Source organism: Haliotis rufescens, unplaced genomic scaffold, assembly GCF_023055435.1.
Source record: "Haliotis rufescens isolate VD_foot unplaced genomic scaffold, xgHalRufe1.0.p SCAF_27, whole genome shotgun sequence".
Classification (NCBI taxonomy): Eukaryota; Metazoa; Mollusca; class Gastropoda; order Lepetellida; family Haliotidae; genus Haliotis; species Haliotis rufescens.
In genome coordinates, this window is record NW_025963968.1 from 2371110 (window position 1) to 2594359 (window position 223250).

Sequence of the window (223250 nt, forward strand, 5' to 3'; positions counted from 1 at the left end):
CCACGTCACGAGATGAGAGAAACATGATATTTCACTCGGCACATGAAATATCCTATTCATTATATACTTTTTGTGTAATTGTCTACCGGAAAATTAAATTATTTCATTACAAATATAATTGAAACGTAAATTCTCCCTACCTCATACACAGGGAAGGTTCACCAGCCCTTGTATTTGCGACATAAAAAGTAGTTTCGTGTTTGCAAAATCTTTAAAAATATAAACAAAAGTATCTAAAATTATTTAGTGTCAAGAAAATTCTTTATCATACATTTAGAAATGATTATATACAAAATCAACTTTAAGGAAAAATACAGGAAGCGAAAGAATATACCCGCTGGTCAAATAAAAAAATGGCGCTTTGCGAAACGAAGAGTCTTGATTGTCGAGTTAAATGAGAAATTTACAGTTTATAACGGAACATTTTCGAGAGAACAACAAACAGCAAGAAGTGATATTAGCTCCATAAATGACCATCTGTCATTATCATACTTTGCCAATGTGGAACTAACGTAAAAAGGACGTCAACAGTTTGTGTACGGGCATGACATTTACGCTAAAGGGAGACAATTTAAGGGGAGGTAACTCTTGTATGACAATAGTTCAGTTAATGTGTTATGTTCACTGCAATGAAAATATCTCTTTTCTCAACTTCAGAAAACTCAGTCTTTCACACTGAAGTTTATGATAAAATCCACATTTCATCAAATCCCTCACTGGGGAGTACATGGGCCATGCTTCCTCAGCATCTGTTGTACTCGAGGGTATCGTCTTGAGACATCGTCCTCGGCCTAAAGGGGCATTTCGTCCACTGTTTGAACTTCTGAGGTTCCTCCGTTCCATTGATGAGAAAGAGTACATGCTTTATTCCCAGGGTGTAGTACACCACTCCACTGACACGGATTCGACTTCCCAGTGTTTTCTGGCAGCCCTCGCACGAGATCCCGCCGTCCATAACCACGTCATCAAATTTGAGTGGGTTCCTGTTCCGACTCGGTCCATGACTGCGTATTTTTGATGTGAAATCTTTGTCGACGACTACATACTGGCTTCCATTGATCACTCTCATCATGTCACCGGTTGTTAGTTCTGCGCGGCAGTGTTCACAAATGATACGGTATTGCACATGTGTCGTCTGCCTTGCCTCAGCCTGTCTTTCTCGCTCCGAGATTTCAGCTGCTGCTAGGGCTTCCTGTTGGAACAGCCTAATTAGCTTTGAAACTCGGTCATAGGGTATTTGAGTGATGGTGTCAACGGCCTGTTTCATCAAATACTCTTTCACGTGGTTGCGATAATTTCTTTCTCGAACTTTGTCGTCTGCAAGATTTACGGTCTTTCCACCTACCTTCCTGCTTCGACCTTGAAAACATAAACAGTTTTAGAGGTAGAAAGTATTTCATACATACAGGCACAGACATGGACGCATACAGGCACATATAGAGGATATATCATGTGCCACGTGAAATATGTTTCTCTCATCGAGTGACGAGGGAACAGGAGATATTTTCAGGTCTAGCGTAGCTACGAGTGAAAATATCTCCTTCCCCCGCCACGAGATGAGAGAAACATGATCTTTCACGACGCACATGGAATACTAGTATATAGCCTATTTATTGTATACTTTTTGTGTAGCTGTCTACCGGGAAAAAAAATTCATTATAAAAGTAAACCCTTGAAACGTATATTCTCTCTACTTCACACGCAGGGGCGTTTCTCGACCCCTTGTAATTGCGACTTATAAAGTAGTTCCGAGTTTGCAAAATCTTATATAAACAAAAATATAAACAGAAGCAAAAATACATATTTGAGGTAACTTAAATTCTTTACCATACATTTGGATATGATTACATACAAAATCAACTTTAACAAAAGTATTCTTGGAAGCTACGAGACCACTGCTGGAAGCCAAGGAATACACGCTAGTCAAGTAACAGAAATGGCGCTTTGCGAAATAAACAGTCTTGATTGACAAGTTAAATGAGAAATTTACAGTTTATAATGAAACATTTTGAAGAGAATAACAAACGGCAAGAAGCGATATTAACTCCATAAATGACCATCAGTCATTATTTTGCCTTTTCAGTGTGGAACTAACGTAAAGAGGAAGTCAACAGTTTGTGTACGGGTCAGACACTTACGATTAAAGGGAGACAATTTGCGGGGAGGTAGCCCTTCTATGACAATAGTTCCAACAAAGCTATGTTCACTGCAGTGAAATATCAAGCGTCATGTTCACTGCAATGAATGAATAGGCTGGTAGTGCTACACCCGGGCACTCACCTCGAACCTGGACCGTTGTTATCTCGTTGCCGGTGTGGTTGTAGGCAACGATCACGTTGCATTCTGGGATGTCGATGCCTTCGTTGCCAACAGAAGTGGCCACAATCAACTTGATACTGCCTGACTTGAACTTGGACAGTACGTTGTCCTGCTGAGACTGCGTCATCCCTTGGGACAGAGATATGTCATTTTAAAGCTTTCAAGAAACATTGCTGCAGATATTCTTGAAACGTTGATAATTATTCTGACATCTGTAACAAAAGCTTTATGGAAACATGGAACGGTAATCGGTAATTAAAATTTCTACGTAAAATACAAATAATTTCAGTGAATGATAAACAACGTCATTGGAGCGAAGTGAAATATAAATATAAGTTTGTCTCAACTCAACCAGTCCTTTGGAGTTTTACCACAGGTCGGGTAGCCTAGTGGTTAAATCCGAAGACCTGGGTTCAATTCCCGACATGGGTACAATGTGTGAAGCCCATTTTTGGAATCCCCCGCCGTGATATCGCTGGAATATTGCTAAGAGAGGCATAAAACTACACTCACTCACTCACTTACCACCGATCTGTTCCCCTGCATTTGCTCCGGTGAAGAAACTAGCGTTCAGGTTCTTCAGAACGTCTGGGACATGGACGTCATTGTTCAGCCAGTCTGCCAGGGCTCCGCACGTGGCTCGAGTACGGGCAAATATTATGGCCCTGAAGTCCGAGGCGTCTTCCATAAGGCCGAGCAGAATATCAACCAGCTGGTTCAGTCTTGGGTTTTCATTTTCCTTGTCTCGCGTCCTCATCAGTTCACATCGCATCAGCTCTTTCTTTACCCCTGAAACATACATTGTTTCGACCTTTACGAGTGGTAAGTACTGTTACTGCCATATTATTCAGAAAACCCTGGGTAGCCCAGTGGTCAAGGCGGTCATCCTTGACGCTGAGACTCGGTTGCATTTCTCAATACGGTCAATGAACAGTAATCCAGTAATCACGGCATGCCAGATTAACATGGGAGGAAATATTCTTTATATTGTTAAAATTTCAGTTAAATACTTACAGAAGCAAGATGGTAAACATAACGGGGTTGACTCTCCAACCAAGCATAGCTTTAACCCTCCGCCAGGAAGGTTGTACCAGCTCTCTGTGGCATCCACAGTTATATTCAAGATATTGTTCATTTTTGTCTCTTGTAAAAAGAATTGCAATTAGTTTCTTGTGACTCCTACCCTTTGGTGACTAACTCCCCAAGAAAACCCACTCGCGTGATTTGGATTTTTTTTTTTTACGTTTTGAACACCAGAACCGAACTACAATTATAAAAGCCTGAATTGATGGGGGTCTTATATGTTTAACACTTTGGTGAAACACAATAGCACGGGTATGGTGCTAACAAACCTAGAAACATAATCTGGGCGAACCGGGATTCGAACCCCGTGTACATGTAGAGTCGTGATATGGCTGCCATACTGCTGACAGCCACTCGACATCCGGTCTGAAGCACAAGGCTCGCGACTGTAAACCCATTTAATGTCAAGACATTGCATTTATATTACTGTATTTAAAAAGTTATGTCATCGCATCGATTTTATTGAAACCTAGGAGAGGAAATATAATTTATTTGTTAAAAAACTTGTTTCACAACGGTCATGCTTCTTAATACTGTGAGTTTATTGTAAAAGAGCGATGAAATATATTGTTAATCTCCAACTCTGATGCCCCTGACGGCTAAAATAAGGGCCTCCTACGTCAGAACGGTGTGAAGTTCACACCTCAATCTGATAGGTTCTAAGTAACGTGTTATTAGAAAGATGGTAAATTAGACGGAACGAGGAGACATAATCTCTTATGGGCACTAACTTCTTTACTGTTTGTACCCATGATTCAGGGCTAGTTCTTCTCAGTCATCAGGGTCGCTATATCAGTGCAACAATCTTGAACTCTTGAATCGTTAACCCCCACTTTCCTTTTAACAGATTAAAATTTATTCACGTTTTCCAAGTTCGAAATGCCTATCTATGATTGTGTGTTCGAATCCTGGTTCCCCCCGATTATGTGTCTAGATTTGTCAGCACCATTCCCGTGCTCGTGGGTTTCACCGAAGTGGTAAACGTCTGAGACCTGCATCACTTCGGGCTTTCCTCCCACATTAAGCTGACACGCCGCGATATATCTGTAATACTGTTAAAAGCGGCGTTAAACCCAACTCACTCACTCACCCACTCTAAATGCCTATCAGAAAGTCTTCCAATGTCAACACATTTTTCGGTATTTGACATTTCGATTCACTACGTCTGAAATACCTATGCATCTGCATATGTGACTGTCCTCCTAGCCACACCCACTGTTGTCATTGGTTACCAGAAACTCTGTTGCCCTCTGACTAATGTAATATGCAAACTTCTATGTCTTTATGACATGTTTGGTTTATTTGTACATTGTTGGTATGGCTGAATGGCGCCCTGAGAAAAAAACATTCGCTCATTCACTCCCTAACGCACTTACTGCTGGCCTCGTTCTGGAGTTGCTGTTCATGGGCTGTCAGCAGGTTTACTCCATATATGGACAGCAGTTCATTGCTGATATAGTCAATGACGTCCTTGACCCGAACAAGGTCATTCAAGGTCAAGGCTACGTTGTATTTCTGAAATAGAATAAGCGGAAACAATTCTTTCACAGTGAATGACAAATCAACTAAATTCGAGAATTCGTTATTCACAAATTAAAAATAGCACGTATCCGTTACGTTTATGCCCCCATTTGTTTCAAGATGTTCATTTCAGGAAGAGGAGTGGAAAGTGGGTCAAAGTCAGAACAAATGCTAAATTCTATATTATACTATTTGCTGAAATTGATGAAGCAACGGCTTACGGGACCATTCGCCTAATTCCGTCAACTATATACATGGGTCGAGTGCATTCATGACCAACTCGCCGAGACAAGCTGAGATTGTGACCAGTGGAGATGAGTTGATTTGAAGTTACACGATCAACAGGTCTTCAATGATTTTATCTCATGCCATCAAGTTTATAAATACACTTACATACAGGTGGTCGGCAATGCTCGACAGGTTACGTATCATCTCGGTCTGCTCGGCATCGCCCTGTGTATTGACCTTGGTGGTGGCGGCCTTGAGATCGACCGTCCATTGGTTGTATGACTGGCTACCAAAATCTAATGGCGCCTCCCGCAGATATTTCCCAATGGTCTTGTTGTGCATTTCTGAAGTTAGTGTAAAGAAGATGAGTTTGGTCTGACCTCGCCCTAAATGAGTGAGTTGAGTTTAATGCCGCTTTTAACAGTATTACAGTTATATCGCGGCGTGTCAGCTTAATGTGGGAGGAAAGCCCGACGTGATGCAGGTCTCAGACGTTTACCACTACGGTGAAACCCACGAGCACGGGTATGGTGCTGACAAACCTAGAAACATAATCGGGGCGAACCGGGATTCGAACGCACAATCATAGGTTTCTGGCGTGCCCAAGGGACGTAACTCTGCCCAGCGAATCGCGACGCCTTAGACGACTGGGCCACCCGTCTCCCCTCGCCAGAAGAGGAACGTACCAGCATGGGTATGGTACTAACAAATTAAGGTCATAATCAGGGTACACCCAGGGAACCCACAATCATAGGATCTATGGCTAGATGGACCGTGAACACCATTTCTAAACTAGTGTAAGTCAGTGAATGAGTGTTGTTCACGCCGTTGTAAGCTATATTCCAGTAATATCCCGTTGGGGACCACCAGGAATAATTGGACTTCAAACATAGAAGCAGTGTGTGGAATGGAACCTGGGTTTTAGCGAGACCCGCGAACACTTTAACTACATGGCTACGCTTGGTTCAACACAGATCAATTTCATTGCAGCCCTAAATAATTGTTTGAACTCACCATGGACTATTGGCAGCGTGCCCTGGATCTTAGCCATGGCCTCTTCGATGACCTTCTTAGCCGGACTGTCCTTGTTTTCCCCCAGATGTATGGTCTCTGCAGCCGTAACAAAATATCGTCACAGAGTGAATGAGTGAGTTTTGGTTTTACGCCGCTTTAAGCAATATTCCAGCAATATCACGGCGGGGAACACCAGGAATGGGCTTCACACATTGTAGCCATGTGGGGAATCGAACCCGGGTTCTCGGCGTGACGAGCTAACGCTTTAACCACTAGGCTACCCGACCGCCCAATATAACGTCCCAGAAGAACCTAAGTCTGATTGTTGCAAACAGTCTGTGCTCATTACGTGTTGCTGACAATTTTGTTATATGAGTGAGTGAGTGGTTGGGTTTTGTTCAGCTCCGCTTTGAACAATATTTCAGTTTTTTCACCGCTTGATGTGGGAGGAAATCACAAAATGATGCAAGTCTTAGACGTCACCATTTTGGTGAAACAGACAAGCACGGATATGGTCCTGACAAACCTTGAAACATTATCAGGGAGAATCGGAATTCGCCTCCACGATTACAGGTCTCTGGCATGCCCAAGGGACGCAACTCTGCACAGATACTTGTGACTCCGAGGAAAACTGGGACACATGTTCCCCTTTCTTACAGGAAGCAATGCATACAATTAGGCTTACCCTCTTCTGCCACCGGGACGAGTCTGACTAGTTCCTCCCTGTTCCGCTGCACGGTGGAGATTATGGGTGGGTGAGGGTCCAGGTTGGCGCAGAGTCTGATGATGTTGTCGAGGGCCTCATCCTCTGTTGAGGCCTTCTCCACCCCAAGGGCAGCGGTCAAACCTACAATCTGCACCAATACATTCAAAAATAGATATTTGTAACTCACGGAATGAAGAACAAGTATCCAATCTACAGCTGTACCTCGAAATGGGTTTATCACTTAACTGACTGGCTGACTCACCTGAGGCAGGTGTTTTGCTCCGTCCTCCTTCTCACGGAGGTGTCTGATCATCAGCTTGTTGTAAGCCTCCCCCTTGCGGGTGTGATGACACTCGTCCAGGACAAGCAGACGACACAGGCCAGACAGACCCTTGATCTTCTCCTGCTTCAAGTGGTTCTCCAGGATCATCGGTGTCATCACTACGACGTCGTTAAACGGCAGGAGGAAATGGAGATTGACGCTGTCTTCGTCGCTGCCTCTCAGCTTCAACACCTACAGCAGTTACGGCATTTGTTTAACGATAAATGAACGTCGTTATTTGAATAGCGGGACAATAGGAAATTAAAATTAAAACTAGAGCAATGTCTATAATCCCTATATCTAGTCATATTTCAGAACAATCAGCGAATACGTACATGCTCACATCAAGAACTTTTCAGTTAACGTGTTCAGAAATATGTCAAAAAATTTGAGTTAACTGACAATGAAAGTTTTCAGTTTGATTTGATTTACATCAAAGGTTCTAGACTGCCATTGAGCCCGAGCCTCTTTAATTCGTAATTTAGAAATACGTCGTAATGGCGCGACTGGTTTTCGACTCTACCTTGTAAGCGTCACCTAGGTAACGTCTGACCTCCACGTGAATCTGATTAACAAGCGCGACAGTTGGTTCCAGGAATATAACTTTCCCTCCCTCTGAAAAGCGAAACAAGCATTGAGGAGTTAAAATGTTTTGCTGTCTTTTGACAACCCAAATACTCCTGACCCCGTTATAGTGCGAATACCCCGCCTTCCAGTCGGTTACACGTGAAGCCACCTCTTTAAAACTGATGACAGTTTGTTTGTTGTTTAATACCGCACTTAGCAATATTCCAACTATATGACCGCAGTCTGTAAATAATTGAGTCTGGACCAGACAATCCAGTGATTGACATCATGACCATCGATCAACGTAATTCGGATACGGTGACATACATTAACCAAGTCAGCGAGCCTGACCACCCGATCCAGTTAGTCGACTCTTATACGACAGGCATAGTCGCCTCTTACGACAAGCATAGTCGCCTCTTACGACAAGCATGGGTTGCTGAAGACCAATTCTAACCTGGATCTTCACGGGGCTGATGACAGTACAGCTATTAATGCATGGTGTGGTATTCCGGGCGATTTCTGGCTCCTTTGCATATGAACAATTGCGAAGCAAGTGAAACTCGAAACCGTCAAGAAAATTAGAATGCAAAATGATTGATGACAAATACATTTTCCCATGACTATATTCCCGACCTATGTTAAGTCTGAATACAATACTGCTGAATGTGTAATGCAAATTCAAAGACTGTTAACTGAGGATACCTCTCTCAAGGATGCATTTTGCGATGTACATGGCGACCAAAGTCTTCCCCGAGCCGGTGGGAGCGAAGATGATGCTGTTAAGACCTGCGACGGCACTGGCAGCAAGCTCCAGCTGGTACTCCCGCATCCGCACCCCCCGGGAGTAAATAACATCCTCCCCTTGGCCTGGTCAGATCAGAGGGAACGTGTATTAGGGTCTATCGGTCGGGGAATATCTCTCTCCCTCCCTCTCTCTCCCCTCCCTCCCTCCCCCCTCTCTCTCTCTCCCTCCCTCCCTCTCTCTCTCCCCTCCCTCCCTCCCCCCCCCCCCCCTCTCTCTCTCTCTCTCTCTCTTTCGTTATTCAGAATAGTTGAATAGTTTAATTTATTAGGGTCTATCGGTCGGGGAATATCTCTCTCTCTCCCCTCCCTCCCCTTCTCTCTCCCGCTCCCTCTCTCTCCCCTCCCTCCCTCTCTCTCTCCCCCCCCTCTCTCTCTCTCCTCCCTACCTCTCCCCCCCCCCCCCCCCTCTCTCTCTCTCTCTCTCTCTCGTTATTCAGAATAGTTGAATAGTTTAATTTATGTTATATTTTTATAGTCAGCCATGACAACAAACCTTCATCATCGCTTCCTGATTCCTCAGATGTGTCACTGCTTGGTCTATGCGATGAACTTGGCAGTATCCCTTTAATATAACATATTCACACGATATTAAGAATTGCAAAGGATGTAAATACATTTACAAAATGCTTTTTTGGTGTGTGTTTATCTATTACAACATAAAACGGGTAAACATGCTTATAACGAACTGACCGATATAATATATATATAATATAACAAAAATATTTTTTAGTTCCGACCATTTGTTGTATAAATGCTGTATATATGCCTAAACGAACTACGGTTATTACGAACTAAAATTAGTGGCCCCGTTGAGTTCGTTATAACCGTAGATAACTGTACAATGACATTGATGGTCAGTTTGTAGACAACAGTTTATTGTAGTGATATCTGGTATTTGTTACCTTTCCTCAGTGTTTGCTCCCCCAAACCAGTTTCTGCCAGTTCCGGGATGGTTGTTGAAATCAAATCTGTAAACATATCGCAGTATACATATTACACTTGTGCCACGGGCACTGTAGCTCACCTGAATATGAAGTCAACAGTTTAAACTGTCAACAAAGACAGACACTTATAACAAATCGCTGTCATCATTGACATTCAAGGATGTTTGCATGATTACTGAGGACCATAAACCAACATAAAAATCCTACGATTTGGACAGAATGTGATTTCATCATAAGGAGAAACATGCAAGTTCAGCTTCCTCAATGTCAGAGGAGAGGAATGTTACAGAGCCGATATGCTTTTGAGAGAATATAAATTTGTTTGTTTGTTGTTGAACGCCGCAGTCATATGACGGCGGTCTGTAAATAATCGAGTCTGGACCTGACAATCCAATGATTGACATCATGGGCATCGATCCACGCAATTGGGATATACTGACATGCATCAACCAAGTCAGCGAGCCTGACCATCCAATCCCGTTAGTCGCCTCTTACGACAAGCATAGTCCCTTTTTACGGCAAGCATGGGTCGCTGAAAACCTATTCTACCCCGGATCTTCACGGGTCGAGAGAATTTAAGAGTATGGTTAAAACAATGTCATAATTAAAAATGGAAACTGCATGTTGAGCCACCTCTACTAACTACACATGTACCGAATTCCATTCCATTTTGAAAACAAACGGCTGACTAATGTCCATACTTAGCTTTTTCAATATGGTTTTAAGGTGACCATTTAGAAAATCAGGATTCGATCATGGTCAAAGTTTAAAGGTCAAATCAAGGTCAACATTTAAATATGAAAAAGGAGAATACGAGTCGAGACCCACTACTTCCTACATATATAGATATTAAATTTCATAACATTTTGAACTGAAATAGCTTCGTAATGATTATAAGAAATTTCAGATTTCCGTGTGGTCGAAATGCAAAGGTCAAAATTCAAGATATGGCAACAACAAAAAAAAACCGAACATATATGTTGAGCCCAACTACTAACTGCACTCCATTTCATCCATTTTGAAAGTTTTTGTCTGAGTTATGGTCATAAGTAGGTTTTTTAATGGGGTTGCAACAGCGGCCATATCGGATATCGGATTTGAACCATTGGTGGGAACCAGCATGTGAAGTTTTAGCTTCATTGGTCCAGTGGCTACAGAGATGTTTACATCGACGACAGACAAACAGACCACGACATAAACTCACTTGACTTCGAAGCACCTGAGCTAAAGACTGGGAAAAAGCGAGAGTGAGTCGCAGCCATATCACAGGATTTTTGTGTACATTACAGTAAACTACGGTTATAACGAACTAAAAGGGATCACTGATTTTAGTTCGTTATAACCGTAGTTCGTTATAGGTACATATACAGCCTATATGCAGCAAAAGGACGGGGCCCCAAAACAGTTCGTAATATTCGTCAGTTCGGTATAAGCGTGTTTGTTATCAACGTAGTTTACTGTATACCCATACTTCTTGGAGAAGGGAACCCATATCTTAGGAGTGTGAACAGAAATGTCAGCCCCATAACCCTCGGAGAATGGAACCTGGGTCTTGGACGTGACCAGCAAACGTTAGCCCTATAACACTTGGAGAATGGAACCTGGGTCTTGGACGTGACCAACAAACGTCAGCCCCATAACTTTAGAGAATGGAACCCGGGTCTTTGACGTGACCAACAATCGTCAGCCCCATAACACTTGGAGAATGGAACCTGGGTCTTGGACGTGACCAACAAACGTCAGCCCCATAACACTTGGAGAATGGAACCTGGGTCTTGGACGTGACCAGCAAACGTTAGCCCTATAACCCTTGCAGAATGGAATCTGGGTCTTGGACGTGACCAACAAACGTCAGCCCGATAACCTTAAGAGAATGGAACCCGGGTCAACCTATCATCTTGAAATTTCAAGAAAAAAATACAAATACAAATGGCCATAAAAAGCTTCCGTATAAAACTGATCCTAGAGACACAAGATTCATATGGATTTGGACCTCTATATTCTATATCGACAACGTATCCAGGTAACGTCTTGCCTACGACAATGGCCCGCGATATGAAATTGATCCAACCAGAACACAACGACACTCATTGATGTGCATACATATTCAAATATATGTTAAAGCAGATCAATACGTATTGTACAAGTATCATCCGTACTGAACCCTTCTCGGAGACGTTTTTCTTTATTGTTTTATTTATCTGAAACAGATGTTTGTGTTAATCATCAGTAGGGCGGCGTTGATATTCAAACTGTTAAAAAGTGACAACAATATTTTTACAGACTTCAGAGAAATGATGTCTTACCTCTGTGATGACGTGATGTCGCCGGGGTGGAGTTGTCGGCGTCGAGGGAACATTCCCGTGGGATGTCCGCCCCGACGATGGGGCCTGCAGACCGTGGGCGGAGAGATAACAGTTGGTCCCGGCTATATCTGGCCACTCCCCCCTTCCCGTCCTGGGGGTCGACCTCACGCTCTGGCTGGCTCTGGGTGAACAGGGTGAGTGAGTGAGTGAGTGAGTGAGTGAGTGGGTGGGTGGGTGTTTGGGTGGGTGGGCGAGTGAGTGAGAATTTACGCCAATTTACCATCAATCTGGCATAGCACTTCTCTCGACTGAAAAGATGTGTAGCTTAAAACAACACTTCTGGCGTTTTTTGGCGGTAGAAAGTATCATAAACACTTCTGCGAAATAAATTGTCACAAACCTACTACAGCAAACAAATTAAGGTGAGTATGAAAGGTTAATAGTATCCTGTCGTTATAGATACATCAAGGCGAGACGAAATGTGGTTTAACGTCGCGTTCAAGGTTATTGCGTTGTGTGTGTGTGTGTGTGTGTGTGTGTGTGTGTGTGTGTGGCTACTTCTACTAGCCCTGTGAGATACCATGCCGCAGTTTAACATGGATACACCAGTCTGACACAGTATACGGGCTCCCAGCAGACCAGTACTTGTTTTATTTCCTTAGTGCCGAGAAACAGACAGGGTAACAACAAGTACAATATTTGAACCGATTTTGGTATGAGGCGGCCGGGAATCGAACCCCGGACCTTCAGCTCCCCAGACGCTCTATCCGATACACCACGGAGGCGGTCAGCTTACATGGAGGAACCAAACATACGTTGCACACCTTTAATAGGAGCCTTGTCAGCAGGGTCTTGTCCACACACACACGCAGGCACACGCACACACACACACGCACACGCGCGCGCGCACACACACACACACACACACACACACACACACACACACACACACACACACACACACACACGAAAGTAAATAATTAACAAATGAATATTAACAAATGCATGGATTAAGTAAATCAAGTGAAGGTACATGTATTATAGGCATTATTATAGGCATAAAAGTGTAATATACATTTAGATAATTAGCAAGTAATTAAAGTAATTAATAAGCATTAAGATACTTAAAGTAATTAATAAGCATTAAGATACATTCTGATTCTATAAAAGATCAAGAGGGAGAGTTGGGGTCGGTAAGTCGGGAATAGGTAAATGTATAAAACAGGCAGCTCTGGTTACTTGAAGACTACGGGAGCATGCCGGGCCACGAGGATCCAGGGACGAGGGCAGTAGGTCGAGGGTTATACATGAACGAAATATAATTAACAGATGAGAAATAGATAAAAGGGAAAAATAGAGTTGGGAGGTACGGGAACGTCAGGGACTTTGGACATATATGGTCTGAGGGGGGAAAATAGTCCGAATTCCAAGGGGTAAGAAGTTACATGATAGCAAGTCCGAATAAGGTTCTGGTTATTAGAGAAGAGTGGGGAAGAACGACCTAAGGTAAGGGGGGAAAGGTGTTTGACCAATGAAATAGGAAAAAATGGGTAAAACCTTGACGTAAGCTGGGGGTAAAAAGGACGGGGAGACCCAAGGTTCGGGGAGACTGGAGGATCCCAATTGAGCACCACGATCTCGACCTTACTCTGAAAAACACCAGTTTACACCTCCAGTATTTCGGCCAGGACTGAAGCTTTGCGGCTAAAGTCCTTAAACCATCGTGACCAGAAGTTGTTGATCAATCATTAGTGATTGAATAAATAGTCATCAACGAAAGAAACTCTTTGTGCTCATTGGGAGAACTACGGTAATTCATCCAAGGCCCTCGGGTACTGACCTTGTACCTCTCGTAACATCCCAGTCTGACAGCACCAAGAACGAGGGGATTACCGTAGTACAGGTGAGGAGGTAACGACTGTTACCCTCCGGTTAATTAACACCAATTAACACCTGTAATTAAGGGGTGAAAAGTACCTTGGATACATGTAGGTATCGATCTCACAAACACAGGGGTTGTCTTTGCCACACTTAAGATCTACTTAATTTAGTTGTAAATTTTAATAACGACTGCAGTTTCAAACATTAAATAACTTACATTTTCTTCCAGAGTGTCTGGATCCGGGTAGGATACACTATCGGTGTCAGACTGGGAATCTGTAAGTAGTAGTTATAAGGAAGAGAATTTATGGATGTCAACTTCTTTATTATAAGAAACACAACGTTTCGGAGTATATGCTTACTCCTTCATCAGGTGAATGAGTAAGCATGTACTCCGAAACGTTGTGTTCCTCATAATAATTTGTTTGTATTTGTTTGTTGTTGAACGCCGCACTCAGCAATATTCCAGCTATATGACAGCGGCCTTTAAATAATCCGAGTCTGGACCAGACAATCCAGTGATTGACATCATGAGCATCGATCCACACAATTGGGATACGATGACATACATCAACCAAGTCACCGAGCCTGACCACCCGATCCCGTTAGTCGCCTCTTATGTACAAGCATAGTCGCCTTTTACGGCAAGCATAGGTTGCTGAAGACCTATTCTGACCCGGATCTTCACGGGTCTCTTCATAATAAAGAAGTTGACATCAATAAATTCTCCTCCGTATATGTATCACTTCTAAATGCCTTTCAAAGGCTTGAGTAGTAGTTATATTAAGTACAGATATCAAAGAAATTACCTGGCCAACAAGAACAGATTTAGAGCTAAGCACAAGGAGACAGGTCACATATTATGTTCATTTAATTGTGTCTTGGCCTTACAAACTCACCGAAGTCACTTTCATCTTCATCATCATCACCCTCATCATCTTCATCGTCATCGTCATCATCAACGCCTACATCTGAACGATCATAAAATTAAACAAAACTCATTTTAATCTTCGGTTCATTGGCAATATGCGTGAGTGTTCTCGTTAATAATGGTTTCAGTGAATGGTATTGTCACGAACAGCTTGTGCTGCTACCTGTACCACCTTTTCATTTTATTTTCATTTGTTTGTTGTTTAACGCCACACTCAGCAATATTCCAGCCATATGCCGGCGGTCTGTAAATAATCGAGTCCAGACAATCCAGTGATCGATATCATGAGCATCAATCCACGCAAATGGGATTCGATGACATGAATATATCAAGTCAGTGAGTCTGGCCATCCTATCCCGTTTGTTGCCTTTTACGTCAAGCATGGGTTGCTGAAGACCTATTCTACCCCGGATCTTCACGGGTCACTGCTACCACTGTTACTAGTACTACACTGATGCATACCCCGCCCCTAAAGGAATCCTGCTACATACGTGGGTCGGGTACATACGTGTCTGTATTGCAAGACTATTAGTAACACGTGAACTGCTCCCAAAATAATAGGGGACACGCATGGGCGGATACAGAGTGGGGGATGCACACACACACACACACACACACACACACACACACACACACACACACACACACACACACACCTTTATTTCGAAAAAAATCTTTATTTCTGTATAAATTACCACAATAAATAGACAATAAGACAATAAATAGATCTTAATTGTGCACCCGCCCCCCTTTCAAAAGAGCTGTATCCGCCCATGACACGGATGGCAGCATTTCGTCGTGCAGAGTTGCGTCCCTCTTCACGACGGAAACCTATGATTGTTGGTTCGAATCCCAGTTTTACCCAATCATGTTTCTAGGTTTGTCAGCACCGTACCTGTGCTCGAGGGTTTCACCAATGTGGTAAACGTCTGAGACCTGCATCACTAATCTGTGACTTATGCATCGCGATATAACGGGAATACTGTTCAAAGCGGTGTTAAACCCAACTCACACACGTCTAACAGACGGACATTGCTTCGCGGATTATTGTGCATTCATCTATCTCAAAATACACCGCGGTTGAAGGACGGTGCTGCACCCACCATGAGCCAAGTCAGGGTGTATTTTCCTCAGCAACTGACCGCCATACGCGTTGTACAGAGCGTCCAGGAAGTAGGAGGCCCAGCGTGGAGTCTTCCTCTGGATAGCTAGGAACAAGTCCTGGCAGGCTTCCTGGATACTTCGTTCCCTCTCCGTGTTGCGTATCAGCTCGTAGTCTCTGTCACTGAGTATTGGCTTCAGGTAATCAATGATCTCTGTTGGAATGATCTTGTCCTTCAAATCGCCCTGGAGCCAGAGAATCAACAGTTCATATTTGGCAGACGTTCTGTTTCTGTCTTGCGGGCCTTTGCTGTCCTCGAGGATGTCCGTGAAGTGTTCAAACCCTGCAACATGCATGAAGACGTGAGACGCCGCAGTGTCAACAGCCGTAGTCGCCACGGTGTCAGCTACATTGAACCAAATCAAGTGTTATAAGTTTCTTTTAATGACAATTCAACGAGTTAGCTCCCTTACGAAATTAATCTTTGTTTTGTGTGTCAGTCAAATTTATGTTATTGACATAGTATAGCCAGAAGCAGACCACCCTCAGTTTACCACCCTCAGTCTAGGCATGACATCGAATGTCGCTACAGCACTGGCAGGTCACGTGGTCTTCTCCCTACCTGCTTCCTTGAGGGCATATATAAACATGGAGACGTGGGCTTCTGGGTCAGCCAGAACAGCATCTAACAGCTGTTTGACCGCTTCTTGTCGCTCCAGACGCTGGTAAGCCTGAATCCTTTCCTTGATTTTAGCTGGAATAAAGTTACGTGACTCCTTTGAGTCATCTGATATCAAAATCTAAAAAAAATATAAAAATAATCTTAAGAAAAAACCGACAGAGGTCAATTTCATTACATTCAGATCTTTGACTCCTATGCAATACCTGCGTTAAGATCTGAGGACACTTTTTTTTTGTAGAAGGTCGCGTCAGGACTACACAGCCAATCTAGACAATTTTGTTTGTTGTTTAACGCAGCACTCGGCAATATTCTAGCTATATGACGGCGGTCTGTAAATAATCGAGTCAGGACCAGACAGTCCAGTGATTGATATCATGAGCATCGATCCACGCAATTGGGATACGATGACATGCATCAACCAAGTCAGCGAGCCTGACCACTTGATCCAGTTAGTCGCCTCTTACCACAAGCATTGTCAACTTTTACGGCAAGCATGGGTTGCTCAAGACCTATTTTACACCAGATCTTCATGGGTACCAATCCAAACAAAGGCTATGTAGGCTCTTGAGCCAAATCAGTTACAAATGAAGTGAGTGAGTGAGTTTGGTTTAACGCCGGTTTTAACAGTATTCCAGTCATATCACGGCGTGTCAGCTTAATGTGGGAGGAAAGCCCGAAGTGATGCAGGTCTCAGACGTTTACCACTTCGGTGAAACCAACGAGCACGGGTATGCTGCTGACAAACCTAGAAACATAATCGGGGCGAACCGGGATTCGAACCCACAATCATAGGTTTCTGGCGTGCCCAAGGGACGCAACTCCACAAATGAAACACCACATAGAACACAAATATTCCTTCGATGGTACACCTTGTGGGTTGTAGATGCACGCGGCTCAGCGAGGACAGAATATGTGTAATATCCACAACAATATTATGGCGCCGCTCTACATCGTTTCAACGCATACATATATTATATATGATAATTTTAATGCTACGATCACTCGAAACGAAAATTGTGAAGTCTCGACGCTTGAATTTAGAAACCTTGACGCATGAATTTAGAAGTCTCGACGCATGAAATTAGAAACCTTGACGCATGAATTTAGAAGCATCGACGCTGAGTGGCTGATACGATTGTGTCTTCAGATCTTCACGTAGAGAGGTATCGTATATCAGATTGAACCATATACGTGATTTCCGTCACTAACACCCGTTTTAAATCAGTATTGTCATACCCGAAACATGGAGTCCGCTAATTACAGAAATTAGGTCAAGATGACCTAATTCTGTTAACACTGGTGATTCCGTCACTAGGACAATCTACTGGACCCACAGGGGTGGTAGGCCTGTTTTCAGCCAAGGGGTTAAGGTATTTGCTTAACATGTGGAAAACCTTGCATGAGGCCCAGCCTTTCTATCCCTGTCGGGAATGTTGATTTAAGCAACGTAACCCTATACTGAAAACGGGGCGGTCGGGTAGCCTAGTGGTTAAAGCGTTCGCTCGTCACGCCGAAGACCCGGGTTCGATTCCCGACATGGGTACAATGTGTGAAGCCCATTTCTGGTGTCCCCCGCCGTGATATTGCTGGAATATTGCTAAAAGCGGCGTAAAACCATACTCACTCACTCACTCACTCACTATACTGAAAACGAACAGGGCCCGGAAACCATTCATACCAGCCAGTATTAGTCTTTTAAATGTTTATCTCATCCTACCATTATACCATTCACTAAAGTTTACTGTTGCTGTGATATAAATACATATACTGCTGTGGATATATAATATGTCCATCATCCACAATCTTAGTAATTGAAAAGTACATTCCTCCAGTAGATGTCAAGTTGACTGGGTTTTGCTACACATGTAATAAATGTTCTTTTAATTTATAGAAATGCCTTGTTATACAGCTATTTTCATTGTGTGTTTTTTTAAAGTTAGCTGCATCTGTACAGTTATTATGTTTTAGTGAACAGTGAGAAACTTTTAACATTTTTTCCGTAGGTTGAAGAAAATAAGCTGAGCCCCTAGAAATTAAGACCCCCTCCCTTCTTAAATATCAAATATCAGGGTGTAAAGATGAGCTACTCACGGTGTATATTCATGTTATCCAGGATTGTCGATGGGTCGAGATATGTCTCAAAGGTGTCCCTGCACATCTGAATCAATTCAATCTGATATTCCAGGGTGTCCTTCGCGCTTCCCTGGTCGCTGGTGGCCATCTTGCTGAGCAAATAATCACAATAAGCATATAATTAATGTAATACTAATTAAAAAACGTTATTTAATCCAAAGCAAACAAGTGACAAGCCATGATTGTATACGTGTTTACATAGCGCCAAGGTAAGTTTGTAATGCTAACGCCATGACGCATGAATCACCTTTGATCTATGTAAAATAACCGACCAAGGAGAACCTGAACGGTAACATACATACCTTAGTCCCGAACCACCGCTGTAGAATATACATGTATTTTATGAAAACAAATCCTAGAAGAGCAGATCCAGACAGATCTATTCCACTATGACATCAGAAAAACATACCAAAGGCGATCAATGTATTGCGTACTGAAAGATTCCATAGACTATATACTAGTATATGCCCACCTAGGAGAAACGTGCAACAAGTCGTTGAGATAAAGGCCGACTAGGGACTGAAGGCAAATGCACACTGTATTCTCTGGTAAACGTTACCCAGAAAACGCCTGTGTGCAGTTTTCCTTTCGTCAAAGCAGCCACTCCTTTCAGTCCTGCCAATGTTATCGAAATTCTAGGAAAATCCGATAGTTCTAAAAATAGCCACATGTGTTTTCCGAACTATAAATAGCATCATCGTGGCTGACAGTCAGGGCGCACTGACATTTGAGTTATTTGATGATTTTAGTTCCGCTTCAATTAAATATCCAAACATATTTGCGTAAAGAAAACGATAACTACTTCTGGTTTATTTCAAATGACGACATTTCGATGTGGATTCTTACGCCGTTGTTAAGCTGGAGTGACAAGAACCAAGTGATGAGAGGTATATACGCATGACATGTTGTGATTAGGTGTTAACATTGACAATAGCATGTAATATATAGATAACAAGTTGCACACAGATAGTTGGCTGAAGCCAGACGTACAGCAAGAATAACAAATAGCACACAGGTTTGTTTTGCTTGATTGTTGTTTAACGCCGCACTCAGCAATATTCCAGCTATATGACGGCAGTCTGTAAATAATCGAGTTTGGACCAGACAATCCAGTCATCGATATATGAGCATCGATCCACGCAACTGGGATACGATGACATGCGTCAGCGAGCCTGACCACCCGATCCCGTTAGTCGCCTCTTACGACAAGCATAGTGACAATGACAATGACAATGACAAATTGTTTATTTTTGTCTCATCGGAGATACAGGTTATAGGCACATACATTATTATAAAAGTACACTATAAAGTATCTCTGCCACCCACGATGTGGGTTATAAGAGACCATACATAATACATAGTAAAACAAATTGAGTAAAAACATATAAAAAGCAATATAAATATATATGGTGTTATTGGTAGTGAGAATTTCTTCGGACAGCCATTTTGTAGCACATACTACCTAGTGTTGAAATAATATTATAATCATTTAAAATATATACAAGCTCAATATAGTTATTTAAGTTGCCATTTGTGGGGTTAAATACTTGTGGACGAGAAAGTGAGTTTCATCTTCTACACATCCAGGGCAATATTTACAAAAACGTTGGTTAACTGGCACAGGAGGATTAGAATAACGTCTCAATTCAATCTCGAGCTTCATTGAACCGCATCTTAAAGATGATAAAACCGACCTTTTATAACGGGGAAGGGGGACATAAGGCTCTGTATAAATAGCTGTTTTAAATGTTCTGTAGGTTCTCATTTTCGGTTTAGTTTCCAATGATGGAAGCCAGGTGTCATTATCATTGGACTTGAATGAAAGTTCTATCCTAGATAAAACCCATCTTGCACTCTTTTCATTACATCTTAAAATATCTAAAAGTCCATATTTGTCAAAAATTCGTTGAACTCTTTTATCCCATGAATTACCACACTGTAAGGACCATTTGTGTATCTTATATGTAAGACTCTGTACGGGAAGACGTTCAAGCTTGCACCACAGACGAGCTGTTTCTAAGTAAAGTTTCAACTGTGGGTCAGTCCATCCCATGTCGCCCCGCACAGCGAGATTGCATTGCCTTGTACGGCAAGCATGGGTTTCTGAAGACCTATTCTATGCCGGATCTTCACAGCACACAGATAATCAAGTGATGACGAAATTTGGAGAAAAAAAATATCTTAATTGTTTTAACCGTACACATATCGTAACACAAACAACAGGTTTTCGTTTCTGTGCTCATTCTTCAAACCATAAATATTTTATATTTCTGTGTTAATATGATTTTAAATTTTGCCCACCTACCTTACTTTTATTTTTACAAATATCTGTAAACAAACTGAGTAGAAAAAGGATTACTCTGTATAATTTAACTGTAGAGTAGCATGGATATATGTCACACAAAGTGAATTTGTTCATTACAGTGGTAGACACTAAGCAAAACCTTTTTTTAAAAAAAAAAACACACAAAAACACGATTAATCCACTTGCGTGTTTTATCGAGGAAAACTAGTCAATAGACATGATGCCGTAAGTTGCAGAGCACCTCAGTATAAAGAGTCATGTGATTCGCGGTAACCACGTGACAGTCCAAGATGGCGGGCGACACACACGATCCGGATAGGCAGACTATCTCGTCGAAAACGATTACAGATATTCATTACAGACCCTTGATGCAACCAGAATACACACTGTACGCTCGAAGATGGTACATCGTCCTAGTTGTGTGTGTTGTCAGCATGGCGAACGCCTTGGTGAGAAAATATACCGTTTTATAACATCCCTTCTAAGTATTAATCAAATGTTTCTCCTTGGTTGTCAGGAAGTGGTAATGTCGGAGTCGGCTGATAGCAAGCCAAGATCTTATGGGTCACTCTTCAGCTTGATCGGCAGTGTAGAAAATAGCAGCATGACAACACAAGTGTGTTGAACATCTCAGGATTTATGTTGTAGTCATAATTATTTCGCAATTTGACATCGAGTCAACAAACTATTAATACCCACGATAAGTTTGTGATTATTATGATTATACGTATGAATGTATGTAAATATTTTGAACAATCTCTGTCCCTCTATCAAATGTTGAGGTGTATATCTATGTCAACAGCCTTCACCTATCTTTCACCATCAATGTCCATGAGTCACACCACCTGGACATCTGCTGTGGGACAAGAGCAATGCAGTTGTGTAAATCAGTACCACTGGATTCCCCCTGAACCCACTCCACACACAATGTTTTTTTCTGAAACAGCAAACATGGCAAAGGCAGCACCACAGTCAGGGAGTTGTTGTCATGGATCAACTCCGGCTCGTGGTATAAAACCTAATGCGGGATGCATAAAACCCCATGAAACATGATCCTGCTACAACTTAATATGTAACATCAATATGTAAATATTGCAAAAAATGGAGTTTAGCTGCTAAATATATAAGGTTCATTATCAAAATATATAATCTTATTATGTCAGTAATCTCTATCTTTCATAAAGTTTGACATAGCCCTTAACTTTCATCCCTAATATTTCAGTTTGGAACCAAATTAACATATCATCAAACATTTGCCTTGTCAGTGCTTTATTTTCTTGTGGTGGAGTGGTATGTAGTCAGAAATTGTTGAAATATCACTCTCAATAGACACCGATTGCACTTTTCAGTGACCATATTTCAGATTTTATGTCATATGTATACATGAGTTTTTAATGTTGTTATTTTGCTATTATGATTAGAATCTTTAAAAGAAACATCAGATATTAAAGTAAAATTCTTTCTCTTTTCTAGGCAGAGGTAAAATATTAGTTTTACAATAATACACCGAAAGAAATATTGTATTTATTTTTATTTCTGCAAATGATCGGTAACTTTAATGGTTACACAAAGGACAATAGATTTCCACTGATTCTCCAGTATATTTGAAATATTTCAAAATTATGTTTCTTTGTGTTTGCATAATTTACCCAACTATTTATAAAATTTGTAGGTTTCCTATTAAATCACTAAAAGTTTGAATTTTGATAATGACCCAAAAACAAAACAAAACTAATGGGTTTTAAAAAATGGTGGTGAACTGTCAAAAAACATGAAAAAAATGGTATGTAATGTTGCAACCTTATGACAAAGAAGGGGATATAAACTGGGTGTCAGTTGTAAGAAATATTGTGTTTTTGTATGGATGGCACAAGAAGTTGGTGATGTTAAGTTGGCATGTCAGTATTTATTCAAAGACTGTGATAGAAGTTCTGTATGTACCAGAATGGACATCCAGGATCAATAATAGTTCTACTTTAGAAACATATTGTAGCTGGAATATTGGTGAGTTATAAAGTTAGTTATAAAACTCAGTGCTGTAATGGACCCATGAAGATCTGGGGTAGAATGATCTTCAGCAACACATTCTTGCCGTAAGAGGCAACTATGCTTGTCGTAAGTAGCGACTAACAGGATTGGGTGGTCAGGTTTGCTGACTTGGTTGATGCATGTCATCGTATCCTTATTGCCTAGACTGGTGCTCATGATATCAATCACTGGATTGTCTGGTCCAGATTATTTACAGACTGCCGTCATATAGCTGAAATTTCGTTGGGTGCGGTATTAAACAATAAACAAACAATAATACACTTGTGTGCTATTTGTTATTCTTACTGTAAGTGACAGCCAATGGGTCCTGTGGTAGAGTGTCCGCCCAGAGAGCGGAAGGTCAGGAGTTCGATCCCCGGCCGTGTCATACCAAAAGACGTTAAAAGATGGTACTTGTTGTTACCCTGTCTGGCACTCGGCATTAAGGGGCTAAAACAAGGACTGGTTGGCTCAGAGTCAGTATACTGTGTCTGAGTGGGGTATTCATGTTAAACTGTGGCATGGTATCGCAGTGAGCTGGCACTATAAATCGGCATCAGTCCAGACTCGTACAAGCTGCCACACACACACACGTGCATGCACGTCGCTATGTAAGTGCAATAATCTTGGATGCGACATTAAACCCAATTTCACCTCACCTCTTACTGTAAGTCTGGCTTCAGGCAACCAACTGTGTGTAACTTGTCATTACCGTCCCTGTGCTCGTGGGTTTCACCAAAGAGGTAAACGTCTGAGACCTGCATCACTTCAGGCTTTCCCCCCACATCAAGCTGACACACTATAACTTGAATACTGTTAAAAGCGGTGTTAAACCCAACTCTCTCACTCATTGTTATCTATGTATATTACCTGTTATTGTTGTCGTGATATCAATCCCTGGATTGTCTGGTCAAGAATCAATTATTTTTTAACAAATTCAGTACTGTTATCCTAGTGATATGGCATTAAGTTAAGATAAGTCATGAATGTAATAAATGTTCCTTTCAGATCTGGATCTGTTTTTCTCCCATCACCAACCTAACAACAGCATACTACGGCATCTCGTCCATGCAGGTCAACTGGCTGTCACTCATCTATCTCGTCGCGTGCATCCCCGTGGGATTTCTGGCAACATGGCTACTTGACACTCTTGGCCTCCGGATTAGTGTGAGTTGTCTTCTTTGAGTGGCATTTTGATGTGCGGGGATTGGGGCGGTCGGGTAGCCTTATGGTTAAAGCGTTCGCTCATCACGCCGAAGACCTGGGTTCGATTCCCGACATGGGTACAATGTGTGAAGCCTATTTCTGGTGTCCCCCGCCGTGATATTGCTGGAATATTGCTAAAAGCGGCATAAAACCATACCCACTCACTCACGTGTGGGGATTAATAACTTTTTTATTACAATCAGTAATTGATATGGATAAATAACTTCTTTGTTATAATTAATATGGATAAACAATATTTTTTACAGTCGGTTATTTATATGGATACACAACTTCTTTATTACAGCTTCTTTGATAGGCATTTAGAAGTTGGAGTACTAAGTAAGGATAAGAATTTATGGATGAACAACTTCTATATTACAATTAAGAGCGACGTTTCGGTGTAGATTCTAACACCATTATCAAGCAAGTGAAGTCAGTGACTCATGACTTGCTTGATAACGGTGTTAGAATCTACACCGAAACATCACTCTTAATTGTAATATAGAAGTTTTTCATCCATAAATTCTTACCCTTACTTCTTTATTACAATCGGTAATTTATACGGATTAACAACTTCTTCATTACAATCGGTAATTTATATAGATAAACAACTTCTTCATTACAATCGGTGAACCCACCCTGTACCCAGGTATACAGTGAACAAATATGGAACTAAAACATGTCATGAATGTTACTACATTCCACTGCAGAGTTGTTTACCCTGTTTTCAAATGGCTTGCATAAATGTTTTGGAACAAAACAATCTGAAGAAAATGAGATATTAACAAGAATGTATTTAACTATTTATAGTCTTTCAGTGTCATTAAAAAAGTAATGAACTTCTACTTTATCGTGTTTATGATTTAGATTTTCAAACATTGTTTTGACAAAAACTTTTAATAAATTATTAGTAAAAACTATTATTCTTATTCAATTATTGTTTATGCTTGGTAAAAACCATTGTTTTGGCATGGTAAATAGCATATTTTCTTGAGTATAGTGCACACTTTTTTCCCCAAAAACACAGCTGTGTAGAAGGAGGTGCTCATTATACACGCCATCATTTTTTTCCTCAATGCAAAGACATTACCTTGAGCACGTAACATCGGAAATACCATGTCAACGAATCCATACTGAAGTATGCAAATTAATCAAATCTTTTTTCCAAAATACTGAGTCTGCTAGAGGGGATGCACATTATACTTGGGTGCGCACTACACTCACGAAAATATGGTACTATAATTCTTATTCAATTATCTTTTTCAGATTATTTTATCAGCATGGTTGAACCTGATTGGCTGCTTGTTACGCTCTCTGACCGTGTTTGAGTTCATGCCCCCCGATGCCCGCTACCCCGTGTTGATGACCGGGCAGCTGTTGGCCGCATGTGCTCAGCCATTCATCATGTTCTGTCCCACCAAACTGGCGGCGCTGTGGTTCCCCGACACACAACGTGCAACAGCCAACACGCTCGCTTCTATGGGTAAATACAACCAAGTTTATTGTTCTATCCTCTATCTATTCTGTTTCTGATGACAGATCATGACAAGACGTAGTTTTAGGTCGGGGGTCCGGCTTATCCACCGCACATAACATTTTGATAAAGATTTCAAGGACCAAGTTAATACCTCGGCTTATCTTTGAGATCGGTGTATGTACGGTCATATACAGTACTCATTAATCCTGCACGAAACAAATGGTGCATCTTGAGTCATAAATCTATGACGTCACATGTGATGCGTTTATGAATGTCGGTTCACACAACCTTCCAGTATGTTCGTTAGTGCGTCTTACCAATCTAATATCTCTTGCATATGAGCAATTCTTCATATATTAACCAACATATGGTATTCATGTTTCTTTTGTCAATGAGTATATAATGTAGTATGAACAGGGAGCCTTTGTCAATTCTGTAATGAAAAACCCATCAAAACAGAAACACACACAAGCTCATCCTTCAGAAAATGGTCAACTTGTTTTTATGTATGTTTTATGTAATTTACATACTCGCCCAGCCTAGTTAGGCCAACCACTCATCTCAATATGATCTGTTTCCTCAGCTAACCCTCTTGGAATATTGGTAGCAAATTTGCTGGCACCAAAACTAGTCACAGTACCATCGGAGATGCCAAACTTGGTAAGTACTGATAACAACTTTACTATTGTAACAATGGTAACATAGAATTATCTGTATCAACATCATCAAAATCAACTGTAACCATGGTAACATATAATTAGCTGTATCAACATGATCAAAGTCAACTGTAACCATGGTAACATATAATTAGCTGTATCAACATGATCAAAGTCAACTGTAACCATGGTAACATATAATTAGCTGTATCAACATGATCAAAGTCAACTGTAACCATGGTAACATATATTTAACTGTACCAACATGATTAAAGTCAAGTGTAACCATGGTAAAATATAACGAGCTGTATCAACGTGATCAAAGTCAACTGTAACCATAGCCCGAACTAGTCTCTCGTCATCATTTTCAGTAGGTCTTTGTGTTAATGTGTAGCAGGGCATGGAGTCATCCCACAGATGACATCCTTACCTTGTCAGCTTGCTGACAGGGTTAACCTCTTTAGTCATGTGGACAAGGCGTCCGACCTCTGACCAGAAGGTCTGTGGTTCGAATCCCATCACGGGACTCGGAAAATGTATGAGCTTTTATTGACAAAGCTTACTGGACCAAAGACATTTTGAAGTAACCATGGCCACCAATACTGCTCCACAACCTACCAGTAACTCTTCATTTAATCATATGTGAGTGAGTTAATATTTAACGTCACATCGGCAATATTTCAGCCATATCGTGATGACACATGTACGTAACACTGACATTTCCGATTATCCAGATTATCTGTTGTGATATCTGATTATGTTTTCAGTTGTGGACATGTACAGGAGTGGCTGGTTTAGGTGTTGTCATGGCAACGTTTGGAGTCTGTAGTTCCATTCCACCGACGCCGCCGACTTCAAGTGCAGCAGAGGCATCGGAACCATTCTTCTCAGGACTGAAAAAGGTATTTTGTCTTCTCCGTATCTCATGATGGCTCGACCGCCTCCATGGTTTAGTGGTAGAGCGTCTGCCCGAGATGGGAAGGTTGGTGGTTGGATCTCTGGCTGTGTCAAACTAACAGACATTAAAAGATAGTACTTGTTGTTACCCTGCCTGGTTCTCAGCTTAAACAAGGACTGGTTGGCTTGGATTAAGTATACTGTGTCTGAGTGGGGTATTTATGTTAAGGGGCGGTGGTTAAGTAGTCTGTGAACCGTGGAAAACAGGAAGGCCAGTACATGAGTGCCAACAATTGTATTACTGATATGGTATATGATAAGTTTTATTTCATATTGCACTTGGGGCCGGTAGGGTAGCCTAGTGGTTAAACCATTCGCTGAACATGCCAAGGACCAAGTTCGATTCCCCGCATGGGTAAAATGTGTGAAGCCCATTGCTGGTGTAACCCAACGTGATATTGCTAGAATATTGCTAAAAGCAGCGTAAAACCATACTCACTCACTCACTCACTCACTCACTCACTCACTCACTCACTCTCCCTATTTGACTGGTGTTTTGTGTTTCAGCTGCTGCATGTCAAGTCCTACTGGGTGCTGTGCTTTGTGTTCGGTGCTGGTCTGGCCATATTTACAGCATTCACCACATTTACAGAACAGATTCTCTGTCCGCGGGGATACACGAATGTAGGTACATGATTAGCTTTCCTAACCTGAGCATGGTAAGGCGACACTGTTCTATATGTTTCAACTTGACAGACCTGACACTGAGGCCATAATGAGAACATAAATAGAGATTATTAGTTGAGTGTGTTTGCGTATCGTAAATGTTCGACGTATTCGACGTAATAAGCGCCCAGGGCGCTCTCAAAATTAGAAATAGGGGGCTCTTATTAGAATATTATTTTGGTGGAAAAAAACAGAGTTGAAAGATGAATTTCGTGGTTTATGCTGACAGCCTGAAATGTTTATATACGACATATATATTTCCAGAATTTAATTGCCTATAATTAAGGGTGCATGTAACATACGAGAATGTATTATACGCGAATAAATAAGTCTTGTGTACATTGATCAATCGGAAGGGGTGCTAATTGGGATTGTTCACTAGCCAATATATTAGCAAATATTGCCGTGGGCGCTTATTAGAGTTAGGCGCTTATTACGTCGAATACGGTATTTCAAATAAAAATTGTACAGTGTGAGTCTTGGGGCCTTGTATTGCCCAATCATATTGCAGTACTGGTGTCTGTATTACGATATGCATTGCAATGCAGTAAACTATGTTTATAATTACATGCTTATGACGAACTGATCAATATAACAAACATATTTTAGTCCCGGCCATTTGTTGTATAGATGCTGTATATATGCTTATAATGAACTATGATTATTACGAACTAAAATTAGTTGTCCCTTTGAGTACGTTATTACCATAGCTTACTGTATATTGAGAGTTGAAGTGTTTGACAGTGATTGGCACTGATCGTACGTGAAGATTCATGTAACCATGAAGATCCTGGTCAGAGTTGGTCTTCGGCTTGTTTTAAGAGGCGACTAATGGGATCGGGTGGTCAAACTTGCTGACTTGATTGATGCATGTCATCGTATCCCAATTGCGTAAATCAATGCCCATGATGTACATCACTAGATTGTCTGTCCCAGACTCGATTACCTACTGTTCGTCGTGATATAGCTGGAATATTTTGCTGAGTGTTGCGGTTTTCAACAAAACAAACAAACATAATAAAATAAATATTACTCCTGCCACATTTCTGGGGTCATGTCAACCCAATTTTAGAAGGGGAAAATCATTTTACAGGAATTTATGTGTAGATTCTAGGTGCAAACGATGCAAATAATTAGGAAACATGATAATATTACTAAATATACCGAAACACAGAAAAAATATTTCAAAACATATCATTTGAAAAGCTTATTGCAGTATACCGGTGATGCTGTGCAGTCTCAGTGAGTCCTTGATCCCCGCACAGTACTCAAGTTCGTCCATTTTCCAAAAGTCACCGATCCCTGCCTATTTACTTTACAGCAAACAATTTGTTCAATTGACTCAAGTTTTTTGGTGCCATTGTCTGATCTGTCTGATTGTGTGTCATTGTTCCCTGATCAACAATCATTGGCTCCTTGATTACTAACAGACTTGCCTTTACAGACTAGAGTTGCCTCCCTTTGTCATGCCAGAATCCTATGACTGTGGGTTCAGTTCCCATATTTGCCCAATTATATTTCTAGGTTTGCCAGCACCATACCCATGCTCATGGGTTTCACCAAAGTGGTAAACGTCTTAGACTTGCATCACTTTGGGCTTTCCACCCACATCAAGCTGAGACCCTGCGATATAACGGGAATATTGAGAAAAGCTACGCTAAAGCAGACTCACTCACTCTCTCTTCTGCCTTACAGGGTTTCTCTGGTATGTGTGGTGCACTGATGATTGGCGTTGGTGTAGCTGGTGCTGCTACCGCCGGTGTTATCTGTGATAAGACAAAACGTTTTGAAGAAGTCGCCAAAATCAGTTTTGCAGGAGCGACTGTGTTTGGGATAGTTTTTACAGAGGTAAGAAGTATTTAATTACCAACTGCATGATGACTTTGGCATGTTGACTTTTACAGTATTATGGCATTAATGAAAATGCAGTGCATCACTTTTCAACAAGCATTAAGTGGGTACCCGGTAGTGTGGTGAACAAACTGAGGATGTGCCTTATAGCTTCTGAACATATTGTTGCAAGGAGGTGAATGTTTTTAAAGAAATATATGCTTCCTGTAAGGGGGATACTTCACTGGGATTCTGTGACCTGGATAAGATTCTGTGACCTGGATGGGATTCTGTGACCTGGATAGGATTCTGTGACCTGGATGGAAATCAGTTACCTGGATAGGATTCTGTGACCTGGATAGCATTCTGTGATCTGGATAGCATTCTGTGACCTGGATAGCATTCTGTGACCTGGATGGGAATCCGCGATTCTTTTTTGGGGGGGGGAAACGATTATTGTTACAAACACATCCTGATTGTGGCCTTGTCGTATTGTGTGACCTTGTGGCTGGATGTAGTTATGTTCAGGTTGATGTCCTGTGCATGGCCTTCCCTAATCCCGGAATTCTGCACATGTCAGCAGTTAGCATGGAAAGACTCCTTAAAATGCAATAAAATTCTGTTGAAAACACTCAAGTTTATGGTTCTGCGCTTGTGTTTAGGAATGTCCTCATGTAATGCCAGGGTTTATCTAGATCTGCTCTGAGGCCGATATATTCGGCCCCAAGTCTGTAGCAAATGCCAGTCAAAATTTCCAAATTTGAATGAAAAAATCAATGATAATATATTTTACTAGTAACTAATTTAATGCTTAGGTTTATATTATTGCATTGAATGAGTTCTCCAAACAACGTTAAAAATCTCTGAATTTAGGAAAATAGGAACTTCAAAATAATGATTTCCCAATTTGTGTGCCAGGGGCCCTTAGTTTAGCATGCAGTTATCATATACACAGCGGACCAAACCAATTAAACTCGGAATGTTTTATGAATTGCAGCGCCATCTGGCGTTCTTTATTGTCAACGTCCTTTCGAGCTCACTGACGTTCTTTATTGAAAACGTCCTTTCGTGTTCACTGACTTTCTTTCGTACACATTGTTCTTGCTTTTCGTATGACGTCTTTTCGTAACATTTGACTATTAATATTGCGTACTTTTGACATTTATTTCAACTTTGTATGTTTAACTGGCGTCTGTTTGTTTTGTATTTTGACCTTTAGTAGTAACATTTAGTTCTTTATTCGTAATATTTGACCTTACTTGCATACTTTTGTCCTTTTTTTCAACTTTGTATTTTTTGACCGAATGGCCGCCCATACATATCACATACTAAATGTAACATTCTAAATATCACATATAAAATGTGGCATACTAAATGTGGCATACTGAATGCTCCCCCAGGCAAAGACTCATGGGATAGGTTGTCTAACAAAATGGCAGCATAACATGCAGTGGCCATCCACTTGACCAGTGAGAGGAACACGCTACCCTGATACCCAGCTTCTGAGATGTCGGAGTGAACAAGAAATAACAAGGTTACCTCAAAACACTATCAGTCATGAGCAATGACTGCCTATTGCTGTATGTGACTCACATGTGACTCACACGTGACTCACACGTGACTCACACCATGATCCATGTTAACTCACAAATGTCCTCAGCTGGCACTCTGGTCCAGTAGCTTACACTGTTACATACCTCGACGTTTGCAGTGTGAAACATTGGTTTGTAATATGCTGGGCAAGATTGGCCTGCCATTGACATTAATGATCACTGTTTGAGATTGAGCATCAGAGTAGAGGTGTCTGTGTCCCTCACTCACTCACTCGCTCACTCATGCCGAGAGCAGGCATGGAATTACCTTGAATTAACTCAGGTTATTTTTCTTCCAGGTCAGCCGTCTCCGAGACATGGACGTGGAGATCGCTGTCAGCATATCTCTGTTCGGTTTCTTTGGTTTTGCATTGTATCCTATATGCATGGAGTTGGCAGTCGAGGTTACCTACCCTGTTGCCGAGGCAACCAGTTCAGGGATGCTCTTTATATCAGGGTAAGGATTTTTGACATTAAGTGCATATAGTGCTCTGTGAGACATTTAGCAGTTGGCCATATATGGCATGTGATGTACCCAACTCTCTCACTGTGCTGAACTGACCCATGAAGATCCTTGGTAGAATAGGTCTTAAGCAACCAATGCTTGCCATGAAAGGCGACTATGCTTGTGGTAAGAAACGACTAACGGGATTGGATGGTCAGGCATGTCATCTTTTCCCAATTTCATGGATCGTTGCTCATGATGTCATTCACTGGATTGTCTGGTCCAGACTCGATGATTTACTCATATTGCTGTAAAAGGCAACAATGCTTGTCATAAGAGGCGACTAATGGGATCGGATGGTCAGGCTCGATGACTTGGTTGAGGCAAGTCATCAATCCCATTTTGGTGGATGATGTTATTCACTGGATTGTCTGGTCCAGACTTGATTATTTCAGACCGCCATCATATAGCTGGAATATTGCTGAGTGTGGTGTTAAACAACAAGCAAACAAACAAACAAACAAACAAACAAACAAACAAACAAACAAACAAACACTACACTGAACTCGGCGTGTGTTGTCCTACCAGCCAGGTCCAGGGGATCGTGTACATGTTGGTGGCCCAGATGATTGCGCAGCCTCTCCCCCACCAGGAAGTGGGCCTCCCCACCGGCTGCAGCACCAACGGCTCCTCTATAGGAGACGACTTCACCCCTCAAGACTGGACAAGTAGGTAGCAGTGTCCTGGACTGACTCCATGTTGTGGTTATCTGTGGGAGTGAAGGGGCGGTCAGGTAGCCTAGTGGTTAAAGCGTCCGCTCGTCACGCCAAAGTACTGGGTTTGATTCCCGACATGGGTACAATGTGTTATGCCCATTTCTTGTGTCCCCCGCCGTGATATTGCTGGAATATTGCTAAAAGCGGTGTAAAACCATACTCACTCACTGTTGGAGTGATACCTCACTTGAGTGAATTGTCATGTGATGTTGTGAGTACTGTCTGCCTCAATGTCATTGCTTTTCAAACTAACGTCAGTATGAATATTCATCATAAATAAAATATTTGGCTTTTCTTTTGGCAAAGTACTGGGTTTGATTCCCGACATGGGTACAATGTGTTATGCCCATTTCTTGTGTCCCCCGCCGTGATATTGCTGGAATATTGCTAAAAGCGGTGTAAAACCATACTCACTCACTGTTGGAGTGATACCTCACTTGAGTGAATTGTCATGTGATGTTGTGAGTACTGTCTGCCTCAATGTCATTGCTTTTCAAACTAACGTCAGTATGAATATTCATCATAAATAAAATATTTGGCTTTTCTTTTGAAAAACAGTTTTACCTGTATTTACCTGAATCTTCCTGCATCTACCAATATCTACCTGTGCCTACCTGTACTTACCATTATTATGCCGCAAAGTGAGATTGACCAATCAGAGAGCAGAACTACTAACCCCACATGAGCCTATAAACTGTTAGTAAAAATCCAAGATGGTTGTTACTGACCTAATATGAGACCGTATACCTTCAGTAACAGCCATCTTGGATTTTCCAACACCCACCTCACCTATTTCACATGAAAAATCTGGTACAGAAATCCGTTATTCGACACTGTTTTGTGTTTTTAAATCATTAATTGTGATGTGCAAGGACACTTATCTTTTTTAAATCATATTCTTGACTTTATTGATAAAGATTATAGTTAAAATTGTCAACCATGTTTGAAGAGTAGTCTCCCTTTGACCCTATACCATCTGCGTACAAAGAGTAGTGCAATATGGATACCACATAGTGTAAACTTTTCAGCATAATAAATTAGTTATGGTATCTTTAGTTGCAGTACTATCATGAAAGCCGACCCCTTTCTACAGAATCTTTTTTCTGGTCCTCAAAATTCAGCTTATACGCGGTCATATACAGTAGATGTTAGGTTACCAGAAAAATTTGAAACCATATATGGCAACAAAAGACACCATAACTAATAGTATTAGCCTGTTTTTACCTGTATCTACTTACATCAGCCTTTCTCTACCTATATCTACCTATATCTACCTGTATTAGCCTATGATGTAAACAAATTCTTGTTTCAGTCCCCAACTTGTTCCTGAATGGCGTTGCAGCCTTCGTCTCCATCGTTTTCATGCTTCTATTCCATCCACACTACCGCCGCATGAGAGCCGAGGAACTTGCAAAGGCAGAGACTATTCTGAATTATGAATCTGTAGACTCAGGGTGACAAAAGTATTAGATTTTTAGAAAAACAATACTGCTGAATATTGACCATCTGTGAAATACCTGGGCATTGCTGTGACGATAGCGGGAGTTATTTATATGTGTGAATGTGCCGGCGCCGCCGTGCCTGGTTTGATCCCCAACTTGTTCTTCTTGAACTTCCTGCTTGCTGTGTGTTTATATACTCACCACCAAACAAAACACGAAATTGTACGTTAAGAAGAGATGTTTCCAATGTGTACCACTTAAGGACAAAACAAACACTCAATTAAGTGTTGCCACAGTGTGTCTTTATTCTTATCACGATATGCTGCACGTGATTTCCAAACTTTACTCGCTAATCCTGCATGAGACAATGCAATTGGTGCATCTCGTGTCATGGATCTATTACGTCACGTGTGATGCGTTCATGAGCGTCAGTTCACACAACATACCAGTATGTTCGTTTGTGCATCGAACCAAACTAATATCTCTTGAATATGAGTAATTGTTCATTTATCAACCAACATGTATAGTATTCACATTTCTTTTGTCGGTGAGTATATAATACCAGGAGAAGTATCCTGACATATGATTGGCTGACGCTAATCGTGAGATCCTGCTAGGGGTATAAGAGGATGTCTTTTCAAGAAAATTACCATAATTACCAACGTTGTGTGTGCCGGAATCCTATGACCACAAGTTTGAATCCCAGAACGGACCTGAATATAATCCTTAGTCTTTCAGCATCATCTCCCAATCTCATTAAAATCAGCTCTAAGTCTCGCTACCACTAACCAAAGATCTGAGGATATCCCATTACGGGTCACGTCAGAACGACCTTTCGTGAACATTGACCGACCAATGAAATGACTGACTAGAAATCGACATTTGCCAATCAGAAGGCAGCTATCTCGAGCTTTACGGCACTAGTTTCAAACTGGCCATTACGCTTCAAAACATATTTTGACGTATTCTCGATTAGAATTTTTTAAACTGACCAAAACAGCATTCTGGAATGGCGTATAGATAGCCTAGATTGTATGGATATAATCATAAAATCCGTAACTGTCGTTCGGAATACCCCGTGTTAAATATCTCGAGGTTGCATGATTAGAAAACACATTCCGACTGTCACTTTCAGGATCTGGTAAGCGACGCTCTGATTGGTTGGATGAAAGGTCGTGCTGACGTGACCCGTAATGGGATGTGCTCAGATCTTTGTTTAGCGGTAGCGAGAACTAAGATCTGATTTTAATGAGATTGCATCATCTCCGTGCTCGTGGCTTCCACAAGAGTGATGAATGTTCACGGCCATTGACCCTTTGACTTTCTCTCCACAAGTTAACATGTTGTGACATAAATAAAAATATTGTTCAAAGCTTCATTAAAATGACTCAGCCATACAGAGAGTGATTTGGCTAACCATGGTAACTGATGCTTCTTCTGCTTATTGACTCAGTGTCAGAGGTATCTGTTTCCTTCTGCTTCGGTTACCATGGTAACTGATACTTCTACTTATTGACTCAGTGTCAGAAATATCTGTTTCCTTCTGTTTGGGTAACCATGGTAACTGATACTTCTTCTGCTTCCTTCTGTTTCCTTCTGTTACGATAAATGGAATATTTTGGGAACAGTGGGAAACAAAAATCACCTTGGCTTTTGACCAAAAACATGACTAGTCACATAATCACCATCAAAATACTCATTTTCCAGTCATGGAAGATTAACCGTGTTATTGAATGTCATTAACATAGTATTCATCCTCGTTTATGGTTCATTCTGTTGAATATCCCCAAGCACCACTAAACTCACAGTCGTGCAGTTTTTCATGGTTTCATATATTTTTGTATACTCATAGTATCGTAAAAGGTGACTATGCTTGTCGTAAGAGGCGACTCACGGGATCAGGTGGTCAGACTCACTGACTTAGTTAATGCATGTCATCATTCCCAATTGCGTGGATCGATGCTCATGATGTCAATCACTGGATTGTCTGGTCCAGACTCGATTATTTACAGACCACCGTAATTTAGCTGGAATATTACTGAGTGTGGCGTTAAACAACAATCAAACAAACAATATACTCATATTTCACAAGATTCTTTTATAGCTATTGATAGTTGTTGTGGTCCTAAGATGGTTTCAATTTGAGACACAGGTTATTGTCAAGATTTAATGTAGAAACATTCATTAAGTTGGGTTTATCGCCGCTTTGAACAGTACTCCAGTTATGTCATGGCATTATCATGATGAGTGAGTGAGTTGGGTTTAACGCCGCTTTGAACAGTACTCCAGTTCTGTCACGGCATTATCGTGATGACAAAACATGGATGCCATGGAACATATTCCATGACATAAGCCATGACTACCCCAGTGTACAGGACATGCCTCTGAATGTGAGTGAGTGCGTATGGTTTTACTCCGCTTTTAGCAATATTCCAGCAATATCACGGCGGGGGACACCAGCAATGGGCTTCCCACATTGTACCCATGTTGGGAATCGAACCCAGATCTTCGGCGTGACGAGGGAACACTTTAACCACTAGGCTACCCGACCACCCCCCTCTGAATGTGAAATACAGAAGACTGATCCATGCTAGTAACCACACTGATCAGGCTCTCAAGTTAGACCCTGAGTTTGGATCACGCACGTTGAGACGCCCAACGCTAACACCGCATTTGTGCGTGCGTGATTCCCGTGCACCGTTTTGAGTTGAATTGATTGGTTCAACTGTGTCATATGGCTCTGTGACACAGGGGTAGCATTATGCAGATGGCTGTTTCAATGAATGCTCGTTCCACCCATGACGAACAGGTCTGGTTGTTGATGAAATATAGTGATAGCAAAATAGACAGGTTTTTTATTCATGCACCAATTGTCTTTCAATGTAATATCCAGTTATGTATGACTGTTTAATAATCTCATACCAACTTTGACTGGAGTAGGTCCAATAGTTTTTGAGATATTGTTGTAAACGTTTGTAGCTTAAATTACCTTCCAGACTATAGTTGTCAAGGAAACCCACCATATCTTTTATTACAAATGATAATATTTGCCAACCTACTTATCCTCATCAGGGCACGGAATGTTGTGATGTTGTTCTCAGCCTACAAGTAACTACAGATCTACCTCAATCAACATTCAAAATATCTATCCTAATATTGTAATATGTTGTAACAGACTATCAGAAAATTAGGAAAATCTGAAAATGAGGAGGAAATATGGTGTAGGAGTGATTTAATAAAGGATTGACCGAGTATTTTTTTCAGTTCATTGCGGTATGAATAGAAAAACCAATGTGCAAACTGTATGAATCTGTGTTGTCAAATGCGGGTGAGAATGAAACCGAGGACATGAAACTTGCGGAACCCAGGCAAACAGGAACAAAACAGGGGAGTGAGCCTGCACGTTTGCTGTTTCATTCTTCTCGGCCTTTGGTCTTAAAGGGTTGTTTGGAAAATTGATATGCATGAATTTCGCTAAATGTCCTGTGCATGATGATACATGTGAGCAGAAAGGGAATTCCCTCCACTAATATTGGGATTCCCCGACATTCCTTAGTAATAAAAGTAGTGCGCCTCGGTGGGAGGGGCTTCATTTTTACATTCATTAGGAAATGAATGCAATAACACGTGACCAATTCAGCTAATCAGAATGCAGGAATTTCAAAGAACACAATGAAAATTCAATTATAACCCAATGGTGGCACAGGCAATAGTTTGAGAAACGTGTTTTTAAGAATTGTGATGAAGTAGTTTCTTTCATGACAGTCATGACAGTAAATGTGAAGACAGACACTGACATGTATTTGTGTGTCTGTTTTTGTTGAGCATAGAAAGTCGACTTAATGGCACAATGGCAGCCATGTTGGATTTTCCAATTGTGAATAATGTTGTGGTTTTCTATTTGTACTATTTTTTAAGATACAAATATGCAATTTCATCAAAATGAGATGATGGTGCTAATTAAGATATTAAAGTAACAAGTTTTAGTTTATATTATTTTAAAACAAAATTTGTTTATATATTGAGTTTTGTGGCGACCATGTTGAACTTGTCATAAATAATTAAAGTTGTATGTATGTTAATACTTTTACATAAAATTAGAAAGTTAGCATATGGTGAAAGAAAGAAATTTTCGAATTTATAAAATGCCTACTATGATTTTGAATTACCCACAATTCCTCTGACAGTTCATTTTCCTTGTTTGTGTCTCCTTTATGCCATAAACTATGTTTAGACAAAAATAACATAATATTTATCAGTGACTTTTTAATTTCATGTTATATTTTCTCAATAGTATAGGCATTTGTATGTATGTATATATATATAGATGAAAGTATGTAAATAGGAAAGGAATATGACACATGAGACAATAATATTATTGTCTTTCTCCATTAAGACATCAACATTTGTCTCAATGACTTTTCAGCCACATTTATGAAAGTTCTCCCACATTCAACTTATAATGATTGGGATCATGTTTTATAATTTGGATATGGTTGATTTTATATAATTTTGTTAAAGCGATAATGCAGCTATGAATTTCCTTGCATTGTTTTATTTCAATTAATATTTTTGGTTGAAACTCTTAAAGATTCTTTCTGTTGTTGATTTTTGTTTATTATGAAGTATCACTGTGAAATTGAGCAATTTTTCTATCGGTTTTCTGAATAAATGTTCTATGAATAAAAGTTGTTTGTTTTCTGTTACTAACCAAGAACAATCACTACTAATCAAGAACAATCACTACTAATCAAGAACAATCACTACTAATCAAGGACAATCACTGCTAACCAAGAACAATCACTCCATGCTGCACTGTCGTTTTGACTCCCTTCACATTTCACCTAAAGATAGTTGCCTACCAAATATCATCTGAATAACATTTGATCAGTTGTTGATTGAGGTGTTATCCTGGCTTAAGACAAAAATTAATTTGGTTTACACATTCCTAAACTCTGAACCTTTCCTATGCACTCAATCATTGCCAAAAGGCTACACTTTATAATGCCATACCCCTTTTTATATCACCAGTTGTGACATGGCTGAGATATTGCTGATGTTTATGTTGAAATTTAGACGACTCATTCAGTCTTTGACACAAGAGTTACCGTATGTTCTGTAGTAAGCGTCCTGCTCCTCTGTGCCTCCATGTAGGTCAGTTGTACCCACAATATGTGCAGTGTCCCATGGTAGAGTCGTGCAGTGTCCCACGGTAGAGTCGTGCAGTGTCCCACAGTAGACTCGTGCAGTGTCCCACGGTAGAGTTGTGCAGTGTCCCATGGTAGAGTCGTGCAGTGTCCCATGGTAGAGTCATGCAGTGTCCCACGGTAGAATCGTGCAGTGTCCCATGGTAGAGTCGTGCAGTGTCCCACAGTAGACTCGTGCAGTGTCCCACGGTAGAGTTGTGCAGTGTCCCATGGTAGAGTCGTGCAGTGTCCCATGGTAGAGTCGTGCAGTGTCCCACGGTAGAGTCATGCAGTGTCCCACAGTAGACTCGTGCAGTGTCCCACGGTAGAGTGGTGCAGTGTCCCACGGTAGAGTCTTGCAGTGTCCCACAGTAGACTCGTGCAGTGTCCCACGGTAGACTCGTGCAGTGTCCCACAGTAGAGTCGTGCAGTGTCCCACGGTAGACTCGTGCAGTGTCTCACGGTAGAGTCGTGCAGTGTCCCACGGTAGAGTCGTGCAGTGTCCCACGGTAGACTCGTGCAGTGTCCCACGGTAGACTCGTGCAGTGTCCCACGGTAGACTCGTGCAGTGTCCCACGGTAGACTCGTGCAGTGTCTCACGGTAGACTCGTGCAGTGTCCCACGGTAGACTCGTGCAGTGTCCCACGGTAGACTCGTGCACTGTCCCACGGTAGAGTCGTGCAGTGTCCCACAGTAGACTCGTGCAGTGTCCCACGGTAGACTCGTGCAGTGTCCCACGGTAGACTCGTGCAGTGTCCCACGGTAGAGTCGTGCAGTGTCCCACGGTAGACTCGTGCAGTGTCTCACGGTAGAGTCGTGCAGTGTCCCACGGTAGACTCATGCAGTGTCCCACGGTAGACTCGTGCAGTGTCTCACGGTAGACTCGTGCAGTGTCCCACGGTAGAGTCGTGCAGTGTCCCACGGTAGAGTCGTGCAGTGTCCCACGGTGAGGTGAGGTGAAATTGGGTTTAACGTCACAACCAAGATTATTGCACTTATATAGCGACGTGTGTGTGTGTGTGGCTGCTTGTGCTAGTCCGAACTGATGCCAATTTATAGTGCTAGCTCACTGAGATACCATGCTGCAGTTTGACATGAATATCCCACTGAGACACAGTATACTGACTCCGAGCCGACCAGTCTTTGTTTTAGCCCCTTAATGCCGAGTGCCAAACAGGGTAACAACAAGAACCATAATTTAACATATTTTGGTATGACGTGGCTGGTGATCAAACCCCGGACCTTCCACTCTCCGGGCAGACACTCTACCACAAGACCACGGAGGCAGTCCAATGTCCCATGGAATGCTGTGCTGTATCCCACAGCTGTTCTTTACAGTGTCTCACAGGGCAGTCGGGTAGCCTAGTGGTTAAAGCGTTCGCTCGTCACGCTGAAGACCCGGGTTGGATTCCCGACATGGGTACAATGTGTGAAGCCAATTTCTGGTGTCTTCCACTTTGATATTGCTGGAATATTGCTAAAAATGGCGTAAAACCATACTCACTCACTCACTACAGTGTCTCACATCGGTGCTGTGCGGTGACTTCATTTTAAAGCTGTGGAGACCAGGGATTTGTACATCTTGCCTCTTGATACAAACCATAATATATATATATCTTCTTTGATGGAGGGGAAGAATGTGTCCTTGGCTTTCAATATCTAGGGAGTGGTCCATATAAGGAAGGATACCCAGGTGATGATAAGAGAATCCCCAGGTGTTGATTAGAGAATCCCCAGGCGTTGATTAGAAAATCCCCAGGCGTTGATCAGAGAATCTGAGGTGTAAATGAGAGGATTCTCAAGGGTTAATTAGAGAATCCCCAGGTGTTAATTAGAGAATCACTAGCTGCAAATTAGAGAATTCAAGGTGTTCATTAGGGTATCCCCAGGACTCTAATTGAAAGAGACTCTCATTACAAGAGGATTCCGAGGTATTGATTAGAGAATCCCCAGGCGTTGATTAGAAAATCTCCAGGCGTTGATTAGAAAATCCCAAGGTGTTGATAAGAGAATCTGAGTTGTAAATGAGAGGATTGTCAAGGGTTAATTAGAGAATTCCCAGGTGTTAATTAGAGAATCCCAAGGTGTTAATTAGAGAATTTCCAAGGTTAATTAGAGAATTCCCAGGTGTTTTTTAGTGAATCCCCAGGTGTTTATTAGAGGAAATACAACAATATTGTTGGAACAAGGAGTGAGTCACAGCTTTAAATATTTTATCAAGTACATCTATAAATAACACCCTGTCTGTTATCCATCACCATAAATTGATAATGAGGTTGAAATGCATGACTTATTTTTGTAGCCTGAAGATCCGGACACAAGAGGCCAATCTGAAGCAATGCAGGTGTATGTCGTGTCAACGCAGCTCTGATCTCTACAGCCACCTTCTGTTATACTGTGTAGCCTCATGGAAATCTAGGAGGGATATCAGGATTATGACAGTGTGTTCACTAAGTAAAACAAAGAATATACAGAGTTCACTAAGTGTACAGTGTTCACTAAATACAACATAGTTACGGTGTTCACTAAGTAAAACACTAAGTGTACATTGTGTTCACTAAGTAAAACACTAAGTGTACAGTGTGTTCACTAAGTAAAACACTAAGTACATTGTGTTCACTAAGTAAAACAAAGAATACAGTGTTCACTTTGTAAAACATTAAGTGTACATTGTGTTCACTTAGTAAAACATATGTACATTGTGTTCACTAAGTAAAACAGAATATACAGTGTTCACTTTGTAAAACATTAAGTGTACATTGTGTTCACTTAGTAAAACATTATATGTACATTGTGTTCACTTAGTAAAACAAATAATACACAGTGTTCACTTTGTAAAACATTAAGTGTACATTGTGTTCACTAGGTAAAACATTATATGTACATTGTGTTCACTAAGTAAAACAGAATATACAGTGTTCATTTTGTAAAACATTAAGTGTACATTGTGTTCACTTAGTAAAACATATGTACCTTGTGTTCACTAAGTAAAACAAAGAATATACAGTGTTCACTTTGTAAAACATGTACGTTGTGTTAAGTTATTATAGTATGTTCCCTAAGTATAGCTTGTTCACAAAGTATAGTGTGTTCACAACTTTGGTGAACTCTCTCAGATTACTGGGTTGCTGGTGTTATTTGATGAATACTCCCAGTTTCGTGTTGAACAACAGCTACCCTTTAAATGTTGGCCCATGTGTGTCTTCATCAGTATGTACACTGTTTCAAGTGATGGTTTAGATATAATAGGAATATAATCAGAATATTGGAATATGCCAAAGTGACAATCAGTTGATCTCAGTTTGTTTTGTTCAATATACACACAAAACTAATATTTAAGTTTCTGTATAAGGAACTCATTTCGTTTTATATCTGTATTTTAAAGTTTCATTTATTTTAATTTTATTGATCAAGGTATCCCTATGTTATAGCACAGTTTAGATGAAATCATTCATTTGGTTATCACAATAAGTGAGAAGTGTTTGATTGCAAGCCAATATGTTTCATGAATAATAGACCGGTCTTATAATAGTCAGGGTTCTGGATTCAATTGTCTGAGAGCCAAACACCCTTTTTCACAGCATAAGACTGTTCACCTGTTCCAGTCAAACACCCCTTCTCTCAGCATTAGACTGTTCTGCTGTGATAGCCAAACACCCCTTTTTACATAATTGGACTGTTCACCGGTTCCAGCCAAACTCCCCTACTCACAGCGTTAGACTGTTCACCTGTTCCAGCCAAACACCCCTACTCACAGCGTTAGACTGTTCACCTGTTCCAGCCAAACACCCCTACTCACAGCGTTAGACTGTTCTGCTGTTCCAGCCAAACACCCCTACTCACAGCGTTAGACTGTTCACTTGTTCCAGCCAAACACCCCTTCTTTCAGCATTAGACTGTTCACCTGTTCCAGCCAAACACCCCTCACCCATTATTTGACTGTTCTGCTGTCCAAGCCAAACACCCCTTCTCACATCATTAAACTGTTCACCTGTTCAAACCAAACAACCCTCACCCATTATTTGACTGTTCCTCTGCCCAAGCCAAACATCCCTTGTGACAGCATTAGACTGTTCACCTGTTCCTGCTAAACACCCCTTCTCACATTATGAGACTGTTCACCTGTCCAAACCAAACAACCCTCACCCATTATTTGACTGTTCACCTGTCCAAGCCAAACACCCCCCAACCTTGTATTGCATGGTCTCGAGATCTGATGTGCCTTTGTTCCCAATGTTGCAAATATTTGTTTTAATGCATCAAGGTGTATTTTAGATTGCAGTAGGTATTTGATAACTGTATATGTAAATTAAAAGATTACAGTGAAGCAGACCAACTGTCGCTTAGTTGAAGCTCTGAGCTTACGCAGAACAATCTCAGCACTGTTGTGACTGCTGTTCCTTGACCGACTGTCGGTCAGTTGAAGCTCTGAGCTTACGCAGAACAATCTCAGCACTGTTATGACTGCTATTCCTTGGCCGACTGTCCCTTAGTTGAAGCTCTGAGCTTACGCAGAACAATCTCAGCACTGTTGTGACTGCTGTTCCTTGACCTACTCTCTCTTGGTTGAAGCTCTGAGCTTACGCAGAACAATCTCAGCACTGTTATGACTGCTATTCCTTGGCCGACTGTCCCTTAGTTGAAGCTCTGAGCTTACGCAGAACAATCTCAGCACTGTTGTGACTGCTGTTCCTTGACCTACTCTCTCTTGGTTGAAGCTCTGAGCTTACGCAGGACAACCTCCGCACTGTTGTAACTGCTATTCCTTGGCCAACTGTCCCTTAGTTGAAGCTCTGAGCTTATGCAGAACAACCTCAGCACTGTTGTGACTGCTGTTCCTTGACCGACTGCTCCTTAGTAGAAGCTCTGAGCTTACGCAGAACAATCTCAGCACTGTTGCGACTGCTGTTCCTTGGCCGACTGTCCCTTAGTTGAAGCTCTGAGCTTACGCAGAACAATCTCAGCACTGTTGTGACTGCTGTTCCTTGACCTACTGTCTCTTGGTTGAAGCTCTGAGCTTATGCAGAACAATCTCAGCACCGTTGTAACTGCTATTCCTTGGCCAACTGTCCCTTAGTTGAAGCTCTGAGCTTAAGCAGAACAATCTCAGCACTGTTGTGACTGCTATTCCTTGGCCGACTGCTCCTTATTTGAAGCTCTGAGCTTACGCAGAACAATCTCAGCACCGTTGTGACTGCTGTTCCTTGACCGACTGCTCCTTAGTAGAAGCTCTGAGCTTAAGCAGAACAATCTCAGCACTGTTGCGACTGCTGTTCCTTGACCGACTGCTCCTTAGTAGAAGCTCTGAGCTTACGCAGAACAATCTCAGCACCGTTGTGACTGCTGTTCCTTGACCGACTGCTCCTTAGTAGAAGCTCTGAGCTTACGCAGAACAATCTCAGCACTGTTGTGACTGCTGTTCCTTGACCGACTGTCCCTTAGTTGAAGCTCTGAGCTTACGCAGAACAATCTCACCACTGTTGCGACTGCTATTCCTTGACCGACTGTCCCTAAGTTGAAGCTCTGAGCTTACGAAGAACAATCTCAGCACTGTTGTGACTGCTATTCCTTGACCGACTGTCCCTTAGTTGAAGCTCCTAGCTTACGCAGAACAATCTCAGCACTGTTGTGACTGCTATTCCTTGGCCTACTGTCCCTTAGTTGAAGCTCTGAGCTTACGCAGAACAATCTCAGCACTGTTGTGACTGCTGTTCCTTGACCCACCGTCCCTTAGTTGAAGCTCTGAGCTTACGCAGAACAATCTCAGCACTGTTGTGACTGCTATTCCTTGACCGACTGTCCCTAAGTTGAAGCTCTGAGCTTACGAAGAACAATCTCAGCACTGTTGTGACTGCTATTCCTTGACCGACTGTCCCTTAGTTGAAGCTCCTAGCTTACGCAGAACAATCTCAGCACTGTTGTGACGACTGCTATTCCATGGCCTACAATTATGGCTGTTTTGTTGATATGCTACATATTTTGGTGTATTTCTCTGACAAACTCCCATTTTCTCTCGCTGGACAGGTAAAAACATGATTTGGCCCTTTACCCTTTGTTGATGTTTTTAGCCCTGAAGACTTCTTTCATGCACTGAAGGGTTTCTGAGCCATAATACTTATAGTATTTATGTACGATGCTCATTAATAAGTTCGATTGTGAAGGTTCGGGTTAAATACATTACAAGTGTAGTTGCTACTTACCAACTTCTGGTTTGGCATGGATAGCGCTTACACTGTCATAGTGATCACATATGAATCTGCCATGAACAAATTATCAGAATCATTATCAGAGATATTAATTATGTGTCTATTTTGCTTTTATACAAGACGATGGAATAAATTTTGTACGTTTTTATACATATGTGACTGTTTTAATTTGTAAAGCTGAACTGAGATGTTGCTACAAGCAATATGGTGGACAAGCCATGAGTGCCCAGGAACATCGTCATCATGGCAACCAAGGGACATAATTCTGCACCCCAAGTAGCAGTGAGTGAGTGAGTGAGTGAGTGAGTTTAACGCCGCTTTTAACATTATTCCAGTCATATCACGGCGTGTCAGCTTAAAGTGGGAGGAAAGCCCGAAGTGATGCAAGTCTCAGACGTTTACCACTTCGGTGAAACCCACAAGCACTGGTATGGTGCTGACAAACCTAGAAACATAATTGGGGCGAACTGGGATTCGAACCCACAATCATAGGTTTCTAGCGTGCCCAAAGGACGCAACTCTGCACAGCCAATCGCGGCGCCTTAGACGACTTGGCCACCCGTGCCCCCCCCCAAGTAGCAGTGCCTCAGTCCACAGGGGTTGAGGCATGTTGTTCTCTGCATGGGTTGGGCGGTGCCTTGTGGTATAATCACGTGGACCTGGGTTCGATTCCCTAGTTGGTTCCATCTGTGAAGCCTAATCTTGGTGTCCAGCACTGCCAGTATTGCTGAGCAGCATGAAATACAGTTAATGCACTCATCCGTATTGACCCAACAGCAGTGGGTCTCATGTGGTTCGAATCCAGTAGACCACAACCGAGAACACAATCAACTCTGTTATCTGTGGAGATATCTAGGTTATCTTGTTTGTTGTTTAACACCGCACTCAGCAATATTCCAGCTATGTGATGATGGTCTGGATCAGACAATTGGGATACGATGACATTCAATAACCAAGTCAGCAAGTCTGACCACCCAAGCCTGTTAGTTGCCTCTTATGACAAGTGGATTCGCCTTTTCCTTTTAAGGCAAGCATGGGTTGCTGAAGACCCATTCTGACCCGGATCTTTACAGGGAGACAAGCATGGGTTGCTGAAGACCTATTTTGACCCGGATCCTAGGTTATCTCACTGGTAATTTAATGGATAAGCATTTCCAAATGTATTTTGTATATTTTACATATGCCCCCATGGGATTTTTAGCCAGAATAGGTTGGCAGTAATCTCTGTCTGTAAGAGTTAACACATTAGGATTAGGCGGCAGTGTGTGGTTGCCTGGTGGATTGTTGCCATGGCGACACGATGGCGTGGATAGTTGCTGATGCGGTCCACCACTGGTTTACCCAAACTAACCAGGCCTTATACACGATAAAATTCAGTATGTTGATTTGCGAACATCTGCTACATATTGGGCTAGTTGTTTGTGTTTCAAAAACACATCTCATGGAGCTAATCTGCAAGCAATATTTTCATTTTGTACTTCAGCAAATTCAAAGCAGGTTCCTTAAAACAAAGAAAAGATTTGAAACAAGGTAGGGGCCAGTTCTGAGCTGTAGGTCAACAGAAGGTCAATAGTGATGTTAAGTAAGACACAAGTGAGTTCAGCATGTTATCTTTCAGGGTTGTTCCACCGAGTGATGTTAGAGCTAGGTCAGTGGTAAGGCAAAGAAGTAACGACAGAGTCCATGTCCCTCTTATCCTGTGATCAAGGCTAGGTACGCTGATCTCCATCAGTGTGGCTGGCCTATCTTGGTGAGACAAGTTGGACAGAAACAATAGCCTCTCAAAATTAATTCAAAGTTGTCTGTCCACAAAATCTCAAATAAACAGCTTGTGGAGATCATTAATATTACTTTCAAAGTAAGTTTGGTATTCAAAGATGAACGTGTACTCCAGATGAAGAGACATTACCTGTGATTAACACACAGTCACACAGTAGTGTTTGTGGATGTTTTCTGGAATCCCCATGGGTAAACAAGCATGGGATACTGGGGACCTATTCTGCCCTGGAATCCCCATGGAGTACTGGGGACCTGTTCTGCCCTGGAATCCCCATGGAGACAACCATGGAGTACTGGGGACCTATTCTGCCCTGGAATCCCCATGGAGTACTGGGGACCTGTTCTGCCCTGGAATCCCCATGGAGACAACCATGGAGTACTGGGGACCTGTTCTGCCCTGGAATCCCCATGGAGTACTGGGGACCTATTCTGCCCTGGAATCCCCATGGAGACAACCATGGAGTACTGGGGACCTATTCTGCCCTGGAATCCCCATGGAGTACTGGGGACCTATTCTGCCCTGGAATCCCCATGGAGACAAGCATGGGATACTGGGGACCTGTTCTGCCCTGGAATCCCCATGGAGTAGTGGGGACCTGTTCTGCCCTGGAATCCCAATGGAGTACTGGGGACCTGTTCTGCCCTGGAATCCCCATGGAGTACTTGGGACCTGTTCTGCCCTGGAATCCCCATGGAGACAACCATGGAGTACTGGGGACCTGTTCTGCCCTGGAATCCCCATGGAGTAGTGGGGACCTGTTCTGCCCTGGAATCCCAATGGAGTACTGGGGACCTGTTCTGCCCTGGAATCCCCATGGAGTACTTGGGACCTGTTCTGCCCTGGAATCCCAATGGAGTACTGGGGACCTGTTCTGCCCTGGAATCCCCATGGAGTACTTGGGACCTGTTCTGCCCTGGAATCCCCATGGAGACAACCATGGAGTACTGGGGACCTGTTCTGCCCTGGAATCCCCATGGAGTAGTGGGGACCTATTCTGCCCTGGAATCCCCTTGGAGTACTTGGAGACAAGCATTGAGTACTGGGGTTCCATTCCCACCAAAGGATCCTCACAAAGCATGGGGTTTATGGGCTGTATTCTGTCCTCAAATCCTGGCAGTGGTTCATACAACAACAAAAAGAGAACTGCAACACATCTTAATATTCATTTTTTAATTGTTTAAAGATGATATTTTCAACAGGTTAAGAATAGGTTGATGCAGCATCTCTCTCAATCCAAGCCTCACAAACACTTGATAAACACGATTCACACAGTGTAACCATGGTAACTTTCAATAAACATTTGTTATTTTAATCTGACTAGTACTTCTTGCATCATGACACGTCTCACATTTTGATTGAATGGTTCCTAGGATACTACAATGTGTCCCATGGGCCTATTTCTATACAGATTCAAACTGTTTCCTTGGTAACAGGGTACATAATGATTAACCATGTACAACTAATATACCTCCAATCTGTAAAGATGACATTCGTATAAAGATCTCCCTGATATGTAATTAGGAATATTTCATTTGGCACTGCATACATTCCTTTTTTCAATTTGCTATATGACCGAGTCACCATCTTGACATTTAACGATAATGTTTGTTTCGCCCCACTGTTCCCAAGACATCCTCAAAAGAAATTCTATTCACTGCTTGGTCAAGTTAGTTGGGCTTATTGCCACTTTGTACCAACATGGAAAATATTTGCCCGCTCCTTAACCAATCAGTAGCTAGTATTTTAATGTAAAGCGAGATAAAAGCTAATAGTTACAGAGGAGAATGCTCTGAGAAGACCCATGGGACTCATTGATGGCCATTCAATACCACAAGTAGGCCTCGTGCCTAAGTTGGAAATATGAAATCAGTAATTTCTATTTACTAGTGAATTCAATAATTTCAATCTCATCAAAAGAATGGCAAAATAATATTCTAAACTATTCACTTGATACACTGAAATCACCCGACACATTCCAACTTTGATACAACAGAGAAATTTACACATTCATATTGCAACTAGCATGAAACTAAGCAGCTTCATAAAAGAAAATGACACCTCACCAAATGCTTCGTCTCTTGTGAATGAACAATGGCTTCTTGACCAATGTAAGACTGTACAGCAGGACTGAAACCATTCACCAACAAATGTAAATGCTACTTAGTTCGTGATATGATATGCAAAAATCTCCAAACTTCAGTCAAGTGTAACAGAATCAGACTTTAAAATGGCGTTCAACATTCACTGAGTCAGATATCATGGTGCATTGGTGAATGGTTTCAGCTTGAATCACATGACCGATGAATGACAGGCTGGACAATGTGCTTTGTGAAAGGTGGGATATGAATTTGTCATGATATACGATAAGTGCCATTTGATTCAGTCAAAACACACATCACTCTCACTTCAAACACACCCTTAGTATGTGCATGTAAGTTGCTTCAATCCAAGACTTGAGAAAAAAAACAACATATTTTCACTTACAGCTTCTGGATCTATAAAACCTTAGGAGTCTGTCAAAGGACATCATGTAAGCGTGACAACAGTCAGTTTATTCCCCCCAGGAAGTAGTGAGCCCCCATTAATGGACGCACTAAATTGCCTTTGGTGGGAATGGCGGCTGTTTCATGCAAGCCAATCTCTCTCAAAGTAATCAGAATATGTCTAAACAGAAAGTATTTAACAGTTCTTAATCAATGTAAATTATTAGAAGTTCTGAAGTCTTTGAAAGGCATTTAGACACGATACACATAAGAAAGAGAATTTATGGATGTCTATTTCTTTATAATGAGGAACACAACGTTTCTGAGTATATCCTTACTCCTTCATCAGGTGAAAGAAAAATTCATTACCTAATGAAGGAGTAAGCATATACTCCGAAATGTGTTCCTCATAATACAGAAATTGACATCTGTAAATTCTCTTCCTTAGAAGTTCTGCTCATAATTTACATTCAATAATATGTAAATACACTTAGATCTCCAGCTACCTTTGTTTAAATTGTAAAATTTGTTTGTTATTAATATCCATTATCCTGTCTCCAGGCATTGAGCGATTCATCCACTCAGATAACAACACCAAGGACCAAAGTTTGAACTACATGCAACATTTCCAAAAAGTATCCATTTAAACAATATTCCCCACTTAAACAATATTAACCACTTAAACAATATCACCCACTTAAACAATATTACATATTGATACTAAACTAAACAGGAAAATCTGCCAGGGTGCTACTCCAGAGGAGTGTTTGGCTAACGCAATGCGACTGAGTGAAAGAACTTATGATGGTTTGAATTTCGTTACTGAACTTACAACATGGAAAAGGCACTCGTAACATCGCATACTGAAGATATGCTCACACAGGCACACAGACAGACAACATGAAAAGACATTAACAAAATGGTAAAGAATGAAATACTGATGAATGGATTCGACATTTCCATAAACAAATATCTCTACTGACAAAGAATCAACATGCTGTAGTTAACATAGTTACCAAAGTAACGTAAAATAAACCTACATCTCTTCAAAATATGGGTACATTTTGGCAATACTTTCGTTGTGTTTGCACTCTTTCACCTCCAGTCAGTCATTCTGTACACATATATATCTGGACTCTTCTATTCACAGATTATATACAGTATGTACACATTTACAGCCTTGTGGATGTACATCAACATACGTCCCATCAACATACGCCCACTAGGACACACATCAACATACGTCCTCTAGGACACACATCAACATACATCCTCTGGGACACATATCAACATAGGCCCACTAGGGCACACATCAACATACGTCCACTAGGACACACATCAACATACGTCCACTAGGACACACATCAACATACATCCACTAGGACACACATCAACATACGTCCACTAGGACACACATCAACATAGGCCCACTAGGACACACATCAACATACGTCCACTAGGACACACATCAACATACACCCACTAGGACACACATCAACATACGTCCTCTAGGACACACATCAACATACGTCCACTAGGACACACATCAACATACGTCCACTAGGACACACATCAACATACATCCACTAGGACACACATCAACATACGTCCACTAGGACACACATCAACATATGTCCACTAGGACACACATCAACATACATCCACAAGGGCACACATCAACATACGTCCACTAGGACACACATCAACATACGCCCACTAGGACACACATCAACATACGTCCACTAGGATACACATCAACATACGCCCACTAGGGCACACATCAACATACGCCCACTAGGGCACACATCAACATACGCCCACTAGGACACACATCAACATACGCCCACTAGGACACACATCAACATACGCCCACTAGGACACACATCAACATACGCCCACTAGGACACACATCAACATACATCCTCTAGGACACACATCAACATACGTCCACTAGGACACACATCAACATACGTCCACAAGGGCACACATCACAACAAAGATAACCTTCACATTATTGGGTAAATTTCACATCACCAAGACTTTCCTGATCTTTTGATTTAGTCTTTGACAGGCATTAAGAAGTAGGGAGAACATGAATACATGACACATTTATATTGACAGCAACTTCTTTTATTCTTTGTACAACATTTCGGGGCTCCATCTTCAGGCAAAGGATGCCAGAAGCAAGAAGTAGCTCTGAAACATCGTACAAAGAATAAGTTGCTATCCATAAAAAAGTGTCATGGTTTTTTTATTAACAATTAATTTAAATATGAAAGTATTATTGATTGAGTTTATGTTCAATACAGATGTTGCCACATACACAGGGCTAAAATCACTAGTTGTGGCTCATGGTGTGACACAACAATAGCCTGGGGCTTGCATCCACCAGGCATTGTGGGGGACACTATCACAGGTGCCCTGCTTGTCTAGCCTAATTTCAACTAGAGGTGAAACGATACAATATGATACACGATACAATTTTTCTGTATCGATACAAGACGATACACTTGCTAAATTACATTCATTACTGCTCCTATAATGACCCCCGGGCGTTTTTGTCAGTCAAAAATCACAAAATGTGTTGTTATTAAGTTCACTACTAAAAAGAGCCACAATGAACATGTGCCTACAGCTAGCTTTTCCTTTTGAACCTGCTCTGAAACCCTTAAAGTCTCGACTTTTTCATGGTTTGATGAAAATATGCATATTGTGATGCATATTGCATTGTGACCTTTGTATTGTGATACGTATCGTATCATGACCTTGCTGTATCGTTTCACCCCTACTTACCACTGGTATTATTTTATCCCTTATGAACTTGACAGTTAAATGTAATACTTTTCATCAAAGAAACAATATAGTCTTTAAAATTAATACCTGCTCAGGAATATTCCAGCTTAATGACAGAGTCCTGTAAATAATTGAGCCTGGATCAGACAATCCAGTGATTGACATGAGCAATGATCCATGCTGTTGGGCAGCTGGGGACCTATTCTAACCCTTCCAAAGTAACATGAAGACACAGCCTTCAACACGTTTAGTATTTTAAGGCTAAAGACCCTAAGGTTTAGCTGTGTCCAGAGATCAGTCCATTATGTCCAGCTGTCGGACATCGAATAACACTAGCCAAGTTTTTGCCCCATGTTCGATAACACTAACTTTACAAAAAAAACTGACAAGTTAAAATTCTTACTGTTTCTTGTTCTACCCCCAGAAAAGGAGAATTTCCTCTTATCCTGGAACTGGAGCCACTTAGTATAACATCCTAGAAAACTTGATTTTTAACTTTTCACACTTAGACAACTTCAGTATTATTTCCTAACCCCAAATTCCAAATTATCCTTAACCACAACCATCAGCAAAAATAATTTCATTCTTTGAAAGAGCTTTATCTAATTTTACCTGAGCAACTGGCTAACTTCTAGTATTCATTTTCAATATAGTCTTCCAGGAGTCGGATTACTGATAATAAGTAGTGAAAGCCTACATTTGTACAGTGGAATAAGTTGCCAGAAGAAACAGGTGCTCCTAGATACCTCATTTGCAGTCACGTCAATAAATTTAAATGCAGCCACAACAAAATATTGGATTTCAATCTCTTCCATAACAGCCAAACAAGAACTTAAGAGGGTACAGTGCACAAAACAATTCCACAAATCCTGAACAAAGTACAAATGACTATTTGTAACAGTAAGTAATATCAGCTTTCAGCTGCTCACCTGAAATGTTTATAAATGAAAGTACATAGTGACCTGATGTGATGGATGGCATGTATTGTGCGCCTTCGATACAAATATGACAATGAGGGAGGTAATAACGTGTCCAGGATTCCAAACTGCCGGTAAGTGCCCTTGGCAGACAATTTGGAAAAAAAATGTTATTTTGCTCAAATAGGTCAGTGAAACACAAGTCACTCCTGCAAAGCCATGAAATTATTACACAACATTAAATGGGTATTTTGTAATTACAATTTAGGAGATTTTACTGACATTTGCTGCGGACTGGGGCCAAATATGGTCCTCGGAGCAGATCTTGATAAATCCCTGGTGCCATTGATAGAAACATGACACCTAGGGCTGTAATGATTCAGTTAATAATCAGTAAAGGTTCATCCCCATGACAATGTGAGGCCATGTGTTTATACAAAACAAGTGGGACAGTATTTTGAAAATTAGATGTACATTTGTCACTTTCTTTTTACCCTCAAAATAATATATGCATTACAAAATTGAAATGTGTAATTCGTACATCATCCCCCAAAACACAAAACCTGGAGGACTTAGTTGTCTGCCAAATATAACAAATGTTATATTTAGGATAACATTTTCATAGTAAAATACAGATTCTAGTACTTTTGGGTTGAGTCCATCCGGATTTTGAACCCACACTTGTGGTACCGTCAGTGGCTGAGTGGGTTAGATCGCGGACTTTGTGTTCTGACGATTAGGTACCTCACTCAAGGAGTGTGGGTTCGATTCCCAGATGGGACTCAACCCCTAATATGTCAGAATATGTACTTTACAAGGAAAGTGTTATCCCAAATATATCATTTGTTACATTTGACCACTTTCTAAATGGTAGTGTGTGTTCACTGCCAAAAATGTCAAAATCTCTCACATTCAGCCCTTGTTAACAGCTGCAAACTACACAGGGTTTTGTGTCTCGCGTTGTATCTAATATTGCTACAATCTTAATACACTGTCCGAAATAACTGCCTGCCCGCCTTTTCTGTCAGCCTGCATGAAATTTTCTTCCACCTGCCCGACGGTCTGGCTGAGAATTTTAAGACGATTTAGTAACATATTCAGTTTTATTATCTTTGAGTGAGTGAGTATGGTTTTACGCCGCTTTTAGCAATATTCCAGCAATATCATGGCGGGGGGACACCAGAAATGGGCTTCACACATTGTACCAATGTTGGGAATCGAACCCGGATCTTCGGCATGACGCGCGAACGCTTTAACCACTAGGCTACCCGACCACCCCTTTATTATCTTTGAAGATGGGCAGGCAACATGTACGGGTCACCTGCCCGACTGACTTGTTGGGTTTTAATATTATTTCAGACATTACAAGCTTGGAATCTGGACAATTTGTTACAGCCCTCATATAAACATGTCAGAACAATGATCCTGAAAAGTATGCAGATGATGGGTGATGGCAAACTAATGGAAACAAATGTTATATTTGGCATAACACTTTCTTAGTAAAGTACAGATTCTCGTACTTTTGGGGGTTGAATCCCACCCACACTGCCAGAGTGAGGCACCTAATCGCCAGTACATGATCTAGACTACCAGTTGTCGGACTATCATTTTGTGGAAGCCTCAGTGGCTGAGTGGGTTAGATCGCTGACCTTGTGTGCTGATGATTAGGTGCCTCACTCTGGCAGTGTGGGTTCGAATCACGGATGGGACTCAACCCAAAAAGTACAAGAATCTGAACTTTACCAAGAAAGTGTTATCCCCAAAATAACATTTGTTACATTTGACCACTTTCTAAATGGCATTGCGTATTCATAATGGAAACATGGTCAGTAAAACAATTACCAAGAACTAACAATCCGGGCAAGGACACTACACGGATGGACGATGAACAAACCCCACAAGGACTTCGCAAAATGGCTGAAGAAATCCCCTTGTAAGTAGATGTGGAAAGGTACAATGATATTTCAGTGCTCCTTTTCAACAACCAATGAAAGACAGTATGAAGCCATGAAAATTAAAAAACTGTATACCATTATCCTGTAAATTGCATTTTTTAGGGTGACCAATACTTCTTGGCTATGCCTGGCTAAAACTCTGTTTGTAATATTTTATCATGAACATCAAAATTGTGCTTACTTTGGAGTTGTCTTTCCTTGCATACATTTTCTCAACATGGGTGCCCACAAGTCTGAAGAAGGTTTACACCCACTAAGAGAAACTCTGAACCTGATGCACAAAATGATCTTAGTGCTAAGGTGATCGTAACTCCCATACTCAAACATAGGCTTACGATAATCGTAGGTATAAGATCGCTTTGTGCAAGTGGGCCCAGGGTGCCGTTGTACAAAGTGACCTTAGCGCTAAGATGATCGTAACTCCCATACTTAAACATAGGATTACGATAGTCGTAGCGCTAAGATCGCTTTGTGCAAGTGGGCCCAGGTCACTGTGCAAGTAAATGCCTGATGAAAACAAATAAAATGGTTCTGCCTTCGACACAAATGTGCAGACAGTACACACAGTTAACATAAAGATAGTTACACAAGATGTTATCAAGATATATACATGTATATCTAAAAACGAAATCCATCAAGGATATGTAGATTTACAATTATTTACTAATGGCATTTATGGACTGATGATGAAAGTAAGATGGTATTTGGACAAAGTAACCAAACCTGCCAAGTTTATCACAATCCAACAGTCCAGGGTGTTGTTGTACAAAACAACCTTAGCGCTACTACTGTCATAAGTCTATGTTAAGGTATGGGAGTTACGATCACCTTAGCACTAAGATTGCTTTGTACAACAGTCCAGGTGAAGTACATGATAGAACACCATGAGAATACAGGCTACCTTATGATCAGTGCATCCTACAAGACCATAGCACTACTTCCGTCGTACCCAACAATCTGATACACATGTAAGATGGTTGTAATCATCGGGCTATGACGGTCACGCCACCAAAATGTATCACTGACTTAAGATAATGACTTAAGCACTATTCAACCTTGACTTCTGATATTCATAGCACTATGATCTATTTGTGCCCGATGCTTGTAACCACTACATAATGCTGCTTTCCTGAAAACTGCCCCCCAACACTATATGTACTGACACTAGCATTCACAAACCATCCACACCCGGAAGCATGTTTCATGCAGTGTTATCCCTTTAAACTCAAATTTCTATCTTCAAAATATATTTAGTCTAAAATTGAAAGCAATAAAAACTGCAATCTAGATTTCTTGTGGGTATTTTGTATGAGTAGAAATTAAGGGATGCTTGAATGCACCTTTTACCACTAGATCTGTATTTACCAAAAAATTGATACCTTTTCAGTTTATCTTGTCTACTTAAACTAAATCAATGACTCTTAAGAAGCATGTGAAAGATGCCTTATGTCCAATCAGTAAACTTGTGAAATCTAAAGCTATGCCTATATGGCCATGTCGTCATGGTAACCATTACCAATTCATGCATATTTTCCCGTACTATCTCCAAGCATATTCATGCCTTCCCAAGTATCTAATGCATTACAGAATGTTCAATGTTCAACTAAGGCACTACAACCCAAACAGAATGGTCTTGTTAAGCCTCCTATTTGTTCTATTGACAAAAACAAAATCTTGTCATCCACATAACCATGGTAATCATGCCAGAGAACCAAGAACAGTCTGTTACTTTAGCTCTACTCCCATTCATATTTCATTTATTCAATCTAATAAGCTCAGCTGATATTATGTACGTCTTTCTTAAATCGAAAGAACTGTATTCCAAAAACGCGTTTGGGCAAGAAGATTTAAAAGTTTTAAGTTTGAAGAAAATAATTTTGGAGGCTACTCTACTGTCCTTGGATTCAGTGAGTTTGGGGTTATCTCTGCTTTGAAATTAGCGAGCAAGATTACATGAACGCAGTTTTAAAGTTAAACATTACTTCAGTATACCAAGGCATGTCTCCTTCATTTTGTAGGATTCAGGTCTTTCATCGCAACCACAGGTACAGACAGTGCTGACAAAACACATATTCCTGAGGCAAGTGCGTTAACTGACTATAAAAGTCCAGTTTTCACCCTTGCCGAACTGGGCTGGAATTTCTTGGCTCAATCGTCACCAATTGCTACTACGAGTTAAGTTCCTTCAATGTCCCTCCCACTGACCAATCAGATTCGACCTCTCATATCACATGCATTTGCTTCAAACAAAATGGCGGCACCCAGTCAAGACGATCTGATTGATAATAAAGATCTATATTGTAATAAAAGTGGTCTTACCTCGCAAAGTGCATGAAATCACTTGAGCACCTTGATTAAAAACATGAAAACATTTGGAAAATATCTGTTGACAGTACACATGCTTTGCAAATCCTGCAGTTGACCGAAATCTGCAATTTGAAATCCATGCCCGGATGACTAGTTCGTAACACGATTATGATTGGACTATGCATAGACTCTTTAGTCCAGCCAAACTGTAACTCCAGAATTCCAGCCCAGTTAGGCAAGGATGGAAACTGAGCTTTTATGGTCAGTTAACACCCTTGCCTCGGGAAGATGACAAAACATGGAGAATAATCCGCTTGAGTCCAGGATTTAAACTCACGATCAAGGCCACTAAGGGACACAACTCTGTACAGCACCCTACCCTTCTATGACTGAGTCAACAGAAAATTATTGTTAATATCAACGAGCGCATCTCATCAATGATAAAGGCTGGCTGCATTTTCTAACAAGTTTCCAAACATGGTACAAATAAGGTCCATTTTATCAAAATACATCACCATCCACATTGTGGCTCACAAACAATCCTCACAATGACGATGCCGTGTCATAACGTTCTAAAATAATCTACCGGTAAATACCATATATTGAGAAATATTTCTGAGCAAAAAAGGTGTAATCCCTAAGCTTAGCTGTAGGTTACAAAGCACTTATGTCACAATATATATCTAGCCATGTCTTTAATATTTGACTATCAGTGGACCAAAAACTGGACCTGTCAATGGCGCTTCCTTTCTTACAGCACTCTATAGACATTTTCATGGAAAATGTTCCAAGTCTTTGCAACACCCGACAATCAGGTTCATGTACCTAACTTGACTTGTACTCATCCAGATCTTCCAAATCAATGTGGTGGCCTGAGTTACTATAGTTTGACTGTGCCGCCATTGTGGCCTGTTTAATGGCAATCCGATATGGACCACGCTTTTTCTTATTAAAGCGGAGCTTAAAATCCTCCAGAAATGGAAAAAGTTCTGAGCACTGCATATGCGACATAGTTGACGAGCCGAACCAGGTCACATGGGCTATTTGTGCGATGACGACACCACTGTCTTTCTGAGTGACTGTGATGGAGAGAATCCTCCCTGGCCACCACGGAAAGCCCTGAATCTTCCCCCACACAATGTCCCCCACATGAAGCTGCCGACCCGTCTCCGTCACACACTTCACCACTGTCTGGGTCTGAATTTTCATCATGAGCGGTTTCATGTTTTTCACATCTGAATCTGTCTGTGGCTCCTCCACACTGAGTTCCCCCATCATGGTGCCGAGCCCGGGCGGGCCATACGACAGACCATCATGCAAGTCAGTCGGGTCATCTGAGGGTTCACTCGCGGAACTTATCGGACTGTAGGGACCTACTCCAACAATCATGGGAGGCGGGGAATCCTCGTATGTTAAAGATGGCTCTGGGTTCGGAAACCTTTGTTCCACAGGGAATTGTTCGACTTCAGGGAAGTGTTCTTCTGGCGGAAACCGTTGTTCTGGCACAAAATTTTCTTCAGGAAAATTTTCCTCAACTGGAAATCTTTCTTCTGGGGGAAATCTGTCATCTTGGTGAATTATTTCTTCGGGAGGAAATCTTTCTTCCGAGGGAAACCTTTGTTCAGGGGAAAATCGGAATTCTTTTGGACTTGCCTCCACACGTGAAAGACCTCTATTGTTGTTCCATGTGTAGAGTAATCGTGGCCGTGGATGTCGAACCTCTTCTTGAGTTGGCACCGAGTTCTCATTGTCCTCATCTTCTCCATTGCTAATCTGATCAACCCAATCACTGATACTTTTGTTTTCCATTTCCAAGGATTCTTTGTCTAAAGAATCTTTGTCAAAAGTTTCCTTCAAATCTTTCTCTTCATTAGCATTCCAGTCATTAATAATCACATTTGTGTTTGATTCCAGCGGACGACTCTCATACGGACTAAGATGGCGATGCTTGTGTTTCCGTTTGTGCTTCCTATGATGTTTATCTGATTTTTCATCCAAACTCTGCGCTCTGTTTTCATGGTCACCTGACTTGTTTCGCACTCTTTCCTTTGACTTTTTCATGGCCTTTTTCAGTTTCTTATGCATAACATAATTCCTATTTTCTACTGGAGGATCGACATGCTTTTCTTGAATTTCTTCCGAGCTGCTTTCCACATGATCATCAATTTCAGCACCAGGTAGACGGGGAGGTATTTTGAGCACAGCCCCATCTCCAAAGGATATCTTTATAATAGGTGTCGCTTTTGGATTCAGAGCTTTTGTTCCACAATCACTTTGTACTTGAGTTTTAAGTGTAGCACTGTCGACTTCATCACTCTGCTCCGGCAGCTCAGCTTCTCTCTGTGATCTACTTTCAACATTCTGAGCCCCACTTTGAGCAGCCTTTGTTTCATTTCTAACATCCTCTAATTTATACAATCTTACTTCAGGAAATGACTCTTTTGCCTGGGCAATCTTATTGTCCACAGAACTACGTGTTTGTCTCTCTGGCCTCTCTCGTGTTTTCGCACTTGTAGATTTTGCAGGTGCAGGTTTTTTCACCTCATTTTCATTTGTTTCTTCTTGTTGATATTTTCTTTTTCTCAAACCCCATTTCAATGTGACCATCGGCCGATTTAAATGTCGTGAAGGACTCAGCTGAGGCTTTGTGATGTTCGTAACTGGTTTCGATTGTTTCGGGGAGGAAGATTTCACGGCTGACACTTTTCCATTTTCATGGATCATGTTTTTACATTTAGAACACAGAGTCTGACGGGGTCTAAGGCGAATATCACGCACTGCTTTGCTGCGAACTGGTCGCAGACTGCCTTTAGGATGCACCAACACAACTTTATCTGTCAATGAAACTGGATCATTGTTGTATGTGAATCTGTGTGTAGATGCTGACACACTAATTTGTCCATTTTCATTTTCTCCAGCCTCATTTGAGGTGCTGTTGACGCCTTTTTCTGCAGATTTATCAGGAGTTTTGGGTAATGAAGAGAAGCAAACGCCGTGAGGAATGTTTCTGAAATAAATGAAAACAATGAACTTGAAAATCGGTCATTATTTGTTGACAAAATGCCTAAAATTCTAAATCCAGTTTGACAGATGAGTAAAAAATCGGTCACAAATTCCGTATTTTTGACCAACTTTAACGCATGATTTTAGGCATACCTCTTACTGCAATCCAATAATACTCCACGAAATTCTTTATTTCCACTTTTCAAGGTCACAATTATAACATCATCTAATGCTTCTTCGATCAATACAGGCACTTTATCCCCTTTCGAAATGCGGTGGTGTTTCCGTTTTAGGTCGGCCATATTCTAAGGGGATTTTCGCCATTAGCAGGTACTTGGTACTAGTACCCTAACAACAAGTCTTAGTCCATTGAGGCCCTGAAGTGAGTTGCTGAACGCCGGTCAAATGTCTGTCTCAAGTTAACACATTGATAGGATACTTGATATTCATAATTTTGACAGTTAAATCCTGCCAATATACAGCACCTGTGCAAATTGCTTAAAATAAGGCTGAAAAAATGAAATTGCAGCGAAGATGAAAACTATAAACAATCAGTCCCTATATTGAGAGCTTTTCACAGACAATTAGGTTCCTATTTATTGCGCTTCTGTTTTGATTCAGTTTTGTACTAGTTTTGACATTTTAAACATTGGCAACTTCGTCGACGTCTGATTTAAACTATAACTGATTTTCGAAAACTTGTCATTTTAGGGGGGAAAAAGAATATATTATCCACAGGTTTTGTCACTTTTGTGCATGTGACAAACGACGCATTCAGTGAATTGTCAGTGAGAAGAAACACATTTGAAGAAGAGGTCGTAAAGTTTGTTTGATAATTTATCGAATGCGAAAATCGAACATTATTTAAGATCGAAACTATTCTTAACTTTCGAATCGTTCGATCGACATGAGAAAACATCCAATGAGTATAATTTTCAACTTATTTCTGTCCGCGTGTATATTTGACGGATCGTGAAGAAAACTTTGTACATTGTATACCATCAAACCTCAAAAGGTGTTTTTTTCCCTTTTTAATCTAATACAACGACAGATAAAATTCAATTTGTTAACCTATTGTTTTGCTTGGGTATCTTGCAATAAAATGTGAAACAAATATATGTCATAGGCTATTATGAAGTGTTTGTAAAACCCTAAAACAATAACACTAATTTTAATTTTAGAATAAATTTTAATCAATCGGTATCATATCACATTGTACTGCTTTCAGGGTTTGGTAGAGTGCATTTGAAATGCCTAACTTTGTAACATAACGAATTATATTACACTTTACTTAACTGATTTCATCTAAAAAACGAATAAATAAACATTTTTTTGGATCCGAGGTTATCCGAAAATAGTTGTTTATATAATTTTAGATGGCACTCAGAAGTAGTTGTGTTTAAAGTAGTACAATTTAAGAGATCGTTGGTTCTGATTTTATAGCTCATAACACACTTCCTGGCGACTTTTGAACAATCTAATTGTGGTTATTATTTTATTTAATTGTCAGTCCTACACTAGGGCGTATTAGCAAGTCTTTTTTACGTCAGATTTAGTTTGTAAACACGTGGGAATTTCCAGCTGAGAAAGCCAAGGGACGTAACTCTTTGAATATAAACATTAGCTGGAAACTCAAAAGCATCGGTTATATTTCAGGTTCGAATCTCAACATGCCGAGGTACGCACGATGAAAAGGCATAAATAACACGTATGAACATGTTTTCTTTTTGTGTGTGTTTTATTAATGTTTTAGTTCGTTAGAGGTTATAATGAAGTTAGCCTTTAGATTGGTTGGTTGGTTGGTTTGTTGTTCAATGCCACACACAGCAATATTACAGCTATATGACGGCCGTCTGTAAATATTCGAGTCTGGACCAGACAATTAAGCAATTGATATCATGAGCATCGATCCACGCAATTGGGATCAATGACATTGATCAACCATGTCAGCGAGCCTGACCAACCGATCCTGTCAGTCGCCTCTTAAGACAAGCATAGTCGCCTTTTACGGCAAGCGTGGGTTGCTGAAGACCTATTTTACCCCGGATCTTCATGGGTCTAGCCTTTAGAATGGAAGAAAGAAACAAAAAAACAACAACTATAGTTATTTTTCTTAAAGTTGGTTATCTGAAAATACTAAAAATTATATAAAGAGTAAAGACAAAACAAAAAAGTCATCTTAAAAAGAAATTTTTATTTCAATAAAATCAGTCGTGACATTTCAGAATAACTCTTTACATGATACATGTATATGGACGATCAACCTCTTTGTTACAGGTGTAGCTTGAACTAGTTTCAGTGCAGGTTCTAACACTTTTATCAAGAAAGTCATTTGACCCAGAGATCACTGAAGAAACAAGTGCAAGACTCCAGAATCTCAATATTTGATGAAGACTGATTTACGCAGGGCACACAGTCACCATCTGAATGAAACTCTTACAAAATGAAAAGATCAGCCTCAGTTATCTTGTGTTGGATATATCCATTCTAGGATAATACTCTAGACCATTTGCTAAACAGACTTGAGTCTGATTCCATTGACACAATGCTAACAATAGATAGACACAATGCTAACAATAGATAGACACAATGCTAACAATAGATAGACACAATCCTAACAATAGATAGACACAATGCTAACAATAGATAGACACAATCCTAACAATAGATAGACACAATGCTAACAATAGATAGACACAATGCTAACAACAGATAGACACAATGCTAACAACAGATAGACACAATGCTAACAATAGATAGACACAATGCTAACAATAGATAGACACAATGCTAACAATAGATAGACACAATCCTAACAATAGATAGACACAATGCTAACAACAGATAGACACAATGCTAACAACAGATAGACACAATGCTAACAACAGATAGACACAATGCTAACAATAGATAGACACAATGCTAACAATAGATAGACACAATCCTAACAATAGATAGACACAATGCTAACAATAGATAGACACAATGCTAACAATAGATAGACACAATGCTAACAACAGATAGACACAATGCTAACAATAGATAGACACAATGCTAACAACAGATAGACACAATGCTAACAATAGATAGACACAATGCTAACAACAGATAGACAGAATGCTAACAATAGATAGACACAATGCTAACAATAGATAGACACAATCCTAACAATAGATAGACACAATCCTAACAATAGATAGACACAATGCTAACAATAGATAGACACAATGCTAACAACAGATAGACACAATGCTAACAACAGATAGACACAATGCTAACAATAGATAGACACAATGCTAACAATAGATAGACACAATGCTAACAACAGATAGACACAATGCTAACAACAGATAGACACAATGCTAACAATAGATAGACACAATGCTAACAACAGATAGACACAATGCTAACAACAGATAGACACAATGCTAACAACAGATAGACACAATGCTAACAATAGATTAAAACGACATAATAGATTCATATGCCAGAAAAAGATTGTGCTATTTGTTATTTGTACTGTACATTTGCCTTCATTCAATTATCTGCTTGTTATCTATTTCCGTTGTTGTCAATGTTAACCTGCTGCTTATCACATGTCCTGCATATATACCTCTCATCACTTAGTTGTAGTCAGTCCAGCTTGATAACGGTGTAAGAATCTACATTGAAACGTCACTATATGCAATAAACCAGAAGTTGTTATCTTACTTATTTGCAAACTTCTAGAATGCCAATTAACAGTTAGATTGACACGCTAGAAATGGATTGAAAAAACAAACAATAGATTGACACATAGACTAACATCTAGTCTCTGAAATGAACACATCTTACATAAAAAAAGCAGTTGTTCAGTTATCTTAATAAAAATATAATAATAATGAGCCCAGTGACTTTTCATTTTCAGATACTGATACTGCAGTGATCTAGACTTGCCAAACATTATAGACTTGCTTGGGCTGTATTTGATATATATTTGTATCAGGGTCTGTAAGACAGACTAATTGACACAATGCTATAACAAGTAGATTCATACAACGCTTACAATAGATTCACACAATGATAACTTTTTTTTTTAATAACACATTAATGTTCATGAGATGTTTATCCTGGATGTATGAATCTGGGTTAACACAGCTTTAAACAGTACTCCAGATGACTGGGCCACTGGTTTCCCCTTATACTGGGTGTGGTGTGGTGTGGTGTGGTGTGGTGTGGTGTGGGTGTGGGTGTGGGTGTGGGTGTGGTGTGTGGGGGTTGCCAAGTGGTTGAAGTGTTCCACGTCATACTAAAGGTCTAGGTTCAATTTCCCTCAAATAGGTACAATGTGTGAAGCTCATTTCTGGTGTCCCCTGCTGTGAGATTGCTGGAATATTGCTAAAAGTGGCGTAAAACTACATGGGTAGAATTTGTAGTGTTATTTAGTGTCATTTTTGGTGTCACAAATTCAACCTGAAGCTAAACTTGTTTAGTGTTTCTCTGTAACTTGTCAATGATGCAAAATATATACATCAAAATCAACAGTAACAAGAAGATATATTACACGGTGTCTGAGTAATGTGAGAGAAGAGCACTCTGTGGTAAAGAAGAGATCAGCAATGGTATGGTGCAGACAAACCACTCCAAACTTGGCAATGCTGGGATTTGAAACAACACTCCTGCACAAAAAGCTCCATGGTCTTAGAGGTGAGGTGAAATGGGCTTAAACTTTGCTGCCGAGATTATTGCACTTATACAGCAACATGCATGCATGTGTGGGAGTGTGTGTGTGGCTGCTTGTACTAGTCCAGACTGATGCCGATTTATAGCCCTAGGTCACTGAGATACCATGCCGCAGTTTAACATGACTACCCAACTCAGACACAGTATACTGACTCAAAGCTGACTAGTCCTTGTTTTAGCCCCTTAATGCAGAGTGCCAGACAGGGTAACAACAAGTACCATCTTTTAACGTCTTTTGGTATGACACGGCCAGGGATCGAACCCCAGACCTTCCGCTCTCAGGGTGGATGCTCTACCACTGGACCACAGAGGAGATCCATGGTCTCAGACCATGGAGTCGATTGTTGTGACTAAGGTAGGTTCTCATTAGGCCACAATAAACTGATTATTCTAAAATGAGGGTGAAAATGATGACAGTTTCACCTCATCATTGCACGTCCCCAAGTTAGATCCATTTCTCTGTAGAGAGGCTTCCTCCACCGACCAGTGTACACCAGAAGTTTGTCAGGACAACTTCACACAGGTCAAAACCTCCTTCACTCACTCACTCAGTACAGCTTACAGAATAATCTCAAATGTTGGGACCCGTGAAGGTCTGGGGTGAAACAGGTCAACAACCCATTCTTGCTGTAACAGGCAACTATGCTTGTTGTAGACGTCGACTAACGGGATCGAGTAGTCAGGCTCGCCGATTTGGTTGATGCATGTCATTGCAGGTGAGGTGAAATGAGGTTTAACGTCAGGTCTAAGATTATTGCACTTATATAGCCATGTGCATGCATGTGTGTGTGTGTGCATGTGGCTGCTTGTACTAGTCCGAACTGATGCCGATTTATAGTGCTAGCACAGGGAGATACCATACCGCAGTTTCACATAAATACCCCAATCAGACACAGTATACGGACTCCGAGCCGACCAGTCCTTGTCTAAGCCCCTTAATGCCCAGCGCCAGACAGGGTAACAAGAAGTACCATCTTTTAATGTCTTTTAGTAAGACGCGGCCGGGGATCAAACCGCGGACCTTACGCTCTCTGGGCGGATGCTCTACCACTAGACAGCGAAGGCAGTTAGTGGTTATGTAGTAAACAAGCTGATTAAACGTCACTGCACACTGGTCATGTGGATTGTTGCTCATGCTATCAACAGCTGGTTTGCATCGACCAGGCTCATTTACAGGTTGCCATAGTGATATAGCTTGAAAAATGCTGCTTGTTGCTCAAAACAACATTCACCCAATTATTCATTCTTCACTGAAGTTGAATGTCAACATAGTAGAACTGCAGACATATCTTTGCAGAGGAATTCGATGAGAACACACGAAAACCAGTACACCAGCCAGAACAGTGGGTCTGAATTGTTTATTTACAAAAATTCAAGACGAAGACACAAGTTAATTTAACAGAAATACACACTTTCACAACTTGCAGTTAAACAAATATTGATATCACACAAAGGCATCCACATAAGTGTACGTTTTAGTGCTTTTCATCCATCTAATGAAAATTGGTTTCACAGAGAAATTTCATTTTTTTAATTATTTGCATCGAATGAATACTTAAGTGATGGCAAATTGACATAACTAGACATGCATGACATCTACAAACAGACTTCTTTTATACCGCTACAAATTGTTATACGTTCAAAAATAATTCAAGATTGGATTCAATGTTCAATTTTATTGCACCTACCCAAACAATAAGGATATACAAGAACATAGATAATTCATGAAGACTTGATGACCATGCAATAGTCTACCACGGATACATGTTATGCATATCATACCCATGGAGATCAGGGTAAAATGTCTTCAGGAACCCATGCTTGCCGTAAAATTTGACTATGCTTGTCGTAAGAGGCAACTAATGGGATGGGGCGGCCAGGCTTGCTGACCTGGTTGATGCATGTCTATCGTATCCCAATTGCATGGATCAATGCTCATGATGTCAATCACTGGATTGTTTGGTCCAGACTTAATTATTTACAGAAACTGTTCTGTCGACTAAATCAGTACACCTTCAGTTTGTGTATCCTTATTCCTTTGATACTTAGCTTGATTTGTACAAGGAATGTCCACAAACCAATAAAAAAAATATGTGCAAATCAAGAAAATATGCCACAGACCCTAGAATCTGCTACAGTGTCGCCAGACGATCTCAGTCCTACCTTATCTTCAAGGAACTAGCATGTTGGTCAGACTAGCTTCAACCCTCAAGACATACATTTGACTTATATGCAGTTGAGAAGTTTTCTAAATAGTTTGCTCTGATGTCCTATCGTACACAATGCACAGATTTACACATAGCATTCACAGACAGTTATATAGTGGTAAACAATGGTCACTGGTTTACACATAGCATTCACAGACAGTTATATAGGGGTAACCAATGGTCACTGGTCCGGTTTGTTTTGTTGAAACTGTACTGAGTAAGAACCAGACGTTGGATCTTGCTGAAGGTTGAAATTTTCTGTAGACATACCGAATGGTTTCAAAATCATGTTGCCTAAGTCTTTCAACTTTCCTGAAATGATAAAAAATAATAATGTCAAGCTCATTTGAGAGTGTCCCAAACTTCCAACAACTGAATCGAGAGTGTCCCAAACTTCCAACAACTGAATCCAGTCATTATCTAAAATTGGATGCCTGTAAGTCGAGGTTTTCAACTTCTACAAAATACAGCCGTCCCAAGACATTCTACATATTCACTTTGCCTGCACAAATGAATGTCTAGATAGCTGATCATCATAGTGAGAATGGTCGTACAGAGCTGTCACGATGTTCCCAAACCCTGAATGGGCTGCTCCCACTGAGGGGAATTAGCATGGGTTGTATGGGTGACACTATTGTCCCACCGGGAATGTGCTGCACTAACAGCAGTTCATACAAGTATCACAACTCAATGACACCGACTGCTAGTAATATACTATATATATATTATATAGTAATATACTGCCATAATATTATTATTATTATTATTTTCCCGGTGTATATATGACACAAATATATTTAAAGAAGTAGACTCAAATAAAATTATTAACCCAGTCCCATGAACTGCCCATTTGAGTGAACAATGGAATTGACATATGTTTATACAATATTGCATCTGTTACAAAAATATCCTACAACATGATTGTCATAAGTAACATTGAAAAATCACTCATATTAACATACCCAACATTTCTGTCTTGAGCTTTTCATTTCTCTCCTTTATTTGGTCAGCTAGTCTCTGAAAGAAAATAATAGAGAAGTAATGTAGAATGTACAGATGAATAGGTCTACCAAATAGACTGGAAAGTGGTCAATGACATTTTTGAAGAAACAATGCCAACAATTCCCTACATAGAAACATTATCTCCCAGATCACATTCTTTAATGTATTTCTTGAAAAAGCATGTAATACTCGTATCCCCCGCCAATATGACATGTCCGGTTGTGTGCAAGGCAAGAAATATTTACGGTTTTCAAGATATGCTCTGGAAACCAGCACTACCGCCATATTCAGTCTAAGTCAAAATCGTTGCCATGGAAACTTAAAAAATACATTTTTCAAAATTACCAAACTATCAAGAGGCATTAGACCAATCTATGTGCCAAGTTTGGTGAAGAATAATCGCATGGACCTCAAGATCATTAATGCCATTTTCAGTCTAAGTCAAAGTCCTTGCGATGGAAACTTGAAAAGTATTTTTTTTTTAAAATCCCAATCTATGAAAAGGCACCAGTTCACCACTAGACCTATCTATGTGCCAAGTTTGGTTAAGATATCTCTCATGGTTTTTGAGATCTGCTCTGGAAACGAAACGTGATGGACGGATGGAAGGACAGCACACATTCCTTTATCCCACTTTGTGGCAGGGATAACAATGTGAAGGGTCTTCCTGCTTCTCATTTAAGATGGTATCAAAATTCATGTCCCCTTTGGCTTTTGACTTGGTCAAGCATCCATTGCACAAATATTGTAGGATTCCTGCACTCAGAAACACTAAACAACCAGACTTACAACAGCGGAATGTCTAGCAGCATGCTGGGAAGGATCCAATTCTACAGCCTTCTGATAGTCGGCCAGAGCCTCGTCCAATTTATCTGTCCTCTCGTACAGCTCGGCTCTCCGCAACAAAGCCTTCATGTAGTGGGGATGCAGCTCCAGTGCTTTGCTGCAGCTCTTGATGGCATCTTTATTGTCATCCTTGAAACAGTGTTATAAAACATGAATATAGTACCCATAAGAGTCACTAAATGTTGTTTCACGAAACGTTATTCATTAGTGAGTATATGAATGTAATCTATCTGTTACAATTACACTATTTAAAGGACAGCAGACTGTTATTGAGCAGTTGTTTGTACCATGATCAGACGAAGCTGTACGGTCAAAAAATTGTATTGTGAGAAATTTGGGCCATGACAAATCAGTCATTTTTTCTACAGCAACTTAATGCCAGATAAAAAAGTTTGTTTATTGTTCATCAGCTTAAACCATATATTTTTCAGTTTATTTTATCACATTAGAAGATTGATTCTGTGAGTGAGTGAGTTAGTGAGTATGGTTTTACATATCTTTTAGCAATATTGCAGCAATATCAAGGCAAGAGACACCAGAAATGGGCTTCACACATTGTACCCATGTCGGGAATCGAACCCAGGTCTTTGGCGTGACAAGCAAACGCTTTAACCACTAGGCTACCCAACCGCAACTTCACATTGTGTTATTTTAATATTTAACTTTGATTCCTACACATGATGCAAGAACACTTATTACATGAAATACAGAAACAAATGTTTTCTACATTTCATTTCAAATTCACCACAATTGCTGCCCCCAAAGATCTGTGAAGGATCAAGAGTGACAGTTAACACACATCAACAAAGTGTCTAAAATAATGACGATGGCCAAACATACATTTAAACTTACTGCACTGAGAAACTCATACAAGTTTTAGCAGGACAATATTTGCTATTTGTTTGAGCCTGTAAATAATCAAGTCTGGGCCAAGCAAACCAGTTGATAGCTGAACAACAATCAATGCTGTCGTGTCATGATGTTATGCTATCATTCAAGTCCACAATGGAACCACTGATCAGACAGGGTGAAACGATACAGCAGGGTCACAATACGATATGTATATTTAGTCAAAGTGTGTGGAAACTTCTTACAATAATATTTCAGAGCAGGTTCAAAAGGAAAAACAAGCTGTAAACACATGTTTGTAGTGGCTATTATAAGAAGTGAACTTGATACGCTAATTACAACATTTTTGCGATATTTGACTGTCAAAACTGAGCAGTAAGTAATTTATTTTAGCAAGTTTATCGTCTTGTATCTATACAGAATATTTTTTGTGTGTATCATATCGTATCACAATGTACCAGTGCACCGATGTATCATTTCCTCCGTACTGATCAGCATTAGTGGACTCTTATCTGGATACCTTCTACAAGGAACAGAGTTTACCCCCAGAATCCTAAATAGTGAAGAAAGACAATGTATTTTCACCAGTTTCATTTGACAGGCGGCCTTGTTGGAGAACATGATGGATCTCTCTCTAGGGAAGGACAGGGGGCAGATGTGTAGAGCCTCGGTGTACAGCCGAATGGCCTCCTTGTAGCTTCCCTCACGGAACGCCTGATTCCCCTTCTCCTTCCCCTCCTGGGCCTGGTCCTTTCGTTCCTGAAACAGATGATTTGGGTGGTTGGTTTGTTGCTTAACGCCGCACTCAGCAATACTACAGCTATATGACGGCGGTCTGTAAGTAATGGATCAGGACCAGACAATCCAGTGATTGATATCATGAGTGTCGATCCACGCAATTTGGATCGATGACATGCTTCAACCAAGTCGAGCCTGACCACCCGATCCTGTTAGTTGCCTCTTACAACAAGCATGGATTGCTGAAGGCCTATTCTACCCCGGATCTTCACGGGTTGAAACAGATGAAAGAAGAGTAAGAAAATACAACAAACATGATTGTTTCCAACTGATTCCAATTAATACATGAACTGTCCCCTATAGAATCTATGCTGCTAGTGGATAATACATATATGTGGCCAGCTATGAGATGAAGGACCTTTCTGGGGAAAAATTACATTTTGACTTCTTATCATATTTTAAAACTACAGTATCTTAGGACCAAACTAATACAATTTATGAGTTTCAATTCACATTTATTACAGAAACACATGACATCAAACATTTGGACTCATTAAGTCCTATTTTAAGACTTATGTAATAATTGCAGTTTTTAGATATATTGTCTGATTAGTTGAAAGTAGACATGTATGCCGAAATGCTTTTAAATAATGGCTTTCTCACATTACAAACTATTGAGAAACAAATATGGCATTATTTTAAAGTCCGCTCACATGGCGATTTTTACGGAGGTAAGTTGACGTCAAAAGTCTTTCTTTATGATGTCACAGCACAATTGTATCCTAGCAACCATGAAACCCCTTTTCTCCAGGTAGGTCACATATGTCATCTATCAGCCTATAATACAATGTAATGCAGTTTAGATGCAATTCTTATATATTATCATGATTATGATATAGTCGAATAGTGATCTAATGATTCAAACAGACATACTTATTTGTGTACCCCAAAACTTGCAAGGTAAATTACTTGTGTCTATTCTCAACTTGTATGCATATATAGAATGCAATATTTTGCATCCAGTAAAATCCTGCAGCTACAAAAACAACCTGACCATGTGTTAGTTTGTCTCCACCAGCGACATGGTCATGATAAAATTGGAGACTGTTGTTACCAAGAAAGGTGAGGTGAGGTGAAATTGGGTTTAACGTCGCGTCCAAGATTATTGCACTTATATAGCGACGTGCATGCATCCGTGTGTGTGTGTGTGTGTCTGATTGTACTAGTCCGGACTGATGCCGATTTATAGTGCTAGCTCACTGAGATACCATGCCGCAGTTTTACAAGAATACCCCACTCAGACACAGTATACTGACTCCGAGCTGACCAGTCTTTGTTTTAGCCCCTTATTGCCGAGCGCCAGACAGGGTAACAACAAGTACCATATTTTAACGTCTTTTGGTATGATGCGGCCGGGAATCGAACCCCGGACCTTCCGCTCTCCGGGCGGACGCTCTACCACAAGACCATGGAGGCGGTCAAGAAAGAGTCAAATAATGATCATTACCAATTTCTCATCATCTGAAAGACTTTCTTCCACTTTCTTCCTATGTTCTTCATCGTCAGCTTCTTTCTTATCCTTTTCTTCATCGAGCTCCTCTTCTTCACGTCCATTTCCCCCACCCTCGGCACCTTCACTGTCAGTCTTTCCATCCCCAGCCCCTCTCTCTCCACCCTCATCAACAGCAATGTTTGCCCCACCACAACACACATCGTCAAATTCTACATCACTCCCATCATCAGCAGACATAAATTCATCATCGCTTTCTAGTCGCTGTTCGGAGAGTCTATCAGAAACTTCAGCTACAGTGGCGCCCCCTGTCCTTTTACACACTTCTCCACTCTCTTCAACCGGAGTTCCAATTCCATCCGAGTTCCCATGAATGTCAATAAATTCCTGTATTCTTGGTTTATTTTGGGTGTTTGTGTCCCCTTGCGCGGACAGATCCGGGGAATCATTTGCATCATCTTCACAGCACTGTCCTCCTTCTGCCTCCACACATGAATCAGTCAGTGAGGTCTCAACTTCATCTCCTTTCTCTTTCGACATGATATCAAATCTGTAATAGAAAGAGTCTACATTAAATGGAAAATTTAGAACTGAATATGTTTGTGTGAACAGATATTATCAATGTAAATATAAGTACAGGCTGTACTGCAATTTGCCGGCCTCTCTATTTTCGATTTTAGAGGATTGAACCATGATAGGCTAATGAGCGCATCTAATTAGCCAACACTTTACATGAGACCATGGGTGCTATTACAAATAATTAGTGCTCACTTATCTAGTGTTCTGCACCGGATCGTTTATCTTAATGTGCATGCGCAGCAGCCATTTTTCAGTACAAAACTTAACCTACCGTATTCGACGTAATAAGGGCCCCGCTCTATTAAGCGCCCACAGCGATATTTGCTAATATACTGGCTAGTGAACAATCCCAATTAGTACCCCTTCCGATTGATCAATGTACACAAGACTTATTTATTCGCGTATAATACGCACTCGTGTGGTATATGCATTCTTAATTATGGGCAATTAAATTCTGGAAAAATATATCTGTCGCATATTACATTTCAGTCTGTCAGCATAAACCACGAAATTTGTCTTTCAACTGTTTTTTCCACCAAAATAATATTCTAATAAGAGCCCCCTATTTCTAATTTTGAGAGCGCCCTGGGCGCTTATTACGTCGAATACGGTATTCCATAAATTTAACAGATTTTCCAAAAATTATATTCTACGAATTTCATGACAAAAGGTGAGAAAGCTAACCCATAACCTCACAACAAAGCCTATGGGTCGTAAAGGGGTGTTTGATCAGTTAAGAAATCGGAAAGGGGATCTAAGGGCTAAGGATAGAGTTGGGGGTAACCTACCCCAACTTCATCTTTAAAGGATCAAAAGAACAAGCAAGCTCAGTGAAGCAAGAGCTACAGTCTGACATCTTGCCTAAAACAAAATGTGACCAATTGGGGAGGCAAATCTCTCCACTCATACTACGTAAGCACAACACAAGATAATCTCCAGTTCACAGCATATTCAGTAAATTTCAATGTGGTGAGGCACATGGAGCAGTCTCCCAATCTAACAGTTCACTCTCTCTGCTCACACACACACTCTCTCACTGCAGCACTTGACGGGTATTTCTTACTTTACCCACAAACACTAGGGACATAGAGACTTTAACCAAACACAATGACTTCTGAAAGTAATAATAATGTAGTTGTAGATGTTCCCATAGTATGGTTTACTAAGCCATAGCTGTCAACTCCTGGATGTCTAAATGAATGAGAAGTCCCCCCCCCCCCGCAAAAACTGGTTTTGAATGATTTTAAGACCATCTTAATGGCCTTAGAGAGCATGTATTCTGAAAAAATATATTTGTATCTACATTTTCCAACCTTGCGTGTGAGCGTGACATAGGTGATAAATGCGCGAGACTCACACGAGATGCGTGAGAGTTGACAGGTATGACTAAGCTAATATAATATCACCTGGCCACACATATTTGGCTTGCAATTCATCTGCCAAACTGGATTAAGCACATTTTATTGAGTTTAATTTATCTCTGGACATGGCCTGGGTGTTAACTTTTCATTCCATATAGAAATGAAGAGAAAATGGTTTCTTTTCTTATCCCGGGCGTCAATTGCAATGATTTTGTGAAGTGACTGATGTAATAATGGAAAAGAGTTGTACAGTGACTGCCACAAAAATGAAAGTCATTGACAAAGTAACTGAAGAAAGTAGGCACCTAGACCCTATTTCCACAACATTTCCATTTCTTAGACTGCTTTGACTACCAATACAGGATACTGACGATGAATAGTTGCCCATCATAGAATAAAAAGAAAACATTTTTATTTCAATGTGTTATTTGCCAGATTATGACATCATTATGATTATTGAAATAGTTACTGACATTTTTCCACACTTTCACACAACGTAAATTCGACGAATATTCCGGGGCTTTTCACTTCAGTCCACTTCAGATATATTCAGGCTGCTCAACAAACCATTTTATATCTTAAAATATTTTTACTATACTTGTCCAAACAAATAAGAAATATATATTTAAATGTCTTTAAAATATAAATTATAATGTCTCAAAGGTACACATGAGCATTTTCAATACACATCCAGAAAATATTAATGATTTCTCTACATTCCTTAACTTCAATATATTATTAGTATTACGACAAGTATGATCTAACCGGAAACGGAAACAAGTGCAAGAAGCGCCCTCTACTCAAAAAGCGTGCGTTCTCCAAACGTGAAAACACGACACAAAAGTAAAGAGCACAAGTTGGATTTCTGTACCTATAAAGTGCATCAGCCATGGCGGATGCTGCGGCTCGATCGCTTCAGTATGAATACAAAGCTGTAAGTTTTTAGATACAATGAATTAGTCGATTAAAAAACATTAATGCACGAACCGGCGATTCATACGAAGCCTAGGAACGACCTCAGTTTTCGTGCAATACGTAAAATGATTTCATTATGCTATGCTTTTGATGATCAAATAGTATGCGTTTGACGTCCAGAGTCTGATAAGTGTAATACATTATTCTTTGTTCCGGTGTGGTTAGTTAACCATCGGTGAAGTAATAATCTAAATTTATTAATACATCCCTTGCATGGAGTCGGTTTATATATTCTTTATTAGGCCTACAATGCTCATGATACAGATGATGACAACTGCTTCACAACTGTGCCTTGTCGACATGTTCAAGCAGTTCTTGGTGCTAGTTACTTATAATGTTCTCATATCATTGCACCAATGTCCAATTCTAAACCCTATTGCCTACTTGTATATCGGAATTCCCTTTCATTCACGGCTCTGTTTTACTGGTAGTGTTTCGATCACCATCACCCCTTTTGATTTGTTAGGACCTAACTTAGTGTTTTTGGGAGGAGTGCACTCTGCCAGGCACACTTTTTTTGGATATCAAAGAGCGCCATGTGGACTCAAGCAGCTTGAAGCTTGATATGGAGTTAATCTGGTTATTTAGCCAACACTTTACCATGAGACCACAGACGTTATCGCAGATAATTAGTGCTAGTTTACCAAGTGTCAAATTTTTCTCAGATTACCTGGAATTAATTCATTAAAAAGAGACAACTAACACATACCCTACCTAATAACTATAACCTAAGGGTGGTAAAGGATGCCAAACCCTAAGGATTGTAAAGAGGTGTCTGACTGGCAAGTGGTGACCAACCGTAAGGATTGTGAAGGGTTGTTCGATCAGAAAGGGGTACCTAACCCAGCCCTTATGATTGAAAGTAGATCCGAGGGCTAAGGATAGAGTTGGGGATAACCTACCCTAACTCAGCTAACCCCAAGAATTGAAGAGGCATGCAAGATCTGTGAAGCAGAACCACGGCCAGCATTCTGAGCCAGTTAGCGCTATAGACATGATAGAAGCTGTGCTATTTGTGGACAAAACATTACTCAACATATACAAAAGTGAATGAAATGTCATTCCCCATATACCATGATATACATGTATATATCAATCACTGTTTTCTGTTTTACTTACTTTGAAATTCCTTTCAGCTCGTGCAATCTTAGAAGTATAGTAGACATGAAGAATATTTATGTCCATGTCAGCATGACCAGTTACAGTGTATCATTTTGGGTATGAATTTTTTCCAGAACTCCAACCTTGTATTGCAAGTTGATCGTTCTCTCATTGACCGAAGAGCTCGAGATGAATCAACTGGTGAAGTTATGTCCCTTGTGGGAAAGATCACAGGGACAAGAATGGGAGACAGGGCCCAGAAAACTAAACCACCACAGATGGAGGAAAGAAAAAACAAGTAAGACTCTGAAACTTAAGTGTCCATATAAAGGGCAAGTAAAATGAAAAAGATAAACATGATAAACAGAAACCAGTTGTAACCTCCAATAGGGAGATTCCCTGCCGTAGAGGAATTTTTCTTTGATGGATCAATTTTTTTCTGTCCCTTTTTTTGTGATAAATTTACGCTATTTCTATTTTTTTAAAAATAATTTTGATCAGCATTTGTGATTAGTATGATCTTAAGTATTTATATCTGCAAAGCTGCTACAATGACTTCACATGCCCTTTAAGGGATGAATGTGCTGTGTTTTTGATGTATTGCCAGGTTACCCATATATTCAACCATGCTAATTTGAATTTGGAACCAAATGTGAAGCTCTTGTGAAGCGGCATTATTGGAGTTCAATATTTTGTTTATTGTGTTTAAAGAAACACTGCATGGCGCTGGAATGCTCAAACATCATTATCCTTTATTTGCATATATTTCATTGGAAGAAAATTGAAAGATACCATGCTAAAAATAGCTGTCCAATCAAATAACTCATTCTATATATCCTATGTCCCACTATGCATTTCATCTTTCTTCTTTCAATCCTATGTGGAAACGTGCTTAAACAAATCTTACGTGAAAATCCTTCAACAAGTGCCACATACGGGAAATTGAACAGTCCTTGAAATTTAGGTACTCGCAAAAGCATGGGTCGTCTTCCGCTAATATGTCGACCAACCCAGTTGTCTCTACCTCCGGAATCCTCTTTGCAAGCTCTATCACTGGCATCTCAGACAGTTTTCCTTCAGATGGCATTCCTACTGTGTCAGTTCAACAATCCATTCCTGATGCGTATGTCTACATCGGAACCGCCAGCTATGTCGAATGTTCGCAAGGTTCTGTCTTCCTCGGGTCGACTTCTTAGGGCTCTTAGATCACCCGCTACCAGTCGTCTTTTTGTCTCCCACTCCTTTGAACGAAGTTCTGGCCGATGGCGATTGCTCCACTTCGTCCAAAGATACTGGTGTTCCTCCATCGACGATGACGAATAAGGCTTCCCCTGGAACTGGTAGAACGGGTTTACAATCTCCTAAGGATCCATGTAGGAAAGGCTGATCTTGCACTTCTTCTACAGGTTGCCGTTCAAAGAATAGTCAATCACACGATTGGCGCTCAAAGGATTGCTTATCTTGAGATCGACTGCCTCATGATTAGGGGATCGACCTTCTAGAGATCTACACTCTCGCAAGGACACTACCAATTGCTCATGTACCACTCCTGTTCAACATTACTCTCAGGATGACTATTAAACAGACCTCAAATAAGAGTTCTTTTACTTTTGGACGTCCCTGTCCTCCAGTTACACAGATCAATGTCATCCACGGGGTCGTTCATGCACCTATGAATATCATCATTTTCGACTAGACTTTCCCACTTGGGATGACTTTCGGTACAGCAATTACGGAGACCAACCACATGGCTGGAAGAGCTACACCCCGCACTTGGTTACCCATATGCTTCATCTTATCTTAACTTCCACACCTGTGCTGATTACTATTGCTCACAGCATCAGGATCAGCCCTTTGATCACCATCGCTGTGATGATGGTGTTTGTCTCCAATGACCAATGTGTGTATTGTCGTTCTCCAAGCCGTTCCCTGTCATCATCTCAGCCTGTGGTTCAGATACCTCCTTCCTCATCTGTGCTGACTCCTGTGGTGCTTCTTCCATCCGTGCAGCTGCTGCTTATCTCATGGGACCATTGTGTCCAGGCTAATGATCAGGCACCGGCTCTTACACAGACCGCTTCTCTTAGCTCAGTTCTTCTTGGTGTGGATCCTTCCCCACCTTGTCTTCTGGGAGTTTTGAGAATTCTGAATGGCGTTTCCCCCGATGATCTTCCAGTTGATCTGTCAACTTTACCCAAGCTCAGATGTTGACCTGTTCACAACCAGGTTCACCGCTCTGCTCTCCCGGTACACCTGTCCCATCCCAGATCCTCAACTATGGGACCACAATGTTCTGGTGAACTCATTGCTACTACAATTGGATTGACTATACTTATAGTTTCTGAGCTTGAGTCCCCCATTCTGTCGTATGTTTCTGGCTACCTACTTGGGATCTTAACGTCATCCTCCTTCGTTTGACTTTGGAAGAGTATGAACTGTTTGCTGACAAGGAGTTTGAGTTGATCCTGGCCCTTGTGACTGATGCACAAGTTAGTGAAGACCATGCTCTGACTCTGAATGTTCGAGAAATTTCAGAATGGGAAGGTTTTCTGGGCCTTTGCTGGGATTTTATCGTGAAAAACCAGTTCGGTCCCTTTGTGCTGGCACAGCAGCTGTCAACTGCACACCATCCCAGGTAGTCGATAAGTGTCCCAAGGCCTGTTCTTTCTTACAAAGCATCATGCATATATACCATGATATACAGAATAGATCTTGGAACTTTAGCTCTTGTGGTTATTGTCTTTTTGTTTGTCAGCCTCCCAGACTGAGTACCCAATCAGAGGGTCTTCAACATCGATGTCGCCGCAAGTCGCGCCCATTTAACCCTCACGCCTCTGCTTTGTGCATGTGCTGCCTGATATTGGCTTGAAGAACCTCTTCTGGATATTGTCGGTCATTCTTCATCTGGTCCAACATGCTTCAATCCGCCAGGTGTGATTGATAGCTCTGATGATTCGTTAATAGAGATTCCGAGCAGGTGCACCCTATTGTCTAGCGAGATAGTGCTGTATCCTGTCTTGTAGGATCGATTGACTGGAGATCCCTTCTGGATCGATTATAAGTTGAATGCTGTATAGATTGTTCTAACAGATACATAGTTGTTCATTTAATGATGTCCCACATGAAAACACAAAACACGTTTCATTTCCAACTGCATGCTGTTATGTCTGACTTCCATTTGTTTGGGTGGTCACCATGGTGATGCTGGTATGTGTTCATGTGATTTGTATTTTAGAAGCTGGAAACTTATAGATTCCACATTGGATCGAAAGAAGAGTGTGAGATAGGATAAGTATATCAATATACAATTTAACTTTTGACCACTTGTGAAGTTTGATAATGATATTGTGAGCTAACGAATAATCAATGATTTGTTGTTGGTAGAATATTGCAGCGGCATGGTTTCAGTTTGAGACTTCAGCCACTGGTCTGAAGTCTGGGTCTAATATGAGATGTATTTCTGTTTTGTAATATTAGGTCTTCAGTGTGTTAAAGTTGTAAATGTTCAGATAATCATGAACTGAATCAGAACTGCAGCACATATTGTAGTACTAGTAAACTGGCATTTCACTTTCAGACGGCGTAAGCGTGACGAGGCTCAAAGAGACATGATCAAGATGAAGGGCACGACGCTGTTGTCCGAGGGAATTGATCAGATGGTGGGAATCCTGTACAGACCAAAGACAACTGAGACAAGACAGACATACGAGGTTCTCCTCAGTTTCATTCAGGCTGCCATAGGAGACCAGGTAACCAGGACACAATTCAAAACTATCAAGGGGCGGTGGGGTAGCCTAGTGGTTAAAGCGTTTGCTCATCTTGTCGAAGGCCCAGGTTCGATTCCCCACATTGGTACAATGTGTGAAGCCCATTTTCCGGTGTCCCCCACCGTAATATTGCTGGAATATTGCCAAAAGCGGTGTTAAACCATACTCACTCACTCAAAACTATCACAATACACATTCCACTTGCCTAAGGACAAATTACTAATATAAATCGACTTGTCATGATTTCTAGTTGCCTGAAACTTTTCATTACCGTATATGACAGTCTCGTCATGATCTGTCATCGGAAATACAATATCAACAAATCTGTATTGAATTATGTCGTTTCACCATCAGTAATAAAAAAAGTGTTGATGTATATCTGGACTCCTGTTTGTAATCTACTTAATCTATTATATTATTTTTAATCAAAATTTCATTCAATAATATTTACATTAGTTTCGGCTATACTTACAGTTTCCGTGGTTTGAATATGTATCCTTTCTTTGACAACCAGGCTGAGTGGGTTAGATCGCTGACTTTGTGTGCTGGCGATTAGGTGCCTCACTCTGACAGTGTAAGTTTGAATCCTGGATGGGACTCAACCCCCAAAAGTACTAGAATCTGTACTTTTTTTGGAAAGTGTTATCCAAAATATAGCATTTGTTAGAGTTGACAGCTGTCATCATTGATGTCACACTTCATGTGGCTATGGACCATTTGGAGGTTGTTTCTTACAAAGGCTTACAGTTTTGTGTGTGTATCACTTCAGCCCCGGGATGTGTTGTGTGGAGCGGCAGACGAGGTTCTGGCTGTGCTGAAGAACGACAGGATGAAGGACCGAGAACGGAAGAGGGAGGTGGAGGGACTGCTGAGTAATATGGCGGAGGAGAGGTTCGCTCTCCTGGTCAATCTTGGAAAGAAGATTACCGACTGGGGACAGGAAGAGAAGAGTCAAACATGTGAGGAAGAAACACTGTCTCTGCCCTCGTAGAAGTATACCTGTTACATTTAAGAGTTGGTCTACATATCTGTATTGTCAGTAGAGGGAACACTGTCTCTGTCTTCGTAGAAGTATACCTGTTACATTTAAGAGTTGGTCTACATATCTGTATTGTCAGTAGAGGGAACACTGTCTCTGACCTCTTAGAAGTATACCCCTTACATTAAGAGTTTGTCTACATATCTATATTGTGAATGGAAGATACTCTGAAAGAAGAACCCAACACATTTAATTAATAAAAAATGTGTAAAAATATCATTGTTTTAACCTTTTTTATCTTTGTTTCAGCTGAAAACATTGATGAAACTTATGGTGTCAATGTGCAGTTTGAAGAATCAGAAGATGAGGTATGCCACTGCTATATTGTGTCTGCAAAGTGTGTTAGGGATTTGTGTTACTGTAGTAACCAGGCCCTGTTCTATTAATCAGTTTTACTCCAAGTACTTACGACAGTGCAACAATGACTTTGTAAAATCAGTCCATACCCTAACTGTAATTGCTCATGCAACAGGTCCTTGATAAAATATTTAATGTGTGTACTTATGTTGCACTTGACTCCATGCACAAGGTGCTTCCACAAAGCCCAAACATTAGTACCCCAGTCAATGGATCAGTGTGCACCCGATTACCATTCTCAGTTCCTTAAACAACCAAATCTCCCCATTCAGGGGCTAGAAGGTTAACAGTCACAGCACCGCCTAATCCTGCCGGGTACCCAAATTTTACCCTGGGTGAACAGAGTCACAAATCAAGGCACCCGTGAAGATTCCGGGGTAGAATAGGTCTTCAGCAACCCATACTTGCCGTAAAAGGCGACTATGCTTGTCGTAAAAGGCGACTAACGGGATCGGGTGGTCAGGCTCGCTGGCTTGGTTGATACATGTCATCGATCCCAAATGCGTGGATCGATGCTCATGCTGTCAATCACTGGATTGTCTGGTCCAGACTCGATTATTTACAGACCGCTGTCATATAGCTGGAATATTGCTGAGTGCGGCGTTAAACAACAAACAAACAAACACAAATCAAGGCCGAATGAGACAGCACATGTGCTACACATGCTTCTGGGGCAGGACCGAAGACTGACATTGCTTAGCTTGACCCGTTTTGTGACCTGTGCTCTCATACACCTGTTTTATTGTACACTTACAGAAGTGGGGGACCAGGGGACCCTCTATCATTAATTTTAAGGGTCCTTGCAGGCAGTATGAGAGTCCTGTAAAGAAATGAAATGATGTTGTGTACTGTATTTTGATAATTACTTTAGAGTCTGGAATGAATCAATGATCATGTGGACCGTGGTCATGGTTGATGGATGAAATGACAGACACCCATAACTGCTCTTGATGGACTACAGGTTCAATGAATATTATTGTACGTCCTTCAGGAAGCAGTATGTTTTTTTCTGCGTCAATTCTCATCTTTTGTGTGTATTGGATGCTCATTTTTGTTACGTAAAATCCTGGTTGATGTTGGTGCCCCTACAAACCTCCAGACAGGATTGAAAAAACATCAATGATCTGACTTAAGTGAAAACTGTCAAATTCTTTAATGCTCTTCATGTTTCCTAGGACACGGCTGACGTGTACGGAGAGGTGCAGGAGGAGGAGGACGACCAGGAGAACGAGGGGGAGGAGGCCGCAGTGGATGCCACCCTACATGCAAACGTGAGTTCTCCCTGTCACACGCAAACACCTAGTGACACGTAAACATCTAGTGACACGTAAACATCTAGTGACAACCTGTGTTCTACTGATTCACTCTACACGCAAAGTGAGTTCACCACGTCACACCCAAACACCTAGTGACATGTAATCATCTAGTGACAACCTGTGTTCTACTTATTCACTCTACACGCAAAGTGAGTTCACCACGTCACATGCAAACCTGAGTTCACCTTGTCTTGTGACAAGTTGTGTACAACTTTATCCACTCTACATGTAAACGTAGACAACTTATAGACACTTTTTATCTTGTTAGGTTAGATTGTGTTGGATTCAATGTTAAAAGTGGATGGACATATGGCGTCAGTTACTCAGTATGTGCAGCTCATTCTTTGCATCCGTCTTGATATTTGTAAAGTAATGCTAATGCAAAACATGCTAAAGTGGTGCAAAATGAAAATCTCTTTTTCAAAGTTCAAGATATTCAACCTGGATGTTAAGGAGGATGTGTATTTGTCTTCTGTGATCTAGATATCAGAGGAGTCTGGTGGCAAGTCAGAGGGCGGCCTCCATCCGCGAGACATTGATGCCTTTTGGATTCAGCGTAAGCTTAGCAAGTACTATCCTGATGACCCTACCACAGCTCAGACCAAGGCAATGGAGGTGGTAGAAGTGTTGAAGGTCAGTGAAAGTGTACATTTCTGTGTATTCATCTTAGTGGGCAGAGCCTTGAAGAATAGGTCTTCAGCAACCTATGCTTGTTGTAAGAGGCGACTAATGGGTTCGGGTGGTCAGGCTTGCTGACTTGGTTGATGCATGTCAGTCGATGCTCATGATGTCGACCCATGGAGATCCGTGGTAGAATAGGTCTTCAGCAACCCATGCTTGTAAGAGGCGACTGCTTGTCATAACAGGCGACTTACGGGATCGGGTGGTCAGACTTGCTGATTTGTTTGATGCACGTCATTGTATCCCAATTGCGTGGATCGATGCTCATGATGTCAATCACTGGATTGTCTGGTCCATACTTGATTATTTACAGACTGCTGTCCTACAGCTGAAATATTGTTGAGTGTGGCATTAAACAACAAACAAACAAAAACAAACAGTGGTAAGCCATTCACGGGAAACTTTCCACAAGGGAGCAATCAAAACTCTGCTGGAGTTACCCAGCAATCCCTGTACAGAAAACTTTCCCTAAGCTTTCCATGTCATTACCAGTAACAGAATTTAGCATTAGCATTGTTAATGTTAAAGGTATCCTAAAAGGTTATAAGAATTTCTAACATTTTGGGGCAGTATTGCTATATGTTATCCCTTTTTAGTCTACTAGATTTTCTTTGTTAATTTCCTTCACTGCATGATTCTGCTATTACAGATTAATACAGGATAAAACTTTCTTGAACTTGGTTTTATCCAAGGTTTATTTGGTAACAGTTTAAAAAATGTCCGTTAAATCAGTGTTTTTTGTTTACAATTTTAATGTGTCTGCTTCATAGTGATGAGCATGTTGAGTGCCCAGACTGTAAGTCAGACATGCTGATGTTACGCATGAAGATCCTTGGGTAGAATAGGTCTTCAGCAACCCATGCTTGCCATAAAAACCGACTATGCATGTCGTAAGAGGCGACTAACGGGATCGGGTGGTCAGACTTGCTGACATGGTTGATGCATGTCATCGGATCCCAGCTGCGTGGATTGATGCTCATGATGTCAATCACTGGATTGTTATGTCCAGACTCGATATTTACAGACCGCCGTCATATAGCTGGAATATTGCTGAGTGTGGTGTTAAACAACAACAAACAAAAATCAAACAGGACCTGCTGGTGTGTTTCAGATTGCTGGTGACGACCGCGAGTGTGAGACACAGCTGGTGATCTTACTCGGTGTGAACCAGTTTGAGTTCATCCGAGTTCTCCGCCAACACAGACAGATGAGTTAGTGTACATTTCATATTCTGGATACGTGTTGAAAGACTTCAAATTAATTTGCACAAATGAAATTTTTACTTTTCTGTTAGACCCATGAAGATCCAGGGTAGAATACATCTTCAGCAACCTATGCTTGCCGTAAGAGGTGACTAACGGGATCGGGTGGTCAGGCTTTGCTGACTTGGTTGATGCATGTCATCGTATCCCAGCTGCGTGGATCGATGCTCATGATGTCAATCACTGGATTTACAGACTGCCATCATATAGCTGGAACATTGCTGAGTGCAGCGTTTAACAACAAACAAAGAAACAAAACTTTTCTGTTGACAGAATCAGTATGAGTTAGTGTACATTTCATATTCAGATTAATTGTTGACAGACTTCAAACTAATCTGCACAAATGATTTTTTTTCTTTTCTGTTGAGTTTGTGTATCCTTGTTCCTTTGATTCTTAGCTTTGTTTGTACAAGGAATGTCCACAGGGGTTTCTCAAAACAGACCTTAACTTATTACTTTTTGGCTGATGGGGCAACACTATTGGAATTGTATTGTATTAAATTGAACTTGAAACAATAGTTAAGTCTGATCAATCTGAAACCTATTCCTTACATTCAGTGTCGCGTATCTTATATGTGTGTTTGATGTTGTACAGTTTTGTACTGCACACTGCTGGCGTCTGCTCAGAGTCAGTCCGAGAAGGCTCGTGTGGAGGAGAAGATGCGAGCAGACTCGGAGTTAAAGCGTATTCTCAGCTCTCTGCAGGAGACGGACAGAGAGGACATCGTCAGTGAGGAGAGGACACGTCGACAGCAGGCCAGACAAAACAGAGTAGCAGCCGATATAGAGGACATGGAAATTGATGGATATGTGGTGGGTGTCATTAATGGGGAAGATCGAGGTTGTGCTGTTTCATGTGACCAGTGTTGTTCATATTCAGACAGCTATCAGTCAAAGTGGAGTTAGATGGCACAGTGCTATATGGCCAATGAGATGTGCTTTGCAGTGTGTTTTCACATGCATGCTCTGCTCGTGGGTTTCACAAACATGACCTTTGTCAGTTTGGTTCCCATTGGCATTGGTTCCTTTGCTTGTAACCTAAATTGCGACTAAATTGGATGGTGTAGCACTGGCTTTGCTCAATCACAAGTTTGTCTTGATCTAAACTACCAGTTGTCAGACTTTCATTTTTGTGGAAGCATCGGTGGCTGAGTGGGTTAGATCGCTGACTTTGTGTGCTGGCGATTAGGTGCCTCACTCTGGCAAGTGTTGGTTCGAATCCTGGACGGGACTCAACCCCCAAAATGTACTAGAATCTGTACTTTACTAAGAAAGTGTTATCCCAAATATAACATTTGTTACATTTGACCACTTTCTAAATGGTATTGTGTATCCATCACTTAGGTATGTCGTTAAGTGACTCCCTTGCTTGTGCAGGACATCGGTCAAGTGGAGACGCTGGACCTGGAGGAGCTCATGTTCAGCCAGGGCAGCCACCTGATGGCCAACAAGAGATGTCAGCTGCCCGACGGGTCCTACCGCAAACAGAGAAAAGGTGAATCAGGATAGTGTCCTAAATCAAATCAAATCAAATCAAATCAAATCAAATCAAATCAAATCAAATTATACATTTGTTTTGCACATTTTCCAATTAACTGCTCAAATGCGCAAACATGCTGGCTTGTATGGTACTATCAGTTCCTGTAAGTATGCAGGAGCCAAACTATGCATTGCCTTGTTAACCAGAGTGAGCAGTTTAAGTTGCACTCTTTACTGGATTGGCAGTGTAGTTCAATATTGGAGTAATGTGTTCTCGCAGCTGTATTCTGAAGTCTCCAGAACAACTGTCTCCTTCTGGATGAGAGCAGTCATTCGTAGAGCCTATCGGAGTGATAGCATCAAATTTAGCTCTGCACGAGAACTGCTCTATTTCCGCCATGCATTTTGTTGTCTAAAAAAATAGTGTCAGTCAGACGGTTTGGTCACATGGTTCCGGCGCACCTGCATATTGGAGGAGTATGTTTGGTTGAGATGTTTTCTGTTCTCTGGGAACACAGCACAGGACGTTTTCTCTACGGTTTGGGAATAAGAAGAGATAGGCAATTAGTCAGGAACTGGTATGGCATGTTATGGATTATATCCTAAAATATGTTTTGTTGATGTTTTATGCTAAAAACAACTTGTCGCTAATGTTGTCCAACTTTTTTCAGGTTATGAAGAAGTGCATGTTCCTGCTCTGAAGCCCAAACCGTTTGAAACTGATGAGGTACGCTGTTGCTCACATGCTTGTCAAGTGCAGAATATATTTAAACAATTTTTGGTCTCATGAGGAAGAGAATTTATGGATGTCAACTTCTTTATTATGAGGAACACAACATTTCGGAGTATATATTGTTCCATAAAATAAGGAAGTTGACATTGGGTAGCACTTCTAAATGCCATTCACCCCTGAAGTTACAATAGGTCTTCAGCAACCCATTCTTGCCGTAAAAGGCGACTATGCTTGTCGTAAGAGGCGACTAACAGGATCGGGTTGGTCAGCCTCGCTGACTTGGTTGATGCATGTCGTTGTATCCCAAATGTATGGATCAATGCTCATGCTGTCAATCACTGGATTGTCTGGCCCAGACTCAATTATTTACAGACCACTGTTATATAGTTGGAATATTGTTGAGTGCGGCGTTAAATAACAAACAAACAAAACAAAGCCTTGATTTTGTCTCACTCATGACAAGGAAGTATGGCTGAGGATCATTTGGCTCCAGTCCATCCTATCCTGTCATTAGTTATGTATCCAACCTGTTAAAGCCACTTAAATAAATATCTCATTTAGTCTCAGTTCAAACGGATAAAAACATCTTTACAATTTGCATTGCTAACAATGATAATTCTTTTTCCAGTCTCTTGTTCCAATTGACCGACTACCTAAGTATGCCCAACCTGCGTTTGAAGGTTTCAAAAGTTTAAACAGAATCCAGAGTCGACTGTGTAAGGTTGCCATGGAATCCGATCAGAACATCCTTCTCTCTGCTCCAACGGTGAGTGGCACAATTCTTAAAGATTGTTTGAGTGATCTCAGTTTAATTGTTGCATTTTGTCTTAATTCATGAACTAATGGTCCTTTTCCAGTTGATGTGTGTCAGTGGAAAATTCCAAATCATTTAAGGATATAATTTATTAAAGAAGATTAAACTTCATATTTACAATTTGTAGTAAGGTACAAAAACATTTGAATTACCAGTAGAATTACAGAAGATATATAGAGTAGAGGATTGAAAGCATGAAGCTAAAATGCTGGAGTTCTATTTCAGGGAGCTGGTAAGACAAACGTAGCCCTGCTGTGTATCCTGAAGGAGATTGGTAAACATGTCAACGAGGACCACACCATCAACACAGATGACTTCAAGATCGTGTATGTCGCACCGATGAGGTCCCTGGTACAGGAGATGGTTGGAACATTCAGTGAAGTAAGCATGGTTCATGGGAACATCTGTCCACTGACACTGTGGCGTTCTAGGTCACCACGACCCTGATGGGATACTGGGACCAAATAGCACCCCTTGCTTGTTGTGAGAGCTGACTGATAAAGATATGGTGTTTCCACCATGTGGCCTGTCTGATTGTGGCTCATGCCATCACCCACTAGTTACTTATACCCTGGGGCATTGATGGCCCAGTCGTCTAAGGTGCCGCAATTCGCTGTGCAGAGTTGCGTCCCTTGGACACGCCAGAAACCTGTGATTGTGGGTTCGAATCCCGCTTCACCCCGATTGTGTTTCTAGGTTTGTCAGCACCATCCCTGTGCTCATGGGTTTCACCGAAGTTGTAAACGTCTGTGACCTGCCTAAGGGCTTTCCTCCGACATTAAGCTGACATCCGTGATATAACTGGAATAATGTTAAAAGCGCCGTTAAACCCAACTCACTCAATCACTTCTTATACCCATACTTGATGACCCATGAAGATCCTGGATAGAATCAGCATCCCATTCTTGCCATAAAAGGCGTCTATGCTTGTCGTAAGAGGCGACTAACAGTTTGGGGAGGTCAGACTCGCTGACTTGGTTGATGCATGTCATCGTATACTATTGACAGTACTTTTTGGAGTTTACAGCCCCCATTGATATAATACTGTCATAGGGCAAACGTGCTATAGTTCGATAGTTTGATATATCGTTTCACTCCTGTGAAAGAATATTCACTCCAGTTCCACAAAGGTATGTTTGTTCTTGGCCTATCAACATGATCCTAAGACTAAGTAAAAAAGTACGGGAGTTGGGAGGCTGATGCTGAGGAGTGTCTCCAAGCCTGGATGTAAATAAGCTCTATTTCTAAAGTCACAATTAATTCCTCACACATTACCATCAAGGCTGTTATTGCGTTTGACTTTGTATGAGAGGTTGTTCAATCTGAATTGCTGCTGTTACAGAGACTGAAGTCGTACGGCATCAAGGTGGACGAGTTGACCGGTGACCACCAGTTGACGAGGGAGCAGATCTACCAGACCCAGATCATCGTGTGTACGCCGGAGAAGTGGGACATCATCACACGGAAGGGGGGAGAGCGGACCTACACGCAGCTTGTCAGACTCATGATATTTGTAAGATTCTACACTATTTTTGTCGTGGTCCTCAGATTGGGTTCCCTTGATGAACGTGGTCCTCAGATTGGGTTCTCTGGATGAACGTGGTCCTCAGATTGGGTTCTCTGGATGAACGTGGTCTTCAGATTGGGTTCTCTGGATGAACATGGTCCTCAGATTGGGTTCTCTGGATGAACGTGGTCTTCAGATTGGGTTCTCTGGATGAATGTGGTCCTCAGATTGGGTTCTCTGGATGAACGTGGTCTTCAGATTTGGTTCTCTGGATGAACGTGGTCCTCAGATTTGGTTCTCTGGATGAACGTGGTCCTCAGATTGGGTTCTCTGGATGAACATGGTCCTCAGATTGGGTTCTCTAGATGAACATGGTCCTAAGATTAGGTTCTCTGGATGAACGTGGTCCTCAGATTGGGTTCTCAGGATGAACGTGGTCCTCAGATTGGGTTCTCTGGATGAACGTGGTCCTCAGATTGGGTTCTCTGGATGAACGTGGTCCTCAGATTGGGTTCTCTGGATGAACGTGGTCCTCAGATTGGGTTCTCTAGATGAACATGGTCCTAAGATTAGGTTCTCTGGATGAACGTGGTCCTCAGATTGGGTTCTCAGGATGAACGTGGTCCTCAGATTGGGTACTCTGGATGAACGTGGTCCTCAGATTGGGTTCTCTAGATGAACTAGGTCCTCAGATTGGGTACTCTGGATGAACGTGGTCCTCAGATTGTGTTCTCTGGATGAACAGGGTCCTCAGATTGGGTTCTCTAGATGAACAGGGTCCTCAGATTGGGTTCTCTGGATGAACAGGGTCCTCAGATTGGGTTCTCTAGATGAACAAGGTCCTCAGATTGGGTTCTCAGGATGAACGTGGTCCTCAGATTGGGTTCTCTGGATGAACGTGGTCCTCAGATTGGGTTCTCAGGATGAACGTGGTCCTCAGATTGGGTTCTCAGGATGAACGTGGTCCTCAGATTGGGTTCTCAGGATGAACGTGGTCCTCAGATTGGGTTCTCAGGATGAACGTGGTCCTCAGATTGGGTTCTCTGGATGAACGTGGTCCTCAGATTGGGTTCTCAGGATGAACGTGGTCCTCAGATTGGGTACTCTGGATGAACAAGGTCCTCAGATTGGGTTCTCTGGATGAACTAGGTCCTCAGATTGGGTTCTCTGGATGAACGTGGTCCTCAGATTGGGTTCTCTGGATGAACAAGGTCCTCAGATTGGGTTCTCTGGATGAACAAGGTCCTCAGATTGGGTTCTCTGGATGAACGTGGTCCTCAGATTGGGTTCTCTAGATGAACAAGGTCCTCAGATTGGGTACTCTGGATGAACAAGGTCCTCAGATTGGGTTCTCAGGATGAACGTGGTCCTCAGATTGGGTTCTCTGGATGAACGTGGTCCTCAGATTGGGTTCTCTGGATGAACGTGGTCCTCAGATTGGGTTCTCTGGATGAACGTGGTCCTCAGATTGGGTTCTCTGGATGAACAGGGTCCTCAGATTGGGTTCTCTGGATGAACGTGGTCCTCAGATTGGGTTCTCTGGATGAACAGGGTCCTCAGATTGGGTTCTCTGGATGAACGTGGTCCTCAGATTGGGTTCTCTGGATGAACAGGGTCCTCAGATTGGGTTCTCTGGATGAACATGGTCCTCAGATTGGGTTCTCTAGATGAACATGGTCCTCAGATTGGGTTCTCTGGATGAACGTGGTCCTCAGATTGGGTTCTCTGGATGAACAGGGTCCTCAGATTGGGTTCTCTGGATGAACAGGGTCCTCAGATTGGGTTCTCTGGATGAACAGGGTCCTCAGATTGGGTTCTCTGGATGAACAAGGTCTTCAGATTGGGTTCTCTGGATGAACGTGGTTGTTGTTTTGAAAACCGAATACGTAATAATTATCATTAGAATGATGCTTTTGAATGCAGCACACATTGAAAGTAAGGGTAGTCCCTGATTATCTTGATACAAGACTTGTATTCATAGGAACCTATTTTTCATAAGCAGCTTTTTGACATGAGTGTGTATGGTAGCTTTGACCTTGTTGCAGGATAGCTAAAGATTCGATTATTTCACGGACTGCCGTCATGTAGCTGGAATATTGCTGGCGTTAAACAACAAACAAACACTTAATGACCAGGAGGGTATTTCAACCTGCATCCTAATGAGCAGTGTGATGTTTTGACTGGCATTTAGGGGATGTTGGTGTGATGCATCTGTTGTCTTCAGGGCAAAGCAGATCTGCATGAAAGACATGGAAGGGTGGGAAGTCGTTTACAGTTTGCACAGCGCTACTTATTTTCAGATGACCCAAAATTCTCTTGTGATCTCATTCCACAATGTGTGAAGCTGTATGTGTATTGGAATCAGGTTTAGTGGTGTTTGTTTCTTGGGCAATACAAATCATTGTGAACAATTGCTGTCTTTGGTGAGCAGTCAGTGGGGTAGCCTCGTGGTTAAAGTGTTCCATCGTCACGCCGATTGGGTCCAATGTGTGAAGCTCATTTCTGGTGTCCTTGCCACAATATTGCTGGAATATTGCTAAAAGCAGAGTAAAACCATACTCACTCACTCTTATGGTGAGGCCAAAGGATCTGTGGGTTTGAATCCCTGATTAACTCTCACTGTTTGTCAGCACCATATCCATGCTAGTGAAAGAGGTGAAATCTAAAACCTGCAGGGCGGTCGGGTAGCCTAGTGGTTAAAGCGTTCGCTCGTCACGCCCAAGACCCGGGTTCGATTCCTGACATGGGTACAATGTGTGAAGCACATTTCTGGTGACCCCCGCTGTGATATTGCTGGAATATTGCTAAAAGCGGCGTAAAACCATACTCGCTCACTCACTCACTAAAACCTGCATCACTTGAGGCTTAAACCCAACTAACTCGCTTACTGACTCCTACAGATCCAAATTTGATTTTCTTTCAGGATGAGATCCATCTTCTCCATGATGACCGAGGTCCGGTTCTGGAGTCTCTGGTTGCCAGGACGATCAGAAACATTGAGACCACACAGGAAGATGTGAGACTTGTTGGACTGAGCGCCACTCTGCCAAACTTTGAAGATGTTGCCACCTTCCTCCGTGTTGATCCCAAGGAGGGCCTGTTCTTCTTCGACAACAGTTTCCGCCCCGTGCCCCTGGAGCAGCAGTTCATCGGTATCACGGAGAAGAAGGCTGTCAAGAGGTTCCAGCTCATGAACGACATTGTGTATGAGAAGGTCATGGACCACGCTGGCAAGAACCAGGTTAGCTAACAAATGTTTCCTAATACTGACCAATGAGTAGGACTGCATGGCTTATGTAATCCAGTGCTGGTCTTGTATTCTTGCCAAGAGAAGTTATAAAATTGTTATGAAGCAAAGCAAAGTGTTGTCATGCGACCATGTTTTTAGAGAGGACCAACCCTTTTTTTTAAATATTCTAGTTGGTGCTCAGATCGTTTTCCATGGTAGTCTCTCTTGCATCAAACCCTGGTGTTCTGGAACAATTGAAGACCTTTTCTAATTCCTTCTCTTTTGACCTTATTGGGAAACTTGGGCATAATTGGTCATAAGCGCCAGCTTAGATAAGGATCAAGTGCTTGTGGGTTTCAAGTTGTAAACATTTAAAACCTGCATCGCTATGGCTGCCTTCGCACCTTAAGCAGACAAGCTGTAATATAAAGAAAATAAGTGAAACACTCACTCACTCACTCACTCTGTTTCCAGCTGCTGATATTTGTGCACTCCCGGAAGGAGACGGGGAAGACGGCGCGGGCAATCCGAGACATGTGTCTGGAGAAGGACACCCTCGGAGTGTTCCTGAAGGAAGGCTCTGCCTCCACGGAGATCCTCAGGTCCGAGGCAGAACAGGTCAAGGTGAGACTGGTAGACAAGGGTACTGGTCAGCTTGTCCTCTGACTGAAACTCTGAAAGTTTGACTGCATGAGCCAGTACTTACGGTGTCTGCCCAACAACAATGACTTACTATAAAAGCACCTTAAGTACTGAAAATACCAATGCATTCAAAATGCATAAATGCATAAAAGTTCAAGTTCATATGAAAAAAAATCTTTCTTCTAAATAGTTGATCAAAGTTTTACAATACACAACTAGTTATTTAGGGTATTATAGAGCTAATAAGCATGTAGTTTGTACATATTGGTGGTGTATTTGTCAGATGGTACCCCTCAGTTGAACTCCATGATGAACTCTGACAAATCTGATGGCATCAAACACTCTGTCGTTGTACAGTGAAAACAAGGTTCTCATTTAGTGTACAATCCATCTTCCTAGTATGTTGTAAGGTTCATTTTAAACATTGTTTGTAAACTAAACACTTTAACACTTTTAAGAATGTTACATAATGTTGCTTGCAGAACCATGAGTTGAGAGACCTCCTACCGTACGGATTTGCTATCCATCATGCTGGCATGAACAGGTATGTACGATGTAAGCAGGGATGTAGACTGGCTCAGTCCACTGGCTTCAGTCTAATGTTCAAGGTATCCTGTGAACTAGTAGAATTTCACACTTTCTAGCGAGTGCCCTTATGTCATCACTATTTCGACAGGTAAATGTTGCATAGTTTCACTGCTGGGGAAGTCAGACAAAGGCTAACTCCAGATACCCAGAAAGTATGTAACCTTCTCGCAGTGTGAAAGTTCTTCCTTCGCTTGCTATGATACACCTATTTTAGGGCGAAAATATTTTTCGTTACAATAAAGCATTGCTATCACAAAAGAGTGTGAGTTTGGTATTACGCCGCTTTTAGCAATATTCCAGCAATATCACAGCGGGGGACACCAGAAATGGGCTTCACACATTGTACTCATGTCGGGATTCGAACCCGGGTCCTCTGCGTGACAAGCGAAGGCTTTAACCACTAGGCTACCCGACCGCCCCATACCACAAAAGATGTGTTTGTGATTCAGAGTTGACCGAGCACTTGTGGAGGATCTGTTTGCTGACCGACACATCCAAGTTCTTGTATCAACATCGACCTTGGCTTGGGGCGTCAACCTCCCAGCACACACTGTCATCATCAAGGGAACACAGATCTACAGCCCGGACAAGGGAAGATGGGTGGAGCTCAGTGCCCTCGATGTCATGCAGGTGAGGGCAGATGGCTGGAGCTCAGTGATGACGGTGTCATGCGAGTGAGGGGAGACAGGTGATCTTGATGTCGTGGGTGAGGGGAGATGGTTGATCTCGATGTCATGCAGGAGAGGGGAAAATGGTTGATGTGGGTGAGGGGGAGATGATCTCGATGTCATGTGGGTGAGGGGGAGAAGGGTGTTCTCAATGTCATGCAGGTGAGGGGAGAGGGGTGATCTGTGTCATGTGTGTGAGGGGGAGAAGGGTGATCTCGATGTCATGCAGGTGAGGGGAGAGGGGTGATCTCAGTGTCATGTGGGTGAGGGGGAGAAGGGTGTTCTCGCTGTCATGCAGGTGAGGGGAGAGGGGTGATCTCAGTGTCATGTGTGTGAGGGGGAGAAGGGTGATCTCGATGTCATGCAGGTGAGGGGAGAGGGGTGATCTCAGTGTCGTGTGTGAGGGGGAGAAGGGTGATCTTGATGTCATGCAGGTGAGGGGAGAGGGGTGATCTCAGTGTCATGTGTGTGAGGGGGAGAAGGGTGTTCTCGATGTCATGTGGCTGAGGGGGAGAAGGGTGATCTCGATGTCATGCAGGTAAGGGGAGATGGTGATCTCAGTGTCATGTGGGTGAGGGGGAGAAGGGTGATCTCGATGTCATGCAGGTGAGGGGAGATGGTGATCTCAGTGTCATGTGTGTGAGGGGGAGAAGGGTGTTCTCGATGTCATGCAGGTGAGGGGAGAGGGGTGATCTCAGTGTCATGTGTGTGAGGGGGAGAAGGGTGATCTCGATGTCATGCAGGTGAGGGGAGAGGGGTGATCTCAGTGTCGTGAGGGGGAGAAGGGTGTTCTCGATGTCATGCAGGTGAGGGGAGAGGGGTGATCTCAGTGTCATGTGTGTGAGGGGGAGAAGGGTGTTCTCGATGTCATGCAGGTGAGGGGAGAGGGGTGATCTCAGTGTCATGTGTGTGAGGGGGAGAAGGGTGATCTCGATGTCATGCAGGTGAGGGGAGAGGGGTGATCTCAGTGTCATGTGGGTGAGGGGGAGAAGGGCGTTCTCGATGTCATGCAGGTGAGGGGAGATGGTGATCTCAGTGTCATGTGTGTGAGGGGGAGAAGGGTGTTCTCGATGTCATGCAGGTGAGGGGAGAGGGGTGATCTCAGTGTCATGTGTGTGAGGGGGAGAAGGGTGTTCTCGATGTCATGCAGGTGAGGGGAGAGGGGTGATCTCAGTGTCATGTGTGTGAGGGGGAGAAGGGTGATCTCGATGTCATGCAGGTGAGGGGAGATGGTGATCTCAGTGTCATGTGTGTGAGGGGGAGATGGTGATCTCGATGTCATGTGGGTGAGGGGGAGAAGGGTGATCTCGATGTCATGTGGGTGAGGGGGAGAAGGGTGATCTCGATGTCATGCAGGTGAGGGGAGAGGGGTGATCTCAGTGTCATGTGTGTGAGGGGGAGAAGGGTGTTCTCGATGTAATGCAGGTGAGGGGAGAGGGGTGATCTCAGTGTCATGTGTGTGAGGGGGAGAAGGGTGTTCTCGATGTCATGCAGGTGAGGGGAGAGGGGTGATCTCAGTGTCATGTGTGTGAGGGGGAGAAGGGTGATCTCGATGTCATGCAGGTGAGGGGAGATGGTGATCTCAGTGTCATGTGGGTGAGGGGGAGAAGGGTGTTCTCGATGTCATGCAGGTGAGGGGAGAGGGGTGATCTCGATGTCATGTGGGTGAGGGGGAGAAGGGTGATCTCGGTGTCATGTGGGGAAGGAGGGTAATCTCGATGTCATGTGGGGGAAAAGGGTGATCTCGATGTCATGCATGGGAGAAGGGTGATCTCGATGTCATGTAGGTAAGGGGAGGAGTCCACATCTATGATAACTAACAATTGCGTTTGTGATGGTTACCACCAAATCCATCACATTTTAAAAGTTTAAACTATGGCATTGACAGCAACATTTACAGAGATGTTTTGATTGACTTGCAGATGTTGGGTCGAGCTGGTCGTCCCCAGTATGACACGAAGGGCGAGGGCATCATGATCACCAACCACAGCGAGCTTCAGTACTACCTGTCCCTCATGAACCAACAGGTAATAACGTAGATATAGGCAGATCAAGATCATGGTAAAAGGGCCTGAACAGGGATCAGATGGACAAATTGTCTCCCTTAGTTGCTGCCAGGATCAGTAGGTTGTTGATTTGAATCTGTCCCCAATTCTTATTCATGGTCTGTCAGCACAACCCGTGCACAGGTTTCAGCTTCTGTGTCACTACAGGTTTTCCTCCCATATTAAGCTGAGATAATGTCAAATTCATTTACGCAATATTTCTGATGACAGTCCCTAACTCACTCCAGCTGAGATGGAGGTGTACATCAGGTACAGCAACATCATCTTCTGTCAAGTATATCATTGGTAGATGTAAGGTGTTGGAACTACTAAATTATTTTCTGCTCTGAATGAGGAGTATCAAAATATTTAAATGATGATATTGGGTCAAATGTCTGTAGTGTTACAAAACTGTATTCCAGTTTATTTCCTTACTGTAATTAAAGGAAAATATTTGGTGAATGTTGTCAGATAATGAGATAGACATGCAATTGACAAGAAAAGCCAGATATCTCCAATGGTAGTATGTGTGTTCTCTACATCTCAGTGTGACACCAGGGTTCAGAATGAAAGTAGTTCTTGCATTAATAGTGATTTCTGAGTGAAATAGCAATTTATTTAATGATGTTGTACATGCCACTCCTTCATCTTGAAACAGGGGGGTAGCCTGGTGGTTAAAGCGTCCCTTGTCATGCCGAAGACCCAGGTTCAATTCCCGACATGGGTACTATGTGTGAAGCCCATTTCTGGTGTCCCTGCCATGAAATTGCTGGAATTTTGTTAAAAGCGGCGTAAAACCATACTCGCTCACTGCATCTTTATGAAACATCCGATGCTGTGTTTGTTGCAGCTTCCCATCGAGAGTCAGTTTGTGAGCAAACTAGCGGACAACCTGAATGCAGAGGTGGTGCTGGGCACTGTACAGCACATGAAGGAAGCCATCGACTGGATCGGTGAGTCAGTAGTGCCAGTCAGTACAACATCAAGAGGTTCACTGGAAGACTTGGGACTTTAGATGCATGCCTAATTCGTAGTACATATCCAAACATTTATCCTTCAACACCAGGGGACAAAGGTGGCCCAGTCATCTAAGGCACCGCAATTCACTGTGCAGAGTTGCATCCCTTGGAAATGCCAGAAACCTATGATTGTGGGTTCGAATCCTGTTTCACTATGATTATGTTTCTAGGTTTGTCAGCACTTCGTGGGTTTCTCAGAAGTGGTAAACATCTAAGACCTGCACCACTTCGGGCTTTCCTCCCACATTCAGCTGAAATGCTGTGAAATAACTGGAATACTGTTAAGCGGCGTTAAACCCCACTCACTCACTCACTCACTCACTCACTCACTCACTCACTCACTCACTCACTCACTCACTCACTCACTCACTCACTCACTCACTCACTCACTCACTCCTCACTCACTCACTCACTCACTCACTCAAGACCAATATTGATGGCGCTCTGATCAGTGTTTGATTGGTTAGGTTCCCCTGTAATCACAAGCCCCTACTGAAATCTCATATTGACTTACAGCGTGACTGGACCCATGAAGAATAGGTCTTCAGCAACCCATGCTTGCCATAAAAGGCGACTATGCTTGTTGTAAGAGGCGACTAACAGGATCCGGTGGTCAGACTAGCTGACTTGGTTGTGCATGTCATCATATCCCAATTGCGTGGATCTATGCTCATGATGTCAATCACTGGTATGTCTGGATTATTTACAGACTGCCATCATATAGCTGTAATATTGCTGAGTGCGGTGTCAAACAACAAACAAACAAACATACAGCATCACTGCCTTTCCTGAATTACTGCAGATGGTTTCACCTATCTAAAGCCCTTTTCTGGTGTTTTCCACATCTGTGTTTAATGTAGCTATTACTACAGATGATTTGAATAGTTTTACGTTGTTCCAGGCTACACGTACCTGTACATCTGTGTCTAATGTAGCTATTACTACAGATGATGTGAATAGGTTCATGTTGTTCCAGGCTACACATACCTGTACATCTGTGTCTAATGCTGCTATTACTACAGATGATGTGAATAGGTTCACGTTGTTCCAGGCTACACATACCTGTACATCTGTGTCTAATGTAGCTATTACTACAGATGATGTGAATAGGTTCACGTTGTTCCAGGCTACACATACCTGTACATCTGTGTCTAATGTAGCTATTACTACAGATGATGTGAATAGGTTCACATTGTTCCAGGCTACACATACCTGTACATCTGTGTCTAATGTAGCTATTACTACAGATGATGTGAATAGGTTCACATTGTTCCAGGCTACACATACCTGTACATCTGTGTCTAATGTAGCTATTACTACAGATGATGTGAATAGGTTCACATTGTTCCAGGCTACACATACCTGTACATCTGTGTTTAATGTAGCTATTACTACAGATGATGTGAATAGGTTCACGTTGTTCCAGGCTACACATACCTGTACATCTGTGTGTAATGTAGCTATTACTACAGATGATGTGAATAGGTTCACATTGTTCCAGGCTACACATACCTGTACATGTGTGTTTAATGTAGCTATTACTACAGATGATGTGAATAGGTTCACGTTGTTCCAGGCTACACATACCTGTACATCTGTGTGTAATGTAGCTATTACTACAGATGATGTGAATAGGTTCACATTGTTCCAGGCTACACATACCTGTACATCTGTGTTTAATGTAGCTATTACTACAGATGATGTGAATAGGTTCACGTTGTTCCAGGCTACACATGCCTGTACATCTGTGTGTAATGTAGCTATTACTACAGATGATGTGAATAGGTTCACATTGTTCCAGGCTACACATACCTGTACATGTGTGTTTAATGTAGCTATTACTACAGATGATGTGAATAGGTTCACGTTGTTCCAGGCTACACATACCTGTACATCTGTGTGTAATGTAGCTATTACTACAGATGATGTGAATAGGTTCACGTTGTTCCAGGCTACACATACCTGTACATCTGTGTTTAATGTAGCTATTACTACAGATGATGTGAATAGGTTCACATTGTTCCAGGCTACACATACCTGTACATCTGTGTGTAATGTAGCTATTACTACAGATGATGTGAATAGGTTCACGTTGTTCCAGGCTACACATACCTGTACATCTGTGTTTAATGTAGCTATTACTACAGATGATGTGAATAGGTTCACGTTGTTCCAGGCTACACATACCTGTACATCTGTGTTTAATGTAGCTATTACTACAGATGATGTGAATAGGTTCACGTTGTTCCAGGCTACACATACCTGTACATGTGTGTTTAATGTAGCTATTACTACAGATGATGTGAATAGGTTCACGTTGTTCCAGGCTACACATACCTGTACATCTGTGTTTAATGTAGCTATTACTACAGATGATGTGAATAGGTTCACGTTGTTCCAGGCTACACATACCTGTACATCTGTGTGTAATGTAGCTATTACTACAGATGATGTGAATAGGTTCACGTTGTTCCAGGCTACACATACCTGTACATCTGTGTTTAATGTAGCTATTACTACAGATGATGTGAATAGGTTCACGTTGTTCCAGGCTACACATACCTGTACATCTGTGTTTAATGTAGCTATTACTACAGATGATGTGAATAGGTTCACGTTGTTCCAGGCTACACATACCTGTACATCTGTGTTTAATGTAGCTATTACTACAGATGATGTGAATAGGTTCACGTTGTTCCAGGCTACACATACCTGTACATGTGTGTTTAATGTAGCTATTACTACAGATGATGTGAATAGGTTCACGTTGTTCCAGGCTACACATACCTGTACATCTGTGTGTAATGTAGCTATTACTACAGATGATGTGAATAGGTTCACATTGTTCCAGGCTACACATACCTGTACATCTGTGTTTAATGTAGCTATTACTACAGATGATGTGAATAGGTTCACGTTGTTCCAGGCTACACATACCTGTACATCCGCATGCTGCGTAACCCTCCACTGTACGGCATCTCCCACGACATGGTGAAGGAAGACCCACTCCTGCAGCAACGCCGCAAAGACCTCATCCACACCGCCGCCACGCTCCTTGACAGACACAACATTGTCAAGTATGAGAAGAAAATGGGCAACTTTCAGGTAAATAAGACTGTTAAATATCTGGAGAGTATCCTGTTTACTGTTATGAAGGCATCGTCTAGGCAGGCCGTCACTTGACGGAACAGTAGATTTAGTCATGAAATGCTGACAGTTATTATGGAGGACAACATTGTATTATGGAGACCTATGTACAGGTCATGTAGAGTGACGACTGAACGACTTTGTCATTTTCTGAAGTTTAGGACCATCCTACCAGTTTCTTTGCAGTCAAGTATATTCACAAGTGTTGTAATAAAAGTGTCAAAACACTTCATTTAGTGTGTGTCACAATATAAGATGCAGAAATTCCTTTCATAGAGAGAGCATTGCTCCAGCATGTATGTCATACTGATTTACGAACTCGGTTATTTCTAACCCTATGGGTAATAAACTTTAATACTGATCTCATTCAAACAAAGCAGGAATAGTGGATTTGTTTGATTTCTGAAGTCACCATCTGTACTTGATAGGCTTCCTTTAGATTGGTCACTCACTTTCTCAGCAACCCATGCTTGTCGTAAGAGGCGACTAATGGGATTGGGTGGTCAGGCTCGCTGACTTGCTTTATGCATGTCATCGTTTCCCAATTGTGTGGATCAATGCTCATGATGTCAATCGCTCGATTATCTTGTCCAGACTCGATTATTTACGGATCGCTGTCATATATAGTAAACTATGGTTATAACAAACTCAAAGGGACCTCTAATTTTAGATCATTATGACCCTAGTTCATTATGAACATATATACAGCAAAAGGCCAGGACCAAACAAACCAGTTCTTTATATCTGCCAGTTTGTTATAAGAGTGTTAGTTATTAAAATAGTTTACTGTAGCTGGAATATTGCTGAGTGCAGCGTTAAACAACAAAGAAACAAAAGAAAAAAAATCATTTAGGTTGATTACCCTGTTTCTCAGCGTTGTCATGATGGAGAAGTTCCTAGAGAGACAGCTGTATTCTGTCTGTGTTTCCAGGTAACGGAGCTGGGTCGGATCGCCAGTCAGTACTACCTGACACACGAGACCATCGCCACATACAACCAGCTGCTGAAGCCCACCCTGAGTGAGATAGAGCTGTTCCGGGTGTTCTCTCTCTCCTCCGAGTTCAGGAACCTTACTGTCAGAGAGGTAGGTACAACTTTATACAGTTCATGATCTAGTTGTGTTGGTCAACCATTTATTATACCATACTCATTGATTCCTAAAATGTCAGTGGAAGTTGTATAGCACAAATGAAAGGTTCATTGGTTATCCTGACCTTAGATTATTTGTCTCCTTTTCTTGAAATCATTGCTTCTCTGATCTTTGTACTGTCAACTCGAAGAGTGTTGGTACTGAATTGTGGTTGAAATGTTGCTTGCCCTGTATAACAGCTGTGCAGTGTGTGAAAGCCATGCTTAGTGTCTTGCGCTGCGATACTGTAAAGCTTGAAATTAACGAGAGCATGAATAAAACGCGAAAAATGTGGGTGGTCTTTGTTCACGTTAACTAAACTTTGTATTTATGTCTCCAAAATGACTAGCAACAGTAATACATAGGGCAGCATTTGGAAACATTGTTAGTCACCCTGGAGGCTTAAAACTATCAAGGATTTTTCTTTTCAAGGAGGAGAAACTGGAGCTGTTGAAGCTGCTGGAGAGAGTCCCTATCCCCATCAAAGAGAGTATCGAGGAGCCCAGTGCCAAGGTAAGACATGCTGTCCTGTAGATGCACCCAGGTAGACCCAACTGCATGTCAGATATATTACACATTGTCTCAATGTGGGTATTCCCCAGCAAAACCCATGCTAGACTGAAATAGATGATGTGTGACATGGCTTTATCATTACGAGAACACAAGTTACTTATAGGTAAGGTGAGCTAAGGTCATGAGAATTGTTATCCCCCAGTTTGAAAACTGGTGAACTGGTGCCTTTTGATGATTTGGGATATTGAAAAATACTGAACAGCATTATCGTTTTCTTTACTGAACTGAAGGTATCTAATGGCAATGAACCAACAGTAGGGTATAAGTAGCCAAACTCCATTCACGAATTGCACCAGACCGGGGGAATATGTCATCTCCTGATGACTGTTTTATGACTGTGATCTGTCTTCAGATGAAAAAACCCAGCCAGGTCATGATACGATACGTGTTGCGATATGCATATTTACATCAAATTGCGTTGAAATGTCTTGACTATAAATATTTCAGAGCAGGTTCAAAAGAAAAAGCTTAGCTGTAGAAACATGTTCGTTGTGGCTATTTTAGTAGTGAACATAATTACAACACATTTTGCAAGTTTTGACTAACAAAAACTCTGAGGGGTCATTAAACGAGCAGTAATGTAGTTTAACAAGTGTATCATCTTGTATCAATACAGAAAAAATTGTATCGTGTATCGTATCGGAACATGAAAACTGACTGTTCACCTCTATGATCTGTCTCCAGGTGAACGTCCTACTGCAAGCCTACATCTCCCAGCTGAAGCTGGAGGGTCTGGCGCTGATGGCCGACATGGTGTTCATCACACAGTCCGCGGGCCGACTCATCCGATCTATCTTCGAGATCGTGCTCCACAGAGGCTGGGCCCAACTGGCTGACAAGTGCTTGGCTCTCTGCAAGATGGTGGACAAGAGAATGTAAGTACACGCAAGCAGACACAAAGGATGTTAAGAGCACCTGTACCATGAAGCTACATGCTGCAAAAGCTTGATGTATGTGGCCAGGTTCCTGTTTTGGTCTATGCTAATGAGTCTTTTGCCACCTGGTAGGCCTGTTGTGATTGTGTTTTTTTGTGTTCAATGCCACATAATTTTACTATGACTCCCCATTTCTTATTGGTTTCAAAGAGGTTTCAAACTTTAAATAGCCACCTGTTATTTCCATGACCATAGACTGACAGTGTAGGTGAACACGGAGCGAGCCTTTTGTTGATTAACCCTTTTACTGATTAACTCTTCGGGACAAATAGTCCAAAGAGTAGCTTCTCAGATATGTAAACTTGAGTCAATTATGAAACAAAGTTTGATTCATGTCCCTGAAGGTGGCAGTCTATGTCTCCACTGCGTCAGTTCCGCAAGATCCCAGAGGAAGCCATCAAGAAGATTGAGAAGAAGAACTTCCCTTTTGAACGTCTGTACGATCTGAACCACAACGAGATAGCCGAACTGATCCGTATGCCGAAGATGGGGAAGACAATCCACAAGTACATCCATCAGTTCCCCAAGCTGGATTTGTCCGTCCACATCCAGCCAATCACCCGTTCCACCCTCCGTATCGAGCTGACCATCGTGCCAGACTTTCAGTGGGAAGAGAAGCTGCATGGTGGCTCTGAGGTGAGAACACTGACTGCCTCTCTCTGTACATGTGTGTCTGACGCTCTTCGGGCGGTCGGGTAGCCTAGTGGTTAAAGCGTTAGCTCGTCACGCCGAAGACCCGGGTTCGATTCCCGACATGGGTACAATGTGTGAAGCCCATTTCTGGTGTCCCCCGCCGTGATATTGCTGGAATATTGCTAAAAGCGGCGTAAAACCTCACTCACTCACTCACTCACTGACGCTCTTCACGTAGGGACCCCCCCCACCCCCATGGACTAGCAGCTCTCTGATTGGTCCTCCCGCCGTGGACCAGCTATGCTATTTTCTATAGGACATGCTTTTTTAAATGCATGTTTATTTACAGAGTAAAGTACAATGTGTGTATCTAAGACTTAAGACTAGCTCATCACTTGGTTCTTGTCACTCCAGCTTGATAACGGTGTAAGAATCTACATCGAAACAATGCTATATGCAATAAACCAGAAGTTGTTATCTTACTTATTTGCCAGCTTCTAGAATGCCAATCAAACAGTTAATGTGTGTATGATCTTATGGTTCTTGTTGTAGGCGTTCTGGATTCTGATTGAGGATGTGGACAGTGAGGTCATCCTACATCACGAGTACTTCCTCCTGAAGAGGTAGGTGTAGGTTTTACTGACTGTAGGGGCCATCTAGACTGAACACTACTTCCTGTAGGGGCCATCTAGACTGAACACTACTTCCTGTAGGGGCCAGCTAGACTGAACACTACTTCCTGTAGGGGCCATCTAGACTGAACACTACTTCCTGTAGGGGCCATCTAGACTGAACACTACTTCCTGTAGGGGCCATCTAGACTGAACACGACTTCCTGTAGGGGCCATCTAGACTGAACACTACTTCCTGTAGGGGCCATCTAGACTGAACACGACTTCCTGTAGGCGCCATCTAGACTGAACACTACTTCCTGTAGGGGCCATCTAGACTGAACAATACTTCCTGTAGGGGCCATCTAGACTGAACACTACTTGCTGTAGGGGCCATCTAGACTGAACACTACTTCCTGTAGGGGCCATCTAGACTGAACACTACTTCCTGTAGGGGCCATCTAGACTGAACACTACTTGCTGTAGGGGCCATCTAGACTGAACACGACTTCCTGTAGGGGCCATCTAGACTGAACACTACTTGCTGTAGGGGCCATCTAGACTGTACACTACTTCCTGTAGGGGCCATCTAGACTGAACAATACTTCCTGTTTGGAATAGGTCCCAGCAACCTGTGCTGGTCGTGTGAGTGGTCAGACTGGTTGATTGCATGTCAATGTATCTTGACGGCATGGATCATTGCTCATATCAATCACAGGATTGTCTGGTCCAGATGTGATTATTTACAAGCTGCTGTCTTATAGTTGGAATGTTGCCTAATGCGATATTAAACAACAAAAACAAATTGCAGTGAGATAGCCTAGTGGTTAAAGTGTTCACTAGTCATGCTAAAAAACCTGGGTTTGATTCCTAATTTGGTAAAAGTGAGGCCCATCCTTGGTGCCCCTTGCTGTGTTCATGCTTGAACTCATTCACCAGATGATATTTCCAAGACCATGTACAACAGAACAGGTGACAGAGGAATTGGAAACACAATATGAAAGGTTTGTTTACAATATTTCCACTTTATGTTTCCAGCAAGTTTTCCCAAGATGAGCATGTAGTGAAGTTCTTTGTGCCGGTGTTCGAGCCGCTGCCCCCGCAGTACTTCATCCGTGTTGTGTCGGACAAGTGGATAGGTACGTCAAACCTGTTGTTAAACACTCCCACGCATGACCATTTCTCATTTCTTGCACTAATATGTACTACTGTAATTGCTGTCTTTGAAGTCTGTGACTTTCATGGTAGGAAAAGGGGCGGCGGGGTAGCCTAGTGGTTAAAGCGTTTGCTCGTCACGCCGAAGACCCGGGTTCAATTCCCCATATGGGTGTAATGTGAGAAGCCCTTTCTGGTGTACCCTGTCGTGATATTGATGGAATATTGCTAAAAGCGGCGTAAAACCATACTCACTCACTCATGGTAGGAAAGATTGTGATAGATGGTTAAGAGGATATTGTCTTGTTGATTTTGAGACACATAATATTGACCTGTTTTCCATGTGTAGAGCACTCAGTCATCACAGACAGGGCCCTGTAATTCTCGTCATTATGAATAGTTTTTGCTCCACATGTTAACAGAATCCACTTCTTATGATTTTCTTATGTTTCAAAGAGAAACTATCTGTTAAAAATGTTAGTTAAGCATTGAAAAGTCTGAGATATGCATGCGTTTTCTCCCTTGCAGGCTGTGAGACTCAGCTGCCGGTGTCCTTCCGCCACCTGATCCTCCCCGAGAAGTACCCGCCCCCCACCGAGCTGCTGGACCTGCAGCCCCTCCCCGTCTCTGCCCTGCGGAACTCTGCCTTTGAGAGTCTCTACAGCGACATGTTCCCCTTCTTCAACCCCATCCAGACTCAAGGTAGTGCTGACTGCATGCAGCAGTTACTCTGTTGAACTATGTTGCAAGTCACAGGGTCCTTGTCATAACTCTATCCCCAGCCACAACAAAGTTGGTTGGTGATATTGAAACGGTCTCCGTCCGTCCCTCCGTCACATTTCGTTCTGGAGCAGAACTTGGAAACCATAAGAGATAACTTTACAAAACTTGGTACATACATTCACCATATGGTGTAGATGTACCTTTTGCTATTTATGATTCCTCCAAATTTTATTTTCTTTTATGTAAATTTTATGAATTTGAACTGAAAAGTATTTAAGAGATATCTTTAAGAAATTAGGTTTGCAATTCAAAGGGTCTCTGGGAGCAGGGTTTCTGGGATCTGGTGTCAGGGACCTGGTGTGACAGGGTTTTAATTAAATCAGTGTATGTTCGTACATAAGATGCTGCAGAATTAATGGATAAACTGTCTGTTGTTGTATTCTGATTATGACCACATTGATTCTTGCCATGATGTTGTGAAGCTTGAAAATAGATCTTGTTAAGTGCCACTTGTTTTATAAAGGACAGGATATTATGTGAGATACCTACCTTAGTATCCTAACCCAAGCGATCTGCCAAATCTAGGGCATTTTAGGCTTTGTCATCATGTCAAACAATGCAAGACTTAATATTGTATTAGTTTCACATTAGTCTTTTAATTATACCCCCAACCTAAAAGGGTAGCGGTATATCACGTCCTCACGTCCAGTGTGAAAGTTATTAGAAATTTCCAAACATGCCTTTATGCTGTTGCATATTTGTTTCCATGGTTACATCGTTGACAAGCACCTGTAGTGAGGAGGTACTTTCAGTATCTGATATAAATGTTGTTTCTTCAGTGTTCAACTCCATCTACAACAGTGACGACAATGTCTTCATCGGTGCCCCCACTGGCAGCGGCAAGACCATCTGTGGGGAGTTTGCCATCCTGAGAATGTTGTCCCAGACCCCTGACGGCCGGTGTGTGTACGTGGCGCCCATGGAGGCTCTGGCACAGCAGGTGGGGCAACAGACATTGGTTCAATACGACACCTGAAGATCCGGGTAGAGAATAGGTCTTAAGCAACCAATGCTTGCCGTAAACGGTGACTATGCTTGTTAGAGGCAACTAACGCGATCCGGTGGTCAGACTCGCTGACTTGGTTGATGCATGTCATCGTATCCCAATTGCAATTCTGTTTAATTACAGTGACACGTATCAATCAGGAATCAACGAGCCTGACCACCCGATTTCGTTAGTCGCCTCTTACGACAAGCAGTCGCTTTTTACAGCAAGCATGGGTTCCTGAAGACCAATTCTGTTTCGGATCTTCACGGGTCTGTTCTACACCTGTGAAATGAAGGAAAGTCACTGGTCTCTTATGTTCCAAATGCAGGATTTTCTGATATGCTTCTTGATGCTTAGTGGATTTAGTGTTGTTTCTCTTTTAACCAATCACAGCCAAACTAGCAGTGATTAGGGCCGATTCACTGTTACCTATGATATCATCGATACTTAGGTACACACGATACTTAAATCGCCAGTTTGTGAGATCGTGATACGCTATAAATAGAAAAGGGACATATCTGACTAACTGTTACATTTAATAACCATCCCTTCTCTTCAAACTATTTTGTTCTTGTGGTTTTCTTTGTTAAAGGTTTTGAGATAACAATAAATAAATGTATGAAGAAAAAGGTTTCAGAGCTGTATTTCAGTGATTTGAAGATTTCTTGCTATTCGATGTGGTGTATCGTGATACCAGTAGTATTGTCAGTCCATATCGTCATACGAATCGTATTGCAAGATATCAGGCAATACTCAACTCTAGTTAGGGCTGGGATGATACACCAACTGTGCGGTCCGATACGTATCACAATACCTTGCTCACTATCCAATAGGTGCCGCGATACTTGCATGTGCTCTTATCTGTGGTGTGGAAGCCATCTATTTCTTAGACAGGATAGCCAAATACCTGGCACACTAACGATTTACAGTTGGCAGTGTCAATGGATATAAATAATGCATTATGACAAGTAATTGGTGTTTTGATAGAATTGATACTATTTACTTAGTGTGTGACTGTGATCGATACTTGTATCAGACCCATGAAGATGCGGGGTAAAATTGGTCTTCAGCAACCCATGCTTAAAAGGTGACTATGCTTGTCGTAAGAGGTGACTAACGGGATCGGGTGGTCTGACTTGGTTGATGCCTGTCATCGATCCCAATTGTGTGGATCCATGCTCATGATGTCAATCACTGGATTGTCTAGTCCAGACTGGATTATTTACAGAGCGCTGTCATATAGCTGGAATATTGCTGAGTGCGGCGTTAAGCAACAAACCCCCCCCAAAAAAATACTTATATCGAGAAGTAAAAAATCACATCCCACAATAAATATCACACTAACTAAGCCCCTATTTCCCTCGTGTAGGTGTACAATGACTGGTACAACAAGTTCGCTGTCCAACTGGGGAAGAAAGTCGTCCTCCTGACAGGGGAGACTGGCACAGATCTCAAGCTCCTTGCCAAGGTAGGCAGCGGTAGAAACTAACATTTTTAGTCCACTCGTCCTTATAATGATGACATACAGCAAAACCCTTAAAAATGGCAAATAACTAGCTACTAGTCCTCATGATACCTTAACTATTGGACAGTTTGGCAAGGACTACAGGACTAGTGCTAATTTCTAACGCTTGGCAGGTTACCACTGTGGAAAATAGTTAACAGGTGGCCAGTTTCCACAAATAGGGATTCTACAGTAGAACAGGTTCTCAGTAAGCCACATGACCTCACTGATGATGACAGGCTGGTCTCCATGTGCCCACGATCTATCATGTCCAGGCTGCCATGATATAGTTAAAATAATTTAATTGTTGAAAACAATCCCTCATGTCATAAGTATAAGAGTAAGTAGCCTTACGAAGAATTATCAAACGTTTCCACATTCTGATCATGATTGTAAATGTTAATCTTCTCACAGGGAAACATTGTGATCAGCACTCCCGAGAAGTGGGACGTGTTGTCACGGCGATGGAAGCAGAGGAAGAATGTTCAGAATGTCAATTTGTTCATTGTGGATGAGCTGCACCTGATTGGATGGGAAGTCGGGGTAAGTTTGGATCTAGACTTGTTGGCAGAGTCACCTGTGTCGGACCTTATTGTTGGAGGCTGGAGTTGCTGATATGACTTGTTTGTGTCAAATGTGGTACAGCATTCATCTTCACAAACACCACCTCCACCACAAGTGACAAATCATATTCATAAGCTGGCACCTGTGAAGATCCAGGGTAGAATAGGTCTTCAGCAACCCATACTTGCTGTAAGAGGTGACTTTGCTTGTCGTAAGAGGTGACTAATGGGATTGGGTGGTCTGGCTCGCTGACTTAGTTGATGCATGTCATCATAACCCAATTGCATGCATTGATGCTCATTTCACTCACTGGATTGATTGTCTTGTTCAGACTTGATGATTTACAGAATGCCATCATATGGCTGGAATATTGCTGAGTGTGGCGTTAACAAATAAATAAAACAAAAAACAAAACAAACAAACATCATAAGCAAGCGACAAAGACATTTTCACTCAAAATTAAGTTTTTCTTCAGTAGACTGTCTTTTGTTGTTTAGCCATGATAACATCTTGTATCTCAGTGTGCTATCTCTAGATGATGTATTTAACTAAACTTTCCTGTAACCATGTTAATCAACAATTGTGTTGCAGCCGGTGCTGGAGGTCATCTGCTCCAGGATGAGGTATATCTCCTCTCAGCTAGAGAGGAACATCAGAATCGTGGCCTTGAGCTCCTCGCTGTCCAATGCCAAGGACGTTGCACAGTGGTTGGGGTGTGGCACCACCGCCTTCTTCAACTTTCATCCCAACGTGAGACCCGTCCCCCTGGAGCTCCACATCCAGGTGAGTGACTACAAGCTTGTGTCCATCGTGACACATCATTGTTCCTCTTTGGCAAGTTGCACAATGTCATCTTGGTGCTACAACAAGCCTGAGTCTGTGTTTAGTGTCACGAAAATCCTGAGTCTGTGTTTAGTGTTACGACAATCCTGAGTCTGTGTTTAGTGTTACGACAAGCCTGAGTCCGTGTTTAGTGTTATGACAAGCCTGAGTCCGTGTTTAGTGTCACGAAAATCCGGAGTCTGTGTTTTGTGTTACGACAGTAGGGTACTGCTATGTGCTGAGCCAGTGATATGAATGAGTTTGGAAATGCTTGTTTCTGACTGATCAAGCAGAGGTTTCAAATCCCATTAACATAACATTAAAACAGACTAGTTGAAATCTGCAACACTGTGGTAGCTAGTACTTATTTCTCAATCATTGTAGTAGTATTTTCCAAATAATGATATTAACTATTGTAGGATACAGAGTATGTGTGTCGATTCATTTTTGGAGTTAAACAGATCTATTAAATGTTCGGTTCCATATGTCATTGAGCATTGACAAATCAGATAGATAACATAGCTCAATATTTCTAACTGTATGTTAATCTCCTAACTGATGCAAGAATGTGTTTGTGGGCAAGTTGTATATCAGTAAGCCATATGTTACTCTTGCAGGGATTTAACATTTCTCACAATGCCTCACGGATCATCGCAATGGCCAAGCCAGCATACCAAGCCATCTTGAAGTACTCTCCCCGGAAGCCTGTGGTCCTGTTTGTGCCATCCAGGAAACAGACAAGACTGACAGCTATCGACATCCTCACCTTCGCGGCCGCTGACATCACACCAGGGCCTGACGATAAGCCGCAGAGTCGCTTCCTCCATGTTGTGGAGTCCGACCTGGAGCCCTTCCTGGAGAAAGTGTCGGATAAGGTTGGTGCCTGCTACCATTTGCTTCACCAGGATATGGACAGCATAGCTACAGAATGAGTATCATTAATGTTCTCTCAATGGTGTTTTGGATTGATGAATATTCTCCACTGTTTTTACGTAGCTTGCAAGGTTATTCCTTTACTTTTGGACCACCTCCGTGGGCTAGTGGTAGAGCGTCCACTCGGAGTGCAGAGGGTCCAGGTTGATCCCCGGCCGCGTCATACCAAAAGACGTTACAAGATGGTACTTGGGGCAAGGACTGGTCGGCTCAGAGTCAGTATACTGTCTGAGTCAGGTATTCATGTTAACCTGCGGCATGGTATCTCAGTGGGCTAGCATTATAAATGAGTATCAGTCTTGACTAGTACAAGCAGCCACACACACACGTGTATGCAGTAATCTTGGAGCAAGTGAGTCAGGTTTTCTGGAACTTTGAGCAATATTCCAGGTAAATCATGCCTTGGGACACCATATGTGAATTTTACACATTGTACCCATTTGGGGAATCAAACTAGTCTTCTGCATGACCAGCCAACACTTTAACCACTCGGCTACATTACCGAACCTTAAATGAATTATTTAGTACGACTCATTTCAAAGTGTTACAGTAACTGATGACATCATGTAGGAATTTCTTGTTTATGACCTTGTCTAACTTTCTTAAGACACAAAAATCATTGTAGGAATCATTATTTCTCAAATCCAACATGGATATTTTTGTCATGGTTATTTTGTGTGTTGTCGACAGACACTGAAAGAGACGCTGACAAACGGAGTTGCATACCTTCATGAGGGTCTGAATGAGATGGAGCGTAAAGTTGTGGAGCAGCTGTTCAACAGCGGAGCCATCCAGGTTGTTGTAGCGTCACGGAGTCTGGCCTGGGGCATGAACATGGCTGCCCATCTTATAGTTGTAATGGATACGCAGTACTACGATGGAAAGACACACTCGTGAGTATCTGTGTGGTTCTGTACAACTGAAAATGCCTGAAGATCATGTTGATGAACAAGCACATGCTGGTTCAAATTTGTTTTGGTAGTCAATAAAACATGTCTGTACTGATAGTGGGGTTAAGGGGTTGAGGATGGTTTGGATGGGATCCGTTGTGGTTGGGATTGGGTGGGGTTCTGTTGAGGATGGGTTTGGGTGGGGTTCCGTTGAGGATGGGTTTGGGTGGGGTTCCGTTGAGGATGGGTTTGGGTGGGGTTCAGTTGAGGATGGGTTTGGATGGGGTTGAGGTTGTCTTGGGTTGGGTTGGGTTGAGGATTGGTGGGGTTGAGGTTGTCTTGGGTTGGTTGAGGATTGGTGGGGTTGAGGTTGTCTTGGGTTGGGTTGAGGACGGTTGAGGATTGGTGGGGTTGAGGTTGTCTTGGGTTGGGTTGAGGACGGTTGAGGATTGGTGGGGTTGAGGTTGTCTTGGGTTGGGTTGAGGACGGTTGAGGATTGGTGGGGTTGAGGTTGTCTTGGGTTGAGGTTGTCTTGGGTTGGGTTGGGTTGAGGATTGGTGGGGTTGAGGTTGTCTTGGGTTGGGTTGGGTTGAGGATTCGTGGGGTTGAGGTTGTCTTGGGTTGGGTTGAGGATGGTTGGGGTTGAGGATTGGTTGGGTGAGGTTGGAGATGGGTGGGGTTGAGGATGGATTGGGTTTGGTGAGGATGGGTAGGGTTGAGAATGGATTGGGTTTGGTGAGGATGGGTAGGGTTGAGAATAGTTTGGGTTGGGTGGGGTTGAGGATGGATTGGGTTGGGTTGAGGACGGTTGAGGATTGGTGGGGTTGAGGTTGTCTTGGGTTGGGTTGGGTTGAGGATTCGTGGGGTTGAGGTTGTCTTGGGTTAGGTTGAGGATGGTTGGGGTTGAGGATTGGTTGGGTGAGGTTGGAGATGGGTGGGGTTGAGGATGGATTGGGTTTGGTGAGGATGGGTAGGGTTGAGAATGGATTGGGTTTGGTGAGGATGGGTAGGGTTGAGAATAGTTTGGGTTGGGTGGGGTTGAGGATGGATTGGGTTGGGTGAGGTTGAAGATGGTGGGGTTGAGAATGGTGGGGTTGAGGATGGATTGGGTTGGGTGAGGTTGAAGATGGTGGGGTTTAGGTTGGATTTGGTTGAGGATGGATTGGGTTGGGTGAGGTCGAAGATGGTGGGGTTTAGGTTGGATTTGGTTGAGGATGGATTGGGTTGGGTGAGGTCGAAGATGGGTGGGGTTGAGGATGGATTGGGTTAGGTGAAGTTGAAGATGGTGGGGTTGAGGATGGATTGGGTTGGGTGAGGTTGAAGATGCGTGGGGTTGAGGATGGATTGGGTTAGGTGAGGTTGAAGATGGGGGGGGGGTTTGGGGATGGATTTGGTTGGGTGAGGTTGAAGATGGTTGGGGATGGATTGGGTTGGGTGAGGTTGAAGATGGGTTGGGTTGGCGATGGATTTGGTTGGGTGATGTTGAAGATGGATGGGTTTGGGGATGGGTGGGGTTGAGGTTGGGTGGGGTTGAGGATGGTTAGGTTTGGGTTTGGGATGGGATGATGAGGGTCAGTGGTAGGGGAAAAGGAGGTGGGGAAGACAATATTTCATGTCCCAATAAAACAAATTGCTAAGAACACCAGACAGCTTTCCTTTATTGTGGGGTTAAGGCTATGAAGATGCTTCAGGCTATGATCATGCCCGTTTGACTTGACTTGCAGGTACGAGGACTACCCCATCACGGATGTGCTGCAGATGGTGGGCAAGGCAAACAGGCCCCTGTCGGACAAGGAAGGTCAGAAATGATGACATTGTCATGTTGCTAATGCCCTCCACTGCTGTAGATTAATATGTGTAAATTTTGAATAAATGAAAATCTAAAGCAGGGCTAAAAACATCCACTTATCCGCTTGTATTGACAAGTGGCAGCATGTGCAGGGCAAGAAAGAATTAAAGAAACGCTCGTCCTAACAGCCAAATACATATGTTGGAATCGTATCAATTCATCTTTAATTGTTTTCAGTAAAATCTGCAAGATAATTTCTAACTTAACCATGATTGCTAGACCATCAAGTAGGGAAGAAATAACTCAGTCACTGAAGATGTGACATATTCGGGTTGAGTGCAGCTTAACTTGTAGGGGTAGTAGAATCTTTGTAGATAATATGGTTTTATATCCACGCTCTGCTTGTCTCATACTATGAAACCAAAGTATTTTTGGTATGGTCTCTGGGCCTGCGAGTCCAAGAGGTTGTTCTGTATATTAAAGAAGTATTTGAGTAAAGTAGTTAGACCTCAGTGACAATTTAGAGATATTTATGTATGCAGGTAAAATAATAATAATATTATATAGCCCTGTTAAATAAGTGACATGCTGTGTCTGTTCCAGGCAAGGCCCTGATCATGTGCCAGAGTTCGAAGAAGGAGTTCTTCAAGAAGTTCCTGTACGAGCCTCTGCCTGTAGAGGTGAGTTTCCCATCTAAAACCCCAACCCCAACCACAACCACAACCCCAACCCCAACCCTTACCCATACCCCATGGAGGTGAGTTTCTTCTGAAACCCTAACCCTAACCCCAGACCCAACCCTAACCCTAACCCTAACCCTAACCCCATAGAAGTGAGTTTCTTCTGAAACCCTAACACTTACCCTAACCCAACCCTTACCCCATGGAGGTGAGTTTACCATCTAAAACCCTAACCCTAACCCTAACCCTAACCCTAACCCAATCGAGGTGAGATTTCCTTCTGAAACCCTAACCCTAACCCCATGGAGGTGAATTTTCCTTCTGAAACCCTAACCCCATGGAGGTGAATTTTCCTTCTGAAACCCTAGCCCTAACCCCATGGAGGTGAGTTTTACTTCTGAAACCCTAACCCTAACCCTAACCCCATGGAGGTGAGTTTTACTTCTGAAACCCTAACCCTAACCCCATGGAGGTGAGTTTTCCTTCTGAAACCCTAACCCTAACCCTATGGAGGTGAGTTTTCCTTCTGAAACCCTAACCCTAACCCCATGGAGGTGAGTTTTACTTCTGAAACCCTAACCCTAACCCCATGGAGGTGAGTTTTCCTTCTGAAACCCTAACCCTAACCCTATGGAGGTGAGTTTTCCTTCTGAAACCCTAACCCTAACCCCATGGAGGTGAGTTTTACTTCTGAAACCCTCACCCTAACCCCATGGAGGTGAGTTTTCCTTCTGAAACACTAACCCTAACCCCATGGAGGTGAGTTTTCCTTCTGAAACACTAATCTTAACCCTAACCTTACCTTTGCCCGCGAAGTTAATTCCTTCTGAAACCCTACCCCCCCCCTAACCCTAACCTCTGCCTGTGGAGGTGAGTTTCCCTTCTAAAACTAATAAGCAGAAATGGAGTGACTGCTTTCAGGTTTTGATGGAATTTGACAACCGTTGATAATTTTTTCTAATGCATTGATTTTTTTGGACTAAAAATGGACCATGGACTGGTGTTAAACCCCAACTCACTAACTCACTCCAACTTTCTGTCTCAGAGTCACTTGGACCACTGCCTGCACGACCACTTCAATGCAGAGATCGTCACCAAGACGGTGGAGAACAAGCAAGATGCCGTGGACTACCTGACATGGACATTCATCTACAGGAGGATGACGCAGAACCCCAACTACTACAACCTCCAGGGTGAGCAGATGACGACCAGTCTCACCCCTGGGGCTTCCTGGGCAGAACAGACCTCAGTACCCCATGCTTGTCTCCCTGTGGGGCTGCCAGGACAGAATAGTCCTCTGTACCTCATGCTTGTCTCCCTGTGGGGCTGCCAGGACAGAATAGTCCTTCGTACCCCCATGCTTGTCTCCCTGTGGGGATACCAGGGCAGAATAGTCCTCTGTACCTCATGCTTGTCTCCCTGTGGGACTGCCAGGACAGAATAGTCCTTCGTACCCCCATGCTTGTCTCCTTGTGGGGATACCAGGGCAGAATAGTCCTTCGTACCCCCATGCTTGTCTCCTTGTGGGGATACCAGGGCAGAATAGTCCTCTGTACCTCATGCTTGTCTCCTTGTGGGGATACCAGGGCAGTATAGTCCTCTGTACCTCATGCTTGTCTCCCTGTGGGGATACCAGGGCAGTATAGTCCTCTGTACCTCATGCTTGTCTCCCTGTGGGGATTCCAGGACAGAATAGTCCTCTGTACCTCATGCTTGTCTCCCTGTGGGGATTCCAGGGCAGAATTGTCCTTCGTACCCCCATGCTTGTCTCCCTGTGGGGATTCCAGGACAGAATAGTCCTCTGTACCTCATGCTTGTCTCCCTGTGGGGATTCCAGGGCAGAATTGTCCTTCGTACCCCCATGCTTGTCTCCCTGTGGGGATTCAAGGACAGAATAGTCCTCTGTACCTCATGCTTGTCTCCCTGTGGGGATTCCAGGATAGAATAGGTCACCAGTAATCCCATGCTTGTCTCCCTGTGGGGACTCCAGGGCAGAATAGCCCTCTGTACCTCATGTTTGTCTACCTGAGCCAGCTCCTTGAAGGGATATGTGAGCAGTGCTTGGTGCAGGGCCATGTTTTTCTGTAGTTTCTTTACTCAATCTGTTGTCTCCCCAGGTGTGTCTCATCGTCACTTGTCAGACCACCTGTCAGAGCTGGTGGAAAACACAATCAACAATCTCGAACACTCCAAGGTAAGACACTCAACTCTTTACCTTAAACATTATATTTCTGCATGGCTGTGCTCCTCAGTATTGTGAAAACATCACATCAGAGGTAGTTATTAGTTTTCTTTGACCTGAGTAGGCAGGACATGATTAAGTTACAAGCTTTTCATGCCGGGAACATTTTTTTGAAGGGTAGTGATGTTGAAATGCACCTTAACGTTTTAATTTTGATTATTTCAGTGTATCAGTGTTGAGGATGACATGGACGTGGCACCACTTAATCTTGGCATGATCGCTGCCTACTACTACATCAACTACACCACCATAGGTGAGGGGTCCTGGAGACATTGCCACTGCAGTAGTGTCACACAGCTGTCCCGTTGTTACAGTAGTGTCACATAGCTGTCCCTTTGTTACAGTAGTGTCACACAGCTGTCCCGTTGTTACAGTAGTGTTACACAGCTGTCCCATTGTTACAATAGTGTTACATAGCTGTCCCATTGTTACAATAGTGTTACATAGCTGTCCCATTGTTACAATAGTGTTACATAGCTGTCCCATTGTTACAATAGTGTTACATAGCTGTCCCAGTGTTACAGTAGTGTCACATAGCTGTCCCTTTGTTACAGTAGTGTTACATAGCTGTCCCGTTGTTACAGTAGTGTTACATAGCTGTCCATTGTTACAGTAGTGTTACATAGCTGTCCATTGTTCCAGTAGTGTTACATAGCTGTCCATTGTTACAGTAGTGTTACACAGTTGTCCCATTGCTACAGTAGTGTTACATAGCTGTCCCATTGTTACAGTAGTGTTACATAGCTGTCCCATTGTTACAGTAGTGTTACATAGCTGTCCATTGTTACAGTAGTGTTACACAGCTGTCCCATTGTTACAGTAGTGTTACATAGCTGTCCATTGTTACAGTAGTGTTACATAGCTGTCCCGTTGTTACAGTAGTGTTACTTAGCTGTCCCATTGTTACAGTAGTGTTACAAAGCTGTCCCATTGTTACAGTAGTGTTACATAGATGCCCATTGTTACAGTAGTGTTACATAGCTGTCCATTGTTACAGTAGTGTTACACAGCTGTCCCGTTGATACAGTAGTGTTACACAGCTGTCCATTGTTACAGTAGTGTTACTTAGCTGTCCATTGTTACAGTAGTGTTACTTAGCTGTCCCATTGTTACAGTAGTGTTACAAAGCTGTCCCATTGTTACAGTAGTGTTACATAGATGCCCATTGTTACAGTAGTGTTACATAGCTGTCCATTGTTACAGTAGTGTTACACAGCTGTCCCGTTGATACAGTAGTGTTACACAGCTGTCCATTGTTACAGTAGTGTTACACAGCTGTCCCGTTGATACAGTAGTGTTACACAGCTGCCCATTGTTACAGTAGTGTTACTTAGCTGTCCATTGTTACAGTAGTGTTACTTAGCTGTCCATTGTTACAGTAGTGTTACTTAGCTGTCCATTGTTACAGTAGTGTTACATAGCTGTCCCATTGTTACAGTAGTGTTACATAGCTGTCCATTGTTACAGTAGTGTTACTTAGCTGTCCATTGTTACAGTAGTGTTACTTAGCTGTCCATTGTTACAGTAGTGTTACTTAGCTGTCCATTGTTACAGTTGTGTTACACAGTTGTCCATTGTTACAGTAGTGTTACACAGCTGTCCATTGTTACAGTAGTGTTACATAGCTGTCCATTGTTACAGTTGTGTTACATAGCTGTCCATTGTTACAGTAGTGTTACATAGCTGTCCATTGTTACAGTAGTGTTACATAGCTGTCCATTGTTACAGTAGTGTTACATAGCTGTCCCATTGTTACAGTAGTGTTACATAGCTGTCCATTGTTACAGTAGTGTTACATAGCTGTCCATTGTTACAGTAGTGTTACACAGTTGTCCCATTGTTACAGTAGTGTTACATAGCTGTCCCATTGTTACAGTAGTGTTACATAGCTGTCCATTGTTACAGTAGTGTTACATAGCTGTCCATTGTTACAGTAGTGTTACATAGCTGTCCCAGTGTTACAGTAGTGTTACATAGCTGTCCCATTGTTACAGTAGTGTTACATAGCTGTCCATTGTTACAGTAGTGTTACATAGCTGTCCATTGTTACAGTAGTGTTACATAGCTGTCCATTGTTACAGTAGTGTTACATAGCTGTCCATTGTTACAGTAGTGTTACATAGCTGTCCATTGTTACAGTAGTGTTACATAGCTGTCCATTGTTACAGTAGTGTTACATAGCTGTCCATTGTTACAGTAGTGTTACATAGCTGTCCATTGTTACAGTAGTGTTACACAGTTGTCCATTGTTACAGTAGTGTTACTTAGCTGTCCATTGTTACAGTAGTGTTACGAAGCTGTCCATTGTTACAGTAGTGTTACATAGCTGTCCATTGTTACAGTAGTGTTACAAAGCTGTCCCATTGTTACAGTAGTGTTACATAGATGCCCATTGTTACAGTAGTGTTACATAGCTGTCCATTGTTACAGTAGTGTTACATAGCTGTCCATTGTTACAGTAGTGTTACATAGCTGTCCCATTGTTACAGTAGTGTTACATAGCTGTCCATTGTTACAGTAGTGTTACACAGTTGTCCCATTGCTACAGTAGTGTTACATAGCTGTCCCATTGTTACAGTAGTGTTACATAGCTGTCCCATTGTTACAGTAGTGTTACATAGCTGTCCATTGTTACAGTAGTGTTACACAGCTGTCCCATTGCTACAGTAGTGTTACATAGCTGTCCCATTGTTACAGTAGTGTTACATAGCTGTCCATTGTTACAGTAGTGTTACATAGATGCCCATTGTTACAGTAGTGTTACATAGCTGTCCATTGTTACAGTAGTGTTACATAGCTGTCCATTGTTACAGTAGTGTTACATAGCTGTCCCGTTGTTACAGTAGTGTTACATAGCTGTCCATTGTTACAGTAGTGTTACATAGCTGTCCATTGTTACAGTAGTGTTACATAGCTGTCCCATTGTTACAGTAGTGTTACATAGCTGTCCATTGTTACAGTAGTGTTACATAGCTGTCCATTGTTGCAGTAGTGTTACATAGCTGTCCATTGTTACAGTAGTGTTACATAGCTGTCCATTGTTGCAGTAGTGTTACATAGCTGTCCCATTGTTACAGTAGTGTTACATAGCTGTCCCATTGTTACAGTAGTGTTACTTAGCTGTCCATTGTTACAGTAGTGTTACATAGCTGTCCATTGTTACAGTAGTGTTACATAGCTGTCCATTGTTACAGTAGTGTTACACAGCTGTCCCATTGCTACAGTAGTGTTACATAGCTGTCCATTGTTACAGTAGTGTTACATAGCTGTCCATTGTTACAGTAGTGTTACATAGCTGTCCCATTGCTACAGTAGTGTTACATAGCTGTCCATTGTTACAGTAGTGTTACACAGCTGTCCCATTGTTACAGTAGTGTTACATAGCTGTCCCATTGTTACAGTAGTGTTACATAGCTGTCCATTGTTACAGTAGTGTTACACAGCTGTCCCATTGTTACAGTAGTGTCACATAGCTGTCCCATTGTTACAGTAGTGTCACATAGCTGTCCCATTGTTACAGTAGTGTCACATAGCTGTCCCAGTGTTACAGTAGTGTTACATAGCTGTCCATTGTTACAGTAGTGTTACATAGCTGTCCCATTGTTACAGTAGTGTCACATAGCTGTCCCAGTGTTACAGTAGTGTTACTTAGCTGTCCATTGTTACAGTAGTGTTACATAGCTGTCCATTGTTACAGTAGTGTTACATAGCTGTCCATTGTTACAGTAGTGTTACATAGCTGTCCATTGTTACAGTAGTGTTACATAGCTGTCCATTGTTACAGTAGTGTTACATAGCTGTCCATTGTTACAGTAGTGTTACATAGCTGTCCATTGTTACAGTAGTGTTACATAGCTGTCCATTGTTACAGTAGTGTTACATAGCTGTCCATTGTTACAGTAGTGTTACATAGCTGTCCATTGTTACAGTTGTGTTACATAGCTGTCCCATTGATACAGTAGTGTTACATAGCTGTCCCATTGTTACAGTAGTGTTACACAGCTGTCCCATTGTTACAGTAGTGTTACACAGCTGTCCCGTTGATACAGTAGTGTTACACAGCTGTCCATTGTTACAGTTGTGTTACATAGCTGTCCCATTGTTACAGTAGTGTTACATAGCTGTCCAATTGTTACAGTAGTGTTACATAGCTGTCCATTGTTACAGTTGTGTTACATAGCTGTCCCAGTGTTACAGTAGTGTTACATAACTGTCCATTGTTACAGTAGTGTTACATAGCTCTCCCATTGATACAGTAGTGTTACATAGCTGTCCATTGTTACAGTAGTGTTACACAGCTGTCCCAGTGTTACAGTAGTGTTACATAGCTGTCCCATTGTTACAGTAGTGTTACATAGCTGTCCCATTGTTACAGTAGTGTTACATAACTGTCCATTGTTACAGTAGTGTTACATAGCTCTCCCATTGATACAGTAGTGTTACATAACTGTCCATTGTTACAGTAGTGTTACATAGCTCTCCCATTGTTACAGTAGTGTTACACAGTTGTCCATTGTTACAGTAGTGTTACATAGCTCTCCCATTGATACAGTAGTGTTACATAGCTGTCCATTGTTACAGTAGTGTTACACAGCTGTCCCAGTGTTACAGTAGTGTTACATAGCTGTCCCATTGTTACAGTAGTGTTACATAGCTGTCCCATTGTTACAATAGTGTTACACAGCTGTCCCATTGTTACAGTAGTGTTACATAGCTGTCCCATTGTTACAGTAGTGTTACAAAGCTGTCCCATTGTTACAGTAGTGTTACATAGATGCCCATTGTTACAGTAGTGTTACATAGCTGTCCATTGTTACAGTAGTGTTACATAGCTGTCCATTGTTACAGTAGTGTTACATAGCTGTCCATTGTTACAGTAGTGTTACACAGCTGTCCATTGTTACAGTAGTGTTACTTAGCTGTCCATTGTTACAGTAGTGTTACTTAGCTGTCCATTGTTACAGTAGTGTTACTTAGCTGTCCATTGTTGCAGTAGTGTTACATAGCTGTCCATTGTTACAGTAGTGTTACATAGCTGTCCATTGTTACAGTAGTGTTACATAGCTGTCCCATTGTTACAGTAGTGTTACATAGCTGTCCATTGTTACAGTAGTGTTACACAGCTGTCCATTGTTACAGTAGTGTTACATAGCTGTCCATTGTTACAGTAGTGTTACATAGCTGTCCATTGTTACAGTAGTGTTACATAGCTGTCCATTGTTACAGTAGTGTTACATAGCTGTCCATTGTTACAGTAGTGTTACACAGTTGTCCATTGTTACAGTAGTGTTACATAGCTGTCAATTGTTACAGTAGTGTTACATAGCTGTCCATTGTTACAGTAGTGTTACATAGCTGTCCATTGTTACAGTAGTGTTACACAGTTGTCCATTGTTACAGTAGTGTTACTTAGCTGTCCATTGTTGCAGTAGTGTTACATAGCTGTCCATTGTTACAGTAGTGTTACATAGCTGTCCATTGTTACAGTAGTGTTACATAGCTGTCCATTGTTACAGTAGTGTTACATAGCTGTCCATTGTTACAGTAGTGTTACATAGCTGTCCATTGTTACAGTAGTGTTACATAGCTGTCCATTGTTACAGTAGTGTTACATAGCTCTCCCATTGTTACAGTAGTGTTACATAGCTGTCCATTGTTACAGTAGTGTTACATAGCTGTCCATTGTTACAGTAGTGTTACATAGCTGTCCATTGTTACAGTAGTGTTACATAGCTGTCCATTGTTACAGTAGTGTTACACAGTTGTCCATTGTTACAGTAGTGTTACTTAGCTGTCCATTGTTGCAGTAGTGTTACATAGCTGTCCATTGTTACAGTAGTGTTACATAGCTGTCCATTGTTACAGTAGTGTTACATAGCTGTCCCATTGTTACAGTAGTGTTACATAGCTGTCCATTGTTACAGTAGGGTTACATAGCTCTCCCATTGATACAGTAGTGTTACATAGCTGTCCATTGTTACAGTAGTGTTACACAGTTGTCCATTGTTACAGTAGTGTTACATAGCTGTCCATTGTTACAGTAGTGTTACTTAGCTGTCCCGTTTTTACAGTAGTGTTACACAGTTGTCCCATTGTTACAGTAGTGTTACATAGCTGTCCCATTGTTACAGTAGTGTTACACAGTTGTCCCATTGTTACAGTAGTGTTACTTAGCTGTCCATTGTTGCTTTTGTATTACCATTTATTACCTATGAGGGCAAATCATAGTGCCCTATTGTCAAATAACGTCACGAGACAACAGTGCATTGTTTCCGTCATCAGGACGGCTTTGTTGAGGTCATTTGAATCTTTTTGTGACATTAGGTCAGAATGACGTCACACTTAAAACGATGTCATAGCTGAAGATTGTTGACGTCATTCGACAAATTGTGGTTCCGCTTGCTGTCCTTATATGTAAACACTGAAATTTGTCTCTGTATGTAGACATCTTCATCGGTAACAAATAGAACATGTTCGTATTCATGTCATACTACGTTTATGACACTCGTGCCTAAATACCGGAATTTAGACACTCGTGTTGGAAACATAGTATGATGTTAACCCGAATATGATATCCTCTATATGTTATTGGCTATTGCTGGCTTGACACTTGAAATTACCTAAATTACATGTCTTGGAGAAAGGCTGACCCCACATGTCTTGGAGAAAGGCTGATCCCACATGTCTTGGAGAAAGGCCGACCCCCCATGTCTTGGAGAAAGGCTGAACCCACATGTCTTGGAGAAAGGCTGACCCCACAATATATACAATCTATCAGCTGATATAAATAAATCGTAGATGTCAGCAATGTTTTGAATACAAGCTATTTTGACAAAGCCCTTGTCTACTTTAAATTTCTTTACCTTCTTGCAATGCTTGGTCCTCATACTGGTCTAAGAGTGTGGGTGTGTGCCAATGTGTGATCTGACTGAGGAGTGTCCTTGCCCGTAACACGGCTCCACTCATTCACTCAACCATGCAAGTAGAACAGGATCATGTGGAAATGTCCAGTTTACTCATAACAATTTGCTGAATTCGTAATCATTTCTTGAGTTTAAGATGTGAACTGATTTGTATGCAATGTGTTGTTTGCAGAGCTGTTCAGTATGTCTCTGAACAACAAGACAAAGATCAAGGGCCTCATTGAGATCATCTCCAATGCTGCTGAAAATGAAAACATTCCCATTCGGCATGGTGAAGATGCCATCCTCAGACAGGCAAGTTTCTCTCACTTACATTTGCTTTTGGAGTATCTCGTCTACTTCCAACTGTATGAGAAAGACATACACCTATCTGTCCTGAGCAAAGCATTGCTTTGTGGCTGCCATGTATAATGAAATGAACCTACCTATCCAGATACCCGTGAAGACCTGGGTTGAAAAAGATCTTTAGCAACCCAAACTTGCCGTAAAAGGCGACTATGCTTGTCGTAATAGGCGACTAATGGTTAGGGGTGGTCAGGCTTGCTGACTTGGTTGATGCATGCCATCATATCCCAATTGCGTGGATCGATGCTAGTGATGTCAATCACTGGACTGTCTGGTCCAGACTTGATTATTTACAGACTGCCATCATATAGCTGGAATATTGCTGAGTGCAGCGTTAAACAAACAAACAATCCTATACTGAGGAAAGCATTGCTTCATGTCTTCAATATAATAAGACATGAACCTACCTATCCAGAGCATATTTCCTTATGGCTGCAATTTGTGCAGACCTGTCATTGAGTGTAACTCACTAGAGGACATGACACTGAGTAAATCATGAAGATACATTTTGAGATATGGATGAGTACCTGGTAACTGTAGGGCAGTGAGTATGGCAGTTGATATTGATAGTCAAGGAGATGGTTTACAAACACACTGTTCTAACTATGAAACGGTTGGATGTTCACATTTCACGTTATGTTTTCATACAGCTTGCTCCTCGGCTGCCAAACAAGGCCACCAACCCCAAGTTCAACGACCCCCACATGAAGACCAACCTGCTGCTCCAGGCTCACTTGTCTCGCATGCAGCTCTCGGCTGAACTACAGTCGGACACTGAGGACATCCTCAGCAAGGTACGACATGCTTCACATTTGTTTCACATGTTTGTTCACATTTTGTTTCACATGTTGGTTCACATTTTGTTTCACATTTTGTTTCACATGTTGGTTTAAGGGCTTCAGCCAGTACTCAAGACAGAGTCTCACCAAGACTCGAATTTGTTACTCAATACTCGACGAGGGGAGATCACTCTAATTGCAGATATATTTTTAAGAACATGTGACTATTATGTACTGTACATGTATGGTCATTTTCATCTTCTCTCTCTGCATAGTGAATTGTTGCTATATGATGGTGTGTGTAATCGCTAGTTGCAAGTATTACCTACATTTAAAATTATCAGGGTTCAGTAATGTTATGAAATTCACTGTGCAGAGTTCGTCTCTTGGGCACACCAAAAACCTTCACAGATGCATCACAGGTTACTATTTGAAATGAGAATAATATGAAGGAAGAGTTTTTGTTGTATTTGCGGAAATACGCGGATGGCAGTTGTAAATGTGTTATTCCTTGCAGGCGGTGCGCTTGATCCAGGCCTGCGTGGACGTGTTGAGTAGCAACGGGTGGCTGAGCCCCGCGCTGGCGGCCATGGAGCTGGCACAGATGGTGACCCAGGCCATGTGGGGCAAGGACTCGTATCTCAAACAACTGCCACACTTCACAGCAGAGATCATCAAGAAGTGTCAGGAAAAGGTACAAAGGGGAAGGATGAACCGATGACTACATACAGGTGGCCATGAGAGAACGTGGGGGTTGTATGAATTGATGGGAGAATGTGGGAGTTGTATGAACTGATGGAAGAATGTGGGGTTTGTATGAACTGATGACTGCATACAGATCACCATGAGAGAACTTCGGGGTTGTATGAATTGATGGGAGAATGTGGTGGTTGTATGAACTGATGGAAGAATGTGGGGTTTGTATGAACTGATGGGAGAACGTGGGGTTGTATGAACTGATGGAAGACCATGGGGGTTGTATGAACTGATGGGAGACCATGGGGGTTGTATGAACTGATGTGAGAATGTGGGGGTTGTATGAACTGATGGAAGAATGTGGGGTTTGTATGAACTGATGACTGCATACAGATCACCATGAGAGAACTTCGGGGTTGTACGAATTGATGGGAGAATGTGGTGGTTGTATGAACTGATGGAAGAATGTGGGGTTTGTATGAACTGATGGGAGAACGTGGGGTTTGTATGAACTGATGGAAGACCATGGGGGTTGTATGAACTGATGGGAGACCATGGGGGTTGTATGAACTGATGTGAGAATGTGGGGGTTGTATGAACTGATGGAAGACCATGGGGGTTGTATGAACTGATGGGAGAATGTGGGGGTTGTTTGAACTGATGGGAGAATGTGGGGGTTGTATGAACTGATGGAAGACCGTGGAGGTTGTATGAACTGAGTATCTTTGTCATAGGGCTTGGGATATATGGGTTTAAAATGGTGTATTTGTGGCCAATACTTGCTCATTTCTATGGTGTCTGATACAATGGGAACTAATGCTGTGTACTGTTTTTTTCAGAATAGTGAAACCATTTTTGATGTGATGGAGATGGAGGACGAAGAGCGGAACCAGCTGCTGCAGCTGACCGAGGCAGAGATGGCGGACGTGGCACGCTTCTGTAACCGCTACCCCAACATCGAACTGACATACGAGGTGCAGGAAAAGGAGCAGATCCACAGGTCAGCAGAACTCTCATCAATCATACGCACTACCTTAACGGGCTGGGGTATATTGTTCTACCAAGGAATTTCATCCGTCCTTCAACCTTGTAAAACACTTTCTATACCAATAAGAGGGTGCAGTGCGAAGTTTGATTTCAATATTTGTATTTTCTATTAAAAACCCCCAGCTATTTTTCATTTTTTTACATGGGATTTTTTTACTCAAACATTTGTCTCATCTATAACTTGAAAACTACTGCATGGACTCTTTTCAAATTTAGCGAACATTTTTCATGCTAAAAGATTGCAGCCTATATATTGTGAACTACGTCCAGTCACTACATGGTAGCTCGGTAGGCTACTGGTTAAAGAGTTTACTGGCTGAATATTGCACAAAGTGGGATCATAACTCACTTACTCACTGTAGATCTGTCATTACGAATAAATGACATAATGACATGTGACAATTGTTGTGTCAGCTGTGGCAATGGTGTGACATGTGACAATTGTTGTGTCAGTTGTGGCAATGGTGTCTGTTTCAGTGGCTCCACTGTCAATGTAGTAGTGACATGTGACAATTGTTGTATCAGTTGTAGCAATGGTCTGTTTCAGTGGCTCCACTGTCAATGTAGTAGTGACATGTGACAATTGTTGTATCAGTTGTAGCAATGGTGTGACATGTGACAATTTTTGTATCAATGGTGTGTTTCAGTGGCTCCACTGTCAATGTAGTAGTGACATGTGACAATTTTTGTATCAATGGTGTGTTTCAGTGGCACCACTGTCAATGTAGTAGTGACATGTGACAGTTGTTGTATCAGTTGTAGCAATGGTGTCTGTTTCAGTGGCACCACTGTCAATGTAGTAGTGACATGTGACAATTGTTGTATCAGTTGTAGCAATGGTCTGTTTCAGTGGCTCCACTGTCAATGTAGTAGTGACATGTGACAATTGTTGTATCAGTTGTAGCAATGGTGTGACATGTGACAATTTTTGTATCAATGGTGTGTTTCAGTGGCTCCACTGTCAATGTAGTAGTGACATGTGACAATTGTTGTATCAGTTGTAGCAATGGTGTGACATGTGACAATTTTTGTAGCAATGGTGTGTTTCAGTGGCTCCACTGTCAATGTAGTAGTGACATGTGACGATTGTTGTGGCAATTTTTGTACCAATTGTGTCTGTTTCAGTGGCTCCACCGTCAATGTAGTTGTGACTCTGGAAAGAGAAGATGAAGTGTCCGGGCCCGTCATCGCACCTTTCTTCCCTCAGGTAAATATATACAGGATGTTTGACTTTTCTTTGTTAATAGGCATGTTATTTGACAAGAATGGCAATAGTGTATTTATTTGTTGTTTCTTACTGACCTGGTGGACCCGGGATAGAGTAGGTCTTCAGCAACCCATTCTTGCAATAAAACATGACTATGCCTGTCATAAGAGGCGACTAACGGGATCGGATGGTCAGGCTTGCTGACTTATGTGATACATGTCATTGTATCCCAATTGCGTGGATCAATTCTCATGATGTCAATCACTGGATTGTCTGGTCCAGACTTGATTATTTACAGACCGCCATCATATAGCTGGAATATTGCTGAGTGCGGTGTTAAACAACAAGCAAACAAACAAAACTGACCTGGCGGACCAGTTGTCTAAGTCGGTGTTGCGTCCCTTGGGCACGCTAGAAAGCTATGATTGTGGGTCGAATGCCGGTTCGCCCCGATTATGTTTCTAGGTTTGTCAGCACCATATCAGAGCTTGTGGGTTTCACCGAAGTGGAAGACCTTCATCACTTCAGGCTTTCCCTCCCACATAAAACTGACACACCGTGTAATATATTTGGGATAATGTTAAAAGCAGCCTTATACCTTATTTCATAATCAGCTTTTCAGAAAAAGTAGTTGAAAGCAATCTTGTTACTTTCAGAAACGTGAAGAGGGGTGGTGGGTAGTGATTGGCGACCCCAAGAACAACTCCCTCCTGTCAATCAAGCGTCTGACCCTGCAACAGAAGGCCAAGGTCAAGCTGGACTTCGTGGCGCCCTCTGTTGGCCACTACAACTACGTGATCTTCTTCATGAGTGACGCCTACATGGGTTGCGACCAGGAGTACAAGTTTAACATCTCCGTCCGCGAGGGAGTCAGCGGCAGTGAAGAGAGCGACAGTGATTAGGGAACATGGATTAGATCAGTAAAAGTGATTAGGAAACTGATAAGATAAGGGAAGACAGTGAAAGTGATTGGTAAACTATGAAAAGATGGATCAGGATTATACAGGGAAGATGTTTGATCATGATGGGATTTTCCCAGGGAAATGATTTAGCAATAGGACTGTTGCATCATTAGACAGAGGGAGCAGGGGGGTCAGTGAAGAATGTATGTTTCAAGTTAATTCAAGATTTAGTATATGGAAAATAAGATGTATGTTCAAAAACATTGAATGTTTTATATATTTCTTCAGTGAATGCTATATGCTAAGTTTGCAACAAGATACAGTTTATCACATTGCACATGAGAATCATGCATCGTTATTCAATTTAGAAAATGTCAAAGAGGAATCTTTTTTTTTTTATCATGAAAACAGTACAAATATATGTATTTCATATTAAATTAATTTCATGCGTCCTCTTGATTCATCAGCATCGTGTATAGGATTTGTATAAACGTGTACAAAGATGAAACATTTGAAATTTCATATTGTTATTTAGCACGCATCCTTTCAGATTGTAATGTTGCTACTTTCTGCTTTGTGCAACTGAGGTTGGGTGTTCACAGGACTGTGGGGGTGTGATGAGCACACATGCTGACCTCGCTATCCAGTAACACTGGAATAGAAACTATGGCTCTTTAATAGTTCTGTCTCAAGGAGCACTCACCAGAATGGTTCAGGATACAAGTGATTTTATGTTCACACACACACCTGCTGTGCGATATTTCCAGAAGGTGTGATTGGTAATTTGAATGATTACTGGTGTAAGATATTACTGGCATGGGAAACTGAAGAGGAGGTTGTAGGGAACACTGAGCCACACACAGAAAGAATTTGTGCATATTTTATCTGAATACACATTTTACTAATGTAAAACGTTACATCTGATGTAAAATGTTAAATGTTACATCTGATGTAGAATGTAAAGCGTTACATCTGATGTAGAATGTAAAACGTTACATCTGATGTCGTTTTCCCAACAAAGAATTAACTCTGTACATGAGAAAGATGTATTTGCCTTCAAATTTTTTCATATACAGTGATTCCCTATATACCGCTGCCATCGGGGTCCAAGATCACGATCCAGCGTTCTAGGAAAGAGCGTTATACACATATTCATTTCTGATGATCATCTAAATGCCAAGGGCAGTTAATGATAATGTTGTGGTTGGAAGGAATGGGCTGGGGTTGCCTCCCTTTGATACAAGTCATCACTCAACAAGGAGGACTAGGTGTGAAAGATGTGATGGAGATGTCATCATTTGAATCAGATGAAGTATGCCATGTCCTGCTGTAGCTGCTTGTTGCTGTCGGATCAGGTCATGTGTAAAGTAGTGCTGTGAGACTCCCTGTATGTCTGCTCACTGACAACTCTTCATTTGTAAATTTGTTATTCGTGTTAAATTCATTGTAAATATATCATGATACATTTGACAACAAAATAAACAATATCTCATAACATGATTCCTCTGTTGTGTTGAGTATGAAGATTTCACATTGAGGTCACATCCTTGAGGGTTTTTAGCCTCATGGTCAGAGTGTTGGCTTCTCACACTGGTTACCCAGGTTCTCCCATAAAGGTCGTATTGGCTCTCCGGTGCTTATGCTGCTGATTTGAGCGTATTACGGACAGTTGATTGAAGGGTTAACTACAGGTCACCGGGATATAGCTGTAATATTGTTGACTTCAGGCTTCCGTGATAAAGCTGTAATATTGTTGACTACCGGCCTCTGTGATGAAGATGTAATATTGTTGACTTCAGGCTTCTGTGATATAACTGTAATATTGCTTACTACAAGCCGCCGTGATATAGCTGTAATATTGCTGACTCCCGGCCACCGTGATATAGATGTTATATTACTGACTACAAGCCTCCACGATATAACTGTAGTATTGCTGACAGGCCACCGTGATATAACGGGAATATTGCTGACCACAGGCCACTGATATACGGACTCTCAATATTTATGCATAACTCCGCCCTCTGAATCCAAAACGAGGCGGACTCTGCACTCACTCCCGGAAGTACTGTTTGAAAAAAGGTGCGATCATACCTTCATGGGTAAATGTTTTTAAAGCTTGTACAACGTACTGACATCCTTTAAAAAGGCTGTACAAAATGCTGCGCCCCTCATGGTTTATTCTCCCCGCAGTGTTGTATTGTACGATAAACAACTCGTACAAAAGTTTGCACATTGGTTTTTCGATTCATACCTCAATGAACCGAAACAAATACACAGTCAATGCTTATAATTAAATTCGACAACATAAAACATGTTTTATCTACAATAGTTTAACCAAAAACAGTTGTATATATCAAAACAGACAAAAATGACGACATTGATAAACATTCCAGGTGTAGGAATACATACTGTGGCGTGCATGAATCAGGTGATTGCTTAATTTATGCACATAAATTGACACGCCTACACTGTCAGTAGCCAATCAACGGAGAGCAGGATCAAAACAATGTTCATTGGACCTGTCAGTTAAGACAAGTGGCGAAAAGAACTGCAACAGTCAGACTGTAACGAACCGGAAGAAATATGTCCGGGAGAATTTTTTTAAGGCGGCTGTTTCAAATTACATGGCCAGTTACCGCCAGATTCAAACATTACTTCCCTGATTACGGTAAAACACAGTTGGAAAAATGCTAGTTCGAAAGGAAACCCGAAGTCATGAAAGTTGAACCGAGGCGAGCAGAACAAAAACAGGCGAGCGAGCCTGCACGTTTGCTGTTTGATTCATTCTCGGCCTTCGATTTCAAAGGTTTGTTTGGACAATGAATATGCATGAAAGTCGCTAAATGTCCTGTGCATGACGATACACGTGAGTAGAAAGGGATCCTTCGGCTGTAATATTGGGATTCCCCGACATTCCGAAGTAATAAAAGTAGTGCGCCTCGGTGGGCGTGGCTTAATTTTTTACATTCATTGGGAAATGAATGCAATAACACGTGACCAATTCAGCTAATCAGAATACAGGAATTTCAATGAACACAACGAAAATTTAATTATTTAAGGATTGACTGTGTATTTTTTTCGGTTCATTGAGGTATGAATCGAAAAACCGATGTGCAAACTGTATGAATCCGCGCAGCGGATTCTTACAAAAGTTTGCACATCGGTTTTTCGATTCATACCTCAATGAACCGAAAAAAATATACAGTCAATGCTTATAATTAAATTCGACAACGTAAAACATGTTTTATCTACAATAGTTTAACCCAAAACAGTTGCATATATCAAAACAGACAAAAATGACGACATTGATAAACATCCCAGGTGTAGGAATACATACAGTGGCGTGACATGAATCAGGTGATCGTTTAATTTATGCACATAACTTGACACGCCTACACAGTCAGTAGCCAATCAACGGAGAGTGGGATTAAAAGCAATGTTCATTGGACCTGTCAATTAAGGCAAGAGGCGAAAAGAACTGCAACAGTCAGACTGTAACGCACCGGAAGAAATATGTCCGAGAGAAGGCGGCTGTTTCAAATAGCATGGTCACTTACTGCGTGATTCAAACATTACTTCCCTGATTACGGTAAAACACAGTTGGAGAAATGCTAGTTAGAAATGAAACCCGAAGACATGAAAGTTGAACCGAGGCGAGCGGGAAAAAAACAGGCGAGCGAGCCTGCACGTTTGCTGTTTCATTCATTCTCTGCCTTCGGTTTCAAAGGGTAGTTTGGACAATGAATATGCATGAAAGTCGCTAAATGTCCAGTGCATGACGATACACGTGAGCAGAAAGGGAATTCCCTCGACTGTAATATTGGGATTCCCCGATATTCCACAGTAATAAAAGTAGTGCGCCGCGGTGGGCGTTGCTTAATTTTTTACATTCATCGGGAAATGAATGCAATAACACGTGACCAACTCAGCTAATCAGAATGCAGGAATTTCCATGAACACAACGAAAATTTAATTATTTCCTAAATAAGTGTATATGGTGGCACTCCAAACAGTGGCACTTTAAACAGCAGTGGCAATATTCCTGGTGGCAACATTCCTAACTACATAGTGCGAGGGCTGGTCAAAAAGTTCTAAGCCTGACTAACTTTCATAAATAATAATAAAGTGCACTCGTCAATGTAGTACATTGTTCGAGTAGTTCATTGGAAGTTTATTTGGTCAATTGAGGCCGCTTGTATATTAGTGACAGCCAGCTGAACGTGATAGGGGTCCAAATGGACACAGAAATGGAAAAGAACGAGTACCGAGCTATCATCACGTTTTTGACTTTAGAGAAGAGTACTCCCCAAGAAATTCATGACCGCTGTTAAACGTTGGGCAGCTATGTTTAAGGCTGGGAGAACAAACCTTGATGATGACCCTAGGCCTGATGTCCCTCATCTTCCATCAATGAAGAGTTAAACAAGGAGAAAGAAAAACATATTCTGCCAGATAGACGTATTACCATTGCTGAACTTGAGGAAGACACAGATCTAAGCCATAGATACATTGAAACTATTATTCATGAACACTTACAGATGAGTAAGATGTCTGCTCGTGGGGTGCCAAAGTTTCTAAGTTCTGATCGTAAGGAAATCGGAACTAACGTTGCCAGAGACAATTTAGATCTAATTGAGGAGGATTTCGTCAAATTCAAAAAGAGATTAGTAACGGGTGATGAAACATTGATTACCACTATGATCCCGAGTCCAAACGCCAATCCATGGAATGGCACCATTCCACTAAGGTCTCCGACACCAAAGAAATTCAAGTCTTCAAGATCAGTGAAGAAAGTTATTCTGGGATGCAAATGGTGTGGTCCTTGTTGATTACTTAAAAAGTCAAAAGATCATTACAGGTGCCTGCTATGCTGATTTGCTTTATCGCCCGAGAGATTCTATCAAAGAAAAGCGGCGAGGAATGCTAACTGCTGGAGTTCTACTACTTCATGACAATACTCTCGATTTGCAAAGGCTGCTGTGCGACAATGTGGTTTCGAAGCGCTTTCTCACCCTCAAAGGGTGAAGGTTGATCCTGAAGGTTGGCTTCAGAAAACGTCATCCTGACTGGAATGGAAATGAGATGTATATTAAATAGCAAGGAGTGTTGAAAAATAGAATTAAAAACACTTTAACAATTGTTGGTTTTGTTTGTTAGGCTCATAACTTTTTTGACTAGACATGAGGACAAGGAACATGAGATAGGACAATGTTTTACCGTAAGATAAACCACGCTTCGTTTTTCATTGTTCTTTGCGATTTATCGCGTAGCTATCTATACTCACATGCAAAAGAAACGCAAGTGGTTTTAAGCAAATAGGTAACAAACACGGAACCATAAATTGATACGAGTTTTAGCATGTAGTGAAGCCTGCATCGATACAATGCTACACAGACCACAGATGACCTTCCTCGGAGCGGTCGTCCTAGGGTCACCACACCTCGACAAGATCGGCAGATTACCCGTCAACACCAGCGACATCCGTTCTTAACTGCAGGTGAAAGTGCTCGACAGACCATAGGAACACATAATCGACACATTAGCCGGGACACTGTGATCCGACGTATCCGTTCCAACAAACTCAGATGTCGCCGACCAGCACGTCGCCCTGTTCTCCATCCACGGCATCGACAAGCACGACTTCAGTGGGCACAGGGTCATCGCAATTGGCGTCATCGTGAGTGTAGGGGTGTCATCTTCTCTGATGAAAGTCGCTTTTGTGTCTCCCATGCAGACGGAAGAGTCAGAATTTGGCGGCGTCGAGGTGATCGTTTCGCTGACAGAAACGTTGTGGAACGGGATCCATGGGGTGGACCTAGCGTCATGATATGGGCAGGGATTGGACTTAATGCGAGACTTGGACCCATGTGCTTTCTGAATGTTGGTCAAGGTCGGGGACACGGCGTTACTGCTCAGCGGTATATCGACCAAGTGATCAGACCCCACGTTGTTCCATTTTTTGCACAACATCAACAACACATTTTCCAGCAGGACAACGCTCGTCCCCATGTTGCCAGAGCTACCATGGCCTTTCTGCAACAACACAACATCCGTGTTCTACCGTGACCAGCCCTCAGCCCTGATCGGAACCCCATCGAACACTTGTGGGATGAGGTTCAAAGGCGTCTGCACAATGTGCGCCCAGTCCCTACAACTGCCGATGAACTACGCACAGCTGCTCTGGATGTGTGCAGGAGGATCCCTAGGGCCTTCACAAATCGTCTGATCCACTCAATGTACAGGTGATGTAAGGCAGTGATCAAATTTAATGGTGGTCACACCAGGTATTGACTGACATTTTGGGTATTGACCCGAAACTGTGTAAGCCCTTAACTTTGAAAAAAAAACAGTTATGTCATCTGCCTTTTAATCCATTAAACTGTCCTCAGTCAAATTTCTGTCAATCTTGCCCTATTAGTATTTCTTGTTTTTACTGTTGAAAATAAATAACATGTAAACTGCATACTCGACTTGCGTTTCTTTTGCGTGTGAGTATATATGAATAGGTCTTCAGCAACCCATGCTTGCCGGAAAAGTAGACTATGCTTGTCACAAGAGGCTACTAACGGGATCGGGTGGTCCTCGCTTACTTGGTTGATGCATGTCATCGTATCCAAATTGCGTGCATCGATGCTCATGATGTCAATCACTGGATTGTCTGGTCCAGACAGCAAACAAACAAACAAATCGTATATATCTTGCATATTGCTGAATGCGGCGTTGCACAATATAGAATCTATATATAAATGTATCAGGTTGCATACGCTCTAACGCGTGTATGCGTGACGCTGGGTACATTCTACGCCGTTAATACTGTGTAGTTACTAGGAATGTTGCCACTGTTTGGAGTGCCACCATAAACATGTTCCAACACTTCTGTGCGTGTTGAAATATACATACCCTTCAGATAAACTTTTTTAAATACTTAACTCAAGTGCTACGTGCGAGGTCATGCGACGTTGTCTGTCTAAGAACACACCATGAACTGGCCCACGACGTGCACGTCAGCATACACTCGTTCCACATAAAACCTCTATAAAGCCACGTGATCTCACCTGTACCGTACAGCGCTCCTTTATTGCTTGAACAATAACACAGTCAGCACTTATGTTAAAATGATTTGCCATCCCTGAGTGGAATAAGTAATTCATGCTTTATAGCTGGCTTGCACTTACGGTTAAACTGTTTTTTTCTTCAATGTTAGTACTTTTCCCCTGTCGTACCTCGTAATCGGAGAACGAATGTAAATTTCAACGAGATCACAGAGCTCTCAAATACCTTAAGACCATAAAAATTGCTTGTTTGTTATTAGTTTTTCATACATACATCAACCAGCGTTTGATTACCCACCATAGTCCGTAATATATATTTTAAAGTCTTTCAGGTGGACTTGTAATAAAACTACATGTGAGCATGTTTTATGACATTTACAACATAATTTACCGAATCTACGAACAAATCCTGGGGGCACGGTTGGCCCAGTCGTCTAAGGCGCCGCGATTCGCTGTGCACAGTTTCGTCCCTTGGGCACGCCAGAAACCTATGATTGTGGGTCCGAATCCCGGTTCGCCCCGATTATGTTTCTAGGTTTGTCAGCACCATACCCGTGCTCGTGGGTTTCACCGAAGTGGTAAACGTCTGAGACCTGCATCACTTCGGGCTTTCCTCCCACATTAAGCTGACACGCCGTGATATAACTGGAATACTGTTAAAAGCGGCGTTAAACACAACTCACTCACTCACTCACTACGAACAAATCCTAATCTGAGTTGTTCCTGGTTGTTTGTTGGTCTAAATCTCTGTTTGTTAGTGTATTATAGACGACCAGTGTATCAATGCAGCGGGGCGTGAAGATGTCACCCTCGGTCCCATCACGGGACTCAGCAATATTCAAGTACATGACCGCTTTCTCAAATTGATTGAGTGGGTGAGTCTGGTTTTACGCCGCTTCTAGCAATATTCCAGCAATATCACGGCGGTGGACACCAGAAATGGTCTTCACACATTGTACCCATGTGGGGAATCGAACCTGGGTCTTCGGCGTGACGAGCGAACGCCTTAACCACAAGGCTAAACCTCTGCCCCTATCTCAAATTGAGAAGTAACCATGAAGAGTAACAAACATGTGTCATATATATGCTACTAAAAAAAGGTTAAGGATCACCCGATTCTTTCATGTTACTATAGTTAATAGCTCATGCCATGATAGATTAACGTTAGCAATATGAAAAAATCGGTCGGTCCTCAACTTTATTTTAGCAGTATATGTTCAACTTTCATTGTATTTTTGCTTGTGAGTACATGTATATTGATAAACCTGTGCAAAATCATTTTATACACAGGGGTGTGTTTGTTTGTTGTTTAACGCCGCACTCAGCTATATGACGGCGGTCTGTAAATAATTGAAGCTGGACCAGACAACCCAGTGATTGACATCATGAGCATCGATCCTCGCAACTGGGATACGATGACATGCATCAACCAAGTCAGCGAGCCTGACCACCCGATCCCGTTAGCCGCCTCTTACGACAAGCACAGTCGCCTTTTACGGCAAGCATGGGTTGCTGAAGATCTATTCTACCCCGGATCTTCGCTGGTAATATATATATACACCTGAGAAAAGGGTAATATACACCACTTCTTTATTCTCATGTATTCCGACCTTCCATGTTTGTTGTTTAACGCCGCACGCAGCAATATTCCAGCTAACTGACGGCTGTCTGTACATAATCAAGTCTGGACCAGACAATCCAGTGATTGACATCATGAGCATCGATGCACGCAATTGGGAAACGATGACATGCATCAACCATGTAAGCGAATCTGACCCCCCGATCCCATTAGTAGCCTCTGACGACAAGCACAGACACCTTTTACGGCAATCACGGGTCGCTTGAGATAAATACCTGATACGACTTTATTAAATTGCCATTTTATGAAAATATTTTGTAAGAGGTGCTTAGTAATTTGTCGGTTGTCTATATAATGCGGTGGTGGGTATAGCGTAGTGATGTAAGGCTTTGCTCGCGACAAAGAAGACCCAGGTTCTATTCCCCACGTGGTTATGCCGCGTGAAGCCCGCGTTGGGTGTTCCCCTCCATGTCATTGTTGCATGTTGCTGAAACAGGGGTGATTGGGCAACGCAGTGAGTGAGTGAGTGAGTATGGTTTTACGCCGCTTTTAGCAATATTCCAGCAATATCACGGCGGGGGACACAAGAAATGGGCTTCACACATTGTACCCATGTCGGGAATCGAACCCAGGTCTTCGGCGTGACGAGCGAACGCTTTAACCACTAGGCTACCCGACCGCCCCCGGCAACGCAGTGGCTAAAGCGTTGGAGCATCACCCCATATTGGATCGTACGATGTGGACACAGTAGCTACTCCTTACTGCATGCACACCTGAAGTGAGTGGTCCCATCAGCTACAGCCATTAAACTGAGCTGAAAGCACATTTTACAGTTAGCAATATTTTAATTTCAGTTGAACGCAGTTGAGTTTAAGGAATCAAATACATTGCAAGTGTAGTTTGCGTGCTTCATCTCGTTCTACTTTATTTTCGTGAGGGGTGGTGGGGTAGCCTAGTGGTTAAAGCGTTCGCTCGTCACGCCGAAGGCCCGGGATCGATTCCCCACATGGGTTCACTGTGTGAAGCCCATTTCTGGTGTCCCCCGTCGTGATATTGCTGGAATATTGCTAAAAGCGGCGAAAACCCATACTCACTCACTTATTTTCGTGGGCACTGAAGAAGTCATTTTGATTAAATTGTCTGGTTAGGTTGAGCATGGCACCGAACTATTAACCGGCCAATTGGTCCTCACATTGTCAGTATTGCAGTTGTGGCTCTAGTGTTGTCCTGATCCACATTTAGCGTAATGGAGACGCCGAATGCTTCATTAAAACGTCAAAGTCAAAGATATAGCCATGTTCGTCACGTGACAAGAACAATAGCCCAAACAAGATGGAAGGCAACAATATCATCCATGGGTGCCCCGCGGTTTATGTGTCATAACTCACTATTGAGAGTTGCGCGAATTTGAGATACCAGGATACGTTGCTCGTGGGTTCGAAGCCATATTCGCATTGTTTATGATCCTTGGTCTGTCAGCACCAGACCCGTATTCCTGTGTTGCGCCAAAAAAGGGAACACGTCCTCGACCCGGCTTTCCTTTCTCCTGTGAAAGGCCGACTCATTGTACGTGGTGTTTGTTTGTTGTTTAAACCATGCAAACTCAGAGTTAGTCCAGCTATATTCGAGTCTGGACCAGACAATCCAGTGATTGACTGTTTTAACCTCGATCCACCAATTGGGATTAGAGGACATGCACCAAACCAAGCCTGACCATCCCACCCATATCAGCCGTTGGTGACCTGCATTATTACCCAGAATTCCCACCATGCTGCCCATACCTTCTGCCCATGCCGTTCTACAACTAAAAGACTATTATCTGGTGCCAAATGTCTGCCAATTCTCGATTTTGTTATCTATACCGAGTGTGAAACTGTGACAAACTGAGTTTGTAATGAAGGCAGTCTACCCATTTAAAATGAAAGCAATAAAAGAATAGCAATACACCACATTTCAATACAAAAACCTGAGTGATATGTGCTTCTCGTGTTCAACATTACTTTCTCTTGAAAGCGGTAAAAAATATATTTAATACCATTCACACAATAAAAGCTGTTCGTGACAAGAAGGCTTAGCTGTAAAGTGCATGTCATGAATTGTATGTGTATTTTATGTGTGGCGACAAGCACCATTTCTTAATCATGAAATGTTTGTTTGTTGGTTAACGCCGCTCTCAGCAATATTCATGCTATATAACGGCGAGTCTGACCACCCGATCGCATCAGTCGCCTCTTACAAGCATGGGTTGCAGCAGACCAACTCTAATCCGGATCTTCACGGGGGTCTCAATACATGCGTACAACTACCTCATCAACATACCGTGCATGGCCAAAAAACTCCTTAGGTATTTCACGCCGCGCACTTAAAATGAATGCTGAGTTGGATATTATAATGTTTCACTATTTTTGTTTTACTGGAATTTACGACCACGTGATCTAAAATATGTCCATAAGAAAACAATGAACTTTAGCAATCTTACATGGACAAACATTGTATTTACATGCTTATTCCAATCAGAAACACCATACTCGATGAAAGTTGAACATTTGTTTGGAATTGAAAATGTGTCCTCAATCCATCTTTTTCCTTCAACAAAATAAACATCATTTACCAAAAATAATTACTGATTAGTGCACGCTAATATTATTTCGTTCAAAAGTAACAAAGTTGACAATGTGCACCAATCCAGATCTGATTTAGCTGTAGCTATTTGTACAGTTAAGTGGAGTCGTGCCAGTCTACAAAAACCGTGGTCTATATATCACGCACCGCCATTGAATAAACATTTACTATACACCGAGCACCCCGAATAACACGAGTATGCGAGAGTTACCTGCCTTTCCTGACATGTGACCTATATACGGTGTCTTGATTGGATGATTGATTAATAATCCCGTTGAGCTCGACAGGTAAATACAATATGACGTTTACAAGGCAAAGATGTAGTTGAGCAGGTATCGGCATGTTTATAAGCCAATTTCCATCCGTCCATGTTTTCGCCTGTGAAGATTGGATCAGATGCGCGTAAAGTGTTGGAATGAGAGAGAATGGGGGTGATTCTCGACAGGTGCAAGATCCACGCACGAACACTATGAATAGGTGCTTGTGCTGGATTATCGATGTGATTAGCGACAAAATGGTGTCCCGGCTAAATCTCAACCTGTTTTTATTAGCTCGTAGTTTCTCAACAAATCCAAGAACAACCACCGATGATGACTTGAATCAAACTTGAATGGAAAGTGTTCATTAACCAAGATTGGTCTTTGACATGGAATATTTCACAATACTAAAAGTGCTTTGGTCATGTCAACAAGAGGGCGTTGTGAAATCGTATTCTGGTTCCTCTAATTCGGATCACGGGCAATAATGGAACAAGTGGATTCAGTGAACATGTCAAGGAATTCATCACTGGTTGAAAATCTCAACTTGAGTATTATGGCTAAAATTGACGACAACAGTCGCACACCAAGGATTGTGTTTTTGGCATTTTTCATATTAGTCACTCTCATGGGAAATATATGTCTGATTATTGTAATTGTTCAGAACAAGAAATACAGAGGAACTATTTCGAATCTCATCATCCTAAATCTAACAGTTGTGAACATAGTGGATTCTGTGTTAAATATGCCGCTTGTATTTGGCTCCTTGATAGCCACCGATTGGGTGTATGGAGACCTCATGTGTCGCTTTAATACTTTCTTCATGAATATTGTTATAGTGGAAACAGTATTAACTTTAACAGCATTGACAATTGACCGATTTATTGCTGTCAAAATAGTACCGTCCAGACACGGAAATATACTCAGTCCCTCTCGCACGTACATTGCAATAGCCTACACATGGCTTCATTCTTTTGGATTTAGTCTGCCATTATTGGCTGGCGCCGTTCCGTCCACTTTCAGGAACCAACTCCATCTTTGTTCAATTTCCAATTCCTCATCATTATCATTCATCTGTCTTACATCAATTATTTGCTTCGTTATTCCAGTTATTGCAATGGCTGTTTTATTTGCACTTATATTCAAAGCTGCATATAAGGACCGATTTGTTGTTCGTTCAAAACTTGCTGAACACACTTATACAGAGAAGAGTGAAGGGAAGCCTCAGATATGGAGAGAGATAGCCATGGCCAAATATACGGGTGTGCTTTTGATCATTTGGTTTGTGTTTGAAGTTCCCTATATTGTGACAGCGTACATCAAGCAGTATCAGTACAGCCAGGAGTTCCAGGACAATCCCAACATCGGGGAGATAGATTACCCTTGGGTGGTCGACGTTACATTTGTTTGGGTCAGGTTTGCATTTTCTGGAATTTTACCAATTTTGACATTTACATGGAAGAGAGAGCTTTGGAGAAGTTGGAAAGATATGATTTTATGTCGCCGTAGCAACTCAGTGACTGATTCAGAAACTTCTTCAAATCCTCATTTAAAGAAGAATAATCTGAATGTTGCAAATATCAAAACTAGAGAGAGAGAAAAGGTTGAGTCACCAACTGCTTTGACTTTCAATGTTCCAGTATTGTTTGCAACAGCCAATGGCATTCATGTACAGACTGATGAAGGCAACATGGCTGACTCGGATATTTTCTATGCCGAAATGCCATCAACAACCAGGTCCTCATCAGAATTGAAATTTCTGAAGGGGAAGAAGTTGGATGTCAGTGCATTGGAGTTTATTCCGCCCGACACAAGTGACTACGACTCCAACAGTGAGGATGATGTGACCGATCAGTATTCACTTTCGCAGCCGATTTCAACACGAAAGTTAGATCACAATGACCTTGACAAGGTCAGCAGGTCGTCATCCCAACCCGATGTACAGACCGAAAAGAGAAACAGCAGCAGAATATCCAGTGTACGACCTTTTGAGGGCAAACTGACTGCTTTGTCGTATGGGACAGACTCTGGCCTTGACCTAAGTGGCACATCCCGATGTCACGAGGCTTTGACTAAGAGAAATAAGCTCAACAAAGACAATCTGGTTAGTATGACTTCAGACAATGGGCAAGAACTACAGACTTATGTAGTTTCAGGGGGGAATTCAGATGATTCATGTGATAAGAAAGACTCTGACAAGTCAAATACAGCTCAAGATGTCAGCTCAACGTTTACTGTTCGGGATTCTACTGTTGAACAGAAATCCACTGGAAACTCACTTAGTGCAACATTTACTCATTCAGAAGTGCCTCAGCAGAACAATTCAGATACAACCAGGTCGTCACAAGCCTCTAATGTCACCAAGAAACCACCATTGCACTTGGAGCCTTTAGCTTCCCCTACAAGGGTTGCTAGAAATGACCTCAAACAGATCCGGAAGAAAAGAGTGAAATCTCCACAACATTCTGCAAAAACTGGGAGTGAGCGGGAGTCCGTTTCAGGAAAGGATCTGGCTGGTCAGGAGTCCAGATCAGGGAACAAGAAGTCTTCCAAGCCTGGCCACAAGAGGCAGGGAACTGCAGAGAGTCAGAGAGCCCTGCTTGGGTCGTCCAGTTCAGCTGAACTCAATGACATGAAGACTGAGTTGCAGAAGATGGAATCTAAGGCTGTGCAGGAGTCCGTTTCGGGGCAACATTCAGGTGGATCATCTGACTTGCCAGACACCTCAACAGGGAGCACATGAACATCTTGCAAGTCTCTCCACGGTAAGCTATGTGTTGTATTAGTTGCAACTGTGCAGTGTCCACATCCTCATGGAGATTCTATGGTGGGATAGGTCCCCATAATTGGTTGTTAGTTTGTTGTTTAGTAAGGATAAGATATATTGATTGACCGACTTTTTTATTACAATTAGGACTTATCTTATCCTTACTTAGTACTCCAACTTCTAGATGCCTCTCAAAGAAGTTGTTGTTTGTTTGTTTGTTGTTTAATGCCCCCTCCAGTTATACGACAACCATCTGTAAATAAGTGAGTTGACCTGGACCAGACAATCCAATGATTGACATGAACATCATCTACTCAACTGGGATAAGATGACATGTGTCAACCTAAAAGGACCACCCAATACCATAAGTCTTTTTATGACAGCATGGGTTGCTGATGACCAATTCTCAGAATACACCATACCTTTTAGAAAGTGGTCAAATGTAACAAATGTTCTTTTGGGGATAACACTTTCTTGGTAAAGTTCAAATTCCAGTACTTTTTGGGGTTGAGTCCCTTTTTGGATTCGAACCCACACTAGACACATAAACAGATTTCGAAAATCTTGTCATTTTTCTTGTTCACATTAATTACACAAGTTTCTAAATACCTTATCAAATATACATATCTACAGGTAATTACTGCTTGAGTGTTTGAAGTCTAAGCTAGACACTGCATAAAACTGGTCATCAGCATTCCGATCGTGCCTATGACCTTTTAGATCTTGTTTGAGCAGTCATATCTCTGTATGTCAAAGGCCCAGATGGAAACACAATACATTACAGCAAGTTAATTATTCAGCAACTTATGTCTATGAATGGAAAAATATCGGTTTCATACTTGTAAAAATTGTATCAATTTCAGGTGATAAGTTCTATATTTAGCATGTCTAGCTTTGTCTAAGGTGGACGGGGAGGGGGGGAGGGGTTGGAAGGGAGGAGTAGTGCTGTGATTTGTCAGGCTTCATTATTGATCATTACCTATATGGCTGAAATATTGCCGATGTGACGTTAAATTTTAAGTCACTCACTCATTATTGATCATTGGTTATTGATAATATTTTCCAAGTGATCAATCATTGATTCGGGGTTTCAGATTGGTTTATTTTCTTGGATGACTGTTATCATGCTTATCGAACATGTCCAAAAGATATTTTACAAATTTTGTAAGAATTTACATGATTTAGACATGTTAGAAATTGATAAAATCATGTCACGATCAAAAGTCTTTTGTCACCAGCAAATTAACCGGTCAAAACCAAAGTTCTAATCTTTATCATGTTTATGAAGACATGAAACTTTTATGGATAACAGTTTGTTTCCATGTTCTTCAACTTCTGAATGCCTGTAAAAGACTTACTTTTTTTTAGTATTTTGTCTTTTGTCGAAGTACCCATATGGATAATGATTTGAGAACAATGATCCTCTTCCTAAAATAAAATGCCAGAGTTTTCGTATTGTAATTGTTAGCATAAATTTGTTTGTAACTTCCTATAACACTGAATGTGTGGACAGTGAAAGTAAACATCTGATGCTTAATAAGCCTGTTTTGCCACTTTCAAATATTTACACACTAGATTAATTAACTGATTTGTGTGTGCTCAAATCTCACAATTTTTTTAACAGCCATAATGATCACTGCTTATGAACTCATGAAAGACTGGCGTTAGCATGGTTAGGTGTTCCCTGGAGTTTTTGTCAATTACCATACTGCATGTGTTCACTCAAAAAATGTTTGCTGGCATGAAATAATTTTCAAATTGAGAAATCCCACTTCACTAAGAATAATGGGTCGCTCACAGGCGATTTTGAAATGTAAGGCCATATGTATTTTCTAGTTGGTTTATGAGACCGACCAAGAAAATAGTCCTGAGATTAGAAAAAAAGCTTTATGACTTTTGACAAAACAATTTGGCAACCTCTATTTCACAATTAGGTGAAATGAAAGAAACACACAAGATTTTGTCTTCGTACGAAATGGTGAATAGTACGTATGGAAATCTTTATTCTAACAAAATACAATCAATTTTCTTATCATTAACTTGCCATGTTAAGCTTGAAGCGCTAATCTGGAAGTTGAAATTTAAAAAAAATTAATTTAATCCCCAACATTGAATTTTAGGCCCAGAATTTTGTAAACCAACTGATAAAAAACCAAAGACCTAGGCTTGTGCACCATGAACTGGGCGAGTAAACTCGGGTACGATTCAATTGCAAGTGCTGCTGACAGAGCACTGAGGTATCAAAACAGTTGTGTTGCAATGTACATAATTTATGGCTGCATGAGAAGGTGAATCGACTTTCAAATAACTGCTGTGTTGAGAGGTGGACAGGGTCGCTCCTCGTACATGTGACAAGCCTTTCATAGGATTGTGCAATGTGTTCAAAGAAACTAGAGTTTATTACTGTAGGGTAAGACTTACAGAGAACACTTATTGCAACTACTGTGCTGTATTTCTGAACTTTAACAGCTTTGAGTCACTGGTATCTACCGTAAATCCTTGAAAAAGTGCCTCACTTGAAAAAACTTGATGTTAACGCCTGCCTTGAATTAATACTTGGCATAATGACCACCCAAAGACACAAACGTACATCGCTTATACTTGGCAGTGTCAGTGCTTTTAACCGTGCTTACCACAGCTCTTAATCTGCAGGAGCGCAGTTAGACATATGTAGGTGTTTTAAATAGGTGTGTGAGTGTGTTTGTGTGCAACTTTGTGAAAATAGGCCATTGCAAGTGTAGGTTCAGCACTGGTTGTCTTTGGCTATGATTGATATATTTAAACACCTAGAAATTTTATGAAGTCTGTTGTATGACATTTTATTGGAAATGAGAACGTGTTTGTTGTTTAGATTTGGTGTAGACAGGTAACAATGTTATTAAATCAGGATCACCAGTCAAGTGCTCATTTTGAATTTTTTAGAAGTTTAAAAAATAATAATTAAAGTGCCCCTTTTCATATTCATAAGAAATCTCTGCCAATAGCAGAGTTGACTGTAAGATTCCAACTATATAATGAGCATGTGTTCATGAATCAAATAGTGATACCGTTAAAAAAATGCTTTTCGCAAATTCTGAAATTCTGAATGTTGATTGCCAGGTCAGTCGTGCAACTTGAAAAAGAAAAAGTATTTCCAAAAGAGTCTGACACACTCAGCAGAATAAATATCAACCAAAACATTGTTAACAAACGCAAAAAAGAAAACAAAAATACAGTCGAAACAGTCGAGCTTTTTGCAACAGAAATAATATTCTTTGTTTACTGAGGCCTGTTAGCATGATAGGATGAAGATAATTCATCCTGGAATAGAGACAAGTTCATTGATCAAATAATAATCACGGTAATTTGCAGATTAATTCTCAAGGATATTTTGTTTCATGTTCACTGCCCGATTCGGACGTCACAGATTCAGGTGATGTCCTCTGATATGCCTCAATGAGAAGTTTGTGGTAGTCAAAAGCATTGGTCACAGAAATAGCATAGGTATTGATTGTACAATGTATTCATTGGAATGGTAAATTATGACCTGTATCGCTACTCGTTATAGAATCTAGTTATCTAATTGGCCAGCCCTGTCTTGTAAAAAGATATATATGTTGATTTGTTTGCCTGTACAACCATGATGTCATGTGACTTGATCTTAATTTTGTTAACATTTTGACTTCATTTCGTGAGACCCAATCTCATTAAAATCAGATCTTAGTTCTTGCTACCGCTAAACAAAGATCTGAGGACATCCCATTAGGGTTCATGTCAGAACGACCTTTCATCCGACCAATCAGAGCGTCGCTTACCAGATCATGAAAGTGACAGTCGGAATGTGATTTCTAATCATGCAGCCCCGAGAACTTTAAAACGGGGTATTCCAAACGATTGTTACGGGCTTAACGACTGAATCAATACAATCTAGACCATATATTAGCCATTCTTTTGTTCAGGTTTCAAATTTTTAAGCGAGAATTTGTCAAAATATGTTTCGAAGCGTAGTCGCCAATTTGAAATTAGTGCCGTAAAGCACGAGAAACCTGCATTCTGATTGGCTAATATCAACTTCTTGTCAGTAATTCCATTGGTCGGTCAGAGTTCGCGAAAGGTCGCTCTGACGTGACCCGTAATGGGATGTCCTCAGATCTTTGTTTAGCGGCAGCGAGAACTAAAATCTGATTTTAATGAGATTGCGTGAGGGCAGACTTTTGGTTATTTGTAGTACTGACATTTTTTTAAATATCATGGTCAGTAAACAGGGAAGGAGGGAATATTTTTAAAAGAAGGTTTCAGGTTTTGGTTTTCTTCTAATAGTTGTCAGAATAAGTTGCTGTGAGTGCAGCTTTTGTCAAACTGGTCTCATCAATCTGAAAGTATGCAGTATTCTTTTGTGGTGAGCACAAGTTTGTTTTCAGCAGAATTAAAAAGTGCCCTTAAGACTGTGAAAAGGATAAGAGAACATGTTTGTGCAGGAAATGCTCCATCGCAGCGCATTTTGTTTCACTGTTGATTGTCAAAGAGATATTGCTGTATGGAGCTTGGGAAAAGATCTGTGTACGCACAGAACAATGAAATCACAATCAGAAGACAATAGGCAAGGATAGGTGTGTATAGGTTTAAGTGATACATTGTTATAATTGGCACTCCTTTATGGTAAAATGTAACACACATCTATTACCGGTGGATTGGGTGGTCAGGCTCACTGACTTGGTTGATGCATGTAATCGATCGATGCTTATGATGTCAATCAGTGGATTTACTGGTCCAAACTCAATTATTTACAGCCCGCCGTCATATAGCTGGAATATTGCTGAGTGCAGCGTTAAACAATATACAAACAAACTTAGATTAAAAATTCCTATATCTGATCTATACCTTAACATGTAGGTGGTATTGATCGCGATGAGATGGGATCCACAAGCAAGTGTTACCATTCCTATGTCAGTGAGATGTCATATGCTAAAATGTCTCTTAAAGAGCCTATAAACACCATTTAAGGCCAATTTGATCGGTTTCTATGACTGTGTCTGTCATTAACATAAATAATAGGTGAGTCTAGGTATCGCGTGTCAACCTAGCATATAGCCAGGGCCAGATAAAGACAGCACCACATGTTTATTGTCCACAAGCTGTTAGATCTATTTGCTTCTTATCATGTTTATTTGGAAAGGTTTCTAGTAGGAATGGTCTCAAAACTTTGATGTTAATTTTTGCAAAATAGTGAATGAATTCATTTTTCATTTTGTTTTGTGATACTGTTACATTTATTACCATAATAACAAATTAAACTGCGAATGTCGACTGTCAAAAGTTTTACAGGTTAACATGGTTAATGTGTTTTTACCCTGTCATGATGACTGGCCTTTTTGAGATGACCCCTACTGACCTGCTTCCAAATGACTGCCTGCGACAGACCTACTGGGTGTCTGTTTACAATAAAGTGGCCTGGTTTTTGTGTTTTACAGGCCTGTCTTGTCATTAAGTCTGTGTTTCCAAGTGCAAGGAGTAACAATGAACCATTTGTAATTACATTGCACCCTGTTTAACCTCATCAGAGACCGTATATCGATATAATTTCTCTGACCTCGTGCTGTGATCCTGCCATGGGATTTTCTGGATATTAACATGAATGGTTTAGACTAACATCTAGTCTCTGAAATGAACATATGTTACAGAAAAAACAGTTGTTAAATTATCTCAATAAAAATATAATAAACATGATAAAAAGGAGCCCAGAGACTCTCTTTATTATACTGCAGTTATCTAGACTTGCCAAACATTATAGACTTGCATGGGCTGTATTGGATATATTTGTTTCAGGGTCTGTATGACAAACTAATGAATGCTTTGAAATAACTGTATTTGTACTCTGATGAAAGGCTTGCAGTTGCACGTACATCTTTGACATGTTTTTAGTTTCAAATGATAGTTCTAGGAAAACTTGTTTGATAGGCATTACTTAGAAGTTGGCGGATGACAAGATAGACACAATTTTATGGATAACAACTTCTTTAATACTGTAAAAAGCGACGTTTCGGTATAGATCCTTATACCGTTGTCAAGCAAGACTTGCTATATATATTCTGCACTATGTCCCTCATTCAGTCTTGCTTGACAACGGTATAAGGATCTATACCGAAACGTCGCTTTTTACAGTATTAAAGAAGTTGTTATCCATAAAATTGTGTCTATCTTGTGATAGTTCTAGGAAGTTACGTTCTTCAAGAAGTGAAAGATGCTGTTCAGCTTTAGATAGGGATGTGGAGTATCAGGGTGGGATCTGAATGTAATGTGCTGGGATATGTTGTCGTACAAATAGTATTTGATATTTCCATGGACCTGAAGAATGTGAAGCTCATTTCAAGTTGATTGAACATCAAAACACAGTTCAGTAAGTTGACGTTGTTGTGTTACCCACAGTATGAAATATCTCAATATCCCTGCCAAATGTTGAGTAGTATTTTCTCTATCTTGTGTCAGACAGTTTCTTTCAAACAATTGTCCATGGCCTCATTCCAAAATGTGATTAGGTCTAAGACGATCGTAACTCCCATACTTTAACATAGAATAACGATCATCTTGCGCTAAGATTGCTTTGTGGAACGGGGCCCTAAACACTGTGAATCCATGTACTAAATGTTGTTGAGCACTGTTCCACAAACTGTTCTCAAGACAACTAAACCTAAGTCGTTAAAAGTGTTGTTGCTTTTAGACAACTGAACGCCATATCACAAAGTGTTCTAGACACTACGAATTAATAAATCAGTGTTATCTCTGGTAACACCCATCTTCATGCTGTTATCATTGTGTGTAGAGATATAGACTGCAACCAAAATTGATAATATGTCTGAAGCCCTCCACAAAAAAACTCTCTAATTATTTTGGTGATTTAAGAAATGGACAGTTTCAACTTCAACTTTTCATAAAAGAAATAACAGTTAGACCTTCTGTGAACATGGTGAATGCTACAAATGAATTACCTTTGATTATTCAGACTGCCATTTTTGTGCATAAAGAGAGCAATTATTTGCAGTCATTTGCTTCTTCAACAACCAAAATCCATGTTTAGTATGCTACTCAAAAGAAGATAAGATCACCCTTGTTCTCATGTGACTACAGTTAGTCTGTCAAGGTCATGACGTTACCTATAGTCCTGTGACAAAAATCGAGTGTACTTTAACTGGTTTTGAGTAGTATATATGGTAATGTTGCATTGTGGGTAACATGGAGTAGAGCCCTTACAACAGTAAGGATGTTTTGGACAGATGTCCTCAGTACCCCATATGTCTTGTAAATGTCGACTAATGGAGGCAATGTCGTGATTTGTGATCTGGATGATGATGTGTCAACTTGTCTGGACATTGCAGATTACTGTTCATGCTATTCACAATCGGGTTGCCGTACCCGACTTGATTATCTACTGGTGGCTGTGATTGGCTGGAATGCTAATGACTGCAGCATCAGATACTTTTCGCTCACTCTCATAACGACAATAACTGGTGGAAAGAACATCGGTGGTTCGATCCCTGGCTACGTCATTCCAAGAGATGTTTGGAACTTGTTGTTACCTAGACCGATGCTCTGCATTTAGGGGACTTCGGCACAGAGACAGTATACACGCACGCACGCACACACACACACACACACACACACACATGCACACACACACACACACACACACACACACACACACACACACACACACACACACACACACACACACACACACACACATGCATGCCTATGAGTGCGATAAACTTGAAGACATTGTTAATCTCCATTGCACCACAGCCACGTTTATATAACAAGATACTTGTCTGAATAGCCAGGTTGCTACACGATTGCTCGATTCTTCTCATGTCAAGGAGACTTGTTCAATTATCAGAGGAAATGAGTGGAGATGGACCAAAACCTTTCTAGTTAACCTAATTAAACTAACAATGAAGGTGGGACATTTATGTTCACTGTCAGGAAATGATATTTTTATCCTGTTACGTGAACAGATACATAATATGTCGTAATTTGGCGTGAAGCGGAGATAAATCTACACAGTACAACTGCTCACTCACGCTGAATTTAAACTTTAATGGGAGAATAATTGCTGAAACAACTGACCTGTCGTGCATTTCTACCATTGTTTTGCGGGTCTAATTGACACAAGTAAAACTATCTTCATGGATTCAAATGCACAACTTGCAAACTTCCGGGATTTGGTAAAGGAAGTAATCAAGCAGCCAATGAGAAAGTAGTTAACATCATGATCTCATCATTCGGCCATCCTCACCCTTTTCCATGTCGGGCAGTCAGGTAGCCTAGTGGAGAAAGCGTTCCTTGTCACGCCGAAGACCCTGGTTTGATTCCCAACATGGGTACAATGTGTAAAGCCCATTTCTGGTGTCCCCCGCCGTGATATTGCTGGGATATTGCTAAAAGCGGCGTAAGACCATACTCACTCAGTCACTAACTTTTCTGTGTCACCAAACCTGAAATCTGGTTCATTTAGTCGCCCCTTACAACCAGCACATGTTGCTGGGGACATATTCTAACATAGCTTCATGGCATTACATACTAGGAGACCTGTGAAGATCTGGGTAGAGAATAGGTCTTCAGTGATAGTGGCCGAAATAATTCCCTCTAGGAATGCCATGAAATATTCCTCCACCTGCCCGACTGTCTGGCAGATAATTTTAGGACTACTTACGTATTCAGTTTTATCATAACTCCTTGTAGATTCTCAAGTAATTGTTTGCTTGCAAGTTTTCAATGTTCATAAAGTCTCAATGCGGGCAGACGGCTTTGAAAATGGAGGGGCAACATTTTTGGTCACCTGCCCTACTGTCTTGTCCGGTTTTGCAATTATTTCAAACACACTGTTCAGCAACCTATGCTTGCCGTGTCATTGTGTGTCATCTGATCGATGACGTCACACATTGCTGTAACTTATATTTATGGGCATTAGTCTAGACAAGTACCAACCCATTCCAGAATGTTTTTGAAGTCGCTATATTTAAAGTGTGATAAAAATGAAAATTACGTTAAAACCCAGTTCACCTCGCCTGTGTCATATTTACATAGATACTGTGTTATCAAGGTGTTATGATGCTGATCTCCGTCCAGGTTGGTTGGGTAACCTAGTGGTTAAAGTGTTCACTCGTTATGACAAAGGCCATGGTTCGTTCCCACCATGGTACTTGTCTGGTGTCCTCTGCCGAGATTTCGCAAGAAAATTGCTAAAAGCAGCATAAAACACTCGCTCACTGATATCTGGTCATGGGAGAAGAAAGACAGGAGGCACTTATCTTTGTTGATAAACTTGTGGACGTTCTCCAGTCAGTGTACGAGGCCAATTGTTCTAATTCATCAATTATGTAAGTGTACAATCAGACATGGTGTTACAGGATATTGGGCTACTCTTCCCATTCTAGTTATGAACATTTTGATTAAGGTTAAATTATGCATTTGTTCTGGACCCCCTAGGGAGCCGTGCTGGCTATTTGTTGTACCATGACATGTTAGGGTGCTGCATTCTGATTGGTCTACAGTATCATATGTACATGAATTTGGAAATATCTCGAGTCTAATTGGTCAATCAGAGGTTGTCAAATCACAATAATCCCCCTCTAATTGAAATACTGCAATTCTTATAATTAACGCGAGCATGAATTAAATGCGAAAAATGTGAGGGGTCCTTGCTCGCATTATTAAACATCGCATTTATATCAACAATAAGACATTTTGGATAGCAGAAATACCAACTTAGACATATATGCTGAAAACAAACAACTATGTATTCCACATCACTGTTTATTTAGCAGCACTTGTTACAAGTATATAAACAATGTCACTCAAACACTTATTACATCCTGTGAATTGTCACTGCTGGGGTCAAGACAAGAGTTCTACTCACTTACGTCATCACTGATCACACCTTCAAGTCCAGGCAGACGCCACCCACGCAACACGGTGTCTTTGTTCTTTGCAACTGCGTCAAAGGCCGACATGAGCCAGCGAGCATGTATTGTTTTAGTGGAAGGACTCTACTTAGCGCTAATAAGCGGTGCTATTTGGTGTGTGATTGGATTAAGGTGAGGATTCTCCTGTAAACCTGACAGAGGAAATTTTCTTTAGATATTAATCCACTGATGCTTGAGAGGATGGGGTGTTGCATTCATATTGAGTCGCATTTTTGGCTAGGGGCGGTTACTAGAATATTCAAAGGATGTGTGGCAATACATTTCATGCAGAAAACACGATAGAAATCTTCAAAGAGAATGTATTTTAACAGAGAGCTTGGAATTTGGTGCTTTTCTGTATACGACTGTGACGGTTTATCTTTTGTGTCACAATGAGTGATATGACGTCATAATGGTGACTTTGCTGTAGAACGAAAGCTTTGCAAAGCTTGCTTAGTTTTCTATAGGGGTGCCCACCTCATGTCAGCTTACCAAGTTGCCTGGTTATATGCTTTTAATGCCTGTCATGTTCGAGTGAAGTATTACAGTGTATATACAGCACCATGTTTTGTTTAAAAGCTGTTGTTGGTGATTCCATAATTCAGATTGACAACCCACTCAAAACACTGGACACAACCCATGCCGCTTCACTCAATACATTTGCTAATGCCAAAGAGTTTGCGTTTTATCATAGTCATGGTAGAATGGAGATAAACATACTGTGTTGTCAATGAAAGGCTAGGTTACCTGTAGATTTAACCACGCTAAATTTAACATTTGAAACCTCATACTGCGCCTTTTGTTCCAAATTCAATTAAGCACGGTTAAGTCTGCAGGTAACCATTGAAAACACAGTATGTTAACATGGTTAAGGTTGTGATTTTAATGATGACCATAAAAAAATAAATATTTGAAAGAATTTCTTTCCCAAACTCATCGCATTTGCTTTTGAATGAAATTACAGGTATTGAATCTACTGTATGTTTCCAAATTGAAAACACAGTAGGTTTACCTCATGAATATTTTCAGCATAATTACTTTGAACATGTTTTTATTTATCATATGCGATATTTTTAGAAGCACAAGCTCCATGTTACTGGTATTTGATTGGTGAAAGGCTATACACCCATAGGTCTTTTGAAGATTTTATTTTTTACATTTGAATTTAAAGAGCATCCATATTCTAGATTGAAATTCTGCTGAGCAATTGTACTCTTTACACAAACTGTTTATTGTCTCCATGAGAGAAATGGAACAGCTGAAAAAGAATTAATTTTTTACAACTGATTTTCTTTTGTAGCCAAATGACATTGGTTATCATAGTTATTGTCAGTCAGCAATAAATTCATGTTTGTATTTTTTCAGTTTTCAGTACATAAAAGTTGTTCATTTATGGAAACATCCTATGAATTATTTTTCCTGGTACATGCTTGAATGTGTTCTATCCTGAAGCTCTGTGTGTCAGGGAGTGTATTTTACAAGATAGATTAATGTTCCACGACTGATTGAGACTTAAGGTAACAATAAACTAATTGTCTGATCATAAGATGTGTAAGTATAAGGTCATTGGAAACAACAGCATGTGGTCATACGATGACATTCATAAACCAAGTCAGCGAGCCCGACCACCCGATCCTGTTAGTCGCCTCTTACAACAAGTATGTCACCTTTTAGGGCAAGCATAGGTTTTCATATCGTCCTACCCATTGCTGTGACAGCCTGCAGTAAAGGCAGTGATACTTATTATATGTATTACCAGGAAGCACCTTGGTATGACATTGTATTTCATGTCTACCCTGTGTCTACCCCATCTGTCTCATACTACCCCGTCTGTCTCATACTACCCCATCTGTCTCATACTACCCCGTCTGTCTCATACTACCCCGTCTGTCTCATACTACCCCGTCTGTCTCCTACAACCCCGTCTGTCTCCTACTACCCTGACTGTCTCATACTACCCTGTCTGTCTCATACTACCCTGTCTGTCTCCTACTACCCCGTCTGTCTCCTACTACCCCATCTGTCTCCTACTACCCCGTCTGTCTCATACTACCCTGACTGTCTCATACTACCCCATCTGTCTCATACTACCCTGACTGTCTCATACTACCCCGACTGTCTCATACTACCCTGACTGTCTCATACTACCCCGTCTGTCTCCTACTACCCCGACTGTCTCATACTACCCCGTCTGTCTCATACTACCCCGTCTGTCTCATACTACCCCGTCTGTCTCATACTACCCTGACTGTCTCATACTACCCCGACTGTCTCATACTACCCAGTCTGTCTCATACTACCCCGTCTGTCTCCTACTACCCCGACTGTCTCATACTACCCCGTCTGTCTCCTACTACCCCGACTGTCTCATACTACCCCGTCTGTCTCATACTACCCCGTCTGTCTCATACTACCCCGTCTGTCTCATACTACCCTGACTGTCTCATACTACCCCGACTGTCTCATACTACCCAGTCTGTCTCATACTACCCCGTCTGTCTCCTACTACCCCGACTGTCTCATACTACCCCGTCTGTCTCATACTACCCTGACTGTCTCATACTACCCCGACTGTCTCATACTACCCCGTCTGTCTCATACTACCCCGTCTGTCTCATACTACCCCGTCTGTCTCATACTACCCCGACTGTCTCATACTACCCCGTCTGTCTCATACTACCCCGTCTGTCTCATACTACCCCGTCTCGACATCAATACACTAGCTGATAAACATCAAGGAATGTCTGTCATTATATTCAATCATGTCAGGAACCTTTTAACGCGTTTGAACTCTGGTAATTAAAACATTGTCGTTCCTTGTGAAGGCTCATGTTACCTGTGAACACTGATAATATTTGACTTCAATTCCATGGAGGTAGCTATTTAGTCATCTTATTTCACAATGTGTAGTCTGCAATAAAGTTCCAATATAGCTTAAACTTAGAGCAGTTGTTTCAGCTTAATAAGAATCTGGCTAGCTTGTCAACTGTTTGTGAGAAATAAGAAACTTACAGGTATTGTTAAAGCCTTGTGAGCTTATCTCAATGAACTAATTTTGTCAGCCATAGGGAGCAGTAATATGTGGACCTTATTGGTTTTGCGATAGAAACTCGTCCCAGAAGAGGCATTCATGCATGAATAATAGCCGTCGGTTCAATAGCAAATCGATCTATCGGACTCTTAAGGTGTTTTTGCCGTTACATTTCCCCATTATAGGCCACCAGTACTTTCACCATTCAGCGAGATCGTGCTGTATAGCTTATGTGAAAACCGTTGTAGCCAGATCAACTGAGTGGCTAGTTTGTGTGAAAGATGTCTTATCTTGAGTTTAGATTATTGATTTACTTTGATCAAAAAAGATTCATGTTACTTATCAACAGCTTTCAAAATTGAGAAATATGGGCCCTTAAAAAAAGTGTTGTTTAATTGGTATTATTATTTTAGATTCCGGGTTAGAATAGGTCTTAAGCAACCAATGCTTGCCGTAAAAGGCGACTATGCTTGTCGTAAGAGGCGACTAATGGGATCAGGTGGCCAGGCTCGCTGACTTGGGTGATGCCAGCCTTTGTATCCCAATTGCGTGGATTGATGCTGTTGATAGTAATCACTGGATTGTCTGGTCCAGACTCAATTGTTTACAGACTGCCGTCATACAGCTGGATTATAGCTGAGCGTCAGTATATATGCAGATCTCTTACAGACATATCCTAATATCAGAATATATCTGTTGACATTACTTGTTACTAAACATTGATATATTGATATATTGATATCATCATGGATTTATCTAGGATGTCAAACAAGGTACCCTTGGAAGACAAATTGGGGAAAAAAAGTAATTTTGTTCAAAATTTGGGATTTTCTTAAAAGTCCTTATTTTCATATACATGAGCATGATGAGCATGATGAGATGGGGGAAAATATTGTGTCATTGGAAAACTTGAGTTTATAAAAAATGTTAGTAAATTTTGGGATCCATGCTTTACTGCACGCTATAACCATTATAACCGAGTTAGCGCTATATTGAAGCGCACAATAGCGAGGGGACACTGTACTCAGGGGTATTTTAACATTTCATTCAAAGGAATAATGTAAAACTAAATATTACAGCAGCTCCTCACTATCAGTGAAATACAAGTCACCAAAGCAATAACATGACGTGGCAAGTTTTTAATTCCAATTGGTGAATTGTTGCTGACTTGTGTTCGTTACGGCCTCCGAGCAGGCGTTGATAACTCCATGTATGAATGTTTGATAAGCTGTACCAATATGGTCTGTTCCAGTGTGTGTTATGTCTACATAGTCCACATACTTTAGTTCCAGGTACGTAACGCCAGCCTTTTCATGCTTACAGTGGGTATAGAACATTAGACGTTATCTGCCTATCCTTGTGTTACAGACTGTCAAGACAATTGGTCATACATATTCATGGGGGCCACCTGTCATATGGCAGTAATTAATCTTGTAATGAGAATGACTGATAAGAACTGTATCTAATAGCTTCACGCTGGACTATCTGGGTTATACCACAGTCATGGTTTATATGAACACATTCTGTTCAGTCAAGGTCATTGGTGGCCCAGTCGTCTAAGACTGGGCAGGTAGCTTAGTTGTGACCCAGTTGTGTTAGAATCCTATCAGACCCGTGGAAATCTGGGTTAGAATAGGTCTTCAACAACCCATGCTTGTGACAGGCGACTATGCTTGTCGTAACAGGCGACTAACGGGATCAGGTGGTCAGGCTCGCTGACTTGGTTGATGCATGTCATCGTATCCCAGTTGCGTGGATCAATGCTCATGATATCAGTCACTGGATTGTCTAGTCAAGACTTGATCATTTACAGACTGCTGTCATATGGCTGGAATATTGCTGAGTGTGGCATTAAACAACAAACAACCAAGTAAGCTAGAATCCTATATCATCTTGGGTTTGATCACAGATCTGATTATGATCCTTGGTTTGTCAGCAGCCTTTTGAGGATCTTGTTTTTATTTCAGCAGTAGAATTCCATAGGCTTGAAACCAGTAATAGATAATGCCTAAAATAACATGTTTGTAGTGTAAGTTTCGATTCCATGCAACAGGCCCCGATTATATTTCTAGGTTTGTCAGCACCATACTCGTGGGTTTCGCCAAAGTGGTAAATATCTAAGACCAGCATGGCTTTGTGCTTTCCTTCCACACCAAGCTGACCTGCTGTGATGTAACTGAAATACTGTTTGATGCGGATTTCAACCAAACTCACTCACTCACACTTCTTTGTAGGGGCGGCGGGGTAGCCTAATGGTTAAGGTGTTTGCTTGTTTCGCCAAAGTTTCGATTTCCCACATGAGTACAATGTGTGAAACCCATTTCTGGCATCCCCTGCAGTGACATTGCTGGAATATTGCTAAAAGCGGCGTAAAACCAAACTCACTCACACACTCTTCCTAGGCTACTTGCGCCATTTTTGGCTTTTGTGATAGGTATGTGTGGCATGGTTATTAGTGTATATTACTTGGCTATCTATAAACATTGTTTTTAAAATCTGGCATTATTAAAAAACTTAAAAATAAATGAAATTAATACCAGGGCCCCATTTCACAAGGCGATGGTTGCGCTATGACTATCAAAGTTCTTTTCTCCAACATCAGTCGACAATCGTAGAACTATGATCACTTGGTGAGATGGAAACCTGTTACCTATTATGCTGTATTATACAATAGACAGTTTTAAACATCAACAATAGTCACGGGGGTCACTCCCTCAGTGGGAGTTGGACATGATGGAGTTCCTCTACACCGTCTGACATCCATAGATCTTGCTTCACTGTGTAAATATGGCATCAAGCACATTCATCAGTGAAACGCTTCAATTATGCCAAGGTATGAAATCGAAGACTCAATACACATTTTGGATCTGATTTAGTGGCGGATTAGAACAGCCTTGATCCTTATCAATACATTTCAATCCTGTTGTGACATTACTGGAAGAGTTGACAGAATGATTAGCGTATTTCTGAAGATGGAAACCTGTCAATCAATGCTATTGAGGATCCTTCAGTAGTTGTTGATTTGCCCTGCAAAAAAGAATCAATAAGTATGTACGGATTGGTCGTCATGGTTCTCCGCTGATGAAAGGGTTGACCTCGCTTGAAGGAACAGCATTTATTATGAGTTTAAGATGAGAGAGAAAGGACTGTTTATAACGGAGTCGTGACATTTGTGTCAATACTTTGATGGTGTTGTTCATTACTGTCCTATAAGGATATCTGTAAGAATGATAATATGTAGCTGATTGAAGTGATGAAGGCTCAAAGGGGAAGAAGATCAAAGGTTATTAAGTTCAAGATGTTTATAAACGAAAGTCAGTTGTTACTTCCTGTAAAGATTGTAGTCATCTCATTGTGCAGTGTTTCTCTGGTTGACTTCCCTGCATAATAGGCTTCACGTTATTATTCCATCAAGTGTGTTTGATACTGTTGAATCATTGCTGTAGGGGTTCAGGGCACCACTGGTCGTCTATAATAATAATAATAATAATAATAATAATATAAAAAAAAAGAAGAAGAAGAAGGAAGAGAATACATGATGGAGGAGCAAGCATATACTCCGAAAATGTTGTGTTCCTCATAGTAAAGAAGTTGACATCCATATATTCTCTTCCTTATGTGGGGCGGTCGGGTAGCCTAGTGTTTAAAGCGTTCGCTCGTCACACCGAAGACCCGGGTTCGATTCCCGACATGGGTACAATGTGTGAAGCCCATTTCTGGTGTTCCCCGCCGGGATATTGCTGGAATATTGCTAAAAGCGGCGTAAAACCATACTCACTCACTCAATCTTCCTTATGTGTATCACTTCTAAATGCCTTTCAAAAACCTAATAATAATAATTATCTGGTGTTCAGAGCGGAACGCTTGCAATAAAGTCAAAGCCAGAAATACTAATGCTGTACCCATTCTTCGTATTCTTGTTGTTGATTGGACGAAACAAGAAATTCAGGGTATTCACAACTTCACACCAAGAATCATGTCAGACAATAGATCCACCACCCCTGCTCTTTCATCAATTGCTTATATTTACCAATCATAATGGGAAGCCGTGGTTTGATTAATGTGGAGGCTCTTCATGATATAATTGTATTGTGCACTTTTTGCACGTATTTGTTTGTCTGATGATCCTCTTGTGAAGCATACCAAGGCATTCCACAGTTTACGTAAACGTGCCAAGGATGTGGGACATAATCTCAATGTCAGTGTTGATTTTGTTGATGGTCCTGTACTGCTGGACGGTACAGAAATGAGTGTCAACCAAGTGAAGTGCCATATTAAATCGGCCCAGACTTTTAAGTTTTGGAGAGGCAATCTGAACGACCACTGCATTGAGTTTATGTGCAGTGTGTTGAGAAGATCAACAACTCTGCAGAGTCCTTACCTTGGATGAAGTCGGCTGGCTTTGAAGGTTTTCTGTTTGCTGCTCAGGACCAGTCACTTCCCACTCGAAACCGTCAAATAGGGGCAGGTAACTCGGGAACTCGGGTACTCGAGTCGGGTGGTTCCAGAGTAGGACCTGGATACCCACAGGACAACCCGGACCCGTGGTTAGTCACGTGATATATTGTTTAATGGCAAAAATTATCTAGAACTTTCACAGTTACACTGTAAGTGACTAATGTTCGAATTCCTTTCTGAATGTGCACCCATTCCTTCTGACTTTATATGTTTGAATAGAGATAAAACTTCAGTCAACTTCATTGTATGCATGACCAGATCATTTTCTTTGAGTATCTAATTACATTTTGCAAGGGCTACGGTCAAACTATTCCCTACCGGACATTTGTACCTATCTCTTGAGACCTACAGCGAGTACCCGGGTAGGGTCGGGTAATAGTGGGGTGGGTACCCGGGTAGCAAAAATTTGGACTTGCCAATGTAAATGTGAAATGTATATTATACAATGAATTTATTGAGACTGTCCAACACATTGTCAGTGGATGCTTTGGCACAAATACTGTTTCTAAACCGACAAGATGGTGTAGCTCGATCATTCTATTACCGTCTTCGCCATGCTTGTGGTTTTGACACAGAGGTCCATCCATGGTACTACCCGGAATATGTAGAGGGTGTCATGGAAAATGATAAATACAACATTCTTTGGAATGGGCCCATTTACAGCCTCAGCTGTATCTAGGCTAACATACCTGATCTTGTCCTTTTTGATAAATCCAATTAAATCATTTATATTATTGAATTTTCTGTCCCTTTTGACACTAATGTAATTGACAGTATTCAGGAAAAACTTGGCAAATATGCAGACCTCCCTAGTTCCAAGTTGTCCGACTCCCCATTGTTCTCAGTGCCTTAGGTTTGGTACCTCCCAATCTGTTGACTGACATTGGGAGAGTACCCGGGTTTGCTACCAGGAATACAGCCCTTCTGACAATCTGGGTAATGCAGAAGGCTGCAGTGTTGGGGAATTTTCACATTCTCCAAAAAGTTCTGGGTGGGTTTAATAATAATAACAACAACAACAACAACAACAACAGGCCATTTTTATTGTGCATATGTCCACACCACTCAGGGGCATGCTCAAAGAGCTATTATTACCCCGGTCACTGGGTCAGTGTGCACTCAACTATTATTCTCAGCTCCCTGGGGAGTTAAACAACCAAAGCCGCCTGTTAGGCGCTAGAAGGTTAGCAACCATTGCCATCACATCCTACTGGGTACCCATTCACTGCTGGGTGAACAGAGGCACATTTCGAAAAGTCACTTGCCCAAGGAGACACCACATGTGTTACATTTGCTTCAGTGTGGGGCAGGAACGAAGCCCTAAAAACTCTCAGGAGCCGAAAGCGGTCACCCATCCAAGGATACTCCACGACTGACGTTGCTTAACTTCACCTGATTTGTGACCTGGACCATATGCCACCACATGGAACCCCCATCGAATCTGCCTATGATAGTTTAACAACCATTCTGCAGGACTTCAGATTGCAATGACCTCCATTTCTGAGCAGTTGCATTGTTTCTGAACCTTTCATTTCATGAGTAATGGCTCCCGTCCAATCAAGCCATGCTTTGTGGAATGACCCAGGTGATGGATGCCCTTGAGCAATGCATTAGTCCCGAGTGGTGCTTTAGTATGCTTAAGTATCACAACCTATCATTAAGTCCACACGTGTCCAGGTGTTCTATAGGGCTCACATCCTACTAATCAGGCAGTATTCATTACTATTTTATACACGGCTACAGTGGCAACATCAACATCTGGCTGCGGATACAGTCTCTCTCACCTATGGTGACCTCGGAGGTAGGGCATTGGGGGGGGGGGGGGGGGGATAAGTTAGGAAGTTAAGAAATATTGCTTTTAGTATTTTATCCAAACTTTATGCTTTAGTGACACAATATGATGTCCAATGCAATTCTCGATTTTTCCTTGAACCATATGTCACTGTGATTTTCTCAGGTGAATAGTTGACTTGCCTTTGCATGTGTTTGTGATGGGAGCCTGCGGTGTTGTGGCAACTCTCACTTTTTCGTCAACGCCTGGTGTCATCCCTATTTCATAGTGATTCATAAACACATGCTTGTGATATAGTTGAAATCGTACAATGGACTCATCCTAAATAGATTGTGATTATAGAACTGTTTTTGTTGCTTTATATTGACAGTATACAACAGTCAAATCTGTCAAGATTACTAAAATACGCAACTACCGATATCACGAGTAGTGAAAACTAACTTTGGTTGTGACGTAGCGAGTCTGTCTGTGTGTCCCTCTCGCTGACGAGACAAGCGCACATGGCTGTGTAATGTCATGTTGAATGGTGTGGATTAAATGTTATAGAAGCCAGGAGGAGTTTGAGTTTAACATGGTAGCAGAGCGTGGTTACGAGAGAGTGTGAGTAGAGAAGCTTGAAGAATTACAGCGACAGCGTGAGTAAACAAACAAAAGAAAATGGCGTCGGGCAATTACAGAGTGCCACCCGTGTTTACGGAATCTAAGCCATACGGGAGGTGGGTTGAAGAAGTCAGAGTGTGGCAGACAGTGACAGACTTGCCTGAAGATAAACAAGGGCCAGCTATAGCGCTATCATTACCTGAGAATGAAGGTGTCATTTTGATACGTGACAAGGTATTCAATGAACTGGGTGTTGGAATGTTGAACAAAAAGGAAGGTGTCAATACACTGATATCTTTTATGGATGATATTTACAAGAAAGATGAACTTTCAGAAGCATATGATGTGTACACAGAGTTTGACAGGTACAAAAGATCAAGAGATCAGTCTATGGACTTATATGTCACTGAATTTGAAAAGCTATACATTAAAACAAAAAAATTTAACATGAGTCTTCCAGAATCAGTGCTTGCTTTCAAGTTACTAGAAAACGCTTGCCTTGAATATAAGGACAGACAATTTGTTCTCACTGGTGTCAACTACGAAAATCATACAACATTGTTTAAACAAACAGCCATGTCCTTAAAGAAATTCTTTGGTAAGCAAGCGATGCCGCCATCTGAGGGTAGTGGTGCTATTCAGATAAAGACAGAACCAACTTATGTCGCAACCAACACAACCAATGTTGAGGAAGAGGAAACTGCCTACTTTACTCGAAGTAGAAGGGGTAGACGTGGATATGGTTTCTTTGGCAGAGGAAACAACAACCATTCCAGCAGACCACAGGCAAGAAACAATCACGGACGCAGATTCCGAAGTGAACCATATGACAACCAGCGAGTACAGAATCCAATTGGACATGATGGACGTCCTCTTCGATGCAAGGTTTGTGAGTCAGTTTATCACTTCATCAAGGACTGCCCGGACTCATATGAAAATATGGAAAAGAGAAAGTTTCAAGACAAACAAGAAGAATTTGTGTTGTTTACTGGTAATAAGGGTGAGGAATTACAGGTTCTTGTTAATGAATCTTTAAACTCTGCAGTCTTGGACAGTGCATGCAGTTCTACAGTTGCAGGTGAAGCTTGGATGAACTGCTATATAGACACACTTGAGGATGACAAAGTGAGACAAGTAAATAGAACCAAAAGTGACTCTATCTTCAAGTTTGGGGGAGGAAGACTCCTCAAATCTATTGCAAAAGTAACTTTCCCATGTGAGATAGCAGGTGTCAACTGTACAATAACTACTGATGTGGTACAAAGTGATATTCCTCTTCTACTTGGAAAACCAGCCATGAAAGCGGCGAAAGTTGTACTGGATTTAGAAAATGATAGAGCCTCGATTTTTGGAAAGGAAATCAACCTGCAATGTACGTCGTCAGGGCACTACTGTATCCCGATATTACATTCTACAATGCACGTGAATCAAACCTTCGAGGTCCTTTATTCCCAAAGTAGGCAGTCAAGGCAAGAAAAAAAAAAAAAGATTTTGAAACTGCATAGACAGTTTGCGCATCCATCAAGTAGACGACTCTTGATGCTGCTGGAGGATGCTGGGATCAAGGACAATACTAATCAGGCACTGGTTGATGAGGTAGCTCAGGAATGTGATGTTTGTCTCAAATTCAAGAAGACACCAGCTCGACCAGTTGTTTCTCTCCCTCTTGCGACAAAGTTTAACGAAGTGGTAGCAATGGATCTGAAGTTTTGGAAGACCGGTGTCTACTTCCTTCATCTCATAGACATGGCCACAAGGTTTAGTCTGGCTGCTGTCATAAGGAAGAAAACTCCAGAGGTCGTCATTGATCAAATTTTGAAATTATGGGTCGGGAGCGGACTAGGCACACCCAGGAAATTTCTAGCTGACAATGGTGGAGAATTCGCTAATGAAGAATATAGGGACATGGCGGAAAACCTGAATGTGGAAGTAATGAATACAGCTAGCTTTAGCCCTTGGCAAAATGGGCTCTGTGAAAGAAACCATGCTGTGGTTGATGACTGTGTCTCAAAACTTATGACTGACAACCCACGACTTGATCTAGAAACTGCACTGGTGTGGGCGATTAATGCGAAGAACTCATTACAGATGGTGCATGGATGGAGTCCTTACCAGCTTGTATTTGGAGCTAACCCAAACCTGCCATCGACTCTTGTTGATAGACCACCTGCATTGGAAGGTACCACTGTAAGTGAAATGTTTGCAAAACACCTAAACTCACTACATGCTGCAAGGAAAGCCTTCATTGAAGCTGAGTCATCTGAAAGAATTAGACGGGCTTTACGACATAACATCAGGCCATCAGAGTCAGTATATCAAACTGGTGATAAAGTTTACTTCATGAAGGAAAAGCAATGGAAAGGTCCCGGGAAGGTGCTGGGTCAAGATGGGAAAACTGTGTTTATTCGTCATGGAAGTACCTATGTTAGAGTCCCCACATGTCGTCTGTTAAAAATTGGTCAAGAATTTGAACAGTCCGATAGCCAAGACAGTGTTGACAAAGAGACCAGCAGTTCTGCAGATGCATTGCCACTTCAAACTGAAAAGACCAAGAGTAGTCGGACCAGTTCTGCGATGGTGGAAAGTGACATGCTATTAGAGGATGAACAGAGTCCATCAAGGAGAAATAGCCCATCTGAGATAGTTGAAAATCACACAGCTGATGGTTTACCAAATCTACCAAAGCTTAATGACAAGGTGAAATATATTCTCAAGGAAGACCATATGTGGAGGGAAGCGGAAGTCATTAGTAGAGGAGGAAAAGCAACTGGAAAATACCGTGGGCGGTTTAATGTCTGTGAAAGAGGTGAATCAGATATGAAATCAGTGAATTTTGAAAAAGATGTCAGTCAGTGGCAAAAGGTTCAGGAGTTTGAAAGAGAAACTGATAGCAACATTGAAGAAGTTAATATTGCATCCTCCCGACATGATGATCAGTATGTCACACGCGCCAAGGCATTGGAGCTTGAAAACTGGAAACAATTCAAAGTGTATAAAGAAGTACCTGATCAAGGGCAGTCAGCTATATCCACTAGATGGGTGGTGACAGAAAAGATGGATGGAAATAAGAAAGTAGTGAAAGCAAGACTGGTAGCTCGTGGGTTTGAAGAAGAACAAAACATTCAGAGTGATTCGCCAACAGCTGGGAAAGACACACTTAGGGCAGTTTTGGCTATGGCATGCTTAATGTCATGGCAGTGTAAAACAATAGACATTAAAGCTGCTTTCCTACAGGGAAAAAAGATTGACAGAGAAATCTTCCTGAAGCCTCCAAGAGAATCTGATGGTGATGGGTGCTTATGGAAACTAGAAAAGTGTGTTTATGGTCTGAGCGATGCTTCAAGAACCTGGTATTTTAGAGTTTGTGAAGAATTAAAGAAACTGGATTGCAGACAATCAGAAATTGACCTTGCCTTATTCTACTGGTATGACAATGACAAGCTTTCTGGTCTATTTCTTATGCATGTGGATGACTTTATCTGGGCAGGAACAGAATACTTTGAGAAGAGAGTGATTGACGAAATGAGACAGATATTTCAAATAAGCAAACAAGCACATGGAATATTTAGATACATCGGACTTGAGATTCACCAACAGGAAGGAACCATTACAATGGACCAGCTATCCTATGTAGAGAATCTGACAAAGATTCCTATAAGCACAGCACGAGCCTCTCAGAAAAGTGCTCATCTGACAGATGAGGAAATTACACAGATGCGAAGCATTATTGGCCAGATCAGTTGGATCGCTAACCAAACCAGGCCTGACATCATGTTTGATTCCCTGGAGCTGAGCACAAGCATCAAAGAACCAACAGTAGAAGACCTGATAAAAGCCAACAAAATTGTAAAAAAGGTGAAGTCTGATGACTGCAAGATACGTTTCCAAAACATGGGTATGCCATGTGATCTGAGACTTGGCGTTTTCAGTGATGCCTCATATGGAAATCTTAGTGATGGAGTATCCAGTGCAGGTGGATATATCATTTTTCTGATTGGAAAAGACAGAAAATGCTGTCCTCTTGCATGGAAAGCCACAAAGATACGAAGAGTAGTGAGGAGTACTCTTGCTGCCGAGGCCCTGGCCATGGTGGATGGTCTGGATTCTGTTTGTTATTTAGGCCATCTCTTGAGTGAAATCCTTCACAATGGATCTAAGAAAAATGCTGTGCCAATAGACTGTTATATTGACAATAAGTCACTTTATGAAAATGTGCACTCCACCAAGACCGTCAGTGAGAAGCGTCTCCGGATAGATATAGCAGGCATCAAACAGATGCTACAGAGAGGTGAGATCTCTAAGGTAGTATGGGTTCAATCCTGTGACCAGTTGTCAGATTGCCTAACAAAGAAAGGCGCACCTTACATGAAGCTCCTTGAAACCATCAAGAGTGGACAACTCATGATCACAACAACATAGACTTGGTGAATGTGGAACATTTAGTGAAAATTGTATTTTTGATCATGTTTGTGACAATAACAACAAAAGGAAAAGAAGAAAAAAATGTGGACTATATTTTAGTATTTTTAAATCAATGTCACTGTAAATAACCATATTTTAAATTAGTGCGCTTGCTCGTCATTTTAAAAGAAAAGGGGAATTTGTCAAGATTACTAAAATACGCAACTACCGATATCACGAGTAGTGAAAACTAACTTTGGTTGTGACGTAGCGAGTCTGTCTGTGTGTCCCTCTCGCTGACGAGACAAGCGCACATGGCTGTGTAATGTCATGTTGAATGGTGTGGATTAAATGTTATAGAAGCCAGGAGGAGTTTGAGTTTAACAAAATCATCAATATCGGGGGGGGGGGGGATATTTCCCAGGAACAGCTGCTCCAGCCCTCAAAGTATTCCTGTAATAAGTCTTGTGGGTTGGTAATTATTATCGGGTCTGTATTATGTATGGAATTCATATTTAAAAAACAAAACAATTCCAAACCTATTGACACCGAGTTAGAACTCTGCGTGATCAGAATGTTTTTTGAGGCCTATTGCATATGATTATGCAAGATTTGGATTGTACAAATGTCATGAATATTTCAAGGAGCAAATGCTTTCAACTGACACTTCTGTTGCGAAAATACGGCTCTGTAGCCAAAGTCATTGTTTGGTTAATTTAACCTACATTTGGAATGCGGATCATATGCAGGCCATTCATTATTGATTTTGTATTAAATCATTATTAATGCCACTTCTCGTGTATACGTATCTAATTGTCAGCTGAACTCCAGTCACACAATGGACCAGCAGTAGCTGAGATTATGCAAGATTAATCACCGGCATACATGCAAGATATGTTAATCAAAGCGTAGATCTCGGGACCGAAGTGGTGTAACAATCTACCTGAATGTTTAATGATGATTAAGAATATGTGGCATTGTCATTTCTTGTATCGAGCTGTACAGGCAATTGTTACATGAAGTTTGGATCAAATCAGGTTCAGAAAAAAGGGTAAGCAGTTTCAGTTTTAGAAAATAAGGGGATCTTGAGGCCTCTAATTTGCAACTAATTTGGTTGCCAATTGAAATTTCCACTTGGCGACCAATATTATTTATGCTGTGGCCATTTGACAACTTGGAAAAATCAAGTTGGCGACCTGATATTACTAACTGCATACTACAAAAATACAATACATTAATAAATACTGATCCACTGAACTAAAATTTCATTTTCAATAGAGTTGTCATAGCGACTGATTTACGACACCAATTGTCTGAAGAACATTTAATTACAAAGGCTCATTACCCTGGATCCATGACATCTATATGCCTTGAAACAATTGATTGCTGTTATTTATAAGATGCTAATCCTAATTGTTAATCCCCATTGTATTGTACATCAACCATCTGCCATCCTGAACGAGATGTGCAAGTATGTCACTGATGAATTACTGTTTATATTTATATTTATTACTTACTAAATGTAAGGTGACCTTGGCTATATAAGCCTTGGTCCAGAGAAAGAAAAAAAGAAAGGTCTTACCCTTCGCCTAGCTAGGGTTAGGCTGGGTGCTCCGGGGCACCTAGAAAACAACCACTACCACTATGTGCTGAGGTGGCACATAGTGTCTTTTGTATGTAAATATCTACATGTATAAAGTAAAACTGTATATACCGCAAGCCATCGTCTCCAAGTTGTCATTTCCTACAACGCGTGTGGTCCCACGTTGATTAATGAATAATTGGCATACTCTTATATGCAAAGGGCCGACGATGGTTCTCAGTAGGATTGAGTGACAACTTGGAGACGATGGCTTGCGGTATATACAGTTTTACTTTATACATGTAGATATTTACATACAAAAGACACTATGTGCCACCTCAGCACATAGTGGTAGTGGTTGTTTTCTAGGTGCCCCGGAGCACCCAGCCTAACCCTAGCTAGGCTAAGGGTAAGACCTTTCTTTTTTTCTTTCTGACTGATATAGAAGATTTAACGTGCGCTTTCCGACTGCAGCGTATTTCGCACACGGGCCTGGCCAGACCATTTAGTGTATTCCGAGAAGGGTGAAAGTGATGTGTGCAACACAAGAGGGGGCTTTTAGGGGTTGCTTATATCGATTTTTGAAATTTTAAAATTTGGAATAAATGCCGAGGTGGATGGAGGAGGGAACTAAGGGAGCTGGGTGAGGTGGGTATTTGTATGTTTATTGGATTTTGGGTTGGTAGATTAATTAGTTTTTAGATGCGCTTAATTAGGCCTGTTTTGATTAGGAATACGCCTAGGGCCTTGAAGTTTTCTAGTTTATTTTGAGGGTTTAGTATTTCATCTAGAGTAGGAACCTTATTTAGATTGAGGTTGGTTTGTAGTGTGGTTCTGTGTGTTTGGTAGTGGGTGCAGTGGATGAGTGCGTGTTCTGTGGTTTCGGGTTGTTTGCAGTGGGGGCAGTTGCCTGTGGTGTGTCTTTTAAGTTGTTTTAGGTGGTTATTTAGGTTCGTGTGTCCTGTTTGGAGTTTTGTAATTAATCTGTCAATTTTTTTAGAGGGGTGAAGGATTTTAGGTTTGGCTAGTGGTTTTCTGAGCACTTTTTTGATTTGGCTATTTGAGTTTTGATATTGATTATGCCATTTTTTGGTTATTTTTTGTTTGTTTACACTTTTAATTTCTGATTTTGAGATGGGTAGGTTTAGGCTTATTTCTGGTATTTTGAGAGATAATTTAGCTGCTTTATCGGCGCTTTCGTTGCCGTAAATTCCTACGTGGGCGGGGATCCACAAGAAGGTTATTTGTTTGCCTGCTTTTGTTAGGTCGTTGGAGCTTTTAAGTATTTGGTTTATTAATTTAGGTCGTTTTTTGGTATTTTTGTTTTGGAGGGCTTGTAGTCCACTAAGCGAGTCAGTGAGAATTAGGATTTTTTTGTGGTTTTTTGATTGTTGGTTATGCAGGGCTGAGGCCATGCCCATAAGTTCGGCCGTGAATATAGATTGGTTGTTTGGGAGTCGGTAAGATTGTGTGGATATAACTGGTTGTGTGGTATGGACTCCGAAACCTGTGTGTTTGGAGATCGGGTCTGAAGATCCGTCAGTGTATATGTGACACCAATTTGGCCAATTTTCGTGTATGTATGAAAGTGTGGTTGTTTTAGCTATGTTTGGGTCGGTTTGTTTATTTATTTGGTTAGTTAGTGTTGTGTCTATTTGGGGTATTTTGAGTTTAGGGGTGAAGATATTTGATTTTTTGCAGTTTTGTTTAAGATTTTGAGTTTGGTGTTCATTGAGGTAGTTAGTTATTCTTTGGGATATTGGGGTGAGTAAGGGGTGTTTGCGAGCTAGAGCTTGGTTTCTTGGGCTAATGTTTTGGTTAATTAGGTTTTGGATGAGAGGGTTTGTTTGGGACGCGGCCCAGAAATTAAGGCTTAGATGTTCCCTGCGTAGATTTAGTGGCATTTCTCCTGTAAGGGCCTGAAGTGAGGTGTAGGAGGTGCCATGTTGGGTGCGTGTAATAAGTTTAAGGGCTTGGTATTGGATTGAGTCAAGTTTTTTAGATAGAGAGTGGTTTAGGGTATTGTATATGGCGCAGCCGTAGTCTAGTTTTGATCTAATTAGTGTTGTATATAGTGAGAGGAGGGTATCTTTGGAGGCTCCCCAGTTAGAGCCGGTGAGACATCTTAATGTGTTAAGGTCTTTGCTGCATCTAGTTTTTAGGTTTTGGACGTGAGCCTCCCAGGTGAGGTGTTGATCGAAAATAAGTCCTAAGAATTTGGTTTGTTTTTGGAATTTGATTGTTTGGTTGTTTAGCTGGAGGATTGGGTAGGCAGGTTTCATGTTTTTATGTTTGAATACTACTCCTGTTGTTTTATCTGAGTTAAGGGAGAAGCCCCATTTGTCTGCCCATTGTTGTATTTTATTTAGAGATTTTTGGATTAAGTTTTCTGCCATTTTAATGCTTTTAGTGCGGATCCATAGGGCTCCATCATCCGCGAATTTTGAAGTGTTTAGTTTAGGGGATAAGCCTTTTTCTTTCTCTGGACCAAGGCTTATATAGCCAAGGTCACATGACATTAAGTAAATAATAAATATAAATATAAACAGTAATTCATCAGTGACATACTTGCACATCTCGTTCAGGATGGCAGACGGTTGATGTACAATACAATGGGGATTAACAGTTAGGATTAGCATCTAATAAATCACAGCAATTAAGTGTTTCAAGGCATATAGATGTCATGGCTCCAGGGTAATGAGCCTTTGCAGTTAAATGTTCTTCAGACAATTGGTGTCGTAAATCAGTCGCTATGACAGGTTAATCAACATGGGAATTGTATGATAAAAATTAATCGATATTCTTGTAAATGTATTTAACACGTAAACAACCAAGCTTGTTATGCAGGGATGATTCACCACCTCTTGTAATGTGACTTAAAAAGTAGTTCCGTGTTTGCAAAATCATAAGTATAAACAAAAGTAAGAAAAAATGTTTGATGACAATAAAATTATTTTTCATGCATTTGGATATGATTATATGCAAAAATCAACTTCAACAAAAAATATTCTTGAAATCTACAAGACTGGTGTTGGAAGCGAAAGAATACATGCTGGTCAAGTAACAAAAGTGGTGCTTTGTGAAATGAACAGTCTCGATTCACGAGTTGAATGAGAAATTTACAGTTTATAACAAAACATTTTCTACATATGTGGTTCACATTGGAAACATCTTTTCTTAACGTACATACTTCTCTGTATGTTTCTTTGGTGTGTGTTTCTTTTGGCCGGGGATATATGTGTCCATGATTGTAGCCATGGGGGCGAGTGGTCGGAAGAAGTGCCTGACGTTGTTTCCTGTCTGGGTGACTAAATTGGATATGGTTGTCCGACCTTATCATAATGTGGAGTGTGTGTAATCATATCCTGATGGCATTGATCATTGACTTCCCCCGACTCCACTATGTACAGTCCGCCTTCATATAACATGAGTATTGATGTCCTAGTTATTTCTAGTCCGTTCATTACTTGCCATGGGGCAAGTGGCAATTTCTAGAGGCTACTCAATGGTGGTCCACTTGATCAAACATTCAAGGATTGATTAGGTTTTTTGGGGGCTCACATTGACAGAGTCAATATGAGTTTATGTCATGTATTGTCCATCTTCCATCTTCCGTCCATCAATCTGTTAATTTTTTTGGGCTCACATTGACAGAGTCAATATGAGTTTATATCATGTATTGTCCATCTTCCGTCTATCAATCTGTTCATTAGCACAGATCTAAAAGCTCTTGTCCTCTACATGCTCTATAGCGGTTGAATATGGGAATGTTATTTCATGACAAGCATCAAGTTGAACACCTGACCTAAGTTCTGATTTATTCGATAAAGGTGAGCTTCTGTACCTATGTTTTCTCTGGTGTTTACGATCTGTTTTTGTGTTTCAGGCAGCTGTAAAACTTAACATGGAGGGAAGACTGAAGGTGGTTAAGTACAGATTACCTGACTTTGTGCCATCCTCCCCACCCAGGGCTATATTCTACTGCTACACCCGTGCATCCCACTGTCAACTGCCAGGGCAGTTCTTTACGGAGATCTGATGCAGTGGTACTCATACTTAGACTTGTATAAATTATATATGTAAATAATTTCATGAATTATCCCCTTGCAATGATGTAGGAATAGGACAAGCTTATTTCTGTGTATATTTTTCATATTTGGTATGGTTGCTGTTCGAAATGTTTTATTTGAAGCATATATTTTGTTGCAATTATTGGTTAATGTTTTTGGAATGCACTGGTAAACAAAAAACTGTTTGGAGCAGTCCATTATGACGACAGGGAGATCAGGGCAAAGGTGATTCTATTTGGAGACATTGTGTTATGGGTCACTGTGTCAAAACATACCTCAAAAAGCAGGAGCTGGACAAATTTGCTATTTTCACTGGCCATTCACTTACAGTATCGGTAAAAAGCTCCCCTCCAACCTGTTTGTTGCGATAATCGAAAAACAATATGTTATTATTTTTCTAATGTGCATGTTAACTCGACAACAAGTTACTTGGTGATAAGATGGTGGGTAAGTCTAATTACCAGAAACAAATGTAACGTGTTGGCCTCGTGCTAGTGCCATTAACATGACTGCTTATGTGGAAGTGGTCCACAAGCCTTGAAATGTACTTTGTAAGTGCAGAGCACTGATTAACTCCTGCCAAACAAATGTATCTGTATACTAGGAATTCCCACAGTGTGAACCTGTATTCAGTATTGATCAGCACCTGCATAGTTAATTGTAAGTAAATACCTGTATGTATTTGCAAGATTGCCACTACAATCGCCTGACGCCACAGAAGTCTGTGAAGCTTTCTTTTTGTACAAACTGTTACTCCTGATGTTGCAATGTTGCACTATAGACGTGTGATTTTATTAGGTTATACATAATACAATGACGAGATTCTAGTGTTCCTGAAGTACAATGTGTTGGAACTACGAATATTTGTTTTTGAATGTCAAACTGACATTTCTGGGTAACAGGGTATGCCACAGATTACTTTGTCGATAAGCTTCGTGTGTGATTGTCTGAGTGTCAATATTATGTCTTGCTAGTTGTAGGTTTAAAAGATGTTATGATATTTGGGTCATTACAGAGATCGAAGTTGATGCACTCTACTGTGTTGACAAGATCTTATGATTCATGGTAAGATGTGTAAAATGGTATTTCCAAATCAAAAATGACATTTTTTAGGATACCCCTTCTGAATATGGCCTATAGCATGATCATGAACATTTAAGGTGTACACGAGAACAAAGCCATGAATGAAACTAAGATGTTGCAATACCAGTGATCATGGTGATGTGTGATTTAGATATATTTTTGATACATTCAAAATAATTGAATTGGATATGGAATTTCATAATTGGTTACAGACTTAGTATAGTCACGCATGTTTCAAGTTGTCATGTTACACGTATAAGAAATACAGAATGACATTGTCAATAAACATTTATGTACTCATTTTTAAATGAATCAAACATTGTTTGTGGCAACACAAAGGAAGATATAAAAGTTAAACCAAGATTGCAACAGACATGATATAAACGCAGATTTACGTTTATGCCTCCATGAATGCAAAAATATATTGAAGCCATGTCTTATAAATTAATAAGTCAACAACAATAACTTCACAGAATGCTTATTTAATCAGTAACATACAGATGTAGACAAGGATACGAAATCAGTGACATGGTTCAGCACAATAATGCAACACAAGCTCCACCCATTCTATTATCAGCCAATCAGGAAACAGTAGACCATGTAGACAACTTGTGGGCATTTTCAGCTTATGTAGGTATAAACGCATAACTAATTGCTATGCTAGCCAATCAGATGACATGGAATCACTTGCAATTTACTTTTTTTCTCATAGCTTTGAACATTATTAGGTCAAAAATTAATCATCGAAGGAAATTAAACATGATAGATTTTAGTTTGAGGTATTATCAACATGCACATGTATATATTTCACAATAAAACACAAAGTCAGGTTAAGAAAGTGCCAACACAACCTTTGAGTGTTTAGTTTGGTAAATTTTAGTTAGTCATGACTTTTCAAAAGTTGCTTGTTGTTGTAGCCATCAGCGTTCTTTATTTCATGATCACATTTTATTAATGTTCCGTCCAACTTTTAAAAATGTTAATGCAGCTCTTTTGTTGTGCATGTATATTATTTTTGTTGTGTTTACATTATGATAGTTGACGTAACTAGCATCCTGTGTATTTTACTGAAGAAGCAGCATTGGGATGTTATTTGGATGTCGTCGGTAGAGTGGGGTGTGCTTAGAATCTGTTTCTCTGAAGCTGTTTCTCTGAATGTGTTTCTCTGAATGTGTTTCTCTGAAACTGTTCTCTGAAGCTGTTTCTCTGAAGCTGTTCTTTGAAGCTGTTTCTCTGAATGTGTTTCTCTGAAGCTGTTTTTTGGAAGCTATTTCTCTGAAGCTGTTGTCTGAAGCTGTTTTTTGGAAGCTGTTTCCCTGAAGCTGTTCTTTGAAGCTGTTTCTCTGAAGCTGTTTCTCTGAAACTGTTCTCTGAAGCTGTTTCTCTGAATGTGTTTCTCTGAAGCTGCTCTTTGAAGCTGTTTTTTGGAAGCTGTTTTGGGGGGGCTTGCTGTTAATGTTGATTATGTAGCCTGCTAATTATTTCAACGGGGTTTCATTTCCTGGTTGAAGTAGACAAATCTGTTGATAGCCCATTAAAAATTGGCATAGGAATTTCTGACCGATGACTAAACAAGGATTCTGTGGGTTTGCAATATTCTCCTTGTCAAAGTTAAGAGAGTTTAGATAAAAACAAACGTAAAAAAATAAATTCACAGTACTCTTAGAAATTGATACCCATGGATAGTATGGTGTCCCATGTTGAATAATTAATCAGTAGGAGATATAGTGTGTAATATTTCTGATTAATTATTCTAAAAATTGTCAGTTGTCAAATTTCTTGCATTTTAAGTGATTATTTATTGTGTTCCTTGATTCTGCATTTTTATTGTTAGTCATGACTGGTGCAGGTGTTCCCTGTCAGAAGACGTTTACACTGACATTGCACTTTGTTGCCAAAATATTTCACATCAATTGTTCGAGACAACTCGCATACCTCAGATGTTAATAGAGAATGCATTCCCTCCGACAGTACTGCTTTGTATAGAAATGATACCAGTGCTACTCCAAGTGGTCTTGTGATGGTGTGGTCCAACACTCATTCATTTGCAAATTTGTTTAACTGTGCTTGACAAAAATAAATTTATTTGAATATTGTGTTCATAAAGAATTCCTGCATTTTAGTTCACAAACACTCTCTACAGATGTTATATGTGTGAAGCCTATTTGTGGTGTCTCCCACCATGATTCAGTCTGAAAGGAAATACTGTGAACAATTTGTAGTTAATATTGAGCTTACTTTCAATTATTGATTTTCCTTTTGCTAAATGGATTAAGGTGTTCAATCAAGCTGGGCCATTCCTATTTCCTCCCCACTACCAAAACATGACATGTTGACAGTGTTAATGGGGTAGACTCTAAAAAGCTGTTTATTCAAAGACACAACTGTGCTTTCCCAACTAAATGCAGAGAATTAATCAGAATATAGAATTTCACCAATCTTTTTTACTGTTTAAGATTATTATTGCATTTCATTATTTCATTTGAGCATAAAATCATAAAACTGCCATTATGAAGACAGCAGGACTATTGTTTGTTCTGTATAGTGAATCTCTCTATTGTTCATAGTTACTGTGTTGTTATCAGAATTCTATAATTATATGCTACAGTGTGTGTGTTGTGTTTGTTTGAGTGTGATGGCTTTTTTTAATATTCACTATGTGCAGTCCTGTTGACGATTTAATTGTATGGTATCTCATTCCCTATTGAGACTTATGATGAAGAGGCGTTTCTGTGTTTAATGATGCCAATGCCTGTACAGTGTCTCGTTATATTTGAAACTAGAGAGAAGCAGTGGTATATTTGCCCATATCGATCGCAATGAAGAAATTAGAGAGAAGCAGTGGTATATTTGCCCATATCGATCGCACTGAATAAACTTGAGAGAAGCAGTGGTATATTTGCCCATATCGATCGCACTAAAGAAATTAGAGAGAAGCCGTGGTATATTTGCCCATTTCGATCGCAATGAAGAAATTAGAGAGAAGCAGTGGTATATTTGCCCACATCGATAGCACTGAAGAAATTAGAGAGAAGCAGTGGTATATTTGCCCATATCGGTCGCACTAAAGAAATTAGAGAGAAGCAGTGATATATTTGCCTATATCGAACACACTGAAGAAACTTGAGAGAAACAGTGGTATATTTGCCCATATCAATTGCACTGAAGAAACTAGAGAGAAGCATTGGAGGACAGGTTATGTTAATGACAGGTAAATGTGTGAAATGACCATGAAATGTATTCTGGTAAATAATGAAGAAAATAATTACCTATTATAATATTTAGTAAAAAACAGAAAATTTGATGAGGAAAACTTTTATGATAACCTTAAAATTGATCTTTGGAAAGCATAAGTCATTTCTTCCTGACATTATAGACCGTGCTTTGATTGTGAAAAGGTATAGAACATGTATTTTGTAAGCCCAATCTTGGCACCCCCTTCAATTATGGTGATGGAATATGGCCAAATGTGGGATTTAGCCAAATTGCCTCATCCCGACTATCTGTATAATACTTCAAGGAATACACATAGCTGGTTGTTGTGAAAATGTGGCAATAGACTATTTTCCTGATGACTGTGGTTAGGAACAGATATCATAGGTATTTTAATTTTAGGCATGACAAAGTGTGATGTTTTTGTGTGAGATTTGTTTTGGCATTAAATGATTTGTCAAATTTTGTGCAATATATGAAATTATTGTTGTAGATTTTATTAGATTTATTGTTGGTATATACCAAGAGCTCAAATGGACATACAATATTAGTGTATCATGTTTTAAGTAATACTACAATATTATAAAACAAATAATTCATTTGTGGACAAACTGTGTAACTTGGCTTGACATTGATATGGTTAAAAGCAGAACAAATAAATATATATTAGAGATTTATTCTCTGATATTATACATATTGTGTATATGTATGTGTATATTGAATTAAGAGCTTGGCATATTGGTGTTTTTGGGTAGTGCTCTTTTTATGTTTATACGTAAAAAAAGGGATTACAAACTTTGTCCACCGAATTCTCTTTGACACAAGGCAGAATTAATATGTGTTTTCCTGAAGTGGGCAATGACTGGAAGATAGCTTGTTTTATTTTTTTTGGTGAATAATTGATTACATGCGTTCATGGTGGATTGTGGTGTAGACTTGACGAGGTGAAGTATTACACTGTGAAAGCATTCTTATAAAGGTTCTCTGTTGTATTATTAATGTCACTTCATTTTGGTAGTTCCCTTGGGCACGCCAGAAACCTATGATTGCGGGTTCGATTCCCGGTTCGCCCCGATTATGTTTCTAGGTTTGTCAGCACCATACCCGTGCTCGTGGGTTTCACCAAAGAGGTTAACGTCTGAGACCTGCATCACTTCGGGCTTTCCTCCCACATTAACCTGACACGCCGTGAGATAACTGGAATACTGTTAAAAGCGGCGTTAAACCCAACTCACTCACTCACTCACTTTGGTAGTAGTAACAATCCTGCCTCAATGGAAGACAAGTGGATCAGCCTCTTGCTGCGTCCGTCTGTTTCATTTCCATATCATCTCTTACAAACTGGAATATCACTATGAAACGTTTTGGAATTTTTTAATAATACTTTTAAAGCAGGACTAGACTTTTTGAAGTAGAAAACTATACTGAATCAGGTATCTCCATGAAAGTCTCCCTCCTACTTGACCATGTGTCAAGTGGTGCCTTGTGACACCAACAGGTTTCACATTGCATTGTTTTACTAGTTTCACACAAACAGGAGGTTCGTGTATCACGGACATTGTGTTATTATGTATTTAGTTAATTGAATGTTTTCATGAAAACAGCTGATTTTCAGTATTCATATATACACCAAGTAAAGATACATACATGTTTTGTCTTGGCCAAGTCTGTCTGGCAAATATTTTCTGTCACAATATATGTTTTTTTCTTGGCCTTATACTAGATTTGCATGTTATCACCAAACCACATGAAGCGCCATAAAATCTCCCTTGTCTGCCACATCGTCAGACCTGTGAGATGCACATATTGGGTCAATGAGATAGATGGCTGGATAAGAGGGGGCAGAAAGGTGTATAGGCCTCGCCACTTGAAATGGACTCACAAACTACCCATTCTTACCACGTTATCCAAACACAATGATGTTTAGCGCTAGCAAAATGGACATTTCTTGAAAAGTAAACTTTGCATTTTTTGTCATGACATATCTTATCGGTGAATTGCTTGTTTTAGCACACATTTGTTAAGTAATCATCTTGATATTTCGTTGTTCTATTTCAAGTGGCGAGGACTGTAGTAGTGTTGTGAACTGCATGATGGGAAGTATGGGATCAAACAGAATCATAGAACTGCAAGTACAATGGGAATAAAGATGACTGTGTTTTGTTGTTTTCAGTATTAGTTTAAATGCATGTTTATGTGTACACCTTTCTGTACAACTTGATTTCAATTATGAATTAATTTAAATATCTTAAAGGGTGTGCATTGAACTACACATGAAAAACACCAGCTTCTTCGGTGTATCTTTTATTTATTTTATTGAAATACAATCTTAACCAATGGTGTAATTTGTTCATTTTTGTAAAAGAAACTTATTTTTGTATAGCTGAACATTTGTTTTTCTGTTTAAATATTATTTATTTATTTATTAAGAAGAAATACATTAATTTAACCTATAGTCATTCTCACTAATTGGTGAGTAGGTTCACCACGTCCAGTTGCCCCAAAATTGTAAAAAAAATATTTTTGTAAAATGAGCAGAGATCAATAAAGTGAGATATCAACTGTTTTCTTTGTCTCATCTTCTTTTTATATTGAGCAGGCACATGTGGTCCAGTAGTCTATGGTGCATCTGCTTGCTGTTGGTTGTGGGTTTGAATCAAAGGTGCGTCATTGTCATGCTTGGTTTGGCAGTACCATACCATTCATGTTGGTAAAAATGGTTTTCAGCAAAGTGTCTATCTGCATGACTTCGGGCCTTCCTACATGATGAAGAAGACCTGGGTGCGATTCCTGACATGGGTACAATGTGTGAAGCCCATTTCTGGTGTTCCCCTGCTGTGATATTGCTGGAATATTGCTAAAAGCTGCGTGTAACAATACTCACTCACTCACTTGGGCTTTCCTGCCACATTAAGCTTACACACCATAATATAACTTAAATACTCCCTCATAAAGCTGACACACCCTGATATAACTGAAATACTCCATCATGCTGACACGCCCTGATATAACTGAAATACTCCATCATGCTGACACGCCCTGATATAACTGAAATACTCCATCATGCTGACACGCCCTGACATAACTGAAATACTCCATCATGCTGACATGCCGTGATATATAGAGATTACTACACGAGTGCCTGTCAGATACCATTGATCTTACGAGTTGTTTCAAAACGTATCTAACAAGCGAAAGTGAGTTAGATACGCTTTGTAACGAGTTGTAAGATCAATGGTATCTGACAGGCACGAGTGCAGTAATCTGTTTCTTACACCCCCCAAAATCGCACCTTTTCAGCATCGAACCGATGAATTTTGTCTATTCTCATGATTGCAGTAGCACATTAATACATGACAACACTGTCATAAGTGACGTCATCCTATGTGCTGCTTACTACGCATAAATAATGTGACCCTACGCTAAAAGGTTTCCGTCATATCTGGATTATCAAGGCGATGATGAAAATGCAAACTAGACAAAAACAAAGAACACGCTGGGTGCCAAGTTGAAAGTTTACACTTTCAAAGAAATTACAACGTTTACTACCGTATGACATCACTACCGGTGACTGACTTTTACAAAATGGTGTGTTCACTGACAACAGTACGCGGGATTTCCAGAGGTGGATTTCATTGATTGAGGGGTCGTATACACATAAATGGGTCACGTAAGTAATCAGAAGCATTCTGACAATCTGCGTACTGTTATTTGTTTACCATGTTTTCCAATGTAACAAAGAGAACTAGTCAGAAATGCAGATACCTACCGTCATCGTTGTGCTTTAGCGTCAGTCATGGCACCACACAGGACGGAAACTTTTGTAAACCGCTTCTGTTGAATTTACCACATCATTGTTATGTATATATGTGTATTTCCATAATTAGTGCAACGATACTCTTCCCATGAATATTCTCAAACGCGTGTTCGAGCCAATGTATGCAACAATTAGACGAAAGTACCTCTAAAAATGCTACACAGTGTAAAATCTGAATTTTGCTGTGTTTACATATTTCAGCAAGTACAGTTTTCCGAGCACAGTTTTCATTTCCTCCATACCTAATTTATTTCGCATGATTTCATCTAGATAATTTGCATTGGTGACAAAGACCATTTATCCATTGTTTCGAAAATGTATGAGGAGTTCAGGGATGCATGTATAGCAGCTGAGTTTGAAATATACCTGATCGAATAGGCGTCTCATAACCGGTATTTTGTAAACACAATCCAATATGGCGGAACGTACACTTCGGCGTTCGTGTATGCGTATTTTCCAAAACATTCTAAACGATTCTAGTCTATCAGCAACGTTTCAGAATTATCATTAGTGATTTGATACCTGTGATCCCTTATATGCTATTTTTCTACTTTAATTATTCGAGTAAATATCCAATATTTAGATTTCTAAACACACAGTAAATATTTATATAATGCCGTGAATTGTGATTTGGTGAGATTTACTCCCTCATCTAGTTGACACACCGTGATATCACTGAAATACTCCCTCATCTAGCTGACACACCGTGATATCACTGAAATACTCCCTCATCTAGCTGACACACCGTGATATCACTGAAATACTCCCTCATCTAGCTGACAGGCCGTGATATAACTGAAATACTCCCTCATCTAGCTGACAAGCCTTGATATAACTGAAATACTCCCACATCTAGCTGACATGCCATGATATAACTGAAATACTGTTCAAACCATTAATCCCCACTCACTCATTCAAAAGTTTCTGGCATGCCCAAAGGATGCAACTATGCACAGCAAATTATGGTGCCTCAGACGACTGGGCCACCCGTGCCCCAGGAAGTGACAAGAATAATGATAAGGTAGTCACATGGTATGTCATCAAGCATGAAAGTGATAAAGGTCGTAGATGTTTACAATCTCATTAATTATAATCAGATCTATACCTTGATCTCTCAATCAAACTGGCATATCATGTTACCTGCTATGGAGGGTGTGTCAAAGTCTGCCAAGGGTTCACCTAATGTTACCTGCTGTGGATAATATGTGACCCTGATGGGTGGTAATCATTACCCAGGGTAAGTTCTAGCATGCTGAAGGGGCGTTTGGGTAGCCTAGTGGTTAAAGCCTTTACTTGTCTAACCGAGGACCCAGGTTTGATTCCTGACATGGGTACAATGTGTGAAGCCCATTTCTGGTGTCCCCTGCCATGATATTGCTGGACTATGGCTAAAAGCGGTGTAAAACCAAAACTCACTCACTCTAGCATGGGTGAAAGAAACATACAAGTCAGTGTCGACGGGCAGGTCTAACTGTAGCAAAAGCAAATTGGGTCTCGACCATCACCTAGATCCTGGTTGCCTGGTGATGACCACAAGTTAGCTAGTTAAATCAGAAAAGTGACATCAAGTTGTTTAGCTATTAAGAGTGGCCTTACCTCCAAGTGCTTGACTGTGGCTCTCTGGGAACACAACATTAAAGTGTTCTCACAACACAGCAAAGACTTACGAGGAGTATCTCAATGGCAATGGTCGTGTTGAAAATTAGTTTCAAATCTTAACCTCGCTTGCAATCATTGCCAACATAGTGGGAACAAGCATGCTTGGGTTGAGCGGTTTCTGGGGAAAACTTATTTACAGACACTGAACACCAGAAAATGAAGAAAAGACAAGCCAATTTGACTTTCAGTCAGGTGAGCTAAAAATGCATATATTTTTTTTTTGCTCAAAAGGCCAGCTTGAAAGTGTTGAACATGAAAACAAAAGAAAACATCTTAAAAATGTTTATTTCCATACATACATTACTAATTACGTAAAAGGCAACTATTGTGTCTCATTCGCCTTAATATTACCACTGATCACAAATCACCCCTTCAAACCACACACATCTTCACATTCAAAGGACGTTTAAATCTACTGTCACTGGCAGTCGTCTCATGAACAACTTGAGGTAAATCTGATTACGAGAGAGGGTGATGAGACAGTCACTTTGTAAAACAATAACACTTAATCAAGTCTGTCTGATGACTATCAGTATCTGTTATCACCACTGTCGAAAAAAAAAGAAATACTTCTGAGTTTCTGTATACATGAATTTGACTGTAATCAAAGATAGAAGGGTAGTCATTATTCTGTTGTCAGCTCATACAACAAAGGATATGTGGCGATGAAACGGCGATAAAGGTGTTGTTTCCAATACGAGTCCAACCATACAAAATATCAATTTATATTGTGGTAAATACAATAGATTAGATTACAAGTTATATTGGTTAAATACATGTGAATAATAACTGAAGTCAAATAAATGAAACTGGACAATAACCAGCCTATGCAGATTCTCTAGTATTTCATGGTTTGACATAAATAGCATAACATTCACAGTGCCCTCTACCAATACGTTTCTGCCTTACAATATCCCATCTTCCCTCTCTGAGATTTAATTTTTTAAATTCAGGATTGTTATTCATGTGCAAACAGAAAGAATATGAACTTATGGAATAAAAGTACTGTATTGGAATTCGAATCGTATCAAACCCATAGCATGGGGATACATATCATATCACACCCATAGCATGGGGATACATATTGTATCGTTACCCCACCGCGTTGTTACACACCTCTACAAAAAATGAAGTCATGAAAAAGAGGTATAACAAAATGTTTAAAGATTAACAATATTTTTATGTTTAATTTATTTCTTTTCCAGTTGTTTTTTGATAAGGGCCGATAAGGGCGGAAAATAAAAGATGTGTGGCCCAAGGTTTCTCTATAAAGTTGAGATAATAATCTAATAATAAAGAGATAGGCTGAAATGATCCACCAAAGCCATGACACGATATGTTCATGGTAGGCAAATTTGGAATACATGTGAGTGAGTGAGTGAGTGAGTGAGTGAGTGAGTGAGTGAGTGAGTGAGTGAGTGAGTTCAGCTTTACATTACTTCGAGCAGTATTGCACTTGCAGTGTAAGTGTTTGGGAGGCAAGCCTAATGAGATGCAGTACGAGTATGGTACTGACAAACCCAGAAACATTCAGGACAAACTGGGATTTGAACCCACGATTTTAGGTTTCTGACACACCCAAGGGACACAACTCTGCATAGCTACTTTCATTGCTGTGGACAACTGAGGTGACTAGAGGCACAACTGTGGAGTAAAATGGCAACCCCGGAAATGGATTCATTTTGTAATATAAGGGATAAAAAGATTTCTTTTCCAAAGCCATATGATGACATCAATACCAACACAATGCCTACACACGTACGTTGAGGACAAAGGTGTACAATGTGAGATAGCTGTATAACCATGGGTCCTTAATCAGGAGGTCTGACCTTAATCAGCAGGGTCTTCACAGCATTACTTTTCATAGAACACAGTGAGTGAGTGAGTGAGTTGGGTTTAACGCTGCTTTTAACAGTATTCCAGTTATATCGCGGCGTGTCAGCTTAATGTGGGAGGAAAGCCCAAAGTGATGCAGGTCTCAGACGTTTACCACTTCGGTGAAACCCACGAGCACGGGTATGGTGCTGACAAACCTAGAAACATAATCGGGGCGAACCAGGATTCGAACCCACAATCATAGGTTTCTGGCGTGCCCAAGGGACGCAACTCTGCACAGCGAATCGCGGCGCCTTAGACGACTGGGCCACCCGTGCCCCCTCATAGAACACAGACCAGTAGTTACTGCAGCACCTCTGTGAACCAGTTCGGCTCTGATAAATACAGACATGGATCAAACCATCACAACTACAAGCTGAATGAAACAATGTAAAAAAACTCAGTTTGACAATACTTGCAAAACGTGTTCTAGAATTTGCATTAAACTAATTCTGGCTCCAAATGGGGATCCGGTTTAAAATAGCACCCCCAGGACACTTGTGCTTGTGGTAAGGGGCGACTGAATTAGATTGGGTGGTAGGCCCAGTGATCTGGTTGATCACGTGTCATTGTACCCTGTCAAGTCGGGTGTTGTTCATTACATCAACCACTGGTTTGTCTTGCCCAGGCTGATTATTCACAACCCTTAATAGTGAACACAAATAACACATACCTGGCATGGAAATGTTTGTTGAAAACCCTGAATAGTAAACACAACAACAATACCGTATTCTACGTAATATGCGCTCGGGGCGCTCTCAAAATTAGAAATAAGGGGCTCTTATTTGAATATAATTTTGGTGAGAAAAGAAAACAGAGTTGAAAGATTGTAAATTTCGTAGTTTATGCTGACAGCCTGAAATGATACAAAAGAAAAGTATGTGCGTATCATACACGACAGATATAGTTTCCAGAATTTAATTGCCCATAATTAAGGGTGAATATAACACACGAGTGCGTATTATACACGAATAAATAAGTCTTGATCATTGATCAATCGGAAGGGGTGCTAATTGGGATTGTTCACTAGCCAATATATTAGCAAATATTGCTTATTACGTCGAATGCGGTATCTGATATGGAAATACTTGTTGAAAATCCTGAATAGTAAACACAAATAACAATATCTGATATGGAAATACTTGTTGAAAATCCTGAATAGTAAACACAAATAACAATATCTGATATGGAAATACTTGTTGAAAATCCTGAATAGTAAACACAAATAACAATATCTGATATGGAAATACTTGTTGAAAATCCTAAATAGTAAACGCAAACAACAATATCTGATATGGAAAAACTTGTTGAAAATCCTAAATAGTAAACACAAATAACAGTATCTGATATGGAAATATTTGTTGAAAACCCTGAATTGTAAACACAAATAACAGTATCTGATATGGAAATATTTGTCCAAAAAACTGAATAAATGCAAATAATACCTGCCAACATGGTTGACATGCAATATCTGACTAGAAGACTAGCACACATACAACTCCAAACCTCCAACACAACTGGCATGGATATCAACATGTTTGGATTTTAAAACACAGCTCTGATGTTTCCGGTTTGACTAGACATCATCTGCAAAACGTCTCAGTATCAATACAATAAACTTCACTCCTGAGTACAATACAATACAATACAATACAATAAACTATATGAAAGCATTTTGATTATAAATAGAATCTTTGACATATAATGTCTGACTAGACAATGAGCTGTATGAACTTCAATCCTGAGTTTAATACGTAATACTACATAAATATCACTGTATATCGCCATCTTTAAAGTGACGGCGACCCCTCTGTACAAGCCTTCAAAATCGATGCTAATTTACATCATTAGTTTGCTTACTTCTGTAACCATTTGTTGACATGGTATTTCCGGTGCTGCTCACAGTTATGTCTGTGTTGGGGAAAAAAACATCAAAACTCTTCAACCCTGTGTATAAGACGACTAGCCCCCTAATTCTAGGTAAAAATTACCCGCCTTATACACAGCGATATACAGTACTCAAAAGAACTTAAAGAACACCTGTTTTTTTCAATATGACTAGTTAATCTGTAATGCCTTAAAGGTATTGCAACACACAGCCTTTCAATTGTAGTTGTGTTTTAACTCGTTTTATCTTGTTTAACTTATCAGCTACATTATTTCACTCCTGAGCATTAATAGGCAAGATTACATAAATACTTTAGTATTGTACCCATTGAACACTACAAGGGGTGGGCGATAAGAACAAGCTACAAATACTGTGTCAACAATTTCCTGGGCTAGGTTGAAACATTATATTAAGAATAGGCTCATGTAGCTAAAAATGTCTTAAATTTGGGGGGGCATCAAGAGGTTTTCGTTAGTTGGTTCAAGAGGGAAATAACTGGTATTCATTTGCTAGACGATTTACTGTAGTCTCATTCATATTTACAGTATCTATTTTGTCAGAGAATGCTTTGTACTCTGTACGACTGAGCATACAACAATTACACAAAAGTATCCCAGACATATTCCTGATCCCTAACTTCTTTTGCTCAGTATAGATGATTGCTCTGACCAGCAGCCATCTCGACATGGTGGAGAGTCCATTTGTTTTATCACCTTTCAAAACATTAACAATTATGTTCTCAATTTTTGTGTCTTTTTCTTTTTCTAATCCATCAATGAAAGAGTGGTCAAGCAAACAAAAAAATATTTGTTCTCTGTTTGGTTTGTTTTATAATTTGGCTTTTGGCACTGGTTGGTCTAAACTGTAAACTGAAAAACAAGGGATGGCCATAAGTGAGAGTCACTGTTCACAGAATGTTCAGCAAGGGGCCCGTGGAGGACACTGAGAGAAACACAAAGGACTAATGGAACATAAAGTGCAGTGAGATTTCCACGACCTCTGACTCTGAGTGAGGCTAATTCTGATCTACACGTTACATATTATACATACCGTATTCGACGTAATAAGCACGGGCACTCTCAAAATTAGAAATAGGGGGCTCTTATTAGAATATTATTTTGGTGGAAAAAACAGAGTTGAAAGATAAATTTTGTGGTTTATGCTGACGGTTTGAACTGTTTATATACGACAGATTTATTTTTCCAGAATTTCACTGCCCATAATTAAGGGTGCATATAAGTGCGTATTATGCACGAATAAATAAGTCTTGTGTACATTTATCAATCGGAAGGGGTGCTAATTGGGATTGTTCACTTGCCAACATAGTAGCAAATATCGCCATGGGCGCTTATTACGTCGAATACAGTAATTGTAATAAAGAAGTTGTTCATCCATATATCTTATCTTAACTAAAGTACTCCAACTCCTAAATGCCTCTTAAAGAAGTCATATCAGAACCTGAATATCTTGGTATCCTTTACCAATATCTGGGTTAACATAACACATGAATGCAGCATCAGTGTTGTGACACTTGGTTAAATCAGCTAGAAACATGGCAAAAACACCACACATCCCAGATCACAAAAATAAACACACACGTGATCATAAAATAAACAGTTGATAAATGCCATATGAAACAATACAATTCTGACACAAGTCTCGAAAGGCATAATACTGTAGAAAAGCCATATGTCTACATCTTAACTCAATTCGGAGATAGGTCAGAATGGGATGTAACTGGAGTAAATATGTCTTATACTCTTTGGCTGAGAGACGAATTGCTTGGTTTAGTTAACTTTTTCAAAGTACTCCTTGGAATCTTCTGGAGAGGGCTTGATGGTCGGAGAATCAGGCTGCCAGTTCGCTGGACACACTGAGAAAGAAAAACAAGAATAACAAGTATTTGTCACAGAGTGACGAAATATCCCCCGCCTGTACACCATACTACCAAATATGAAGACAATCCAGCGATTAGTTCTTGAGATATTGTGGCAACACCGTTTTCCAACTCCAAAAACAGATTTGCCTGCTGTGACCTTGAAAATGGGGTCAAGGTCACCATATCTGACAGGTGTATGCGGTGTCTGTATATACACTATAGTTCCAAATATGAAGACAATCCAGCGATTAGTTCTTGAGATATCGCGGCAACACCGTTTTCTAACTCCAAAAGCAGATTTGCCTGCTGTGACCATGACAATGGGGTCAAGGTCACCAAAACCGACTGGTGTCTGCGGTGTCTGTATATACACCATAGTTCCAAATATGAAGACAATCCAGTGTTTACTTCTTGAGATATCGCGGCAACACCGTTTTCCAACTCCAAAAGCAGATTTGCCTGCTGTGACCTTTAAAATGGGATCAAGGTCACCAAAACCGACTGGTGTCTGCGGAGTCTGTATATACACCATAGTTCCAAATATGAAGACAATCCAGTGTTTAGTTCTTGAGATATCGCGGCAACACCGTTTTCCAACTCTAAAAGCAGATTTGTCTGCTGTGACCTTGAAAATGGGATCAAGGTCACCAAAACCGACTGGTGTCTGCGGAGTCTGTATATACACCATAGTTCCAAATATGAAGACAATACAGTGTTTAGTTCTTGAGATATCGCGGCAACACCGTTTTCCAACTCCAAAAGCAGATATGCCTGCTGTGACCTTGAAAATGGGGTCAAGGTCACCAAAACCGACTGGTGTCTGCGGAGTCTGTATATACACCATAGTTCCAAATATGAAGACAATCCAGTGTTTAGTTCTTGAGATATCGCGGCAACACCGTTTTCCAACTCCAAAAGCAGATATGCCTGTGACCTTGAAAATGGGGTCAAGGTCACCAAAACCGACTGGTGTCTGCGGAGTCTGTATATACACCATAGTTCCAAATATGAAGACAATCCAGTGTTTAGTTCTTGAGATATCGCGGCAACAAACAGGTGGGACGTACGGACGGACGGACGGACGGACGTACGGACGGTCGTGAATACTATATCCCCCGCTTCGCGCTTTCGCGCGGCGGGGGATAATAAACAACAATTGTTTAATAAAATAGAAACGCATGCTTTTTGTGTAGCAAGACTGTTGCATTATCACTGCATCAAGAACTGTTTCAACAAAATGTATCCACGTTGGGAATTGAACACAGGCAGTGTCGCAGCTGATGTCATTACCCTCTTGGCCAACTTATTTCAGGAAGACGACATTCAGGAGAATTTGGAACGAAAGTTTGATAATCATGGGACCCTATGAACCTGGTCATCATCACACTCTGCATGGGGTCACAAACATGGGGACACTGAGATTCATTGGGCACTGGGAACCTATTCTGCCAGGTAATTCCCACGGGGAGACAAGCACGGGGGACTTGGAACCTATTCTGTCCTGGAATCCCAACAGAGAGACAAGCATGGGGTACTGGGGACCTATTCTGCCCTGGAATCCCCACAGGGAGACAAGCATGGGGTACTGGGGACCTATTCTGCCTGGAATCCCCACAGGGAGACAAGCATGGGGCACTGGGTACCTACTCTGCCCGGCAGCTGAGATGATGAAAGGACACCCACCTTCTCCATGTTTCTCCACAAACTGGAAGGCCTGGATCAGTCTCACCGTCTCCTCCACGGAGCGACCCACGGGAAGGTCGTTGATGGTCATCTGTCGGACTATACCAGCGGGGTCAATGATAAACAGCCCCCTATGGTCAGAAAAAAATACATTGAGAAAAGACAAAAAGTTTTTTATCAGATTTTTATTTGTGCTTCACCGCTTGTATGTGATCAAGACCTAAAGACCGTTTACATAGTAGAACCCATCACCACTTTGGTCGGCTGTCGTCCAGCAACCAGCGGTTGTCCTGTACCCACTTGAAACTGACTGATGCTCCTGGTTACGAACCTGTGCTTATGAGTCACATGTCTACAAAATGAACTTTGTTAATTCTTATATTTGCGGAATTTACAGCCTGAACACCTGGGCCTCGATCTACAAATCATTGGTAATCACCCACGACCCAACTCTATAGTACAGCAATTGTAGCCTCGATCCCAAATCAAAACACTATATCTTTGGATTTTTATATCGCTTGAATACAAACTTGAATTTTGTAATCCACTCATATTTGTTGAAGTTCTGAAAGCAGTCCAAACCTAATGTTGGCATCATGTGACTTTTGACATCTTTGATATTGACCAATTTGGCTGGCATTTGAACTTGACTACATCTGTATAATACCTGTGCACTCAACATGTCTGTCACCAGCTTAGGTTAAAAACCCTGTTGAGGTTTTAGTCTCAAAACATTTCTGTCAATAGGGAGATTTTGATGTGATCTAATGGTGTGACCAAGAGATGAACATGTTAAATATTCTGTGAAAGATTGAATGATGGTACTGATGTGGTTAATAATTAATGATTTGAATCAATTAATGGTACTGTCAGAGTTGAAATAATACATTTACTTATGTGACAATCCCATCTTTGACTAAATCATGTTGAAACTGAGTTTGCGAAACACATCAAGGGAGACAACTCTATACTAACCTAAGTGCAACCCCCATGTCCTCTACAAGCACACCGTAGTCCCTGGCAACAGACTTTTTGAAGTCAGCCAGGAGGGGGTACTTCAGCCCTCCCAGACCCCCTTGCTATAAACAGAGGACACAGATCATTGCACCACAAATATATGACTGTGTCTAATCCAATATGTGGCAAACAACATAATATAAATTATTCGACATAACCACGGCTTTCTTCACAAATTTCACTGCAATACATTTTCATCATAAACATTGAAAAGAAATACCTTGAGAAAAAAGGGCACAATATACATGATATAGACATGGCTAAAATAAGAACATGTACGGTGTACACCATATTAAATGCTCAGCTAATACAAACACCCCATGCACATATTTTGAAAACAGATTTCATTTGTAACATAATTTCATTTTCATAGTTTTAAATGTTTTCATGTTGTAATGAAATATTCAGGTCAACCTAGCTAGTTACACTGTTTAATAGGCAGCCACCCTCGGCAACATTGGTAATAAGCTGAGTATTGTATTAAGTAGAACATGTTATTAGGTAGTTTATAATATCCACCCATCCTTTAGGTAATATATACAGTATATCCCACCTTCCTGGGAGTGTTGATCCAGGCGAGATGACTGAAATGTGAATCTGTGGACACGCCTACCACCTCCGTGTTCAACTGGCGGAAACGATCCATGGCATCACTGAACGCAATGATTTCCGTCGGACACACAAACGTGCTGGAATACGACAGGATGTGAAGTTAGAAAGCGCCAACACCACTGAAGATTTGTCGTCATATTATTGTCAAAATGTTCAAATATGTTATCATTTATGACGCAGGGATTTATCTAGGATTCCAAACGAAGTGCCCTTGGGGGGCAAACTGAGAAAAAAATGCTACATTGTTCATAACAGGATTTCTTTTATGTTCTTATTTTCATAAATTCTGAAGAATTGGGAATTTTAAAATTCAAATTGGGAATTTTTATTGTCATTTGCTGTAGACTCCAGGTTGAAAACCCCACATGCTTGGAGAAGAAAAATACATAGCATTGGAATTCTTCATGTTGCTGAACGTGCTAAAACTGGTTAAGGGGAGTTATAAAAGATTCTTACAAATCAAGAGGGTAGAAGAACAGGACGAGGTACTTCCCCTTGAAATCACTGAGCTGAATGTCCTTGAACTGACCATCAACAACAGCTGTTCCTTGGAAATCAGGTGCCGGGTACTGCACTCTTGGACTCAACAGCTTTGGGGCTGAACATAAAGAACAAAGAAAAATGTAAAATCTTCAATCCAGCAAACTGAACCTGTGTCCCTGTCAAAAAAGCGATTAATGGACAATAATAGAAAAAAAAATTTACTCTTCCAAATCAGACTGGTAGGAATTTTCAAATGTTCACATTATTTCATTCAAATTTTGAAATAAAGTGCAGCTTTTATTTGAACATGTTGAAAGCATGTGTCAAATAGTATATTTTAAAAATCAGATGATCATGACACAGATGACAACCCTGAATTGTTAATGTTGAGGCAATTGGGGTTATTTTGGATAATAGGCATGATTAACAAAGAAAAACACTTGTATTTTGAAATAATGTGCATATTTTGTTTGAAAGCATGAGTCAAATTGAATATTTGAACAATCAGATGATCATCTAAAGATGAGCCAGAGATGACAACCCTAAATTGTGGATGTTGAGGCAATTGGGGTTACCATATTTCGGATTATTATTAAAAAGAAGAAGAATTAGTATGAATGACTGAATAGTTTTGACAAAATGAAAAAATATCAGGGTTTGAAATTAACATAAGTCTGCTAGTCCGGGACTAGTAAAATTGAGAAATGACTTGCTACATTTCCTTGCAGACTAAAACTTTTACCTGATAGTAGATGGCAACTCTGTAACACATTAGCTTGTGGACTTGTGCAAAATATATAATACCTTAATAATTTTATTTTTTCATTGCATTTAATCAGGAAACTTCATCAAGATGTGTTGATTCACATTTACAGTAAACTATGTTTATAATGAACATGCTTTTAACAAACTGATCGATATAACAGCCTTTTTTTTTAGTCCTGGCCATTTATTGTATATATGCTGTATATATGCTTATAAACGAACACGGTTATCATTGTTATTACAAACTAAAATTAGTGGTCCCTTTAAGCTTGTTATAACTGTAGTTTACTGTAATTCAAAAGCTAAACAAGTGCTTATTAATATTAATTATCACTTGAATGTATATCTAACAAAGACTGTAGCGAGGTCAAAAACTAGTCCAAATTACTGGAAATGTTTTATTTGAAAATTTCATGTGTTAACCTATTTATATTTCACCCAATAAGGTCACAATACTGTGGTGCTTCCGTCGTAGTTGTCTTGGTTGGCGGGATAATGTAATACGCATGGCACACCTTATACATCAGCGACTGACATCAACCCAAAGTAGTCCATACCTGAACTGAAGGACCTTGCATAATTCACTGATAGTTTGGAAACTTGACATTTCGTTAGTGTGGAGTTCGCCTGTTGCAAGAATGAACGCACCTGTGAATGGAAAAAGACGCATTCAATGTGTAAATTCGCACACGACAATTGCATAACGGTTTATTCACGAGGAAGAGTCTGTTACAAACCCCAAAACTCAGAAGATGTTTCGCCATGCCTGCCATGTGTTGAAACAAGAATTAACCAGCTGATGACCTTCACCTATGCGAGTACGATTTGCGGATTAAAACAAACCGGACGAATATGAGAATACTTGTAACCCTTAGTTTAGTTTTGACACGTAAATGTTCATATTGACAGTAAAACATATTTATATATGTTTAATATACCAATTTGATAAATATTCTCATTGTTAACGTTCAAAATGTTTACGTATGTTAACATTAATGTTAAAGTTACCCGGATTTTAAACTCGAGAAACAACTTCCGGTGAGAAACAGGGGTAGATAATTTCAAAACATGTGTCGATGTTTTGAGCCTCAAATATATGATCATGGTCAAAAACAGTAAACCTAACTTAATTATCAAAATGTGATTAGTCAAATTAAAATCTTTAACTAACCGGACACTGTGTCAATGCATTGCCACAAAGATACATTCAACTTACAGACGATTTTGATGATTTTTAGTTGTGTTTGCCCAGCTTGCTTGAAACTTGACTTGAATAATAACCAGATGCAACTGACAAATGGCGACCAAGGACATTTCTGACATGTCCATCAAGACTGAGTTCCATACGGGTCCCGTGACAGCAGTGTCCATCCTCAAGGGACACGTGTTAGCAGGTAGGCAGTGTTTTGATGGAGTAAGTTGCGCAATGTACAAAAACATATTTAGATGTGCATAATTTATTAAAGGTATTGGGACATTTGGGGAAAATTTCACTTTACTTTTGTATTTGAGTTATGGCAACAATCTTGGGAGTAGTGCACTTTACCGGGCGTACTTTTTTCAGATCCATTTAGCGCTGTGGGGGCTCGAACGCGCTTCGCCCTAAGACCTAGAACAGGTGTTTGATCGTAAAGATGTGTAAGTTTCCCTAAGACCGAGAACGGGTGTTTGATTGTAAAGATGTGTAAGTTTCCCTTAGACCGAAACGGGTGTTGGATCGTGAAGCGAGAGTCACCAGAGCGTGAGGCATGGTAACGGTTTAACGAGACAGTGGTGGCACTATAGCGCCGTAATTGAGCGGATGGTAGAGCTCGGGCTGCGCCCGGTAAACTGCATTATTGCCACAATCTTCGTGATTCCTAAAGATCATACACAAGTAGCGTCCATAAAATATCTGAATGCTGTGATCAGATTCGAGCCACAGATCAACCTTCTGATCTTAGGTTGGATGCATTGTCCACATGCCCAAAGAGTTAAACCTGTCAGCTGGCTGACAAGGTAAAGATGTGTGCTGAATCTATGCCCTGCTACGCATAGTAACAATGATTAACCCCTTAATCTGGGACCGTTACAAGTAGTAGTGTAGTTTACTTGTATGTGTTTTGTATTTCAAATATCAGATTATAATGCTGCACAAAATAACCTTGTCTTACCATATCAACCAGCTTATTAAGATTGTAAAGGTAAGTGATTTAAGTTAAGATGAATCATATAGTGAGATGGCTGCTCCGTAGTGAGACTACCGTAACTTGACACCTATCATAATTTAATGATTTGTTTTTTGTCTAATCAAATTTTGGAAATCTAGAACCTTTTTAACATGTTGAATACACCAGCTAGGTAACTATCACTGTCAAAGTCAAACGTTTTTATCTCTTCTTGCTCTGATACAGGGATAGGAGGCAGTGTGCATGTGTACGAAACGGAAAAGAGGGAGCAGGTAGCCTTGCAATATGTGCTACCATGCAGGAACATCCATGGGATTATCAGAGGTAAGCATATGTTAGCTTATGCTTCATAGGATCAATATTGACAGTAGCGGGTGACCCTGCCTTGATGAACACTACCAAGCTAACATGTTCATTTCCCAATGACCGTCAGTATGTCGCATGATTACGTTGTCAATAGAGCATGTTGAGTGGAGAGACCTATACAGAAATACTTTTGGGGATTTCCTCAATGTCTAAAAATAACGTCAAATAGGGAAGGTATAATCATACAATTCCTTGTAGACAGATCATGTATATGGCAGGTCGCTGAAATTAAGTGTCCGTTTGATGTCACAACAGAGAATGCTCTACTTACAAAAAGCTCCACACTGTCAATATAAGGTTTAAAGTTGTATTTGTCATATCTTAACCGAATGACATCAATTTGTCCTAAATTTCCTGTTTCAGATTTAACAGAGAATGTGTTCTGTGCCTATGGAGAGAAGTGTTTCAGAATTTTCTCTACATCAGCCGACCCTGAAATAAGGTGTGAGCCCCAATGCATTCAACATAGCAAATGTTTAGACGTAGATCAGCATACAACTTGTATAAGTCATGGCTGCAGTTTGTACAAGTTAGCAGCAGGAGAATCTCGGTTGTAAACTGAGCTTCATCACACAGTTGTTCCAGCCTCTGAGATCTAAGAATAGTCAGTTTGCCTTGTGGTCACGTTGAGATGTGTGTCAAAGTAAATAATCTTCTGATTGTAGTCTCCAAACCTGAGCTCTTTCTTAGAACGGCCATGGAAAGAGCACTATGCAAACATCAAAATAATTATCATCAGTCATTGAATCTGTTAAATCTTGGATATTTTGACCTCAAGATGACTCAATCAATCCCATAGAAAGTAAGGTTACCCTCGTAATCGTTACCTAAGTAGAATCGGAATGTATACTGCTCCAAAGAAGTTAAAGAACACCTGATTGCACGACATATTAACTATTGTGATATGAAAGAAGCAGGTGTCCTTTAAATTCTTTTTGAGTAGTATAAATTCACTGACAGATTAACTATAGTAATGTGAAAGAATTGGTTATTCTTTAACTTCTTTTGAGTAGTATACATACATGTTACTGACAGATTAACCATAGTTATATGAAAGAATTGGGTGTTCTTTAACTTCTTTTGAGTAGTATACATTCATGTTACTCCTGTTGTGTCAACAACTGATATGTATATATTTACAGAGTTCAGAATTAAGGGGTGTCCAGGGGTCATTGGGCATGTTGGTCTTTTGTCCGTTCTTATTTTAACATTAGGGTTGTAACAAGGACTCCTTGACTTTCAGGCTAAATTCTGAGTATTGGATACCTATTAGTCTAATTCCTTGATGTTTTCGTCTTGTTGACATGATGTCTGTATTTATGTTTTGTGACGATATTTCAGAGTTGACTGTCAAGATGAAGCTGTTGTGTTGGAGGACTGGATTCTTGATGTCCGGTTTATGGAAGAGGTTTGTTTATATTTGTGTTCGACTGTAACTGGCTAAATTCTTCACCTGACATTTTGTAAACAATCATATTTGTTTGTTTGTTTGTTGTTTAACGCCACACTCAGCAGTATCCCAGCTATATGACGGCGGTCTGTAAATAATCGAGTCTGGACCAGACAATCAGGTGATTGATATCATGAGCATTGATCCACGCAATTGGGATTCGGTGTAAACAATCATATTCTTATATACAAGAAATAATTGGCGGCCTTTGGACAAGTTAGAAGAAAAACTATGAATGTTCAAGATTCATGTCTGACACATTGTTGAAACTTTATTTTATTTTATTAGTGCAACCCTGTATATAAAAATAACACAACAAAATCAAACCAGTGGCATATGTGCAATTACTTAGGCAGTTTACATTGGCAGGGATCTCAAAAATATTATGTGACTTATTTTTACGTTATTACTTGTGTCAGCAAACAGAAATTCATTCTTTTAAGCTTGTGAGGATAACATTTGAAATAGAAACAGTCCAGACCCCATCCCTGCACATCAGAGGTGTAAGATCAGAGATCCTAATTGTTCCAATATACATGATAATTGGGGAAACATAATAGAAACATTGGCATTTATAACATTACCCTGTGCAAATATCTAAGCGTAGAACAGAAAGGAAATCACAATATGACAGTTGGCAAAGAATAAATTTATCAGAATAGAGTTACAAAGTAATCAACTAAAGCTATGTATGTACAGCCAGGAACCAGTCTGCCCTGGCCATTTGTGACAAAATAAAAGGCCACTGAATGAAATGCAAGTCTAATCTTGTCCCTTGAATGTTGTGACGTTTCAGCCTGAATCTCAGCAATGCGAACAGCTGGCTGTGGCTGTGGCTCACAACGTGATCCTGCTGTGGGACATCACGTCAAGGACGCTGCTGCACAGGGTAGACTGTGTGGAGAAGTGCATTCTGTATCCTTGTCTCCAATACATGTTTCTGGGGTTAGAAATTCCTTCCGTTAAGAGTGCCAACATCTTCCTAAGGCCAGGGAATTAACTGACTTATTGTCCCCCACCGCGCGAAAGCGCGAAGCGGGGGATATAGTATTCACGACCGTCTGTACGTACCTCTGTACGTCCGTCCGTACGTCCCACCTGTTTGTTGCCGCGATGTCTCAAGAACTAAACACTGGATTGTCTTCATATTTGGAACTATGGTGTATATACAAATTCCGCAGACACCAGTCGGTTTTGGTGACCTTGACCCCATTTTCAAGGTCACAGCAGGCAAATCTGCTTTTGGAGTTGGAAAACGGTGTTGCCGCGATATCTCAACAACTAAACACTGGATTGTCTTCATATTTGGAACTATGGTGTATATACAGACTCCGCAGACACCAGTCGGTTTTGGTGACCTTGATCCCATTTTCAAGGTCACAGCAGGCAAATCTGCTTTTGGAGTTTGAAAACGGTGTTGCCGCGATATCTCAAGAACTAATCGCTGGATTGTCTTCATATTTGGAACTATGGTGTATATACAGACACCGCAGACACCAGTCGGTTTTGGTGACCTTGACCCCATTTTCAAGGTCACAGCAGGCAAATCTGCTTTTGGAGTTGGAAAACGTCGTTGCCGCGATATCTCAAGAACTCAACACTGGATTGTCTTCATATTTGGAACTATGGTGTATATACAGACTCCGCAGACACCAGTCGGTTTTGGTGACCTTGATCCTATTTTCAAGGTCACAGCAGACAAATCTGCTTTTGGAGTTGGAAAACGGTGTTGCCGCGATATCATAAGAACTAAACACTGGATTGTCTTCATATTTGGAACTATGGTGTATATACAGACACCGCAGACACCAGTCGGTTTTGGTGACCTTGACCCGATTTTCAAGGTCACAGCAGGCAAATCTGCTTTTGGAGTTGGAAAACGGTGTTGCCGCGATATCTCAAGAACTAATCGCTGGATTGTCTTCATATTTGGAACTATGGTGTATATACAGACACCGCATACACCGGTCGGTTTTGGTGACCTTGATCCCATTTTCAAGGTCACAGCAGGCAAATCTGTTTTTGGAGTTGGAAAACGGTGTTGCCGCAATATCTCAAGAACTAATCGCTGGATTGTCTTCATATGTGGTACTATGGTGTATATACAGGCGGGGGACATTTCGTCACTTTGTGACAAATACTTGTTAAGTCCTGTTTCCACCCTTGAATGAAGCTGGAATTTCTGGGCTCAATCGGGCTCAATCGTAGCGCTACCAAATGGTGTTTCTGTGGACGTTAAATTGTCTTGCAACATCATGTTGACTCGATCCTGCTTCAAGCATACCAATGGCTCGCAGACGCTCATTTTCGGACAGGCGTGGCATTTCGTAATGTTGAATAATTGCGTAATTTTGTTGTTGTCTGAGTGGTTGTTGTCAGCACGATGCTAAACAATGCATATGGAATCCCGTTAACGCACATGTTTTTATACACATTCTTGGGTAGTGAAATGCATGGGGCTTGCATAAAGGTCAACATTTGCATGGAATGCATGCTTTTCTGTAGCAGTTGCGTTTTTGTGACTTGATTCCATACATGTATCACAATATTGAAAACCAATCTTTACTTTTTTGAAGAATACACTAAAATATTGGTGTCACAGGAACTTTTGTTGTTGAGTATACAAAGCCCAAGTGCATGTTCTTTCGTTCCTCTTCAAATACAAAGCCCAGGTGCATGTTCTTTAGTTCCCCTTTAAATACAAAGCCCAAGTGCATGTTCTTTAACTGCGGAGCTACTGTGCTCACTTCATCAACACTTCCTGGTCTAACCTGGTCCTGGCAGCTGGTACCGTGTTCAACCAGGTGATCGTCTGGTCTCCCCACGGAGCCAGGAACAACCAGGAACAAAGGGAGGTAATCCACAGGCTCAAGGGGCATCAAGTAAGTAATTTTGTTTCCACATTGCCCATCACCACAAAGATCATATCTTAGGCGGGGATAGAGCTTTTGGGTTAAGAAGTGGTTTTTTTTGTGATTTGACTATTTGGGTAATGTTAATGAAAAAATATTCTTGAGAAATTGTAGGGTATCATGAAATATAAATGTTAATATTATTTACAGTATTAGAACAAAGATAAGTGTTGACGACAAACATCCTATGCAAGAACGTTTATGTTTGTAAAACTTAACACCAAAACACATCAGATAGCTTGCATGTGCCTCACGCATTAGCGCCACACACGTGTGTAGGGTGTCATTCCTGATTTTGACACTTTCAAGGAAGGTCGATTAATCTGTGGACTGTTATTACTATTATAGCACTCTCATCTACATGATAGAAAACACTTTATTGTACACATTGTTGCATTTAGAATTGAAGCATTAGCATGAAGACATTATAAATGTATGTGCAAAACTCCATATTATTATTAGATTTATGTAACGTCAGTGGGAATGAGGCAGTTCTTATTCCCCATTAATAAATAAACAACATGTCAAAACAAATAATGCCTGAAATTTAATAAGAAACACAAACCCTATTTATACCAATGAATTAATCCCCACAATGACACTTTTACTATATTTTCACCACAAAGTGTGAATAATTTACCACTTTCTATCGTAACATGGTATTAACTTCCTGATAATTGACGTTCTTCTAATATTTTCAAAAACATTCTGATGACCGAAGTCCTATGAACGTCTTTGTCCCACAACGATAATATGGCAACTATTATATGAAGCTGTTCAAGGTAGTCTGTCTGATACAGAGCATGAAAAGCATGCAAGTTGTATAGCAACGGGTGTGTTTGGGTGAGCAGTCCCAAGACAAACCATGAACAACCGTTTCCTTCTGTTCAGCCAGTGTTGTGATCTCATCTTCTCAATTCAGGGGGTGATATTTTCAATTGACTACAACCCCAAGACCAGCATCCTGGCATCTGTCTCGGACGACCGCACGATACGACTGTGGAAACTGACCTTCCCCTCAAACAGCCTTGACCCTTCCATATCAGATTGGTGTGAGATGGAGAGTAGATCCTTGCTGACCCTGTACGGACACTCGGCCCGCGTTTGGGACATAGAGCTGTTGGCAGACATCTTTGTCAGTGTGGGGGAGGTAAGATATTGGGCTGTTGTCAGATGACACTGTATGGTATAATATTTTAAACACCTATTAGAACAAGCCAAAACAGATACAAATGATGTCTTGATTAAGTTGAATTGTTAATTACGATCTGCTGTTTCAGGATGCTACCTGTATCGTGTGGGACTACGCTGGGAACATACTGCACAAGTTCAAAGGTCACAAGGTAAAATCATACACACCAATGGCAAGAGAATTGTGACGCCCATATTTGGAGGGTTTGTCACAGTTCCTATGGTTGTATTACCCAAACCATGCTAACTACAATTGATGTCCGCTATACAACTTTTCTGTATCAAGAAAACAGTCCTGTATAGGCTTAAAAAAATAAGGGAAAGGTTCTCTAGCAATGACCTTTGAAAATATAGTGTTTTTTTTTTTTGTGTGTGTGTGTTTGTTCAAACTATACTAGCCACATAAAGAAACTGTGCACGGAGAAAATATATTCTGGATTGAAATACAACACAGCAAGAACAAAATGATGCAGACGCTGTAGCAGCTGAATGATCGGACCATAAGAAAATGTCAACGGGACCTGAACAACATCTGTTACGATGACGTCAGAAGATCAAAATGGAGTAGGGGGTCAAACGACAAAGTCACAAAGTCAATAACGGGTATGACCACCCTGTGCGTGAATCACAGCAGTGCATCGGCGACGCATGGAGTCCACCAAATGGGCATGGAAGGCCTGGGGAATGGCCTGCCATATCCTCCTCAAATCCTATGCCAAGTCACGGACGTTATCTGGAGGATGTCGAAGACGACGCAGACACACTCCATTTCATCCCACACATGCTCTATTGGGGAGAGATCTGGAGAAATTGCAGGCCATGGCGGTGAGATTGCCCTGAACAACCACCAAAGGGGTTTGGTGCCGTGCTGTTATCCCACCCCAAATCATCACATAGCCACCTCCAAAACGATTCGTCTCCACAATACAGTTGCGTGCATAACGTTCTCCCAAATGCCGGTAGACGTGTTGGTGCCAGTCACTGTGGGAAATGTAAAGACAACATTTCTCCACCATATTCGAGGTTGGCGAACATGATTTCGACACCATCTTAGACGGTTGACGCGATGACGGTGTGTCAGGATGGGACGTATGGCAGGGCGTCTTGGTCGAATCCCGTACTGACCTAGACGATTCCTGACAGTGTTGAGATGGATACGGCGCAGTCCAGGAATTGTCTGGGACATCGTTACTGCCGTTTGGAACCCGTGTCGGAGATGTGTCACTCGAATCCATCTGTCCTGTCTTGGCGTCGTTACTCGGGGACGTCCTGAACGTGGGTGGTCGGCAACGTCATTTGTGTTCTGATAACGCCTCACCAATGCCGATATCGTGTTACGATGGCATTGGAAATGTGTTGCCACCTGTTGTTGCCTCATTCCCGCTCGGATCATTCCAATGGCTTCATGACGCTGTGCAGCTGTCAATCTTGGCATGATTTGCTTGTGATATGCTTGTGTCTGCGCCTGAGAAGTTTTGAATTTTTGAATGACCACAGATCATGCTTTCCAAAGTGACAGCGAATTTTGAGTTGCACATGCTGTGTACAGCTGCACAGGATGCACGTGCAGTAACACATTGCACGTCCATAGGCCCCCATCAATGACGTCATATCGCATGGCACGTGCATGAGCGTTTGAATGTCTCCAATAATTGCTGTGTTCAAACCTATATTTCATATATGGACGGTGTGCCCTTATATCTATATTTTCTCCGTGCACAGTTTCTTTATGTGGCTAGTATAGTATGTAACCAAATAAAGCAGTGCGCATGTAAAGGGAAGTAACTGTGTACAATATTGAATCTATTGTTTTTAAGTATTAGGATTTTTTAAATTTTTTAAAAATGGAAATAAAGATGAAATGTGCGGCAGACTTTATGATGATGCAGGCGGCGCCTGAGAACCAAGACTATTATTTTTTTTAGCCATACATAACTATAACTACTAAATATGCATTATATTTATTTATACAATTTCAGGGGAAAAGTATTTGGAGTCTTGCCTGTGACAAAAGTGGAAAGTTTGTGGTATGTTTTTATATTTATTGAACATATTTCCCATTGTCCTGTACTGTAGATGTTAATTATGTGGTTGTATTGTGATAGAAACAGCTCAGACAATGATCAAAATGTAGCCAGAAAAACTGCCAATTTTCTGCCATGTCATTGTGAAATTCTCCATGTTCTGTGTGGTCAGACGAGCTGGTGTTTGTTTCTATCAACCGGTTAGTGTGTACCTGGTGCAGTTAAGACTTCACTATGATTTGGGCTTTATGGAGTTTAATAAACTACCCAGAGTGTGGCCTTTGTAAAAACATTTGTAGAACTTTTGAAACTAGATACAAACTAAAAATATATCAGTGGGTAGGTGCATTGTGAATCGTATTGTCATGTGTAAATTCACAATGAATTGATACACTGGTGAATCCTGACACCCTCACTCTTCATTGCCATGTTAAACTAGACAGACACAAGGTCTTCATATACACTTGTATGCATCTACCAAAACAATACTAAAGTGTTGCCTAAAGCAAACCAAGATGGCTGCCGTAAAGTCATTTCCAAAGCATAGAGGGCAGTTTTGTATTCGAGGGAAAGTTTCGTATCCACATATTAACATGCCACACCCTATGTATGACCAAATGTGACAGGTGACGGGAGGGGGCGACGCCAGCATCAGGATGTGGCTGCTGGATGACGCCGACCACCACCAGGAGGCGCCACAGTTGAGTCTGTCTCTACCCTCTCACTTACAGGTAAACAAGGATACGATTTAGCTAGAAGGAATACTGTCTAAAATCTTTATCAGGGATCAAAATCTTCCTTGGGTCTGTTGATTCCCAGAAATTTATAGTCAGTCTGGTTGTTGAGGTGTTGTTTTAGTTGGGTATTAGCCAATGGATCCCAAATGTCACAAAACATGTCTACGTCTCGTATGTCTGGGGCAATATACGTTATTACAAGCTTCTGTGAGAACAATTTGACTCTCACAAACAAGCTTCATTTTCTGCCCTCTTCATTTGACACCAAGGACCAATGAAAGATATGGTTACTGTTGTCCAATCACAGCCAACAAGACACCGGCCTCTGCCTGTCTCATTGTTTAGGTAGACAGGAGCCAGTCAATCCACTGAAATATATTATTGTCACAGACTCATGGTCGCATGAGTTTTAGAATAGTATTTAATCTCAGGAAAATGTTCTATTTTCTTTAAATATTTTTGTTTCAATCTTTTGATAGTGATTATTGCAATGCTGTAGATAAATGTTGTATCCTGAACACCCTGACCAGGGTGGCAGACTAATGTTGCCTTGTGTTTCCCCAGGGTGAGAAGGATGACTTTGCCAGGAGTATCGCCATGTGTGGAATGGACATTGTTCTAATCATGACCAATGGAGGGTATGGACTATACATGCTTGAAATGCTTGTAATTATCCCCCGCCAAACAAAGTTGGCGGGAGATATAGAAACAGGCTCCGTCCGTCTGTCCGTCCATCTGTCCATCCGTCCGTCCGTCCGTCGGTCGGTCTGTCGGTCCGTCGGTCCGTCCGTCCGTCTTTTTTCGTTTCCAGAGCATAACTCAGAAACCATTCAATATTTTTTCATCAAACTTTGCAGGTCTGTCAGATACATGCTGAACTGGTGCCTTTTGCTATTTAGAATTTTTTATTTTTTACGCTTCCATGGCAACAAGATGGACTTATGTTCCAAACTCTTCTTTTTTTACAATTTTCATGACAAGTTCCACCTCGGTTAAAAAAGGTTAGGGTTTGTTTAGATTTAATTATGTCATAAATTCTGCAACAGGGGTGGGGGATAAAGCCACGTTAGTGGCAAACTCTTGTTCATATTTGTAAAGTGTTATTGTTTTTGTATAACAATGTTACATGACATGTAATGTGTTCAAACAAATATGTCACTAAAAGGAGGTCATACACAAAATTAATATCACTGATGTGGCACCAGAACTAACCAATGACATGCATGAATGGCCATCTAGTTAATATAAAGTCATAACATTTGGCAACTTTGTTGCATAATTATTGGATATCTATGATATTCATTTGACAGCAGTTATCTCCCCTTGTAGATGTCTCCTGCGATACAGTGTCTCATCTCGTACCTGGACGTGTCTGTATCAAGATGCACTCTTCTCCTCCTACACTGTCATGGCCGTCTACCCTAGCAACACACTTGTTGCTATTGGTAACATAACAGGCACTGTCAAGGTCTTTGATGTTGGTATGTTAAACATATATTCGGATTATTTTAGCCTATTTAGAACAAAACTTGCAGGTTTAGTTTCTATTCAAAGAGTCTATTTTCAAAATCAATAATGACATTGTGATCTGATTCCCAGGTACATGTGCACTTTGCAGTGGCGGTCAAATATTTGAAGGGAAAGTGTTCGGCCTTACCTGGGTGGACACTGGTCACATGCTGACAACGGGGCCACAGGGGATGATGGTAAATCTTCTATCTAGATGGTCCACCTCTTAATTAGGGGAGGCGAGTAGCCTCGTGTTTATTGTAGGTGTTAGTTCGTCACTTGATTGACTCCCCTCATTTATAATATATGTGGGGCGGTCGGGTAGCCTGGTGGTTAAAGCGTTCGCTCGTCACGCCGAATACCCGGGTTTGATTCCCGACATGGGCACAATGTGTGAAGCCCATTTCTGGTGTCCCCCGCTGTGATATTGCTGGAATATTGCTAAAAGCGGCGTAAAATCATACTCACTCACTCATACTATACTATATGTGAGGCTCTATTTTTGTGGTCTCCACTGTGAAAGCTGGTTATGTATAGTATTCGCCATAATAAAAGCCCTGGGTGCTTTTCAGAAAATCAACAAAATGGGTGCATTTTCAAGCCATACACAACGTGTCAAGTTTGTTTTCAGACATCGAGCGGCGGGAACAAAGTTAGTTCAAACATCAATGTAACTATAAACATTTCCCTAATAGTTACTTAGCAGTTTATGAACCTCTTCTGCGCTGTTGGGTACAATGTAATATACTCACTGAAAATATGCAGTGCCATGTAAATGTTCATTCTAAGTATGAGGCAAGATTACTCACAGATTGATCTAAAAATTTGCCAGTGGATGGTGTTTGAAGCAGGGCACTTAATACAGAGTATACAGTTTTGCAATACTTCTAATACATTGAGTTATCTCAACTCAACAATAGCCAAATCCTTAATGCAGAGGGCAAATAGCAAAGCCTGGTACCTGTCATCTCACCATGATGTTACATGACGCAGGAGACCTGGACATGTGTGCTGCCAGGTTTCGAGAACTACTCAATATTGGCTCGCAGTTTTCCAAAATGTTAATCTACACGATTTAGTAAGGAACTTTTTTATCCAAATTAATTTGCTGTAGTATGTTATATATTTGCCCTGTTTCGTCCAGGCTTTCATCCACTTCATCGATTTCTGTTTTCAGTATATTCTGTCTGCCCCCTCCCTCGCCAAGACTGCCTGCCTGACCCTGCCAGTGTGTAAACAGCGATGGGCGTCGGCGGGGGTCCTGTGTGCAGCCCTGGGGGTGCTGGTGTGTGGAGACCGGGGTGGGACAGTGCACTGCTACCACATCAACCCTGGGGACCAGGTACGTGAGGGTTGCTGGAAGTCGTCTTCCATTAATGTACACCTGATAGCATGGCTTGGTAGAATACTGAAAATCTTGCAATTAACGCAAGTGTGAATTAAATGGAAAAAATCACGTTTATGTCTCCAAAATGACTATCAACAATATGATGGCCTCACTGCACACTTTTGAAAGCGGAAATACCAACTTGAATATAAAACACAAAAATCTATACATTCCACATCATGGTTTATTGAGCAGCAGTTGGAACAAGTATATAACAATGAAATTAAAAAATATAGAAGTTCAACAATGGGCATTTGGTGAGTTATCACTGCCGGGCCTAGAGTTCTACCCACTCATGTCAAACTAGGCATCAGTGAACACATCAGCAGTCCAGTCCAGACAGACGCCACCAATGCAACACTGTGTCGACATGACCGAATGCGCACCGATAGGCTTCATCACACTTATCCTCAGATCTACAGCCTGTCTTGTTGTCTCCCTTCAAGTTTCTTGACACCTTCTATGATCAGTGAATCAGCCTCCGGAGACTGCTGCAGAGCACAATGTTGGTGGTTTGATTGTGCCAAAAGACATTACAAGATTTTACTTTTTTAGATCCCGCCTTTTGTTGGCATAAAGAGGATAAAACAGGTTTGCTCGGAAATCAATATAATGTGTCTGCGGGCGGAGTGGCATGGTATCTCAGTGGACCAGCACTTTAAGATTGTTATTGGTATGATAAGTCCGGAAGAGTACAAGCAGCCATGCACTCACACACATGCACTCACACACATGCACATGTATCTCTGTAAGTGAAATAATCTTGAACATAACATTTAACTCCATTTCCCCTCGGCCCGTGAAGATCCAGGTAGAATAGGTCTTCAGCAACCCATGCTTGCAGTAAAAGGCGACTGCTTGTCGTAAAAGGCGACTAACGGGATCAGGTGGTCAGGCTTGTGGACTTGGTTGATGCATGTCATTGATCCCAATTGCGTGGGTCGATGCTCATGATATTAATCACTGGATTGTCTGGTCCAGACTCGATTATTTACAGATCGCCGTCATATAGCTGGAATAATGTGAGTGCGGCGTTAAACAACAAACAAACCAACCTACCATGTCCCTTCACCCTGTCAGCTTACTCTCGGGCAATGGCTTTTGAAAATATAGTAGTGTTTTTTTATTTTCATTTGGGGTTAGTGGGTTTCAAAACAGTTGTGTAACCAAATAAACAGTTGTGTACAATCAACCTGGGAAAGGATATCCCTACATAAATGTATTCCTTGATGAGTAGAACACTGGAATACAGTATTTGGTACAATTGTACTTGGGATATTTAAGAATTATTATTTTTTTTTTAAAATTGAAATAATAACAATGAAACATACGGCGAACTTTATGATGTTGTGGGCGTTGCCTGAGAACTGAGGCTATTATTTTTTTAGCGTTATGTGGTCAGTCCTGACATGGAGAAGCAGCAGAGATTATCAGTGTTCACTTTGGCTTCAGATTTCATTCATTCATTCCCTTTTTTCAATAACACTTTTTGAGAAATTTTGCTTTGAACTGATATTTGCACATGTGAGTTTTAGTGATTCTCACTGCTGATTGGTCAGTTGAAGCCCTATGATGTCACCATGTTTCATTGTTTAGGACATCATAAAAATTGAGTACATTGTCTCATCAAAACAACAAGCTGTCTTCAGTGGTGTTTATATGTAGGGCTGACCTTTCTTCAGTGTCAATGAGTTATGTATAGAACATCCTATTCGAAACTTGGACTTCCGGATTTCTGTCCCTCATGAATGATTCCTGTAAGTGCCTTGCCGAAGGCTCTGGATTAGCATGATTCAATCAGGACAGATAATGCAAAACTCAGTGTAGCTCGCTGGTTATTTTCTCTTACCGATAGGTTCTGAATATTGTGATTTTTCCATTTTCTAAAAGGTGTTGTAATATTATTGTACAAATTACATGTTTCTATATTATTTTTATTCTGCTGGAAGAACTGCAGAACATGTTAATAGTTTGTTAGTGCTGGCAACACATCATTTTGAAGCAAATTGAATCTTCATGGAAACTCTGTCATGTTTCGTCAACTTCAAAGCTTTATTCATAGGCAACAGCCACACTCCCAGCATCAAGTTTTGCGAAGATTCATGGGAAGGCTGGAGTTACAGATGTATGTTACCATGGCAACACGGTATACACATCGGGGCGTGATGGACAGTACAGACAGTGGGACGTGACAGACAGGGAGCTGACACTGAGGAGCTCCCACCGGGTCAGTACATACGTTATACCTACACACAGTGGTGGATAAATGTCGTATTTCACAGAAGGAAGAACAAAACTTTTTTTGCTGATATCTATCTTTAACTGACCCAATGCAAATGCCTGACTTGATTAATGACCTGACATTCCATCCTTTAAGTAAATAGCTTCATAAATACAAAACTTGTTGAGTCAATTCTTTTTAATAACTAAGTCAGCAGTGTTAACTTCATAAACTTATTTGTAATCATTTACACACAAAAGATGTAGACAACAATACAAATTCAGTGACATTGTTCAGCACAATAATGCAACCCCCACCCCCACTTTTATCAGCCAATCAGGAAACAGTAGACCACTTTTTGGTATGTCATCTTTATTTTGTTTATTGGAGCATAACTGCAAGAAACATGTGCTTGTTTAACCAATCACATGCCATGGAAACACTACCCGTTTATTTATAAAAGATTAATGTATTAATTTGGACTGTTATGAAGTTTGGGATGTCAGATCTAGGAGAAGCTAGGCTGTCCATCTACACAGAGTCTTGTGTTTCAGGTGATGAAAGGGATGGATTGGATAGACCGGCTCCATGTGACGGCAGACGACACTCTGGTCTACGGCTTCCACTCTGTAAGTCCGACAATTATCAGGGCACGCCAAACAAGTACCCATGAAGATGTGGGTTAGAATTGGTCTTCTGCAACCCATGTAGGCAACTAACAGGATCGGGTGGTTATGCTTGCTGACTTGGTTGATGCATGTCATCCAATCCCAAAGAGAAGACCGATGCTGATGATGTCAATCATTGGATAGTCTGGTTCAGACTTGATTATTTACAGACCGCCGTCATATAGTTGGAATATTGCTACAAACAAACTAAACAAGTACCAGTATTATGTATGCCATAGTATTTATTTATATTATTTATGTGTAAAGTGTTGGGTAGTCTCGGATTCCTTCAACCAATGAAGGGCAAGAAGTAGCATTGAAATGAGTTTATTCACCCTTTGTTTGTCACAAGAATTGATGGAAATGTGGATAGTATGGGCACAATATGTGTTTAGCCATACCAACCGTTGTTCATGCTATCAGCCACTGGTTTGTCTTGAGCAGACGTCACTATTTACAGGCTGTCGTGATGTAGAATATTGCTGACTGTGGTGTATTATAACATGAGACAGCATTCACTCACTCACTTGTGTAATAAAGAGTAAAACCCACATCATGTCTGCTCCAGGGGATTTCAGAGGTATCAGATGGAAAATGCTCCAAAATTCCACATATTTTATTGTCTTCCAGTCTTGCTTCACGCTCTGGAGCGTGACACAGAACCTGCGTCTGATGGACGTGGAGTGTGGAGGCGGACATCGCGCGTGGGACTGTCGGCTGCGCGGGGGGACTGCCAGGTTTGTCTACCTCAAGACAAAACACATCCTGGTGTGTGACACAGCGTGCAGGTCAAGACAGGTCATTCTCAAGGTCAGCGACTTCTCAGCAGCGAGCTGTGGCCATATTGTGTATTGTCATGACATTGTTTCCTCAAGACATAATCCATACACATAATACATATCATCATCTAGGATTTAGAAATTTCTGAAAGTGGTGTAAAAAGCCCAAACATTTTGAAGGTCACTTGAAGTGTTTCAAGGTCAGATATACTGTTTCACCATCTTATTTATTTAGGTACTTACAATTCTTTATTGGTCATTGGGTAGCTTAGTGGTTTAAACATTGGCTTATCACTCTGAAGACCTAGGTTCAATTCATCACATTGGTACAATGCGTGCAGACCATTTTTGGTGTCCCTGCTTTGATATATATGGAAAACATATACTGTACTCTACTCACTCAATCACTCACTCGGTATACTTTAACCACAATCCATGACGAGGACTTTTTTATCCAGGGCAGTCTTCATGGCAGAGAGTTGTGTGATGTCCGCCATATCACAACATCCCGGGGCAGACATGGTGAGTTTCACATACATTGATGTTGCTACAGCCAGTTGGGTTGAATAACATATAAAATGCCTTTGTTTGGTTAATGCCTGTTGATGTAAGGCTAACTGTTATATTGCCCTAAGACATGACCTTGACTTCTGTCAAGCATGACAAGGAGGGATACAATGCCTTGTCTTTCAAAACACAAACTGGTTTACTTTCACAAAACGCTGTGGGGATTGCCCCCAGCAACTATGCTTGTCGTAAGAGGCGAGCAAATGGATCGGGTGGTCAGACTCGGGGACTTGGTTGATGCATGGACAGAGTGGTTTATTGCTTACAATCTCGATATCTGGATTGTCTGGTCGAGACTCAATTATTTACAGACCACCGTCATGAAGCTGGAATGTTGCTGAATGGAGCATTTAACACCAAACAAACAAACAAACGAGTGAGTGAATTTGATTTTACGCCACTTTTTAGCAATATTCCAGCAATATCACGGCAGGGGACACCAAAAATGGGCTTCACATGTTGTACCCATGTCGGGACTCGAACCCGGGTCTTCGGCGTGACGACCGAACGCTTCCACCACTAGGCTACCCGACCGCCCCCAAACAAACAAATACACAAATTTCACAACAGTTTCGTGAGTAAATCGGTGTGCTCTCCCTATATTCTGTTTGATGATGTAGGGTATGAACCTACCTTCTTAATAATTCTCTCTTACTAAAGAAGCCATGTGATGTCTATCAGTAGTTGTCAAGGAAATAGTACATGAGTATTTTAAATAACAAAGTCACGTATTTCAGGTAACGCTGTGCACGTCCTGGCAACTTGCAGTGAGGATACAACTGTACAACTGGTGTCTATCTCTTGTATCCTTGTATTGATTGTTCACACACAGGCTGGTAGAGAGGAGTGAGTGAGTGTGTGAGTGAGTGAGTGAGTGACTTGGGTCTTAAACTGCTTTTAAAAGTGGTATCACAGTGTCAGTTTTATGGGGGAGGAAAGCATGATGTTATGCAAGTCTCAGATGTTTACCACTATGGTGAAACCCACAAGAACGGTATGGTGCTGACAAACCTAGAGACAATCGGGGCGAACCTGGGATTCAAACCCAGGATAATAGGTTTCTGGCACGCCTAAGGGATGTACTAAGGGAATTGCAGCTCCTAAGATTGGTCAACGTATGTGCCTCCAGAGAGGAACTGATTCAATAGTATGTTTCTTGTAAAAGCCAAGTAAAGTTGATTCCATGTCATTGGTATGAACAGACACTTGGTCGTACACTCAAACACTGGTTTAATGTGATTGGATCAGTGAACAGTTTAGTTGTTTTTGAGTTAATCAAGGTGATGGTCATTTGCATTGTCACATGTTGAAAGGGTGTGTAAGTATCCTTAGCACATCCTCAGCACACAGGGGCATTTCCAACCTCACAGTCCATCACACGCTTCAGGGTCATCTGTCCACTGTGAAGACACTTGCTGTTAGTTGTTCTACCAAAGGTCAAGGTCAGTTACAAGACCATGAGAAAATAATCTTCTCCGGTGGAGGTCGGGCCCAGATTCAGGTATGGAAGGTGAAGGTCAACCCAACTAACGAGACAAAAGGTATCATTCCCGAAGAAAGCGACCAAGAGCTGATTACCAATGTGAAAGATGCGACGCGGGAAAGTAATTTCCCGTCGGGAGACAAAAGTCACATTTCCCAGTCAAATGGTTTGACACCTGGTGTCCGTCAGATCAGTGACACTCCATGTTCCTATGAACACCTGTCCTCTGTGTTCCTGTGTGGAGAGAGGCATCGTGGGTGCAGATCGGCCAGCGGGGGTCAGTCAGACCCCGAGACCCGAGTGATGTGTCTGACTGCTCTGTGTCTGCGGGAAGTGTCTGATGACTATCCAGACACCCTGCACGTTGTGGGGGCAGCATGCTCAGATGCCCTCGTCAGGTAGGTTGTGACAGGTGTGAGTGAGTGAGTGAGTCAGTTGGGCTTAATACCGCTCTGGACAAACTTACGGTTATGTTGGTGTCACCTTAAATGGTCTAGGTCGAGATGCAATCTCATTAAAATCAAATCTTAGTTCTCACTATTGCTAAACAAAGATCAGAAGACATCCTAGTAGGGGTCACGTCAGAACAACCTTTCATCCGACCAATCAGAGTGTCACTTACCAGATCATGAAAGTGACAGTCGGAATGTGATTTCTAATCATGCATCCTCGAAAAAACTTTAACACGGGGTATTCCGAACGATAGTTACAGGTTTAACGACTGAATCCATACAATCTAGACCATCTATTAGCGATTCCAGAATGTTCTTTTGTTCAGTTTTCACATTTTTAAACAGTTTGTCAAAATATGTTTCGAAGCGTAGTCGCCAATTTGAAATTAGTGGCGTAAAGCGCGAGAAAGCTGCCTTCTGATTCCATTGGTCGGTCAAAGTTCGCGCAAGGTCGTTCTGACGTGACCCGTAAAGGGATGTCCTCAGATCTTTGTTTAGCGGCAGCGAGAACTTAGATCTGATTTTATTGAGATTGGGTCGAGATGTTAACTTAGTGCCCTGTTTGAAACCGAGACATTGTCTTTCCGCAATTATGGTACTTATATGCTGCTTGATGTAAAGACATAAAATTGGGATTTGGCAGAGTGAATAACCATGATAACAAGGAAGGAGAAAAAAGTGGCTCTGAAATGTTGTGCATGTGTAATAAAGAACTTGTTATCCACAACATTCCTGGACATAGTTAGATTCAGCTTCAAAATGCCCATATAAGATAGCTATGCAATAAATCACAAAAAAACAATGAAGCATGAAGCATGGTTTATTTCATGATAAAAAATTGTTCTATCATGAGTCATGACCTCATTTCTGGAGATTTAAACTTTTGCTCGCAACTTGATGCCCATGCATAGACTTAGCTGGGCAACGAAGATGGCTGAAAGATTGTTTATTTCTAAAATAAATACTCTAAGAAAGAGTGTCCTTATGGACTTGAAAACTTGAATACTTACTAGGGATGCCGTTTTGCAATTTTGTGATGTTTGATGAAAATACTATGTGACTTGAACAATGAAAATATTAGATTTTGAATGCAACTTTGACAAGTATTTCAGTTAAATCACTGCATGGCAGTTGTCAGATTACTGAGTTTGAAAAACCCAAGATGACGATGGTCACAGTTGATTACGACTTTGGCGACATGAAGAGATGAAAAATTATGACCAAGGTGAATCTAACATATGAATGCCTATACTACTCAAAAAAAGTTAAGGACCACCCAATTCCTTCATATTACTAAAGTTATTCTGTCTTGGCTTATGAAAGAATTGGGTGATCCTTAACTTCTTTTGAGTAGTATATTTAGTCACATGCAAAGATACCTGAAAATGTGTTGTTATATAATAATCCACATACTTTTTAATTCAGGATCTTTGGCTATGACGAGAAGCAGAAATCCTTGACACTCCTACAACAATCTAGTTACCATGACAACTGTGTGTTAAAGGTCAGTCATATCATCCACCAATCACATCCAAGGTCAAGGGTCATGTTGCTGTCAGCTGCAACTGAGGGACAGATTGCATTCTGGGACATCAGCCATATATGTCAAACATACGCAGAAACTAGATCCCCCTGTGACACAGATTCACACCAGACACATATACCTAAGCAGGAAGTAGATGAGGAGCAATATGGAGAACACTTAGAATACCAGCCATCAAATGAATCATGTGATTCTGAAAGGACGTCATTCCATCCAAGCTCAGCTGAGGATCGCGACAAGACTTGTGTGGGTCACAAGAGTGGGTCTTTTTTGAAGCCAGACTCAGGACAGCGAGTGTACTCCAGGAGGGAGACTCTGAAGACGTTAGAGGAATCGGTGCAGGTGGCCATGATGCCAGTTGCTACAGTGAAGTGCCATCAGTCGGGGATCAATGCTCTACATGTCTTCTGTCTTGGAGGTAGGGTTAGCGTGTGCTGCTTTTGAAAAGGGGATAAAGCGTTTTGCTTGTCATTGCGAAGGCCTGGGTTTGATTCCTCACATGGCTACAAGTGTGAAGCCTATTTCTGGAGTCCCAGTCCTTGATAACTATGGAGTATACAATGAGTTATATTTGTAAATAGAAACAAACAGAGAACCGATATCAGACCACAGTGGTGATACCAATACTGCCAGGACCATGAATGGAATATGCCAATCAACACAAATGAAAAAATAAAAAGTCATCAATAAAATCATCTTTTAAATTATATGTTTTTAAATATGGAAGAAAATATTACTGACATCATACATTTATGTACCCTGTTGGTGTTTGCTACTTGAGAAGGTGAAGAGCAATTACTGAATCTAACATGAAAAGACGACTTTGACAAAATATTTCAAATCTTCTCTTCCGTTTCCATGGCAACAGATGAAAGATACCTGATTGCCAGCGGTGGGGATGACAACTGTCTGACGGTCACCTGCGTACACGTCACTGCTGCAGGAGATGAGATGGGCGTACACGTGGAGGGGTGTTGGAAGAACGCCCACGCCCATGCAGCCCAGATCACAGGTCTGTTTACCTCCTACAGCAAACTGGAATCTTTGAGCTTGATTTATGCTACGTTTCACAAACATGGAATAAAATTGATATTTCAGAAAGATTTTCAGTTTAGACCTAGCCCCTGTTCACCAGATAATCACTCCTCTATCCTTACGACTTATGACCTAAGACTCTTACGTCATGACCTAAGACTCTCCCGACTTATGACCTAAGACTCTTACGTCATGACCTAAGACTCTCCCGACTGATGACCTAAGACTCTTATGTCATGACCTAAGACTCTCCCGACTTATGACCTAAGACTCTTACGTCATGACCTAAGACTCTCCCGACTGATGACCTAAGACTCTTATGTCATGACCTAAGACTCTCCCGACTTATGACCTAAGACTCTCCCGACTTATGACCTAAGAGTCTTACGACTTATGACCTAAGACTCTCCCGACTTATGACCTAAGACTCTCCTGACTTATGATGCAAGAATCTCCCGACGTATGACCTAAGAGTCTTACGACTTATGACCTAAGACTCTCCTGACTTATGACCTAAGACTCTCCTGACTTATGACCTAAGACTCTCCTGACTTATGACCTAAGACTCTTCTGCCTTAGACGACATGGCCACCCGTGGCCCCCTTTTCCGTTTGAATGTATTTGCTTGTTGCTATCAATATTATGTGTTTTCAGTGACTAAGCTTTAGTCTATGTGTATATATTTGAAGGTGTGTGGGTACTGTCCGACCAGCTTGTCGTGAGTGCGTCCATCGACCAGAGAGTGTGTGTGTGGGAGCTGTCGGATGCTGGAACCCAACACTTCAAGGTCAGTGTTTTGAAGGTCAACGTTCATTAGTCCTTAGCAATGTGTTGCCAAAACTCATCTCCAACATTTTATAATAATCAGTAAAACTAATATACAAAATGTTAAAAATAATCAGTAATTAGTAATACAGAAAGGGTCAGAATTTGAATTTATCCACTATGACGATGATGGTGAAAGAGTTGATTTCTTGTGTCAAGGAGGTACTTTTGGTCGTTTTCCATGATTACAAAAAGATTATAAAGGAGATTGATATTTAAGAATACAAGACAACATCTTAAAAAAAAACTTATTTTCTTGAAAAAGATTTTTAGAAACAAGTTATGTATTTAAAAAACAATCAGGGAGGGTTTGTATAAGAAACCTTTCAATAGCAGAAAGTATTTTTGAACACACATTTACTGCAGGGTTATCTGTTGACTAGTTAACCAGACATGGAAACATATAGTCTGGATGAATAGGGTTTGTCTGCAGCAGAAAGTCTTGTGCGTGTGACCAGTCACTATGTCAGTAATCTATGTGGATTTGAATCCTGGTTCGGCCTGATTATGTTCCACTGTATTTCTGTCCAACAGATGGTCGCTTGTCGATATGTCCACTTCTCGGATATTTCAAACATTGATGTCTGGCAAGAAAGGTAAGGGTGTTCTTATGTATTGACATTAATTTGTACATACACAGTAATGGTATCTTATTTATTTGCTCATTGGAATTGTAAACTTAATGTGTTGCTCTAGATAATGTGGAAATTATTTTAAATCATTGCACTGCCACCAGAAAATATTACAGTAGAGTCTGTGTAATCTGACCGGGGAAAATGTTGCAATAGACAGATGTCCGAAAAGACAGTTTCATGGCTGAGTGAACCCCTCCTTGTTGTATTCAGGGGAAGAATGTGTCGCCAGTGTACCCTGCTGTTTGTAAGGGGTGACTCAGGGGGGGATCAGGTGGTGCTGTAGGTACATGACATGTGGCAGGTTTGTCTGGTCCAGACTCTTACTAATACAATATACTAGAATGTCATTCCTCCATGTGAACCATAATGGATTTGGCAGCCATTTGGGATTTTTTGAGGTGGCCCCATATCTGAAAATATACTACTCAAAAGAAGTTAAGGATCACCTGATTCTTTCATATTACAAAAGTTAATCTCTCATGCCATGACAGATTAACATTACCAATATGAAAGAATCGGGTGATCCTTAACTTCTTTTGAGTAGTATATTTGGAATGTCATTACCTTACAACTGTGCCAAGATTCATGCTTTTATCATAAAGTGCACAGTTTTTCACGAAACGGCTCCAATATAACTGCAGGGATGAAGCAGACTCTCACTCACTCACTCACTCACTCACTCACTCACTCACTCACTCACTCACTCACTCACTCACTCACTCACTCACTCACTCACTCACTCACTCACTCACTCACTCACTCACTCACTCGCAACATTCTTTCAATCAGTGTAAGGGACAACTCATCTATGTTTGTCGTAAGAGGCACTAACGGGATCAGGTGGTCAGCCACGCTGATTTGGTTGATGCATGTAATCGATCCAAATTGCATGGATCGATGCTCATGATGTCAATCACTGGATTGTCTGGTCCAGAGTCAATTATTTACAGACTGCCGTCATATAGCTGGAATATTGATGAGTACCGTGTTAAACAACAAACAAACAAAATATACTATTTTAATCATTCATAATTGCTTTGTTTACATTTATATTTCAGGTCTGTGGTATATCTGTTTCTGTGTGGCGAGGGGCTCACTGTTTTACATATAGACACGGAAGAGATGTGAAAAGAAAATAAGAGAAATGAATGTATTATTTATCTGACAAGAAATAAACAAATCAGTACCAAATTTGGGACAGCTGTTTCATGTTTTTCCTTTTTGATTTGTAGATTTGATGAGACACCATGCAATCTATCACATCATTGCCAAATATTCATGATATGAATTTAACAGTGATTCAAATTGTTAAAAACAAAACATAATTTTGTTTGTTGTTTGTGTTCTGTTGTTGCTTGGCATGTGGAGGGTATGTGGAAGGAAGGTTCAAGATTATAGGTGGTAGATGTTTACCACTTTTGTTAAAAGAACAAGGATCATTATTGGGGCATGTTCTGGATTCGAACCCCTATCACCAGCGCCTTGCAGCCAAGGGACACAACTCTGTCATCACTGGTCCTCACATACTCCAACAATGATATAAACTTTATTTTGCTGATCTGGACGTGAACCTTTAAATACTCCAGACCCTTCTTTAAAGACAAGATATATAAAATGTTTTTTTTCTGATAAAATATTTGTAACTGGTACGTTTGTGATTTGGAAAAAGTATGAGAATACATATCAATCAAACGAGCACGTAGCTGTTGACTAATTGAAGCGCTCGTAATATATGTATGTCTGGACAGTAAATGTCTGTGTTCTGTGTGCGCCTAGTTTGTTACGGAATCACTTTCTAACATCACGCGAAAGTAAACACAGTGAATGAGGACGTAGATTTAGTCAGTCACACGCCGAGTATACCTTTATATTTTAAGAAACACATATAATATTCCAAAAGAAGCTTTTACACACTAATTTAAGTTAGCATGGAATTCTACGAAAAGGCGACAGTAAGTCAACATGATTTGTTTGTTTTGTTGTTTAACGCCGCACTGAGCTGTATGACAGCGGCCTCTAAATAATCGAGTCTGAATCAGACAATCCAGTGATTGATATAATGAGCATCGATCAACGCAATTGGGATACGATGACATGCATCAACCAAGTCAGGGGGCCAGACCACCCGATCCCGTTAGTCGCCTCTAAGTCAATATGAGATGTTCTGTGATTTAATCCTCCATTTTTCCTAGTGTGTGTGTGTGTGTGAACCCCTTTGACAAGTGAGGTTAAATGGTCAGCGATTTTGGTGAACTAGACGTTGTCAATAATCCAGGCAAATATATTATTTCCGTAGAAACCAAATTCCCGTGACTCATTAATTCGAGTAAATTACAGTCTGTTATTTATTTATAACTGTCTCTATTTCGACCAAAGGTGAGTTTATAGATGGGTGAGTGAGTGAGTTGTGTTCATATCCCATCATCAACCTCAAATGTTGCTTTTGAAAATGGATGTGTTATGGTGTGAACCGGGGCGGTGGGGTAGCCTAGTGGTTAAAGCGTTCGCTCGTCACGCCGAAGACCCGGGTTCAATTCACCGCATGGGTACAATGGAGCCTTTTCTGGTGTCCCCCGCCGTGATATTACTGGAATATTGCTGGAATATTGCTTAAAGCGGCGTAAACCCATACTCACTGGTGTGAACCAGGTAAACAGGACAGGATTGTCCTTTTCTTGTCATTAATTGCACATAAAATAATGATAACATAGTCAGCTGGTTGACTGTCAGGTGTACTAAAGACGCGTGATCACGTTGTACAGCAGATGTTCATGTACGTACGTTACTGATGCCGCCGTTCGTGTCGTGTTCGTGGGTTACTAATTACGACGTTCAGTTTGTCGATGAGGTAGCGTCTGAATAATCAAACCGCGTTCCTCACCATTGTTCATAACCTCTCTGTGGGTGATATACGACAACATTGTACCCAGAGCCCCAAGCTTTGAGATTGATGACTCCCCAAGCGAAGTGGGCATAGCTATCGTGGTCTTGCTGACGTGGTGTGACGTCCCGATGGTGATTCTTACTCGAAGGGTCCGGTTTAATTTTCATATTTCTTATCGCCAGTCCGACCGAAATGATTTCTAGTTTCTGACTGACCCGCGGAGATCCGGGGTAGAATAGGTCTTCGGCAACCCATGCTTGCTGTAAAAGGCGACTATGCTTGTGGTAAGACTAACGGGATCGGGTGGTTAGGCTCGCTGACTTGGTTGATGCATGTCATCGAATTGGATCGATGCTCATGATGTCAAATGCTGGATTGTCTGGTCCAGACTCGATTATTTTCAGACCGCCGTCATATAGCTGGAATGTTACTGAGTGCGGCGTTAACAACAAACAAACAAACAAACAAAACATCATCGCATCTTCTCAACAGCATCCACGTAAACTCAGCTGATCACATGAAGAGCAGCAGTGACAGGACGTAGTCTGTGTCGTTCATACAACGTGGAAGGTCGTGCGAACTGATAATTACTGATCGATATCCCTCTAATAGGGCTAACTGACAACAGTCAGTTCTAAATTCAGACGTCAATACAAATAAGCTAGATTGTACGTGATAGCGCTGGAGGGAGTAATTGGTTAGGATTTCTTGGAGGGAGATTGGCCATTTGACGAAAATGATTTCTCGATTGATTGAATCTGTCTCTGTTAGCATCATGCAGGTATCTGAGGCGTCAGCTGTAAGCGTCATGCAGGTATCTGAGGCGTCAGCTGTAAGTTTCATGTAGGTATCTGAGGCGTCAGCTGTAAGCGTCATGCATGTATCTGAGGCGTCAGCTGTAAGTGTCATGCAGGTATCTGAGGCGTCAGCTGTAAGCGTCATGCAGGTATCTGAGGCGCCAGCTGTAAGCGTCATGCAGGTATCTGAGGCGTCAGCTGTAAGCGTCATGCAGGTATCTGAGGCGTCAGCTGTAAGCGTCATGCAGGTATCTGAGGCGTCAGCTGTAAGCGTCATGCAGGTATCTGAGGCGTCAGCTGTAAGCGTCTTGCAGGTATCTGAGGCGCCAGCTATAAGCGTCATTCAGGTATCTGAGGCGTCAGCTGTAAGCGTCATGCAGGTATCTGAGGCGTCAGCTGTAAGCGTCATGCAGGTAACTGAGGCGTCAGCTGTAAGTGTCATGCAGGTATCTGAGGCGTCAGCTGTAAGCGTCATGCAGGTAACTGAGGCGTCAGCTGTAAGCGTCATGCGGGTATCTGAGGCGTCAGCTGTAAGCGTCATGCGGGTATCTGAGGCGTCAGCTGTAAGTGTCATGCAGGTATCTGAGGCGTCAGCTGTTCGGTAAAGACATGTATTGAATGTGTGTGGATGTGTTTGATTCATTGAAGACTATTGGTGTAAAGGTACATTTATATTGGACATTGGATACATTGTAAGGCAGCGTTATACAATTATCTGTAAAAGCGATGATTGTGTTCCACATTTCCAGATTGCATCATCCATAACTAGTATGCAAGTTTGTACATATCTCGTTATGGAAATTTATACAGGAAACTGATCAGATGAGAATGAGATAAGAGAGCCATGGTGTTTACAAAGGATTAGGGATGACAAAAAGATTGCTGATAATTGTACCGCCAAATCGACCATACGTGTTTGGGAATTAAAGCACTACACGGTCAATTTTTATCAGCTAATGTCTTGCATTGCTCGTGTAGTGTGTCTGGGTAAGTAGATAACAGGTTCGAATCCTAACATCACCCTGATTATGATCCTTGGTTATCAGCACCATGCTAGTGCTTGTGGGTTTCTTCCGAGTGGTAAACTCGACGACCTGTATCAATTCGTGTTTTCCTCTCACAACAATCTGACACACCGTGATATGGCTGAAATACCGTTCAAAGTGGCACTTAAGTCCAAAATACACACTTATGCGCTCGATTTTTTGTTGGATTAATATGTTATTCAGCAACACATTACTGGTTCCCATATCAAATGTGCATGTCGAGCCTTGATTAAAACGAAGTACCGTTGTGAAAATGTGAACGAGAATGTGTTATCTGGATAAACGTTTTGTTTATCAAGGTAATAGCCTACAAAGGATCTGCAATCGTCACCCAGTTATCACACGCCATATCGACGCCATATCGACTATCGAATCATTTAAAAGGATTAACAATAAACATCCTTTGAGCATGTTCGGGAAGATCTGTTTACAGATTAATGCTAGGGCACTTGTTGTCACATTCGGCGCCAAAGGTAAAGAAATACAGAGGTATTACGTGTGACTAACATGTGCTTGAACTATGTGTGATGATGGGATTATTTTCTTGATGGTGCAGGAATAGAATGTGTTTTCAAAATGTACCTCGGTCAGCTCTCGCACGGAGACGAACTGTTGTAGTCAAGGGCTAGATTATTCATAGCATGATCTCTCATTACATAGCGTTGGTTTTCGGAAATTAACTTTGTTGGTTGTCTCGAACCCCGGATAAATCGAACTTTTCTCCAGTATTGTAGTCCTTACCTCCGTGTAACTTTTGGAAATATCTACATACCTCATTTTTCTTATAAATGCATACTACCGATATCTGATGTCTGTTCCGCAGAAATGACTGGGTCATATTAGTTGAAGCGTAGAAGCAGAGAAAGACTTTTTAAATGGTAGTCAAATGACCATTGCCATGGCTACACACAAACATAAATGGGTTTCGTCTGAAAATAAATACAGCGTGCGATTATAAATACTTGTTATTTCACATGGAAACATAATTATTATAATTATTATTAATTATGTTTCAAGGGTTTATTTTTATCTACGTGTGAGTTAATATGGTTTTACGCTGCTGTCAGCAATATTCCAGCAATATCACGGCGGGGAACACCAGAGATGGGCTTCTCACATTGTTCCCATGAAGGGAATCGAACCCGGGTATTCGGCGTGACGATCAAACGCTTTAACCACTACGCTACCCCACCGCCCTTTTTAATCTGTGATGAATAGACAAGATGTTTCCTTTCAAATATAATGCATGGCAAAGAAACAAGGTTTGTATGTTCTTGTGTTAAAGTAAGATTATTCTATTATTATTCTCGACTTATTCACCCTTCATCCGTTATCTGGGGCGGTCGGGTAGCCTAGTGGTTAAAGCCTTCGCTCGTCACGCCGAAGACCCGGGCCCGATTCCCGACATGGGTACATTGTGCGAAGCCCATTTCCGATGTCCCCGGCCATGATATTGCTGGAATATTGCTAAGAGCGGCGTAAAACTAAACTAAACTCACTCATCCTTCATCTACCACAAGGCAAATGCAAATTGGCGGCCCCACTAAGACTGATTAAATCATTGCAACACCACATTTTG

General features: G+C 41.1%; 8 protein-coding genes across 11 annotated transcripts; 4 read left to right on the forward strand and 4 right to left on the reverse strand.

Annotated features, from left to right (window-relative positions):
* Positions 1 to 558: 558 nt before the first annotated feature.
* Positions 559 to 19166, reverse strand: LOC124113414 (probable ATP-dependent RNA helicase DHX58). 3 transcript variants are annotated; one of them, XM_048402581.1, is made up of 19 exons: positions 19019 to 19166; positions 18505 to 18638; positions 16354 to 16485; positions 15733 to 16074; positions 14598 to 14669; positions 13916 to 13974; positions 11818 to 11998; positions 9470 to 9535; positions 9061 to 9129; positions 8466 to 8630; positions 7717 to 7808; positions 7134 to 7385; positions 6851 to 7019; positions 6166 to 6261; positions 5317 to 5495; positions 4779 to 4917; positions 2845 to 3108; positions 2281 to 2448; positions 559 to 1359 (listed from the first exon to the last, which is right to left on the reverse strand). In XM_048402581.1, the coding sequence occupies exons 2-19, from the start codon at positions 18632 to 18634 to the stop codon at positions 743 to 745; spliced, it is 3192 nt and encodes a 1063-aa protein (XP_048258538.1). In that variant the 5' UTR covers positions 18635 to 18638; positions 19019 to 19166; the 3' UTR covers positions 559 to 742. The 3 variants fall into 3 exon arrangements, with proteins under 3 accessions (XP_048258538.1, XP_048258539.1, XP_048258540.1); XM_048402582.1 differs by having other exon boundaries at positions 18505 to 18634; positions 19019 to 19165; XM_048402583.1 differs by lacking the exon at positions 19019 to 19166 and adding an exon at positions 18849 to 18980.
* A 1974-nt stretch (positions 19167 to 21140) lies between these two features.
* LOC124113413 (solute carrier family 49 member A3-like) lies at positions 21141 to 45468 on the forward strand. Of its 2 annotated transcripts, XM_046473745.2 has the most exons (11): positions 21141 to 21300; positions 23888 to 24046; positions 25352 to 25568; positions 26146 to 26222; positions 26986 to 27120; positions 27683 to 27799; positions 29537 to 29689; positions 31563 to 31720; positions 32297 to 32436; positions 33797 to 33900; positions 41415 to 45468. In XM_046473745.2, the coding sequence occupies exons 1-11, from the start codon at positions 21142 to 21144 to the stop codon at positions 41481 to 41483; spliced, it is 1488 nt and encodes a 495-aa protein (XP_046329701.2). In that variant the 5' UTR covers position 21141; the 3' UTR covers positions 41484 to 45468. The 2 variants fall into 2 exon arrangements, with proteins under 2 accessions (XP_046329701.2, XP_046329702.2); XM_046473746.2 differs by lacking the exon at positions 41415 to 45468 and having other exon boundaries at positions 33797 to 35046.
* Positions 45469 to 57554: 12086 nt separating this feature from the next.
* Positions 57555 to 60871, reverse strand: LOC124139419. Its single transcript, XM_046506457.2, has 2 exons — positions 60710 to 60871; positions 57555 to 60560 (listed from the first exon to the last, which is right to left on the reverse strand). The coding sequence occupies exons 1-2, from the start codon at positions 60856 to 60858 to the stop codon at positions 58379 to 58381; spliced, it is 2331 nt and encodes a 776-aa protein (XP_046362413.2). The 5' UTR covers positions 60859 to 60871; the 3' UTR covers positions 57555 to 58378.
* A 5750-nt stretch (positions 60872 to 66621) lies between these two features.
* Positions 66622 to 74997, reverse strand: LOC124139402 (tetratricopeptide repeat protein 1-like). Its single transcript, XM_046506439.1, has 6 exons — positions 74844 to 74997; positions 72428 to 72980; positions 70768 to 70941; positions 69277 to 69462; positions 68448 to 68502; positions 66622 to 67797 (listed from the first exon to the last, which is right to left on the reverse strand). Exons 2-6 carry the CDS (start codon positions 72968 to 72970, stop codon positions 67667 to 67669), a joined length of 1089 nt encoding a protein of 362 aa, XP_046362395.1. The 5' UTR covers positions 72971 to 72980; positions 74844 to 74997; the 3' UTR covers positions 66622 to 67666.
* A 151-nt stretch (positions 74998 to 75148) lies between these two features.
* LOC124139399 (U5 small nuclear ribonucleoprotein 200 kDa helicase-like) lies at positions 75149 to 130369 on the forward strand. Its single transcript, XM_048402577.1, has 45 exons — positions 75149 to 75304; positions 76581 to 76744; positions 80024 to 80195; positions 80983 to 81172; positions 81502 to 81560; positions 82785 to 82880; positions 83409 to 83558; positions 84718 to 84817; positions 85464 to 85681; positions 86246 to 86363; positions 87019 to 87074; positions 87709 to 87846; positions 88120 to 88275; positions 89237 to 89407; positions 92325 to 92642; positions 93105 to 93254; positions 93755 to 93816; positions 94310 to 94490; positions 96451 to 96555; positions 97424 to 97526; positions 100519 to 100697; positions 101671 to 101823; positions 102301 to 102381; positions 103126 to 103316; positions 103721 to 104012; positions 104562 to 104632; positions 105659 to 105759; positions 106304 to 106477; positions 107338 to 107498; positions 108916 to 109014; positions 109465 to 109593; positions 110206 to 110397; positions 111054 to 111311; positions 112060 to 112262; positions 113984 to 114057; positions 114652 to 114728; positions 115774 to 115921; positions 116846 to 116922; positions 117136 to 117223; positions 124066 to 124187; positions 124889 to 125032; positions 125535 to 125711; positions 126553 to 126713; positions 127886 to 127967; positions 128624 to 130369. Exons 1-45 carry the CDS (start codon positions 75260 to 75262, stop codon positions 128867 to 128869), a joined length of 6432 nt encoding a protein of 2143 aa, XP_048258534.1. The 5' UTR covers positions 75149 to 75259; the 3' UTR covers positions 128870 to 130369.
* A 10029-nt stretch (positions 130370 to 140398) lies between these two features.
* LOC124139398 lies at positions 140399 to 179880 on the forward strand. Its single transcript, XM_046506433.2, has 2 exons — positions 140399 to 143144; positions 172835 to 179880. Exon 1 carries the CDS (start codon positions 140867 to 140869, stop codon positions 143120 to 143122), a length of 2256 nt encoding a protein of 751 aa, XP_046362389.2. The 5' UTR covers positions 140399 to 140866; the 3' UTR covers positions 143123 to 143144; positions 172835 to 179880.
* Positions 179881 to 187843: 7963 nt separating this feature from the next.
* Positions 187844 to 193841, reverse strand: LOC124139397 (peroxiredoxin-like). Its single transcript, XM_046506432.2, has 7 exons — positions 193730 to 193841; positions 193550 to 193640; positions 192201 to 192342; positions 191686 to 191821; positions 191091 to 191194; positions 190116 to 190246; positions 187844 to 188426 (listed from the first exon to the last, which is right to left on the reverse strand). Exons 1-7 carry the CDS (start codon positions 193763 to 193765, stop codon positions 188341 to 188343), a joined length of 726 nt encoding a protein of 241 aa, XP_046362388.2. The 5' UTR covers positions 193766 to 193841; the 3' UTR covers positions 187844 to 188340.
* A 201-nt stretch (positions 193842 to 194042) lies between these two features.
* LOC124139396 (WD repeat-containing protein 6-like) lies at positions 194043 to 218139 on the forward strand. The gene is made up of 25 exons (XM_046506431.2): positions 194043 to 194386; positions 195386 to 195484; positions 195890 to 195968; positions 196868 to 196934; positions 197773 to 197891; positions 199711 to 199858; positions 200811 to 201038; positions 201169 to 201231; positions 203059 to 203106; positions 203730 to 203834; positions 204405 to 204478; positions 205170 to 205321; positions 205440 to 205546; positions 206527 to 206691; positions 208799 to 208963; positions 209512 to 209586; positions 210256 to 210435; positions 210863 to 210926; positions 211709 to 211774; positions 212315 to 212852; positions 214332 to 214867; positions 215318 to 215461; positions 216174 to 216271; positions 216844 to 216905; positions 218003 to 218139. Exons 1-25 carry the CDS (start codon positions 194290 to 194292, stop codon positions 218070 to 218072), a joined length of 3549 nt encoding a protein of 1182 aa, XP_046362387.2. The 5' UTR covers positions 194043 to 194289; the 3' UTR covers positions 218073 to 218139.
* Positions 218140 to 223250: the final 5111 nt, after the last annotated feature.

Bases quoted from the DNA above. Each gene is read 5' to 3' on its own strand.
- LOC124113414 (XM_048402581.1), bottom strand. From the start codon at position 18,634: ATGGCCACCAGCGACCAGGGAAGCGCGAAGGACACCCTGGAATATCAG. The intron at 16,075-16,353 runs GTAGGGAGAAGA...TGCATGTTGCAG, and splicing joins ATATGCCCTCAAGGAAGCAG to GGTTTGAACACTTCACGGAC. The intron at 11,999-13,915 runs GTAAGTTATTTA...CTGTTCACCCAG, and splicing joins CAGACACTCTGGAAGAAAAT to AGCCAGCCAGAGCGTGAGGT.
- LOC124113413 (XM_046473745.2), top strand. From the start codon at position 21,142: ATGGCGGGCGACACACACGATCCGGATAGGCAGACTATCTCGTCGAAA. The intron at 21,301-23,887 runs GTGAGAAAATAT...TGTTCCTTTCAG, and splicing joins TCAGCATGGCGAACGCCTTG to ATCTGGATCTGTTTTTCTCC. The intron at 33,901-41,414 runs GCAGAGACTATT...TTATTTTTGTAG, and splicing joins GAGCCGAGGAACTTGCAAAG to CCTGAAGATCCGGACACAAG.
- LOC124139419 (XM_046506457.2), bottom strand. From the start codon at position 60,858: ATGGCCGACCTAAAACGGAAACACCACCGCATTTCGAAAGGGGATAAA. The intron at 60,561-60,709 runs GTATGCCTAAAA...CATTTATTTCAG, and splicing joins TTATTGGATTGCAGTAAGAG to AAACATTCCTCACGGCGTTT.
- LOC124139402 (XM_046506439.1), bottom strand. From the start codon at position 72,970: ATGTCGAAAGAGAAAGGAGATGAAGTTGAGACCTCACTGACTGATTCA. The intron at 70,942-72,427 runs GTAATGATCATT...CATCTGTTTCAG, and splicing joins TTTCAGATGATGAGAAATTG to GAACGAAAGGACCAGGCCCA. The intron at 68,503-69,276 runs GTAAGTCTGGTT...ATTTTCTTTCAG, and splicing joins CTGCTAGACATTCCGCTGTT to AGACTAGCTGACCAAATAAA.
- LOC124139399 (XM_048402577.1), top strand. From the start codon at position 75,260: ATGGCGGATGCTGCGGCTCGATCGCTTCAGTATGAATACAAAGCT. The intron at 106,478-107,337 runs GTAGTGCTGACT...TTGTTTCTTCAG, and splicing joins CAACCCCATCCAGACTCAAG to TGTTCAACTCCATCTACAAC. The intron at 125,712-126,552 runs GTACAAAGGGGA...TGTTTTTTTCAG, and splicing joins TCAAGAAGTGTCAGGAAAAG to AATAGTGAAACCATTTTTGA.
- LOC124139398 (XM_046506433.2), top strand. From the start codon at position 140,867: ATGGAACAAGTGGATTCAGTGAACATGTCAAGGAATTCATCACTGGTT.
- LOC124139397 (XM_046506432.2), bottom strand. From the start codon at position 193,765: ATGGCAGGCATGGCGAAACATCTTCTGAGTTTTGGG. The intron at 193,641-193,729 runs GTTTGTAACAGA...TTCCATTCACAG, and splicing joins AACATCTTCTGAGTTTTGGG to GTGCGTTCATTCTTGCAACA. The intron at 192,343-193,549 runs GTATGGACTACT...CTTTATGTTCAG, and splicing joins TGCAAGGTCCTTCAGTTCAG to CCCCAAAGCTGTTGAGTCCA.
- LOC124139396 (XM_046506431.2), top strand. From the start codon at position 194,290: ATGGCGACCAAGGACATTTCTGACATGTCCATCAAGACTGAGTTCCAT. The intron at 201,232-203,058 runs GTAAAATCATAC...ATACAATTTCAG, and splicing joins ACAAGTTCAAAGGTCACAAG to GGGAAAAGTATTTGGAGTCT. The intron at 214,868-215,317 runs GTAGGGTTAGCG...CCATGGCAACAG, and splicing joins ACATGTCTTCTGTCTTGGAG to ATGAAAGATACCTGATTGCC.